This window comes from Rhipicephalus microplus, chromosome 7, assembly GCF_043290135.1.
Source record: "Rhipicephalus microplus isolate Deutch F79 chromosome 7, USDA_Rmic, whole genome shotgun sequence".
Lineage (NCBI taxonomy): Eukaryota > Metazoa > Arthropoda > Arachnida > Ixodida > Ixodidae > Rhipicephalus > Rhipicephalus microplus.
The window spans coordinates 118,977,581-119,265,938 of NC_134706.1; the positions used below are offsets into that span (position 1 = coordinate 118,977,581).

Genomic DNA, 288,358 nt, shown 5'->3' on the forward strand with positions numbered 1-288,358 from the left:
GTGGTACTTGGAGTGCTGAATAGATGGAATAGATGGATGAACGAACACACAGACAGATGCATGGATGGACGCATGAACGTACGCAGGCTCGGATGCATGGACGAACGCAGAGATTGACGCACGTACAGACGCACGCACGGACGGGTGGATGAACTAATGGACGGTTACACAGACGTACGCAGGAACGGACGGAAACAAGAACGAATGAACGGACGAATGCTTCGCCCCACTCTTCATCATTCACACCGTGGATATGCTGCCATTTTTTTGTCAGTTCTGCCCCATACCATTCAATCTTTTGTACTTCTTAAACACTGAAATATAAAAAATAACGGGATGTCCCCTCTTAAACGTAAAAATTGCATATTACCACTGGTTTAGTTCGTGCTGCTTGCGAAATTCATTCTTTTGATATTTTGTTGTTATTGCAGTCAAGAAAGCACCCGAAAATTATATTGCCGGTAACATGAGTTGGTACTTGTCATTGAAAAACAACATCTTTTTTTCGTCAGCTTACCCTGTTTCGTGCTTTAGGTCAGCTGAACAATCTTTGCGCAGAATACAGGGCAAGCAAAACTGTGAGACAAAGCGCGTCTCCGAAAATGTTTCTGATATTACTGAGAAATTCGTACTCACGACTCCCATTATAATACTTTTCCAACTTGACACCAGGCGTTGCGCGCAATTCGCACAACGCCTGGTGAAGAGCGCACGTGTGTGCGTTATTGTTTCACGATTCTGCGCATGTTTATCTACCCAATGTGCTACCCAGCATTTCTTTACCTGATATAATGTTGATAGCGCTCCCCGACTTTCTCAAAAAAAAAAATCGAAGGGCCACCGAAGCGCAGAAAATTGCAGTGTTCGCCAAAAGTGTGCCTTCCGTCTCTTTCGGGGTGATCATCTCGCCGTCAGTCGTGTTGAATGTACAGTCGCGCTACCTATATGCCGTGCAATAAGTCGGATTCTGCTAACTGAAGTCAGTCAGTTTTTTTTTCTTTCTGCTTTCCCTTTTACTTGATAAATTCAAAAGATTCCGGTAATATCGGGGCCGTTTGCAATGGTGCCAAACGACCAGAAATGCGGAAGAACAAGCAGCAACAACTGCTGCTTAAAGCAGGTCTAAGACTTCAATCATCTCATCCCAACAGAGCTTCCGGCCGCCACCTCTCAGTGGCGCCACGGTACCTGGAAGTTGCGAATACTACAGAAACCACATTTCTCGAGAACAAGACGGAAACGTGGTCGACATTGGGATCCAGGCAAGAGGTACAATCTCTTTCATGTTGTTCATGGCACATTAACAATAAATATTTAAAAACTTAGAACGAGAAAAAAATAGGAATAAGGGTCAACTAATATGTTAGCAATATTCACGTTTGGCGGCCGATATTGTACTTTTGAGCAAGGATGGTGACTAATCACGGAAAAAATACTAGTCTTGTAAGCTACAGGAACAATAAAGCCTGAACAAGGATGGCCCCACACCGAAAAAAAATAGAATGTAAGGTGACCCAGCAAATAAGAAAAAAGCGGAATTAAGAGCGGAAACTGAACGAAAAGACCACGTGTGTGCGTGGGCTAAGTACTAACAGAGAAGCCAACCCCTGCTGCATATTCATTAGGTTCGCGAACGTGAAGCATTCGTCAAGTTTGCATGACGATTGCCTCACGACATGGCTGGGAAATAAATTACCGCTAACTTTCAGGTGTATATCACAATTATTTATTGATAACCTATGAGCCAGATACATGAATAAGCTACTGCACATGACGTCAAAAACGTTGCGATCGGTACAACGAAATCATATATAGTCTACATCTAAGCGCAGTAAACACTCGCGCACGCATTGCCGGTCTCAACTCAAGGTAAGAAAGCAAAGGAAAGGAACCTGTATGAAAACCTATCACGTTTGCCCATTTGATTGGTAAGAGCATGAATAATACAATTTACCATAGTAAGATAATACACCAAAAGCGATAATCAATGGCAGACGTCCAAATAAGAGAACAAAAATCTGATTATACAGACGGAGCAGGAGTCTACAAAGCCCTTTATATAAGCATAGAGCCACTCACTGCTAGTTGCGGAGATCTGTGCTGAAAACAGGGCCGGAATCTTGCCATGTATTCGTCGCGTGCACGTTGCTGACTTATTGACCGCCACAGTTTGTAGAATCCGGCTGGCCAGAGCAAAAAAAAATAATAACTGCTCTAGCAACAAAAAACGCCATCCCCCCCCCCCCCAATCCTATCCCCGACTCATTGGGCAGACTAAATCCGTACTTGGGCAAGCAAGTTTCGCGGCAATGACGCTGAACGAGGGAGACGGGGGTGGGGGCGACGAGAGGTACTGCTCTCAAACATTACAAAAAGTTACAAGAAGCACACATACCTAACCCTGACTAACATCTGAATGTACTGTGAGGAGACACAAAAAAAAAAGAAAAAAAGGAAAGGAAGAGAAAGGTATAGGAAATTAAAGACACGTCACTTCCCAGCTCCAGCAAAGCGAAACTCCCCCTCTACGAGTGTAGCAGTTTGGGCTAGTCACCCAGTATGAGGTTCTGCACCCCTACACCTGCTATTTGGTAACTCTTTAGCCCTTCTAGGCTGGTTTTTTCACCTTCAGTATGTACAAACTGGACAGGCAACTATCTGCGCTGCACGACCCCAACACCATCGCCAACTCCCTCAAAAAAAAAAAGTTTATGAGCACGCCATTTGAGTAAGGTGTTCGTCAAACGTGTCGCCACATGCAAACTTTGCGGTGACTGCTTTAGAATTGCATTTTTATTGTACTCTTTTCCCGTGCAATAGTAAAAGTATGTGGCAATGTTTCTGCAAGCACCAGGAAAAAAATTGTTCAACGAAACTTTTAAAAGAATGACGACAATGTTAAACACGAATTCACAGACATGTGGTAAGCATGTGTTTTTAAATTTGTTAGAGATTGTGGGTCACCAAGCTAAATTGAAAACATTAAAAAAAAGCTTGTTTTGACTTCGTCCCGGTCTTTTCTTGTGAAATAACTAGTTTTTTAAAGTAATGAACCAGCTAGCTCAAGAACATGCCTTGCTGACTTGTTTTGCCTGTATCACGGGGTAAAACTATGTTAAATCACTGAAGTAAATGCACTTCTTACGCTTAAGCACAACATGCACGTGTCTTAATACGTGCACGGACTGTCCGTGTAGCTTACCAGACCTCTCTTCAAACAATGTCCTCGTATGTCACTTCGTTGTGTGAAAAATCCAGAAACATTAGTGCCACACAACAAGCAGCTGTAATGACGTGATAGATACAGTGCTATAAAGGAAATCTCAGGGTTAGTTTGTGCATGAAATTAGTATACACATCAAAACTTTCGACTAAATGTATTCTCGCAAAAATGATTGGGCGAATGCTGACGCGGAATAAAGTAGCGACGTTGAACAACCAATGACAAAAGCTTCGTACTATCTACTCGTAATAATTCTAACAAGTAGTTTTGTTCATGAGGTTTTTATAATTTAACTTCCGAAAACCACCGTATACATGATCATCAGAGACGACGTATATTGGAGTACTCGTGAAGTTTAGATCAACCGGGGTTGTGCAACATGCACCTAAATCTAAGTACATGGGTCCCATTTTCTCCTTCATCTGAAATGCGGTCGCCGCAGCCAGGATTCGATACCGTGATCTGCGGGTTGGCGGTCAGGCACCATAGCCGACGGACCACCGCGAAGGGTAACAAAACCACTACGAGGCGTGCAAACTTGACATTCCGGCATTGAAACGTGTACATAGGATGCTCGACGTCTGAATGATACGTTCGCAGATCAATGAACAGAATTTCGCTGTTGCTTGTCTCGATCGGATCCTAATAATTGTGTGTCAAGATGGCTTACAATATATTTATCATTAAATATGTACCTGTTTCACAAACAAAGACTTCTATTGTACTCAACAGGGCAACATAACTGAGTGAAAGACAAGAAGGCATTTCAGCATTGCCGGCGAAACGCAACCACTTATTCAGCCAACATTGCTTTACGAGTGGCAACAACACAGAAGTCCGAAAATGCTTTTGAAAACCTTCAAAATTCAAAGTTCGTTCAATGTCGACAATATTAGTTTACAAAAGAGTGTGTACAAGATTGGTGACACTCAAGGAGCCTCAAAGTTAAAAGCTGTCGCGGGAGCTCCCATACAAGATGTGAATTAAAAAGCAAGGTATTCATCCTTCAGTGGTTACAACTGATGTTCCAGCACACGGCCATCCGTGAACATGCCTGAATGACGGTAAGTTTGGTCCAATATTCCCAATGATAGTCATCGGCTAAATCGATATCGGCGAAAGTACGGCGGAACGGCGGCAAACATTGTGCAATGTCCAGCGAAAGCCCAACATCGCCTGAAAGGCGGCTAAGTCGGCCCAATATTTCCGGCGAAATTCAACGGCTCCTTTGATATTGGGACCACGCTGGCAACAGCAGTTCGAGCCACACAAAGCCACCCCCCATCCCCCTCCGCCTTCCCCCGCTGAGACCAATATATATATATATATATATATATATATATATATATATATATATATATATATATATATATATATATATATATATGTATGTATATATATATATATATATATATATATATATATATATATATATATATATATATATATATATATATTGGTTTCGTTAGCACTGTCCGAAGTTGCGTGCTGCTTGGGTCTTATCAAGAGGTCATCATCATCATCATCAGCCTGACTACGTCCACTACAGGACAAAGGCCTCTCCCATGTTCCGCCAGTTAACCCGGTCCTGTGCTTGCTGCTGCCAATTTATACCCGCAAACTTCTTAATCTCATCTGCCCACCTAACCTTCTGTCTACCCCTAACCCGCTTCCCTTCTCTGGGAATCCAGTTAGTTACCCTTAATGAGCAGCGGTTATCCTGTCTACGCGCTACATGCCCGGCCCATGTCCATTTCCTCTTCTTTATTTCAACTATTATATCCTTAACCCCTGTTTGTCCCCTAATCCACTCTGCTCTCTTCTTGTCTCTTAAGGTTACACCTACCATTTTTCTTTCCATTGCTCGCTGCGTCGTTCTCAATTTAAGCTGAACCCTCTATGTAAGTCTCCAGGTTTCTGCTCCGTAGCTAAGTACCGGCAAGATACAGCTGTTATATACCTTCCTCTTGAGGGATAGGGGCAATCTACCTGTCATAATTTGAGAGTGCTTGCCGAATGTGCTCCACCCCATTCTTATTCTTCTAGTTACTTCAATCACGTGGTTAGGCTCAGCGGTTATTACCTGCCCTAAGTAGACATAGTCTTTTACAACTTCAAGTGCACTATTACCTATCTCGAAGAGCTGCTCCTTTCCGAGGTTGTTATACATTACTTTCGTTTTCTGCAGATTAATTTTAAGACCCACATTTCTGCTCTCCTTGTCTAACTCCGTAATCATGAGTTGCAATTCGTCCCCCGAGTTACTCAGCAATGCAATGTCATCGGCGAAGCGCAGGTTACTAAGGTATTCTTCATTAACTCTTATCCCTAACTGTTACCATTCTAGGCTTCTGAAAACCTCCTGTAAGCATGCGGTAAATAGCATTGGGGAGATTGTGTCCCCCTGCCTTACACCCTTCTTGATTGGTATTCTGTTGCTTTCATTATGAAGCACTATGGTAGCAGTTGATCCCCTGTTGATTTCTTCTAGAATGTTTATATATACTTCATCTACGCCCTGATTCCACAGTGTCTGCATGACGGCTGATATTTCTACTGAATCAAACGCCTTCTCGTAATCTATGAAGGCTATGTATAGTGGTTGGTTATACTCTGAGCATTTCTCTATTACCTGATTGATAGTATGAATGTGGTCAATTGTTGAGTAGCCTGTTCTAAATCCTGCTTGTTCCTTTGTTTGATTGAATTCTAATGTTTTCTTTACTCTGTTAGCAATTACCTTTGTAAATAGTTTGTATACTACAGAGAGCAAGCTGATCGGCCTGTAATTCTTCAAGTCCTTGTCATCTCCCTTCTTATGTATTAAGATGATGTAAGCGTTCTTCCAAGACTCTGGTACCCTTCCCGTCAGGAGACACCTCGTAAACAGGGTGGCTAGTTTTTCTAACACAATCTGTCCTCCATCTTTCAGCAGATCTGATGTTACCTGATCCTCACCAGCAGCTTTGCCTCTTTTTATGCTCTCCAAAGCTTTTCTGACTTCTTCTATTATTACTGGTGGGGTGTCATCTGGGTTACTGCTAGTTCTTATAGTATTAAGGTCGTGGTTGTCCCGGCTACTGTACAGATCTCTGTAAAACTCCTCCGCTATTTTAACTGTTCTGTCAATATTGGTAGTTATTTTCTCTTCTTTGTCCCTTAGTGCATACATCCGACTTTTGCCTATTTCTAGTTTCCTCTTCACTGCTTTGACGCTTCTTCCGTTTTTCAGAACGTGTTCAATTTTCTCCATGTTATACCTTCTTACATCGCATACTTTACGTCTATTAATCAACTTCGACAGCTCTGCCAGTTCTATTTTGTCTGTTGTACTTGACACTTTCATGATTTGACGCTTCTTAATTAAGTTCTTCGTTTCCTGGGAAAGCTTGCCAGTGTCCTGTCTAACTACCCTGCCTCCAACTTCTACTGCACACTCCGTAATGATACTCGTCAGATTATCATTCATTGTATCTATGCTAAGGTTGGTTTCCTCACTAAGAGCCGAGTACCTGTTCTGCAGCGACACTCTGAATTCCTGTACTTTCCCTCTCAGTGCTAGCTCATTGATTGGCTTCTTGCGTATTAGTTTCTGTCGTTCCTTCTTGAAGTCTAGGCGAATTCGAGACCGTACCATTCTATGGTCACTGCATCGTACCTTGCCAACCACTTCCACATCCTGCACGATTCCCGGGTGTGCAGTCATTATGAAGTCTATTTCGTTCTTATTTTCGCCATTAGGGCTCCTCCACGTCCACTTGCGGTTTTCTCGTTTTCGGTAGAAGGTATTCAAAATCCGCAAGTTATTGCGTTCTGCGAATTCTACTAGTAGCTCTCCTCTGGCGTTTCTAGTGCCGATGCCATAATCTCCTACTGCCTGGTCTCCAGCCTGCTTCTTCCCTACCTTTGCATTAAAGTCGCCCATCACTATAGTATACTGTGTTTTTACCAAGAGGTCATGAGGTGAACCTAAAGGTTTATTTGGCCAATTTAGTGGCCCGTAAAAGAAAAGTCATACTGCAGAAACACACAGGCACTGACAGCTGCGAACAGAGCTAGTGGCGACCATCGATGAACTGATGAGCGATTACGCTCATCGGCATTTATACATGTGCGGTTGAAAATTCCAGCTAGCGGTGAGGTAAAAGTTCCAGAAGAATCTGTTGCGTTCCCGTTGTGGGCGTAATTGCATCGGAAGGTTCTTCGATTAGCTCGCTTGTTCTCTATATAGTCAATGGTCGGGATTGCGCATGGCAGCACGTACACGTGTACTGCGGCGACAACGAAACTAGAGAAAGGAGCGTGGTCCTGGAAGTTGCGGTATCTAAAATAATAGTCTCAAACAGTTTAATTTCTTTAAGTGTCTGTGCGTGATGGCAAAGTCGACAAATCACACCGCGAAGCACTTAAATTGCACCCTTTCGGCCAATCGTCGGTGCGTTTTGTATTATGTCGTAGATGTTATGCGCCATTCATTAGGAGGTATTGACGTGACGTCATCTGCTAATGGTGCTAGCGAGGTGGCCATAACTGTGCTCGCTTAACTATGTACACCTGATTCTGTGCTGTGCAAGATTTCGTCTCTTAAAAGCTAAGACATGCGCTTTACGGCCATTGTTTGTGTAGTTCGGACATACAATTAGGCATATCTCACTAAAGTTGACGCCTGATTCGCAGCATTGCCATTGCTGTTTTGTTTATTGTTTGTACATATTTAGGTTTCCACTGCCACTATTTGTACGCTTGTCCTGTAGAAACTCCGACCTGCATCAAAATTGCTGTGATTGCTCGGTATTTTGCTTCAATACTCAGTTCTGAGAAAATGTTTTGCGAAATCAGAATAGAATATAGGGAAGTGCTTGTGCAACATGAATTATCGCTTTTTGTCGCTTTAGCGCGTTCAGTGCCTGTGAACAATACTGCTGTGTATAAATATTTGAGATTAACTTTTATAGCCAGTCAGCTTCTATATAAGTTCATTCTCTCGTGCTACTCGAGTCGTATCACTTTTGTACAATACTCTACACACGAGCTTAAAACAGCATGCACAAATCCAGGCAGATCTGCTGCCCTGTTCTTGCGCTGGGAGTGGTCCCACGAGACTACATTTGTTTTCATGACCATTCTTGTAATCTCACTTCCGACGTAATAAATATATTCTCGCTGTACTCGTGCCTCTCGCATCATTTATTTCTTCAAAGTACGCTTCGTTTGAGGGCGAATAAACTGCCGGCAGTCACTCATTCACCCTCCCCAAGTATGTACAAGAAACAAAGCGCATATTTTTGAGAGATGAGCGACAAATAATATAAAAATATGAGAAAGATGGAATCAACAATAAATTTATTTCTGCTGCAGAAAGTCAAATTATTTGTCAGATCCACTAAAGCTGACTGGAAGCATGCACAGCCCATGCGATCAGGCTGCTCTTGCGAAGCATCGAGTACAGTCGAGCGTTTTGAAACTTCAGGCACTGGTTCTCCCCAAACTTTTCACGGCGAGCCCCAGCAATCGGATTTCCATCCCTTCAACGTGCACCTTCATGAGAGGGACAAGGAGAGAATGAACACTGTGACTATCTGCATTAGTTTGTCGTACAAATCGTAAGCACACGCCATTTCAAGCAGCAGAGGGGGATGTTTCGACTCTACTTCTTCTTTTCAATGCATGTCTCTTCTTGGACCTAAAGTCCCTACTGCGTTCCTCACCCGCTAAAAAGCGGCAGCAGACACCATGGAGAAACGTTTCTCGGACCCATCAGGTCATCTTTCGTCCGTTCAGAAAATTTCTATTTAGAACTTTGACTTCCCTTCCCTCCCGGGCCAGCAGGCCAGCCATTCGGCCTCGTCTTTCGCGAAACGCCTTCAGTAGCTTGCCACTGATGCTGCTGACAGAGCACAGTCCTGTACCACGATAATCTTTCAAAGAGAGAACACATTCTAAAACCCTGTTTTTCGCTGCACCACGATTTCACTCTTGGACTTGCAAAGACCCTGGACTCGGTGCGCTTACCCAGCTTCACGTCAGTGACAGAATGAGAATTGTGGCTTTCAGTAGTATTCTAACAAAATCCCAGCATAGTTGAAATGTCGTAAGTTTGATGATCCTGCCCTTCTATTCCAGTGTTTAGCGCACTCGCAACACAAGGACCGAACGACAACTTATGAAGGCAGGCTTTCAAATACATCAGATTATTTGACACACGACAATTCTTCCCTTCGTTAACTAATTAAGTTTCACTACAATAAACGAGTTAAAAAATGAGCCCTTAGGTATGTACTACAGGAATCATCCAACGGCCCCCGTTGTATTTGGAATTGCTGGCTTCGCATCGCACAAAAGACGGAAAAGAAAGAAGGCAAAGAGGACGCCAGTGCCAGCCTATTAATTGCTCGCGCGCTATTGGTTCGCCTCTGGAGGTGACGTACTGGTGACGCGGGCGCTGGTGACACAGCGACACCGACTAAACTTGCAGCACCTGCACCTCATTTTCAGCCATGCTCCCCACTCTGACATATTCCGTGGTAACAAGAAACGGGGTCTAGGCTTGACAATGAGGTAGCGAAGAAAAGAGTTCCTTTGGGTGCTCGAGCTGCCTATTCAGACGCCATGGAAGCATCGGAGAGGGTATTGTTAACTCCCCCAAAATTGCCCACTTCGTGGTCATTTGAAGCAAAGACGTGGGGCGAATTTTCGCTCAGCCGCCGATCTCCCGAAGACACGGCGGCAGTCACTGTTGTCATCGCGGAGTCAAGGAAACACAGAGAAGTTGTTTAAGGCTGTTCCATCGTGCCGAAGCACCCTCGCCCCTTCGGTGTCTTGGATGGATCGGTAGCGTGCGACGAGGGCGCGAGCGAATGGATTTCGATTAGATGGGGATAGCACGGTGATGGTTTCAATGAGCGAAGAGGTTCCGACTGTCAACGTGAAGTTCCTCCGTGACGCCTTCAGCACAGACAGCACCAAGGCAACTAATACGACGTGGATCGTCGTATTACGTCGCGCACGTAAATGTGAGTGAGACTTCCATGTCATTCGGAACCGCGTCGTTGACCGAAACAAGCTTCGCGTTTGATGTGTTGGCGTCTAATTCAGACGTGAGCGTCTGGGCGTCTGTCATGACAGTCGGAATCGTGTTTCTGCAAGGGCAGTTGGAACAGGTATGTTGTGCGACAGAAGTGTGATGCATGTGATCCAACGTTAGATAGTGATTTCAAACTTTAATTCGCACAACAGTGTCGACCACGCCAGCAGTGGCGCATGTGATTTAGTTGTTGAATAAATAAAACAAAACTAAAAGTCACTTTCCTACAACTCTTGCGGGTAGCACGGTTCGGCTTAGCTCTTACAGAAACAGGGAAAGAGGGACGCAAAAAGGAGGAAGGGAAAGGTGGAGGAAGAGTGAGGTGGCAGGGCGCAGGTGCTTCCCTACGATGGAACAGCCGGAAAAACTTCGCACATTCCATCGTGGGCGCGTGGGTGCGTCACCAGCACGTCACCTACAGGCGTGCACGTGACCTACAGAGAGAAACCAATAGTGCGCGAGCAATCCTGACGCTGGCGCTGGCGTCCTCCTCACCCTCTTTCTTTTTCCTCTTTCTTGCATTGCGCGGCCAGGAATACGCTGGCCGGACATGCATACCACCTGGGTCACACAAAATGCTCACAACTAAATTTAAAAATTGATCTTCAACCTTGAATTGCTCCACTAAAACTAATTTTGTGAATGTAAAACAAATATGGTTCTCAAAGTGCGGTGTGTCAAATTAAGCAAAATCATTGCTTAATTCTATACCTTCTAGTCATTTTTGCAAAAATATTCCTTCGATACACATTTTAAAAACTTGGTCTACATGTCGTATAAATGTATACTACACATTCTTTAGGTGTTATCAATTCCATCGGCGCTTTTCATGTGCTCTTTTGGAATGTATGACGGTACACACAAGAAACTGGAAAACGCTGCCCAGTGTACTCGCAAGCACAAATAAACTCGCACTTCTCGCTTCTGTCGGAATGCTGATGAATATGAGCGCCTCTCAACCTACGGTTGAGAGGCGCTCATATTCAAGTGTCCGGTGTGCCAGGAGGTGGCACACCGGACACTTGCCCCTCTCCCACCAAAAGAAAAGTTATTTTCGCCATGGCAAAGAGAGAGAGAGAGAGAAATGTTCATCTTAGGGGTATATATATATATATATATATATATATATATATATGGGACAGAAGTTTATACTAAGAGGCTCGTTTTCCCGTGCTTTGACGCAATAATAATGAGATCTAACAGACAATATTGCCAAGGAATGTATGGGGAAAGTTTTTGGCCAAATGTAATGTAAATGCGAAGAAAAGAAAGTGGGTGAAAAGATAACTTGCCATGAGCAGGAACCAAACCTGCGACCTTTGAATAGCGCGTTCGATGCTCTACCACTGAGCTACCTCGGCGGCTATCGGCCCAGCCACACATTGGGTTTATATGTGAATTTAAACGTGAGAGTGTCAGTCCATGCCACCTGTAGCCACAAAGGCGATCGTGGCTGTGTGGCTTCACCTAGCAGGTGAACTTATTAGGTACGGGCTGGTGGCTGACATATGGTTCCTCGTAAACAACCGAACGGCACCAAGTTTGCCAGTACGAGACCCTTGTTAAGGAATAAGGGAAAGAAGTGTATACTTAGGGCTCGTTTTTCCGTGTTTTAACACAATAATAATGAGTTCTAGGTAGCAATAATGGCAAGAAATGTATAGAGAAAGTTATTAGACCAATTGTAATGTAAATGTGAAGATATATATATATATATATATATATATTCACACATACAAACACAACCACGAGCATATAAAGTATGATTGAGCCTCCCCCCCCCCCCCCCACCGGTGAAAATTCCTAGCTGCAGTACTGAACGTTACCTATGTTGACTTTCCACATGGTAAACAGTTTACCGGTAAAAATGCCTTACGCTACATTTTAAAATGACTACAACGACAGCAGTTTTCAACACTCAAGATATTTGCTTACGCCGAAACACGCCCACTCGGTTTTCGGACAAAGGAAATAAACTCGTTGACCTACCTTAAACTGAGCATTAGGCGTCTCTATAAAAACAGAGTCATGTGGATTGTACACCAACAAATAAGACTTACAACACTGCGTTTTCTAGAGCCGACAAGTTCAAAATTGAAACTCCTAGGTCAAACGGCCAGCTACAAAAATTTTGTTTTTTTGCGATCTATTTGCGTCCTTTTTTGCCTGTAAAATACTATTACGAGACCAATGAAAAAATACGTTTGCCAAATTTTGGCGAGCACTGACATGTTTCAAAGCACTATCTCTTTAAAACTGAGAGAGAAACTGAGACGTTGTGTGCGAGTACTGCCGACGTTTTTTTTTAAAGCAGTTATCCACCATGTAAATATTATCGACGCAGTTGATTTCATACATCTCTACTGCACGTGATTATCAGCTGTTTTAACTGCAACGACGAATGGCGCTTGTTCATCAGCGAACAAAAATAGTCATCTTTTAGAGCCCGGTCAGCTGTTCCTTTTTTGTTCTTTGTAAGAGCCACGCACAAACGCTGGAAACCTTTTCTTGTTTTCACTATAGCGCACCATGGTTAATTATTTGAAGACAGTTTTATGGTGTGTGTGCACTGTTTCGGTTCGAAAACGCTCGTTTCATGCAAACGTACAGTCGCAACGGAAACAAATTAGCATCCCATAGCGAGATTGTCATGTACATTCCATTTTGCGAAAAAAAGGGGGTGGCTGGCGGGGGGCAGCGAATCTTGCTGTTTGTCCTTCTAAAACTCTATATGTTAAGAAAGTGCTTTTACATTGCTTATCGGCAGATGTAACTATGCAGATGTATTTTTTTCTCCTCGAGATATGAGCAAACATATTGTTACGGGGAAGATTTATTCACCGAGAGCTGGTCTTACTAACGGCTTAAAGAGCGGACAGTCATGCAGGCCAACGGGAGAAGCTCGAGAGTCCAACCCACAACAACCACGTTGTCGTCTTCTTCATTTGGGTGCCAGTTCAGCTGTGTCGGGGTGACAGTTCCATACAGGTATCATCACCCCGGCCCATAAGGCACCGTCTCGGTGCCTGTTAAATGAGCGAGTCGGCGTTGTAGGGCTTGAGACGAGAAACGTGGACTACTTCGGTTCTGGGTGTAGGAGCTGATGAGTTTGTGGTAGCGCCAATCTCGTAGGTCACAGGTGTGACCTGACGAATGACTCGGTAGGGCCCAGCGTATCGCGATAGTAGTTTCTCACAGAGGCCAACACTTCGAGATTGGAGCCACAAGAGAACAAGAGATCCCGCAGAAAAAACGGCATCTCTATGTCGACGGTCATAAAGAGACTTCTGTGCTGTCTGCGACGACGATAACTGAGCACGCGCTCCCGCGCGTGCTGTGAGGACACGGGTGATTGCATCCTGAGCGTATGAAGTGGAGGATGGGTGGTCTGATGAAAGCAGTGTGTCGAAGGGCAGTAAGGGATGACGTCAGAAGAGTAGATAAAAAGGGGAGTAACCCACTGTTTCATGACGCGACGAGTTATAGGCGAAGGTTACGAACGGAAGAGCTATGTCCCATTCAGTGTGGTCGGTAGATACGTACATGGAAAGCATGTCCGTCAATGTGCGGTTTAGGCGCTCCGTAAGGCCGTTAGTCTGAGGGTGGTAAGATGTGGTGAAGTTGTGACGGGTAGCACAAGATCGGAGTAGATCATCAACCATACGAGATAGAAAGTAGCGACCACTGTCTGTGAGCAGGTGAGATGGAGCGCAATGCTGCAGTATATTGTCGTTGAGCAGAATGTCGGCAACGTCTATTGCGCAGCTGGTTGGTAGCGCTCGAGTGATTGCATACCGAGTGGCATAATCTGTGGCCACTGCAATTCATTTATTTCCAGTTGTACAAGTAGGAAAGGGACCTAGCAAGTCCAACCCCACTCGATAAAATGGCTCAGCTGGAACTTCAATGGGTTGAAGAAGACCGGCAGGGGTAGTCGTAAGCTTCTTTCGGCGCTGGCAGTGGTCGCAAGATACGACGTAACGGCGAACAGAGCGGTACAGACCCTTCCAGAATACTCGCCGTCGAATGCGGTCGTAAGCTCTGGAGACTCCTAGATGTCAAGAAATTGGAGCATCATGGAATTGTCGCAGAACATCCTTTCGCAGGTGATGCGGTACGACGAGTAAAAGTTCCGCGTCGTCGGGGTGTAAGTTGCGGCGGTACAAAACGTTGTCTTGAAGCAGGTATCTGCTAAGAGAAGGGTCAGCATAACGCGTTTGAAGGCGGTCAATGATGGTGAGCAGTGATGGATCTCGGCGCTGTTCGTCAGCCACGTTCAAAAAGTCAGTGATGGCTAAAACGCAGGCATCGGATTCCAAATCAGTGGAGCTAGGTAAATCAACGGGGTGCCGGGATAAGCAGCCAGCATCACTGTGTAGCTTTACAGATTTGTAAATAACCGAGAACGTGTACTCCTGTAATCGAAGTGCCCATCGGCCGAGTCTCCCTGTAGGGTCCTTAAGCATCGACAGCCAGCAAAGCGCATGATGGTCCGTGATGACTGCGAACGGACGTTCGTATAAGTACGCACGGAATTTCGCAATAGCCCAAACGAGGGCTAAGCATTCTCGCTCAGTGATAGAATATTTTTGTTCCGCTGGCGACAAAAGGCGGCTAGCGTGGACTATCACACGGTTGGTGCCATTCTGTATCTGAGCGAGTATAGCACCAATGCCATGGCCGCTTGCATCGGTGCGAAGCTCTGTTCGAGCCGGTGGATCAAAATGAGCCAACACAGATGGTGATGTGAGGGCGGTAATTAGCGACGCGAAGGAATGTTCTTGGTCCCTTCCCCAAGAAAAGGCCACATTCTTTTTGAGGAGATTCGTTAGGGGCCTAGTGATATCCGCGAAGTTGAACCCAAAGCGGCGGAAGTATGAGCAGAGCCCAATCAAACTGCGAACTTCTTATGTGGAACGCGGAACCGGGAATTCTCGGACTGCACGGACTTTGTCAGGGTCGGGTCGAACACCAGTGGCGTCAACAAGGTGGCCGAGTAGTTTAATCTGCCGACGTCCAAATGAGAATTTCGACGAATTCAGTTGGAGACCAGCGCAACGAAAAACGTCAAGAATTGCCGAGAGACGAGACAGGTGGCTTTCGAAGAAGGGCGAGAAAACTATTACATAATCCAGATAGCAAAGTCAGGTCGACCATTTGGAACCGCGAAAAAGAGAGTCCATCATACGTTCAAAAGTAGCCGGGGCATTGCACAACCCAAAAGGCATGACCTTGAATTGTTAAAGGCCGTCGGGTGTGATAAATGCTGCCTTCTCGCGGTCGCGGTCGTCGACCGAAATTTGCCAGTATCCGGATCGAAGGTCAAGGGTCAAGAAATAGCTGGCGCCATGGAGGCAGTCGAGCGCATCATCAATTCGTGGTAAAGAATAAACGTTCTTCTTGGTGATCCGATTCAGGTGGCGATAGTCGACGCAAAAGCGCCAGGTGTTGTCCTTCTTTTTAACGAAGACCACAGGGGAGGCCCAAGGACTCGATGAAGGCTCAATGACGTCTTTACTCAGCATTTTCTCGACCTCCGTCTGTATAACTTGGCGCTCAGCCTGTGACATGCGATAAGGGCGTTTGTGGAGTGGACTGGCGTCGCCGGTGTCGATGCGGTGGGTTACGGCACTTGTGCGGCCCAGGGACGGTCGTCGACGTCAAAGATACCAAAGTAAGAAAACAGAACACCCCGGAGCGCTGCAACTTGGGAAGGTAAGAGGTCACTGGATATCATTTTGTCGAGGAACGCCTTATTTTGCGACGTGATGACAGGTTTCGCCATGGTCTTAGTGTCAGGTGTAAAAGAACAGATCGAACATTCATCAAGGGTGGAAAGATCGGCTAAAGTGATGCCTTGGGGAAGAACTTGGGTCGACGTAGAGAAGTTCAGAACTAGAAGTAGCACCGGGTTGTTAGCAACAACCACTATAGTATGTGCTAGTGCGATGTGGTGCGTAAGGGTGAAATCAATGAAGGGAGCTACCAGATAGTCTCCATCAGGAACGGACGGGAAGGGTGACAGAGGAACGTACATAGCAGCCTAGGGCAGTAGCCGTAGAGACTCCACGGATCATAGCCGAGTGCGACTTGGAGGAGTGAAATCAGAGCACAAAGGCAATTCGAGTCGTAAGATACCGGTAGAACAACCGATGAGGGCGGAGTGTGCGGTTAAGAAGTCAATTTCAAGGATGATGTAGTGTAGGCAAGCATCGAAGACTGCGAAGAGAACAGAAGTGTGGTGGTGAGCAACAGCAACGCGGGCAGTGCACATACCAAGCTCCGATGTTCGACTTCCGTTGGCAACTCGAACAGTAGAGAACATAGCTGGTGTGAGAACTTTTTTCAGGCGAGATGGAAGTGTAAATTTCATAACAGATACTTGGGCACCAGTGTCAATTAGAGCGGTAACGGCGTGGCCATCAATGAACACCCGAAGTAAATTGCGTCTTGAATTTGTAGCCGGTTGAGGGTTTGCGTTCCGAGTCATCAACGCAGCGCCACCTCCAGGAGCTGCACTCGTCAGTTTCCCGGGGAATGGCTAAAATAAGCCGGTGACAGAGAGCGGTGGCGTTGAGGAGAGCGTGACGGCCGACCCTGAGGTGACGGCGAGTGGCTAGAGTAGTTTTTGTGGGCGACGACGTCAACGTAGGACGGTTCGGAGCGTGGAGATGAACGGCGAGCTGAAGGGTCCTGAGTATGGTCATCCAAAAAAGCGGGTTGCGAATAGTGTCTACGGTCCTGACGGCAGTCGACATTACAAAAGCTTGGCCGGAAATACCACCTGTTGCGGCACTAGTGAGAGACGTACCCCACTCGAGAGCAAGAAAAGCAGATGGGTCGATCATCGTGCGTGCGCCACTCAGGTGGATTTCGGTAGCGTGGTGGAAACCAAGGAGTCGAAGCTGCCGCAGCGACAAGTGGAGCCGAGTGGTGGTCAGCGTTGTGGACAGGAGTGCTCATGGGCTGCGGCATAAGTCTGGCGGGCTGGGGAACCTGGACGCCCAGGTTAGCAAACTTCTGGCGTACGACGGCTTGAATAAGCGAGACTGTTGCCCAGTTGTCTTGCGCAGGTGGCTGATAGGAAGCGGGTGCCATGGCTTCCAGCTCCTGGCGAACAATCCTTGCGATAATGGCAGGAGGCGCAAGTGAACGGGGCGCTGCAGAATCCTCGCAAGACGAAGTCGCAGCAGTGTTTGGTAGTCTCGCGATGTGGTGGGTGATTCGCCTGCTTTTAGCTTGTTCAAATCGTCGGCATTCAGATATGATGGAGTCGACAGTGGTGCAGTTTTTTCACTTTAGTATGTTGAAAGCATCATCAGCAATGCCTTTCAACACGTCTTGTCTGATCTTGTCCGCCTCTGACATGTTTTTGTCAGTCTTCCGGCACAGTGCCAGTACGTCTTGTATGTACGTGACGTACGACTCCGTCGATGATTGAACACGCGACGCAAGTTCCTGCCTGGCTGCCATCTGACGAGCAACTGACCGACCGAACAAATCGCGAAGCTTTTGCTTGCATGTGTCCCAGCTGGTTAATTCTTCTTCATGCGTCTCATACCAGGCGCGTGCCGTGCCCCGTAGGTAGAATAGAATATTTGCCAGCATGAGCGTTTCGTCCAACCTGTAGTGCTTGCTGACACACTCGAATAACGCGAGCCATTCTTCGATGTCCGTGCTGTCCGTCCCGGAAAACGTGCCAGGGTCGAGAAGATGGGGGGGGGGGGGGAATCACAGGTGATGGAGCCGGCGCGGATGGCGAGGCCTGAGTGCCAGTTTCAGGCATCGCGGCTGGACAAAGCTGGCGTCCACTGTGGAGTTCCAGAGCCGGGTTGTGTGAAGACCCCGTACCTCCACCAAAAGACGTTACGGGGAAGATTTATTCACCGAGAGCTGGTCTTGCTAAAGGCTTAAAGAGCGCACAGTCACGCAGGCCAACGGGAGAAGCTGGAGAGTCTAACCCACAACAACCACGTTGTCGTCTTCTTCATTTGGGTGCCAATTCAGCTGTGTCGGGGCGACAGTTTCATACACGTATCAATATCTTTATCGCGTTTTCCCCGAAATCGCTGGTTGTTGGAGTGATTTTCACGCTTTGAAACCACAAATGTTTCTGGCGCTCACGATAGGAGCGTGCTCGTGAAAAATGGCGCCACATGACGCATTCTTGCAGTTCCGGAAACCAGCCACTTGTGCCACTCTTTCATCGTTGAGAGTGCCACGGTGTGCTACGTCAGCTCTGAAAACCACGTTTAAGCGAGCACTGCGTGGACAGCCATTTTCAACGAAGGCTGCACGGGTGTCTCATGTTCTTAACAAGCCCGGCTCTCTGAAATTTCATTCCGAAGCAAGAAACTCAGCCCATTTGCTCCTGTGCCAGTCCATAATAGAGACGTCCCCTCTTTTTGTTAAAAAAGTCTATGAAAAAGTTTTTGAGTGGTCAGAGCTCTCGCAAGGATCACTGCTGCTGTGTGTATCTCCTTCCCTCGTCGCGTTTGGTTTTTTCTATTTATTGTTTTTTTCCATTGAGGCCAACACGCTGAGTACGTTCCCCCGTCGCAAAAGGTCAGGCTACCACCATCATGAAGCGCCAACTTGCCACCCAGAAGTCAAGATTGTGAGTGAGTCTCACAATACTGACGTCAGTGTGAAGTAGAAAAAAGAAAAAAAACTGAAATATTGCTTGCCGTCCAGGAGATAAAAGAGACAGGGAGAGAGATGAGAAAGCAGCATGATAGAAAAAAAGGGAGAAAAAGAGGTTCCAACTCACGAAGAGGAAAAGCGTTGGTAACTGTGGCGAACGGCTAAGGAAAGCTGCCATGCAGAAAGGTCGGATGTGAACGCGTACTTCGAAAGACCCCAGCTAAGCAGCGCGACACCACGGCGCATGGAGTCGTCGAGCTTGTCTTGAAACGTGAGTGGCGTGAATGAGGTCACGTGATTAGGGGGCACATTCCTACGGTGACTTTTGAGTCGTGTCACACTGCTGCACTCGCGGTGGGTTCTGCGGTGCGCTGCTAACCAGTTCGCTTGTACAGTTCGTAAAAGCGGCACAAAGAGGAATCACGTTTTGCATAAAGTTGATCGGCCTAGTGTGCTGCTTAACGGTGGCAAACTGCGTTGACTACGATATCGAGGACCGTGTACTCGTCCTCAACGACAGCAACTTCGATGCGGCCATTAAGGAGCACAAGCACGTGTTCGCCATGTTCGGTGAGTACGAGGATTCTGCCCTCTCGTTGTAATTTCCTTGTCAACAGAACAGAATGAAAAGAAAAATGCCATCGCTTTTCCTACGCTGTGCGGCTGCTGCCTACTGCACTACTGAACAAAACGTCCCATCGTTCGGTGGGCATAGAGCGTATGTCGTTAGCTCACGTGTTGTTTTTCTTAAAGAAAGCCAGTGAAAATTTGTCGTCGGTCAAGCAAATGGCGCTTTCGCCTCTCGAAGTAGATATAACAGTTCAATGGATAAGGATGGCTCCTACAAGGACAGCTTGTGGTTAACCTTCGTCGCGCCGTAGAAATTTAATCTAACCGCCTCGGGGAGCCTTGATCACAGCTTCTTGCTCGACGTTGACACGCACGGCTGATCTTCGCAGGCTACTTTACTGCTTTCAGCAGTGCCTGCAATGCGGTGTCACGAAATCTCAGCAGGCGTGTAACAGCTGCGCCAATTGGGCCAATATGATACAAATCCTTATTTTTGCCCGTACCTGAACCAAACCGTTAAATTTGTTGAAATAGCACTAGGCTCAACAGAAATTAGCGAACCAGCCACGGAATTTTCTCGATACCGGTAATTTTAGCAAGAAACGTAGAATGCACTAATGTCCTGTCGTTCGAACATCGTCCACTCTAATGCAATTCAACCATGGAGACCAGATCCTTAACTACTAGTTCACTATGTCCTAACCTCACCACGATAGAAAATAAAAAAACAGGGCTCAGTGCTCCGTATCTGAAAATTTTCAGTCGGAAACGGCCTAGTAATTCTCTTGCAAAACAAATTTAAAATATACTAAACTGTTTGTGACTGAAGCAAACGTCATTTTTTTGTAAGAACTTTCCTACCTCCGCCGCTTTCTAGAACTACATTATTTCACTCCTTACCTCTTCATCATCTATCATTTACCTTTATTAGGCTAACCGTAGTTCTAATTAATATTATGTATACTTGACTACTGACTGAGGGCCCCTCTCTGCGTTTTTATTAATTTGCCTGAGTTTTAATTACTACTCCAAAACACCAACGAAATAGTATACAGCCTGAAAGGCAGCCCCTGTCTATTCTTTAGTAGTAAGAACTTTCTAACGTTTAACTTTCACGCACTCCAACCGCCCGCGACGTATTTGCTAAACGTAACAACAGGGAGTTTTAGAATAGCGCACCGCGAGCCCTTGCTGTGCGGTCGCTGCCACTGCGCAGGCGTCGTAACGCGAGTAGGCGTTCGCGTTCGCGGACCGCACGCAAAAAATGCGAAATAGCGTGCGGTGATGGCAGCCCGCATGTGGCCCGCAAGTGCTGGTTTCGAGGCTACGATGTCGCTGCGACCGTGCGTTCCGGTTCACAGCCGGGAAAACGCTATTCTAAAACTCATATGGCACCCGCTACGCCCGCAACGCTTACAAACGGTATTCTAAAGCTCCCTAGTGATATAGAAGTAGCCGATTAGTTCGAAACACAGGCGCGTGCAACTCGTCAGCTGACAGGTAACGGCAAAGTAGAAGTGCTATCCCTTGAAATCAGAAAGCCTCTGACCTTGCGGGCACTTTGAAACCAACAATGTCAAACTTGGACGAGATTGGAAGAAGTTAAGAGAAAATAAATGCGTAAAATGATGATCATTCAGGCACTAAGTCGACCGGAGATCGCAAGGCCAGAAGTTGAAAAGCGCGCGAGGTGGTGTGTGGGTGTTTTTTTTTCAGACAGGTAAAAAAGTAAGGCCATGGGAGCTACGAGTCAGATGAAGCTGAGAGCTGATGTGTGGTCATGTGGGGTTCAACGGTGCTAAGAAAGTGCAACAGAACCCTTGCTAGGAGATAGCGCAGCACCTTAGTATAGAATGACAAACTTCTGTTAGAAAGATGCCGGACCATTCTTAATTGTATATTTAATAAAACGTGGGATAAGGGAATCGTTTGAAGAAAAAAGAGGACTAGGGTGTGGCCGCACTAGCGACCACCTGCAAGTAATGCACTTCCACACCAGAGCAGGATTGGTCACCCTGGTGCAGTACTTGGCCACTACCTCCCATGACTACAGCAGTCAACCCTTGACGCTCACTTACCAGCGGCAGCGAAGCAACTATCCGGAGCGGTGGTCAGACCTGTGACACAGCGGAGGGTGCTAAGAATCTTTGGGCCCAGACAAGCTGCCATTGCAATTTGAATTTGGCTAGTTTTAACGCTAGAATGCTGTCTAGTGAAATAGTACAGCTGTCCTATTTGAGGAATCAGACGGTGTTCAATGGAATATAATATGGCTCAGCGAAGTTAAGATGACACCTGAAGCTTATACAGAGCTGAAAAACGGACACGTCCTAGGCTACTGTGAATTATTTGACAGAAAAGAACTAGTGGTGGGGATCCTTATACACAAGGTCATTGCTTGCAACATAGAGGAATACTATAGCATTCCGTGAGAGGGTGGCAAGTATCATAATTAAGTTTCGGAAAAGGTTCAAGATGATCGTAATGTACAGACCTACGCGCCTATATCGAGCCATGATGATAAGTTGGTTGAACGCTTCTATGAAGACGTATATATATAGTCAGCCAATAATAAAGTAAGTCACAGTATACTATTCTGATAGGCGATTTTAATGCCAAAGTTGGAACAAAACAGGCCAGAGACAATGAAGTGGAGTAATATGGCATCAGCTGTAGAAATACCACAGAGGAGTTAAAAGTAGAGTTCGCCGAACGTAATATTTTAAAGGTCTTGAACATCTTCTTCAGAAAACGAGCTAACCGTAAGAGGATGTGGTGCAGTCCTGATGGCGAAACTAAAAATGAGACAGACTTCATTCTGTGCGCACACCCAGGTGCTGTACAGGATGTGGAATTTGTTGGCAAGATCTGATGCAGTGATCAGAAAATGGTAACAGCTCGTATTCTCCTAGGTTTAAAAAAAAAGCAAAGACAAAAAAACATCATGATATGCAAGAACCCAAGTAATGAACTAGCAGTGAGAGCGAAAGCGCGGAAATTAGGAGTTTCGCTTCAGAATATATTCCAGGCACTAAACGAGGTAACTGACATAACAGTGACGCAATAAAGCTTAATCTCACTAGTATCATCAAAGGCTGTACATTAACAAAGTGCTTGATTGGGCCAGCTGGTGCTGCATGGAACACAAAGAAGGCGCTTAAGAGCGCAAACAATAGGAGGGGATAGAAGAGACGAGAACAGAGCGCGGAATTCTATCGCCTTTTGTCATTTGTGCTGTTAAGCACCTTCTTCGTCTACCAAGAATGTACAACGGAAGTCAAAGGTACAGTGACCGAACAGGACCCCGGAAAACTATCTCAGGAGACGAACGATCTTGTCAAGAGATGACAGACCGTGAAAGCCTCAAATGTTACCGAAAAAATTGAGCTAGTGGAGCTTTCAAAGTTAGCCAATAGGTGTAAGGTAGCCGACGTCAGAAGGCATAAGATCCAGAGAAATTAGCATTCTGTAAAAAACGGCAGAAGGCTGAAAGCTGCGTAAGCAAACTTGTACATAGGTAAAAATCAAATTTATGCATGAAGGAACAAAAAATCAATGTCATAATATAGATGTCATGGCTGATGAAAATAAACGTAGAAAAAACTAAGCATGTGCAATTTTCTTCTACGACAAGATCCGAAACTTATAATTACCTAATAGATAATGCCAAATAGAAACAGTTTCATCTTTCAAATATCTGGGAGAGACATTCACCTCCGATTTAAACTGGACCCCCCATATAGAAAAAATCACATCGAAGGCGTGTAAAAAGCTCGGCCTGCTCAAGCGTCACCTTTATTTAGCTAATTCAGAGACACGACTTCACGCGTATAAAGCTCTTATCCGCTCTTCACTAGAATACGCGCAAATCATCTGGCATCCACATCAGATGTGTCTGACTAACATGCTTGAATCCGTACAGAACAAGGCCGCGCGCTTCATTCTGTCATCGTACTCAAGATACCAGAGTGTATCTGCCTTGAAGGACGAGCTTAATCTCCCCCCTCTCACCCAACACAGTCAGTTGTCAAGATTAACTTTTTTTCACACCCTGCACCATCATCCAACACCATTCGCTCGCAAATTTATACTCCCGGCACCCTATACGTCCGCACGCGCTGACCACGCTCACAAAGTTGGCCCAATTTTTGCCCGAACAAACAAATATCAGAACTCACCCCTTGTTCTGGCAATCAATGAATGGAATTCTTTACCTAGTAGCCTAGTGGACCAAACAGACACCTCTTCTTTTCAAACCGCACTCCCCGCTTTTCTAGCTATTCAAAATACCCTGTAACTTGTCTTCATCATGCTCATCTTTTTTAGGCTGTAAATTTGTGTTCCTGCCTTCCAAATACCAGATTTTCTGTCACTTTTACACTTTTTTATATGTTTCACGCTGTACTTTGCAATTGTGTACTTTTGCTGCCTTTATGATATTGTAATGTCACTTTTGTTGTGTTGCTTCTTTCTTTTTACAATATTGTACGTCGTGTCGGCTTTCAACCCATTCCCCCCCTATGTAAGGCCCATTTAGGCCCTTAGGGTACCTAAATAAATAAATAAATAAATAGTACAGTTGTGGTGGCAGAGGAGTTCTACAGAGAGCTGTATAAAAGCCAAAACAGCCAGGATAATATCATTAGAAAGAATATTAGCCCAGAGGAATTCGACTTCCTAAAGTAACGCCAGGGGAAGTAAGAAAAGCCCTAGAAAGAATGCAAAGAGGCAAAACTGTTGATGAGGATAACAGTGGACCTCCTGAAAGATGGAGTAGAAATTGTTAGAAAACTGGCCACCTTATATAAGAAGTGTCCCTTGACGGAAAGGGTACCATATTCTTGGAAGAAGTCCAACATCATCTTAATCAATGAGAAAGATGACGCCAAGGCCCTGAAAAATTACAGGCCAGTCAGCTTAGTGTGCATTCTCTTCCAATTATTTATTAAAATATCAGCTAATAGAGCTCGGGCGACATTAGAGTTGCATAAACATAGGAAAGCGCAAGATTTGATAAAGGCTACCTCACTATAGACCGTATTATTACTATCCATCAAGTAATAAACAAATGAGCGAAATACAACCAACCCTTATACATAGTATTCATAGAACACGAGAAAACGTTTGACTCAGTCAAGACATCAGCAATAATGCAGGCACTACGGAATACGGACATCGAAAAGCACTACCTAACCATACTGGAAAAAAATCTACGGTGGATCCACAGCCACTATAGTTCTCCATAAAGAAAACGAAAGAAACAGAATAAAGAAGGGTGTAAGGCAGGGAGACACGATCTCTCCAATGCTAATCACCACGTGTTTACAGGACATTTTCAGGACCCTAGATCGGGAAGAGTTAGGGGTAAGAGTTATTAGAGAGTATCTTATTAACGAGTGATTCGCTGATAACATTTCCTTGATGAGTAACATCAGAGGACGAATTACAGCTCATGAAACTGGACACTCAAAGCAAAAAAGTGGGCCTTAAATTAATATGCACAGAACTACAGTAGCGTACAACAGTCTCGGCAGAAAACAGCACTTTGCGGTAGGTGGAGAGACGCTGAAAGCTGTAAAGAATGTGTCTATAATTAGGTCGGTTAGCAAGCGCGGAGCCTAACAATGAGATTGAAATACCTAGAAGAATTAGGATAGGGTGGATCACGTTCGGCAAGCATTCTGAAGTCATGAATGATAATCTGCCACTAACTCGCTAGAAGAAGGTATATAAGAGATACATCTTACCAGAACTTTTCTAAGGAGCAGAAACCCGGAGGGTTACAAAGAAGGTCCTGCTTGAATTGAGGGTGACACAGCGAGCAATGAAAAGGACAACAATAGGTGTAACCTTATAAGACAAGAGGTCAGAGTGGGTCAGAGAACAAACCAGGATGAAGGATATCATAGTTAAAATCAAAGAAATGGACAGGGGTCGGGCACGTAGCATGTAGGCAGGATAACCGCTGTTCTTTAGAGGTTACTGAATGGATTCTCAAAAAACGCAAACACACAAAAGGGAGACAGAAAGTTAGGTGGACCGATGAGATTAGAAAGTTCGCCGGGATAACGTGGCAACAGAAAGAATGGGACCGGGTTGATTGGCGGATCATGAGAAAGGCCTTTGCCCTGCAGTGGACATAAACATGCTGATGATGGTTAGGATTAAACAGTTTCTTATGGTGAATCAATCCATCAATCAATGAGCTTTATTAAGACAAAAACTTAACTCAAAGTATCAAGTATTCTGACGAGGGTCCCAAAGTTCGCGGCTGCTAAGAGCCCTCGGTTATGTTTACAATTGAATAAGACAAGTGAATGCAGCAGCAGAACAAAAAAACAAATTTGAAAGCAAGTGGGCCAGAAACCAGAAAAACAAAAACACAGCATATAATGAGTAAGTGTAAAAGCACCACCACACTGAAACAACTGAAAAACCAATGAATGCCTAAACTAAAATGAAAAATGAAACAACATGGCACTAAAACACACTTTATTAGTACAATATATAGCAATAAAACCGGTACAATTAAATGAAGGAACTTCACATAAGTAACCAAAACTGCTCTGATGAATTAATAAATGAAATCAAAGAAATTTTATGTTTTAGCGATGAGGGTAAAGAGTTCCATAATACGATGACTCAGAAGTGTGAAGATGATGTATCGTAGTTAGTATGAATCAAAGGTAGCAGGAAGTTGTTGTTGGCCGCAAACCATGGAGTGTTAGTATTGACTGAAAGTGCATATTCAATGAAATCGGTTGAGAGCTTATGTGTTATGTGTTTATGCAGAAACATGTATAGAATTAATCTAAATAAGTTTCTAACAGTTAAGATGTTATTACAATGGAGGAGGCAAGTGATGTTACTGTAGCGACCACGGTTAAAAATGACGCGATGGGCTCTATTTTGTAAACGCTGTAAGGATGAAAGATGATACTGATAAGTATTATCCCATAAAGCTATACCGTAAGTGATATGAGAATGAATGAAAGTGAAGTAAAGACAAAAGAGTGCTTGATCAGAGATATATGAGTGAGCTTTAAGTAATGCGCGAATGCCAAATGCTCTCCTTTATCTAACGTGAGCAACTTGGAGGTTGAATTGAAGGTTTACATCAAGTAGAACACCAAGAAACGATACGCTGTCAGTGATACTAATAAAATGAGAGTCAATGGTAGTCATTGAAGACGAATTACCTTCCATTGAGGTGATCTAGAAACCATAAACTTAGAAATATTTCAATTATTAACTATGTGATTTTCCTTACACCACATGACCACGTTACAAGTGCAGCATTTATATTATTAGCGACACAGGTAACACAATTATCAGCAAAGAAAATGGTTGTATCATCCGCATATAAGACGCAGTGAGCCTTGTTTAAAATGTCAGAAAGGTCATTAATGTACAGTAAAAAAATAAGGGACCCATTAGTGAGCCTTGGTGAACCCTTAATTTATTGTTATAGTCGATGAAAAGGAACCTGCTATGTATGCAATATGTTTTCTATTAACCAGTTACCTGTTTAGAGAATTAAGGGATGCGCCTGTGATACAGTATGCGTCTTGCTTCTTGGACAAAATGAGATGAGAGTGGTGTCGAATGGCTTTGATAAATCTAAGAAGATGGACCCGATGATGCACCTCGAATCAATGAAGCGGTTGATTTAGTCAAAATGGAAAAGAAGGACAAAGTTAATTGAACTTCCAGAGCGAAAGCCAAGTAAACAGGACTTCAATACATTAACTTCATTCTTTTTAAGCTGAACTATAAATAATTTTCGATGACTTTAAAGTGTGAAGAATGAATATAGATAGGACGATAACTAGAAAGACATTGTTTATCACTTTTTAAAACACCGCAAGTAGTTTGGCTATCTTTAGATAGCCAGCACACTCAGAGAATAACGAACACCATCTAGACTAGCTTGGGGCTATTCATATCCTCCTTTCCGAGTGCCTACGTCACCACACTATTGACGGAGTTGTTTGCCTTGTTGGCACTTTCGGGAAATGGGAAACCGCATGAACCGGGCATATGTTTTGCATCTCTTTCAAGCAGGATTTGTAACTCGCCATTAGAACACTAACGAGTTTGTAGCAATGTTCATTTCAGAGAACGCACCCTTCGTGCTGCCCCTTCTTTTCAAATGACGTCACCGAGAAGTGATGAGTCTTTAACAAGCTAGGACTCCGCTAATCTGTGAGGTGTTCGAATATTGCGCTCTTTCTTTGTGTTTGAGAAATTGTTCGGCTGCCTTTGCAGACCTCTCCTGTATCGACAAGTGTGAGGCCCTGGCGCCAAAATTTTCTAAGGCTGCCAAGAAGCTCGAGAAGGAAGGCTCGGACATCAAGCTGGCCAAGGTGTACACCCCCTTCGATGGCCTGCTCGCTTAGAAGTACCTGCAGGGCTTTCCGACACTCACGTTTTTCCGCAACGGACATCCAGTCTACTACAAGGGTAGCCATACCATAGAGGAGATGATCCAGTGGGTTAAGAAAAAGATTGAACCACCGGCTCAGCTACTCAGCACTATGTACGATGCGAGGATTTTCGTGGACAGCACGGAGGTCACCATCGTGGGCTTCTTCAAAAACCAGACGAGCCTCGAGGCTAAAGAGTTCCTCAAGGCTGCGTATACCATCGACCGGCACGCGTTTGCCATCACATCGGAAGACGTGATGGCAAACGAAGGCAGTGATGTTCTTCAAGAAGGACAGTGCTGTACAGTGGAAGTTGGTTGCTCACCATAAGTTAGACCTACTCCATGTTTGTGAACAGCGGGAGGTACCGTCGAGTTACTGAGGTGCTTGTAGTGACGTCGTGGCGCGTAGGCTCTGCCCAGTGCTTAATCATTACGTCGACGACGCCTACCGCTTTTTACAAATAATTATTAGTTTTATAGTCGCCCCGACGTGATGGTCTAGTAGCTAAGGTACTCGGCTGCTGACCCGCAGGTCGCGGGATCAAATCCCGGTTGCAGCGGCTGCATTTCCGATGGAGGCGGAAATGTTGTAAGCCCATGTGCTTTGATTTTGGCGCACGTTAAAGGATCTCAGGTGGTCCAAATTTCCGGAGCCCTCCACTACGGTGTCTCTCATAATCATATTGTGGTTTGGGGACGTTAAACCCCACAAATCAATCAATTAGTTTTATAGTCTGTGACAACTTTAGAGTAAACATGAAGATGTATAGAGAGGATTGAGAGAAACGCTAACATATGGCATCTAATATATCTGTTTTGCCTCTGTTTTCAAGCTGTTTCAGCATGGATAGTTACAAACAACTAATATCAAAAATCCATAAACCAGGGTTGCGTAGAGCCGACATTTCGACAAGATGACATGGCTTCCTAAAAGCGAGAACAGAACAGTTTTATTTTAGCCTTCAGATAGACAAGTCCGCTTGACGAAACGCAAACTTCCAACTTTTCTTCCTACCTTTTTTTTTTGAAAAAGCTACTAGTCATTTATAGTACACTCGAGGACCTTCTAGTATCTTGCATCACCTCCTATTTCGGAGTCTTTTGAAAACAAAGTGCTGTGCTCTATGTACGTCTTTATTTCTATATCCAACTCAGCGCACCCCCTTCCGCTACCAGCATCCCTTTTAAAGAGGGCTTTGAAACTTTTTCAATTAACCACGAAATGAATTCAGTGGAAGATCTTATTGCCTCACAAATTCAACGCCGGAAAAATTTTAAGAGTACATCCAGTGCGAGTGGAGATCCATAGGTTTGTCGCATACTGCAATTCCATTCTTTATTCTCTCGTCCCGACGAAAGCACGTGAAGCTAAGCAGCGATTGATGGAATGGCCACAGAAAAAGGACACGGACGCCTTCTGACCTTGAGCACTTTTTTTTGTTTTGTTTGAAGGCGCGGCTTTTTTAGTGAGCTCGCGCACACATAGATGGATGGATTTTATGATTGTACCCTGTTGATCGGGCGGTGGCTAACGCCACCAAGTCGTAACATTTAGTGAACCAAAATCTGGGTTTATTTTTTTCCTTTCAATAGTGAGGTTGAGGACTCGTACTTTGCAGTGAAAGGTTTAATTTTGACTCAAGCCTTGACTTTAGCCACCAACCAGATAACCTCCTTCTAGTTAATTCTAACCACTTCGTCTATTTTGCCTTCCCTGTCCCTCCACCTTAACCACTAGACCACCATGGCGGGCCCTATACGAAACGTTAAAAAGGCCGTTAAGTCATTAGTATATCGTGTCAACGAAGAGCCTGAGAACTCTTTCGAAACTTCTATAGCCCTTCCCAATAGAATCCCAAGCAGCGCGAGTTTGGTTTTCCTTCGGTGTACTCATACTCATGATTAAAAGAAAAATTATACAATCTCGCACAAAAGGAAATTATCTGTGAATAAAAAGCAGCTCTGATGTTCACTTCTCTTTCAACTTGTTTGCACTTGTGTGTTTCCGTGTAGGGTTCATTTGTGTATATGTTGTAGGTAAAGACTTCACTACAAAAGTCAAGGACGAAAAAAAAACTGTACTAACACTGACAAAGCGCCTCAAACAACCAAGTTTACTGAAAAACAAAACAAAAAGGGGTTGGGATGACAATCGAGAGAGAGGGCACTGATAGCAAACCATGCACGATCTTACCATGGTGCTATGTTTTATGGCAGAGATAGCACCCTGGTAGGATCGTGCGTGGCTTATTTTCAGTGCCCTCTCCCTCACATGCTACACCACCCTCTATTTGTCTTTTTTAATTGTTTTGATTAGATGCGCTTTTTCTGTGTTAGTGCAGATTTTTGTCGTTCTTAACTTTGCAGTGCATCCTTTACCTACAGTATGTTCAAATTAGCCCCCATACAAACTTTCCTGAGAGTGTACGCTGCGTATCGCTTATGCTCCCTCTATTCCTTTGTGTGTAGTACCGTGAGGGTGTGTGCCGCAATGTGGACAACCAGTGCAGCGCGAAGAGTGCAACGAAGCGAGCGCGCGCTATACGGGCACGCAGCTGCTGTGAGGCAAAGAGATAAATGTTTGTTGTTGTTGTGTGATTCTAGAAAGAGGAAGAAGACACCTAATAAATGGGAACGGAGAAACGAACCGGAGGCAGTGCTCTGCCGCCTCCTCCATCCCACATTTTCATGCTCACGCGAGGAGAGGGGAAGAGTGTGGACGGTCGCCGAGACGGTCGACGGATACAGCCGCGAGCAAAGGCAGCTTCACATTAAAAAAAATATTAGGCAGCATCCAGCTGCTCCAGCGGCGATCGGGCAATGCTTCACTTGAATTTAGAGAACGCCCATTCAACCCTTGTCATGGGTGAAAAAAATCCAAATTGGTGACGTCTGCGCAGCGAAGGCCGTGGGGCGCCTCGACCCTCAAACACTTTATGTATGCTTGAAACGCGGCTGCGTTTTCCCATACGGTCATTTGCAGCTGTACAGGGTGTCTCAATGCATGGGCCAATGCTGCAAGTAGTACGGTATGGTATAAAAAACTTTAATAAGGTTATGAGAACCAGTCTAGGACTGATGCTGGCTGCTCCCACGTCGGGACAGAGAGGCCAAGCCCCTCTGCCACCTCACGGGTCCTCAAGACAACCCCGAGTTGGTTTGCCAGCGCGTCACTGTGCAGCATTCGCTGTACTATGGTCTTTTTGGCAATTAGGATTCGTAATCTGGTCCTGATTGTTGGCTACCAGAGTCTGCGAACGGCACTCCTAGTTCTTCCGCATGTCTTTTTCAGTACAATCATGACATACAAAAATTAAAAATGGCGAGGATCATACATCACTTGTCACTTGCACAGCGTCCATTCACTCAGCATGGAAAATTACTTGTGCAGTGCGGTTTTAACACTTTGGTTGAAATTAAAATAGGTGTAGATTTTTTTTGAACCATACTAAAACGTGCGGCTCCAAGTGAGGAGCAAATAACCTGATGTCGGCACTATAACCAAGCCGTCACACTTTCGCATGATGGTATAATCAGTTGCAACTGCTGTCAACATCATTGTGTTCCACATTCGATTGCCGCAGGTTGATTTATATTTTCGTTTTGTACACTTCAATCACATCCGCAATAAACTACTACATGCTGTGCATTCACTCACAGCTGCTCTGTTGAATACTTCGTTTCTTGCGCTACAGTTTCAACCTAATTTAATGACAACGTTTCAATATAAGTCGTGTCAGCCTGTGAACGTACGTTAGCACCAACATGAATGTTGACGCTTTCTTCTTCTTTCGCAGTTTGACGAGGGCAGAAACACTCTCGCATTGAAGCCCACCTGTGATAAGATTCGGACATTCGTTGCTGTGAACAGCCAGCTCCTGGTTGTGGAGTTGACGGCGCAAGTGAGTTAGAGGCTTTTTCAATATGCTAGTCTGTGCATACGCAGTGGTGGTGGCATGACGCATGAAGTGTGTGTTTTTTGGTGTATGTGTGTTTCGGTGATCTGCAATGGAGGCGTATTCAGTTCGGGCCTAAAAAAAACCCCATTTCTGTTTTTGTTGTGATTCACTAGACAAGTATAGCTCGTGATCACATTATTTGCATTATGCAGTTATAACTAGCGTTAGCGCAACAGTGCGGATTATGGGAATACTGATTCCTTGTCAAAAAGTTGATACAAAGATACACATCTCGATCCCCATTCAAGAACAGAGATACTATAATTGGGCTCAAAAAGCTTTTCAGTCATCTCAACCGACCTAAAGCTCCAATTAGGTTATGCGAGGCAATTCTGAAAGTAAACAACCATCTTATTATTTCTGGGAGGAACTTCACATCGAAGTCCGCAGGTGGCAACGAAACAAACGCAACGAAAAACTCAAACACCGCCGAAATCACCCAACAAGCAAAGCAATATCCCGCACAACTTGCCGACTCAAATTGAGTGGACTGTTGCAATATGGCAGCAGGACAAACTTGCAGTAATAACACCTGGTGCTTGTTCTGAGCTACACAAACTACCCTATAACAAGCAAAACAAAAACTCTGAATCATCTTCAAAAGGACATATATGCTTTTCAAGATGCTGAGAAACTGGCAGATGAACTGTGAGGTCAGCACCTCTGCACTCATCGGGACTTACAAGGACTTGCAAACTCGTATGCAGGGTCCGACAATACAGATCTCGATCGAGCTTTCAAACTTCACGACTTGCACGCAGCCTTGAAGGCTTCGTGAAACGAAAATTTAAACTTCCCGGTTGAAATTTACCCTGATTTATCAGGAATCATAAATACCAATTTTGAAATATTTCTGCACAGGGACGGGCGTCATTACTTCTGCAATTATTGACGCCCGTTAGAAGTCGCAGTTTTGGAAGGGATCGCTAGAGACCATGCGTGACCGTCGGTCGCTATAGGTACTAATATGTGATGTCAGTGAAACGCCACATTAAGAGAAAATAAAAACACAGCGCTAGTCTTATTAGGCTCCAAAGGGATAATTTGTAGAACACTAGAAAAAAAGTAGAGCACTTTTTGCGCTTTGAGTTGTATGCTGTGGAATTAAACTGAGTGATCTGCCGAGCAAGCATCCAACTTGCTGAATGCAGCCGCGCAGCAACCGCACCGGTCTAGCAGCCGCGGCCAATAGCATCGCGGATGAATGGATGGATGGATTGATGTGGCTGTACCTTTAAATCGGGTGGCAGCTAACGTCACCTAGCCATAATACTTAGTGAACAGCAGCTATGTTTATGTTTTTTTCCTTCAAATAGTGAATTGGAGGACTTCTACTTTGCCGTGAAGGATTGAATGTTCACTGTTGCCTGGACTTTAGCCACCATTCAGATAACCTCATTCTAGTTAATTTTACCCGCTTAAAGACTATTTCGCCCTTCCTGTCCCTACACCCCAGTGCTTTGAAAAACTCTGCGTCATCATCTTGAACTATAAGGTGAAGCCCTTTAGAGAACATTATCAAGTGTTCTGCAGTTTCCCCCTCCTATCCACATGCACTGCATACCATGCCTACCATTTTGTATTTGGCTAGATATGTCTCGTTTCGCAATACTCCCGTCCTGGCCTCGAACAGTAGATAACTACGCCGAGTATTATCATGGATCCTTTCCTTAGCAATTTCCTGCCTGAAAGTTTTTTATATCCCTAGTGCAGACTTCTTAATCATGCCACTTCTCCACATTTCGGTCTCCGTTTTCTTCGCCTTCTAGGTAACCGATAGTTCCTTTTTTGGTTTAGCCCCCGCTATTGTCTGAGTATTTACCCGTCAATTTTCTGGTTTGCTTCCTCCATTTTGTATCGCATTCTTCATGTGTGGTTCGCTTCCTCCATTTTGTATCGACATTCTTCCCTGATTTGGTGTATTATTGTGAGCTCCTATAGCAAGCCTACCTATTCCGCGTTGCTTAATTTCTAATCTTGCTTGAATTTCTGATCTCATGCACAAGACTGCATTGCCGAACGTCATACCAGGAACCATGACCCCTTTTCATATTCCTTTCGAATCATACCTATTGTAGTTCCACAGTGCCCTGTTTTTCATCACCGCTGCATTCCTGTTACCTTTGGTCGTCAGGTACACTACGGGATGCCTTAGGTACTCGGCCTCATTGCTTACATACTTGTATCTATCTGTTATCTTTAGTGTGACCTGATGTATTCTAAGCTCACTGCCTTCATTATCTTCAAAAACCATGACTGCTGAATTTTTCTTACTTAATATGAAATATAACCTATCTCCTTCATTACTACAGATGTCCATGAATATCTGCAAATCTTACTTGTTGTCGGCCATAAGCACTATATCATCTGCGTACATCAATGCTGGTAGTGCCTGTTCAATGAGTTTTCCTTGTTTGAAGATAGAGAGGTTGAAGCCCTGTCTACTTCAATCTATGTTGGCCTCTAATCTTTGTAGGTACATCATGAATAACAAGGGTGACAGAGGACATCCCTGCCTAAGCCCCCATTTTACCTATGTCGGCTTGAATACCTGTTTTTCGCAGTTTATAACTACCTTGTTACTTTTATAGGTACCCTTTAAAAGATTAGTGACTCCGTTTCCCACACCCAGTGTGTCCAGTATTCCCCACAAGTCCTCTTGAACCACTCTATCGTAGGCTTCTTGATATCCAAAAATGCTAGCCACAGGGGCCTGTGTTCCTTTTCTGCTATTTTGATGCATTGTGCCAGTGAGAACAAATTCTCTTCCAACCTCCTGTGCTTCCGAAAACCGTTCGGCAGTTCCCACAGCCCCCCTTCCATCTCTATGCATGCCTGCAGTCTCTCCTTTATAGCCTGCATCACCAGCTGGGACAGGTTCCGTTAATTTGGGAGGCGATCGCCGGGCTAATTCCAGGGGCCGAAGTATCGGCACCCCGAACCGCATCACAAAAGCGTGGACAATTTAGAAGCGGTCCTTTTTGGCGCGCCAGCGGACGCCGGCTGTGGCCCAAAGAACAAGTCAGAGCGGAGTGTTGGTAAACAAAACAAAATTATATTCTCAATATTGGTAGATCAAAACCAATACACAAGTATGCACACTCCACAATAGTTGAGTACAATATTTCACCAATCAAACAACGTACTACAGAGTACAATCAGCCACACTCGAAACAACGGACACGGACAACAATACGCACTACAATGCAGTCGCATGCATTGAACAACCAAGACACCTAAAGACTAAAGAGATAGAAAACGTATTCAGTCCAAAGTTATTGGAACAAAAGTCTGGATGGTACTCTTCCGAGAAGCACTCACTCAAAGTCCAGCGTTGTTGTCGTTCCGCTGCCCCCGAAGTTTCTCTTCCAGGAAACATCACGTCATACTTGGCCGCTCTCCAAGCTTCAAACTTCTTCGCCGAAAACACGTCGGCTTCACACACGCAGCTGTTGCCACGCGTCTTCGCTCGATAGCGGTAGGCACACGCTCTTGCCAGTAGCTCGAGCCTTCACCCCTCAGGTGGAAATCCTCTTCTTCTCCTGCTTTGTCTCTACGGACAAAACCTTCGCCGATTACACGGCGGAATACCCTACGCGCTCTGGGGCTAACTTCCGTCTTCTTTTGATCTCCAATCTCGGCTGCTCAATTAAATACCTTCCACGCGAGATTACAGAAAGTTCTCATCATTTCATCGGCCCGATACGCAGTGAAGGCTGGGGAGAGGGCGAGACGGTTCGAAGGCCGAGCGCGACGGATGACGCAACCTGGCATCACCACGCCCCTTTCCATTGAGAATCTTCTAGGGCCTGCTCGGTCGTCGACGTGGGATGAGGAGGTTCGTCAGCAAACCTACGCTTCCGAGGGGAGAGGGACGCGTGCCCGGGGAGTCTTTGAATGCTTGTTTTCTTTCTTTTTTTTATCGTTGGCCTCGCGGCGTCACTCCGGCGTTTTGTCTCGAAAATTTGACGGCGCGGCCTTTTTTGAACGCTCGTTTTGTGACACTGCCCCCCCCTTTAAGAATATTATTTCATAATATTCAAAACCACACAAACGAGCCCGAACTGTCCCCACACTCTAAAAGACTGTAACCTAATCCGTCGCTCATGCCACGTCACACTCACAATAGATCACTCAATACAACTGTACATTGTAATTCAATCTCACAACACATGAACAATAACCACAGGTACATGAGTTCAACACTCCATCATATATTCCAAACAATACAAATGTACAAAGTTCTGTCTTTACAACAAATGTACAATTCTATACATCACATCACTGTAACAAAAATTTTGATTCACTCGGCGTACAGTTGTAACACAGGATAACAAGAACATTAACACAACATATTGAGGATCAACACAGACAAACGCATTCCGATTTGACCTCAGCACCTATCCTGAGTACTTCGAGCTGCGCTTGCGCCCTTTTTTGCTGTGCTCGCTCGACCTCTTCTTGTTTTTTCTCGTTCTTTTTCGGCGAACCCTTTCCAACGACGGGATCTGAGGTGGCGTCTCAGCCATCATTGCAGCTTCCGGCACCGTTAACGGGTCATAACGTTCGACGGGTCCTGTTTGTTTATTTACCAGCTTGTTCATGTCAAGGCATTTGGCCTGGCTGGCCGACTCCATCACCTTTACACTGTCGGTCGGTTGAGGTCGAGCCGACGTAAGTCCGGCTGCCCAGCAAGTAAACTCATTCAATTCGACCATGTTCTCATTCGCTGTCTCTTGCGCCCAGGCTTCACCTTGAGCTCGAGTGAAATCCTTCACGGGATTTTTCTACGCTGTATCTCGCGGCCCCTGTGTCGGCGGGGGTTCCATCGTCGGGTCTTCCCCCAAACGTTCTGGTTCGTTCGGCCCTCGCGCACCATCGATGTTTCCGATGACGAGGTCGCACAGAGGTTCGGCATGCATAGAGCGGTAACTTTTCCGCTGAAGTACGGGGTTTACACTTCAATCTCTGCTTCGGGAAGCATCCGAACCGTACTGTCAATTAGGTAAACTGGTTTCGTTTTGCCTGTTAACTCACTTTCCCGTACCGAATTTCTCCGCACGATAACAGTGGAGCTGCCGGTATCTCTTAACACCGTAACCTTCTTGCCCGCAACTTTACCAGGCAGCGTTGGCATTCCCTTCGAAACACCGGTTGGCTGTTTTGTCTTTACAGCACCTGCAACAGGAAGTTTCTCCCCATTTTCAACTCTACAAATCTGTCGGTGACGGCATCACCATAGGGTTTTGGTGCTGCTAGCACACAGGATACCTGGTGAGTTTGACTCACTTACAACATGCGTCTGCTTTCGGCCCAGTATGACCACATTTGAAACATTCTACAACCGTGGGGCTCGTGAAGTTAGTTCGACAGTTGTTAGCACGGTGATCCACTCGGTTACACAGAAAACATTGTGGAACACTCTCCGGTGCACGCTTCCTTTGTTCGGGTGCCGAATTTTTCCAATCTTCGGCACACTCCTTCTTGACATTGGCCAAATTAGTGCCACCTTGTGCTTCCAAAAACTGATGCGCTAATTTAAGCTTGTCTTCAAGTGACTTAGCTCTCCTCTCTTTCAAGTACAGCGACAGGCTTGGGTGCAACTAGTAAGAAATTGCTCTCTAATGAGGAGCACTCTAAGCTCATCGTACTCCTGCGCTGTCCCTCAAAGTTCAATCCATCTGTCAAAATAATGGCTAAGTCGGGTGGCGTACTGCGTAGCCGTCTCACCATCAGCTGGCTTTCCTGTCCGAAATCTGTCCCGGAATCCTTCCACAGTAAATCTAAATCGCTTCAGCAAAGCATCTTTCACCTTTGCATAGTTGGCTGCATCGGTTGGCGTCAGCCTACCGTACACACTGAGTGCTTCAACACTCAAGCAAGTACTCAAAGCAGTTGCCCGTTGATGTTCTGGCCATTTCTGGCTCTTCTCAATCGTCTCGAATTGGTGAAAGTACGCGTCAAGGTCGTCCTTCCTTTCATAAACGCTACGAGAAGCTTGCTTGGGTTCAAGCGGAAGCCGTGTTCCTCCCGTTCGCTGTTTTCAGCTGTAGCTTGGACCGAAGTTTCACTTCGCTATTGCAAACGGAGCCGCTCGAGTTCTATCTCGTTCTGTCGCTGCCATTCCCTTTCCTCTCTTTCTTCTGTCGCCCTCTAAGCTGCCAGTCTTTCTTTCTTCTGCTCCAACTTCAATTGTTGCTCTATTTCTTCTCTCGCCCTTTCGGCTGCCAACTTTTCTCTCTCCAGCTCCAACTTTAATTGCTGCTCTCTTTCTTTTTTCAGCTGTCGCTCCCTTGCCTCTCTTTCTTCTTTCGCCATTTCAACGGCAAGCCTTTCTCTCTCCAACTCAGCTGCTTTTTGTTCCTTGGCCCTCTCAGCTGCCAACCTCTCTCTCTCTCCACCGCCTGTTTCTCCTTCTGGCTTACCCACTTCTGTAGTTCAGTGCCAGTAAGACCCATCTTCTCGCCAAGAGCTACTAATTTTTCGAGATCCATGGTGTCTCGCAAATAAAGTCTTGCCGCGTGAAAAAAGTATCTGCCTAAAACAGCCTATCGGAACACTCCCCTGCACTCGTTAACGAGAACACTGAACAACACACAAAATCGTTCCGATAGCACTATCAACAACTCGACGCTCTTTCTCACTACTTTGGACACACTTTGCACCAGAAGGTCCTGTCGCGGACGCCAGAATAATTGTCACAGGTCCCGTTAATTTGGGAGGCGATCGTTGGGCTAATTCCAAGGGCCGAAAAATCGGCCGCCCGAACCGCACCATGAAAGCGTGAACAATTTAGAAGTGGTTCTTTTTGGCGCGCCAGCGGACACCAGCTGTGGCCCAAAGAACAAGTCAGAGCCGAGAGTTGCTAAACAAAACAAAATTATATTCTCAATAATGGCAGATCAAAACTAATACACAGGTATGCACACTCCACAATAGTTGAGTACACTATGTCACCAATCAAACAACGTACTACACAGTACCATCAGCCACACTTGAAACAATGGACAGGGACAACAATACGCACTACAATGCAGTCGCATGCATTGAACAACCAAGGCACTTAAAGACTAAAGAGATGGAAAACCTATTTAGTTCAAAGTTCTTGGAACAAAAGTCTGGATGATACTCTTCCGAGAATCACTCACTCAAAGTCCAGCGTTGTTGTCGTTCCGCTGCCCCCGAAGTTTCTCTTCCAGGAAAGCTCTGTCTTTCGGCTGCCCCCGTGTTTTTCTTCCAGGAAACCTCTGTCGTTCTGCTGCCCCCAAAGTTTCTCTTCCATGAAACCTCACGTCTTCACTTGGCTGCTCTCCAAGCTTCAAAATTCTTCGCTGGAAACACGTCGGCTTCACACACGCAGCTGTTGCCACGCGTCTTAGCGGTAGGCACACGCTCTTGCTTTTAGCTCGAGCACACTCCTCCGGTGGAAATCCTCTTCTTCTCCTGCTTTGTCTCTACGGACAAAACCTTCGCCGACTACACGGCGGAATACCCTACGCGCTCTGGCGCTAACTTCCGTCTTCTCGCCTGATCTCCCATCTCGGCTTCTCGATTAAATACCTTCCGCGCGAGATTCCAGAAAGTTCTCATAATTTCGTCGGCACGATACGCAGCGAAAGCTGCGGAGAGAGCGAGATGGTTCAAAGGCCGTCCGCGATGCATGACACAACCCGGCATCACCACGCCCCTTTAAATCGAGAATCTTCTACGACCTGCTTGGCCGTCGATGTGGGGTAAGAAGGTTCGTGGGCGAACCTACGTTTCCGAGGGGAGAGGGACGCGTGCCCGAGGAGTCTTTGGATGCTTGTTTTCTTTCTTTTTTTATCGTTGAGCTCGCCGCGTCACTCCGGCGTTTCGTCACAAGAATTCAGCGGCGCGCCCTTTTTTGAGCACTCGTTTTGTGACACCAACCTGTAGACCACTGTTGTCACTTTTAGAGTACCGTAGTTGTCTATGTCAGCTTTGTCCTCCTTTTCATTATAGATCGTGCTCATCATGCCATAAATGATCATGCTCATCATGCTCATCCATCGGGGACTTCACCATTGATTACTGTTATTCTCACTGCCTTTCTCAAAGTCTGCTTAGACTTCGGACCCAATGTCTTTATTAGGATAATTGGAATGTCATCTGCGCCTGTTGATGTACTATTATGAACCCTCTTCTCAGCCCTTTCCCACTATCATTGTGAAAATAGAGCCATTGTGCCACTTGATTCATCCTTGTCTATTGTGGTGCATAATGCACTTCTTTGTTGAAATTTTTCTGTCACCCTTATTCCTACATACTCAATTGCTTCGTCCCCTTTAAGCCTAGCACCTTGACTTGTATTTATAAACCTCTGCCCTAAGATTGTCTCATTACCTAGGGAGTTCAGATGGTTCCAAAATTTTGCATCTGCATTTCTATCTTTTTTATGTACTTCAGCCAGTCCCTGAGCCTCCTTTCTTCTAATCTTTTATTTGATCAGAACAGATGCTTCCCTTCTACAGCTTAGAAAGCTGTCCTGTTTTCTTTCAACATAATCTGTTGGTTCACCCCGCTCTTAGCATGTCTTGTTCTCTATGTGCTTCGTGACATTTTGCTACGGTACTCTTAACTTCCTCATTCCACCAACACTTGGGTTTGTGTCTTCTTTTCAGGGTGACTTGTCATGTGCCTTAGCAAGCTCTACCTCAAACAGTCAATTAGATTCGTGTATGTCCACACTGTTTTATTATCCTTAGTGATTACTTTCTCAATTTTAGTAGCAATTTCTATGTGCCTTTTTTTATAAAAATTTTCTTGTAGTTGCTCATCTTGTCTTCTTCCCTCTTTCACTGCTGTTCCAAAAGTTAGCTTGATACGTTTGTTAGAACTACCCAGACTTCTTGAGCTGCATTCATCTATCGCATTCCCCTGAGCCTATCATACATCCTATGTGACATCAGTGCATAATCTATTGTTGACTTCAGCCTTCCAACCTCCCATGTTATTGGCCCGTCACACTTCTCAGTACTGTATCAAATGATCAAATCATGCCTTTCACACATATCCATGATCGTTTTGCCTCTTGGGTCAGTATACCCATCTATACCTTCTATGTGCACATTCATATCTCCTAGTATAATTATCTCACACACTCCTGCTGATTCCTCAATGTCCTTTGAAATACACTCCATCATTTCCTGGTCTTCCTCTCTGGCGTTTGCTCCTGTCCAAAAGTACACCAAACCAAGGAGTGTCTTCTGCCCAGCTACTTTCCCTTTTAACCATAAACGTTCCATGCAGTCCTGCTTGACTCTTTCCTAACCAATTCTTTAATGTATGAATGCACGGATTCCACCCCCCTTTTTGCTGCCTTTTCTTCTATTGCAATATTCTTATGCGTAGTCCGGATCTCAAGGTGGTTGCTCCATGTCCCGAAAATGTGTCTCCACAACCCCTTATACCGTCAGCTCCTTCTGCCTCAACTGCCCTTCTATCTCTTGCCACTTTAACCTGTGCCTTCTACCTCGCATGGTAATATAGCCTATGTCTGTCTTAGCTCAACCCTTGTGCTTACGTCGATTTCATCTACCATGTACTCCGTGTGGCATGAATATTTGTGCACCTTTAAAACCGTCTTTGGCTACACTGTTGGCCTCGGGGCCCTCGGTACCCCTAAAAAAAGCTGTGGCTTGGCGACCCGTCCTATTACCAACCCGTCGCACTACTGTATATGACACTATCCTGTGCAATGGGGCGAGCGCCGGGCTCGTACACGTCTTGGTTCACCTCCATTACGCTGTATCCGAGTTGCCGGCTCATACCCTTGATCAGAGAGTTGACCTCCGCTACCCTCCTTTGAATTCCATAGGACTGTCTCAAGACCTCTGGGACATGCACACTTCCAGAGGCGTCTAGGAGCTTACGCATACCATCCTCTAACTGTCTCTGAAGGTTCTGCTCCTTGCCCTTCAACACATCATTGAGCCCAGCATGAATAATGACGAGATTTTCGCCCTTCATGCTGTCCTCTACAACCTCCCGAGCTTTGGCCAGTGCATCCACCATGCTCTTTCCTGACTGGGCTTCCACCCTCACTCTCCCATTTTCCTTCACTGTCGTGAAGAGGCCATCCCTAACCCTGGCCACGTTAGAGTCCTCCACCACTAGGACTCTTCTACTCTCCAATCGATGGCTTTTTGTTTGTGATGGCGCCCCTGTTTGCTTCAGTGGTTTCTCTCTCTGCCGTCTGTCCTGTGTTCCTGCCCTGCTCGAAGTCTGCCACGCCATTGAGCTGTATGTTCTCGGAGCCTCCGTGCTGTGGCCAGACACCAAGGACCCTGACCGCTCTTTTCACCTGTTCCACTATCCACTCCTTCCGCCCTTTTTTTTCTTTTTGAAGGTCACCCTGCATTTGCTTCAATAGGCTGCCGGTAGCCTACTCCCGCTCACGCGACGCTACGAGCTGTTTTTAAAGTTCTATCCTTTGCTCCGTTCCACCCTGAGCTCCCCCGATGCCCCTCGATGCTAGCCTCCATGCGCGGCACAGCCGCCTTCAGCGCTTCGCACAGCCTGCCCACGAAGCTTGCCTTCTGTGCAACGGCCAAACTCGTTAATGCTGTCTCGCCCAAGTAGCACCAGCGCGTGCATTCTTTGCACTGCACCAGATCACTCTCGCCATGGTTTTCATAACCTACTTAGCCATTGCCCGCCCGACTATCGGACCGAGGGCCCAACAGCCCTAAGTTCAACCCAAATCCCACTATCTAGCCGCCTCCGATAACTGTCCTACCTCAACAACTGTTCGAAGCTGCCGCCTACACCACACACACACACTTGTTCAATTTTGCTAGTGGCCTCTCACTAGGTCGACTTCGTGTTCGGCTCTGGCTGTTTAACAACTAACCAGGCGAACCAAACAGCTTCCTACCCCGTTCACGTGGTCAGCCTCACTGCAGCGTTGCCCGTGTCCCACACTTACAGCACTCGCAACGCAAGTCATTCATCAGGGGAGAGAAAAATTTACTGGTGTTCACACACACAAACAAATAAAGAAAAACTTATATCTCATTGGGCACTGCTCCTGCACCAACCGATATGGTCGAGCTTGCACGACCAGCGACGACCAGCCACGGGTGCGTGACAAAGGGCGCCACTGGTGGGCACCAGTCGCAAGCTTTTTTTCTCGCTGCTCGGATCGCCCTTGGCTGTGTTCCAATTCTCACACAGCACGTAGACAGTCTACGCAGACTGCTTAGAAGACCGCACCGAGACAATGCTGTCCGAAAATTGTAACATGTTCAGACTGCTTTTACGTTACGATGCGCCACCACGCGTCGAAAAAAAAACCTAAAAGAAACAAACGTAACAATTGTAGTTTCTGGCTTGTTTCGTGTTGAAATCAAAAACAAATAAATTTTGCTCACGTTTTTTCATTCCATTTCATTCCAATTTACTCACATTGAGCGTCTGGGAAAGCGTCTGCTTGTGTGCAGACGGCCATTCTGGCGAGATTTTATCTATCTCAGCGATTCACTGAGCCGCCATCTTGTTTAGACAGCAAAGTAGCCTACATCGTATTTGTCTACGATGCGGTCTTCTCGGAGTTGTGTACTTTGCCGGCTACGTGAGAATCGGAATGGGACTTAAGATGGCCGCCGTCCATTTAGCTCTATATTTAGCTGTCTACGGTGAGTATTGGAACACAGCCCTTATCGGCCTGGTATCTGTGCATATCGTTGTTGCCAGCGGCATGTAAAATGTACGATAAACAGTTTACGATGGGAAATAACGCATGATTGAATAAGGTAATGCTTCTAGTGAATATTTCTGCAAAGCAACGTCCATTTCCAAACTACCAAAGAGATATTGAGCCGTGATGAAAGGTAATTTTGTAGGTGAACAAACAGTGGCCCCGGCCGTCTCGTCGACAGGCTGGCTTTGTTCCCACCTTAGCTCTTTTTAGATCGAGGCCGTCGACAAAACTATTTGCACGGGTAAAGCATCATATATAATTGTACAAGCTTTTATCGTGGTGGCAAAAAGAAGCGCTTGACATTGAGCTCACGTTGGAAAGCGAGCCGCGCTACCGAAAACGTCGGCCTTGCTAAGCCTAGCCTCGGAGTCTAGAATGAATGTAGGCTGTGGCGATGTTTCTCGCTCTCGAAGGCGTAGCTTTGTTAGCAATGTTATTAGATTACGAACCATGACTGAGTGAAGTTGTTTATTTTGTAAGAAGATACGATGTCTTCCGAGTGTGCAAGCTGAGATGCCGTACGTATGTGGAGCCTGAGCTCTGACGGCGTCGTGTGCAACTTGCGGCGTTACACATCAGATTGGACGCTGAATCGCACCGCGTGTCCAGCGCCTAGTCCTCGCTACGTCACTCAAGTGCGTCGTCAGACAGTGCCGCACGCACAACTTATCAAGGTGCGAACAACGTTCGCTCTCAGAAGCTGCCCAGCGAGTCACAGCGCGGAGCATTGCTTCAAACTATCAACCGCGAAGTCCCCCGATAGAATCGGCATACAGAGTGGAGACTTGTAGTCGGGGCTTCCGCAAACGCAAGTTCTGTCACGCGGTCTCGATACAAGTGCTTTTAGAGCGTAGGCTTCTTTCCCATCATCACCACTGCCACTGCCTTGTTCTTGAGCTGACTCCGCTCAAGCAGACGACGCTGTGGTTCCGGAAAGTCGAATGTTGGTGACGGCGCCTAGCACTACCATGCTCGAACCATGGTCAATTAAGGCTCCAAAACATCGCTGCGCCGCCATTTTTTGTCAACGACAAAGAGACTATTTGTTGTCTTAAAGTGAAGTCAACAGTACAATTGACGAAAACGTGAGCTGGAAAACTGAAATTGCGCTTTTTTATGTATTCATTGAGCACAGACGATCAAATGAGTCGAGGTAAAGTATTGAATGGACTGCCAGAAATCTGAAGACACACGTAGTTTAAAATTTTTTGAGACGGTTTCACGACCTTTTGAAGGGTCAGTAAACAATCCCAATGTCTGAAAATTGTTTTCAAGATATTTATGTGCACCTTTACTTAGTGAATATGCTGCTGCAAGAACTTTTTGAATGAGAGCTATATTAAGGAAGTTACAGAAGCTAGAAGATCGTGTTCAGCTGGTTTCAAATTTTCGCGTGGTCTCGCAACCCTTCTTCTTCAGAGAGAGGGGAAGGTGTGGCCCGTCATCATGACTACGCCCATTTCGGCAATCGGACAAGACTTCAGCAAATAACGTCATCGGCAAACTCGATCAGTCGCAACACACATCCGCTTACTGCGATGCTTGGTTGTTTACTACAACGTTACTAGGTACTTTCAGTTGTAAAATCCGACGCCGCGCCTGATCCCTTTCTGTTACTCTCGCGAGGCGGCACGCAGCGCTGTCAGCCTGAGGTTCAGTGGTGCGAGCAGCGATGGTAGAGGCAACAAGCAGATGTGCCGAAGCACGCGCTTTTTTGTTCTTTGCTCATTTTGGATACCTATGCGCCAAAGTAACGTGGCGTGCTTTGTGAGCAAAAATTGCACCATCTCCCTCCGAAGGGCACCATGAGGCAATGCGACACATCAAGCGGGTGCACACCGCATTTGCATCAGTTACACTAGGTATTTGCAGTGATCTTTCAGATATTGTTGGGCATTTAGTGTCATCGTCGTATTTAGCGTTACTTAGGGGCGTCGGCACCGTCGAAGCCAGGGCGTTGAAGCCGTCGCGTGGGTTCGACGCTGACGCCTCGCTTCGACGTCGGCATTGCATACGGCGGGGTTTGCTTGCTGACGCTGTCCTTGCGTTTCGGCATGTCTAGCCCGCGTTTCATTTGAAGCAGCTTCCCGCCAACTTTGCCGTTAGCGCTGGGATTCCCTAGACCGGAGCTCCGAGTCCGCTTACCCACGTTTACGTCGCGCTTCGGTGCATCAAGCCTTTTGCTGCTCTGCGACCTCGCCAGGCATCTAATGAGTGGCTACCGCCTCTTGCACAGCCACTTACGACGACCCAAATGCTCTAGCAAGATCCAGCGCGTTCCAACTACGATACTACGTGTTGCTTCGCCGCGCTTCTGCAGTGTGTTGTCCCCCGTATGCCATCATATGTTCACTGAAAGAGTGTAACGGGTTGAGGCCCCAGTGTCTCATCTAATCCTTTACATAGGGTGGCATGCGCTAGCGCATGAGCGTGTTCCGGCAGTGCTTGGGCCGGCTGTTGCACATGCGCTCAAAGGGTGCATATGCACATCGGATTGATCCCCACTTTAAGATGCTTGGCATCTAATATGTCTAGATATCTTGTGTCCAGCTGCAGGAGCGGCTGCCCCGCGGTGGCGGACATGTGGCTAAGGCACTCGGTTGCTGACTTGATACTGCGACACTCCTGGTGTCTTCTACATAGATGTCTCAGGCTCAACCTCCTCGGGACACTTTATTTCCGCAGTGATATCCGAGGGTCACAACGTTGACGGCATCTCTCTCCGCTCACCGGATGCTACTCGGGCTGAAGAGGTAGCCATCGTTTTCGCTGCCTCTCACCGCTCAGCAAGCGTCATCCTCATGGACACGCGCATCGCCTGTTCCCTATACCTGCAAGGTGCCGTAGCTCCTCTGGCCGCCGACCTTCACCAGGCTGCCTCATGGCACCTTGAACCTCACTCCATCCGCATAGTATGGTCTCCTGGCCACGCGGTTCTCCGTGGTAACGAACTCATGCCGCTTCCTGCATTTTTCTCTCCCGGGCCGTTACCTTTTTCGACACCGCGCCTCCCCCAGGCACCTTAGCTCTTACGCAGTACCACGAAATCCTCATTTACTATCAAAACTCGCACCGTCTTTACCCAGAACCTGCATGGGGTCTCTCTAAAGTGGACGAGCGACTTCTGAGACGCTTGCAGACAAACACCTTCTTGTGTCCTGACCGCCCAGCATTTCCTGCTACTGTGCGCACGGTGGGGTGCTCGCCGACACGTACCACATAATTGCTGTATGTCCAGCTATACCTCTTTCCTTTTCATCCCCTTTTCCCCTTCCCACATAAGGGACTTGGTAGGAGTTCTTAATTGGCTCCTCCACCCGGGAGGCTCAGCGCTCCCTGCTGGCCCGCGCCCGAGCAGCGATGACCTCCAGTGGACTTCTGGAATAAGGAGACCATCCAAGTGCATTTGGGTTGCAACTCTCTGTGCTTTTTCTTAATAAATGTTTTCCACCACCACCACCCGCAGGTCGTGGGATCGAATCGCGGCTGTGGTGGATGCATTTTCGATGGAGGCGAAAACGCTGTAGGCCCCTGTGCTCAGATTTTTGTGCACGTTAAATAACACCAGGACATCTAAATTTACGGAGGTCTGTACTAGGCCTTCCTCATAGTCATATCATGGTTTTAGGACGTTAAACACCACATATCAATCAATGCATAAGCGACTGTGACTTACTAAAATCTTCGGGTGAGAAGGGGCACTTTTTCAGGCTGCTGAATACCGCTCCACGTCTTCGCGAATGACAGCGTGCCATTTTGAAGTTCGACAAAGAACTTACCAGCTCTTGTGTCGTGTGTTACCTGCACTTTCAGTCAGAAGATCTTGTAAAAGATTTGATCAACAACGTCAATGGTGAATTGGTCACCATACCACGTGATCAGTGCATGCTAAAAGAACACGCGATATCATGTATCCTTCCAGTTGTCCAAAATATTTATCAACGTCCTCAGGGAAGCTCAGGCCTCCCACTACGCAGCCAGCTCTTGACATTCAGCACTACAGTAAATGAAAAAAAAACCCCATGCGTAATGAAACTGACCATGGTGAACGAGTGTACTCCACAAACAACGCGGTTGCCGTCAAAAGCTTTGCATCACTCTTTGACGACGTTTCTACTATCGCTAGAGCGAGCGAAAGAGTGCGGAGACATATTCTGGAAAGTTTTATATGATCTAGAAGGGTGCTGCTTTCCTCTTCTTTGCTGCGCAGAGTATATATTCATATTCATGCACTAAGTGAGTTTTTTTTTCATTTTTATGCGGATGAATTTTCAAGCAAGGGATACGACTCGTCGGCTAGAAAACAGTCACAAGGTAGCTGTAGCAAACAAGAAAAGAAGCACTTGTACTGTGAATACTGCCAATTGCGCATTTATTTTTTATGTCACTGGCTTGTTGTACGCGTGTATAATATACCTCCTACGAAAAGCTTCAATGCCCTATTCATTCACCGATTAGCTGTTTTTGACAGTGAACAAAGCAAAAACGATGTTCCTAGAATTCTTGGTGCTAATGAGAGGAGCGCAAAGACAGGATGAGATAAAGAGAAGCGAAATTTGGTTGGCAGAGCGCTGCCGTCGTGCGAAGTTTCAGTAGCAACAGGGCCAATTGTGGCGGCAGTGCCACCCCTGGAGAAAGAACGACAGAGGGCCGCGTTTTTTCGCCGCTGCCAGGTGCAGTTAGACGACTGACAGGATCTAGCACGGAGGAAGGGAAAATATTGGAGGGCATGCCCAGCCGGCCCGCTACATGGAAAGTGTGGAGGAAATGACATCATGGGAGCCGTAATGACTGGGCACAATGGCAGCATTCCTTTGATTACGTGCTGCGCAGTGGAGCTGATCAAGCAGTGAGCGACCACGGCTTGCATTTGTGCCTCCTGTTGCGAAGCGCGCCTCCGACGACGTTACGAAGGGTGCCACGAATCTCACCGCTTCAACCACTGTTTCGAAAGACGGCGACGCCAACACGGTCCCGAAAGCGCCACTGCTTCCTACTCCGCCGGGAAGGTCACCAGTCGTTTGGTAGCGTAGGTTTCTCAGCTCGCGACTGCTTCTGCCTAGAGCTGGTAGACGAGCGGAAGAGACGACGGTGAGTTAAACAAGGTTTATGTACAGCATATATACAGAGGCGTTACGAATTCGGCACTGGGGCCGACAGCTCAGAGACCCGAAGAGCCGAGCTCTCCTTTCTAACACATAGGTCTGCTGCTCGCGACGCGCAGGGCTTCTTTTATATGCACCGGGTGGATTTTTTGAATAACCAAATGTCCAACCAGAAGCGGCGCTAGTCGTGAGGTCAGAATCCTCGACAGGGGTCGCCGCAGGGCCGTGTCATTCTCATCAAATCCGGAGCCGCTGTGCTGACATGGCTGCACCTAAGGACGAGTCACGTCGCCATGCATTGCGTCAGACTCGCCAGACAGGAAGGCACCGGCTCGCTGGCTGAGGTGACTCACTGTGCGTGCGCGGCAAAAAGGCATCGTCGCGTGATGACGCCGTTGAGTTGTTCATCGTTTCAGGTGGCCTCGCGGGCTGGCCTTGACACAGATTGCCTTTTTCAGAAGCATGAACGTTCGCTGTGGACTCGCAGGCATAACAGCACCCCCGCCGCCAGACAATGCGCCGGAAAGATGAGCTGCTTCCACGTGGCTCGGATGTCAGGCGCGCTCGTTCACCAGGTCCCTCCAGGTTCACCTCCAGGCCCATGGGGAGAATGCAGCTCCAGACTCCGTTCCGGGAACACATCCCATTCTTGAGGATGGATCCCAGCTCCACTGGCTTGTCGCCACAACTAGTCGGCCAGCTTCGCTCGTCTCTTCTGACCATCTTTGGTCTCAGCACTTGTCGATGGTTCTGCAACTTGTCAAGAACGGTTTGACAACAGACAACACACGACACAAGCAGGTGCCTTCGGTCACCCGACAGAACACCAGACAAAGTATGTTACAAGATGTACCTAGCTACGTGCCTATTGGACTTTCGTTCCCTCTACATCAAGAGGCACATGTGGGACACAAGACTCTTAAAATGACAACTCAAAATTTTACACGTAGAATAACTTAACAAAATAAAATAGAACATAAAGTTGGCTCCTTGAGCTCATTCTGCAAGAGAGCACTCAGCTAAAGCCGTGATGAGGGCAAAATTTCGCCCCAAATCGCCAACGAGAAACCGAAAGGTGAAGAAGGTGCTAACTAAACAAACGGCTCAACGCGTCTGCATTAACGTTTAGCTTTCCTTCTGTGTAGCGAACGTCAAAGTTGTGCTGTTGGAGTATCATGCTCCACCTCAGTAACCGGCCACTTTTAGGCGACATGTTATTTAACCAGGTTAGACGACAGTGGTTCGTTTCGACCTTAAACCTCGAACCAGAGACATAACAAGCTAGCTTTTGAGCGGCCCACACGAGGCAAGCGCATTCCTTTTCAGAGGTACTGTATGCCTCTTCCCTGCCACTGAGTTTTCAACTTAAATACAAAACTGGCCTTTCGTTATCGGCACTCTCTTCCTCGCACAGTATAGCTCCCATGCCACGATCACTCGCGTCACATTGATTCACAAATCTCGTAGAGAAATCCGGTGCCATGAGAGCGGGCATTTCGCTTAGGGCCTGTTTTAGCTGGCAAAACGCATTCTCCTTTACTGTGTCCCATACTACTTTAACTGGCTCGAATTTTCGAAGTGCGTCAGTTAGAGGGCTGGCACTGCTACAGTAATTTTGTACGTAATGCTGATAGTATCCAGCTAGGCCCAAGAATGCCCTTATCTCAAATTTTGTGGTTGGTCGTGAATAGGTCACGGCGGCGGCTACCTTAATTTCTGAGAGTCTACGCCAGCCACGTCCCACAACGTGCCCCAGGTAAGACGCCTCGCCGCCCCTAGGTGACAATTAGTAGATTTCACGTTAGGACCAGCTGCTTTCAACCTGTATAGTACGACGCGTAAATGCTCGACATGTTCTTCTCAGTTGTTGGAGAAGGTGGCGACATCGTCAAGGTACGGCAGAGCGAACTCAGAGAGGCTTTTAAGAACGCGGTCCATTAGGCCTGAAAAACAAAAGGGCGCATTTTTTCAATCCAAAGCTCAGCTTAAGTGGACGATACGTTCCAAACGGAGAAACAAATGCAGCAAAGTGGCTAGCACGCTCTGTACGGGGGACTTGCCAATACCCTCGCACGAATTCTAACGTGGAAATATAGCTGGACTGTGACACAGTTTCCACCCTCTCCTCTAGGTTTGGTATCGGGTAAGTTTGGTCTCGAGTTAAGACGTTAACACGCCGATAATCGATGCATGGCCTCGGACCTTTTCCTGGCACCTGGACCAATAATAGAGGGGATGTATAGTCACTCTCGCCCAGTACTATGACTTCCAACTCCAGCATTTTATTGATCTCCTCTTTCATGGTCTGCTTTTGCACAGGGGAACAACGATATGGCTTGCTACGGATTGGCTCCTCACAAGTTAGCTTGATATCGTGTTCGATCACCGTCGTGTTTTCGGGACGGTCCCAAAACACGTCTTCTAACTCGGAAACAATCCTTCTCAGGTCCTCCTTTTGGCTTTCACTTAACCTAGGCTCTAGGTTCAACTGCTTCAGGATTACCTCCGATCCCCTTTCGATTACATCACTAGAACTCAAAATTTCTGCTCCCTCTTCCTCTGAAGCATTCAACAGCAGATTTATGACCGCTTGACGTTGAACGTATGGTTTCATTAGGTTCCTGTGGTAAGTTTTGTACCGCCGCCTTCCTAATTTCACTTCATAATTGGTATCAAAAAGCTTCAATATTACTTTGGCGGGCCCTTCCCAAGGAACCTCAAGCTTGTTCTTTTTGGAGGGTCGTAGCAGCATTACCTGACTACCAACTTCAAAAGCACGCTTCTTCGCCAATTTGTCGTAGTACTCCTTCGACAACACTTGTGCAGCCTTTATGTGGCTTTTCACTAGATCTTTTGTTTTTCCAAGCCTCTGAAGCAGTTCTAGAACATACGCAACTACATTAGGGTCCTCATCGAAACCCTCCCAAGACTCGCGCAGCATCCGCAATGGTGTTCTCAAACTCCTGCCATAGACACGCTCTGCAGGGCTAAAACTAGTGCTCTCATGAGGAGCTCATCTCGAAGCGAACGTAGCGGAAGGAATACATGCTTCCCAATCGCATTCGTGCTCGTAGCAAAGAGCTCTCAGTATTCGTTTCAGAACGAAATGCATACGCTCTACCGGATTAGATTGCGGGTGATGGATCGAGCTGTGCACTACTTTTATTCCGCATTTATCCATAAAGGTAGAGGTAAGGCAGCTGGAAAACACACTACCATTGTCACATTGGATTTCAGAAGGAAATCCGACGCGTGGAACTGTAGATACCAGTGCATCCACGACATGTGGGAAATTGAGCTCATCAAGTGATATCACTTCTGGAAATTTTGTGGCTACACAGAGAGCCGTCAGGATGTACCGACAACCTTGCCTTGACTCTGGCAGTGGGCCGACGATATCAATTACCAGGTGCCAAAAAGGTTCTGTGATAATTGGCACAAGCTTCATGGGTGCCTTCCACTTGTCCGTGGATTTCCCCGCTCTCTGACAAGTGTCGCATGAGCGTACAAAGTCTTCAATATTCTTCCAGCATTTCGGCCAATAAAACTCAAGGGAAACTTTAGCCTTGGTCTTTTTTATGCCGAGATGCCCTGCCCATGTGTTTTCATGCGCCAATCCCAATAGTTGGCGACTATACTTTTGTGGCACCAAGAGCTGCTCATACTTGCGACCTTGCGCATTTGTGTAGCTCCGATACAAAAGCCTTGCTTTCTCAAAAAACGAAACATTCTTTTTCTTTTTTCCCAAGTTTACCCTTCCATTAGCGCTTTTATCGAGAGGTCCTCACGCTGCTCTCGAATGACCGTTTCTCGATCAACCATCGACATTTCACTCCAACTTTCCGCTACAAGCGAAAGCGTTGCACCCCTCTCGCTCTGACTCAATGGCGCCATGTCGTCTCCCCCTGCTACGGAAACCACGCCGGTCGCTTCGGCGACGGGCCACTCGAGTGACTGCTCACATGACTCACACGGAAAATTTCCTGTCTGAGGTTCCGTCGACTCACCGCCAAGGTCACTTGAAGGTTCACAGCATTGAACAAGATCAAGCTTCTGCGAAAGCTTCCGCGCTTGCGATCGCGTGAGGGCCATGTACGCTAATTTGGGGAAGAACGATTTACCCTGCTCTTTGAGAAGCTGCTCTGATTTGTTAGAGAAAAGATAACGAAAACGACCGGGAAACGCGGCAGACGCAGCTGCTTCGGTGCGAAGCTTACCGAACGGGCCTTCAATGACAATCGTAGTGATTGGTAAGCAAGCACTCTGCTCCTCGGCGACTTGCCTGATCCACGCGCATTCTCCCGCAAAGTCACCCGGAGACACCAATGAAGAATGGACAGTGTCCATGGTTGCTTCTGAGTCACGAAGTGCTCGACACGTTTTCCTATTCACACTAATTTCTTGGATATACGGCTTTAACAACTATATGTTATTTTCCGATTCTCGAACTGTTGCAAGAGCAAACTTTTGCTTCCAGTTTATCGCGATGTGCCCTTCCTTTTTGCAGTTGTAGCAGATTAGCGACTTCCGTGATTAAACGCCCATGTGGTATCAGTGTGTTGTTTATGAACCTCACTCCATTTCTCCGCTTTCGTTTGCCCTTCTTCTACAGTGTCCTTCGTAAGAGACGGGTCCTTCTTGAAATTATGGTGTGGAGCGGGTTTCCGTTGATCAGGTTTCTTTCAAAAGCCCTCTCTCCTTTCCTCTTTTTAACGCGCCCTGCCCTGCTATGCAACTTTCGGCGAGTATAATACTCCTCAGCTAACTCTGCTGCCCTGTTTAGCTGTACTTCACCAAGTTTGTTCTGCAGCCAAAGCTTGACATCCTCCTCGATGCAGCGGTAGAATTGCTCCAATGGAATGCATTCCACCACTTTGTCGCGATCGTCATAAACACCTCCGCCCTTGAGCCATTCAATTAAATCGGATTTAAGACGAAACACGAAGTCAACGTGTGACTCGTTCCCCTTTTTAGCATACCGGAACCTTTGCCTGAAAGCCTCGGGTGACAACTTATACGTCTCAAGAGCACTTCCTTAACCTCGTCATAGCTCTCAAACGCTTCCCTCGACAAGCAAGTTATCGCGTCGGACACTTCGCCGGGAAGAAGAGCTAACAGGTTCTGCGCCCAAAGAGCCCACTCTAAAGCATTTCGCTCACAGACGTGTTCAAACGTGACGAGATACTTCGCCATGTCCTCGCCTACTACGAATGGTGGCAGTTGGTCGCGAATTCTCTGACCGCTGACCTGAACTGTCGCAGAAGCTACGCTAGGCGCCTGCGAACACTGTAGGATTGCCAATTCTATTCGTTTCAACTCAAGGCGCTCCTGCCTTTCGGCCTCCTCATGACGTTCTCGCCTTTCAGCTTCTTCACGTTCGTGAACTTCTCGCCTTTCAGCTTCTTCACGTTCCTGAGCTTCTCTTTCAGCTTCCTCGTGGCGTGCTTTGATATCAACCCAGGCCTCATCGACTTCCTCAGCCGACACTCCCTCATCCTTCATGATCTCAAGGATCGCTTGCTTTCGTTTTGCACGGCCCAAAGTAATGGCAACTTCCTCACAAATTTCGCTGAGTTCTTTCACTTTAAGGTTCTCTATCGTTCACACTAGCCTCTTGCTGTTTGCCCCTGTTAAGAATTTACTTGCCGTACCCACTATAAGTCTACTACCAAGACGCGCAAGCAATTTTCAACACGCCCGTGTTTACACCCTCCGCATTCATTTTGGTTTCAAAGCACTTCGACTTAGCTTGAAACAATCAAAGCTCACTCTAATGCTTCGCACAGCCCTTTTCTAAACTACTATAACCTGTGCTAGAGTAGTCTGGTGAACTGAGGGGAAAACATCAGGCACTCACCGCATCAATGTCGCTGACGCTGGCCGATCCCGCAGCTGCCAACCACTGTTGCGAAGCGCGCCTCCGACGACGTTACGAAGGGCGCCACGAATCTCACCGCTGCAACCACTGTTTCCAAAGACGGCGAAGCCAACGCGGTCCCGAAAGCGCCACTGCTTCCTACTCCACCGGAAAGGTCACCAGCCGTTTGGTAGCGTAGGTTTCTCAGCTCGTGACTGCTTCTGCGCAGAGCTGGTAGATGAGTGGACGAGACGACGGTGAGTTAAACAAGGTTCATGTACAGCATATATACAGAGGCGTTACAAATTCGGCACTGGGGCCGACAGCTTAGAGACCCGAAGAGCCGAGCTCTCCACTCTATTACATAGGTCTGCTGCTCGCGACGCGCAGGGCTTTTTTTTATATGCACCGGGTGGATTCTTTGAATAACCAAACGTCCAACCAGACGCGCCGCTGGTCGTGAGGTCAGAATCCTCCAATGAGGTCTCCGCTGGGCCGCGTCATTCTCATCAAATCTGGAGCCGCTGCGCTGCACGTAGCTGCACCCAAGGACGAGTGACGTCGCCACGCATTGCGTCAGACTCGCCAGACAGGAAGGCGCTGGCTCGCTGGCTGAGGTGACTCACTGTGCGTGCGCGGCAGAAAGGCGCCGTCGCGTGATGACGCCGTTGAGTTGTTCATCGCGTCAGGTGGGCTCGCGGGCTGGCCTTGACACAGAATGTCTTTTTCAGAGGCATGGATGTTCGCTGTGGACTCGCAGGCATAACACTTCCCAGGTCTCGTGCAGAGCTGTGGCGGACAATATCCGTGCTCTGCGCCACGTTATTGGTTGCTCAGTGTTCTCCTGGCAGTTACTGTACTCTTAGCAGCTTAACAAATCCTTTTGCCCATCGCGGGGTTTCAGCGGCGTGTAGAACGAGTGCATATCCACGTGTCGTGCTCAGAGCGAAAGTAATCATTGCGCTGACACACCAGACCACACCATACCCGCTTTTCCCACTTTATATAACAGTAACTTTTTCTTTCGATCTATTTCTGCTCCCCTTCTTCCCACCCTTTCCACACGACCATCCACCTCAACACCTGTCCTGTCTACCCCTTTAACGCCCATCCCACTATGTCACGCGCGACGCACAACACAAAGAAAACAAACAAAAGAAAACAAGCAGCCAGGTTGGTGGATAAAGTTGATGAGAAATTGAAAAACGAGAAAGAAAACAGAACAGAGCAATTTTTACTCTCACTGGCAGAGCACATGGACAAGATGTTTGAACACTTGAGGGGGCAATGCAAAATGCACCTACTTGAAGTGATGATGCACTATGAAGTAGGACAAGGGTGGGCAAGGTGGCAGCGCATCTGCAACTATGCGCTACAAGCCTTTTCTGTTTCTTATACAGATCCTGACCCTTGGTTGGATCACGCATGCGTCAACAAAGAGCCATATCTGCTCATCTTTTGACCTCAGCCATGGTAATCATCGCATTGACAGCGCCGTAAAGATGAACGAAAATTCCTGCTGTTTTATGGAGCCACCTTCACTGAAACCGCCCATCTTACCTGCTGACTTCCACGTCACCTTCCGGGGAGCGTCATCAACGGAGAACCTTATAAATTCACCGGCTTGGCCCTGAAGCTCCAGTGGGCAAGGTGGCAGTGCGTCGGCAACTATGCCCTACAAGCCTTTTCTGTTTCTTATACAGATCCTGATCCTTGGTTGGATCACGCATGCGTCAACGGAGGGCCATATCTGCTCATCTTTTGACCTTAGCCATGGTAATCATCGCATGGACAGCGCCGTAAAGATGAACAAAAATTGCTGCTGTTTTACGGAGCCACCTTCACTGGAACCGCCCGTCCTACCTGCTGACTTCCACGTCACCTTCCGGGGAGCGTCATCGACGGAGAACCTTATAAATTCGCCGGCTTGGTCCTGCAGCTCCAGTGGGCAAGGTGGCAGTGCGTCTGCAACTATGCCCTACAAGCCTTTTCTGTTTCTTATACAGATCCTGATCCTTGGTTGGATCACGCATGCGTCAACGGAGGGCCATATCTGCTCATCTTTTGACCTTAGCCATGGTAATCATCGCATGGACAGCGCCGTAAAGATGAACAAAAATTGCTGCTGTTTTACGGAGCCACCTTCACTGGAACCGCCCGTCCTACCTGCTGACTTCCACGTCACCTTCCGGGGAGCGTCTTCGACGGAGAACCTTATAAATTCGCCGGCTTGGTCCTGCAGCTCCAGTGGGCAAGGTGGCAGCGCGTCTGCAACTATGCGCTACAAGCCTTTTCTGTTTCTTAAACAGGTTAGTTATTCACCTGGAGAAAAATCATTTAAAAGTAATAATGTTTTTCTCGTGCTGCTACCTTGCCCACAATGTCTAGAGCGTATTGTTGTAATTTGCCTGCACTTACTGGATTTATTATCCCTCTGTGGTGACTTTGAGTCGAATCCTGGATTCAAGGAATCTAGTGAGTCTGTGCGTGGCAAAGAATCATCATCAGAAACTTAAGTGATCGCAGCCTACTTCTCGAGGTATTCGCGGGCCAAAAAGAGCTGATGAAGCGAATGGACAAATTTGACAGTCCACAGAAAGACATAACAAACACATTAGCTCAATTTAAAGATCGACTAGAATCATTGGAATGCGGTTTAGAAAATCTATCAGTATGCCAAACCAAGGTTGCTGCTGTTGAGTTGCACGTAAGCATGATGAAAAGCGCCAGTACTTCCATAGCAGAAAAAGTAGATGACCTTGAAAATTGAAGTCGGAGGAACAACATTATCATTCATGGTGTCTCAGACCCTCAAGATGAAACACTGCCATCGCTTACTTCACGCATAACTGATGACTTCTTTAAGGGCAAGTTAGACTTACCAGTAACCGGAATCGAAAGATGCCATCGGCTTGGCTCAAAGCGGCCTAATAAAACAAGACCTGTAATCGTCAAACTATTAGATTATCGCGAAAAACTGGAAATTTTTAGGAACTGTGTGAAACTTAAAGACTCGGGCTTATATGTAACTGAGGACTTTTCACAAAAGGTGCGTCAGGTCAGGAAGAATCTATGGTACAGCACAGTTGTAAACAGGAAACGAAATGAACGTGTTAAACTACTCTTCGATAAGGTGTCTGTGAATGGAAAGCTGTTCGTTTGGGACGAGGCCAAGAATGATACGGTTGCCCTTCCCAGGTACGTGCCAAAGAGACAGGAAAGCCCGCGTTCATTGAAACTGTTAAATGTGAATTACCGTAGCATTCTGAACAAAGAGCTCGATCTTGAACACCTGATAGCACTTTATGACCCCGACGTAGTCGCACTCACAGAAACATGACTTCATGACGGTGTCTATGACAGCGAAATTTCGCCTTCGGGTTTCAACGTGTACAGAAGGGATTGTGGTTCCAGAGGGGGCGGAGTTGCGTTGCTGGTTAAAAATATTTACAGGATAGCACGCATGCCTGATGCCCCTGTCGTTGAGGCATTATTTTGTAAGCTTATCGATAGAAAAGAAAGCCTTGTTATTGGAGTTGTGTATAGGCCCCCTGCCTCAATCCCTGAGGTTTTCGAACAATTACAGCTGTATATTTTGTCTAAAACAAATCAAACTACCAAGCCTATTTTGTGTGGAGACTTCAACCTTCCAGACATCAACTGGTCTTCGTTTAACGCAGGAAGTTTTGATCCCATTAACAATGAAGCGCTCATTGACATTGCCTTCCGTTTTGATTTAACGCAACTAGTTAGTGATTGCACTCGTGCGCAAGATAACAGTAAATCTATTCTTGATCTTGTCTTTGTGAATAGTAATATTTCCGGAAAAATTGACTGCGAAGTGGTTACAGGTAATTCAGATCACATGGCAGTCTTGGTTGAGCTTCACTCGCTGAAGTACAAAAATGATGTTAAAAGCACACGTGTGCCAGTATTTCATTTTTCCGACGATGCATCCATCATAGACAGACTGGAGTTAGCCTACGACAAACTTTGCGAAAGTGTTAATCTGGGTTTGAGTGATGTTAACGCTCTGTGGTTAAAGTATAAGAACACTGCGCTTGCGTGCATAAAGCTTTTTGTTCCTTTCAAGAAAAAGAAAGTACATATGTCGAAACCCTGGATTACACGAGATACAATTCACAATTAGAGAAAAACTAATCGTCTTCGGAAATCACTAAACAAGCACACGAGTATCACAACACGTTCTCTGATTCGCGATCTGTCTCAACAACTAAAAGAAGATCGAACAACGTAGTTTTTACGATGTAAAGTTACCTCACATGATGAAGGAATCGCCGTCTCATTTTTGGCAATTTATAAGGCCAAAGTCATCCAATAAAGACACGTTTGTTATAAATAACGTTTGCACATCAGATGAAACAGAAATAGCCAAAGCATTTAACGAACACTTCGCATCTGTTTTTACTTTTGATGACAAAACCACCCCCCCCCTTTTAGCAAGTTTAAAAACCTGCCTCCCATTGAAAATCTGGAAGCCACAGAAGCTGGCGTATTTGAATTGTTACTGAATTTAAATGTAAGAAAATCTTGTGGCCCAGATGACTTACCAAATGCCCTTTTGAAGAGATATGCTTAATGGTCCTCAAACTTTTTGACAATTACTCTTAATGAATCGTTATCCAAAAGTGTCCTGCCCGAGGATTGGAAATTCTCTAAAATTAAGCCTTTATTCAAACATGGAGATAAACAGTTGGTTTGTAATTATCGCTCAATAGCTTTGACTTGCACATGCTGCAAGTTATTGGAACACATAATACATAAACACATTTCCTGCTTTTTGGAGTTGCACTCAGCACTTTCACCAGCTCAGCATGGTTTTAGGCGTGAGTTTTTCACAATAACACAATTGATTGAAATGGTCCATGACTGCGCACTAGCCATAAATAACCAGTCACAGATAGATGCTGTTTTTTTAGACTTCGCGAAGGCCTTCGACGAAATCTCTCATTCCAAACTACTTATGAAACTTTGGGCAGTATTGAAAAACCCACAGCTTTGTCAATGGATACAAGCATACCTGGGATCTCGAAAACAGTATGCTGTTTTTAATGAACATTTCTCAAAAAAGCTGCCTCTAGATTCGGGTGTCCCCAGGGATCAGTTTTAGGACCGTTATTGTTCCTTCTTTTTATAAATGACATGGTGGATGATTCTGGCGTTAAAATAAGACTGTATGCCGACGATTGTGTTTTGTATAGTGAGATAAATTCCACTTCAGATCAAAATGCACTGAATATTGAATTAGATAAAGTGATGCGTTGGTGCAGGACGTGGCAGATGGCTGTGAATTACGACAAATGCACTGTAATGACCATAAGTAACAAAAAAATTCTCTTTTATATACATATACAGCTGATTGTAAATCCTTAAATTGTTTCAATGAGTTCAAATATCTAGGTCTTATTATAACTGATAACATTCACTGGGATATTGATAACACAGCTATTTCTAGTAAGGCATTGTCTAAACTTCATTTTTAAGGAGGTCTCTCAAGAGGGCATCTACCATCTGTAAGCTCGCCACTTTCAAAGCATTAATCCTGCCAATTTTAGAATATGCAAATATTATTTGGGACCCGTTTACACAGACGAACACACGTAGGTTGGTTAGAGTTCAGAGTAAGGCTGTACGATTTATTTTTAACAGTTACGGTCCATCATCTATTACTCAGTTACTTCGCCAAGCAGACTTAAAAAAGCATTACAGTTGTAAATAAAATCGCTCGCCTTAAGTTCATGTTTAAAATGGGCAAGGTTAAGTTACAGAGCCGAACGTGTGACTAAATTTCTTTTTTCAGCAGTTATTCTACAAGGCTACGACATCCATACTCATTAGTGCCATATAAATGCAAGAACAATGTTTTTATGTAGTCTTTTTCCCCGAACTGTAACACAACTGAATGAACTCGATAAAGACGTAGTAACGGTAGTTGAATGTGATACATTTCAGGCTCTTCTTCAATTGTAACCCTGATGTATTTTGTATAACGAAAGGCTTGTCTGCATGTAAATTTTGACATTTCACGTTGATATTGTCAGTTGAATTTGTATTGTCTGAATTTGTTGTATTGGTCAAGAAACCTTGTTATAAGTTTTGTACTACCTTGCTAGAGCCCCTATTATTAGGGTTAGCAGTATTGGAAATAAATAAATAAATAAATAAATAAGTGCCAACTGTATTGTCGACGATCCAAAGACCGGCTGAAGCAAGCCAACAGTAATGAGTGCTGCCAGAAGTATTGTAAATAAATTTTTTAAATTTTTTCCCCATTGCGTAAAGTTTGTTTTGTTTTCATGAAAAGTTTGGGGCCTAAGCAGCACTTGAGCCCTAGGAATTTGTGAAAAAGAGGTGATACAAAGTAGGTCATCAGAGGCAGAGTAAACGATTGACGCTGAAGTAGTTTTCTCTCATATGAAGCACAATATACAAATTTTTCAATCAAGACAGAACCATTATGCAAGTGAATCGCTATAGGCCATGTATCACCCAGAACGTGTAGTTATTGCATAGGCAATACAACTAATTTTTTATATTTATTATTTAAGTTTTACAGAAACTTCATTATCTTTTATTTTTCAGAAAGTGGAGCAAGAGCTAAAGCCCACGTGGCCTCACAGAGGCTTGGTGTTCAAAAAAATACTATTGCGAGCTTTCAAAAGAATCGTATATTCTGCCTCTGATGACAAGCAAGACCTATTCTGCTGGATATGCTGCCCATTGCAGTGCACTGTTGTTTCACCAAAAGTGCCCCTCTCGTATGAACGACACTAAGGTGCATAATGTGCAATTTTCTGAATGCTTGAGGTTCTATGGAATATTAGGCCGTTTCGTTATTGGGGGAAATCTCGGAGCACCTCGCATCGTGATGCGACTAGCGCTGCAATCGTGCACCTGCAGCAGCTCATGCGTGTGCAGACGCTTAAAGAGTGTAGAGTTGAACCACGTCATCTGCTACGACACATTACAAACCACATTATTAGCCAGTGCACGAATATCGTTGTTAATGCAGAGACTGGGCCAATACAGTGGAATAATCAACAAAAAATTGCACCGGAAGATCGGATACAAAGAAACAAAAAACGACAAACGACAAATGCTATAGTGAAGTACAGATGCAATAGTCAAGTGGTAGTGAAGCATATAGCACCTGATTTAGTGTCTTCTGGCTTGACAAACGTTCAGGATTATTTTAGGTTTGCAAGTTTCTTTAACTTTGCTTTGTGACTTTTGTAATTGAGACAGATTTTGAGAGCATTGTACCGTGCTGGCCGGACACTGCAGTTAATAAGACACAAGAAGTGCTTGATTGAATTTGATTATACAATAACAGCATCATCCACAGTACCTTGGTTATTATAACCAGTCCCTACCAAAAGTCTAAACACTCTGAACAGAAATGTTGCTGAACGCGTATGGTGAAACTGAAAACACAGAAAGACCTCCCAGTTTATCCATTGGTAATACCACATAACTGTTTTCCTATCTGCATGTAAGCAAGGCAAATTTACTAGCTGTTTTTTTCTTGGAATCCAGTCAGTTTATTCAGTACAATACAGTGCAAGTAAAAAGTTGATATATTACAGAAGGAAGTCCCAAAGTAAAAACTGTCAGGGGGACCTCCTGTGAATTCATGTATAATAATATAGAACAAAGATTGGCAACTAAGGAAAAAACAGAAAGCGAATAAAACAAACTGAACGTAATGAAAATTATTATTGAAACTTATGGTAGTACAAGATATTTACCTTTAAGTGATAAAACAGGAGATAACAAGTTGAATTAAATGACTATAACATAACACATACATATAACAAACAAATACAGTGTTACTTCATAACCTGTACACGTACACATAAATGCATATAACCGTATTTAAACACACACATATATATATACACATACATATATATATTCAGGTGTCGCATGTTGTTAGTAAGAACTGTTTTAGATGCCGCCGGAAACAGTGTAATGAGGGGCTTGAATATTACAACTAAGTAATTTATGACAGTACAAAACAATATTAAACACGTAGCATAGCCTTGGAATGCTGTGGAGGGGCATTCTTTTAAGTGCCTTCCTGTTGGTCGTCTTATTCTGAGCAAATGCCCCTGATACAGGGAGTCCGCCTTGACTTGCCATTGTGCTGCCTGCTCGTAGTTCTGTCCAATCATCACCTACACAAATTGGGGCACAGTACTGTGGCCTCAAAACAACTTCTACTCGCCTTCGACAACCTGATCTCAATCACACATTGAAGGGCCTGTTTGTGCGTTTTGTGACTCGGTTGTTTCTCGGGCAAGGTGCACTATTTGTCAGCAACTGATCCACATAGTACATGGTTACCCCTTGAAGACGCAGAAGAAAGCACCTGGTGACATGCACTGTGCCATTTCAGTGTGCCCGGTGCAGTTTCTTAGTATGGTTTCTCACTCACTCATGCATTTGGTTCCTCTATTGCTGACAACCTATTGCCGGCCACTGTTCTCAGCTTCTGTGCCTGTTAGAAAAACTTTCTTTATTTTTGCGAACTGTGTTTCTAAATTTGATGCTTTATTTTAAATTTATTAACACCTCTCGTGAAGCTTCTTAGAAGTGATCAGCGCCTCTATTTACATTAGTGGAAGTGCGACGACAAATTGCGAAGACCCATCGGTTGTTGACGCCTGCTACTAAGCTTCTACCCACCGCACAAAATCAAGAAAATCTTTCTATACATGCCAGATCCTACCGAGTGTGCGTCTATTTTTGCCACAGCCAGACATGCTGTAGAGTTTCGTGATGATTGGTGGTGGCTAAACAGAAGCAGGGTATCAAAAGATAACGAAAAATAATGGCCAAACAGGAAATGAAAAGGTAGCCAGCTCGCCGAAGGGCATCAAGTATGGTTGACAGACGAGGGGGGTGGCTTTCAAAAGTGGGTGAGAAAACGTTGACATCATCCAGATAGCAAGGGCAGGTTGACCATTTAAACAGTCACAGACACACGGCTGCCCTAACTTTGAAGACAAAGTCTCAGTGAAACCAAGTGTTTGCACCTCTCGGAGACTACGGGCAAGTCATTGTGGTCCTCAGCCTTCAATCAAGGTCTTCTCGCAGCTGCCATTGCCTTTTATTTTCCCCCGTTATTTTCTCGTTGTTGATACGCAATGCCGTTGGCACTCCACCATGACTTCACAGCCATTTGTTGGACCAACTGTAGCCACCTTCATCTTTGACTAATATTGAGTAGTGGGATTGACACAATGCGTGTGCCACATACCCATTTATGGTGGTGATAGTTTTCAGCTGGGTCACACAGTGGCACGTATTCTTTAACACCATTACTAAGAAAGATGCATTTTCGATGGACGCAGAAATGCTGTAGGCCCGTGTGTTCTGATATGGATGCACGATAAAGAACCCCAGTAGCCCAGGTGGTCGAAATTTCAAGAGCCCTTCACTACAGCGCCTCTCATGATAATATGGTGGTTTTGGGATGTTACACTTCTCATATGAAATTGCTAAAAAATTCCTCTTCACTAAGAAACAGGTGGTGCTGCATTGGGCCCTGTGTTGACAGGACACAATATCTTATCCTGCCAAGGCACTTTGCCTACTTCACTGAAGAAATAAGTAGCATACAGGTTCCTGGCCTGCCGAGCTGCTTTGGCAAAGTGGCGTGTTTGTGTACGAGCCAATTTCATTGGCGGCTGTGCGAGAAGCTCACGCCAATGGCCAGGCCGCCGCTGCCTTAAGCCATCCAAAGAATCAGCAAAGCCAGGGCCACAATATGAATTCTCATCTACAGTGCCTCTGTGCATTAGAAAGTTGAGGAGAGCACAGAGGGCCTTCACCATCTTTGCAGCTTCTTTTGGCTCTTCGCCCATGGTCCGCGCCAAGATTCTCCATCTGGTCATCAGAATCCCGAAAGCGTTCTCGGCACACCTCCTATTCCATGGAGAAAAAAAGAAAGAAAAAAGCATAAATGACAAGTTACCATTTCAGTCCTCATCCCATCACTCTCAGGTAAACTAATACTTTCAGCTCTATTTCTGAACAATCACCAACAACAGTAGCAGAAATTTTGGTGCCACTTCGTGGTGCCAAAATTGACACAGAGAAAAGTCGCAACTTTCCGTCGCTAGACTCCCAATGAAAACGGGTTAATCACATCGGCCTTCTGTGATGAGGTGTAGGTAAGGAGAATCACTGAAGTGAGCCCATGGGACATGCTGCCCGTCCGAGAATTCCGTCCCCCGTGTGAATGCGAAATTAAAGGAACACTGCCACGAAACAGTCAAAGCGAGCATTTTGTGGCATGCAAAAAATATGCAAGACAGCAACAACAAATTTAAACAATGCACATTTAGGGAACATGGTGATGCACATACTGTGGATGTGAGGGCAGACTGGAACGTGTCACAACGTAAACTAGATGCCATAAGCTTACGTCGGCTACCATGTTCGTCCTGTATGGTGATATCACATCAAGCAAAGCTTGTCCACAGCACCACAGCAGTAACTAGATCAGTCCAGAGCATTGCCAAACTACTGGACAAAATCGGTAACTTGACTTCTGTCAGTGTTGCTACAGTCGCCGACCAATTTTTAATGCTTGGTGATGATTGCAATATTGTCGAAAAAATTCAACACACTGAAAATTTGTACAGACAATAAATTTCAGTTCTTTGGGATTATAGTGAAGGTGGAGAATACGTAATGCGCAGAATGGCTCAGAAACGGTTGCCACATGACCTAAATGACCACGTGCAGAATGATATCTACAAAAATTTCCCATGCTGTTTATACATGTTAAAAAAATCCACACTGTTCGCCTGCATTGTGTATCTCTGACATTCGTTCTCTTGGTAGATATTGATACGCCAAAGTGCCCCACAACAGTAGTTCATATTGGAAGTGGAAGAGTGGACACTATTTCGGCCAGCAACGTTTCCTTCTACTTCAGTAGCACTATGCAAAGTCTTGGAAGCACAACAAAGCAAGGGGGGTAGAGTCTATTGAGGGAGATGCTTCAAGTACAATCTCTACATCACATGAGCGATGGAAGATGACACCGGCAAGTTTACAAATACATTTTCAACTCACACCAAATTTTGAAATGCTTTGCCACTTGTTCATTCCCCATCGCTGTTGTCCCATATTCAAAACAATGCAACACTTGCAACATTACTCGATAACTAAAATCTGAGTACTTGTTTGGCAGAGTGTTTAAAAGACAGAAGGTTAAATGAGGCGTAATATGTTCGTAAACATACTGCAAGTTCATGGCTTCTTTTGGCATGTGGCATCAAAAAACGAACTATATTATACCCGGCGATGAAATACTCATGCTCAGCAGATACTGCACATTTTTAGTTTGCATAAATTCAATATGATCTTCAAAAGCGAGTGTTCTGGCTACATTTGGCAAGCCACAGAGTGCCACAGATAGCCAGAACACACAATTTTTTTTTCAGTATGCTTGGCTTACTAAACAGCATGCTTCTTGCATGTCGGCAACATTATCTTTGTATTTGTTTAATGGATTTCAAATAGGGCATTTGAAGGTTTCGACCTTTCTTTTCATTAACAAGTGACATTACCAAAACAAGTGCTAAGTGCGTTCGTACTTAGCACAGGTTCTTGTACAAGTGCAAAATGTACAAGTGCATTTCACAGTTCATTATAAATGTGCGGCTGCGCGGCCATTAGTTATCGAGATCTGTTAATGATTCTGACTCTACGGCTTACTGTACCTTCCACACACCACACTGTGATATGGAAATCGTTATACTGATGGCATGTGTGTGATCGCTTTTGGAAGAAAACTATGGTTACAAGTTTTGAATATTCAGCCACACCTTTACATGTTCGTCTACTTACAGTCATGTACAGTGGTTTCAGTCTGGACCAAAGTGCCGCACATGTCTCTTGCACGGCTTCACGAGCTGTGGATATGCCCACACGAAATGATAAGGCAATGTCTCGCATGAGGGCTCCTGAGGACAGATACCTGCATTTAAATTTAGTTGGTTTCAGGCAGCCACTGCAGAGCCGTATAAAGATTTTATATTGCCATAACGAAATTCAATTGCAACTCGAACCAAGTATGGATATTCTGTATAGTTATTACATATGGTCCTTAGGTGTATTACAGGCACAAATGTTGCATGAGAACAGAAAGCTTTAGTTCCAAGGCTCTCTAGCCACTGGATATTTGTTTGAGCATCGTATTGCACAGGTCCTTTCTTCGATCTGTTTAACAGCCACATAAAAAATCTGTTCAATGGCCACATAAAAAAAAAGAAACAAAACAAGTAACAAAACGAGCTTGTGTATGCAAGTACTTTAAGAGCCATGGCACTAAAGCTCTGTAATAACGGGAAGTCGTACAACACTCAAAACTTGTCATTGATGAAGTACTCCTTAAACAACTAATGTGCCCTCCACATTCTATTCTGCAGCACTGTTTTTATGTACGCACATTCAATTAGCCCGATGATCTTGTGAGGTACTGACAAATGTGGGAAAAGAAATTAACTACAATAGACACTTTTGGAACTATTGGCAAGCAGTTTCTCTTGTCATATTGTAATCACTACAATCACTAAAAAGTAGCATAAATTATGCAAATTGAAGTTGAAGTGCATTGCTCTGTAGGCAAAGCAATTTTGTACGTAATCATGATATATATCAACACAACGCAATGCTTTCAATAGAGGTGTAAAAATTCTGCACCTCATAGATTGCGCTTACGAAACTGCTGTGCCTTTGTTTGAAAACGTTATCTGTTGTCCTGCCATGACTTCGTTACTGCCAACTGGTTTGGGGAACTGCTAGCCACATCAGCTGGCTAGTTTTTTTTTGAGAAAGTTCGAGTGCCTACAGTTTACATATCGTCAAACACAATGGCCACATGCAGCTGAAAACAAGGTGATACTGCACAATCAAATCAGAAATGAACTGCAGGACACATTAAAAGATTTCTGCATATATTGCAAGACAACAGTCCTCAATACATAGTGTGCACATCTGTCACGCAGCGCTCCTTCGTCACTTCCAAAATGGGCCACCGTCATTCCCGGGTACCTATCGACTCCGTCGCCTACCGCTGCCGTGTTGTCTCCTCGTGCTTGCGCACGTTTAGTACCCTATGCATGACACATTGTTCATTGCTGTGCATGGGTGTCGCAATATACGCCAGTTCAATTGGCCATGGGTAACATAGACAGGTGCTGACAAAGCAAACTGAATCGCCATACTTTATATAACATTATGAGCAAGTTTACATGAGAAACAATCACAGTATTTACTAAGTAGGTGAAGTAATGCACTACATATGTGTATTATGCATGTAATCCTGTAGTACATTTGGCATTAAAAATATTCATCATGCATTAAACAAACATTTAAAATACAAGTGTACTGCCACAAGGTTCCAGGCAAATTGTATTACCTCAGGATCATAGCAAGTTGCTCTGCTGAAGATATGGGCTCTAGGATAAAGGTCTCTCTCTCCAAGTCTTCCTTGACCAAACTGAGAATACAGTTAAATTGTTATGGGGCCATGGGATAGTACTTTTTGAAGTATTCTAGGTCCCCTGCACGCATTTTTTTTCATCTGAAATAGAAACAATAATTTCGCTTTTTTTACTTTCCCAGCAAAGGTCACAAAAAATAACTATGCAGATTTATGTTGTCTGGTACCTAAGCGAGCAGCATATCCATAGCTCAACACTTCTAGAAATATGTGTCGCGTATATTGCATGTGTATTGCTCCATACATGCCAAGGAGATTACTTCATGCATGTTCCAGACTCAGTCTCAGATGACCAAATTAGAAATCATATCTCTGGCAGTCACAAGCACAATCGAATAACTTTAAGTAAATAAAAAGAAGTAGCTGTGCATTGATTGCCCGGAATTGCCCTCAACAAAATGTGGCCGGCATAATACGACTTCTATGCAAGGTGAAATCGATTTAGGCTGATCTGAATAATAAAAGAAGTGGTTCACTTTTAGGATGAATATTTATGGAATTAAGGTACGCATGAAATATTTATTTTTATCGGAGCAAGCAGTGTATTGAGCACAGGATGGCTGTGCACTAATATGAAAAAAAAGGGGGGGGGGGAGGCTCGAATGAGCCTGATAACCAGGCATTCACAATTATTGATTGGTCCACGCGGAGTGAGGTGCTGCCGTGTGTCCTTTGTCGTCACGAACACTTTTTAATTGACAGCTCACCCGCACTGTCGATGATCAACTTACTTTTGAAGAACGTTAAAATCACATAAACAAACGAGACTAAAGCGTTTTCAAACAACGCTTTCTTAGAAAATGTAGAATCGCAATGCACATTTCATGTTCTGACGAGGAACCACTTGAGTTAGTATTATGCTTCGTTTTAACGCGCAGAGCAATGATTTAATGCGTGCGCAACTAGCAATGTAATTTATTAGCGGTAATGCGATAACTGGTATACGTACCGTGGTGAAGAATTCACTCTCGGCGTGCCGCGTTCACCATGACGGGCGCACCCACCACCTCCGCTGGCGTTGATCCTCCAGCATCATTTGGGCCGAAAGGACCTTCTTCTTTAACAGAAGCAGTCGCTTTCGGCGCTTAGTCAAAACCATGTCGGCGACCCGCGAACAACAATAACAGGCAGCCCAACTAGAGTGAAAGGTCTTTCTAGTCAAACACGACACAACGCTGACTACCGCCACTGTTGCCAATATTTTGAAGCGACTCCTTCTCATTTGAGTGGTAGTTACACATACGTGCGTATACAAACTCACTACGTTTCTCAGAATAGATTGCAGTAACTCAATTTTTTGAGTTTGTTTTTATATTTCGTTATGCTGAAGTCAAGAAAGAGAGGACTTTTACGTACTTTCTCTTTTGTAAACACATTGCTGGTCAGGCAACGCTGTGAAAGGCGGAGCCTCTACTATCCGGCGAACCAGCAGTTTTTGCTCCATGTGTCTCAAAACGTCGCATGCTGCACGCCGCACCATGCCACGCTGTCACACGGTCCCGTTAATTCGGGAGGCGATCTCCGGGCTAATTCTAAGGGCCGAAGTATCGGCCCCCCGAACCGCACCACGAATGCGTGGACAATTTCGAAGTGGTCCTTTTTGGAGCGCCACCGGACGCTGGCTGTGGCCCAAAGAACAAGCCAGAGCCGAGAGTTGATAAACAAAACAAAATTATATTCTCAATATTGTCATATCAAAAACAATACACAAGTATGCACACTCCACAATAGTTGCATACAATATGTCACCAATCAAACAACGTACTACACAGTCCAATCAGCCACACTTGAAACAACGAACACAGACAACAAAACGCACTACAATGCAGTCGCATGCATTGAACAACCAAGACACTTAAAGACTAAAGAGATACAAAACCTATTCAGTCCAAAGTTTTTTGAACAAAAGTCTGGATGATACTCTTCCGAGAATCACTCACTCAAAGTCCAGCGTTGTTGTCGTTCCGCTGCCCCCAAAGTTTCTTTTCCAGGAAACCTCGCCGAAGCTTCTCTTCCAGGAAACCTCGCGTCTTTACTTGGCCAGTCTCCAAGCTTCAAACTTCTTCGCCGGAAACACGTAGGCTTCACACACGCAGATGTTGCCACGCGTCCTCACTCGATAGCGATAAACACACACACTTGCCTGTAGCTCGAGTCGTCACCCCTCAGGTGAAAATCATCTTCTTCTCCTGCTTTGTCTCTACGGACAAAACCTTCACCGACTACACGACGGAATCCCTACGCGCTCTGGCGCTAACTTCCGTCTTCTTCTGATCTCCCATTTCCGCTGCTCGGGTAAATACCTTCCGCGCGCTATTCCAGAAAATTCTCGTCATTTCATCGGCGCAATGCGTAGCGAAGGCTCGGGGAAAGCGCGAGACGGTACGAGGGCCGTCCGCGACGGATGACTCAACCCGACATCACCACAACCCTTTCCATCGAGGAATTTCGAGGGCTTGCTCGGCCGCCGATGCGAGGAGGTTTCGTCGGCGAACCTACACTTCCGAGGGGAGAGGGATGCGTGCCCGGGGAGTCTTTGGATGCTTGTTTTCTTTTTTTATTGTTGACCTCTCGGCGCTTCGTCGCGAAAATTGGGCGGCACGCCCTTTTTTGAGCGGTCGGTTTGTGACAGACGCCGCACGACGCATCACAGAGAAAATCGCACGTCTGTCTCGCGTTGCTGAGTCCCTTGTAACAAATTTCCTTGGCCGCTGGAATGAAGGACGTTACCTTTCAGCAAAACTAGCACTATGGTAGCCGTATTTACCGTAAGGTAATATACCTTAGGGTAAAAATGAACTTACGTGCTCTCATGATTTTGAATAATGTAATTATTCACACATGAAGATCCCATTTGCGTGTTGATGTGTTCCAAAAAATTCAGCAGATCCCACGTACTGTGAATCAACTTCATGCGAAGCACGTGGAGGGAAGGTCACCGTGTTGCCTTTTCTTTTGAACCTCACGTCAAGAAATGACGCTGAATATATCTACAAATGTTGCACGCAGGGACATATGTTGAAGAGTTGCAGATGTTTATGTAACCATTTTTTCTCTTGCACAACAATGTCAGCTGGAAATATGTTTTAGCAACATCAAAAGCTGATATGAAGCGCTGATTATCGCGAATATGCTGGCCCTTGACACTGCTACTTAAACCAATTTCAGCACATGGCACCTCACCACAATCCACGTTATCTCGACGTGACGGCTGTATGAAAGGAGTACATATGTAATGTTTATAAAATCGGGTAGACAGCACTGCAACCACTATTGATGTTTCAGGAAGATTGGGGTCTATTTGAAAAGTAGTTCCGAGACTTGGCGTAGCTCTGTGCTAGAATGCTTGACTGCCGCGCAGAATGCTTGGGTTTGATTCCTGCTGGGACCATGAAATTTATTATTTGCATTTGTTCGGCGGCCAATGCTCTATATGCCAGGTTTCTTTTAACACTGACATTAACATTGACGTTGGGTCGACGCTACCAATGTCGGGCATTGCTTAACGCTCACGCGTTAAAATTGCCCATGTGTGTTCTCATGGTTACTGGGTAGATACTAAGCGTCAATCACCTGTGGCACATACCCGCTTACCAGCGGCACATACCTGCCCCTGAGTATGTGCCACTGTCTGACGGGAAGTGTTTGACGACGTACGCGACAGGATCGTGACATTTTTCATATTTTGACCAGCGCGTCATATTTGTCAAACTATATTACCCTCCCATGCTAATTTTGGTTCTCGCAAAGTTAAGGGGGTGACCACCGGAGCACCCAAACGTAAGCGGCTAGATAGATAGATAGATAGATAGATAGATAGATAGATGAATAGATAGATAGATAGATAGATAGATAGATAGATAGATAGATAGATAGATAGATAGATAGATAGATAGATAGATAGATAGATAGATAGATAGATACGCTCAAAGTCGTCGAAGTTCACTGAGAAATGCTTTGCATTTAGAACATGTAAGGTGTGGCAAGCACTAGTTTTCCGTTCATGTTTTTCCTATTCCATAATTTAATTCGCGAATTACGGTTTCCAAACAATATGAACATGGCGCATGCTATACTGTTGGGCTTCCGGTGATTTTTATTACCTTAAATTTTATTGTCACGAGGTTTTATGTTACGTTGGCTTCTACCACGCCGCCTTACTCAAAATATGATGGGCATGGCCATTATCGCACTCGTACATTCAAGTTGAGTAGCCGAGCTCCGTAACCACTTCGGCACTACGGCAACCAAATATTTCGGCTTTTCGCTATTATTTCGTAGTGCATAGCACTTCAGGGCATTATACAGTAGATTCTAAATCTGGAGAATAAAACGACCGGGCAAATTTCAGAGCGAAACAAGCCTTCGAAGACGCAGAAATGTAAAACTGACATGTAGGTGCTGCAATTACTATTCGTCTGGCGGCTGGTTTTTATGAAGAGCAGAACGGTATGTAAAAGTTCGTTCGAGAATGGTTGCAGAAAGGATTTATTTGTTTCGTGGCTAGTTTATGTCGTAAAATATTGGCGTATTCATAATGTTCAGCATATGTGATGAACATCATTAGGTGGATGACCTCGGTTGGTGCACCAGTCGGTTCCTGATGGTTTCATGGTGGGGCTCGCACCTGGTTGGGGGTGATATTAGATAACCCATCTGTCTTCTGGACTTGAAACAGTTTGATCCAGTTCTGGCAACGAACAAGAAAGAGAATAGGTAGTTATACATACCAATTTTTATCTCGATAATCTCACTAGTGTGTTAAAACTGCTGTAGTTTAAAATGAAGAAAAAGTGTTTAGATATTGTGATTTGCACCGACTGCAGTGAGCAGCTGCGGTGAATACACCTTTTGTGAATATACCTGCAGTGACCACAGTTATTCTTTTTAAACACTAAGTGAAAATTAAGATGCAATTGCGAACGACTTAATGGTGTGAGCTGCATACATGATGTAGAGCAAGATAACTCTTAGGAAGTGTGTAAGACAGAAAGCACACAATGTCCGAAGGCTGAAAGGTTTAGTAAAATGCTATGTGGTGCACTTCGTAGAGCTGGCAGAATGCAAAAGAGGGTTCGAAAGCCGAGAAAAAAAGAATGGAAAGAAAAAAAACAATGAATTAGCAATGCGCTGCCACACGTAGGACTGCACGGCTCGACAGAGGCACTATGCGCACATCTATCGTTTGATAGAAGTGCAAGAAAACCGATATTTCCCAACATGTAGCGGCCACTGGACAATCATCCTCTTTCATGACATGTGCTGCTCAACACCTTTTACATCCATTCATCAGAGAGAGAGAGAGAGCATAGAGAGAAAGGCAAGGAGGTACGTTAACCAGGGCTGAGCCCCGGTAGGCTTCATTGCACTGCGGAAGGAGAGACGGGAAAGAAAGTTACAGAGGGGGAGAGAAAAGTTGACTGACTGGGCCGACGCGTAACAGTTTCACATCACAAACGATGAAACAGGCCGGTGTCTTTGAAAAAACGCAACAGCGCTTCCGTTGCATTTCAGAATTGGGATGTGTAGTGCCATGGTCCCAATACTTTATCGACAGTAAAATCACTTCTGTCCAGTTGATTTAAAACACTGCGCAGTTAAAGCTTCTCGGTTGTGTATGCTGGGCAGTAACATAACTGGTATTCAATTGTCTCATTGATGGCGCAGTCCTTGCCCTCCGCACTATCGGCCATTGCAATCCTAAATGAGTAGGCATTGGTGAAGGCTACACCCAGGCGCGGACGGCACAACACCATACCCTCCTCCCTAAAAAGACCAGAGGGTAGCTGCAACGTAGAGATGGGTCGAGAAAATACAGTTGATGATGTGCGAACTGTGATGACTGCCCCCTCTGGAGGGTCATGTTCTGCGCCAACTTGAGTATTTAGCCGAGTCAATCTGAGATAAAAGTATGGAAGCAGTCTTTTTGTACGTGTGCCTTTCTGGCGGCTTCATCCGCGATGTCGTTGCCGGACACACCGCAATGACATGTTATCCCCTGAACCACAGCGTTGTGTCCCTGTTCGGTCGCAAAATGCAGCATTGCGACCGAACGCATAATGCATAATGCGCATAATGCAGAATTGCGAGTCTGTTGGAGGAATGCGCAGGGGGTGTTGCGGACAGAAAATTGGCAGCTTTTACAAGCGTTGATTAGAAATAAATATCTATAGCTTGGTGTTTACATTGCTTGATGGTGCAGTTCTATACAGAGGAACGTTTGTGCGCATTAGTAGTCGTTCTCTTACCAGCGCGACACGAGAGATTTGCATTTGGTCGGCAAGCGAGCCGATTAAGAAGAACATGTTGTGTAGGTACTGGTTGCTTGATTTTGCAATGAAATGCGTTTCTGACCACCCGGGGCCTTTGGTTACTGGTTAGAACGCAAAAAGAATATTTCTGCAATTCGCAAGGGAGTAAGTTCATAGATTTTATACTTTTTTCAGCTTTATTCAGTTGAATTGGTCTCGTACCTGTATACAAAACGATACACTAACGGCCAAAAAAGACGTGGTAGTTCCAATATAACCTGGTATTTAAAACGTTTTAGGCCCGATTCAGATGTTTCTTTCCTGCGTACACCTTCTTTTAGAAAGTGAAGCTACCTCCTGAACGAGTAGTGGCCCACAGTTTATTATTTTTACATAGAGAGCAGTACCTCACATTCATCGCGAGGGACGCACTGCCTTGGCATGAGACGTGAGTGCTGTGGACTTTCAATTACCCAATCTGTGTTTTAACAAGTACGTACCTTCTACATCAACCAGAACTGATGCTTCAAGCGCTGGTGGTTGACGCTGGCTTGCTTCACCGATCTCTTTTATCTGACTGATGGTGAGCTGCCGAGTTTCTTGCATGGACAGAGTCACGTCGTATTCTCGCTCCAGCAGTTGCTTCACTTCGATGCCCATCAAGGAGTCAATGCCTAACTCACCGAGGCTGATAGACGAGTTCAGTTTGGACGGATCTTTGACGCCTGCATGAAATATGACCAGGATTGCGTCACGATATTCATAAACTACGCATACTGGCTTTAGATGATGAATGTATGTGTATTTGTTTCTTCGCTTCAGACACCTTTCTCGCCTTATCACAACATAGGTGGCGTTGCTAGGGGATGGGGGGCGAGTGCACACTGTGCTTGTTCTCTCCGCTTCAGAATTGTTTCGACATGGCATAGAAAACCTAAAATAACACTCAGCCATATCTGTCTGTCTGTCTTCCACTTGACGTAGATGACGTGCCCCTCGAACCCTACAAAAAACATTAATACCTACGCCCCTTCTTGACCTGTTCAAAGATAGTGGCAACTCGTGTGTTTGCGCCCTAAATATGCTAAAAGCAGTGATTACCTGCAAATGTTCTAGAACTGCCTATATTTAACAATTTGTTAGCTGCGATATCCGAGGCATCCAGCATGCCGGCCACATAAAATTCGCATGCCCTGTGGCGTCCTGTAAACAGCACTATTGATAACTTCTTCAAATGGTGCATGTCCACAAATAAGTACTCATGACGGTCATCTAAAAGTTATACCCCTCTGTATATGAAACGCCAATGAATTCTGAGTGACACAGGTAAAATAATTGCACTAAGAGAACATACAAAAAGCGGACACTAGGCCTTTCACTCTACCTTGTGTGAAGCTGCAAATTATAGCACCCCCTACGGTAGTGCCGCAATTGGAGTCCTAGATACCGCGGGAACACATTGCAGCCGCAGAGCTTCTAAGATTAGGTAGAAACCACGCAGCTTGCCGCCAAGGTTTAGTGGACAATAGGCTCAGACCGATCCCGTACCATGCGAAGGGACAAGCATATTTTCAATATTGAGAGGCTGCCAGCGAGGGCGGTGGTTCGGAACTTCCATGGTTCGGACCAAAGGCGCTGCCGCCTAGATGGTGCGCCGTGGTATGGACAAGTACACATGTGCACTGGGGGTGCGCCGCCTTATTGCGGCACTACACGATACTGCACGTGCACGTCTTGGGCCCTGATTGGCTTCGACCAAAGTGGCAAACATTTCGGCGAGGATACAAATTCACTTCGGAAGTCATCCAGGCAAGCCGCTACTGGTAATACTCTGTTGTGAATCGTCGGCGATTACCATCACGGGTACGCCTCTCCACTTGCGTTCTTAGCGTTCTGCCAAACCGTGCTAAACGTAGGTTACTTACCTACTGTGGTGCTGGTACTTTGGAGAGCGAAAGGTAAACTTATAATTTTGGCTCTCCTAGGTTAGGTATATTTAGACGCTACAATGATAAAAATGACGGAAATGATAAAAAGTTACACCGTCTCCTAGTAAAAGAAACCATGAGTGTAATGACAAGCGCATGGGTTGACTTAAAGTACCCTTCATCACGGGCACCTTGGTAGATGTTGAAGCGTCATTGCAAATGGAGCGAACCGTGAATAATTGACAATGTAATATTGCTGTTACTCGTCCAGAACTCTTTTTGGAGCACGCCACGTTGGTTTCTTACCACGTCATATGGCAGTAAGTGCGTTCGTCGCGCGTCTGTAGAGTCTCAATACCCAACGCCATCGCATGATTGCTGAGAGAGAGTAAGGAGGAGAGGCCTCAGCATCCTACCCAGGCCCTTACACAAGCACGAACTCTCTTGCGTAAGAGTGCGATCTGGCTTTGCTTGGAACAGGGAGGAGGAAGAGGAGGAGAAGGAAGAGAGGGAAGAAACGAAAGGCAGGGAGGTCAACCAGACGCACGTCCGGTTTGCTACCCTGCACTGGGAGAAGAGGTGAGGGGATTAAAGGAGAAGAGAGAGAAAAGTGGAAGGAAGCGTGTATGTAGATGTGACCTTGTCCATTGCACGCTTATAAGTAGTTGCGTCGTCCGGTCATCGTTAGAAAACTTAGCAATGCACGCGTCGCTTTGCTCGCTTGCGACGCATAGAGCCATGAATCAAGGATCTTCTCTTCGGAAAAAGGTTTACCGTCTACTGTCTCTTACGTTTCGGGTAGCAAGTTGCATTCGCTCGCAAAGCATTCACATGAACACAGTAGATGTTCTATTGTCTCGTCCGGGTCGCACGATTCACATTGGGAGCTACCCGCCATGTCTGTGCGAAAGGAGTACGCCTTCGTAAAAGCTGCTACTAACCACAGGCGGCACAGTAAAGTTGCATCCTGGCGGGAGAGGTTTGATAGAACTTGAAGCTTTTTCGATGGGTCCAATTTGTGTAGGCGGCGGTTTCCGACACTGGGGTCACTCAGCCAAGTGTCCGACATAGTTTTTGCGAAGGAGTGAAGGCCCCTTGCAGAGTCGGTTATCGACAATGGAATTGGGGTTGTCTGGGCGTCCGCGTCGCCGGATCATGCAGCATTATCAGCAAGGTCGTTACCGACAATACCACAATGTCCCGGTAACCACTGAAACACCACGTCATGTCCTTTCGATCGAAAATTCATGAAGCACTTTTCTTATTTCATTCACTAGTTGTTGATGCACCTTTTGTCGTAAAGCTGATTGCAAGCTCTGAAGGTATGCCTTGGAGCCGCAGAACACAGCCCAGTTTTTAGGTCGGGCTTTCGAAATATAAAGTATAGCAACACGTAAGGCGGCAAGCTCCGCTGCTGTGGATGTTGTCCTATGTGACAGTTCGAACTTTATAGTGACCTGGTACGTCGGGATGACAACAGCACCTGTGGAGCTGTCAGCCGAGACCAATCGAACGGTGTAAATGTGGAGCCTCTGTCCGTAGTTTTTGTTGAGTAGCGACAATGTCAACGTCGTAGAATCACTGCTGAATGACGGCTCTTGTTCGTTATTCCCGGAATAGTGAGGCACACCTGTGGTTGTTGTAGGCACCACGGAGATGACGCTGGTCTTGTTGCTGGAGTGAAGCCAAAAGGAAGGCATTCTCTAGGGGAAAAAATTTTCTTTGAAAACATCGCTAATGGTCTTTGAAGTGGCAGCACTGCAACATGGTGACCAGGAACTCGGCAGAGGTGTCTTATGTGGGCTCTGAAATTGTCAGTGGTGATGTATGTTTGAATCGGATGCTCTCTTGCGATCATAATTGCCCCGTAGGTTGAGGTGCATCGCGACAATCTTAAGCACAGGCGTAGTGCTTCTCGTTGCAGACTTTCGAGAGTGCGAATGTTCGTCTTGCACGTACTTACCAGTAACGGCAAGCTGTAGCGCAAAAATCACAGAAACAGTGCCCTGTATAGATGTATCATTGACGTTATCGATGTGCCCCAAGATTTTCTGCAGAGGAACCGCATTATATGGACGATGCATGTTAGGCCTCTCTTCAGGTAATTGCGGTGGGCACTCCATGAAAGGTTCCTAACAATCATCGCACCCAGGAAGCGATGGTTCTTCTGGTATGGAATTTTTTGTCCATTGATGGTAACGGGGTATCGTGTCATGGTTCTGCGAGCAAACGCAACCAATGCACATTTCTTCGTTGTGACGGAAAGACTTTGCTTACGGAGATATGAGCATGTCAGGGTGGCAGCCTGCTGGACTCTTGCACGTACTTGTAGATGAGTTACAGCCGAAGTTCATAGACAAATATCGTCAGCATATGTAGATATGAGGATAGTACTGGACAAAGTTTCACGAAGACCTACCATCATGAGGTTAAATAAAGTGGGACTTAATATTGCGCCCTGAGGGACACCACGTGAGGTATAATAATTGGTGGTAGGTACATCTGCGGTTTGCGCAAAGGAGGACCTTCTCTTCAATTAATTCTGGATCCATTTGAACATTCGACTACCGATTCCGACAGCTTCAAACGAGTCTAAGAAGGCTTTTTGTGTTACGTTATCATAAGCCCCTTTGACTTCGAGGAAGAGTGCCAGTTGTATGCGCTTGAGGCTCTTCTGTCGCTAGATAAATGTAGTGAAATTAATCACGTTGTCAAGAGATGACCTACCTCGCCGAAAATCCGTCATGCAGTTTGGGTATACGTTGTAGCACTCCAGGTACCATTCTAGGCATGTAAGCATCATCGTTTATATGACTTTTCCTACGCAACTTGCGAGGGCAATAGGGTGAACTGATTTTAAATCAAATGGTGACTTTCCTGGTTTGAGTAGTGGCACAAGTCGACTTATCTTGCAATCCTGGGGAGCAATGCCCGCCTGCCATGAGTGGTTGTAACAGCATAACAAGTGTCCCCTAGCCTTCTGTTGATGGTTGGCTAGAGCGGCGAAGGTGATGCCATCAGTCCTGGGGAAGATGATTGTCGGGAAGCCGCCAAAGATGCGTCAAGTTCTTCTATAGTGAAAAGATTGTCCATTTCGGAGATGCGGGGTTCAGGGATAACACTCCTAACGTTGCCAGCAGACAAGTAGGACACACTAGCGATTCGCGTACAAAACTAATTTGCCACTTCAAGTTGGGTGTGGCCTAATTGTAGCTTAAGCCATGAAAGGATGTCTTTGTTGGAGAGTCGAGCGCAGGCCGCGAATAGTGCTCAAGATGCGTGACAATGGCTTTTGGGGATCCAATGATTCGCAGAATGATTTAGAGCGTTCCTGTTCAAGTTTGTCTAAACGTCGTTGGACATTTTTCTGTATTCATCGTGCCAGCCTCAAGTCGCATATTGCTTTCGTCCATCTGTATCTCCCTTCTGCCCTTCGGCGAAGCGCACACAGTTTTTCCAGTTCAACGTCGAAATCTGAACGCTTGCCGGTGAACGGGAGGAGACAGGAAGCTTCCCGCATTGCCTCTTTGATGAAAACCTCCAAGTTCTGGTCAGGGTCTTCACTGGATGTATTTCCCATGAGTCGCTTGAATTTGAACCAATCAATTCTTCGCATTGTGGTCCTAGGAGAGCAGTTAGTAAGACCTTTTATACGCATATAAGTTGCAATGTGGTCACTCCCATGCGTTTCGATGTCTGAAAACCAGTGCACTTGCGACCAGAAGTTTCTGGATACCAGAGTCAAATCAAGGCAACTGCTGTACTTAAGGCCCCGCAGGTATGTAGGGCTGCCATCATTTAAGAAACATAGGTCGTGCTTGGAGGCGAATGACCCGAGGTTTCTTTCTTCAGCGTTGATCGTCTAACTACCCCAGATTAACTGATGTGCGTTGAAGTCTCCAGTTATAACGCATGGGCCCATAGTTGTTGTCAGTATGTCTTGTAGTCGGTCTTGTTTAAACTGTCCAGATGGTAATATGTAGACACCAATGAGTGTGAATGACATTTTTTTCTTTTTAACACGTAAGCAGACATATTGATTGTAATCATGCGGTTGAACTGCGTGATGCACATATGTGAAATCTGTGCGAATGTAAACAACCACCTTGCTGCGTTCCTCACACGATGAAGAAACGAAAGATTCATATCCTGATAGTTTAGGAGGTTGTTGCACATTTGGTTCACATATAACTATTACATACGATTCATGAATATATACTGACGGAATGAAGATATGCGGGATCTCAGGCCTCTACCGTTCCACTGCAGTATCGACGCTTGTCAGACCTCGTTGCGGAAGGAGAAAAATGGCCGTGTCATGGTTGCTACTGGAGACTTGCAAATACTGGACTTGGAGCATCCAGTACTTGTTGTGCACTCTGAGTGAGTGGAGACTTCAGACTGCTGCACAGCTTTCGCATGGCATCCAGCAGTGTTCGGAACATTCTGATGACTTCTGTTTCCTCCTCATGCAGCTTGTCAGCGACAGGCTGGAGGGATGTGATTGTCGATGTGCAGTTGAAATTTCCTGCTGGCTGTGATTTCGGCAATGAAGGCAAGGCCAAACTTCTGCAACACTGCTGTTCGTTGGTTTATTGACCGCGCTGGCCACCTTTAGTCTGCGAGGCAAGGGTGGTGGAAGAGAAGGGCGGTGGAGTGGCGCTGTCGATGCAGTGTCTGCGGCATTCTTTGATGAACTGCGGCGACGATGACGCCTCTTTCGGACGTCCGAGGCAGCCTCTCGATGCGAGAAATTGTCTCTGACCATTTGTTTCGATACCGCTTTTTCTCTTTAGATTTTCGGGCATTCTTTTGACGAAGCTGCATGTGACCCATGACAATTCGAGCATTTAAGGGTAGTTGCTTCGCAGTCATCCGCAGATAGGGCTTCCGCGCAACGAGGACACACCATCCTATTTTCGCATACGCTTCTGACGCGGCCCAGCTTCATGCACTTATGACACTGCAAGGGCTTCGGTACGAAAGGTCGCATAGAATGCCGAAAGTGGCCCACCTTTACGTGTGAAGGAAGAGAGTCGCCCTTGAACATGATCTTCAATCAGCGTGAGTTTACCAAACTGACAACTTTTGCGATGACGCCGCCTTCATTAGCCGGTTTGACCAGAACATCTAAGTTCGAAGGTTTGACCAGAACACGATGCGTTCTCATTGCTGCACGAGGTCAGCACTTACAGGTTGTTTTCGTCTTAAAAAGTGTCAAAATGGCCGCATCACTATAACATCCTTCGGAATTATTGCCAATAAGAATATTCATTATGGTACACAGACATTATCCAACGCGAAAACAGATGACGCAATGTGTACATCACGTCCACAGGCAGTTTTTTTCAGTCGCAGCTGCAGGATTTACAGCATATTGTTACTCTCGCTGCTCTCAAACTACTCATTAGGACACACTTGGCTCAAGAATATGGCAATTCTATTCCCGTATACATCGATGATTATGTGACTATGTGCTTCGACTGCTTTCTTGTCGAAATTGGAAATTAGGCAATAAGCCATCTTCAAGACTGATTCATTGATATGTGCGATTTAACGTTCCGAAACCACGATATGATTATGACAGACGTCGTAGTGGAGGGCTCCGGAAATTTCGACCTCATAAGGTTCTTTAACGTGCACCCAAATCTGAGCACGCGGGTCTACAACATCACCACTTCCATCTGAAATGCAGCCGCCGCAGCCGGGCCTAGATCCTGCGACCTGCGGTTCAGCAGCCGAGTACCTTAGCCACTAGACCACCGCGGCAGGGCACCATCTTTAACAGCTGAAGAACATGTTGCTATACGGAAAGCCATCCTATTTGTGTACTGCCGGACACCTCGTAAACGGGGGGTACTATCAGACTCAGATTTCGCATTGCAGACATTTACACTTGCTTAAAGAGCGCACAACATTTTAAATTATCTTAAAAAATCATTAAACATTTTCTCTCATGCGACCACAAGATGGCATTGCAATGGACACTGGGAAATGACAGCCAAAAGCTTGCTGACACTGAAGCAATAGTCGAAGTACGTAACGCCCCCTTTGACGTGAAAGTGCCGTTTTCTAGAAGTGGCGTTAATCCTTTATGGATATCGCGTATTCTGGAGTGCTCAGCAACTTATTGGTCGCAGCCAGACCATCCATACAGGTGCGTGCAAGAAACAGTCCCTGAGATAACTTTTCGCCGCTCGGCTTGCATGAAACGATGCAACTCCGGTCTACTACAACGCATTTACCTGGGAGTTGCATTCACTCACCGCTACGAACGCTTTTTCCGCCGTGCACACAGCCCGAACTGTGAATGTTGCCAAGTGTGTGAAATAACAGCGCATATATTTTGTGACTGCCTACTTTACATGTCGCAACAAAAAAAAAAAACGCTCGCTTCAAAGCTCACAGAAATCGCTGTGGCAACGCCAAGTGAAAGCGATATTTGGACAGCAACGTGCGATCAAACAAGATGGACTGTAATATGGTTGTGATATGCTTGCTAAAACAATAGACTGTAGTGAATCCACGGCGATGCACCGTTATTTTATATGTGAAAACTTGTTTTTCTCCCAATTTTCACTCCTCACTTCTTTTTTTCGCCCTGTCCCTCCTACCCAGTGCAGAGTAGCAGACTATAGAGCGAACTAGATCAGGCCGACCTCTCTACCTTCTATTAAAACATATATCCCTCTCTCTCTTTCTATATACAGTCACCAATTACCTAAGCAAAAGGCCATGCAAACTCACCAAGAATGCGAGCCACGCTCTCAACAAGATTTCGCTTCTCGCCGCCGTCTTGTGTTGATGACTTCGTACTCTTCACGAAGCAGGAGACGATGGGCTGTTTTTGACTGAGGAAGTAGTCCATAACAGCCAAACAGGAATTTATCGGCTGTGGCAAAAGTCCGAAAAATTGCGTTTCCGTGTGCATACTTTCGTGGAACGCGCCAACTTCTCCAATAGGGCCCCACTGGATGGCCAAGCCTGGACACACAAAAATATTGTATTTACATAATTTCGATGATATGTGAAGTTTAACGTCCCCAAACCACCATATGAATATGAGAGACGCCGTAGTGGAGGGCTCTGGAAATTTCGACTACCTGTGGTTATATACCGTGCACCCAAATCTGAGCACACGGGCCTACAACACTTCCGCCTACATATTAACATAATTTTTGAAAACAAAAGCTTGTAAACGTCGATATCAATCAAATATTTATTATGAAGAGTTTCGTCGTTACAAGTATTGGCAAGGACTTCCAGGGTATTCAGCTCATTGAAAACAATTGCTCTGCATGAGAAAAATCGGGGTATTGTGGTCTCGAGGATTGTACCGACAGATTGAGAAATATATGTCGAGGTTGTTTCTGACAAAATCATTGAACAGAAAACTTTCGTACAACCCTATGTATTGAATGACAGCCGCAAAATTTCCGACAAGAATTAAAAAAAATATCAGTTGAAGGTCAGCGATCGTCCACGTCAACTCCCCTTTTGTGCATTCGAGGTTTTTTTATTTTTCCCCCGCTATGGAAATTTTTCTTCACAATGAACTACCAACTAGCGCAAACGCTCACGTTAATTTGTGAATGCTAGAAAACTACCGCTACTGATAATAAACACAACAAAGGAAAATCAAACGTACCAGGACACTGATACTACACGACACCATGAGTCTTACCACGTTTCTTGGACACAAAATATAGCGTATTGCACAAGGTGCGCAGAGAAGATCATTTCGAGAGTTGTAGTTTTTGTGTTTGGTACCCTGAAGTACTAAATTCAATGACCAGATTTTGCAAATTTATACAAATACCTTATTCGTTTCTAAACGGAAGAGAGGTTGTATAAAGGTGAAAACAAAAAGAAAATCAAAACCATATGATGAGAGGGGGCTACAAGGAGGGCGTGCTCTAACAAAGTGAATTGAAGAAGTTAAAGTTCGAAGCGTTGCTATTACGTACTGAAAGCTTTTTTGGTGCTCTCTTCATATCTATCTATCTATCTATCTATCTATCTATCTATCTATCTAACCACCGTCGATTTTTAGCCTTCCTAGCCATCTCGATGATAGCATAGGTGCGAAAGTTGATATGGCACAACATGACTGTATAACAAACACAATTGACTATTCATAATACGAAACTTATAACCTGCATGTCAAGAACGTCATAAATTACATTTCATAGTCTTGCGTGCTCTTGGGTTGGTTTTGTTCACATGACGTTTAAAAAAACTTGTATGGTATGACATGACTGCTTGACGAGCATAAGTGTGAGACACTATTGTGGAATTCATGACATTCATTCAAGATTTTGATGGTATGAGTAGTCATGACTACACGCCAAACTCATGGTGCGCTCGTGGTCATTCGCTAGCTTCACATATACCAAATTTGGTGTTACATGACGTCATTGAATGCTGAAAGTACATGACTGGTGTAAACATAATAATATTGACATGAGTGTCATGTAAGAACGTTACAACTTACCACGCTCATGATACGCACACGGCCCTTTCGCTAGCTTCACATATACCAAATTTGATATTACGTGATGTGAATGGCCGATGGAGCTAAATGACATATGTGAATAAGATAACCCTGACATGCCTGTCATGCAAAACATGAATACATGCTACGCTCATAGCGTGCTCACGGCCGTTTCCCTATCTGCACATATACCAAATTTGGCATCGCATGACGTGAATAGACGACGAAAGTAAATGAAACGTCCAAACATTATAACCATGACATGCGTGTGGTGTAAAACATGACTACACGCTGCGCTCATCGCCTGCTCACGGCCGTTTTGCTCGCTCCAATTATACCAAACTTGATGTCACGTGGCGTGAATAGACGACGAAGTGAAATGACTCATACAAACATGGTAATCATGACATGAATGACATCTTTGGCATGATTCAGGTGTGCCTTGTAATGTTGCGCTGATTTTAAGATGATACATCATCCTTCATCTTTCGCGCTTTGCGTTTTATCGATTTCCACAGGACATGGGATCTGCCAATTTTTATCACAACCTTTTGTTATATATAATTTCGGTAAAGTTGTTTATAACAGCATTAGTATCACATATACATTATAAAACAGCTCTATCAAACTTTCTGGTGATTTTAGCACATTGCCAGAGCACTGTTGTAGAGCCCCTTATTAAAGTATGAACGTACAGTTATACTTAAATATAACACATTTTGCCGCTAACAGAGCAACTACTGCATGCACATTTCACACCATTTGTAAGTTCGTCTCTAAATTAGGAAAGGATCTGTATTCAGGGCAAGGCTGTGTTTGAGAGAACATTTCCTCAAGTGCAGTTGTCTCCTTCAAGGCTAGGACTGACTTCCGTATACCTATATTGCGTGTTTTTTTATGTAAATACTTTTCTAACAAACTAAATCCGTTATATGAGTAGAGTTTCGAAACGGTCCTTTCTATATATCTGTTTCATCATTTAAATGAGATGTATTTCCGTTTTCTTAACCTACACATTTCCCGATGCGTTTCTGGTGGTAGGGTGTAATAATATTAGAATTTTGCTTTGAACTACAGCATACTTGGCCACAGCCTTCATTAGGACGCTTAACATCTGCTCAAGTGAAGGCAACGCTTTTTTAGTAGCTATGTAGCGTAAAATTTGAGCGCCGGCCTAACGATAGAAGTACTCATGGCACCACTTCCGTACTGCTCTGGTTCTTCCTATTTGAAGGAAAGCACATTTTGAAGCATCCATGTGAAAATACTGATGATGTGACGTAATCCTATCACCCGAGCAAGCGTTTACATGTAGTGCAACGCATACATTTGAAACAGTAGCAGATTATCTCACCGGAAAGCCCGTCGGCGACCCTTCGCTCACACAGGCGCTCCGCGACAGAGTTGGCAAAGCCGTAGTTTGTCTGACCAACTTGACCACGGCCAGAAGAGAAAGAGGAGAAGACAACGAAGTGGTCGAGCTCGGGACACTCCTGCCGCGACACCTCGTCGAGGCTCTGAGTGGCCAGCACTTTCGGCTTACACACCTCCGCGTACATCTCTGCTGTCTGGTTCTCCATCAAGGCATCACGCAGAACCTGCCATTATCAAATATATATAGAGAAAAAAGACCTTTTTTCACACTGCTAATTGTCAATCCGGCTATGCTTGTATTTTTTATGGTGCGTGATTGAAAGCAAGTTGATACAGTTGTGGCGAACATAATTTTATTCTGGTTGTGTATACTAACTTCAGGAGACCCCTATGATAGTGAGGCTGGGAAACCTTCTCTGTATGCGAGTTGTAAATTCATAATAATTTCAGGTGGCTAGCTGCTGTTGTTACCTTTTATCATACGCTCGTGCTCCTATTGCGTGCTGAATTATTAAATATATGCGAATAAACAATAAGTGAAGTGGTGATCACACTACAACCGTCCTGTTTTCTGTCCAAAGCAAGGTACAACAGTTATACCAGCACTTATTTTAGGTTTTCTTTCACGTGGCGTCTTCAGTGGCCCCTATAGCTGCTCCATGTGCTAATTCCGATTGTTTTTACTTATATTTTGCTGCTCAATGCACTCTAGATACCATCTTTTTGTTACAGTCGACCATCAGGTAAAACACAGGTACATTTTCATCTTTGGAAAGAAATATAGCCCTGTACCCATAAAGTATGTATTTAGGAAGAATTGTAAAACTGGGGATTTCAGTCTTCATATCTAAAGTAAGAACCTTGCTGTACATGGGTAACAGGTCAAGCTTGCGTCTCTGCAAGACAGGAGAGCCGCTAACAGCGTTTGCACGTGACGATAGTACACTACTCTTCCTTGTATGCGATATTCTGGCTCTGGCAGCCGCATAAGCAATGGAGGCAAGATTTTAGAGCCCCAAGATTTAGATTTAGGAGCAACATAAGGAACTCGCCAACACCAGTCACCAACTTCTATTCCGGGTGCTCTTACCAGCAGGTGCAGCGACAACGAAGTGATGGCCACAGGTGACACTCCTCGTCCATAAAATGTGTAAGGAATCCGGTATAACGTGGCAGCACGACCATAGATTGAGTACAACCGTGGCCACGTCTGTGTAGAGCACGCGAACAGGTGATTTTTGCTCTGCGGGGCGACACCTTGGGGCGGTATCAGGCTCTGACGTGGTCAGCCTGACAACTAGGCTGTGCACGCTCGTGATACATCACTTCAAAGCCAAAAACTGCCTCAAGGTTTCGGCCCGCAGAGCAAAAACCAGCAACTCGAGCGCTCTACACAGACGTGGCCACGGCTGTACGTCGACACAGGTCCTTTTCGTGAGACATGTGTTTGCGAATAGTGGTATACAGGTGTGCACTAGTTCTCGTTAAAACATGACAGCTCAAAGAAGGATTATGCCACCCGTCCGGCCTCTCGTAGTGGACATGGAGAAGTTGTAAATTAAACGCCCTTGTGAAGGCGGTGACCATGCGCATTGAAAGGACGAACCTCTGTAACGGATTCTCGTCCAGTGATTGCACATTTCTACCTAACTAGGGGTATCAATAGTATATAATGATTCATCAATCACTTTCCTGACTACAGAATTTGTCTGCTTACAAGACATAAATTTAAGTTTCTTCGTAATCAGTCTTTTTGGGCCTTGGTATTCTGCTTCTGACGTTTATAGGCCTACAGTTTGACAGCTTCGCTTCTGACATTGCTATCCACTGGAACGATGTTGCAGCAAGCCAATCGTAGTTACTCTTTCGTCTCGATAAATGGATATTTACAGGTGTCGATTTAGTCTTGATAACATCTCGGTGCGCTGACGGGAGAACGGAAGGCTAGGTGACAAACAAGCGCTCCTAGCCTTCCATTCTTTCGTCCACTGTATGCTCGCTGAAATGCTACCAAGAAGGTCGCCAACCAACTCGCCCAATTTTTCATTTTATTACATTATATCGTCCATTTATGTTGTGACATCTACACTCATGCTGCAATTGTACCTGCCTCGTTTTGGTAGATCAAAGGGTGCCCCTTGGTAAGTAACTGCCGTAGTGTTTGCGATATAGTTTTAAATAAACTAATACCTTCAATTGACAGGCAAATGTTTGTTTCTCATCAGGGCGAAAATAAAAGTTTATTTACCGGGCAATTTCAAGCGCAGAGAAAATGCCATCAACAAATAATGTATCTAATAATGAAACAACCTGTACCCAAATCAAGAAACAGGAATCTTTTCAGCAATTCAAAAATTTTTTGGTTGTTGCAATTATCCAAAAGTGCTGATTCAGAGGAAAGTCAGTGACGTTGGCATGAATACATATTGTTACACAGGGCAAGGTAAATTAATGGGGGTTTCAATGGGCACTGACTCCGCGATCACCGTATAATGATGATGATTTCCACCGCCATGGCTCGTACCCACTAAGAGGGATTGCAGTGGAGGCAACGTTGTCTTCATTCTCTACCCGCGCTTCCGTTGTTTTTCCTGCTAGTGATACTTCTTATCATTCCTCCGGTCTCAGACAAAGCCCTCTGGGCGAGTCCTTCTTGCATCCTTTGTGTAAACGGCTTCAGGCGGGCAACATGCGTCACCTCTGTCTTGCATGAACGTCGGCCACTAGTGGTGACGCGTGCATTTTCATAGTTGACCTCGCTGAGACGATGAAGTATCACGAAAAGAAAGGCGTAGTGTGCCAGTAGCTTTTGGCTCAAGCCACGTCTGCGTATTGGGTTCCATACCCACACTTGATCACCGGGGGCATAGGTTACATGCCTGTGTTGACTGTCGTAGCGAGTTTTGGAGAACTCTTGCGCTGCCAGTGTACGTAGGCAGGCAAGTCGACGTGTCTCTTCCGCACGACACAAAGTTTCCGCACTTGTTAAATCGTCATCGACGACAAAAGGAAAGATAGTGTCCAGCGTATGTCGAGGTGAGCGAGCGTAGAGCAGATAGAGAGGGCTGTAGCCTGTCGTTTCGTGTTTCGACGTGTTCAAGGCGTACGTGACGAATGGTAATACTTCATCCCAGTTTTTGTGGTCGTAGGAGACGTACATTGACAACCTTTTGATCAACGTTCGGTTTGTGCGCTCAGTGAGGCCGTTAGTTTGTGGATGATACGCTTGAGTGTCAGAACTTGGAAGCACACAAATGAAGTAATGATTCGACAATATCAGCGGTAAATTGTCGTCCACAGTCACTTATTATCACGCGAGGAGGTCCGTGTCAGAGGATGACTGAATTCAACAGGAACTCTGAAACCTGGACTGCCGTGGCGGAGCATAAGGCAGCCGTCTCGCACTACCGCGTCAGGTAGTCGGCGCATACAACTATCCACCGATTACCTTTTGAGGAGCGTGGGAATGGTCCCATAAGATCAATGCCGACCTTTTCAAAAGGGAAACCGGGAAGCTTTACAGGTTGCAGGTGACCAAGTGGACCCGAGGAGGGCCGCTTGTGGCTCTGGCACTGCGTAAAGCTGGCCACGTAATTCTTAATTGTCTTGCTCATTTTCGGCCAATAGAACCGCTCTTTCGTGCAACTAAGTGTTCGTGTGGTGCCTAGATGGCCAGAGGTGGGGTCATCATGCGTGAGACGCAGAACAGACGTTTGGAGAGACGCAGGATCAACTAGCAGAAAGCGGGCGCTCGGCGTGGACAAGTTTCTCTCCTGAAGAAGACCATTTCGGACCCAGAATCAGCCTTCGCCTAATGAATTTCTTGCTCCAGGGAAGATAGCTTTCAAGCTTGGGTCATTACGCTGCTCAGTGGCGAAAGTCACGGCATCGGGAAAGCCGTATGACAGAGAAGCGATAAGGTGGTCAAAGTTATCGCCTTCACAATCCGTCGATGGTAGCGGCATTCTGAAGAGGCAATCCGCATCAGCGTGTAGACGGCCAGTCTTGTATAAAATGGTGAAGACATGTTCTTGCAAACGAATGGCCCATCGTGCGAGGCGGCCAGATCTGTCACGAAGGTTGACCAGCCAACACAGGGAATGGTGATCTGTGATGATAGTGAACGGGCGACCGTAGATGTATGAGCGAAACCGTTGCACGGCAAAGACTACCGCTAGGCATTCCTGTTCGGTCACTGTGTAGTTGCGTTGAGGCTTGCTTAAAGAACGACTTGCGTAGGCCACAACGTGTTCCTTCTTGCCACAACGCTGAACGAGAACGGCACCGATACCGATGCCACTTGCGTCTGTGTGAATTTCCGTGGGCGGCGAAGGATTGAAGTGCTGAAGTATTGGCTGCGAAGTTAACAAACACTTCAGCTTGTGAAAAGCGGCATCGTACTCGGAGGTCCACTGAAACGGGCTGTTCTTGCGTAGAAGGCTCATCAGGGGGTGAACGACATCCGCAAACTTGGGTACGAACCGGCGGAAATACGAGCAGAGCCCGATGAAGCTACGCAGTTGTTTCACAGATTTAGGACGCTCGAACGATTCAACTTCCGCTGTTTTTTGTGGGTCAGGTCTAATGCTATCTTTGTCGACGAGATATCCTAACACCAATGTCTGTCACTCGCCAAAGTGGCATTTTTTAAATTCAATACAAGGCCAGATTTTTCAATGCAGCTGAGCACGAGGTCTAGGCGAGTGTTATGCTCCTCAAACGTACGCCCAAAAATTACGACATCATCAAGGTAACACATGCATATATGCCATTTTAAACCACGCAATATAGAGTCCATAAATCTTTCGAATGTCACAGGAGCATTACATAATCCGAATGGCATAACGTTGAACTCGTAAAGTCCATCGGTCGTAACAAATGTCGTCTTTTTTTTGTCAGCTGCGGACATCGGAATTTGCCAGTAACCTGATCTCAGGTCGACACATGAAAAGTAAGACGCGGAATCCTGGCAGTCTAGAGTGTCATCGATGCGCCGCAGTGGATAGACGTGTTTCTTTGTAACAGAATTCAGTCGGCGGTAGTCAACGCAAAATCTCCACGTACCATCATTCTTCCTCACTAGAATTACGGGAGCAGCCCATGCACTCGCCGATTCCTGTATTATTCCCTTTTCCAGCATCTCTTGGACTTGCTCGTTGATGATCTTGCACTCCGATGGTGCCACTCGGTAAGGTTTTGCCTAATGAGATGCACCGATTCGGTGTGGATCTGATGACGTATCCGGGACGCTGGGATTAAGGGCCTTTGGCTGTATTTAGAAAAATCGAACACTTTCGAGTGCTTAGACAGAACGTCGAGCAGTGTATGACGTTCGCTTTGGTCAAGTGACTTGCTGACCATTTGTAGCTATTGGGCCTCTTCTGAACCTTCTAAGCCTAGATGTTCATTTTGGCTTGTAGCATCAACAAGCGCAACCAGCGTCATACATGACTCGGGTCTAAATACTGCAAGTTTCATGCCGCCTGGCAGAATGGCAGGCTTCATGGAACTGTTCATTGTCCACACACCTGCCCGTCCACCAACGACTGACACTATACAATGGGGAATGATAATGTTCTTTTTCAGGCATGCCGAGGGAATCGGTTCGAGCATGGCGTCAAACGTGCCACAGTTGTTACTGGAACATGTCACGGAAAAACACACAGCAGAAAATGCAGGAACGACTGTATCCATGGAGACGAAAAAGATGCATTCCTCCGGACAGGAATTTTCCAAGAGTGACGTTGGGAAAGTACCGTGTATAGAAAGATGCCCACTTCTGCAGTCTACATTTGCCCCACACTCACACAAGAAGTCAATACCCAAGATAACGTCATGCGTAGACCGCGGAATAACCGCAAACACTGTGCAAAACACCTTGCCACACAGCGAGACGTCCGCAGTACATTATCCCACTGGACACAACACGTCACCACTTGCACCACGATATGTCACTCCACGGTTCAGGCAAAACATCACTTTTGGTCCAAGCAGGTTCTTTAAAATTTAAACTCATCACCGAGCCTGTCGCGCCTGTATCCACAAGTGCCATAGGAGCCACTCAATCGACATTACACGAACTTTGTTCTTCAACATAAACGCTGACGGGGGTGTATCTGTAGGTAGCACCTGTGATCTTGTGGCTTCACCCCCACTGGCCGCATCGACTAGTTTTCTGGCGGCGGTGTACGTGCGCGTCGCCGTGGCGATGGCGATCGTGGGGCACGGGGAGCTGGTGGTGGCGTCAAACTTCGATCAGAGGCCGGCGAGGGGTAGCGTGACCCGGTAGGTGCGCGTGGTTTCCGTGACGTGGAGTGCGGGTGGTCGAAATGTTGGTGATAGATGGGCCAAGACTCTCGCTTATATGAGCGGTGGTCACAAAAACGCGCGATATGACCCGGGACGCCACAGTTGTAGCATACTGGAATTGGTCGAGGGGCACGTGGCTGCTCAGAGTAACGACTCCTCTCGGAAGGCATGGGATAGTGGTGCCGCCCTTCAGGGGCACTGTAGGCAGGTGATGTTGGGTAAACAGGCGGGCAAAACGTCGTTCGTAGTTGGGAGTTGGATGACGGGGGAATCCAGCCTGCCGTGTGCCTTGATATTCATAAGCGTCTGCTGTGTTGATCGATGGTTGCCATGGTGGTAGAGAAACAGGAGTCCGCACACGTTCTGGTTCGTTTACGTACACATCCTGAAAATCGCTGGGGAGATGATAGGTCTGCTGACATCGAAGCAGCTCTTCTCTGACAATCGGCCGTATGGTCAAAGCAAGGTCGTTAGGCGGCACTGTTTCAACACTAGCCACAGTGGGGACGTTGGACAGGCAGCCGAATTTTGGAGAAATTCGTCGCATCTTGAGGGATTCAAAGGTACGACAATGCTTCATCAAGTCGGACACGGAGTTCAAGCAGTCTTTCCCAATTAAGAAATTGTACACGTCTTCGGCTATACTCTTGAGAACGTGTCCAACCTTGTCTTCTTCAGAAATCCTCCCATTCACGATCTTGCACAGCTTCAATATTTCTTCAATGTATGTCGTACATGTTTCTCCTGGAAGCTGTGCCCTCTGAGACAATGTCTGCTCCGCGCGTTTCTTCTTTGCATTCGAATCACCGAAACCCTTCTGCAGTTCTTCAACAAAACGTTCCCAAGTAGTGAACATGTCCTCGTGGTTCTCGTACCACATGAGGGCGGTGTCAGTTAACGAGAATACGACATAATTGAGCTGTTCGTTCGAGTCCCAGCCATTCCTTCTGCTCACCCACTTGTAGTTCTTGAGCCACACGTCGATGTCTTCTCCTGAGGTTCCGCCGAAGTTTGGCGGCACTCTGTAGTACGGCGCGGAACCCATCGGAGTTGGTTTTGAAGCGTTGGATGGCTGCTCTTGGGCCATTGTGATCGGCGAAGGTGGAAGTCTGGTGAGGCGGCGCCTGCGATGAAGTCTTGGTAGTGAAGCTTCCGTCTTTGAGTTCGTCCTACCCAGCACCTTCCACCAAATTGTTACACAAGGCAAGGTAAATTAACGGGGTTTTTTATTAGGCCCTGAGTCTGCGATCACCGTATAATGATGATGATCTCCACCGCCATGGCACGTACCCACTGAGAGGGATTGCAGTGAACGCAACGTTGTCTTCATTCTCTACCCGCGCTTCCGTTGTTTTTCCTGCTAGTGAAACTTTGTATCATTATCATAATTTAAGTAATACTCGTACTCACTTGATTGAGTGACCAGGACTCGCGAAATTGATCTTGAGCTAATGTATTTATACTTTATTAATACTAACAAAGATAAAGAAAAATACCACTACTGCAACTGTCGAACAATTATTCACACAATGATAGTTAGCCTGAACTGACATATTTGTTATAGTGATAGGATAAGAGCTCGTATTGCATAAGAATGCTCGAGGCAAGCACACTTCTTCTCTTCTGTGGCACGCCCTGCTTACGCCTTGTTAATCAAATACATCTCCGAACAATCGGTGAGGTTATAATCGCAAATAATTTTGTCTTGAAGTTTACAAAGCTGTTAACCTTCGTATACACGGTAGGATGGTGGATTGGTATTCAGCTGCGCACTCTAGCGTAAAGATATATCGATATCTTACAAAAGTGACCTAGCTGTTTTAACAGAAAACATTGCTAAGCGAACAACATTGTTTTTAAGGAATTGCCTAATCGGACGCACTTCATCTAACATCAAATACTTGTTTGTTTGTTCCTTTTATCCTGGCGCAACAGGCACTCGTGGTGCCGAGCTTTTTTTTCTTCTATTATTGCGTTAGTTCAGTTACATTTGTAGCAGTTTTGCTGTCGAGGTGTTCATGTATTTACAGTTGATCATAAACTTTAAAATCGATGGTCGCTCAGCAACTGTATCTGAAGCTGTGAGTCCTACGATCGTGCATTATTACTTCCCTACTTCTTTCGAGACATCTGCAAAAGCTTATTCCAGTTGATCATGAACGTTGAAATTGACGATCGCTCAGCAACTGTACAAAAAGTTGTAAGTCATAGGATCGCTAATTATTACTTCACTAATTCTTTCAATACATCTGCAAAAGCTTCGGCGTTAATGACACAGCTGACTTAGTCCAGTATATTGTGCTTTAGCTACTTCGACTAAGACTGAATGTCTTACTTTTAATTAAAAGTTATTTATGTGAAATACGATTACACTGTACATTACATGATTATGGCTCTGTTGCTCATAACTTGTGGGTTCGTGACATCATGAACACATTTGTTACACAAAAACGATTTAAGGTTGTAAGACGTCAGAGAATGCTTTATAGAAAATGCGATATCTTCGGGATTGAGAAGCAAGCAATGCTAGAAATAATATGATGGGTCTTCACCGGTAAAATATAATAAATAAAGCTGATTCTGTGTCACTCATTTGTCTTACCACAGCCAAGTTGAAAATCCCGCCTACGGGACCCAAGCTTGATGCTTCCTCAATAATCTTGCTTGCGCCCTCTTTTGTCGATACGTCATCAGTGCTGACGAGCACTGTGGCGCCCAGGTCGGTCCAGCGCTTCAGCGCAAGCCTCTGGTACCCCGTACGGATACCATTCCTGGAGATCAGGAGAAGCTTGCGGCATCCACGTGTCACCATCCATTGGGCAAGCTCAAGACCGAAGCCGCCCAGGCCACCGACGATTACGTATGACTTGTGCCGGTAGAAGTGGGGACGTGCCACTGCTTCAAGTGTCAGCGGAGGGGCACGTGCCACTCGCTCGTCCTCCTCCGGTCGCATCTGTAATTACCAAGCATCAACATCGTCTGACCCAAGCAGTGTGCAACGAAAATTGGGGGAGCCTCATGCTTCGTCTTGAAGAGTTGAACCTGATGGCAATACCTTGTCCCTAATACTTACTCGAAACACATAGTGCGTACATTTTTATTGCGTGACTTTATGTTTTAGTTGTGCAATACTCAGACGGAATCTCTAAAGTTGATAGTTGCCTTGTGCAGGTGAAGCTTTCGCACATGGCTGCATTATGTGCAATGAGTAGTGTGCATTAAACCACCAGCCAATACCCACGTGAATTTTTTTTTCGAACTTGATATGCAGTCACCAGATGGTCATAAGGGAACACACGCAGTATCGTGTGTGCTTCTCGTAATGAGGGGGGGGGCGACCTTAAGCTACAAAGTTGTGATAATCTCATGTCCTGACACCCAATGGTAATGTTCACTTGTACCATGCAAATTTTATGGCAATATTATGTCTTGTACTGGAACGCTCGTATACTAGACGCGTTTGTTTTCAAAGCATGAACGTTATTTTTGCAGCATTTAGAAGTATGGAAGGTTAAACTAGGTATATTCTCAAGGAGACTCATGACTGTGTATTAGAACGCCTCTTTTACACGCAGACGGCCAGCGTTCAATTCTCACTCGGACCCGGAAATTAATATAATAATTCTGTTTTCATATTTCTCGCCTTTACAGTCACACATGAGCCTCTGGTTTTTCACTCAAAAGCAGCGACGCCAACGCCAAAAAAGATGCTGAAGCCGGAAGTTCACTGATACGAGCCTTTAAAACTATCCCGTTAAGATTTAGCCCAACGAAACGTCGAGATTCGATGAGGTAAAAAATTGGCCCCCTTATCTGGATGTTACACTGTAAATGTAGTTGAAAGACGATAGTCTTGCGTCTGGAGAGAGTGAAAAAAAAACTTTATTTGATGTTCTGCGCAAGAAAATCAGTAAATGGTATTCTGGAGGCGCTGGGTCAGAGTGCCTCGAGTGTGCAGCGGAGGCAAACGAGCGCATTGAGTCACGTCACATGTGAAAAATAAGTACTATTTGGCAGTTATCTAGGAAAACGAAGCATGCCGCGTGCGCGCTCGTCTTGGATGCAATAAGGTGTAGACCGCAAAGCGATGGGTAGGTGCCGCCACCGTGTCGTCTTAGCAGAGCGTTGGAAACACTTGCCTTTTTGTGCAAGTGTTGCAATATCAGTGCAGCGTGATAAACGCGTTGGTCCTTATAATTACTTATGTATGCTTTTTCTAGTATAAAGGCACTCATACAGAATGTTGGCATGTTGTTAAGATGCCTCAGATATGCGCAATTATTGCTTTTCAATGGACACTTGCACAAGTATGAATGCTAAAACTTGAGCAATATTGGTGGGCGCTGCGGATGGCGTCCGCCGTTTGAGGTATCAACTGTTGGTAATTGGGGTATTGTTACGGAGCAATATCAGAAAATTGTACAGACAGACAGACTGATCAAAATTTTTGCGTCGAAAGTCTTCAAGGAAGACTAGTGTCTTAAAAAAAATTGTCAATCTCTGTTTCGGGTGCTTAAGCAGAATTGTTATCTTGACAGAAGCGGGTACATTTGACATCATGTATGAACTGTACTTGTATTCGTTTGAACACATCCGAAATGACAGCAATATTGTTCTCCAGCGTATGTTCGTAACGTTCCATTGAAGTATGTGTAGACGGATCTTTTTTTACTCCGCCGCCAAACATCTACTGGCGTTTTAGTCGGATATGCATAGCAGCGGGCGTTGGCGCGATAGCGTTAAAAAACGGTTTTGCGTAACTTACAGCATCGTGTCGGCGGCTTTTGTTATGAGTGGGAAGTCGGGGTTCACCGAACAACTTTCGAAATTTCACTGCGTTGCCTCTGTGTCTGTTACAGGGGTAATCTCGAGAGTTCAATAAAGTATATATTGATTGATTCATTTGTGGGGTTTAACGTCCCAAAACCACCATATGATTATGAGAGACGCCGTAGTGGAGGGCTCCGGAAATTTTGACCACCTGGGGTTCTTTAACGTGCACCCAAATTTGAGCACACGGGCCTCGACATTTCCGCCTCCATCAGAAATGCAGCCGCCGCAGCCGCGATTTGAACCCGCGACCTGCGGGTCAGCAGCCGAGTACCTTAGCCACTAGACCACCGCGGCGGGGCTTCAATAAAGTATATATAAATCATTGGCTTCGTTAGTGTCGAAATCTATATCGGTGCTTGCCGACCAAGTTTTATCTTCGTTTTCTTTAGGACAGTGGTCAGCAGCAAAATTAGGGTCCGCATTTTGTGAGTGGAACGTTTTTCTTGTGCACATTATATCCATTTTATTAAACAAGCAGGGCTCAAAGAAATTTACAGAAGAATTCCTAGAGTTTTCAAAAACTGAGGACTTGCGCTATTCTAGCGAAGGTGAAAATTGCAAGTTAAGCAAATGATAAAACAATAAATACTGTATTTTGATCGAGATTGGACCTGAATATTTCTGTGGGGCACTCGGGTGCTCAAACACCAAACCGCGAAAGTGTATGAAACTGCTTTGTTAAACAGATGATTTACAGTCATCATGTAGTACTAGTTGCTCCGTCCACAGCTGCACTTTTGTACATCACAAGGGGTTTGGCACTAGGCGTCACATAATAGTAATAGCGCAGCCTCAGGTTGCCTTAAATTTGATTTATATACGAAGTGTTCAGGGATCTTTTGGCACAGTAATAAGCAACAGCACCAAGAAAGCGCACAGCTGTGTGTAGTGTCTCGAAGACACCTAATTTATGCGTCCCTAATTTTTAAAACATTCAAGTATGACCTGGTAGACACTTAATAACTACCATTGTCCTAGGCTTGATTTTTAAAAAAAGATTATTATATAAAGTCACGTGCTTGGGATTTCTTTCCTCGGAAGAACGTTGCGGCGCCCGCTGAAAAGCGAGAAGCTGCATGGTATGAACTTCGGCACTGCTGGTGGATGGCGTTGCATATCAAATAATAGGAGCTAGGCAAAAGATGCGTCATAGTAGACGGAACATGTATGCAATGCGGTGCGGCAGCTGTTTATTTTGCCTTCCCACGGCTTTTAGTGTCTAACGCATTAACTTCTATGGTCTTACCAGACTTCTGCTGGCATTGCAGTAAAAGCGTAATCTGTTACTCGCATACCTAAATAGCGGGTTACAGAGACGTTTTTTCTGCCGCCACCGGTCATGCTAACCCTGAAATATTTATTATAAGAAATCAACTCTTCTTGCAAGTCAACTTTTCTATCTCAAAGCGATGGTGGTGCTTCGCATCGCTCTAGGAAAAGCAGCCCCTGAGACTGTTGAGAAAAGGACGAGCCGCCTTGCCCAAAGACGAAGCCCACCCGTTGATCTCTTCTTTATTTCGAATACTGCTGGTAACTCCCTAAAGATGATAGTGACTATCTTCGTCGTTCACACAATATTTAACATCCTCCGCGCCCCCATAATTACGCATGACGAAGAACACTAAACACACGCCCAGGTCCTTAGTACACAGTAATAGTGAGTAGTTATTCGAGTTCCAAGTCAGTCCTTATGGGACAATCCAAGTTTTCTCCTGTGCCAGCTCTTCCAATGGTGTTTCCATTGCTTGTTTCCTATGCGTGCTTTTGAACGTGTTCCCCATGGTGGACTTTCGATGAACACTTTAAGTTCACATGAACAACGATGATGCAGTCTCTTCTCCGATGTTTTACTGTAGCTCGCTTTGGACAGTTTTCTTGATTTTCACGTCTTGCCTTTGTTTACCGCAGAAGCGCCAGCCGTCTCTTTCTGTTTTGGTCAGCTCTGTCTTATACGTGGCTGTGATGCTATTTCGGCATTCTTTGCTGAAATAAAATGGGTCCTCCATATTGCCCTCAACCTTGACGTTTGTAGCTTCCTAAAAGAGGAGAACCTAAATGTAGTACAAGGGACTTGCATCTGTGTTCTCGCGGTATTCTTTCTGTTTCCACTCGCTTTAGGAAGTGGTCTTGTCTTGCTTCTGCCACGCGCTTCTAAGCATATTGGTGGTGACAATATTTGGTCTGGAGTTGTCGTCTTTGGCGTGCATTCAACTTCAAGACCTGGCGGTTTACCTTTGTGATCTTCAAAGGCTTCCCAGTTTTCTATCAAAGAAATGTCTTCCACCATGGTCAGCTGAGTTGTTGTAGATTGTCTGTCATTACCTTCGTGGGTACAGTCCGTTGGCGTGAATTCTAAAGTCATGAAAGGTGTCTTCAGACTTGGAGGTTGTTTTTCGGTGTTAAGTTCTTGGTTTGCTTTTTCTGTCATGGGAACCCTGGTTTGTATGCTGCTAATATATTCCCCTTTTGTCCTTAGGCTGGCTCATCTAGCTTCTGCGCGACAAGATTGCTATTCGGCACGTAATGGCTAGATGGTGGTGACGGAGACGAAGAGAGTATTTTACTTTTTGCTTCTGCTTTCATCCGTTGTTTTATCGCTGCCACGTGACTTTCCCGAGCCTTTTGTGCATTTTCAATCTTAGACTGCTCTCATCCTTGCTATAGAATAATCTGGCGTTCACAAACTTCGGCTTCTTCCATTTCCGCTTCCAAATGGTCGATGTCAACTGTGTTTGCACTCTCCTCATCGATTCCTCCGAGAAGCTCGTACTGTTCGGTAAAAATTCGGTGAAACTTCTTCAACTCACATATTGATGGGTGGTTCGTATGCCAATGCTGTCCGATATCTGCGGTCACCTGCATGACGGCCTTGCGTGTTTGATTCCGCCTTTTGTAGAGGGCCTCCATGACCCGGTCTAGTGTCGAAAACATGAGAATTCACTGGCCGGCCGTGTCACGAGGCCAAGTCAGAGTCAACTCGGCATCCATCGCAGACGGTTCGCACAACGAATATTCGTAAGTTGTCGGGCTGTCATTCTTCGTGATCTTGCGAATATCGAGCCGTCGTCTTGATTGGTGAGTCAGGACGGAGCTGAAGTAGACGTGAGGGCTCCCGTCTGGCGAGCCTCCAGACAATGCCTGCACTCACATTGATGCACCTTCAAGATGTACATAGTCGACCTCAATGAACTGTCTTGCCTTGCGTTTATCGGGTCGTCGTCGTGAAGGGCGAGACAGGACGGAACTGAAGTAAACGTCAGGGCTCTCGTCTCGCGCACCTCCAGACGATGCCTGCACTCACGGGGCTGCACTGTCCATAAGCACGTCGTTGACCTATGGACTGTTTTCACTTGTGAACATCGGGCCGTCGTTGTGAAGAGTGAGTCGGGACGGAGCCGAAGTACACGTGTGGGATCCCATCTCGCGAGCCTCCAGACGATGCCTGCACTCAAGTTGATGCACCTTAGAGGTGTACGTAGTCGACTTCCATGGACTATCTTGCCTTGCGTTTATCGGGCCGTCGTCGTGAAGGGTGAGTCAGGACGGAGCCGAAGTATACGTGAGGGCTGCCGTCTCGCAAGTCTCCAAACGATGCCTGTACTCACGTCAGTCTCAGTCTCAGTTGCAACCGGAGTCGCACTCCCGGGTCTCGGCGGTGGTTAGGCCTCGCACATCGGCTTTACCCATGGCGGCTTCACAAAACTCTTCGAGGCTATGACGGTGGTGAAAATTCATGAAGTCCGCTCCGTCTCACCTCCGAAGCTCCTTCCTCCCGGGTTTCACAGCACCAATATGTAGAGAAAAAAACGAACCATCATTGGCGAAGCCCACCCGATTGACCTCTTCTTTATTTCGAGAACTGCTGGTAACTCCCTAATAATGATCATGACTATCTTCGTCGTTCACACAATATTTAACAGAGACTTCCCTCCTTATCGAGCGAAGAGTCGCGGGGACAGACTTGCGAACGTAGTGTTGTCAATGGGTGCTGATATAGCAGAGGCCAGTACACACGAACTGCACACCGACTACGCGGCCTAAAGCCCACCACCCGTTATAAAAGACCCATCCATGATTCTTCACCAGCCATTCATCAAGTACTCACACGGTTTCTTAGGTATCTCCCTTATACGGCTTGAAGGTGAAGGGTATGTCGCCATTAATTACAAGCCTTTACTGATGCTATGTTAGCCGATGCGAGCGTTACACCTGCCAGAACAATGCACTGGTTCCACAAAATTTTGCGCTGAAAATCACCCATAATATTTGAAGAGCAATTAGGACTAATTGGGGGTTTATGCAACTTATGCAATCACCAATATCTGTTGAGTAAGTTTACCACCACACTACTTGTCACGTACAGAGCTACGTAGCAACGTACTGAACTTGTGTAACTTTACAGCTGGTGGCACACCAAGTTAAAAGTGAAACATCTGGTAAAAATAAACCTTGTGACATCTCCTACACAACTATGTCAAAATTCGATATAACCAGTAATTGTCACGATTGACAAGCATCTCGTTCCTGAAAGGTTCACTTCTGGAGTGATGTCGTTGCCAAAGCTGCGGCTCAGATGCGTAGTCTAGAAATTAGATTCCCTAACGTGGCTTGCCCGACTCAAATCGTGCGTAATACGTTTACTTGGTTCATCCTTTCAATGGCCTCAGCTACAGTTTGTCCGATCGTTATTATTCGCAGCATCAAGCACCTTACTTTTTATGAGTGTTATGCGACGAGAGAAGCCAGTTCGTTCATGTTGTCTTGGTGATGCGGCTTATGGTGAGGAGAACCTGCGAAGCACAAACTACAAAAAACTGTGTCCTGTGTTCTTGGTGGTCTGTCCTCCGTAGCATACCCCTTCCGTAAGCGCGTTGCTGAGCCTACAGGCGTGTAGTAGTTTCACAAAGCTTGACACAATACCTTTTAATTGTGTCGAAGATTTTTCTCTGCCAAATAGGCGTGGTTAGTTGCGCCACAAGCAATATTCGTTGTTGGCCTGACGATGGCTGGACTATATATTATTGAGTTATCAGCTGGTGAGCCCTGTCGGTCGCAGGCTACTCCCCCACTACAAACTACTTCAAGATTCGGCAAGAACGCCAGTATAGCTCAAGCTTTGTTCTTTCCGGCCTAGCTGTTGTCGGTGGTTTCATTGCCTTCGCAGTAGTTTACAGGCTGCTAGGATTCATTATATTCAGTGCCTTTACACGGGCATATAGCCAATTTGCATGAAAACCCAATATACCTCGTGTCGAGGTTGGTGATTTGCAACTTCCTGTTTATTTGATTGATTGGTTGCTTGGTAGGTGGGGTTTAACGTCCCGAAGCCACTATATGATTATGAGAGATGCCGTTAACCTGCGGTTACTTAACGTGCACCCAAACATAAGTACACGAGCCTACAGCATTTTGGCCTCCACCGAAAATGCAGCCGGGATCCGATCCCGCAACCTGCGGGTCAGCAGCCGAGTGTCTTAGCCACAAGACCAGCACCGTGGGGCAACGTACTGTTAAGCTCATATTCAATCTATAAGTATTTTCGTAACTGTGAACACATTACACGAATACATTGTATGCAATATAGTGTAAGTAAATGCTCTGAGGAGTGCAACCAGCTCTTACAAATCCACTCTGTTTTCCCTTGGACGACACGGTACGTTACAAGCAGGCTTTGACTTTGTGACACCTGCGCCTTTATTTAAAATGATATCAAACAGCAACAAGACCCACTTGCGTCGGGTAAGTCTTGGCTGTGTCACTTTAATTTACGTCATCTAGGAGACCAATTTCAGCCCCCCAAAGCCTGCTATAGTTGTTCATCACTTACCTGGACCACGACCTTGCCTATGTGCTTTCCAGAGGCTATAAAACGAAATGCTTCTTCGGTCTCTTCTCGGGTGAACTTGAAGGCATTGAGAGGCTGAACCACACCAGACCTAATTCCTTCGGCGACAAGCGCATTGAGGCTGCGCTTGTGCGCTGATGCAATGGGGTCATCTTTCCACAGGCTGTCCAACATGATTCCGTGGAAGTTCACGTTCTGCAGAAATTCTGACATGCCCAGATTCATGTTCTCAAACAGGTCGAACTTGCCGATCTCTACGAAGCGACCATGTGTGGCCAAGCAGCGTACGCTGGCTTGCAACTTCTCGTTGGACAAGGAGTTTAACACCAGGTGCACCCCTGTGACAAAGAAAACGGTTGAGATATTTAAGGTAACGATCATATTTAGTATAGTTTTGCACCATCAAATTCCAAAAGCTTGAACCTGGATTATTTTGAGAGACATACTTTATAAAAATAGGAGCGATGATCAATTGCTCGTAAAAGAGTACCAATAAGCAAGGGTTCATAAAAGCTCATAAAAAGCGGAACTTACACTGTGTTGAGATCGAAATTTAAGGCCTTTTGTGTTTAGAAGCACATAGACAGGATGACATTACAACCAACCAAAACGTTATAGATAATAGAGAGAAAACGCTGATAGACATTTTTCAAATCGAGCTGTGTGTTTTGATAACCTCCAGCCACAAAATACGTTTCATATTGGGGGTACATTGTGAGTCGATGCTTTATGCTTTTCAAACTTGATGAAAAATCACTGAACAAACCTTAGTTGGCCGCGTTCGTGCGATATGCCGAAATTAAACGGCAATCACCTTGTAAAAAAACTGCGTAGACTTGACTTAAAATGAAATTAGTTCAATTCAAAGTCTTGAAACGTCATGTTGTAACGTTGTTGTGAATGGGAAAGACGAATTGGTCTTACCGCTTAACATTGACTTTCACGTTGAACACACTAGTACCCTGTTAGAGAAACCCCTCAACATGTAAACCACCAACATTGGCCGTTTTTAGTAAAACGCAGGCAGCATGCTCATGAATCGTCGATGCACTCATCAGTCGCTAAAATGTATTGTTATTAATACACTTAGAAGGTTCAGGGAAAAACTTTCAGAAGTTCCCAGACCACTATATCATCTACTCCTAAGGAGGCGTGGCCTGGGATCGTTTGACCAGGGCTGACGTTCCAGCTTGTTATCGCATGTGCTCTAGTATGTACTGGAAAGGTTGAACGTACATTATGTATTACCATAGAACGATCGGAAGGTGAACACAAGAGTTTCAGCCGTAATACACAACACACTTGCGTCGTAAACGCTTTTTTTGTCAAAGTATTTTATAGCAGTCCTAAGTATTTTTAAAATAATCGTGAATACGTCTCAAGTCATATTCCAATTTTATTAAAAGAAATGATAACAGTGATGGGTCATCTTGTTTTTATAGGAGGAGACGTACCAATGCTATTTGAAGGTGAACTATCAGTTTTGGTCAATCTGCTTCATGAAAATCAGGTGTGTCTATTAAGAGGGCGAAATCTAAAATGCTGAGCTGGAGTGAAAGACGTCTGAACGTAAGGTTGGCCAGTAGCGAAAGAATACGCTGAAAAAATGTCTCATGTCTTTAACTCGATGGAAATATTATCAAATGTTTCTTGTGTGAGTGAATATCCTCTATAAGGTTGTAGTGAATCTTTTTCAAAATGAAACTATAAAGGCGTCTTCAGCAGTTGCAACCAGTTGCTGTGGCTTCTGGGGACAAATACTCGATGCTGCACTTCCCTGTAATTCACAATTTTCTTAAATAATGACGACTGATGGCTAACTGCGGTGGTGCAGTAATGTCGCACTCTGTCAGGTGTCATCACGAAGTCTACAATTACTATTTGTACTCGCATGATGTTTCAATGATTTCGTTCACCACTGATATGATCATAACATAGGGTTATTTCACAATGAACACTGTTTTCAATTTCTCTAAATAAGCCATTACTTCAATGAAGTTTATAGAATCAGTATGCAATGAATACAAGTGGAAGACACACTGTAATATAGTGTTGGTGAATGAGAAAGCTTCAAACAACAAACTCGGGTCCTTTGAGAATCTTTAGGATAGTCATTGATGGCATATATTTTCTGATGAGAAAGTCGATTGTTCGGGTGGAACAGCTAATATATATGGACACGTAAGCAGTCCTTATTTATTTGTTTCGTCAGAGCACTTTCAGGAACCATGTAGTCCGATTCCAACTTCAATGTCGATTAACTCACCGTGGCCTTCAGTTTCATTCATGACGTTTTCTTCGAAAGACAGGTCACGAGAGTTAGCAATGTTTCTGTCTTTTAACGCTGGAAACCGCCGCTTGAGGAACTCTCTCTTGTCATTGGTTCCTGAACAAAAGGGAAGCAACAGCTACAGCATTGTTGAATTAGGTAGGTACCTTGAGTAGAGCAAGAAAAGTGACAGCTCGAAAGAAACATGGGCGACGAAAATGCAAGACCACTGGAAAAGCGCACTGCCAACTGCTTGTTCTTTACGCAAAAACCGGCCTCTTATATACTCTTAGAAAAAACATGTGCACTTCAAACACTTGCTGAGAACAATTACATTCATTATTTCTATATGTGTTGCCCCAGCGTGGTGGTCTAGTGGCTGAAGTACCCGGCTGCAGACTCGCAGGTCACGGGATCGAATCCCAGCAGGGGCGGCTGCATTTTCATTGGAGGCGGCAACGCTGTAGGCTCGTGTGCTCAGATGTGGGTGCAGGTTAAAACCACCGCACGTGGTCGAAATTTCCGGAGCCCTCCACTGCGGCGTCTCTCATAATAATAAAGTGGGGTGGGACGTTAAACCCAACATATCAATCGATCAAATGAAATCAAATAGGCTTGCTGTAAACGTTGCCACACCCACCCCTTTTATATTTTCATGTTGATTGTTATGTATGGTTTAACGTCCCAAAACCACCATATGATTATGAAAGACGCCGAAGTGGAGGGCTCCGGAAATTTTGACCACTTGGGGTTCTTTAACGAGCACCCAAATCTGAGCACACGGGCCTACAACATTTCCGCCTCCATCGGAAATGCAGCCTCCGCCGCCGGGATTCGAACCCGCGACCTGCGAGTCAGCAGCCGAGTACGTTAGCCACTAGACCACCGCGGCAGGGCTATATTTTCATGTTACCACACCTTGAAATAATGCTGCTGCATTACGCGGTGCACGCCCGAATGAATGGAAGTTACCTAGATGATAATTTTGAAACCTGCCGAGATGGTTTCTTGCTGAGCGCAAACATTACAAGCAATTTTGTAACAGACGTGACCACTAGCGATAACGCTCGTATATACGATGATACAGTTATGAAAACCACCACGCTTGACTTCTCGTCAGTTTTGGACGGCCGACGCGGTGCTTGTCGCTCTCGTAGTGAATTGCGCCTTTACTTTGCCTTACCTAGCACTATATAGCCACAGGCTCGGACAAATAAAGTTTCATGTTGCCTGTTCCCTTCATCCATGCCACAACCACATGAAAAATTGAGCCAACTATACCTTATCAAGTTGTTACCTTGAATAGGTCATATCGCTATAGAGAGATCTATAATAAAGTCGCAAGTGTGCTGTTAAGTACTTGAGAGGATGCATAGCACTGAATTAAAAACTTATTTCTGACCAATCATTTTAATCTCTTTCGTTTCATGTTAAGTTCAGTATTCTTTACAAGAGTTAATGCTGTGCAATTATTACGTTGCACGTAATGTGCCCTCCCAGTTACCGCATTCGTGAAACGTTTGGGGCAAAAATAAACATTTTTGATAGTATGGCATGCTATCTTGTGTTGCCATCGTTTCCTTTAGTCCCACTTCGCGCAACAAGCGTTGATTATGCACCAACGCCTTCCATGCATGACCCTGTTGTAAGCAAAACAATATAACATATTTTTTCTGAAATATACACTTTGCGATATATTCGGCGTGAAGAAACTAGAAAAAAGTGCTTAAAATGGCGGAACTTTTGTTGTTCCTAAAGCGGTTAAGAGACAGCATAATTGACAATTACCGGAAATGTCTTCATTTGTATTCCCCAAAACGTAGCCGGAGAGTTTTGCATAAAACGGGTAACATTCATGTCATCGCGCTGCATTTCATTGTGGGAGAATGAGGCTTAGTTGATTTTTAGTTGGCGGACACACTTTTACGTTCTCTTCTTAAAAAAACAAGTTGTAGAGGGCTTTCGAAAACGTTTAATTTCTATTTGATTGTTCACCTCACCTACTGTGGTGAAGATTTCACAGCCCATCGAAAGGGCAATAGAGATGGCAGCCTGTCCGACGGCTCCACTGCCACTGTGAATGAGCACCGATTCACCCGGTTGCATACCAGCCCGTAGAATCAGTGCATAGTAGGCGGTCGAATATGCCATGGGCACAGTGGCAGCCTCTTCCATGCTCCAGGATTCGGGAATGTCCCATGTAAGCGCCGGCTCAACAGTGAGTACACTCGCTATCGACTGGCCCTTGACGATTCCCATGACACGCTTTCCGTTCCAGTCACGGCCTGAATACTCCATTCCAAGAAAGGCTTCTCCAATGACGTTGTCACCTGATTGAATGAACCGGGTATAAGAAACCTCGCGTTACTTCGTTTGTAATAATGGTCATAGTGTACAAGTAACCATTATGTCTTTGAGAAAATAGGCCAGCAATGAACACACAGCTGTCGGGTCTTAGTCGTAGTCTACGCTTTACCATGTGTTTCTTTCAAAGCCCCACTTCCCTCAATACTAATAAGCAATGGCTAGTCCATATCCTCATTGAACGCCACCTTGACAGTAAGTGTGGTTTGGAATGTAGCAACGACATGTTTTTAAACAGTGAATAATGTTAAAGGAAGGCGCAGGAGCCTGCCACCATATGCAGGAAAGCATTGTTCGATACTGCATTTAGTCCAAGGACCAAACCCCTCGTTACGACACTAGTACACCAATACAGCCAGCTGGAACTAAGCCCAAGGACGGAATTCTCGATTGCGTCTACTATTACTAGCATGGCGGCTCCTACAACTTCCGTGCATGTCTCTCCTGTGGAGCACCACCACCAGTCTCACGGTCCGCAAAGATAGTCGTAGTAATAAATAGATAAAGAAAGCAGCAGCGGTTGGGTATTTTGTAGCAAACGTTGTCTATGGCTAGAAAAACATAAGACCGTTTGGCATCAGTATCACGGACGGTCTTCATTGGCTGCGCTTTTAGTTACGTCATTCTCAGTGTCGCTTCAATAGCTGCGGTATCAGTGACGTCATTCATCCCGAGCACGTGCGCATCAGTTGCTACTGAGAGCCTCCTTATGGGTAAGCTACATACAACTTTATAGGAGCGCCGATAGTGGAAACGTGAAAGAGCTCGCATTTTCCGGGCCGATGGTGCAATCTATGCACAAAAACAGGCTCCAAAGGCAGAGTGCTGCGTAGCAATGATCGGCAGCCTTTCAAGCGGTGCTAAATAAATTGCGAACGGTAAGGCAAACGGCGGTGGGGAATGAATCCTGAAAACGACCTGCTGAGCAAGTGCCGTTGCGGCCACAAAAGCGCCAACGTAACGACTGCTGTAGTGCGTTCGCCGGGGCACACGCCCGCTCGCGGCGGGAGTTTCTACAGCGGCCCTTCCGTTCCGGCTGTGACATCTGCGACCGCCTCTGGTTCGAGAACAACCACTTCGATTAACGAATTGCGAGACGCTTTTAACTGATTATTACGCTCCTCAATGACCGGGATCATGCTAGGCACAATGTGTGGCGTTTGAAATGAACATTGCGGTAAACCCAAAGCCAAACGTGTGCCTAACCTCATTCAAAAGGTGGAAAATGTAATAAATAGTGTGGAACGGCTTCAGGGCTGCGTCGGGTCGAACCTACTGCTAAAAACGTTGTCAGCTTTCACTGGTTTGTTATTTGTACGAAGTGCTTGTGACTTGGTTTTTATTATTTATTATGCAGGGCCAAGGCGTGTTTTCTCGCTTCTGCCTTCTAAAAAAAAGAGCACATACATGCCTACACTGTCCTCTTTGCCTTCCTCATAGCACGCACGTGGTAATATTGCATAAACATACTACTAACTGCAGAAGTGCGAAAGGTGGGCTAGTTTTATCTGGCAAAATATGAGAAGGCAGGCTGCGTTAGAGCAAGCTATCCCAACATCATCATAGTAAAGTACTAGATACACACAAGAAATTAAAAAAATAGTTAGGAATAAAAGAAGAAAAAAAGGCCCCGTATCTGCATGTTAATCTGCAAATTTCGTCGAAAGACGATGTCTTACATGTGAGGAGAGTAAACAAAACATTTATTTGATGTTCTGCGCAAGAAAATCGGTGAATGGTATTCTGGAGACGCTGCGTTAGAGTGCGTTGAGCGTGCAGCGGAGGTGAACAAGTGCATCAAGTGTGGATGCTTGAGCTAGTTGGTATCACATGACGATAGTTGATGATTGATATGTGGGGTTTAACGTCCCAAAACCACTATATGATTATGAGAGACGCCGTAGTGGAGGGCTCCGGAAATTTAGACCACCTGGGGTTCTTTAACGTGCACCCAAATCTGAGCACACGGGCCTACAACATTTCCGCCTCCATCGGAAATGCAGCCGCCGCAGCCGGGATTCAAACCCGCGCCCTGCGGGTCAGCAGCCAAGTACCTAAGCCACTAGACCACCGCGGCGGGGCCACATGACGATAGTTATAGCGCGAGAACAGAACGACGACAAAAAAAACTGCGTGTCCTTTTTGTCTCTGTGTCATCGTTCCGTTCTCGCACTATATCGAGTGCATCAAGTCACGTCACACGTGAGACATGAGAGCTATCTGGCAGTTCTCTTGGAAAACGAAGCATGTGGCTCTGAGACGTGTGTGCGCGCCCATCTCTGAGGTGATAAGGTGTAGAACGCAAGGCGACGGGTAGGTGCCACCACCGTCTCGGGGAGACGCGGGCGCTTCGCGAAGTGATCGGACGTGACGCTCATCGGCTCCGTCGATTTTCGGCTGGAACCGTCCTCTTTTCAATGTGGCTGCTCTAAAGCTTGTGCGACTGCATCTGCAAAGTCAGCAAGATTCTGGAGACACCGATCTTACCCAGGTACGCCCAATTTTCGGCCACTTTGAGCAACTTTGCATCAGAACGTAGCGAACGAGCTAAGCCTCACGGCTGCGGCTCCGCCGCTGCTGGATGCGGAGACGCCGCTCGGTCAACTCCTCAACATGGCGCTGCCTGAACAACGTGGATACGACCCTACGACTCTTTCGTGGTCATATATCCCGACAAATCCATCAGACGACGGCCCATCCACCATTTCGGCGGAGCAAGCTGACATTTTTCAACTCGTCGAGGGTCGGCGTCGCCACCGAAGAAACGCGGAAGGAGCGTCTGCACTGAAAACTCCTCTCAACAATACAACCACTGGAGACGCTCGCGCTCCATCTCCTAAAGCTCCACAAAAGACTTCACCAGTCTCCAAGTGGACGCCGAAACCAACGGTCAGGATGAATCCTGGCGACTACGTGATCGTGCTCAAGGCACGCATCACAGTAGCCCTCAAGGCAGCGTTTCAACAAGGTGAGCTCGGCGCTGCCATTTCCCAACTCATCGGATGGCAGCACATGAATGACATCACGATTTCTCCCAATTGGGAGCAAAACATCATCATATGTGGCACGCAGAATAACTATGTGGTTCAGAAACTGCTGTCGGACTTTCAAATCAACACCAGCAAAGGACCGCTGCCGCTTCGCGGTCACCTCAAGCTCACCGGTGATGTGTGTCGCGGCGTGATTTCTGTGCACAACCTCGAAACCAGTGCGTCCCTGAAACATAGTGTGCAGTGGAGTGGCAGTGAACTAGTCTATGCGCGCAAGCTGGGGAACTCCAACGTAGCTGTGTTGTCTTTCGCGGGAAGGAACGTTCCGCGTTTCGTCCACTATAACGCAGAACTGACTCCCGTCAGGGAGTACAAGAAGACAGTGCCAGCGTGCTACCGCTGTGGTGCACTGGGGCACCGGGCGGATATCTGTCCCAACCCGGTCACCGAAAGATGCATCCTTTGTGGCCGAAACGTGGGCGCTGGTCCTGTGGGGATGGCCCCCCACGAATGCAACCAACGTGCATAGTTTGCGGGGGTCCGCACCTCACCAGCTCCCGCGAATGCACTGAAAAATTCATCAAGCTTCAGCAACCAGGGTCCAGGATATCGGGGACCCCAACAAAACCAAAGCGCCGGTCAACTGGCAAAGCGCCAATTCCTGGCAAAGCAGCAATGGCAACGCTACCACCTGGCGCGGCGGAATCTCCAGCTTTCGGCGCTCCATCTGGCAACGCTGCACGCAACCAACCCAATGTAGGCAGTTGGGTGGAGGTCGCCTCCTCTCCCTCCTCTCTCTCCTCTCCACCTTCTTCTGCCACAAGCACTACCGAAACACAAAAACTCAGGCATGAGCTCACCCTTTTGCGATCTCAGAATGAAAAACTAGCCAGCGAACTTGACTCGCTCAGATCCAAACTCCCTACTCAGCCCTCGTTGAGCGACGAAGAGGAAAACATAACAGACAGGGAGATTCCTACTACTGTAGAGAGTCGCGTCGCGGCCCTGGAGACCCAAGTGAATGCAATAGAAACACAATTGGCCGACCTCCCCAAAATTATCCACGACACCATCGCGCGTCATATGGAGACTGTCATCGCACAGGTGACACAAACAGTAACTCACATCATCCAAAAGTGGATACAAGACAATCCACGCATCCTTAAGCGCGTAGGGCCCATTAGGGACGTTAATCGCACCTCAAAATTTAACAGAGTGACTCCAGATGAGTCTGACTTTTCTGAAGACTCCAGCACGTCAGCACAGGGTGCTAGTGAACTGAGTAATCTTAACAACACAACCCCACCCTCCATCTCCGAACATGGCCTCCAACCCTAGGTCGTGAGCCAGAGCAACTCAGGCGTTGTTACTAACACAGTGGAACTGCAGAGGTCTCAAGAACCACAAGAAGCGGGCTCATTTCCGCCTCTATCTTCAGACCTTTGAGTTCCTCGTTGCCGTGGTTGCCCTTCAGGAACCCGGCACGGACGTCAAACTCATAAACTACACTAAATTTCAACACAACCCGGAGACATTTATACTTGTTCACAAGCAATATACCGCCCAAGAAGTCACACTCCCCACAACACCGCCTTTCCCATACACGATGGTGTCGGTGCTGCCTACAAGGCGATCTGACCCACCTGTTCATATTTTAAGCATTTACTGTCCCCCAAAGCTTAAGAACGTCACGTTCAGCGCAACTTTCACACAAGCTATGCAGGTGGCAGGAAGGGAACCCCTCCTGATCGTCGGCGACTTCAATGCCCCAAGCAGGTTATGGGGTTACCCACGAGAGGACATGCGTGGAAGGAATCTTGCGGAACTTTTTTCTACACTTGGACTCACCCTCCACACTGATCCCGCCAGCCCAACACGTGTAGGCAACTCTGTTCAACGAGATACTTGCCCGGACCTCACAATTACACGCAACATACGCCATGCCGACTGGCTGAACACACAGGACACTCTCGGTAGTGATCATTGTGTATTAAACACAACCGTGTACATGCGTCCCTTAAAACGCCCACTTACACAAGCTCATATCCCAGAGTGGACAACTTTCCGCTCCACTCTACCTATTGTAGACTCTCTCCAGTCGGGATGCGACACCTGGTCTAAATCACTGACGTCTACACTGAAACAACACGAACGGCTGATACAGCTCACGGAAACTCAACCGGACGTGGACAACCACCTCCTCCATCTTTGGCAGGCCCGCCGCAGCCTCACCAAACGATGGAAAAAACAGAAACATAACAGACGCCTCAAGAAACGCATCCTAGATTTCACGGAGCAAGCTGCGGAATATGCTGCTCAGCTAGCCGACACTAACTGGGTGGACAGGTGCAGCACGGCTGCACGCCAGATGTCTGGTCGCAACACGTGGCGCCTGTTTCGCGCTCTCATCGACCCAACACAAACACGCACGGAAACTCAACGTCACTTACATAAGGTCATGCACAACTTTACAGGAAGGACAACACAGCTGGCAAACACGCTCAGGGACCGATACCTGTGCACCACCAAGGACCCCCGGACGGCCGCATACTCCTACGCAGGCAAAAAGAACACGCAGTTGGACACTCCGTTCCAGCTCCACGACCCCCAGGCGGCCTTACGCAAGATGAAGCGTGGCACTGCACCAGGGCGTGACCAGGTTACGGTCAAACTGTTGGCCAATCTTCCCGACGCAGCCTACGCCACGCTCCTCAAATATATCAATAGCATTTGGGACGGAGAAACTCCTCTCCCTCTTGAATGGAAATCAGCTCTCGTGACCTTTATCCCGAAGGCAGGTAAACCTATTGACGTGGAGAACCTTCGCCCCATCTCCCTCACGTCTTGTGTTGGCAAGCTGATGGAAACGATGGTGCGCGACAGACTCTCCGAGTTTCTAGAAACACAGCACACTTTTGCGGACACCATGTTTGGATTCCGCCCTCAGAAGTCAGCCCAGGATATACTTCTACAGCTACACCATGACATATTAGATCCTGTTGAATATCCCACAATGACAAGGTAGTCCTGGCCTTGGATCTTAAAGGGGCATTCGACAACGTGAAGCATGAGGTAATCTTTGACCACCTCAGTCAGACCAACTGTGATTATAAAACATTCAATTATGTTAGACAGTTTCTTACAGACCGTCAAGCCTACATACGCATACAAGATGAGGAACATGGGCCTTACGTCATCGGCTCGAAGGTAACTCCTCAAGGCGCGGTCCTCTCTCCCCTCCTATTTAATATAGCCATGCTTCATCTTCCCCCCAAATTGGCTTCTCTACCAGGGATACATCACGCTCTTTACGCGGATGATATCACGATCTGGGCCACGCAAGGTAACCTGGGTCACATGGAGTCATGCCTGCAAGCAGCAGCGACTGTAGTCGATGACTACGCAACCTACTGCGGACTCCAGTGTGCCCCGGCTAAGTCAGAATTTGTGCATGTACGTCCCTCCCCTCAGGACACAACTCAGCTCCATATCAGTCTTCCCTCGGGACCGATCCGTGAGGCCAAGGAGATCCGCGTCCTTGGCCTCTTCATACACAACCAACGCAAGGCCGACACCACAATAGCCAAACTTCGCACGGTGGGAGACCAGGTGGGCCGTATGGTCCGCCGGGTCTCTAACAAGCGGGGCGGATTACGAAGCAGCGATGCAATGCGGCTTGCCCACGCTTTCGTAACGAGTAGAATACTCTACTCGACTCCCTACTTGCAACTACGGAAACACGAGGATGATCAACTCGAGGTCATCCACCGTAAAGTTATCAAGCGGGCTCTCGACCTCCCTATCACCACGTCCAACCAGAGACTTCTGGCCGTAGGCGTGGTGAATACCTACCGGGAACTTCGAGAAGCCCACCTCGTTAACCAATACACGCGCCTTGCACAGACCCATTCCGGTCGCCGCCTCTTGGACCGAATACACATCAAACACGATTACTATATTAAGGAAAGGGTGAGAGTGCCAGAACCTTGGAGGCGCGCCCTCCGAGTCCGACTCCTTCCCCGCAACATGTCCAAAGAAAACCACAGTGGTCGCCGCCAGGCACGCGCGGAAGCGTTGCAGCGACACTTTGGTCAAGAGGAACACGTGTGCTACGTGGACGTTGCCGGCCCGCACCATGGGGGGTGGTATACTGCCGCAGTCATACACAACGCAAACACCGTAAACGGGCTCACTTTCAAAGCCTACAGAGCAACACACGCGGAGGAGATTGCCATCGCTCTGGCTCTCACCTATCCCTCTTCTAGACATATCATCACCGACTCATGAGGGGCCTGTCGGAACTATCAGCTAGGGTGGGCTTCACCGCTTGCTCAGCGCATACTGGAACCTAGCTGCCGATAAGTTAATCCAACTCCGCGAAATCTGGTTTGGGCACCCGGTCACCAAGGACTCAGGGGTAACGAACAGGCCGATCAGGCCGCCCGCGCACTTTCTTCCCGGGCTATCTCCCTGTCTTTGGAAGCCTACTCACAATCAGACAATTCGGCCCTTTCATTCAAAGATATTACCAATTACTACAAGGAGAAGCACCGGCGCTATCCATACCCTTGTAAGGGACTGCATCGTGCTGAAGAGCGCCTCCTTTTAAAACTGTTTACCAATACTGTACTGTTCCCGGCGGTGCTAAAACATTTCAATTCATCCTCTGATGGCACGTGCCAGTTCTGTGGTGAGGTGGCTGACACCTTTCACATCGTCTGGGCGTGCCAGTCTAATCCATCTATCTCCCCCAACGCCAATCCCACGAGAGAGGACTGGGAGGCGGCCCTGCTCGGCTGTCAAGACCTGAAGGCCCAAGAGGCTCTGGTTCAACGGGCGCGGGTGGCGTTGCTTGCCAATGGAGCCCCGGAATAGGGGTTCCACCTAGTGCTGTGAGGGTAGGAGGCCAATAAGGCCCCAACCCAATCACCTCTCTGTAACCATATAATGGTTATTAAATGTTCTCACCACCACCACCACCGTCTCGTCTTAGCAAAGAGTTGTAAACACTCGCCTGTTCATGCAAGCGTCGCATGGTCAGAGCAGCGTGATAAGCACTGCGGTGCTTAAAATTACTTATGTATGCCTTTTTAGTAAAATACTTTATACGTGTTGTTACGGTGTTCCATACATGCGCAATAATTGCTTTTTAACTGACAATTGCACAAATATGAACGCTAAACCTTGAGCAGCATTGGTTGGCGCTGTGGATGGGGTCGGCGGTTTCAAGTACCCAATGCTGTTAGGAGTGAACAAACAGACAAATGTACGGACAGACAGACAGGCCAAAACGTTTGCTTCGAAAGTCCCCGTGAAAGACAATCATCTTTTAAAAAAATTGCCCGCAGCTTCCCTCGGGGGAACACTGAGGAGGATGCGGACCATATAATTGGTTAACGGGGTGTTAAAGTGCGACTTACTTGGGTCGATGGCTAAATTGGTTAACGTGGTTGTTAAATGGGGTGTTAAATTGCGACTTACTTGGGTCGATGGCTAAATTGGTTAACGTGGTTGTAGGAGGGGGTGTTAAATGAGTGAACACGTACACACGTATGCGAAAGGGCGGCGCTGGTCGAAGGGACGTCGATCATTGTGTTTGTGGATTCGTTAGAATTAATTTCACCGCGACCTTGGACGTCGACGCGCCGTACAAACCAACCGACGAGCGGCAACTGAGCGAGCGAGCGCCGACCTTGAGTATATATACAGCACGACGGCGCATGCACTGTCAGCTGTTGAATGTTCTCGAAGCGCGACGCCACATGCGCGTCCACTGGAGAGTCAGGAGAATTGTAGATGTCGAACGCGGTGTGTAGAGGAGGAAGGGTGCACAGATGGTGGAGGAGTGAAGCGCGCGCGGTGTGTAGAGGAGGAAGGGATGCACAGATGGTGGAAGAGTGGGCGACGGCGCATGCGCGCGCGTCAGCTGTCGAATGTTCGAGAAGCGGTGCGGACGGCGCACTACAAGGCGCGAGTATAAGATGCTCCGCATCTAAAATATTCCCAGGCACTGCGTTGAGGTGGGGTCAAAAGTTGCCAGGCCACTCTGTCCCATGTATTTCTAAGAAAGCGGGGCCTGAAAACTTTTCATCAGGACTTTACATATATACAGTTTAGGACTTAAAACGTGGGACCACAGTCTATGCGCATAGTCCAGTTCATATCGCATAATCACACCGCGGATAGAGTCCGTATAGATAGGATGGCAAGGAGCAATAAGGAGAAAATACAGTTTATTAAAATTGTGTCCATTACGAAATCACAGAGGGTGCTCACTGTACCAGGCGGGCCACCGCTTAATAAATCGGGATGATCCCACCTCACCTGGCCACCTTGAGAGAGGGCGCGCGCGCGGCGCGGCAGCCATCAATAAACAGTCCCTTGCTAGCTAGCGTCTCGTGTGGTTGTGTCTTTGCTGAGCGCGTAAAGCAGAACATGGTGTCAGAAGTGTAACAGTCGAACCCTGCGCTGAAGATGGACTGCCTACCACCACCCGAGCCACTTGTACTGACAAATACTCCGGCCGACAACTGGAAAAAGTTCCGCCAACGAATCGAACTCTACTTCAAAGCTACTGAGACCAACAAGAAACGGACGCCAGCACAGAAGGCTGCCATCTTTCTACACGTCGCGGGCCCAGAGGCAATTGAAGTGTTTAACACCCTACCTCTATCAGCAGAACAACGAGAGGACTATGACTCGATCGTCAAAGCCTTCGAAGACTACTGCACGCCTCGGTGCAACGAGACATTCGAGAGGTACGTTCTGCGCAGTCGGCAACAACAGGATGGTGAACCTTTCGAACAGTTTTTGCGCGATATTCAGTTGAAAGCACAGACTTGTAATTTTGGCGAACTTAGGGACTCGATGGTGAGGGACCAGATAGTGTGCGGTATCGTCGACAAGAAGCTACGTGCACGCCTGCTTCAGGAGAAGGACTTAACCCTAGAATCAGCTGTAGAAATCTGCAAAGCCGCGGAACTGGCAGCAACGCAGAACCGGGCTCTTGAAAGCGAAGCGAAAGTGCAGAGAGTCGAAAAAATTGCAAACGCTGCCGGACAGTCTCGTACGAGCGGACAACGTCGACGCTGTGGCTACTGTGGCAAGATTCACGGACCAAGACGCTGCCCAGCGTTTGGAAAAACGTGCACGCTGTGCAACAAAAGAAACCATTTTGCAGCTTGCTGCAGGAGTAGACGCGGCGTTCATGAGTTAGGCGTCGCTGCAACAGAAGATGCACTGGAGGAGTCCTCGGACGCTACCGATGAAGACATTCAAGTTCTCACGGTACAAATCAGAAACGTGTCCAAAAATCAGGATTGGACGGTGGCAGGGGACCTTGCCGGGCACCCGACAGAACTGAAAGTGGATACAGGAGCGCAAGCGAACATATTGCCGTACTCGTACTTTCGCAGGATGCGTTTGCCGACCATGGTGCGGCCATCGACCACAGTACTTACTAACTACGAAGGAAGCAAAATACATCATTTGGGCGTTATCAGTCTGCCACTACGTCTAGGAGAGCAGCAAGAGAATATCAGTTTTTTTGTGGTCAAGAGAGGCAAGCAAGTCCTACTCGGATTGAATGCAGCAGAACGTTTCGGGCTGATTTCCCGCGTTCACGATGTATCTTCAAGAAGTGACGTTAGCACCGACTGGGTCACCGAGTTCCCGGAGTTATTCCACGGTCTGGGCTGCATCCGTAGACCATATTCGCTGGCAATGAAGGATGATGCGCGCCCCACGATCATGCCGCCGAGGAAAGTGCCACACGCACTGCGAGCGCCACTTAAGCAGGAGTTGGCCCGGATGGTCTCGCAGGGCATCATATGCAAAATGGAAGAGCCGTCAGACTGGGTGAGTCCACTTGTTCTTATTATGAAGAAGAATGGCCGCATGCGAATATGCCTAGACCCGCGGTACATTAATCGAAGCCTTAAACGCGAGCATTATCAGCTACCCTCACGTGAAGAAATAGAAGCAGAGCTGGCAGGAGCGGTGATGTTCACCAAGCTTGATGCCAATAGCGGGTTTCACCAGATCCCCTTAGACGAAGACACTTCAAAGATCTGCACCTTTAGCACGCCGTTCGGAAGATACCGATTTTTGCGCCTGCCATTTGGTATCGCGTCCGCCCCCGAAGTATTTCAGAAGGCAATGACGGAAGTGTTTGAAAACCTGCCGGGCACACGCGTATATGTCGATGATATTTTAATTTGGGGTGCATCAAAAGAGCAGCATGATCAACGCCTGCGTGCAGCACTGATGGCAGCGAGAAAGGCTGGCCTGACACTGAACAAAGAAAAGTGTCTGTTCGCGAAGGCCGAAGTTAAATTCCTGGGAGATTGTATCAGCAAAGAAGGAATAAAACCCGATGCTAGTCTCATTGAATGCGTTGCCAACATGCAAAAGCGCGTCGGTGCTCTACGTGGCCTAGTTGATCTTCTGAGACTCGAGTCGGCTGCTTCTTGTGCCTGGCAAGTGACCTTATGCTGGGAAGTGACCTTATGCTGGGTTGTGGCATTCCGATAATTAAAGGCACTGCGTGCCTTTAATTATCGGAATGCCACAACGGTCTGAGTATTCGACAATGCTAAATGATCTCCTGTCGAACTGTTCAATTGATCATTCATTTGAGTGCGTTGTTCACCGTATGCGAACATTTTGTAATGGTATGCTGAATGACGCGTCGACATAATCAAAGTGGTCGCAGTGCGGGGACGTCCTTCTTCTTATGCGGCGCAAGAAGTGATGATGTCTGTATGCAACACTTAATTGTATACGGTCCTCTAGTTTGTACATAACTTTAAAAAAAGAAACAGCACAAAGGCGGGACAAGTGAGTATAGCAGTCGTCCTCACGTCACCTTCATTCGTCGCACCTTTGCAGTGTTCTTTAATGTTTAAAACGCCTCTAACGTTCTGTGCCACAGTTGCAAGATTATTGTTTAGCCGATGGAGTTCACCAGTATTATTTGGTCCTTCAGATTTGGACAATCAGCAATGTATTTTAAAGTATTATGCCGAATAGTAAGTAACTCAGAATTTATAAGCAATTTTCTGATAGATGCCAGCCAATCATACAAAAGTAATAAAATCGATGTAACGGTTTCAGTACACATCTCCTATGCACATAAATACATTGCATGTCACCAATCAACAGCAGCGTTTAGGCTACCTTGTCCGCATTTTTTTACTTAGAACTATTTCCGTGTGAGAGACCATGCAAGCAAAGTAAATTCAACGAAAATACAACGTTTTCGTGCAATGTCGAGGCAATAAAGTGAAGAAGAAAAACTGTGGGTGAAAAACAATCAGCATGATATGGCTGTGGTGTACGGTTTCACGGGTACTTACAATAACTTGCTGAATAATTTGACCTCAAAGTGTCCAAAGAAGCTAGTTGAAAGAAAACATTCCAATGCAGGAGTTACTTGATCTACTAGTCAGTTGGATAAATTTACTTACAAATGGTTGGTCTGGAGGTGGCTTGTTTCGCCCATGTATTTCGTTTCGATTTACATCCTATTTTACATGCGGGTTTTAAATAAAACTTGTAGTATGCAATGAGATTTCTTAGTTATCTGTGTATGCCGTCTAGGCGCAGGGATATCTCCACGAAGGGGTAAAGCCTGAGGTGAGTTGAAAGCAAAAATCACAGCATATCCATGAAGTGAATGATGGCGAGTGGACGAAGCTGCGAAGTATCATTGCCCCCCCCCCACTTCATTCTTTCTTCTTTTCTTTCCTTCATAAAACGAAGTGCACTCCATGACCATGAGAGACAGCCGGGAGCGAGCACATATTGTAGTACTTGGGCCGCCACAGTGAAACAAACAGCCTTCACCGAGAGCGCACGCGATGATTTACTTACTCTTCTACCGTAGGCCAATGCCGGAGGGGAGAGGGGGTAGAAAAAGTGGGTAACGATTTAGAGTACTTGGTATTCTGCTATGGGAGAGCTTAAATCCGTCTCAAGCGGCGGAAGCAAGCCGTCACCTCGCCCGTGTCAGCCAGGAGAATGGACTTCAGAAGGGAAGGCCTCGACCATTATGTGCTTTGCCGCTAAAAAATAGTGCAGGTCAAATTAGGTGACGTAGATCCGGGTTACAACACAGCTGGTTGGCCCTTACCTTCCCAACCATAGGCCAGGATTTCACCGTATCATTTCTCTCTGCCCCAATTCTTGATTTTCTTTATATTACGCATCCATGCACGATATTTTATAGAGTTCTTTCTATCTTCTTTCTATCTGAGTTTCCTTACTTTTTCTCTATTTCTTCATTTCAGTCTATTTTTCTCTCGTTTTCTGCACTGATTCTGTCGACTTGTATATTTACCTTCATATTTGTGTCATTTTAGTGCAACTCTCTCACTATATATATATAGTTTGTTCCTTTCTTTATATATCTTTCTTTGTCTTACTTTCTATATATTTCTCCCCGTACTTGTTCTCCCACCTCTTTTCCCTAAGCGTGACTAACCTTTACCACCTCCATGCTATAATATAGTATTCTCTACTGTATGATACGAAAGTATGTTATGCTGTGCTAGCATGCGTAGATCGCTGAGTTGTTAAAACGTGCCAATTCGGATCGAGGGCTCCCATGTTCCAATCTCACATTGGTGAGGCATGTTTTGCGATAAAATTCTCTTTTTTCTCTCTCTAATTGCCTTTCCTCTCTCTGTCTTTCTTATTTTTCTCCCTCTTTCTGCTAATTCTGTAAGTCTTCAGTGCTGGAGCATGCAACGGCAGAGATGACGGTACACTTGTTCTGGAGCGAATCAGAAGAAGACGACGACATAGAAGAGCGGGACCGAGAGAGCACGTTTCGGTTCATGACGAGAATACAATATGTACCCTCCGTACGGACTAATGGTCAGCTAACACCGCCCCGCTGTTAGAAACACTACTCACCGCGTGACGAGTCCAAGTTTACTTTACCGCTGGCCAGCATGACGTCACGGAAGTTGACGGCAGCATAATAGACGTCCACGTACGCTTCCTCAGAGCCAACTTTATCGCTAGGTGAGAGATAGCTCAACGGAGACTCGTACCACTGCAAACTCGAAAGGTCCCCGCGAGTCTTTGCGTTGAGGTATGCGAACTGCGTTGTGGTCTTTGCCTCTCCGCCTGCAAAACGTTATACGTGTTCGGGTGGGCAAGCAGTAAATCTCTGTATTATTCAATTTAAATAAACAGGACAAAGTACGTCTAAGTGTTCAAATTGTTCTTTACTTTTCAATACTTCGAAAACCTTCAGAAATGTTAGGTCGGTGGTAATGCAACACAAACTTTTTGTCTTGATATTTTTCTTGAACGTGGTTGTTTTGTGCAACTGTTGTAGAGTCCGTATTGGAAACTTGTTTTGAACAGCTATAATTGTGGCTGATATCTAAGCTAACGCAAATTAAATTCATTTTTGAGCGAAACAATTACTTCCAAATTGGTAACGATCTTTTGTATTCTTCACATGCTAAGCAAATGAAGTCCTAGGCAGGCGGCCACAGCGTGATCACAAATTATAACTCTCCTGTCGGTAAATTCAGTGTCAGTGCACTAACGGGCCTACTGCCGTGGCTTTCAAGGTGGAATATGAACATTCCACCGAAATTGTCTTCTCCGGCATCAGCTTTGGCTATGAATAGAAAAGTTATCATCATCCCCTTTGTAGCGAAATGTTAAGAGAACTTGGGTAACCCGAACTACAGCCAAGCAGAACCGATCGCTTTGTAACATAACCTATCCAGGAAGCTAGCAATCGACCGCGCGAGACATTAAATCACCTGGGGCGTCAAAACGACAAGGCAATACTTTCCCGACTATTAACGCCTAAGTGATTTACCAGTTTAAAACATTTCGGTTAAAAGAAGATTCGCCCCTGTTTGGGGCTCAAACATAGGGAAAATGCGCTTGCGGTACCGCTGGTCCACATCAGCAGTAGGTAACTGAACGTCAACAACAACGAGGCGCTACGCTTCATAGAGGACATGGAACCTAGCACCAGAGCGCAGTGCAACTGCTAGGTGAAGAGGAAACTATTCTTTCGCTGTAATTCCACCCTTACTCCCAGCGCTTTGATTAAGAGTTTAGAGCGTTGCAGCTGACGTCAGAGTGAAGAGAGGTGGAAAAATTTGTGATGGCTATTTTCAAAACAATTTTGTTGAAACGTGTGTAACTGTGGCACAGAATAGCCAGTAAACCTGCCAGTGTTACACAATTCTTAAGCTTTTGCTCAAAAATGCACGACACAGGTAATCGTTGTATTTGTAAATACACACTGTGAGGTTACAACCGAATTCACAGATAACGAAGCCGAGGTGCTGCTGTGGCTTAGGCGACGCAGTCACGACGAAGAATTATGCTAAATTGACGAACAGTTTTAGTTTCTATAGCTTTGCTTTATTTTGGCAAAAAAGAGTTTTGTATATCATACTTTTGCAACTTTGAGCATGTAGGTACAAAGAAAGCGACACTGACAATTATGTTTCGCAGGAAGCAAACAAAAAAAAACGTGGCTGATTCCTATTTTTAAAAATCTGTTTAAAACAAAAATGAAACGTGGGTTCACAGGAGTAGTTAGTGCTTATTGTGCATTGTTTGGCACCGACGTGAACGAATGAATTCTAAAGCAATAAATTGCAAAGTCGCCTTTAAAATGACGAGCAGCTTGAAACTTACACCGCACACCTCAAAAAGAAACCACGCATGAAATGAGCATGCATAGGATGAGGGAGGACTAACTGCCACACTGCAGCTTGACAAAGAGCGGTGTGTGAAAAGAGAGACACAAGAGACAACCGCATAATAATACACAGGACAAGCGAGAAAAACTGTCACAGTTCTTACTTTTTCTAGCTTGAGCAGCGTGCACCTTTTATAAATGACGATTCGGATGAGCACGCACACAGGAGACACCGCATGCCGTGGAGGCGGCGCTTATCAAAACGCAAGAGGCGACCACCGATAGAGCGCGCCGAACGATAACGCAAGTGCTAGCCGCTCGTGCCATCTCGCCACTGATGGCGTAAATGCGCAAAAACCTTGGACCTCTGAGGACCGCCAAATGGTATATGGTGCATGAAAATGGTTTGTCATAGCATGTTTGACATTGTACGCTTCATGAACCAGTGGTCCGCGCCACACGCTGTCGATCGTGAGGTCGCTCGTTTGACGCCCCATGATAGAACGTTTCCTTGTTTTTCTTTGTAATTGGGTGGTATATATTTTACAACGTCATATCCGTGACAGAAATGCGTGAGTGGAGCCGTGGTGAACCCGGGTATTTGCACAGAACGCTTTAGTCTTCAAAAAGACAACTCACTCCAATGCACGTTGCGGTGCCTGTAGGATCCCCATTGACCGTCGCAGTAGACGTTCATGACCAGGTCTTTTTCCAGTATGTCCCTATAGGCTGGGTGGGCGGCGCTGAAGTCGGCTACGTGGTTGAAGCTATTCAAGGTGGCGTCAAATACGCAGCTGTGTGGAATAAAAGTGTGATGTCAAGACTGCATAGGTACCATTACCCAAGTGTTTTTTTTTTTAGTTGGTGATACCGAGAAGATTGTATCCTCTTTTTTACGCAACGTAGACGCCAACGTCGTCCAATTACGCAACGTCAGGCAGTCACGTGTGGGCCCAACCGACGAATATTTCTTTTTTTCACTGATAGCATTGCACAATGCTCCATCCTGTGTTTTATTTTTCTTCCGTGACGTGATTGGGACTTCTACTTGTGTGCTTAGCAGTACCGCACTTCTGTTGGCACCCGCAAATGATGGTCTGGCGTTAGACAGTGAAATGTACTACAGAAGTGCAACCATGAAACGTAGCAACGGGAAGCGATCAGTGAATTCAATAAAAGATCAGGTTTCTTCATCAGAAACGAGTGATCACCAAAACACAAGAAAGTAGACTATAGAAACAGCACGATAAGTGCACGCATACGTCATACTGGCTCTTCAAGATCACACTTCGTCGGCTGTCTATTTCACAACCGAGGAGACAACAAGCCGCAAGCCATTCAACAAGCAGTTATGTGTAGGCTTCTCGCTTCATTACATGGTAATAACTGCTTATGTCGGCGATAGCTAAACAACTGTGTTTCACGAGAGACAATAAATATTACTTTAGGGTCAAAATATTTAGTAGACCATATAATGCGTTTGTCATGAGCTTTATTACGCAATTAGTGATAGCTGGCATGGAAACAGTTTTACGCGATAAAGCAGCGGAAGGTATTATACGCTTGTATCTTCATTTAGCAAAGCATCACGTAACTCTCTGACATGGGAACACATTTCAAGTTTAAGACGCTTTGTTACTTACTTTCACATTAGTTGATATGTGGCATGACGTGTGTCTCAAGAATAGCGGCTAACTTAGTCTCTTTCTGGCTGGAGGCTGAAATTCGAACTGAATTACAGCTTACAAGTTGGAACTACAAGCATGCGACGGCGTCATACTAGAAGCATCTTGGCTGGGCACATCATTGCACCACAGTTAAAGCTACCACGCAAAAAACAACCCAGAGAAAATAAAGACACACTTTCAGGTCTTCTACTGAGGAGTAAAGGGTGAAAAGCCTATAACAACAAAAACAGATTTTTTTTAAAGAACGGACCGCCAAAGTGAGAATGGGTGATTTGTGGTTGAACAGGTATGCAATTACACCGGAGGGTAAAACTCGGGGCTCTGTTTTTTCACAAATTGTATTAAATGTAGCGAAGGGCTCGTTACCAAACGGGCTCTAACTAGAAGAAGGCAGGGGTCATGAAGTATGCGGTGAGGAGTGTCAACAAGCCAACCACCCCGGCATAACGTGTGCCTGCAGAACACTTTCTGAATAGGTTCTTTCTCCATTTTTTTTCATTCACATGAGCTCGCAATATAAAAAGCAACGAACATAAGTACTTTATACCTAAGCTGCAGTCTGCTAAAATACCGCAAAACATAATAAGTGTGTAATAGAGAAATATAGCTTCGAAGTCATATGTCAACAAAAACCTTTGAAAAAAAAACTAACTGTTGCTATTTCTGATCTATCGTACATAATTTCAGTCTCCATTAACTCGCAGAAAAAACGCTGTTGTAGAGCAACTTCTTGTATTGACAACAATCATGGGCAAATTCGTATAAGAATATTTATTTTGGTGGCACAATTTTTATTGCGCGATTAATAAAGATAGGCAGGATAAAAAAGCGTACATACCGAATGCGCTGACCAATGTTTTCTTTTCGAAGGCAGTTGGTTAAACCGAGGATGCCACTCTGACCGGAATCTTCAGCGAGTACCCAAATATTTTCTCCCACAGGCTTGCTTTCATATTCTGCAACTTTTTCCTTGAGTGAATCAATCCAACTTAACTGCTCATTCTGCACCCTTACAATCAGCTGCTTTCTGACATCGATGCTCCTGATAACTTTTCTGAAGAGCAGCAGAGTGGATAGGTTGTTCGACTTGAGTGCAACCAACTTGAACCCCTGGCTTCTGAGAGCAGCTGTGGTCATCTCCAAAGAGTAAACTTGAACCGGAACGCCACTCGTTTTAGTCAGGAGTGCCTCAGCTGCAGTCAGTGTTGTGCGATGGGACAGAAGAACGAATCCGTGTTCCTTGCACTGTGAAGCCATTGTTTCAGCCACATTATTCAGGTGACCAAGGCCCCTCAAGATGCCAAAGGAAGCAATCACTAAGTCAGCCTCATTCTGCTTTCCCTCAGACACTGAAGATTGGGGAGGTGAAACTGGTGCCGTGCCTTCCTGCAATTCTTGCCGCGCGATGGTGGCGGTGTTTATGTTGAGGAGTGTGTATTCAGTCTTCAGGTTCACGCTGTACATGGACAGGAGAGTAGACATACGAGGACCAATGACTGCGAGGGTGCTGTCGACTGTGAGCTCCAGGACACGGACCTTAACGGAGCACGTGTTTTCGAGCACTACATCGAGGATATCTCTTAGAGGGTCCTCTTCGAAGAGGCTGGTGCTCAGGACGTCTTCCTCGAAAATGCTTGTCGAGGCAAGAAGGGCAGATTTAATTGCGGCAGGCACTGTTGCAGCATCATTTTCTTGTTTCTCAATGCTTATGAGCAGCTGCAGAAGGGTTTGAGTGGGTTCGACGTTGTGTATATATTGGTTGAGGACCTTCTCAGGTACTTCAACACAGCTGTTTGGAGATATCTGCGAGTGGCTATTGTCTTCTTCGGTCATCTTCAGGGCACGTCGGCAGATGCAGTTGCATACTTCGACATACTCTCGTAAGAGGTTCTCGCGTTGGCAACGGGTAATCTCATCATCTATGTAGGGGACAAAGCGGTACTCTTCGACGATTGGCGTCAGGAGCACTGGACGCCGTTGGACGGTGTTGACTTTGACTCCTTGAATTTCAACGCCACCAGCCTGGCGCAAGTTATAGTGAGAGTTGTACACAAGGTCCACTCCTGCATACAAAGCAGTGAAAGGTGTTGTTAAGAACGTAGTGCTTCCTTCATCAGAGTGCTTGCACGAATGCTGTCGCAAAGCTGTGCATGTAATAAGAATCACTGTGAACTTCGCACGTGTATTCAATCGCGATTCAATAAAACAATGAGCTGACTAGCACTGACTTGTGCGAAGTCTTGATAGGAACAATTTCATGCCGTTGGGAGTTCCATGCACCAGCGGCCAGTATTTCTAACACCAACATTGTGAAGGGCTTTTAGCAAGAATGAGCATAAGAAGGGATGGCAAATTTAATTTGCTGCATTGTTGAGGTGCCGTTCGTCGAAAATGGTTTTAGAAACTGTGAAAGTGCAGAAAAAAGGGAACTAGCTGGTTTGTCTAAAAATGTGCCTGGCCCATACATCGCCCTATGGACTAAAAAACCACAACTGTGTCGCTTCATTCGCTCTCAATAAGAACTCGGAGAAAATACATGTATCCTGAGAAATGGTTTGATGTTTGTTTCACTGAATGAGAAATAAGAGCACTTAATATACATTGGTCTCACTGCTGCCTAAAAATTGCCATACGTTCCAGTAGTGGGGGCGGTATAATGAATATATGCCTCCTTTCATGAGCATTGGTCTGCCGTTGATTTATATGTGGCGTTTAACATCCCAAAACCACCATATGATTCTGAGAGACGCCGTATTGGAGGGCTCCGGAAATTTTGGCCACCTGTGGTGTTTTAACGTGTACCCAAATATGAATACACGGGCCTACAACACTTCCGCCTCCACTGGAAATGCAGCCGCCGCAGCCCGCATTGGTCAGCCGTAATTTATATCTGCAAAGCTGTTACAGCTCCAACATTTGAAGCTTCGTGAAAACAGATTCGTACAAATGCGAACTCAAAGTTGGACATTGCAATAACAAACCGCACCCACAAAATACACATACTTTTGTACTTGAGTGCTATCTTCATGAAATGCAGAAAGAACGGTTGGGAAATGTTTAGCCAATGCTGAGGACACTATCACTAGCTTTTTTGGGTGTTTATATAGGTCAAGCACCGAAAGTCCCGAAGACCAAAAACAGCGAATATTGGCTGTTACCACCCATTTATATGTTTCACTTCAGAAACTTCAGAAAATCACGAACGACACACTAAACTTCATTAAGCTGAATGGGTGCCGGTTCACGCGGGGAAACCAGGCACCAAAGCGCCCCACCAATATCTTCGAGGATTTGTCAGTTGAATGCGGGTACCACTTCTCATCCGGGGAACCCTGGATGGGACATCTTACCATAACATTACGCAGTATTTCCGTATTCCGAGTCTACTAAAACCGATCCGACACTACAAGCTCATTAAGCGTGAGATGGTTATCTGGCGCCGATAACAAACATCCATTTCCTCGCCCTCAAATTTATGCACGTATATACCCAGACACAACGTGTCCGCATTGCTCACATTGTGGCTGAAAGGACACCTGACACCAAATTTGGAAACTCAAGATGCTTGTGTTTGACAGTCCCGCATGTGGGGCCACTTCCCACCGATCATCAGTGGCGAGAGTTGCCTAGAACATATTTTAATTTGCTTTCAAAGTAAGGGTGCGTGCTCCTCCGAGTATTGAGATACAATGGACGTTCTTTAAACATTCACGTAAAAAAGAGATCCTCTTGTAACGTTTCAGAGGTCCAGAACATTTGCGGGGCGCGCACAATGCCCCGGCTGGCACCGGTTGAGGACTACTTTTCGTCACCCATGTCGCTCTGTGGTCGGGCTGCTCTCGGGGTGCTTCAGGCTGCTCACACCAGGAATGCTTTTCTTTTTTCTGAAAGAGACACCTCAGAGCACTCACACTATTTTGTTCTACATTACCCTCAGATTCTTCTATTTGATGACAGCGTGTTTTAGTGTCACGAAAGCTTGAGCGCACATAGCCTTAGTCGGTGCTTCACTGTGGGGCGCAAGTTTCTAAGGTAATTTTGGTGGGCGTTTTGAAGTGACGCGGGATCACTTATAATTAACGCCGCTAGTATTATTTATTATTTATACAATGCGTTACAGCATTTATTATACAATTTTAGCATTACCAGATGCAAAGCTACAAATTACTGTAAAAAACTCGCAAACAATACTTTCGCTGTGAGGGTTTCTTTAGTAACCCCTTTCTTGGCCTCCAGGGAAGATCTTCCCTCTCCCGATATTCTTGCCACTTCCTCGCCAGAAGGAAGAGAAATGTGGCTTTGACCTCCGCCAGCCTGGCAGTTCAGCTGAAGGCCATACAAAGGGCACAGGAGGTTGCCGCCACGTTCAGCCTGGTGGATGACCTACCTCCTTAGGTCTGACGAAAATAAAGTTGTGTGCTCTCTACCGTTAGGATAGTCCTACGAAGGGAGAATACCGGAAGTGGTCTGAGGGCGTTAGGCTCATAACTTGACACCTGATCCTGACGGGTTCATTAACTGCAAAACTCCAGGGCAGCTAAGGCGAAATACCGAACGAAATCGGCAGAAAATTATTTCCGGTGAGAAAATATTGATTGATAAATGTAGCTTTAGCGTTTGTGGCAAGAAGTTTCGAAAAGGTTAGTAAAGCATGAACGCCCTGGTTACGCATCATTTTACTGGTGCCGTTTACCCCGGCATCTGCTGAACGTAATGGGAGCATTACAGCAACAATTCACGGATGGATCGTTGTCATCAAGGTCTACGCATGCGCGCAACGCAACTGTTCATTGTCGCTCTACAAAAAAGAAGCATCATCATTGCTGCAGCTAAATGCGAGTACCAAACAGAAAACATGAATGATGGCACTCTATTTGTTATGAATGTACGTCAGCAGGCTTGCTCTAGAGTTGCCTTGCTGATAATTTATTACGAATGGCAGAATCATATAGCCATCCAGCCAAACATATAATCGTAGAAAAACAGCATTGTAGTCAATCTTGTAATCCTTATTTTAGTGCGACTGCGCAACCCAAATTTATTGGTCGAAAGTGAGACAGCTACACGCAGAGCTTGAATTCAGCAACCATATCCTAGTTTTCTTTCTTGGTTCGATCACTTTAAGGGGCCATTCAACCCCGGCATTCAAAGGGGAAGGGGTGGTTTTCTTCTCTCGTTTGCTATGTTTCACAAGCGCAATGTATCCTCCTCACGCCATCGCTCTGAAAATGACATGAACAATATCAGCACTGAGTGCCAGAGTCTATCATAATTTCGCACTGTTTAGCTACAGGCTGTTGTCACCGCTTGAGCAGTCGTTAACACAAAAGTCACAGCTTTGCCGCAAAAGCGAAGCAATGAATGCGATAGCAACAAATTAGAAGGTCACGCGCAGAATGGCGAGCGGATCAAAACGTGCCCCGCGTTTCCCAAGCACAAATGACGTACGAAACGCACCCACAGGTACATATGAACGCGAATAAGCGTCTTAGCTGTTACTTCGCTGTGTCTGAAAAGCACGCTCGTTTCGAAAACGAAGACTGTGCAACACTTGCAGGGACCTTTGTACGCCCGCTAACTACAACAGAACCGTTCCAGTGAAATCTCAATGTCAGCCAAGACGCACGTCCTCCCCACCGCGAGACAAGGGTGCGCGAGTTAGCGTCCATCCCCTCATCTATGCAGTGCAAAGAACGCGTGGTAGACAAAAGCGCACACCACGGCGTCCTCACAATGTGGCAACGTACGCTCATTGCGCAATATTGCTGGTACTGCTAGAAACAAGATGATTCCATCCTTCCCCCGTGATGCCTGTAACAGCGGTAAGTTGTATATATAAAGAGCTTTCTGTTTGAACGTTGAGCGACGTGCTTCTCCGTGGCTCAGTGGCTAACACCTCGCAGTCACGTTTGAGAGGTTCCACGTTCGATTCCGCGTGCTGCATTCTGTTTCTGATTCTGAATTATTTTCTTTCTTGTGTTTTCATATATATATATATATATATATATATATATATATATATATATATATATATATAAGGGAAAGAAGTGCATACCTAACGGCGCGTTTTTTTCGTGTTTTAACAAAATATTATTGAGATCTAACAGACAGTAATGCCAAGGAATGTACAGGGGAAGTTATTAGAACCAATGGAATGTAAATAAGAAGAAAGAAAAGTGGATGAAAAAATAACCAGCCGTGAGCAGGAATCGAACCTACGACCTTCGAATAACGCGTTCGATGCTCTAACCACTGAGATACCACAGCGGCCTTCCCTCCATCCACTTTTTTGTGTTTATATGTGAATTTAGAAGTAGGAGTGACAGTCAGAGCCATCTATAAGCCAAGCGACGAGTGTGAAAACACTCTTTTATGCGCATGTTTGGCGTAACGTAGCACGCTAACCTATTATGAGCGGGCAGCTGATTATTAGTCCCTCGTATACAACCTAATGACACCAAGTCTGCCAGTACGAGACCCTCGTTTAATGAAATAAGGGAAAAAAGTGCACACCTAACGGCTCGTTTTTCCGTGTTTTAACACAATATTAATAAAATCTAACAGACAGTAATACAAGGAATGTACAGGGGAAGTTATTAGAACCAATAGAACGTAAATAAGAAGAAAGAAAAGTGGATGAAAAAATAACCAGCCCTGAGCAGGAATCGAACCTACACACACACACACACACACACACACACACACACACACACACACACACACATATATATATATATATATATATATATATATATATATATATATATATATATATATATATATATATATATATATATATATATATATATATACATGAGATCTAACAGACAGTAATGCCAAGGAATGTACAAGGGAAGTTATTAAAACCAATGAAATGTAAATAAGAAGAAAGAAAATTGGATGAAAAAATAACCAGCCTGCTCACGGCTGGTTATTTTTTCATCCACTTTTCTTTCTTCAGCTGGGAGTGTCCATAAATGTGATCTCATAAATTTATATATATATATATATATATATATATATATATATATATATATTTATTTATTTATATATATATATATATATATATATATATATATATATATATATATATATATATAATATATATATATATATATATATTGTGAGCGACGTAGACGTCAGCGGCAAAATTCCGCTGGGAGTGAATAAAAGTGTAGTTTGATCGGTTGATCGTGCACGATTCTCACGTGAGACAAGAAGGAACGAATGGGCGGCTGTATGTCGTACAGTGTAGGACACAAACAACGTTTGATATGTGTATATGGCTCAATAAACAACATGTGCATTTATCGACGTCTTGGGAATTACCATTTGCGTCACTGAAGTTGATTACTATCTGGGTGTTAACGTCCCGAAAGCATTATATGGCTATGAAGACGCCGTAAAGAAGAGCTTCGAAATTTTAGGCAACCTGGGGTACTTTAACGTGAACCCAAATCTGAACACATGGGCCTCCAGCATCCTCGCCTCCATCGAAAGGCAGCCACCGCAGCCGGGATTCGATCCCACGACCTGTGCGTCAGTACGTCACAGAAGTGAGCAAGAAGGACAAACAATATCAGGAAAGAGTGTGGCGTTCGTATTTTACATTTTGGGAACCTGGTGAGTCAACCTTTAAATACGTTAATTTTGCTGTTCGGAGCAATTTGGTGAAGACGAAAAGCGGTTGTTCTTTCTGCTTTTCAACATTGATACTTTTGATTTATGTTCAATTGGTCGATGCGCTTTATCTATTACAAATACTGTAAGTGGGTGAGTGGTTTAATTACGTATCATCACAACATTTCAGCGTCACAATATTTTTGTCATATAAGATCAGGTGTCTCGTTCATTAAGAAGTGCCATGTCAGACTTCAAAAAAAAATAAGTAGAACACCAACGAGAATATCCTAACCAACAGGTACACTACTAAATAATACTTATATTATGCCGTAATTGTCGTCTGATTTACAAGGAACTCAGAATGACCTCCATCTCAATCATAATCAATCACACATTGCATTTGAATATGGGAAAACCATCCGCGCTCAGTTTGAATAAAAGAGTGCTCACCTTCGTCTCCGACCATTTGTGTGATTCTTGCGTGAACTTTAGGGTCGATGCGGATCGACTGAATTGCGAGTGGCAGCACGAATTCTCTTTTCCTCTTCCATATGAAGGTCATGTGCACCAACGAGTCCATGAAGGTCACCCAGTTGTCCTGCCACTTTAGCTTGGCGTATGGGTCTGCAAATTAGGCGCTCTATTGAAGAACTTTTTCAATTCAACGATTACGGCAAAATTATTTTGTGCGCTTAAGTACTAAAATACATTTTTGCGCTCATCACGAGCACTAATACTTCAATTAAAATGAGGTATGTGCAAGTATTATTCCAATTTTGGATTAATTTTACATTCGTGTTTCAAATTCGGTTAGATTCGCATCAAATTTCACTTAGTACTTCGAGAAAGTATACGCGGAGACAATGCTAGATTTTCCAGACTGCTTGAGAACGCTAAACGGCGCAAAAGCCGGAAAATAAAAAAAAAAAGATTTTTGCATTTTGATTTCTATTAAGGAGCGAAGAAACCAAATTGACAATAATGCCTTTCACTAGACTCAAGAGGCATTTTGGTGTGCCCTCAAGCTCTCGTAAATACATTAAGAGCCTGTCATGAACCCTTACGTACGTACATTCACTCTCGTGACGAGCCCCCTTGGTATCAGCAAAGCGCCGAATAAATTATGGTTCTCTCGCTCGGACCAATGGAAGATAACGACGGGGAACGTAAACACTGAAAACGAAGAGCTGACTACTCGTTGGACTTTTGCCGGCTTCTGTGGGCACTTAGGCGATTACCGAGTTACCGTTGATGAGCAGCATTTACTAGCGCCTGCATGCAATCGCTCTAGTTGCGTGCAGCACATCGCCAACTAAGCTCACCCTGTCATCGCCTGGACGCTGAATACGTACAAAAAGTTCTCCCATTGCTAACTCTGCGTTGCTAGTTGCATACGGGCACCACAAAGGCGACCTGCTTAGGAAGCCTTAATGTGCCAGATGTTTTCATTAGGGCGTCTTCATTGGCACGCACGATTGCCATCCGAACTAATTTTCCGAACTAGAGCTGCTTAAGCTCATGAAGGCAGTGTCCATGTGGGGCGCAAGTAGCACTCGCGCACAAGGAGGCAGCATGGACGGCGGCACAGTGTGTTCGTAACACACGCATACCATCAGGAGCGCTAGACCGCGTGTACTACTGACCAGTTAGCTGAGCCTGCTTATCACAAAAGATGTTGGCCATTTACCCATTCTAGCGCATTGGCCGCCTGCCACTATCGCTCCTACGTGCATTTCAAGTGATTCTCCGTAAGAACATCGGCGCACAGTTCCGCTACAGTGGTCGCTTCATATGTTATTATGCTTGTTCCCACCACAGTTTGCCATTGCGGCTACAAACGAATCGGCTCACGGAAGCGCTGGTTTAAACTTTCGCAGCAAATATGGCGGCTTTAATCAATGCCGTTTCAGAGCAGGAAGCTTCGTATCAGAAAAAAACGCATGCACATCTTCAACGTCCTAAATTTCAGATGTTTTTATACACTAACTTCCAGAGGCGATTTTGAACTCTGAACTTGAAGATATAGGGCCTCCTTCACATGAAATGAACCTCTTAAAAATAAAGTAATAGCGGAGGCTGAAGAAATCTTGTCTTTTCCTTTCATGGCGAAACTGTAGTAGGTACCACATTGGTAGAAACAAATGATGTAAATAAAAATTGTTCAACCTCTGCATTACATTATTTTTTCACATAACCACCAGAGTACACCCTTCCTCCCTGTGCAGTGCTTCAACAATCTAACGAAAAGAAACTTTCCAGCTATCTGAAAGGAATATGTTTAAGAATTGTTTACAAGTTATATAGTGTGGTTTAGTTTCGACGTACTTGAAAAATACTTGGGAATCATTCGAAAATTACTGGGTTGCGTTCGCACTCAAAGTGATATTCTAATTATCCCACCCAAAATTTTGGTACTCCTTCAACGCTAATAATCATTTAATACTGGCGTCGTTGTGAGTGAAGTGTTCGCATTGTCCTAACTTTAGTATTTGAGATATTCAAAAAGGTGGCCCGTTCCAAATAGTTATGGATTACATTGATTACGTAGGTAACAATTTTCAAATCAAGTAAACACCATAGTTTACTCAGACCATACGATTCAGTGTACCATAAGCGTTAGTAATAGATCACTTGCAACTATTGCTGTTGGGTAGCAATACGTTCCTTAAAAACAAATAAGCCTCTAGGATAATGGCTTTAACCATTCATGCTTTAACGGGTCCGTACTCGTGAGTCTCGTCTGCCCTTACTCTGTGAGACAGCCTTGAGGGCACCTTGAAATAGTTCATAGTACTGGTATCCGCGAAGCCTCAGCTCCTTGTATATCTCCGCGCAGTCCATATCAAAGACGATGCTTTCTGCAGGCTTTCCAGGAGGTTCCTTCTGTAGCACCACCTCACCTTCTTCGGCTACACGGATACGGCCTTTGCAGACCACTGCTCGACCTTCACATACTTCAAACTCGCCAGTGATGGGCATCATGGTGATCTGGAAATGGATGCAACCTGAGTGCAAGAAAGAAAAGTAAAGAATTGGGTGAGGCATTGCTGTGAATGCCGCTGAAGGAATAACGAAAAAGTCTCTCACGTGAAAACCTGACTAACAAAAAAATGTTAAATTTGTACAGAGAACCATAGGACACCTACCTTTGACCTGTGACAGACAGTTGTACTAGCTGGTTTCCGCTTGAACCATATCTTCTTTTAGACAATATAAATTAGGTGTTTTATGTTCGCTTTTACTATTTAAACCACTACGCCTATCTGAACAGTCATAGCAGAACCCTAGGGAAGTTCACCACGGCGCTTTGTTTTCCTAACTATAGTCAGCAATACAAGCTTGTGTCTGTATGGCAATGCCCACTATCTGGAACACTAGAAAAAACAGCTTGATGGAAGAAAAACCATCATCAACGTTTTATTATGAGTGGGACTGTGCCGATTGCTGAGCAAGGGCCAATCCCATGAGCTGCCATTCTACCCGCTCCTTGCATGCTGCTGCCACGTTATATACATACTTTATAATTGGATCTACCTGCGTAACTTTCGGGCATCGCCTCACACATTTGTCTTCTCTTGTAATCCAGTCATCTTGCTTGACACCTGCTCGTTTACTGGCCCACCGTGATGTCTTCTAGTCTCTTGAAGCTGTGCCTGTAATTCTTTTTTCCGTTTCTCGTGGCGTCATCCTCAATTTATGTTGAAACTTTTCGTAAACCTCCAGGATGCTGTCCCGCAGGTAAGTACCGATTAGACACAACATATATGTAAATTTCTCTCGAGCGATAGTGGTGAGCTGCTATTCATCATTTCAGAATGGCTGCCAACTGTGCTGCATCCTATTGTCAATCTTCCACTTACTTCAGTCTCATGTTTCGGATCTGCCGTCACGACGTGTCTCAAGTAGGCGTATTACTTCAGTCTAATGAAAATTTGGCCGAGTTAATGTTGATCCCTAAAGTAAAAGACCTCGATTAACACGGCACACAAGAATAGAAGGACCCAGGGTCGGCGTCCATTTATTCTATATTCCTTGTTAGTCGCGTCTTCTTGGATCTTAAAAACGTAATACTTTACCACTTTGTGAGCATCGCAAAGCGCTCTTTTTTTCACAGAATTACGTAAGTGCTGCTTGAAGAACCATTTATGCCATTTCCTGTATGAGGGAAAGCGAACAGTTTGCCTAAAAAAGGTATTATCTCAGGTTGTTACCAAGCATAAAGATATTTTAGTACCCTGTGAAATGATGTGTCTCTGAAGTAGAAAAACATTTGTTTAAAGACTGGTCTAGGACAACCTTAAGGTTAAAGCAGGTAACTTTACAGATAATATACTGCGTAGAATACAGTAAATGAAGTTGACAGGTGAGAAATTAATACAGTGATCACTTCTAGCAAATGAAACAATTTTCACTGGACTTGAAATCAAAATTTCAATGTTTATTGTATTTTGACAATAATGTTATTACTATGCTCAACACAATGTTGCCATGCGCTCTGGCCGGTGTGTAAATAAGGTCTAGGCGCACAGTTCACAGCGTAAAACGAAAAGACAAAACGCTGTCGGTCTTTTTCGCAGCATGGTTCAATAGCGCGTTTGTTTGGCTTGGTTTTTCTACAGTTTAGGTACTGTTCACGAAAACGGGAAGATGCAGTTTACGAAACACAAAGAAAAAATGCAAACCAACTAGACCAACACTAGTTTTGGCGGCCGTTACTTTAGATGTCTGATATAAGCAGTGTGGGTGCATGAGCATCATTATTTACCCCATGAAAGCACTTACCCGATGAAGGCAGGATTGTAAAACGTTGAACTTTTATGTCCTCAACAATTACAGGAGTCTCGTTGATATGCCTTCCATACTGGCTGGCAATGAACTGCCAAGCAAATAATACATAGCCAGTGGCAGGAAACAGGACAAGTCCATCTAGCTGATGACCAGCGAGGTACTTGTCTTGGCTGTGGGCTTCTAGGTCGACTTTCAAGACATCCTCTTTGACCTGCAAGTGCCCACAAACTTGTGCAGCTTAGTAAGAACGTTGAATCATTTGGCTCTTTGATATAATATGTGGGCCCTAACTCTTAGCTCTTGCCCTACAAAAGGGCGCAACGAAACCTACTTCTGCTTCACCATGTTCCACAACACCGCGAGGGAATCGCGGCTCTCGCACGCATGCGTATTTTACTCTTGAGGCGTTCAGACTTGTATATGATGGAGATTAATACTTGTTGCACAAAGAATAAGGTATTGCTTGAGTTTTTTACGACTTACGCTTGAGAAAAATTGTGTACTAGGGTCCACACGTAACCACTTGGAAGAGGGGAAACGCGTGCATCGAGCGAGCTAGATCCTTCAATTTGAAAACTTCATTACGCGGTTAACAGGGAACCGTGGCATGTTGTTTAGAATACGCTGCTACACTAGAGAATATTGCTGGTATACGGAATGCCATTTTTTCTTCCTTAGCAATCACGAAATGCTTGAAGTTTTCCCCAGAGTGGTGACGTTTTGCAAAAAAACGTTATTGACATTTAGTGCGGAAAGAGTTATCTGAGTACTTTGCTGATGCTAAATTACCTATAGAAAAAAATCGATATGACTTTGAAGAATTTCTGAAGCTTTTGCGATGCTATCTTCCCTCACGTTCTCACCCTATCAAGTCATTGGAGACATACGCAGATACCAAAAGTAAAGACTTACAGAGCAATTGTTGTGCAGGACGCTGACCTCCTGCACTTGTGATGGTATTTGCTAGCAGCGTTACAAGAGTTGGCTGGTGCAAATATATATTCACAAGAAGGAACTGGTTCACATAAAACTTCTGGTAGTACAAAACTTAATATACTTATTCGGTACACGCTACAAGGGAACACAAATATATACTGCGTCAGTCGCTTGTTCTTCGTATTTTTTCATTTTTGTTACATTTTTTAAAAAAGAAGCAGTGAACCAGTTAAACCGAAAAATAATTTTGCTAGGTTTCTGTCCTAGCCATTTTCTTGGCTATAGAAAGTTCTACTACCAAGCATGTTTTCTCACGGTCCTAATATGGCGCCATTTAAGATAAATTGTTCAGTGACGACACCAACACGTACCACCACTGACGTAGTGTGTTCAGTGCACATGTAAAGGCCTATTAAGTATTGTCAACTGCTAAATTGTCGTAACAGCACATGACGGCCGTATGCTACAAAGTTTCTTCTTAAGTGAGGTCGAGTCTCTGTCTGCCATCACTTAGTCGCGTTAGGAGTGTTCGACAAGCCGCGAAGGAGTTTTAGACACAGCTTTAATCAGCTGTTATAAACGATATTCTGTGTCATCAGACAGCTGTGTCTTTTCAGTGCGCCTCTGCGTAGAAGATTCATTTGTCTCTGAAGAGAGATGCCATTTAAATACATACCTGAAGAACAATACAAAAAACACAAAAAACACAAATGAAAAACAATACGCCATTTTAACTATCAAATTAGTTCTTGCTATCACAATACCTCATTGCACACGCATTATATGTGCACCAGTGCAGAATTTTTTTTAATTTTTAAAACAATCTCGTCACCAAAATGGCATCTGAGATATCACCATATTATAGAAGATCGGGCTAAATGCTAGGTAGTTTGCGCGTTCTGACATTCCTTAAGTAAGGTACTACCAGTGGGACAGGCAAGGTAAGAGTAAGGGGGGTTCGAACTTCCCGAAATTTTTCCATTTAGTTCGCGTATATATACACGGACACATGCAAACGCACGCGCGAGCATACATAAAATGCAGTTGAACCACCCTCCCCCTGAACGCGATTCTCGTTAGCCCCACATTACTACACGAATCGCGCAGTATTCACACAGACGAGCTGTCAAACACATTTGTAAAAAATACGTCTGAGGATTGTGTAATCTTTCACGATGTAAGGAAATGTGCAGATATCAGCTCGTTAAATTTAAACGTTGCCAAGTACCTTGGTTTTGTGGTCAGGCATGTCTCAAGCTGTCGCATGGTCACGAGGTCTACAGATGCACTCGGCAACATTGGACGCTCTTATCTCACTAACTTGTTACAGAGAGCAATCATTACACAATTGATTCTGCAATAAATATGTCGCACTGCTTCGTAATCCAAACATATAGATTACCTGTTCAGGCGAAGGAAAGTCCTTCCAGTGTGCAACATCCCAGCTCTGAGAATGGTCCCAGCCGACCAAGTGGCCAATGTTTGGGGTACCGCGGGGCAAGGGCCACGGAACTGGAGGGTATAGCACTGACAAGTCCATCTCCACTCCAAGGGTATGAAGTTTACCCAACGAGTGCAGAAAATATTCCACATTGTCCACATGGCGCTTCATGAGGCCCGCGCAGCTGGCATCAGGGCCTACAGCTCTTCGCAGGATCGCCTGAAACAAGTTCAAGCAAACGCTCAAGGAGGAATAATTTAGATGGACATGAACGAGCATTGTAAAAAGGGCTGCTAATCATCAATGCAACTTCCTAAAAAATGACAGCCAAATAATACTGCTCCGAGTGATTTATGACAACCACATGATGTAAAAGGAGGAGAAATGCCAGTTTTTCTATTCCGGGCGATCTGCGAGGCACATGGGTGCGGGAGAGGTCCATCTTTTCCCTTGATCAGCACCTAATCAAACAGGCTCGACGACCACATCCCAATTCACGGAGATCAAGGGTTTCCCAAAAGATGCTGCTGTAAGCCGGAGTCGCGCACGCGTGTTCTAACATTCGTAATAGAACCAAGAAAAAAAGACGAAAAAACTCTAATAAATATTCAAATTCATCGTGCTGAATGAAATATAAATACTTGCTCGCTAGTAACTCCCACAAGAGTGTAAAAAGAGCAATTTCAGATTTATTTATAGGAAGGAGGTGGCTGAAACCACCTATCCATCACTGTGGGAGTGTGCGGGCACTGTCTGCGTATATAGAGGCTCTCTTGCAAAAGAATGGAAAAACGTGCATTTCGTGCGATAACTGGTTCGAAGAAAATTTATGACGAGAGATCTGTGAGAAGAAGTAAATTTGAATAGTATGAACCTTTAAAGAAAGAGGTAGGCACTGCGAAATGATTTTATGGTGTTTAGTAGGCACATTATCAAAAACTCAGACCTTTCAACGTTCGGCTAGATCAGCACGTTTTCACTATTTTACGATAGTTTGGACCGCTACGCAGATATTTCAGAAAAAAAAATTGTGAGTGGCAATCAGGAAAGTGTACTTGAGACTGAATGACAGTTCGACTTCGGTCTCTAAGTGTGAGTCGCTTCTGCATCATTGTTTTGGCCACCAACCAGCATCCCTTGGTATTCGCGCTTCAGAATGTGTCAAGCAGAGTGACAAAAAATGCCAGCAAATGTAAGGTAGCTTCTGGGAAAAAAATTGGCCCCGGAAACGTAACGGAATGTGCAAGGAGTGGACGAACAATCTCACCGCGGGCTGGTAGCAGCAGCGACTACTACGTGTAATGCCGGAAAGTAAAAGGCGGTTGTCATGCGTTTGTTTTTCCCTTAGAAGTGTGCAAACGGTGGTACTGACAACCAATTGATTGATTGATATGTGCGGTTTAACGTCCCAGAACCACCATAAGAATATGAGAGACGCCGTAGTGGAGGGCTTAGGAAATTTCGACCACCTGGGGTTCTTTAACGTGCGCCCTAATCTGAACATGTGACCCACAGCATTTTCGCCTTCATCGAAAATGCAACCGCCGCAGCCGGTTCATGATCCCCCGACCTGCGGGTCAGCAGCCGAGTACATAGGTCACTAGACCACCACGGCGAGGCTACTGACAACCGAATCGAAAAGAAATAAAATTCTATTCCATAAGTCTTCGAATAATAGGACTACAAATTTCAAGCCAAGCCTTCAAGGCTGCGATGGTTTATTTGAAGTACATATTCGAAAACTTTCGCATAATACATTACCTTTATTTTTACCCCACCAAATATTCATGCTACGGTAACCTGAGGAGAGGTAAGCCCTTGTTTAGCAGCAAGGACAGCAGCGAAAACTGCTTTCGAGGTATAGTTTTTGATAGTCTGATGAACAGAAGAGTGACATCAGTGGCAAGGTATTACTTTGTATGAAGAAAATATATCCAGCAAAAAAAAAACGAACACTGGAAAAGCCCACTGTGTGCTAGTCGCGTTTGTCAGGATTACAAATAAAGTTCCTTGACCCATTCATTCACAGAAAATGGAAAACACAGAAAAGCAGCTATGCTACCAACTGTTTATTCACGAACGTAAATAAACAGTTGGTGGCATAGAGTATGCAATCATGTGGTTGCATATTCATGTTACAAACTCTTTTAAAAATTGGAAAAATGCAATAAACTAACGTACAATCAATGTATGTAACCTTTGAATTATCATTCACTCCAGATCATGAAAGGAATTGCAGGAGATATTTTTCCTTCCTGCCCAACGCCACAGAGCTTTCACGGCAACATTCCTCGCCAATCATCGCAGTGTGAAATGATTCAAGTATTTCCCATGCATTTTTCTTCCCTGTTTCCTGTGTTCGTTTTTTATTTTGATATATTTTCTTGGCGCAATCCACTAACTAGCCCCACAAGAAGTGGTATTCGCGGGGCTTTGTCACCAGTTTTAAAATACTTGAAAGTTGAATATTGTGCCATCATTGAAAATCGCCATGAAGCTTGGATAATGGTAGTGGGTTGAGAGCACGTTCGTATAGGCTAGAATGGAGTCTTAAAGGAAGAATTTTTTACTCCAGTGAGGAGTAAAGGTGCGGCAGTCCCGTAAAAGCTTGAAATTTGCACACTTTTCCAAATCAGTAAATAAAAACAACAAAAACATGGCCTTTCGCCCTTCCAACTTTATCTTACTTGCTTGCTTTGCACTTGGTGCCGCTTACTCGAAACGTATGCGAAGGTTATTGTGTAGTTTTGGTATAATAAGTTTTATTGAAGCACCGAGTCATGAAGAATGCTATTTAGTTTGTTTTTTTTTAAATTCTCTAATTGGACACAACTATTCTTGCTGACTGTCTCAGCTGCTACGGCGAAATACAGCGTATATCTTTTTAAAGGATAAAGAGAATGCGCACTTACCTGCACACTGTATAGCCTGAATATGTGACTCTCGGCTTAGTGAGATTAAGATAATAGGCAGAAGCAGCAAGACTTTAGCGCCAGAGTTATTGTAGGCGTTTCAGACGAAGAAGAGGGGCACGGGTTGCATGCGTGCTAGACCTGTTTCACTTTAAAGAAATGAGATTCAGCGTCTTGACACGCAATATTTAACAGTGTTCTTTTTTTCGATTTTCGATGCATGCGCGCTTGCGCAGAGAGATTTAATCTGGTGCGCTGCTTTTGAAGTTGAGTGCCCGAACTTTTTCCTAATTCCTACTTCTTTTTTTCTGCTTAGTGTTTTTTCAGGTTTATGCTTTTATGTACTCCATTATTAAACCATCTCTTTCGCTACAGCCAGTGGTCCATAGTAGGAGAGTATTGTTATCTCGCCCCTGCTAGTAATTTAGGCTTAATAGCTCTTGTCAAAAACTGTTGATTAATGCACACGTGGGGCCTAAATCTAGTTCATCATTGCCCTTTGGGAGGCAAATTATCAGCCCTGGTAAGCACTTTCGGGTGAGTTCAAAAGAAACACACTACATTTGCGTGTTTTTGCTCACTTCATCTATATTTCTTTGTGCGCAAGTTCAGTGAGAGTGATTGCATAATGACACTGGGGTAAGTGGCTATTCGATGAACAATATGAAACTGAATATCTAGTGGCGTTCGTCATTCGATAGTGCACTAGGGGTCCATTCACTCATAGTCCATCTTTCGGAGGTGCGTTTCCTGTATATATGCATCAGCCCACGGCGTCCATGCGGTGATGCTATTGTCTTTCCACTTGTATCTAGTGCTTTGGTTTTACGTGTTCTCCTTACAACTGCCGACGCTGTTAGCAACGCATGGCGCAAAACGTACCGGAACATGCAAGAAGCTTCGCAACTGCTGGAACTCATTCTGTTAATAGTACACGGGGGAGGCGAATACTGAAGTTTAATCGAGAGTTCTCGTGAGTACCATCACTGGAGCCTTAATGTTCCATGACGCATGTATATATGCCGACGCACCTCACCACAAATCAGATCATCGACGACTGATGCTTCGTTGACAGCTATCAATGTGGAGCGTGTATTGCTTGTATAGCGTCAGACTTCATTGCCCGGGCACACGTTACCCTGAAAGAATGTTTCACCTAAACCAGCCGACTGTTGGCATCTTCAGCGTCATGACAACGTTACACTATACACGCACTGCGACGGATGTCAGAGATGCATTTTTTAGTGAGTCTGGTTTACAGCATATACCATGCCTGGAATTGAATCGAAAGCCTAAATTTAAAAAAAGAAACATACCGAAAACTTCCGAAAGTTCACACACGAAACAATCGTGCATTAGCAGCATCCACCTGATGACGAGCATAGGTTTCTAACACCTTATCAGGAAGCTTTGTTTTTCAGTCATTCGTCATGTCATACAGAAAAAGTGGGGGGGGGGGAAGCAAACTTCAGCAGAGCACAAAATCTTCCAAGGCTTATGTATCTGTGCCCAAAATAGTGATACAGAAGCTTTGAGTAAGGCCTAAAACTATATTTGAGCACTGTGAACACTGGCATGCCACTCACTTGCAACAGGCAATGTGGTCCGATCTCCAACAAGATAGCGTCCTTGGGCACATGCTTGAGAGCCTCGGCGAACAGCACTGGGTTTACGAAGTTGTTCGTGTGGTACTCGGCGGAGCATAGCAGTGCGCCAGGTTCTTCCCAACGGCTCTCAGGCGCTGTCGTGCTGATCCAGCGCTTGCTGCGTGGCTTTGGTATAGGTATAATCTGCTCCAGAGCCAAATATTCAATGAATGAGCTCAGGGTCATCAATGTCAGAAAGCTGACGTTTTATGTTATCTGAATTATATGAAATTTTAGAGTTGAACATCATAAACGCACGATATGATTAGTGGAGGGCTCGGGAAATCTCAATCACACGGAATTTGTTACCGTGCACTAAAATTTTAGTACATGGTGCTCAAGCATTTTCGCCTCCATTGAAAATGCGGATGCCATGGCTGAGATTCGATCCCTCGACATTATGTTCTTTTTCTAGCCCATCGTGATGTATACTCACACCTACGTTACGAAAATGACCAAGTAGGTCTTACTCTGTCTTTTTAAACTAACCTAGAACTACTCTGATGGAACTTTATGAAGATAACGATTTTTTTTCTAACATAGGCTACCATAATAAAAGTTGCATAGCTGAATGCCTGGCGAAAAAGAAGAGAATAATGGGCAGCCAAACATTTTCACCACATGTTTTACCACAGGAAACAATATGTATTTGCCGGAGACCACTCAAAAACGAATTAAATGGTTATATATATACTTTATTATATATATATATATATATATATATATATATATATATATATATATATATATATATATATATATATATATATATACCGCCACCCAACTACTAAGCCATACTTCTAAGCAAATACACACTGACGACGCCACTCGCACAGCACAGTAAACCCTGGAACTTTCTCAAGTTTTTTTCCCAGCGCACTTTTTCATTTTCTTCTCTCTTTTTTTCTGTGTTAGCCGTTCTTTCCCTCTCGTTTTTCGCTCAAAATACTATAAATGTAAGCGCGAACAGAATGTACCCTTAAAACTGTCGAATCAAACACTTCCGTTGTTACCAATCTCACGGAGCCTATACTTCACTTATTGCAACGCTACGGTTCTTTTCCTTTCGCCAGCATGCATATATATATATATATATATATATATAAATATATATATATATATATATATATATATATATATATATATATATATATATATATATATTTATATATATATATATGTATATATATTTATATATATATCTATATATATTTATATATATATATATATATACATATATATATATATATATATATATATATATATATATATATTGCTACGGTGAGATGCCTTTATTTACAAGAGATGATGAATGCGAGGGTCCAGGGATCTGGCAGATCATCGCCCGTGCCAACCTCGTTCTCCTCTACTTCCAAGCGTCCCCTCAGCATCATAGCAATTTCCCCTTTCCAGACCATGCCCACCGGGCGAGTTAGGCTTCGTTAAGATGATGATAGCGTTTTAAACGGGCAACATGAACGACGTTGATCTTGCTTGAGCGGTGGCCAGTTGACAACAGCTGAGATATCATGTACGTGACATCGCTGAGATGTTCCAGGACAACAAACGAACCGGTGTAGTTGGCCAGAAACTTTTGGCAGAGGCCGCGCTTGCAAAGCGGCGTCCAAAGCCACGCCAAATCTCCTTTCTCAAACGATACGTGCCAATAACTTCTGTTGTAACAGTTCTTAGAGTGTTTCTGGGAGACGAAAGTTAGAAGGCAGGCCATGCGCCAGGCCTCTTCTGCGTGTCAAATGGTTTCGGCGAGGGTAAGTTGATCAGTCTCGGAAAAGGGAAGAGTAGTGTCAAGAGCTGTGCGTAGAGCAGATAAAATGGACTGTATCTCGTTGTTTCGTGCCGTGCAGTGTTATGGGCGAAAGTTATAAATGGCATGATTGCGTCCCATGTTTTGTGTCCGGAATCAACATACATGGAAATCATGTTGACGAAAGTCCTATTAGTTCGTTCCGTCAAACCATTACCCTGCAGGTGATACGGGGTAGTGTGACGAAAATGGCACGAAGCAAGACGAAGGAGGTCTTCAACGACATCGGCAAAAAATTGTCGCTCGGGATCACTGATGATGACACAAGGAGATCCATGGCGTAATATAACGTGCGATAGCAAGAACTGTGAAACTTGAGTGGCCATTGCCGCAGGAATCGCCGCAGTTTCGGCGTAGCGTGTGATGTAGTCAATGCCCACAATAACCCATCGGTTGCCGTTCGTTGATCGCGGAAAAGGGTGGGGCAGATCCACAACGACGATGTCAAACGGTGAACCAGGGGGTGCTATGGGATGAAGTAGTCCGGCTTGCGGAGTTGTAGGACGCTTGTAGCGTTGACGTTGCTCACCACTCGCAACGTATGCAGCCACACTTTTACGCATCTTCGGTCAGAAGAAGCGTTCTTGCGTGCGATAAAATATGCTAGAAAAACCCATATGGCCAGATGTTGGGTCACCGTACATTGCTCGAAGTACATGTTGTCGCAGACTTGTAGGCACAACTAGAAGTAGGCGAGGGCCTACGCCGGAAAAATTCTTTTTGTAAAGAACGCCATTCTATACGACAAAGCCATGTCGACCATGTGTTCCGGAAATAACAAAAGAAGCGAGACTGTTGTCACTGCGTTGCTCTCCTCAAAAAGTTGTTAGGTCAGGAAACAGAGCATCCACTACTGCCAAATATTCATCAAAGTTGTCAGCATCAGACTCGGTTGTCGGAAGAGGAAGCAGTGAAGCGCAATCGGCACCGGCATGACGATGACCGCTCTTGTAACAGACTTCAATGTCGTGGTCTTGCAGTCGTAACGCCCAACGAGCAAGACGACCAGATGGGTCGCGTAGTCCAGTGAGCCAACATCAAGAATGGTGGTGCGTGATAATCGATAATCGGCGTCCATATATATAGAAGGGAGAAACTTGTGTACGGCGAATATGTCCGCAAGACATTTCTGCTCTGTGACAGTATAGTTTCGCTCCGGTTTACTTAAACAGCGACTGGCATAGGCAACGACGTGTTCAGCAGCTCCATGGCGTTGGACCAAGACGGCGCCGACACCTACACCACTGGTGTCGGTATGAACTTCTGTGGCAGCAGATGGGTCATAGTGGCGAAGTACGGGCCCTGGCGTAAGAACAAACTTCAGTTGCGAAAAAGACAACTCGCATTCCACTGACCACCGAAAAGGTCCTTTCTTGTTGAATAGGGACGTCAAATGGTAAGCGCGGTCGGCAAACTTCGGCCCGAAGCAACGAAAGTACGAGCAAAGGCCCAAAAAACTTCGCAACTTTCGTACCGACTGAGGTTGTTTGAAGCTGCTGAGTGCAGCGACTTTCTGGGGGTCGCGTCGAACGCCATGCTTGTCCACCAGGTGACCAAAAAAGAGACTCTCACGGCTGCCGAAGTGACTCTTCTTAGAGTTCAGGGTGAGCTTAGCTCTCTCAAGGCAGGTGAGAACAATGTCTAGATGATGGTTGTGCTCATCGAATGTACGGCCAAAAATTATAATGTCATCCAGGTAGCAAAGACAAACTTCCCACTTTAGTCCACGTAATATAGAGTCTATGAAGCGCTCAAACGTGGCTGGAGCGTTGCATAAGCTAAAAGGCATTACATTGAATTCAAATAGACCATCTGGGGTTATGAAGGCCGTTTCCTCTTTGTCATTTGGGTGCATTCGGATTTGCGAATACCCAGATCTCAAATCTACGGAGAAGTGTGAAGCCAAATGTAAGCAATCGATCGCGTCATCAATCCTGGGAAGGAGGTTGACATCCTTTTTAGTAACAGAGTTGAGCCATCTGTAGTCCACGCAGAATCGCCATGTACCATCCTTCTTTTGGACAAGAATCACTGGGGCAGCCCAAGGGCTACACGGCACTTGGATAACCCTTTTCATTAACATTTCTTCTACCTGTTGAGCAATGACCTTGTGCTCCGCAGATGAGACACGGTACGGTTTCTGCCTGATAGGGTGCGCGGATCCTGTGTCAACCCCGTGTCGAGTACGCGACTCGGGTACAATATTTGCTCTTCAGTCAGCTCAAAGTCAAATATAGTAGCGTGCTTCGCAAGGACTTTGACCAAAGCTTGACGTTTTTCTGATAATAGCGACTTGTTTACCATACTCAGAAAGTTGGCTTCTGTATAGTGCGTTGCACGAAGAGGATCTAAACTCTCGTCGCTTAAAGATGCAATAAACTGTTTGCATTTTGTTCGAAGAGGGCGAGTCGCAATCCGCAGGGTAGCATGACAGGTTCATTTGAATAGTTCGACACCCATAAGGCCGATCGCCTATCACTGATCGACAGAACACAATGTGGAACGAGCACATTTTTCTTGGCGCAATTGAGAGGAATGGGCTCAACAAGAACATCAGACGTGCCGGCGTCCGAGGCAGAGGTGTCAACGCGAATGTTCTTCATCGAGTTGGGTGGCAAGGCAAGATCCCCAATGACGGTGACAGATCCTTGACAGCGCTTGGGATTGTCAGTAAATGCTCATAGCAAAATCTTGCCAGCACCGCAATCTACAGTAGCACCACGCTCACATGGAAAATCGTTCCCCAATATGATGTCATGGGTGGAGCTGGTTAGGAGAGTGAATTCAGCCTCGAACACCTTGTCGCCCGAAATGACACTAACAACACACACACCGATTGGGCACAGCGTCTCCCCGCTCGATGCATGAAATATGCCTCCACCCGTCTCCACCTATGCCTCCACCCGTCATAAAAACGGGTGGAGGCATAGGTGGATGTAGTGAAAAATGTCCGGACCCCGCCTGCATTGGACGTACCACCTAGTTTCCTGGAGGTGGGGAGGTGACGTGTTGACCAGAGATGGTGAACGGAACCGGCGTGTTGCGGGGGGCGTCAAGCTTCGCACGGAGGAAGGCAAATCGTTGCGTAAATTCTGGTGGAAATTGCGTCCCACATGAGTATCACTCTGGGTGGTTTGCTGAAAGCCGTCCCCAACGTACGCGTCCCGCATCGAGCGCATACCACCACGCGAAGGTTTTGTCGAGAAGAAGCTGATGATCCCTCGTAGTAGCGCTGCTGGGGGCGATGCCTCTGACCACAGAATCGAGCCACACGTCCACGGAAACCGCAGTTATAGCACACAGGCGCCTCACGCACGTCGCCAAACCTTCCACGAGGCGCCATTTACCCATGATCGTCCCACGAAGACACCATGGCAGGTGTTCTGGAAACCGCGGCGATGATGTAGGTTGTCAGTTGAAGGCTCTAGTGCTCATGATTGAGGCACATCATATAGCGTGGCATCGACGGCAGCACACATTGCGTCGTATGGCGGGAAGGCGTTGTTAGCATGTGCCCTCGGCGGGTTGACAGCATCACACCGTCCAAGTTCTTCGCGAACGATTTGCCGTATCATTTAGAAAAGATCACACGATGATGTTAGAGCGACGTCGACACTTGCAACGGTGGTGACGCTGGCAAAGCTACCGAATTTGGGAGCGATGCGCCTAGCCTCCAGTGTCTCAAACGTGCGGCAGTGTTGGATTACGTCCGCTTCAGATGCCAAGCTGTGCTTGCCGATGAGGAAATTGTAGACATCCTCAGCAACCCCTTTGAGGAGATGCCCAAGCTTGTCATCTTCTTTCATGCGTGGGTGAACAGACTCTAACAATTTCCGAATCTCTTCAATATACGTTGTGCAGGTTTCACCGAGGACTTAAGCATGCTGCATCAAAGTTTGCTCAGCGCGCTTCTTCTTCAGCACTGGGTCCCCGAAGCAGCTAGCTATCTCTTTCTCAAACGCTTCCCAGGTCATTATTTTTTATTCGTGGTTTTCAAACCACACCAACGCCGTCCCTTGAAGAAACAATCCGACGTTGGACAACCGGGAGGCTGCATCCCCACAATTGTATTTACTCACATGGTTGAAGTGTTTCAGCCATTCGTCGACATCTTCTCCGACCCTCCGAAAAAAGCTTCGTGGTACCATGTGTCGGGGCCACGAAGTGCCATACGAAGAGTGCGTGGTGTCGCCATCAGCAATCGGTTCCATAGAGAGTGGTGGTAGACCAGCCGGTCGGCGGCTTCGGCGTAGTTCTTGAGGTAGCGCTTCCGTGATAGTTCGCCTGGGATCACTCCGCTGTACCCCGCACCTTCCACCAATCTTGTTACGGTGAGATGCCTTTATATACAAGAGATGATGAATGCGAGAGTCCAGGGATCTGGCAGCTCACGGCTCGGGCCAACCTCGTTCTGCTTTCCTGCCACGCGTCCCCTCAGTATCGCAGCAATATATATATATATATATATATATATATATATATATATATATATATATATATAGATAGATATACTGCAACGCTGTGTTGTTGGTGGCAGAAGAAGCGAGCGTAGAGGTGAGTCACTGCTGTGGCCGAGTACGCGCCATTCGCTTCGAGTTCCTGTTGATAGTTTCCCCTCGCGACCGACTGTTGGAGGTGCTGCGTACTGCGACTGCGACATCTTATGCCTGTTATTCTGAACAAAAAGCAAACGATGCCAGTGCACTAGGCTCTGCTGATAGCCTTCACTGAAGATGCCGCCGCCTTCAAAGACTACCTTCCCAGTACGTTCTTTTGGCAAGTTCTGTGAGGGCAAAGTTTGCCACAGCCGCAACCCAAACGTTAGATGAACCCTACGCTGTTGTACTCAGTGTCATAAAAACACATCGCACGCCCAATTGACACCACGTAGATGCCAGTGGAGATGTGGTAGACAGACTCGACCAATTTGGCCGGGTCGTTGCAGTCAACAACTGGGACAATTGCCCTAAGTTGAAGAACGTCTACATCTCACTTATAGACGCGTCAAGGTTGTGATAAATGAACCACGAAGCTTCATTAACGAGTTGGCAAGAATTAAATCTGCAGCTTCACGATGCCTGCAGTAACCACAAACAAAAATATAGGAGGGGACAGGCACTATCTTCCCGCTTTAGCTCTACAACAACTAGACTACACTGCTAGTTGCAACCATTCACAACTAGCTACCCTCTACAAGAGCAATTAAAGGACAATGTCACCTTCGTCTAGCGTCCTGAGCTACCCTACGCTTCTACAGCCTTCAACACGCCTACAGACGCTACCGAGCCTTAGCCATTTTGAAAACGAAGCAGACACAGATGTCCACACTGATGCGTGTAAACTTTGATTCTAAGCTATTCTCGTACAATATCAAGATGGCGTGGAACGCATCATTGCTTACGCTAGCCGCACGTTGCCATCTGCGGAAAAAAATTACTGAACAACTGAAAGAGAATGCCTGGCGATTGTATGAGCTCATACGAAATTCAGGCCATACCCGTACGGACGCCCCTTCCGAAACGTCATTGACCTTCTGCTGGCTGGCGAATCTGCAAAATCTTCCGGGTCGTCTTACAAGTTAAAGCCTTCGATTACAGGAATATACCTCTCCCTGTTCGTAAACAGTGTGACTTCACTACGGGCACCCCGGCCACCATACCCTCTCTAGGAGCAGGTGCTGGTTGGCAAGAAAGTTCCGCCGGTGGCATCTTTCAGCATAGCAAAGCTGCGCGTCTGCATTCCTTCGACAAAAATTTCCACATTGCCGTGTTCCAAAGTCACAGCTTTTGAAGGAAGGGGGTTGCGGAAGGGCCACTGTTCATAGTGCGGAAATTCGCTTGTCGTAAGTGGATGGATGGAGAAACTTTATTTAGAGTACTGAGAGACGGGACTAGCACGCACTGGGCTTCATTAACGTAGATGGAAGTCATAAAAAAGTCTGATCTTTTCTGAAAGCGAACGTTTTGAATGCACATGGTGACTGCACTTTAAGCATTATTAGCATGGCATGGATGTAAGTTTATTGAATTTCCATCTTGGCATTTGCAATGCAGTTTTAAACGACGTACAGCATTGGCAGCCGCATGGTGTTGAGGTGCTGTGCGCGACGTCACGGATAAGATTCTCACTCATGCGCAAAAGCCTGATTGGAGATGAATGAAAAAAAAACTCTTGTTGCCGTGGGTTAGGTCGAGGTGAACATACCATCGTAAAAAGTAAAGTGAAATTCTGCCGCTGCGTTTTTCAATAACCCAGTGAAAGTTCATGTGATGTAAAACCCGACAACGTAGATTTATATATATATATTTATATATATATATATATATATATATATATATATATATATATATATATTTTTCTGGCACAGTAACCTTGCCGCATTTGACCCCTATAACGTGTTGTCGTACCTGTATTGCTTCTTTAGTCCTGATACACAAACTTCTAATGCGCATTGTCACTTCATAAGGATCGAGCCGTAAAAGTACAAAGTACATAAGAAACGAAAGTCTCTGCTGTTTCGATGAACACGAATCCGATAATACGAGTTATAGCTGTGGTGCATGTAGCGTTGCCGATTATCATGCGTAGTCGTATACATCACCTGGCGACCATGCACTCTTATTTTCTGCATGCCGCGCACACGCTGAGATGTACCAACTCGCCAATGATCGTGTCAATTGTATTTTCACCCTGACTAAAATGTCAGATCGTAAAGTTACATCAACAACCGGTTACTGTAACTGGCCCACAACGAATAACAGTGTTTTCGGAGAAAGGGTGCATCGCGTTAGTCACACTGCACACACCACGCACAATAGTCTTGGTTTCATCATCCGTAAACCATTCGTTCCATCATCCGTAAAGGTTAACCAATATTGTCAATGCCTTTCATCGCACACTACACGCCACAGTCAACACTTCACATTTTCCAAGACGACGCCGCTGTTCCTCAGACAGGCCGCCACGCGTGTTCACTTCTCCGAGATAAACAGCCAGCCCGCGTGGAAATAGTTCATCACGCACTTTACCACACACCTACATGTTTTCGGACACATACCGCAGCTAATGTGGCCACTTTGAGATTAATTTTTTTTTGAAATTTTAATCTCAAAATGTGGCCACTTTGAGATTAAAATTTCAAAAAGAAAAAAAAAACTTGCCCCAACAACAAGCGATCGCACCCCACTCAGGCCCCGCCGCGGCGGTCTAGTGGCTAAGGTACTCGGCTACTGACCCGCAGGGCGCGGGTTCGAATCCTGGCTGCGGCGGCTGCATTTCCGATGGAGGCGGAAATGTTGTAGGCCCGTGTGCTCAGATTTGGGTGCACGTTAAAGAACCGCAGGTGGTCTAAATTTCCGGAGCCCTCCACTACGGCGTCTCTCATAATCATATAGTGGTTTTGGGACGTTAAACCTCACATATCAATCAATCAATCACCCCACTCAGCCACCAGCGGGACTGTTTTGCCAACCACCACCTTGCACATGCACCGGTGACGTCATGCTGTGACGTACCCCTGTAAGATTCTATTCGATATAACCATAGTTTACAAGCCTAGAAAGAAACAAACCGATACCAATGGTTTTTTTACCACAACCGTCGAGATCACTGCAGAAGACTACAATGAAGAACTGCCTTGCTATTATAGCATCACTGCATGTGGCTGAGGTGCATTGCGAATACTTAGAACTTCTACCACTGATTGAATACGTTGAGAGACGTCGCCCACAACATCCACGCCAGTTTGCGCGTGACTCCTCATCTTTATGTCTACGCCAAAACATCCTCTACAAGCGCAACTTTCATCGTACGAAAACTGTTTACCTCCTAGTCTTTCCTGCTGCTCTCCGCGATGACATTGACCATGTGGCTGAGCGGTACGACACACGCAACAGCAGCTGCCTACCACCCGCAGACCAACTGTTTAACCGAACGCCTTAACAAAACACTTAGAACTATGATTTCAGTATATGCCGCCAAGATCAGAACAATTTAGACCAAATGCTTTCGTGTATCACATTTGCGTACAACACGACTGTTTTGAAACTACCAGCCTTGCTCTTTCTCGTCTAGCTTACGGCCACAACGTCGCCCCAATGCTTGACACCATGCTGCAACCAACTCTGCCGGGCATTACTGCCCCAAATGCAGATGTATTTGTTGAGCATGCCGAAGTAGCCCACCAACCTGCGCACTTTCGCATTTTATCACGGTAAATTCAAGATGCTCGCTGGTAAAACACCCATCACAGAGCTTTCACGTGTAAACTGGGTGACCTAGTTTCGGTTTAGACTCCCATATGTCAACGTGAGCACTCAGAGAAATGATCTCGGAACTTCGTCTCGGGGAAGTCAACTACCAAGTTGTCCCAGTAGACATTTCGCACCGTTCTCGAAGACCACGCTCCTCAAATGTGGTGCATATCTTTATGATGAAGATGTATTATTTGCGATGACTGCAAGTCACAAAATTTGTGACGTGGAACTTGCCTTCAAAACTATTGTACGTTTTTTTTTAAATTCTTGCCCTTGTGCCTCTCAACCGACACAAACATTTTTCTTCTTCCACTGTTCTTTAGAGCTGTGGTATTCATACGATGCTTTTTTTATTTTTAATGCGAATGCATTATTTAGTCGGGCTATATGTCAGGCACCTGGCGTTGTCCGCAGTGGTGTCCGCTAGCCAGCAGGTGTTACTTTTCCGCTCTCACTCCCTCTCCCACGCCAACAGCTGCGGGCGCGTATGCTTCTAGCAACCATAGCATGTGGTGCGAGAGAGTTGGAGAGGGTATGTACGTGCAGTGCTTGGCTGCTCCTACTTTCACCGTTCGCTCTCTCTTCTCCCTCACTCGACCCACCCGTTCGCTGGCACCTCACTTTTGATCTTTCACTGGCTTTGCGCCTCTCAAAGACATCCGAAATTATGTGCTGGAGACGCCGCTGTGAAACGCTAACGCAAAGCAGAGAACGCTGGCGTCTCACTCTCCCGTTTGCTCGCTGCTCACTCTCGACCGTTCGCTGGCTGAGCGCCTCTCAAAGCGATAGAAAAATAATCAGTGAAGACGAATGTCTTACGGCAACGGTACCTTCTCTCGGTGAGAGAAATGCATTCGCATTTCCTCACGATTTCCTTCGGGCAGGTTGGGGCATTTTTTTATGCCATGCATCCTAATCAGGTGACATCGCAACGTGGATCTCCATTTCATGAATTAAATTCATACGGCTCGCCACCGACTCTCCTTCACCATTGGGACTTCACCACGTCCATTTGCGGTTAGCTCGTTTCAGGACGAAGGTATTCAAGATCAGTAAATAATTACGCTGTGCGAACTCTACTAATGGCTCCCCTCTGCATTTCTAGAGCCAATGCCACGTTCCCACATGGCTTGGTCTGCGGCCTGTTTCTTGCCCAGTGTGGCAATAAAGTCGCCCATCAGAATAGTATAGTGTGCCTTTACTTCATTAATGACTGTTTCTGCTTCATCATAGAAGCGTTCAGCCAAATCACCATCATGGCTTGATTTAGGTGCGTACACCTGTAAAACCTTCATCTTGTACTTTTTGTTAAACCTAATTACAATACTTGCCACCCTCTCACTGAAGCTAGAGTAATTTTTTATTTCCTTTCAAGCAATATTTCTGTGTATAAGTAAACACATCCCTAGTATTTTCTCTCTACTGATTCATGGTAGAATACGACGTGACCGTTCTTCAGCACTGAAGAAGTCTCACTTCTCTTTCTCAGTTCTTTTTGCCATATTACATTCCATTCAACACCCTGAATCCTTGAGTAGCACAGCTAGACTAGCCTCACAGAATAGTGTTCCAGCGTTCAACGTAGCCAATTTGAGTTCAAATGTCATGTCATGAGGAACTAATGATGCCGTCACAAAGTACGAGTATATGTGACGTCGTGATGACGTCCGATGATGATGTCATCAGGAAAATATTAAACCTCTCTTGTCGGCACCACCTACGCTGCAAAGTGACACCACCAACGGTAGACTTTCAAATATGATGAATCATCGAAAAGGTTCGTCTTAATTTAAGTATATTGAAAGTCAACAAAATTTGTTGCCTGAATTGGGGAGTTATTGAGCTTTGTAATAAGTACAAGGAGCTGTGTGGGGAAAATAAAAACTTATGCACCGGTTCTGAAAGGCAGAAGTTCAAGAGATTAGGTAGGTTGGGCTTTTTTGCACTTAATCTTGTTCAGTGCATAACATAAACAAAAAAAAACGGCTGAGCCGGTCAACCCAAACATGCGGAGCACTCTGTTCTATCTTGTTGGCCGGCTCGACCAGATGTTTTTTCCCGCTATGCGTTGAAGCAGTTGAAGTTGTTCTGATGGTATTTAAATCAACTGTGTCACTTTTGTTACAAATATACCAGCAAGATATTCAGCCTGATTCTTTGGCAGGAGCTTAGTGGGCTGTTTTTATCTGCCGCCGTTCTAATGCAATTACCTTTTGAAGGGCGCTATGGAAGGGAGGACCGATGTGGTGGACGTACTTTGTGTGAAAAGCAACTCCCATGCTGTCTACCTTGCGGGCGAATACGTTCTCGGCTTGCAGCTGCTCGACGATTTTTTCTACCGCTTCGGCAGGGCCAGAAACTGTCACCGAATCTTCAGCGTTGTGGCACGCAGGGTACACGTCGGGAGCACATCGCCGCTCTGCCTCTTCCCACGTGAGACCTAGAGAAGTGTGTATAGTTTAAAATAACTCTAATAGAAAATTTCGTGTTTAGAGAAAAATACTATTCCGGACAATGGACATCAATAACAGTCGCGTGCAACTTAACTAGAAGTCGCACAACCTTATGTTTTCTACTATGTCATGTAGGCCGAAGAAAGGCAGCATGTTGGTGTAGTAGAACTGGCACGCAAGCTAAACGCATGACTTCGATAAAAATGATTTCCAGTCGGGCACCTCTGGCTAAAGTAAAAAAAAATGTGTGCGTGCCTGCAAAAATTATTCCTAATCTACGCAGTGCGTCACATGTTGAGCTGGTACTCTGAGCAATGAACTGGGAGGGTAAGCAATTTTTCCATACATTTTTCAATAAGGCTGCTCCAAACACAGCAGGGCACATATATGGGCAAAAAAGATACACATGGCATTAGAGCTGCTACTTGGTCATTACCTTTCAAACACAGCATAAAAAGCCTTCTACGAAAAAAATTAGGAAGATAAGATACAAGAACCATAAAATCTCTGCATTTTGAAAACATGTTCTTGAAATATAATAATATTTAAGGAGGTGTAACGTCTCCAAACCAGGATTTGTTTGAGAGAGGCATCATGGAGGAAGGTTCTGGTAATTTTGATTAACTGGTGTTTTTTAACGTGTACCAAGAGTGGTTAGTACATTGGCTTCGAGGGTTTCCGCCTTCATTGTAAGTGCGGTCGCCGAGGCCGCAATTCGACCCTGTGATCTGCGATCCGGTGACTATGAGTACGTACAACGGCCAAATGCAATGGGATGGGAGAGGCAACGGTGGCTGCGCGTAGGGTATGAGGTGGTGGAGGGTTTAGGCCAACGAAAACACGCCCATTTTACGCGTGCGATTTATGTGAAATCAACGTATAACAACCTAGCAAATCTAACTCTAGAGACGCAAGGCCATATCATCAGGATCCACTTGACTATTCCCACTGCAGGACAAACGCCTCTGCCCTGTTCTGCCAGCCAACTTGGTCATGTGCTTGCTGCTGCCAGTTTATACCCACAAACTTTCTGCACAGGGCAGCTCCTTTTTCTAACACAATCTGTCCATCGTTTTCGGGAGATCTGATGTTACTTCATCGCTAACAGTCTTTCCTTTATGAATTTTCTCCAAGGCTTACCTGGCTTGTTCTCGCATTACTGGTGAGATGTACTCTGGGTTACTTCTAATTCTTACGTTATGGCCGTGGCTGTCCTGGCTACTGTACAGATTCCTGTAAAAGCCCTCCACTACTTTAACTATCCTGTCAATAATGGTACGTACTTTGCCTTCCTTGCTCCGCAGTGCATACATGCGGTTTTTACTTATCTCGAGTGCCCTCTTCACCGCTTTGATGCTTCCCCCAGTCTTTACAGCAAGGTAAATTATCTACATGTGATACCTTCTTAAATCGGATACCTCAACCTTAAAAATCCATTTCTTAATCTCTGCCAGTCATATTTTCTCTGTTATGTTCGAGACGTTTATGCTTTGACGTTTCTTTTAGAGGTTCTTCGTCCCATAGAACAGCTTGCCAGTGCCCTGTCTAACTACGGTATCGCAAACTTTATTTCCACAAGCTATAAATATATTCGACAGATTCAGCCATTGACAGATTCAGTCATTCATTCAGTCATTGCTAAGGCCAGTTTCCTCCAGGAGAACCATGTGTTGTATCTAATAATAGCAGAAAGCGCAGTGTCGTCAATGCTAACTCACCGCAACCTATGTGTAATCAGCACCAAGCTCATTCTAAGTGCTGATTGAACTGTAAGCCACGAAACTTGCCTCTGCTGCCTTCTTATTCGCAAGCTACAACTGGTGACGAGGATGTTGACACGAATTTGCGTTGCGAAAGGGCGGATCCCATGAAAAACTGAGGCAGAGCAGAGCGCACGCACGGCATGGCAAATATGAGGGAATGCGATGCATTCCTGGAAGATGGTGATGAAGACTTTGTTCGTGCGTAGAAAGATTCCAGCACTACCGCCAAGTAGCCAACGTACAAAAGGAGAAGCTTAAGAAGTAGTCCTTCATAACGGCCATTGGCAAGGATGCGTACAACATGTTCAAGGATTTGCTTTTACCGGTGCCCCCTGCGGAGAACAGTCTCATAAACCTGATCAGGGTACTGAATGAGCATAATGAGATTGCAAGCCGAATTATCGCAGAACGATTCAGATTCAACAGGCGGTACCAAGTGGAAGGTGAGACTGTAGCAACTTTTGAAGTTGCGCTAAAGCGCAAGGCCGCCTAATTAAGTACAGCATATTTCTTGATGAAGCACTACGCGACCGGTTCGTCACTGGACTGCGGGATCCTGCCATTCAAACGTGCCAACTAAAAAAGAGCTGTCATTTGAGCACGCTTGCGACTTGACCAAAAGCGTTGAAATGCTGGAATAGGTGTCGAGAGGGTTTCCACCTGGTAGTGATTTGGAAGCTGACATCCATGCGATAAGGAAGATGGGCAGAAAAGCGACATATGCGGTCAAGCCAGTGAAGCAACGTGAGAGAAGAAAGACAACGTGTCACCGTTGCGGGCAAGAGCAGGACGCTATTGTCGTTATCGGAAAGCAAAGGGCTACAGCTGCAAACGCACGGGTCACTTGGCTTGAGTATGCGAACAACGTCCACCAGGTGCGAAAAAAATTTATGCCGTCGATATTGATATTTATTTATTTATTTTATTTATTTATTTACAATACTGCCAGTTTCTTACGAGACCAAAGCAGGAGGGCATGAGTTACAGAATACAATATGTGGGGTTTAACGTTCGAAAACCACCATAAGATTAAGAGAGATGTCGTAGTGGAGGTCTCCAGAAATTTCAACCACCAGGGGTTCTTTAACGTGCACCAAAATCTGAACATGCAGGCCTACAACGTTTCCACCTCCATCCTAAATGCAGCCGCCGTAGCCAGGATTCAATCCCCCAACCTGCGAGTCAGCAGCCGAGTACCTTAGCCACTACATTACCACGGTGGGGCAAGTTCATGCGGTTGCCGAGCCGCAAGGAGATATAGAGATGATGCTATACGCCGTACATCACACCAGCCTTGCGAAGCAGTCGTATGAGGTAGAAATATGCTCGGAAGAAAGCGTGTGCAGATTCAAGTACACACAAGAGCCGCTGTTTTTCTGACATCACAAGCTCTATAGAAGCAGCTAGCGAAACGTCTGCTTCTAACACAGTCTGCGGGGAAGCTGAAACCTTACGGAGGAGTATTGCAGGAACTGAAGGCGCATCCGAACTTCTAGTCGAGTACAACGGGCAGCAAAAAATTTTACCAGTAGTTATGGTGCCAGGAAACAAGCCAGCGCTACTTGGACGCGATGGAATCGAGAACCTGGATATCGTTTTGAGTGGAATTTACACGGTGCAAGTGGAGCTCACGGAAAACAACTTTGTGACAAGGTATGCCAGCGTTTTCACTCCTGGGCTAGGACTGATAAAGGGCTTTTAGGCGAAACCTTTGTTAAAAGAAGGTAGATTTCCAGTGTTCTGCAAGGCACATTCAGTACCATATACCATAAGAGAGCGAGTTAAAGAAGACATAGATAGCCTAGAAGCTGATGGGATACTAGTGCCTGTAACTCAAAGTAATTAGGCCACGCCTGGGGTGGTAGTCGAAAAACGAGGGGACAAAGTGAGTCTTGGTGGAGACTATAAAGCTAGAGTAAATCCCTGCACTTAAAGTGATCAGTATCCCCTGACAACTCTTGAAGACTTATCGGCGGTCTTAGCTAAAGGCAAAGTGTTTACCATTTTGAACTCGTCGTCAGCGTACCAGCAAAATGAGCTGCATTCTGACTCGTGGCCCTTGTTGAATATAAATACACACATGGGCTTATTCCAACAAGTTCGAGTGCCTTATGGCATTTCCGGTGCACCAGCAGTATTCCAAGCAATCATGCACAAGTTGCTGGAGAGACTAAGTGGCGTAGTTTGTTACCTTGATGACGTGCTTATCACAAGTGCCTGCTACAACGAATGTCTGGCACGACTAGTAGTCCTGCAGCGTTTTGAGAAGCACGATGTAACAGTAAAGTACCGAAAGTGCAAGTTTTCTGTAAAGGTCCGTGGGATATCTGGGCCACGTCATTGATAATACAGGCGTGCACCCTTGCATTGAAAAGCTGAAAGCAATTAGACTACAGCGCGGAAAAAATGCACGGGAGTGAAAGCTTATTTTGGCATGTTGACATTTTATTCACGATTCATGCCGAACATGTCATTTGAGCTAAGGCTACTATATCAACTTTTTTAAAAAGAAGAACAGTGAGCATAGTCGCAGGAGACTGAAAAGGCATTTTATAAAAGCGAGAAAGTGCCACTCGGAATTCAGTACTAACGTTCTACGGACCTAATAAAAGCACTACGTCTGGTTTGCGACACATCCCCTTATGCGGTTGGAGCGGTTTTATTCCACGTTGCTTGCAGCCAACAAAAGTCGGCAGGATGTGCTTCACGCACGCTAAGCAACGCCGAAAAGGGCTACACACATATCGAGAAGGAGGCACTGGCTACGGTGTTCTGGGCGAAGTGCTTTCATAAATGCATCTACGGGTGCGAGTTCACAATTTATTCTGATCACCTGCCACTAGCTAGCCTGCTTGGCCAGACAAAAACAACTCGACAGATGGCTGTCGCTCGCAGGCGACGCTGGATCCTTCTACTGGTGGCTTACCAGTCGGGCTGGACTTATAGAAATTGTGCGCAAGTGGCTGAAGTTGACGTGCATTCACGATTGCTGCCTCCGAACGAAGCAGACAAGAGCGATTATCTTCTGTCGGGAATTGTTCCGTGTTTTCCTTGACCCCACAGTCGCCGGCAAGCCCCGCCTTGTATCACATGACTATCGTGCGCGATAAGCTGATTTCGGTTCATTGTCTGCGTTCGAGACTGTGCAACTGTTTTTCTCTGCTGTTCAGGCGGTACCGTTTTATGCAAGCAATGTGAAAGCGGAAACTGAGAAAGACCGCACGTTGTATGGAGTCAAACTGTTCGTTTTGAATGGCTGGCCTGAAGGCTATCAGATGTTAACATTGCACCCTATTTTGTCCGGTGAAACAAGCTGTCTTTAAACTCTGTCTAGACGCTAACTTTCACCTGTGACACAAAACTATTGATCCCTAAATCTTTGCCGCCAGAAGTGCGACAGCCTTTGCACGAGGGGCACCTTGGTACAACTCGCATGAAAATGCTGCCAAGGAGTAATGTGAGGTAGCTGAAGCTAAATGAAGTGATCGAAGAGGCAGTTAGACGGTGTTCAAATTGCCAACTCAGCCAAAACACTGCGCCTGCGATACCGCTCATGTTATGGAGGCGGCCCACCAGACGGTGGCAACGAGTGCATACTGATTTGGATATTACAAACAAGACTGGTTTTCGGTGCTGGTCTATGCCTATTTTAACTGCGTAGGCATCGTACACACGAATTAGACCACAGCGTTGAAGGCTGTAGAAAAGATTCGAACCGTTTTTGCAGCTTTTGGGCTTCCCGAGCAGATTGTGACAAATAATGGTGTTTATTTGTCTGACGAACTTGTAGTTTTACTCAAATTCAGTGCGGTGCAACACGTCAACACACCACCGTACCATCTGGCTTCGAAAGGGGTAGCAGAAAGGCTCGTCTAGATGGTAAATAAATATCTTTTACGCCCACCACAGGACGAGAGGCGCTCGGGGCAAGCCCAGACAATTCAACATTGACTGTACCACTTCCTCTTCACATACCGCCACACGCTATGCTCCACGACTAGTAAGACTCCTGCAGAGACTTTACTGTCTTGGGCACCACGCACACGTCTCAGCATATTGCACCTTGAATCAGCCAAGCGGTCAAGGCCTACTTCATCTCGAGATCGAGACCAGGAACAGAAAAAGAACTGGAGGAAATTCAATGCAGAAGGATGGGTCCGGATGAAAGGCATCCGACCAGGCAATCCCCGCACTTGTTTTAATGAACGATTGTTCGTCGTGTCAGCGTGGCAACGTACACAGTTAAAGTGCAAGGTCAGGGGCGATTTAGTCATGTTGAATTTATTGTCAATTATACAAGTACTCCTCTCACCCCACCCAGAACAGGGCGCATCTCTGGCAAACCTCTAGTGCCACCTGGTCGGGCATTCCCCGTGGAAACAGAGGAAACTCCTACCGATGTCCAGGAACCCATTAAGAAGGGTACACAGTCCACCGCCACTGAATTATCCCGAAAACCTCTGCCATGCCGAAGCACACGGGCATGGCAACCACCTGGCAGATATGAATATGAAAAAGATAAGGGAGAAGGAATGTTGCATCTAATAAAAGCAGAAAGCATGGTGACGTCAATGCTGACGCACCACAACCCATGTGTATATACTGACAAGCAAGATGCTGGGTTCTGATTAAACTGTTCACTACGAGAGATGTCACAGCTGCCTTCTTGTTCCCAAGCTACAACACCCAGTACCTGCTCTGAAGCGAGACTTAATGTCTGTAGATTTCCTCTAGGAGCTAGCACTGATTGGCTTCTTGCCTATCAGTTTCTGTCGTTTGTTCAAGTATGGGTGAATTCGGGATCTTATTATTCTATGGTGAATGCATCGTACCTCGCCAAGTAGTTCGACATCTCGCGCGATGCGTGCGTGTGCACTCGTTGTGAAGTCGATTTCGTTCTTACTATCGCCATTACGGCTGATTCTCGTCCACTCATGATTCACTCGTTTTCGGTAGAAGGCATTCGAGATCCCTAAGTAATTGCTCTTCTTTGTTTACTACATACACTGTGAGCATATCTATCTATCTATCTATCTATCTATCTATCTATCTATCTATCTATCTATCTATCTATCTATTTATCTATCTATCTATCTATCTATCCCAAGGAACTACGAGAACAGACAAGTATTTTCAGCACGTGAGCGTTGAAGAAGGGCTGACATGAGCAGCGTTGACCCGAGTACCACGGAATTCTCCGTGGCAAGCAAGTATTCTACCACAGAGCCATGTCTAATCTCACAACTACTTTTCAAATTTATGTGTACTGCTTTGATACAGCCGTAAGCTCAGGTTACGACATTTGTAGTTTGTTGCTATCCGCTGAAGTTCATTGCTGTAGCAGCGTCCAGGGCTACCGTCTTGGTGATCATCTTCGCGGTCATCAGCGCTTCATTTCTTCTTACCGTGTCTGGTGTTGCTAAGATCCATGTTTTGTTAGGCATTGGTACGCAACCGTACACAACTGGTTATAAAAAAACACATGCTGCTCTTTAATGCATTTCTGTGTGTGCATTTGTGCACATTTTTACGCGACTTCGTAACGTTTCGATGAATACCAAAATTACAACACAGTCACCCTCCCACCGCATGCTTCGCATAACATGATTCCCAAGGAACGTGGCATGTGCCATTTTTTTGTTTTGTTTTAGTTATGACATTGGCTGGGCACCACCACGAAGATAGATGGATTTTTTTGTGATTATTCTTACGAATGAACAATTTTTGCGGCACTGTTTGCTTGATTATACTTGGTAGCATTTATTAGTGCCGGTAGCAATTTCAATGAACAGAAATTTGATATACATTAGTCAAACTACGGCTCTCCAAGGACAGGTCACGCTTTTATCTTTTCCTGTAAACTTTAATCTGTAATGAATAAAAAACAATTTGATATTTCTTTTATGGTGCTTAAAGCCTTACTGTCCCGTCCTTTTGTTCTCAATCTGGAAGGCGGTTCTTAGTAAAAAGCGCACTCACATCATTACATGCAAAGTTTGAGCTCTTGTAAGTCTGTAGTCTTCTACGTTCCATTTCTAATACTATTAAAAATCTGAAACAGATAATTCAAGTATCACCTTTTGCATCGGGCCAGTGGCATGACTAGAAGCGGGGGGGGGGGGGTGCGTTAAGCTCTCGCGCAGTTTTTTTTTTGCTCTTTTGCGTGTGCGTATTCGTACAGAGCAGTGAACGTTGCATGGATGCTGGAAGGCAGAGGATGAACGGTGTATTACTTGCGTTCTTGGTGTACAGATGTCATCTTGATCACACGGCGATGCCTGAAACTACTGTGCAGTAGGCCTGTAAGTAATCTACGCGAAGGCTTCTTTGGCAGATGCAAGTTTATGCACACACATGCAAACACATGCAAGCACCAATGTACAATCTGTAGGTGGACACACCCGTTCCACTTCCCCCGAACCCCCGCGAAAAACATTTGCGTACACTGTTCACCCATTGCGCAGCTTTCCTTTTCATTATCACTGTAATACAACACCGATCTCCCATTGTCACGATGTTCGCTCTATCATAAATGGCTCGTTCACCCCTTTCCTGCATTATTCTTTCTTCGCGCCAAGCTTACTCGACACTGAATACCCATTTAAATTTCAGGATGTGTGATTGAACAACACTTGCGTAAAGTGTTTAATGAGACTTTTTCTGCCCTAAGAAAGACCGCTGACACAACCACCTGAGTTCGAACAATTTTTACATTTTATCAAGCATCCGTATTCTACTGACTAATTCACTTCTATTAATAATTCGTCCACTTAGATGCGTTCGGAAACGGCCCCGTGAAGCAGACAGCTTACCTACAGCCGCCATAGCACCGTCGAACGCATATCCCATCTCTAAGCAGCGGCCTCGCCAATAAGCGGCAAGCAAGGCTTGCTCCACGGTGAAGCACCCGTCCGCATAGGCGCAGCCAACCTCACCAGCCGAATGACCCAACAGGCCATCCGGTTGGATTCCCAGAGCTTGAAGCGTGTCCATGAGCGCCACCTGAGCGTGAAAGACGCAACTTGTTTAGATAAAATGCATGCGTAGCCAAAATAAGCAATGAGTAATGTCGTAGAAGATAATAAATGTGAGATAGCCTCTAGCACTTCGTGAGACTTATACGAAGTCAATAGCATGCTGATTGAAGTGCGGACGCCTGTTAGCGTATTTCCGAATTAGTTTCATTCAAAACAGTCTCCTTCAAAGGAACGAAGGCTTCACGACGCACCCCAATGATGTACTAGTTACTGGCGAAAAATTGTATGAACATAGTGACAAGAACTGACTCGAGATGTTATCAATAATAACCTAATAAACTTGAAGCTCTATATATAAGTTACTTCGTGTTCACTTATGGTGGGAGCCTATGTGATATCATCACATCTGCCTGACGTTTACATCGGCTAAACGCTCACCAGGTCTTCTTATAAATTAGCTTAAGTTTGCTCAAGATAAGCTTCGGAGACTATATCTGCATCATGTTATCAGGCACTGAAATGGAATAGGCATACGATATCTGGAATCCCAGGCAAATATACAACACTCATAAAGTCGAATCTCTACACAGCCGTATGGTTTATTTCATTTTGTCTAATTATTCTCCCCTTAGAAACACTACAACAGTAAAAGATGACTTTCACTTTCACGACTTCTTGATACAACGGCCCGCGTTTCTGTTCTCTACAATCTTTACCATCACCCTTAACTTCACTTCACATTCAAAACACCTACAAGTATCTTTCCACGCACAGACATTTTCTACAAGATCAAACAAATAACTTGCCGTTCAGCTCATTATGCTAATCGTTTCATTCCAATAAAATTATAGCAATGAAATAACCCGTCATCCCTCATTGCCACTCAAGCCAACTTCGTAATGTTTAAAGAGTATTTCCAAGTGAATATGCACCATGTGTACTATTTTAGGTTCATTCTGAGATTTTTAAACATTTAGTTTTTGTGATTCTGAGAGCATGTTGACATTTTTTACAACCATTGGCATTCTGTCTCGTATTAATTAATTTCGTATTCCCTTTTTTCATGTGTACTGAAGTGTTCGGTGCCCTGAATTTGGGTTTGCCTCAGTAAATTTCCCATCTTTTTTATATTGCTCATGTTTTTCAGGTATCTTGTTTTTTTTATTTGAATTGTGTGTTTAACCCCCTCTCATGTTGCTTTATAACCTCGCATTGCGTTGTGTAAACGTACATCACTTTGATTTATTTGTCTGCTCCCTTATGCATATCTCTTCGGGTGTCTTCAGCTGTGTAACAAAGAAAGTTTATTATTATAAAAATAATCGGAGCATTTCGAACCAAGTACCATGCTGTCTTTTGACAGTGTCGTTTCTTTTGTTTTCAGAAAATGGCCAATTAGTGCAGGATTTGTCCCATCAAATTCGAGATATTAGCTAACAGTTTTCAGGTGGCCCAAGAACGCTAGGCTGTGGTGTGAAAATATACCATGCCCACGTTGCAATCGGTTTAGTCATTTACGGGCATGGCGCTCTGTTGGCGCATACACGCTGACGTTTATTGCATCCTTCTTTTAATAGCAGCTCCCTCTAGCGATCTTTTCAAAAAGGAAGTGCACTTTGGTTAGCGTGCCTTCCAAGATGATGCTTTTCAGACGTTAAAGAAAACCCACTTGCTTCCCAATACTAAGTAGCTTCAACGATGACTCTAACACTGAAGTGCACAATAATATTAGCCATGTTAATTTGGGGCTCCGCTAGTGCGGCTCGACCTAGGTCTCATCCAGCATGTCTCTTATGCCAGGCACCAACTTTGAGATGTAGAGCGCCCCTATCCCTCCAATGAGCTGGAATGTCTAGCCGTTGCATGAAGTGTGTATAGAAAAGTTTGGCATTAGGATGCATTAGCATGAATGTTTTCATGCGTGAATACACATGATAGATAGGTACGCTGCAAGAATACCATGTTGACCTACACCATTGCACCAAGGGCTTAATAAAAAGGTCAATGCTATCTTTAGAGCAGCACTGACTGCATGCTGAATACTGGAAAAACAAATAAGTAGTTTTGGCTTAGTTAGACTCTACCAAGCCACGATATGGGGATGAAACAGGGTCCCGATTATTGCCTGTTTTGCTGATACATATATGCCATCAATACCGCCTGCAAATCGCGACAGCTACGAGTTGTCGTTTCTGCTTCTGTCCAGTTATGTTCCCAGTGCATTCATGTACAGTCCTTGGCCCGTGTTTTTTTTTGTGTTTCGACAAGCCTGAGCGCTTGTCTTCTTGTCCCTTGGTCGTCCTTCTAAGCGCGCGCTATAACAACATATAACATTCCCAACTTTTTTCCCAGCCCTAATGTTTCTGGCGTCTCAAGGTTTCATTAAACTTTCCGTCACCTCAAAAACCAAATGATTAATGATTCATAGAGCTTATCTGGCTGTACTAACCACAGTCTATAGTTTGAGGTGTCCATTTCCCGTACTAACTTCTTTTCTATGTCCCACCCACTTCAATTTCACTCCAAGTACTTCGGCATTGAAATTTGCCATTGAAGACAAATGCTTAATAGAGCCACCAACAATTATTTGATATTTTGTTCGAACTACCCCTCCCTTCTCTAACGGCGTTTGACATTGAAGGTATTGAAATTAGTAAATATATGAATAATGAATAACTAATCAACTAAATGAATAAAAATAAATTTCTTGTGTGTGTGCAATGCATTGACTTCAGGCCGTGCAAAAATCTCCTCGAGAAGTTCAACGAACTGTTCAGAACTACAGCGAGCAAAAGAGAGCACACCTGCCCTGTGAATATTTTACGGACAAGCTTCACTCTGGATATCAAGCAAATAATGCTTATGTCAGCCTCATGCTGCACCTCCGAAGGAGAAATGAAAGGATGAAATCAATTGTCACAGTAACAACAAAAGTGTTGACTTCGACAGTTCCGATTGATTGATGATTGATATGTGGGGTTTAACGTCCCAAAACCACCATATGATTATGAGAGACGCCGTAGTGGAGGGCTCCGGAAATTTCGACCACCTGGGGTTCTTTAACGTGCACCCAAATCTGAGTACACGGGGCTACAACATTTCCGCCTCCATCGGAAATGCAGCCGCCGCAGCCGGGATACGAACCCACGACGTGCGAGTCAGCAGCCGAGTACCTTAGCCACTAAACCACCGCGGCAGGGCTTCGACATTTCCGGCCAGTCTGATACTATAAAGAATGATCAAGGCCAGGTTATGGCCAAAAGGGCCAAAATAAACACTTTCTTGTTTAGTGGTCTCACGGCTACTTCCGCCACCATGCCTATATATAAGATAATATCAGAGAAAGAAGCACGTACGAAACGCTGCTCATTAACGTCAGGCTGGTACTCCGTTCATTCTTGAAAACTCTGTCTCATGGAGCTTCGCCCATCCGAATGCCAATATACGACATAAGTCTTGCTTTTAGGTTCCCTATCACACTGGGCTCTTCAGTTTGTAAGCCTAAAATCACACACACACACACACACACACACACACACACACACACACACACACACATATATATATATATATATATATATATATATATATATATATATATATATATATATATATATATATATATATATATATATATATATATATATATATATATATATATATATATATATATATTGTACCGAAGCATAGTGGCGCAAGCTCTTGCCTCAGGAACTGCGACTGTCAGTTTTCCTCCTGGGCGTGGTTGGAACGGCGAAGCATGGGGGAAGGAGACCGAAGACGGGGTGAAGGAGATCGACGTCGGCTGAAGTCTGGTCGACGTGAGCGGGGGTCATGCGAATCAGGTGTCACATGCGATTCTGATGGCCGAGGTATGTTGCCGGAATGCTGCACTTCATTAAAATAGAATCCACGGCGACGACAGTAGCGCGCGACATGTCCTGGAATACCACAGTTGTAGCAGATGGGCCGGTTATCCGGAGTACGCCAAGAGTTGGCAGGTGCTCGAGGTGGTGGAATGGGCCGATTTACCGGATAAACTGAAACTGGTGACCTGTAGTAGTTGGTGGCTGGACTGTATGAAGGGAGCGGCGGTTGGGCAGAAGGTCGGCGGACGGCTTCTGCATAAGTCAGCGGTGCAGCCACTGATATTGGGGATGTGGGCGAAGGGAGAGCCTCGGCAACTTGCGTCTGAATAGCACGGCGAAGTGAGTGGTCCAGTGTTGTGGGGGTCTCGTTGATGGTGGCGACAAGAGAGAGCTGTCGAGCAACTTCCTCCCGGATGTACTGTTGAATTTGAGGCATTAACACGCTGTAGTCGGGGCCACTGCTTTTGCACTCCAAGGCCGAAATATCAGCTGTCTGCGTATTAGCGCGACGTGTAGAAACTCGTTGCTTGCGCAGCTCATCGAAACTTTGACATAACTGAATCAAGGCCGTGACGGTCTGTGGGTCTTTGGCCACAAGCATATGAAAAGCGTCGTCATCAATGCCTTTCATTATGTTCTTTACTCTGTCAGCCTCCGTCATCCTGTCATCAACTCGCCTACAGAGGCTGATCACATCCTCAAAGTAGCTTGTGAAGCTCTCACCATTTCGCTGAAATCGTCCCCGCAGTCCCAGTTCAGCGCGAAGCTTACGCATGGCTGGACGACCGAAAAACGAGGTGACGGCCTCTTTGAAAACCGACCAGGTGGGGATGTCGGCTTGGTGGTTGGTGAACCATAGGTTGGCCAAATCCGTCAAGTACAAGATGACGTGAATCAGCTTCGCAGGGTCATCCCACTTGTTAATCGCGCTGGCATGCTCGTACTCTGCCCGCCAGTCCTCGACATCTTGATCTTCAGTGCCGTTGTATACTGGTGGGTCACGCAGACGAAGTACACCAGAACACATGACGGGTGGCAGCGTGGAAGAGCCTTGTGGGGGATCGACGCGCTCGGTCATCGTGGACTGAGAAGGTAGCTTACGGCTGCGGAGCTCCAGGACGTTACCCAGCACGTTTCCACCAAATGCAACGAGCAAGGTTGCGTAAAAACACAGGTTATTATTCGAGAAACGTTAGCCGCAACAAGCTGGTACAGGCCGGAACCCGGCAAGCACGAGCCACACACGGACGTCAACGTCTTCTTTCACGCTGGCACAGAGCTGGCGCCACTATGCTTCGTAGCAATATATATATATGTATATATATATGCCCACGGCAAGTCGTCTTTTCACCCACTTTTTTCTTTTCACAATTACATTACAATTTGGTTTATTAACTTTCCTTATACTTCTTTTGGCATTATTGTCTGTTAGATCTTATTGATATTGCGTAGAAATACGAAAAAACCAGCCCTTAAGTACACACTTCTTTCCTTCTTTCTCTCTCTCTCTCTGTATATATATATATATATATATATATATATATAAAGTGATTGATTTGTGGGGTTTAACGTCCCAAAACCACCATTTGATTATGAGAGACGCCGTAGTGAAGGGCTCCGGAAATTTTGACCACCTCTGGTTCTTTAACGTGCACCCAAACCTGAGTGCATGGGCCTACAACATTTCCGCCTCCATCGTAAATGCAGCCGCCGCAGCCGAAAATCGAACCCGCGACCTGCGGGTCAGCAGCCGAGTACCTTAGCCACTAGACCACCGCGGCGGGGCAACCATCAGAATTACTGGGTTGTCCTTGTTTATAACCACCCGGGCAAGCCTGTGACATCTTTCAAAAGAAATTGCTTTTACACCTAATTTATTTTCAAACATTTTATTGACAGTGTTTTGAAGCATCTGAGGCGTTTCATTGAAAGGTTCTTTTAGGCCGTAAATAATTATTTCGAAACCACCGCGGCGGGGCGCGTATTTATATATATATATATATATATATATATATATATATGTGTGTGTGTGTGTGTGTGTGTGTGTGTGTGTGTGTGTGTGGTGTGTGTGTGTGTGTGTGTGTGTGAGTGTCTACTTGGGGCCGGTAAGAACTGGGGAGCCGAACCACGAGATTGAAGTAACTAGGAGAATAAGAATGAGGTAGAGCACATTTGGCAAGCACTCTCATATTATGACAAGTAGATTGCCACCACCCCTCAAGAGGAAGGTATGTAACAGCTGTATCTTGCCGGTACTTAGCTACGGAGCAGAAATTTGGAGGCTTACAAAGAGGGTTCAGCTTAAATTGAGGACGACGCAGCGAGCAATGGAAAGAAAAATGGTAGGTGTAACCTCTAGGGACAAGAAGAGAGCAGAGTGGATAAGCAAACAAACGGGGCTTGAGGATGTCATAGTTGAAATCCAAAAGAGTAAATGGACATGGGCCGGGCATGTAGTACGTGGACAGGATAACCGCTGGTCAGTAAGGGTAACTAACTGGATTCCTAGAGAAGGGAAGCGGGTTAGGGGGAGAAAGAAGCTTAGGGGGGCAGATGAGATTAAGAAGTTTGCGGGTATAAATTGGCAGCAGCAAGCACAGGACCGGATTAACTGGCGGAACATGGAAGAGGCCTTTGTCCTGCAGTGGACGTAGTCAGGCTGACGATCATGATGATGATGATGATGATGATGATGATTATATATATCAAATACACACACACTTGTATATATATACATATATTATTGCAAGGTCGCAGGTTTGGATCCTGCCTACGGCAAGTTTCTTTTCACCCACTTTTTTTCTTGACATTTATATTACGATTCTGTCTAATAACTTCCCTTATAGCTTTATGGCCATTATTGTATGTTAGATCTCATAAATATTGTGTCAAAAACAGAAAAACGAACCCGTGAGTATACACTTCTTTCCTAAATTCACTCACGAGGGTCTCGTACTGGCAGACTTGGTGCCTTTAGGTTGTATAAGAGGGACTATTGGTCAGCTGCCACCTCGTAATAAGGTCACGAGCTACGTGACGCCATACAGGCTCAAAAATAGTGTGCCACACTCGCAGCCATGGCTACTGGTGGCGCTGACTGACACTCCTATGTTAAATTCATATATGTACTCAATAAAATGGCGGCTGCGGGAATAGGCGGCGTGGTAGATCAATTGATAGAGAATTGAACGCGTTATTCGTAGGTCGCACGCTCGGTTAGTGCCCACGGCCAGTTATCGTTTCACCCACTTTTCTTCCTTCAAATTCACACTTTAATTGCGTCTAACAACTTTTCCTATACTTTCCTTGGCAATATTGTCTGTTACATCTCTCTCTCTCTCACACACACACGTATATATATATATATATATATATATATATATATATATATATATATATATATATATATATATATATATATGAGATATAACAGACAGTAATGCCAAGGAATGTACAGGGGAAGTTATTAACATTAATGGAATGTAAATAAGAAGAAAGAAAAGTGGATGAAAAAATTACCAACTGTAAGCAGGAATCGAACCTACGACCTTCGAATTACGCGTTCGATGCATCGAACGCGTAATTCGAAGGTCGTAGGTTCGATTCCTGCTTACAGTTGGTAATTTTTTCATCCACTTTTCTTTCTTCTTATTTACATTCCATTAATGTTAATAACTTCCCCTGTACATTCCTTGGCATTACTGTCTGTTATATCTCATTATTATTGTGTTAAAAACACGGAAAAACGAGCCCTTAGGTATACACTTCTTTCCCTTATATATATATATATATATATATATAGAGTCAACTAGATCTTCCGTGAGCGGTCACAACGGGGTTTATTTCGACGTTTCGGCTTGGAGTCTGGCCTTCATCAGGAGTGGTATATATATATATATATATATATATATATATATATATATATATATATATATATATATATATATATATATATAGATACGTGTGTGTGTGTGTGTGTGTGTGTGTGTGTGTGTGTGTGTGTGTGTGTGTGTGCGTGTGACGTATGAAGCGATGGTTGGTAGAAGCTGAATAGGAAGAAGTGAGAATGGAATAAACATGGCGTATGAGCCAGGCCGCGTCTCCCATTCAGCATAGCGTCACACGAGTCTGTAACCGAGTTGGCACGGCCGCGATAGCGAGCGCAAGCTGTCGCTCCTACGTAAGCGTGACGTCACCCGCCTGGTCTACTTAAACTCGTCACTATAGGCAATAAAGCGGTTGTTCGACCCATGATATCGTCTCGTACACATGGTGGCAGCGGAAAACAGCCAGCATGACAACACCGCCTACATTGCCGACACCGCCTGCATTGCCGACAACGCTCCTGCCGCCTCCGAAACCCCTCGACACATCGCGAGACGATTGGCTTGGGTGGAAGACCTGGAAAAGTCAGTTTGAACTGTTTTCCACGGCAACTCAGCTGAACAAGCAACCAAAAGAAGTACAGGCGGCGACGCTTTTAGTGACCATTGGGGAAGAGGCTAGAAAAGTGTTCGCTTCGTTCAAGTTTGAGCCAGGAGAGGACACAACCGATGTAACCCTTATAATTAAAAAATTTGAAGACTTCTACCAGCCCGCGAAGAACCTCACTTACCACGAGTTTTGCTTCGGCTCCCGAGACCAAAAAGAGGACGAAAGTTGTAATGACTGGCTTCTCGAATATCGAACGCTAGCCCAACACTGCGATTTTGGAGACTTAGAAGAGCGCATGCTTCGTAGCCGCATCATACTCGGTATCCGGGACAAGGGACTGCAAAAGAAGTTAATTTCTGAAAACCCCTCTTACCAAAGAGTAGTCGAAATCTGTCGCATCCAAGAGCAAGGCGAGGAGCAGTTTCGACAGATACGTGGCACCACTGAAGGCGCTGAAACTGCAGCCGTAAATGCGTTGACCAGAGTAACAAAGCCATGTAACAAATGTGGCTACAAAGTTCACCGCAGCAGCCGCTGCCCAGCAGCAGGAAAAGCGTGCAAGAAATGCGGAGGATTGAATCATTTCGCCCAAGCATGCTCGCAGTCATCCTTCTTGCACAGCGAAGATGCAAAGCGCAAGGAAATACGAGAGCTACATGTTGACGAAAGGTCAGATTTTTTTCTTGAAGCTTTAACCGTGAACGCACTCGCTAGCGACCAGTGGACCGCGACAGTTTCCATTGAAGGCCGTCCGATGGTCTGAAAACTTGATACTGGGGCAAACTGTTGTGTGATTTCAAAGGAAGATGTTTTGTCGCTTCCAAGAAAGACTCGTGAAGCCTGCCGAGCCACGTTAACGAGTTTTTTCGGCCACAAAATGACTGCGCAGTTTAAAGTAAAGTTGTCGCTATCCGTGAACGATAAACAGCACGATGAAACCTTCTTCGTCATAGAGCAAAACGTGCCGGTGACCCTCAGCGGAGCAGCAGCAGAAAGCCTTGGCTTGATTTATCGCGTTGATAGCGTCGAGACGCAGCAACTCTACCCGGCGGCTCAGCCCTTCACCGATGTTTTCACAGGATTGGGACAGCTGAAGAATTTTGAGTACAAAATGAAGCTCAAACCCGGCGCCGTCGGTGTTGTGGTGCCAGCCAGAAGGGTTCCGGTCACCATTGAAGAAAAAGTAAAGGCCGAACTTCAACGCATGAAGGAGCACAACGTCATAACCAAGGTAACCGAACCAACAGAATGGTCAAGCTATATGGTAGCCGTAGTTAAAGGTGATAAAGTAAGAATTTGTCTCGACCCAACGGAGCTTAACAAGGTTATTCTGCGTGAACACTACCCTATGCCTGTTCTAGAAAAGGTCACGCAACGACTAGCTGGAGCTAAATATTTTTCTACCTTGGACGCAACATCCGGGTTCTGGCAAATAAAACTTTCTGACAGCAGCTCCAGATTGTGCACAATGAGCACGCCCTACGGGCGCTATCGGTTTATCCGCATGCCTTTTGGAATTGCTTCCGCCCCGGAAATATTTCAAGCAGCCATGCACCGCCTCTTGGAGGGCCTGTCTGGAGTAGCGGTTGTAAGGGACGACATATTAGTCTGGGGCACAACGAAGGAAGAACATGACAACAACTTGACCGGGGTGCTTGCACGCTGCCGTGAGCACAACCTCCGCCTGAACTCACAGAAATGTCTTTTTGCAGGAGCAAGTTCGCTACTTGGGACACGTTTTCACCACGCAAGGACTGAGCCTGGGACCCGATCGCGTCCAAGCCATTTTGGACATGCCAGCGCCAAGTAACAGTAAGTAATTGAAAGTCTTCCTCGGAACGATGAATTACGTGCAGCGCTTCATTCCTCGAATGTCTGTACTCACCGCACCACTTAGAACATTGCTGCGCAAAGATATTGCCTGGGTCTGGACTGAAAAAGAGCAATGCAGCTTCAATGAGATGCGCCAAGCCTTAGTAACAGCGCCAGTGCTTGCTTACTTCGATCCGAAAAAGCCAGTCACCCTCTCTGTTGACGCCAGCCACATGGGCGTTGGCGCCGTTCTGATACAAAACGGCCGCCCTATCGCTTTCTAGTCTAGATCGCTCAGCGATGCTCAGACGCGGTACGCGCAGATTGAAAAGGAAGCTCTGGCGATTGTGCATGGCTGCGAAAAATTTCACGACTATATTTTCGGCCAATCTGAGGTTACGGTGGAAACCGACCATCGTCCGTTGGTGCCAATGTTCAGTAAACCACTTCACCAGTGCCCACTTAGACTGCAACGAATGCAACTGACATTGCAGCGATACGCCATTAATCTACTGTACAAGCCAGGAAAAGAGCTGTTTTTGGCTGATGCGCTCTCTCGTTTTCCAAGCAAGGCGTTATTGACGGAAGAAACCGAGCACTTCAATGTTAACGTCATTGCCCTTGTTCCAGCTTCTGAGCGTCGCCTCGAGGAACTACGTGTGGCAACCGCCAAGGATCCTGCTCTCTCGACCATCCGATCCTATGCAGAGACTGACTGGCCGGAAAACAAAGAGGACGTCCCAGCATGTGCCAGGCCATTTTGGGCGTATCGAGAAGAGATGCATACACAAGATGGCCTCATTTTTCGCAGCAACAAGGTAACCGTACCAAGCGCTAAGAGAGCTGAAATCCTTCGGCTTCTTCATCTGGCCCACTCGGGGTCGGAAAAGATAAAAATTCGGGCTAGGAGTGTCATGTTTTGGCCATCCATGTCGAGTGACATTGACCAGGTTGCAGCATCATGCAAAGTTTGCCAGGCTCACCAAAAGCAAAACACTAAGATGCCTCTACTGTCGCATGATGTCCCCAGTCTGCTATGGGAAATGGTTGGCATGGACTTATTCCATCACGGTGGAAAAGAGTTTGCCTTAATTGTAGACTTCTACTCTTTTTATTTTGAAATAAAGGAGTTTCGATACACAACAGCCCGGCACTTGAAGGAGTTGTGCACGAAAGTTTTCTCTGTCCACGGCTTACCAGTGAAGCTCTGTAGTGACAACGGGCCCCCTTTTAGTAGCCAAGAGTTCCGTGAATTTCTGCATGAACTAGGAGTCATCCACGTGACGTCAAGCCCTTATCACCCTCGCGCAAATGGCATGGCCGAAAGGGCAGTTCAAGAAGCGAAAACGCTGCTGAAGAAGTGTTCGTATAACAGCCCAGACTTCCATTTAGCTCTGCTTGAGTTGCGCAATACTCCACGTGATGCTATTCTGATGTCACCTGTGCAGAGGCTGAAGGGTCGACAGACGAGAACACTGCTCCCGGTTCCCTCCTGCCACCTGAAGCCGGCACCATTGCCGAACAGGAAGGTTCACTCCCGTCTCCAGGAGATTCGCCACAAGCAGAAGGTCTACTACAATCGAGGTGCTCGGGACCTGCGCGCCTTCTCACCGGGTCAGAGGGCCTCGTTGTACGACACGCACACACGGACGTGGACCCCGGTCGTTGTGCTGGAATCAGCGGGAGCTCCACGCTCCGTACTGGTAAAAACAGAAGATGGCCGAGAAATGCGACGCACACGGGAACATCTCCGGGAGGTTCCAGAGCTACCATGCCCCGACACTACCACAACACCTTCCTCAGGCTTGCCAGGCTCGGGTCCCGTTCCAGAGCCGCCACTACCACGGAGAAGCACTCGGGAACGTCGCGAGCCTCGTCGGTACTCCATGCCAGAGCGACCTATATTGCCCCAAGCAAAGGAAGATGTAACCGAGTTGGCACGGCCGCGATAGCGAGCGCAAGCTGTCGCTCCTACGTAAGCGTGACGTCACCCGCCTGGCCTACTTAAACTCGTCACTATAGGCAATAAAGCAGTTGTTCGACCCATGATATCGTCTCGTACACAGAGTCGACAGGATGAAGACCTGCCAGCCCCTTCATCAGTCGCTCATCGTCTACGCAGTTCTCCGCAAAACAACCTGACCATACATGGACTACCGTACAAGCGCCTAGCATTACGCATCGACCAGCATCATGTAAGAAGCATCTACGGACCTTCCCATCCCCAAGTACACCGGATCAGCGGGCGATGGACTCGTACAAGACTGGTTTGACCTGTTCCAGTTCCACGCTACCGCTGCATCTTGGTCGGAACGGGAGATGGTTACGAACTTCAGCGACTACGTCACCGGTGGGGCATTTAAATTTTACCTCACCCACATATTCAGCAACGACGAGCCTGGCAAAAAATAAAAAAAGAAATGATCGTCTGGTTTCCACACTAATGAAGATTCGATTGGAACACTCACTCTCAGTGCATTCCAACTCAGTCATCACAGCCATAAGCAGCCTTCACGCATTCGAGCACACAGCATGAATTTGCAATTCCCGTCAGGTGAAGTTAGTCACTTGCTCATGGAAACACCACGCTGTCGTTTTCCGAACCTTCCACCTGGTTCCTCATCCACGCAAATATCGCCTATGCTTCACTCTTCGGTGCATAAAATAATTCAATCCACTATTGATGACTCTGATGCATTTAATACTTCGTGCCGCATGGGTACTTTTCAAACTGACTTGGTATTCAGCTCAGCAGTTCCACAAAGACAGAAGCATTCACAATCAGCATCTTGTGAAGAAAAGTATTTTGCAGAAGCGTCTAGTGTTCATCAATCCCAAGATCTAAGCGACGTCAATCCAGTGCACAACCTCATTGTCAACACTGAAAACAAAAGCGTAGGTGCGACTTCTGATGACACAAGTACCCTTCAGGCAACGACCAACAATGAGCGGTTTATGAATACAGAAGATTCAAGTGTTCGAAACCCCCCACATGGTCTTGCGCCAGAAACAGCTGCATTGGTTGGCGTCGTAGAAGCCTGCGGGGGCTTGCTAAGAATCCGAACACACCGCGATCACTGTCACACTACAAGCAAGTCGATGAAACCAACAAACTACAACGTCAACGGATTCTTCAGCATTGTCAACGACGAAAGAAAACTTCACCGAAACCACTCTTAAGGCTCAAAGAACATTGCGAAAAGACCCGTTGTCATGGATAAGTTCTCCACCAGAGATTGAAAATGCGCCTTTGATCAAAACATCTGCGACATCGCTATAGAAAAATCTCCAAAAGCCACAAAAGTACCCCTTGTACTCGGCAGGAACACAGGCAGCGCCCAATCAACCTCGATCAACGCGCACGCAAGCTGCCTGCACGGCCTGTGCATCACCCATGACGAGGCATTCGATGCCTACAATATCGGAACTGTCGATTCTGCAAGATGTTCGAACCTCGTTCGTTCTTCACAAGATTGCCATCTGTGGCTACCCCTATCTCTACATCCAAATCATTTTTGTGTTATCCAGGATGCAACCATACCAGCCTCGCCCACCAGAACTCCTGCGTTAACCAGACTGCTGCACGATCCCCTGAAGTCTTTGAATGTTTACGGAACTCCCCAGGAGCATAGAACCAATTGTGAATTTTGACATATGTGAATTTTTAACCTCTCCTTGTTTACTTTTTTTTTGTTCGTAATCCATGCCTTCTTTCGGGGTGAGGGGGAATCGTGTGACGTATGAAGCGATGGTTGGTAGAAGCTGAAGAGGAAGAAGTGAGAATGGAATAAACATGGCGTATGAGCCAGGCCACGTCTCCCATTCAGCTTAGCGTCATATATATATATATATATATATATATATATATATATATATATATATATATATATATATATATATATATATATATATATATATATATATATATATGTGGAGAGAGAGAGATTTTAGGTACACACAATTATCAGCAAAACATTTCGTGCGAACTTTTACAACGGTGCTTGTGGTACCTGAACAGCAGCAATAGAGGCAAATTGTCCCTTAATTGTGTTGGGCTGGGGCTCGTTAGAGATCAGCATATCCATTAGGTCTTCTCCGACTTTCTCGTGCAGGATGGTGTGTGACTTGCGGATGGACTCGGCGAAAGGCGCAAACTGCATCATATGGCGTCCCATAGTGTTCCACTGGCAGCCGATGCCAGTGAAGACGAACCAGATGGGTCGTTTTTCTGGCCGAGCCCACTCTACAACTTTCGCCACCTCCCCGTTCACGTTGTCCACTGGCACGATGGCAAATCCTCGGTACGGGAACTGCTTGACGCTTCGCTGACCAATCCGGTTGAGCAAGGCGTAACCAGAGTCCGGATACGGTCCCTCGGCTTCTATTCGGTGCAGGGTTTGCTGTAAATGTGAGAGAAGAGAGAAGAATAATGTCTGTGCTCACAATGACAGTTGATTAGATTTGCAGACATTTCGCCCTTTAAGGCCTTATGCGGGCTGCTGGACCACATATTCTCTGCATAATGCGATAACTCGCATGGTGCGTGCATAAACTTTCTAAAGCGTGCAATTTAAGTAAAGGCTACATGTGCTTCCATACCATAGCTTCTTTTTTGAAAAAATTGAAAAAGGTTTGGACTCTTCTGAAAGTATCGCTGCCAAAGAGTGCTATCACATCTATGTTTCTATTGTTAGCAATTATCCGTAATAACGTTGAGTATTTATTTTAAGGTTATTTAAAAGTGTGTTCGTAAAATTGTTATAAGAAAGACTGAATTGGTGAGTGCAGAAATAATGATCTTGGCATCATTTCAATTGCTTCTAAATTTATATTTCTGCAATTATCTTGAATGAATTCACCACGTTTTTAGTCAGATGTACGGACAGCTTGGCTTGTTGGTTGTACAAGCTTATGAAACAGCTTGAAAAAGAAACAGCACACTAAGAACGAAAACGCTCACAGGGCTGTGTAAATTCCTTTTTTGTGTGTGCTGTGTCTTTCTCGTGCTGTTTTGTAAGCTTCACTCAGACTCGGACCTACTTCCTTGAAATCTAGGTAATACAGTAGCTACTGTGATTCTTTGAGAGATGCTATCGCAGTATTGAGTTTATCGTTTGAAAAAGTGAGCAACATTCAACAGCTAAAGAAATTAAATATATAAATTAACAAACATATCATCATGTCACCACTGTAAACGAAAAATGCATCAAACCATATGGAAGAAGCGAAAATCGGTACGACGTCTTTGCAACCGCAATGCATTTGCTGACGAATTCGGCGATGACGCTCCGCTACTCAATGAAGCAAATATTTGGCTAAATTGACATTTATGAAGACATCTGAAAGCCATTAGTTTAATTTTGTCCACAACTATCGAAGACGCGTTGCGGTGTTTGTAACAAAGCGCATGGCGGAGTGTTCGAAGGTCTTCACCAAAGCGTATTTACTGCGTCATCGGTATTTATCAAAACGTATACCTCCATTACTATCGTACAATGTAATGACAATGACGTACAATGTAATGACAACTAAGCAGATTGATGGGCTCTGAACTCTCTTTGTTCCTTTGTTGATCGCAGGAACGAAGCGCATGAGTGGAAAAACGGTCTTTATGGAGAGTCATGCCATGACATGCTACGACCTTGATGGTCGACTAAATGCAGCGCCCACTTCAAGAAATACAGTTACTGGGGGATATTTTTATACATTCGCCCGCATCAGCCCCATCAATCCCGCATCAGCCCCCGTATGTTCCATGTCAACACCTAAAAAAGTGTTAGGTTCATTGGAGCGTCATCCAATACCAGTACTGACACCAAGCCAGAGAGTGTGCTCAGTTCCCCAACCACAAATTGTACCCTTCCTGATAGTGTACACTGGCGTGAAATTCCCTACACACGCTCACTTGACCCAGTTGCATTAGAAAATAGAACAATTGAGCTTTTACAAATATCTTGATAATTTACCTCATGGAAGATACATGTGCTATATTATTCAGTGCAGAATAAAAATGATATAGCTGCGCACCTGTGGTGCTTATAGTAGGAAAGCAGTGGAACTGGCGTCGTTGTCTACATCCTTCATTCATATAGTCAACAGTTCGACGGAATCCCGTCTGATTGGGGACAAACATAGTGAAAATAAAAAAAAACGTCGACTATGGTAAAATACACAAAAATTAAAAAAAGACGTTTCGGCTCCCCACATGGGAGCCTAGGTCACAGTGACCGCAAATGACGTAGTGCGCTTTTTTTATCCGGATATTCACCCTAAACTTAAGAGGAGTGCTCTACGCCGTTTGCGGTCACTCTAAACAAGGGTCCCGTGTGGGGAGCCGAAACGTGTTTTCAATTTTATGTATTTTACTTTGTTGGGCGTTTTCGTTATTTTGCACAATACTTCTTTCATGATAACTCTTTCCTTTCGCACCCCTTGCCATAATATAGTACACAAGATTGCACAATGCTTTGCCCTTTCAACTCCTTCGTCGCTTTCTCCTCACCCTCACTTCCCTTTCCCACTTTTTTCGAAGCTATACTATACATAGATTTGTTTTCTCTTTTTGTGCACTGCTTTTGCTTGTATGCTTCTTTGTGTCGCTTCCTCTCTCAGCCTATTTAAATCCCTGTTTTTGTACATATACGTCTCTTTTCTTCCCTCACTAATTAGCTCAATATCTTTCTGTATTTCTGTACTCGTTATCTCGGCTTCAACTTCGAATCGATCGGCCTACACTCCGAGAAAAAAAACACTGCTTTGAATTTTTTAAGGCCATTTATACCACTCTCGTTGTGCTCTCTTGAGGTAATCAGGGGACCCGCAGAAATGTCCACTAGCGTCTTTTACGAAAGTAGTGCACTTCGCACGTCAGGACTGCCCCAAATGGGCCACACATACTCTTTTCCGCTTATAGTGCATGCGTCCTTGTGTCCAAAAATATCATGAAGAAGAAGCGGACAAAGCTAGGGCATGTAGGTTGGTGGTACTGATAGTTTCGTTTATTTTGAAAGAACATTATGCTCGGTATGAACATTATGCTCGGTATGATAACACTATACCTTGTTTCGTATTCACGGACTGTTAGCATTTCTCCTCGGTGAATTTCTAATAGAAGACTGGCGCAACTGGAATTGGGAAGCCTATTGGCAACCCTTGAGCGGGCCCGTTTTGCCAGCCCTACCTTCCTTATAATATTGCATTCCTGGTGAGCTGCGAAAAGTTTGCACCTTTTCACTGATAATATGTCAAAAAACATGCAAGAATCCATAGCGAATGCTATTTACTGGCACGTTATTACAGATCATTCGTTCACTCATGCAGTTGGCACAGTACTCCCTGTTCTTATATGAACTAGTAAGATATCTGCACACATATCTGCATAAACAAACCTCGTTGCCGGAACTTGCGGGTGAGAACAAAGTGCAAATTGGAAAACTGCTGCATTGAGTGAGAATGTCCCACGTTCCTCTATTGCCAAAGTTCCCTTCTAAGCAGTGAAGCTCCGGCCTTGCGACAGATCACGTGACACCCGCTGTTAACATCCCGGTGCACTTCAAGGTTTACGTTTACTTGTGTGTAGCCTAGCGTTTGCATTCGCTTTTGCTGAGTAAAGTAGCCTGTTTATCTAAAACAAGTAGTGCTTGCTGATCTTTAGCCACATAGGCATGTGGGGCTTTGTGGACATCAATACGATTGGACAGCTGCTCTTTCGGCGAGCACTGAAACATTACACAAAAAACTCACCACTGAAGCATCCTTGCTTCTTCCAGACATAAGAACAAGCCTCGGTAGATATGGCTTCTGACGTGGAAGGCGCTCAGCGTGGGGGCCTGGGTTAGAATCCAAGATGGTGTGCGCGTTTGTGCCACCAATGCCCTGGGAGTTGATGCCTATCATGCCACCGTCAAACGGCGTTGGCCTGTCAACCACTTTGATGCGCCCATCGTGCAATGAGCGAATGGCTGGATGAGGCTCATCAAAGTTTATATTGGCAGCTATTGTGCCCGTTTCCATGGCGAGTATTACTTTTGCCACGGCAGGGATTCCTGGAGAAAAATGGTGCCAAAATAAGAACAACGCTTCAGGACTAGAAATCTCCCGAGTGCTTTACACAATGAGATTGCTATTCTGGAATTGCGGGCAATTGACGAGGCCTCAAAGCCTGCCAGTACAAGAAGCGTACATTGTGTCGGTTATTGTCTTGTGTCAGCTCATAATTCGTTTGTTTTACACAGTGTGTCGTATGCGTTATCCATGGGGTAAGAAATGTGAAAGTGAACTCAAAGATCAGTGGCCAATACACGGGTTATTGCTTGAATAGCTCAATGACATGCCTTAAAAAACCTGAACAGTTCTTCCAGCTAACATTCACGCAGGTTGTTCAAATAATAGGTCACCGCAACAAGAAACAATTTTTTCAAAAGCGCTAGAGAATCGGATACATCTGCACAGTATGTGCCATCTGTTGGAGGCCGCAACCGCGGCATTTCGTAACTGAATGGTAAATAGGCGAAATAAAATCATTTTTGCTGAAAAAAAATCTGGTAATCAAGAATGACTCCGTGTTCTACGAAAAGGAGACCTACTGAAATATTATGAAATAAAGTGAAGTATCATTCTACAAACCATGTCTATTTCAGGATAATTGAAGCCCGCCGATTTGAAATGCATAGAGCTTTACTGTTACATATTACACTCAGGACATCCACGCAATATGTGGTACGACATCATAATTTTAGCAAACCGTTAATCAAGTTTCTAGCGTGTAAAAGCGGGAGTTGCTTTCTATAACTAGGTTTGTTATAGAAACCCTGCAGAATGCCAGTGTATCCGGCGTTACAGCGCATAGAAGTAAAGAAAAAATGGCAGATCTACGTACAGTGGCAATCGGTGATATGCGAAGCACGAATGAGGAATGTTTATATGTCGCTTTAAAATCAGCAGAACGTTACAAAGCACAGGTAAATTACGCCGCACATCATTTCCATGGCATGCGTCAAGTCCATCATGTTTGGACGTATCATTTACTTTCGTCGTCTATTCACGCAACGTGATAACAACTTTGGTATTTGTTTAGCTAGCAAAACGGCCGCGAGCGTGCTATGAGTATAGCATGTAGTTACGTTTTACATGACGCGCACTTCATGATTATCATGTTTGGACCTACCATTTACATTCGTCGTCCATTCACGTCATCGAATACCAAATTTAGTATATGTGGAACTAGAGAAACGGCGACGAGAACGCTATTAGAGTACCATTTAGTCATGCTTTACAAGACACGCATATCATGATTATCATGTTAGGACGTGTCATATACCTTCGTCGTCTATTCACGTCACGTGATACCAAATTTGGTATATGTGGATTCAGCGAAATGGCCGCGAGCACATCATGAGCGTCCTATTTTGTCATGTTCTTACATGACACGCGTGTAATGATTATCATGTTCGCACCAGTAGTATACCTTCGTCAATCACTGACGTCACGTACCACCAAATTTTGTATTTGTGGAGCTAGCGAAACGGCCGCGAGCGCATCATGAAGGGGCCAATATACTCCGACGTAACGTTGATGCGCGCGCACGCTGGGCGCAGCGACGCTACACTAGAAACACGCTAGCGCTCTATAGTCTGACGCCAGGCGCGACCAGCGTCCGTCGGCGCGGCCGTGTGGGAACCAGCTCGAAAAGCGACATGCTGCGTTTCGTGCCAATGACGTTACCCAGACAGCACTGCACTTGCCCACGGAGCACCTATCACTGCCTCCCTTTGTGACGGAGGGATGCCGGGTGCATTCAAACGCGCATGCGTCAAAGCAACGCAGCGCGGCATGCGCAGACAGATCGGCGCCTGCCATGGCATCGCCGGCGTGACGCGACTAAATGAAAGCCGGCGCGTACGCTGTCACGTCGAACTGTATTGGCGCTTTGAGTGTGACATGTAGTCATGTTCTTACATGAACCGCACCTCATGATTATCATGTTTGCACCAGTCACATACCATCGCCATCCATTCACGTTCCGTATTACAAAATTTTTTTTTATGTTAAGCTAGCTAAACGACCGCGAGCGCATCATGAGCGTGGCGTGTAGTCATGACTCATGACTTACATGACATGCATGTCGTGATTTCCACGTTAGTGTGTGTCACCTGTGTTCGCCATGTGCACATGTTCTACCAGACTCGTTTTTCAACATGCCATGTGAAGGAAAGCACCGCAAGAGCAGCAAGACCATGAAATGTAGATTATGACATTCATGACATACATGTTATGACTAGTAAATTGTGCCCGTCATACCGTCATTTTATGTCATACCAAATTTGGTATCGATACCATTAACGAAATGGCCAGGAGAGCTAAAAGTCGTAGGTGGCTAGATAGATAGATAGATAGATAGATAGATAGATAGATAGATAGATAGATAGATAAATCGATAGATAGATAGATAGATAGATAAATAGATAGATAGATAGATAGATAAATCGATAGATAGATATATAGATAGATAAATAGATAGATAGATAGATAGATAGATAGATAGATAGATAGATAGATAGATAGATAGATAGATAGATAGATAGATAGATAGATAGATAGATAGATAGATAGATAGATAGATAGATAGATAGATAGATAGATACGCTCGAAGCCGCCGAAGTTTGCTAAGAAATGCTTAAATGCTTCGCATTTAAAAGACCAGACACACAGCAGTGCGTAGTTATTTCTGTTCAATGTACTCCAAACGAAATTGACGTGCTGCAGTGCACCAGTGGACACCCGAAACACCCTCTCACCAGCCTCTGCACACTGGCCCCATGCCACCTTAAATAATCAGAATTAGTACGCTGAATTAGTATTATTTTGTATGTCCACCCAAAGGCGAACGCTAGTGAGAAATTTGCAGAATGCTGTTATGTGTGGAGATTCATCAGTGCTGGCGGTGGCTACGCTCTAAGTGCGCATAAGAAACGTTCTGGGTTGGCACCTACCGACTATTTGTATGCCACAAGATTTCAGGCATATTAATGGGGGGGCCGGTCATGTGGGTTGAGAAACAGTTGAAAACGTCTCAATTTGGGTGTGTGGATGTGACCGAAGACTGACCTAATAGAAAATTACAGTGCGGCATTTTTCCTTCTTAGTCCTATACATAAAGAACACTACTGCTGTGAAGACATATTCTACTTTCGCGTTGTGATCTATTCATGCGAATAGCGGTAAGCATTCTTTTTTTAAATGTTATTTTATCAGTTCACAGTCAGAACTGAGTGCGCTACCTTTAACATCACTGTGAAACTTAGCAACCAGTTTCGATGAGAAGTGGCACAAATAGCTTGTAGGCACAGTTAGTTCTTGAGAACTATTCAGGTTCGCTAATTATACGCCTGCTATGAGGAGTTATAGTTCCAGCTAGTAACGTTGTCCATGCTGCCGATTATACTTAGGTTTTATTAAAATCAAGTTATTACAGATATTGTCACGGTTTCGTGATGCTCACGAAGGTAAAGACGACTTGTCCAAATGAAAAGTGTTTCTTTAATTGGCCAAACTTGTGGTTATGTAAAAGAAAAGTGAGATTACTGCAAGACACTGGCACACTGATAGCGACGAGCAGAGCGTCGGCGGTCGATCAACTGACAAGCGGCGAAACGTGCCGGCATATATACACTTACCATCGAACATTCTAGCGTTATCGCTAGCGGCGACGTAGGTTCCACAATAATCTGAAAGGTTCACAAAGGGGGGAGGGTAATCTTAACAAAGCAATCTACTACAGCCTCGAACCTTCTCTAACAACGTAGCCCCACCGCGGTGGTCTAGTGGCTAAGGTACTCGGCTGCTGACCCGCAGGTCGCGGGATCAAATCGCGGCTGCGGCGGCTGCGTTTCCGATGGAGGCGGAAACGTTGTAGGCCCGTGTGCTCAAATTTGGGCGCACGTTAAAGAACCCCAGGTGGTAAAAATTGCCTGAGCCCTCCACTACGGCGTCTCTCATAATCATACAGTGGTTTTGGGACATTAAACCCCACATATCAATCAATCATCTCTAACAGCGTAGGCGCGGTTAGCGCGGAACATAGTGTAATGGGGCGATGACAAAACTTCAAACAAGGAACGTGGCATTGCCCCCCCCCCTGAAAAAAGCATCGTCCCAATGCTTTAACAAAAAATTAAAGGGCAAAAATAATGCAAGAAAGTCCAAGTGATCGACAACAATGCAGCAAGAACAACAACAACAAAATACAGTCTTTCTGCTCGTTAACGCGCATGAAACGGCTGGAGGCGCCTCAGAAGAACGACTTCGGGCCGCCATCGGCGCCGTTGAGAGTTCGTAATTCTGGAAAACATCGTATTCGAGTGGCCCGAGACATCGTACTACCCTGTATGGTCCAAAGTACTGTCGCAAAAGTTTTTCACTCGGTCCACGTCGGCGTATCGGCATCCATATCCAAACACGTTCACCGGGCTGATATTCCATGAGGCGTCGCCGAAGATTTTAACGGCAGCTGTCCGACGTCTGCCGATTCTTGATGTGGAGGCGGGCGAGTTGTCTAGCCTCTTCGGCGCGCTGAAGGTGCTAGCTCACATCGAGGTTTTCTTCGTCGGTGACATTGGGTAACATGGCGTCGAGCGTTGTAGCCAAGGTCCCTCCGTAGGCCAGTTTGTACGGCATCTTTGGCGTCGTTTCTTCAACGGCGGTGTTGTATGCGTAGTTCACGTACGGATACCAGGTCTTGTGTTAGACGTCGACATACAGGGCCATCATGTCGGCGATGGTCTTATTAAGACGCTTGGTGAAGCCATTGGTCTGTGGATGAAAGACGGAGGTCCGGCAGTGACTTGTCTGGCTGTACCTCCGGATCACCTGAGTTAGGTCCGCCATAAATGCCGTACCTCTTTCAGTAATGAAGACCTGTGGGCCTCCGTGACGCAGGACAATGCTTTCGACTAACAACTTTGCTACCTCGGTGGCACTGCCTTTGGGAAAGGTCCTTGTGCCGGCGTAGCGCCTGAGGTAGTCGGTAGCCACGACGATCCCTTTGTTCTCGGAGTTTCACGTCGAAAATGCCCCTTTGTGTCCATGCCAATTTGCTGGAACGGCCGGTGTGGTGGCTCGATGGGCTGGCGAAGTCCGGCTGGCCTAGTCGGTGGTATCTTTCGTCGTTGCCAGTCTCGGAATGTCTTCACATAACGAGTGACGTCAGCAGAAAGCCGTGGCCAGTAATACTTCTCCTGTATTCTTGCGAGCGTATGGAAAACAACGAGGTGTCCAGCCGTCTGGTTATAGTGTAGAGCATCCAAAACTTCTGGACGTCACGCTGAAGGTACTACGACGAAATAGTTGGCCTAAAGTGGCTAGAAGTTCTTCTTCGGGAGAACGCCAATCCGCAAGAAAAACGACTCAACTCCTCGTTTGAATACTTTTGGAGCAACGGCGGCCTTGCCCTCAAGGTATTGTACAAAGATCCTGAGTTCCGGGTCAGCTCGCTGCGGCTCGGCGAAGTTGTCGCCACTCATGGTTCTTAGGAAGCAGTCATTGTCAGGGTCGTCCTTCGGCGGTGGTTCGACGCGGCCACGTGCGAGACAGTCGTCGTGAGAAGGTTTTATTCCAGGCTTGTAAACGACTGTAATGTCGAATTCCTGAAGCCTCAAGCTTCACCGTGTGAGGCGACCTGAAGGGTCTTTCGAGTTAGCTAGCCAATACAAGGCGTGGTTGCCGCTAACAACTTTGAAAGGCCTGCCGTAAAGGTAGGAGCGGAACTTTGATGTAGCCCAGAAGATTGCAAGGCACTCCTTTTCTGTTGTGATATAGCTGGAATCTGTCTTTGATAGCGACCGGCTAGTGTTACTGAAGACTTTTTCCAGTCCGTTAGTCTCCTGCACAAGAATCTCGCCGTGTCCTACATTGCTTGCGCCGGTGTGTATTTCTATCTCAGTGAATTCGTCGAAATGTGCAAGTAGCGGAGGCATTTGCAGGCGTCGTTTCAGTTCCTGAAATGCTTCCTCTTGCGGAATTTGCCACTTAAACTCCACGCGAGTCGTGGTAAGGTTAATGAGTGCCTCTGCAATGTGGGCGAAGTTTTTGACGAACCGCCTGTAATTGGCGCATATGCCAAGAAATTGACGCACGGCCTTCTTGTTGGTTAGCGGTTGCAAGTTGGCAATGCAAGCTGTTTTCTTGCGGGTTGGGGCGAATGCCGGACTTGCTGATGACGTGGCCCAGAAGCAAGAGCTATTCGTAAGCAAAGCGGCACTTTCCTGCCTTCAGGATGAGTTAGTAGTTTTTGATAACTTGCAGTGCAGCTTCAAGGCGCCGCATGTGTTTCTCGAAGTTTGAGGAAAACAGCACGACGTCGTCTAGGTACACAAGGCAAGTCTGTCACTTTGAGCCGGTTAGTACAGAATTCATAACACAATGGAAATTCGCAGGTGCAGAGCAAAGACCGAAGGGCAGGACCTTGAACTCGAATAGGTCTTTCGGTGTAATGAAGGCAGTTTTTTCTCGATCGATCTAATCAGCTTCAATCTGCCAATAGCCGGTCTTCAGGTCCATCGAAGAAAAGTACCTCACATTATGATGTCGATCCAGGGCGGCGTCTATCCAGGGGAGAGGATATACGTCCTTCTTTGTGATCTTGTCCAGGCGGCGATAGTCGACGCAGAAGTGTAGGGATCCGCCCTCCTTCTTGACTAACACAACGGGTGACGCCCATTGACTCGGTGAAGGCTGGATAATGTCGTCGCATAGCATTTCGTTGACCTGCTTCTTTATAGCTTCGCGTTCTAGCGTCGACAATCAATACAAGCTATGACGGTGTGGCCTGGCACTCTCTTTGTTACGATTTGATGTTTTGCGACCGGGGTCTGTAGCAATTTCGACGGAGATGAAAAACACTCCCTGTATTGTCGGAGCAGAGCTATGAGCTGCTCTTGCTTATGCATCGGAAGGCTTGTGTTAACGTCGAAAGCTAGTTAACAAGCTTGGTTTTGCCGTGGGAACTTCGGTAGACTCGGCGAGGGCGAAAGCGTCGCTGGCTTTCACTGTCTTCGATGTAGGTAACCACGGTGCCTTGGATAACGTGCTTGTATTCATAGCTCAAGTTCGAGAGCATCACAACAGCTTTCCCTTGTGGCAGTTTCGCCATTCCTCTGGCAAAAAAAATTTCGTGGTTGGTAAACAGGTACTGGTCACCTTCAACGACGCCCTGCATGTTTGTTGCTATCTGTGTGCCGACGGAAATGCTGGCGCTGGAGCGAGAGGGAATGGTGTCTTGTTCTTCTAGCACATTTAGGGCGTGCTATCCTGATTGCGTGTTATAGTCTTTGATCTGAGGTTGATGACTGCACCATGAAGGTCCAAGAAGTCCTTATCAAGAATAATGTCTCTGGAGCAATGTTGTAGGACCACAAAGCTTGCGAGACAAATCCGGTTCTTAAAGGGCCACTCACCAGGCCCCATAGTGAATTTTAGTTAGACAGTGGAAGTTGTTGGGTGTCAGATGAGAAACATTTTGGCAAAAAGTTTTCCGAATCGGTTCATCAAGAGCGGAGAAAACAATTTTTTGAAGAGGCGCGAAACGAGGATGAGAGGAGGTGACCTCAAGACCCTTGCCGCTCCCCCGCGTAGCCTTCGCAAGTCAAGTCCCTTTATCACCCTCTCCAGCATCCGACCATGAGGTGGCGTGCGCATGACGTGCCCAAACAAATCCAACCCCCGAGCACGCGAGCAGCGTTGCTTTGTTGACCAGCGTTATTTTGTGGTCTTCTGCCTGCTTCTGCGGAATGGTTTAGAAACGCTAGCTTAGACGCCGTAGAGTAGAAGAGCAAAATGAGTGCGCGAACGCGTGGAAGCGTTCCGCGCTGGTCGTCTGCTCAATGCTCTGACCGAGGGGACACGAAAGCATGTGAAACGCTTGCACAATAGCCCCGCATCTCGCAGCATTTCACGGTGAAAAAAATGAAAGAAAAACGTGCACATTTTTATTGCGTCTCATTTTATTTCAAGTTTTATTATTCCTTTAAAGCAACAAATACATAAACCACGCATGTTGTGTTAAATATATTTTTGCCATGTCACGTGATATACTGTTGACAACGTCAGAGCCGACTCGTCTACGTAGAGGACTGCATTGTCGTGTACGTAGGCCATTCCTACGCCTACGTCATGCCCTCATTCTCTAGGCGTGTGGCGGCAGAGGGGGGGATGATTAGGAAACGCCGGCTTAGACGCGGTAGAGTAGATGAGCACAATGAGTGCGCGAATGCGTAAGAGCGTTCTACAGTGGTCGTCTGCTCAATGCGATGACCGCAGGGACACGAACGCATGCGAAACGCTGCCACATTAGCTGCGCATCTCGTAGCATTTTACGGGAAAAAATGAAAAAAACGCGCACAATTTTTTATTGCGTCTCATTATTTATTTCGAGTTTTATTAGTTCCTTAAAGCAACAAATACATAAACTACTCATGTTGTGTTAAATAATTTTTGCATGTAACTTGGTATACTGTTGACAACGCCAGAGCAGAGTCGTTTGCGTAGAGGACCAAAGTCATTGCATTGCTGTGCACGTAGGGCCATTCATACGCCCACGCTATGCCCTCATCATCTAGGCGTGCGCAGCGTTCATCTTCAAATTCGACCCTTTTCCGCGGCGCGTAGCGTTGCAAAATTTGGGAGACGTGGCAATGAACGCCTCGTCTACGCATTGCGCTAGTCAGCTTAAAATTGTCAAACCTGGTGAGTTGCCATTTAATGGAGTCTCTCGCTGGGCAGATTCCTGCTGGCGTTACTAAGTGACCTCCAGCTGTCCGCATCTCAAGGCCTTCCCACGCGGTCTTCACTTTCTTCAACTTCGTAGCGAACGCTTCGCTGATGACTGAATAGTCAGCGGCGTTGTCGACGAGAGCTGTCACATTGTGGCCGTCGATAAGAACGTCAAGGTCACTAGTTCGTCATCTCGCGTTGTAGTTAGGCCGTGGCGTCGGGTCACGACTACGTAGACTTTCTACGATGCTTCTGTGTTGCGTCATTAGGTAGTCTTCAGTACGTGAGGTTCCGATGTCTCAGCTAGGTCGGGATACTGCCGTGTTCTGAAGGTATCGTTATGGCATCGTCGTCGGGGGCGGAGGATCTTCGGCAGTTCGTCGTACAGCAACCGCCTCTCTATCGGTTCCTGCCCTTAGTTTTCCGAAGGATGCTGACTAAGCGACTAGCCACAGATTGGTTTAGTGTAGGGCCGGGGCCCGGGAAGTTGTAGCGGCCGGGCAAAGGGTAACGGTATGGCTGTCGTTCTTGCCACCACGTTCCAGTGATGTAATCGGCGATGTCGCGAGGCTTTTCACCCAGCTGCAGGCGCGGCGCGTTGACAGCGAGTCCTCGGAGCCCCATTTGTCGGTACTGGCAGCGGCGGTAGGTGTGGCCGGCTTCCCCGCAGTGTTAGCATGGCGGGCGGCTGTCAGCCGCGCGCCAAAGGTCTGTTTTCCTTGCTATGAGGCGCTGGCCAAGAGGAAAACGGTAGGGCGCGGATGGTGGTGGTGGCGGCGGCGTCTGGCGCCTGAAGTTTGGCGGAGCGGCGTCTTGGTGTGAGTATGGAGGGGGGACGTAACGTCGGGCAGCAGCAGCGTAGCTTATTGTTCGCGGCTGAGGCTGCGGTGCTTCGGATGATCCAAGCTATTGCCGAACTTCTTCGCAGACAATGTCGGCACTTGGGGCTGCGATGAAGGCAGCAGCTTCCGTAGCTCCTCCAACACGATATGTTGAATCGTTTCGCGTGTGCCGTCGGAGCTGAGGGTGTGAACAGCTGTGCCTTCTTGCATCAATCGGCACTCGTACTGCCGGGTAGGCATTTTCAGGGTATTCTCGATGGTCGTAGCCTCCGAGACGAACTCTTGAACTGATTTGGGTGGGTTCGGCACCAGCCCAGCGAAGAGGTCTTGCTTTACGCCTCGCATGAGCAAACGGACCTTTTTATCCTCGGTCTTGTCAGGGTCGGTCAGTCGGAACAGGCCAATCATTTCTTCTGCGAAGATTGTGGCACTTTCGCTCGGAAGCTGCACCCATCTTTGCAGCACAGCAGCGGCCCTTACTTTTCGGGAGACGCTCATGAACGTTTTCAGGAGTACGCCGCGGAATAGATCCCTGGTTTGAAGTGACGACTCGTGGTTCTCAAACCAGGTCCTCGCCGCGTCTTCGAGGTAAAAGAAGACGCAGCGTAGCTTTTCTTCTAAGTCCCACTCGTTTAACGAGGCAATTTGGTCATATGTTTCCCGCCAGGTCTCCGCTTCTTCGCAGGATGATCCTTGGAAGTTCGGTGGCTCTCTCGGCTGCTGCATTACGACCGTTGCGGGCGTTGGCACAGGGGCAATCATAGTGGTCGCAGTAGTAATTGTGGCCTTGGGCTTGCGAATATCAGGTATAGCTCCGTACTCTGGATGTAGCCCTCGCTGTCTACGTCTAGCTCACTAATTGAGGTTGATTTCATTGTCCTTCACGGTGTGGGCTTAGCTCATGGCTTGATGGGTGCATTCGGTACATGGGCCGGGAAGTACCTCCACCAGATGTCACGGTGTCGTGACGCTGACAAAGGCAGAGACGACTTGTATAAATGAAATTGAAAAGTGTTTATTTAATTAGCCGAACTTGTGGTCGCGTAAAAGAAAAGTCAGTTTACAGCAAGACACTGGCACACTGATAGCGGCGGGCAGAGTGTCAGCCGTCAATCAACTCACAAGCGGCGAAGCGTGTCGGCGTTTATGCACTTGCCATCGAACATTCTAGCGTTATCACTAGCGGTGACGTAGGCTTCAGAATAATCTGAAAGGTTCACGAAGTGAGCGTAATCTTAACGAAACGATATACTGCAGCCTCGAAGCTTCTCAACACCGTAGGCGTGGTTTGGGCTGAACATAGTGTAACGGGGCAATAACAAAACTTGAGGAAAGGAACGCGGCAGTATTATTAGTACTCTCAGAACCCGAAGGCATTACAGAGGGAAGTGGATATACACAAAAGGAGAAAGAAAAGAAGCTCATAAAGAGTGGCAGTAAAATACCCAAGTGTCTGGAAAACTGACATCAAGATGAAAAATTAAAATAGCAGCGGGAATACATGAGCACAATTTTAAAAATATGAAAGAAATTGTACAGCATCACAATAATACATAGATTCACAGGAGAGCTATTGTTTTACGAAACTTATAATTATCTTTTGATGTCATAGGAAAGATCATTCCAGCTGACACTATTTCTGCGTATGAATGAGCTATGAAAACATTCAATATGACAAAATGGAATCTCCGTTTTAGTGTGGTTACCAATGTGAATCGGTATAAATGAAGGCCTGATGCGTGGTTTCTTTTTGAGATATTTGTAGTAAACTTTATGGAAAACAAATAATAAAGGTACAGAGCTGTGAGCAGAGAAAGGAGGGAGAGACCGACTTATTTCATAGTGGTTACGCTACGTGTGTGGCAATAGGTATGAAATGACAGGCATGGTTCTGCACACCCCTGAAGTCGGAAATGACTGAACCAATGACGTCAATCAATGAGCCCAGACAGATGGAGAATGCTATAATATCGAGCGAGTTAGTGTTTTATAAGCCATTATTTCATTCATCAGGATAAATTAGAAACGTTTTTGCTATGATAGCTAAGCATGCGGTTAGCGTTATATTATGATTGAGGTCGGTTTTCCGGGACAAATAAGACGAAGTGTGAACACCATGCTTCATACAAGAGAAGACCATTTGTAGTCCAGCATTGTTAATATGGCAAGTAGAAGAATCATTGGATTACGCAAAATGCGCAGGTGGTTGCACCTATTATTGCTTAGTTATATGTTCAACATGGTACACGAAGCCTAGTAACTTGTAAGTGTGCGACTGAAGGTCAAAGAGATAGTTAATATTTATTATACAATTAACAATACTGCCAATCTCATCAGATAATATAGCAGGGAGGGCATATGCATAAAAGCGAATATTTGTTCACACAAGGTAATATTGTTATTATCAATATATTGTTGTCAATAACACTATCACTCCATCCCGATGAATTAAGACCTGCTGTGACATGAATAAGAAAAACTGCTCTTCATTGGTGTTTTATGAAAAGACTCTCGATTACGGACACATTCTTACCAGAGGCGCTCTCGGAGTGCCCCATGTTGCTTTTTACCGACCCGATCAAAAGTTGTTTCTCGCGTCCGGGTGAGCAAATGACTTTGCTGATTGCCTGCAACTCCTGAATTCCTCCAGCCGTGGTCCCAGTGCCGTGTGCCTCCACATAAACAACTTTTGTAGGGTCCACGTTGACCTCGGAGTACGCGTCTCGCAGGAGGCTCTCGTGACCGATTACTGACGGATATGGGATACCTGGGAATAAGCACACTCAGTGAGTCATCAGCTTAAATTCTTGGAAGCGCAACGTGTTGCATCTCAGCAGTGCTGCCAACCGTAGGGTAGTCACCCTACTTGTAGGCCATCATCAGAATTTTTCAGCCAGGGTGGGGCACTTACACAATTTTCTTATCAAGCATGGGTTACTTTCCATTTTTTGTTCGTCTCGGATCTGCGAAAAACGCAAACGATCGGCGCATCATCTTCAAAGGGGACATTCCTAAACAGACATTTAAACAACCCAAAGCTTTCTTTGTAGAAAATTTGAACTGTATTCATTCACATGCCACCAGCAGTCGACAGAAAAGAAAGATAATGCGACAGAAAAGAAAGATAATGCGACAGAAAAAAAAGATAATGCGCCACACACCCACACTCTAAAGAAGTATCGAGTAAAAAGGGTGTTTGTTTGTCCCACAATAATAATCGTCATCAGGCTTATGTGCGCTTCCTTTCTTGAAAACTCGGCGCTGGCCACTTTCCTATCGAGAATCCAATGTAACCCTGATAATGGGCATGTCGATCGTGACCGGAATGTACCGGGCGCGGTGCGATAGCGCAAGGATGGAACCCAATATCTATGACGATTATTGTTGTGGGACAAAAAGACACCCTTTTTACTCGCTCTTTTTTTAGAGTGCATGTGTCAGCCTAACTGTTTTTTTTTGTGAATAGCTGTTTTTCCTTTCCGTCATCACCCATAGTTGGTGTGGTAGAAGGACGTTACCATTTTTTGATGGTGATTGGCTCCAGTCACTAATAAGAACTTGTTGTAGGGCAAGTTGATGAATACATAACATGGTGACCTATGCGCTAAAAAGATAAATACATGGGACAGGAAGTCCAAGTGCATTAATATCTCGTTTATTCCAAATGATGCAACGATATATATATATATATATATATATATATATATATATATATATATAGTCCAGTAGATCATCCGTGAGCGGTCACAACGTGGTTTATTTCGACGTTTCGGCCTAGTCTGGCCTTCATCAGGATTAAAGATACAGTTTGTCGGTGCTCAGCTTTATACAATCTCAAATCAGAGGGCAAGGAAAGAGAAAAAAAAGACAGAAAAAAAAGAAAAAGGAAAGAAAAAGAAGAAAAAGAGAAGAAGAAGAGAAAAATAATATGTGGTGGACGCCCCTCGGGAGCCCCCCTTCCACTCTTCCTTCCACTTCCCCCTTCATCTCTCTCCCCCTTCTCCCCTTCACCTTTCTGATGTCAGCGGTCTGTGTATGTTTCCGTTCACTAACGCATTCCTCCCGATCAGACGGCCCCTCCTGGCACTGGCGGTTCGGTGGGGGGCAAAAAAGAGCTTTTCAGGAAGTCCTAAGCCTTTAACTACTCGGAGTCCCGTAAACAGTTCGTCGTAGAAGGAGGGGTGCCGCGTAATGTGGCAGAGGCTGGTAAGCGGGCATTTTAGGAAGTTCTAAGCCTTCAACTACTCCGCGCCCTGTCAACATTTCGTCGTAAAAAGAGGGTTACCCCGTATTGCCGTAGGCTGTGCAAGCGGGTGCAATGCGAATTCCTTGCCCGCTTCTGGATTACGCGTGTAGTGGGGGCCTCCCGGCTGTGCACAGGGTTGCTGTTGGGCATGTCATGCATGGCACAATTGATTGGGTAGTAAAATAAAACAGAAAACAGAAGACAGCTGCATTTAGGAAGATATATATATATATATATATATATATATATATATATATATATATATATATATATATATATATATATATATATATATATATATATATATTAGATCTAACAGACAATAATGCCAAGGATTGTATAGGGAAAGTTATTAGAACCAATGTAATGTAAATAAGAAGAAAAAAAAAGTGGGTGAAGAAATAAAAAATAATATCTCAGTGGTTAGAGCATCAACGCGTTATTCGAAGGTCGTAGATTCGATTCCTGCTCACGGCAAGGTATTTTTTCACCCACTTTTCTCTCTTCTTATTTACATTACATTAGTTATAAAACGAGGCCTTAGGTATACACCTCTTACCCCTATATATATATATATATATATATTTATATATATATATTTATATAACTGTTCACTGACATATCGAGCGACCATTAAGGTGACGCTACTTATCAGGCTACGGGGGTGTGATATGAAAATAAAACCTAGTTTTGTTCTTTAGAGGTATATAGACGTGTCACTAACACAGATACATTATTTTATTCTTTATATGGTAAGCCTCCCAGGGTTGACGAGAGGATTTGTTCCGGCGTGTACCTAGAATCTCGGCCCTCACGGAATGTCGGCGGACATGTGCATTTTCGGTAGTGTGACGAAAAAAAGTTACCGTCTACTTTCTTTGGGGTTTTTGCACACACCATCTTAACCGGTCATTAGTGCAGTGGTCCGTCTGTGCTACGTAGGACCCTCACAAGACAGCGATATGTAGCACGCCACTCCTTGCACACATTTACTAATGGTGACGGGTAATTCTTTGAGCATCCTTCTTTCCTGCTGCCCGCCTTTGATGCGCGAGGGCAATACTGTGTGAAAGAGTTGCCAAGAACACTGTGGTCACGCTTTTTGTTTTTGGTGCCAAACAAGCCAATGACGATGGTAGTATGCTCATTATGCACCTGTCAATACGCGTTTATGTCGCCCCAACTATTTAGTAGTTATAACTGGTGGCACAACGTGCATATCTTGACAAACTGACATTTTCGGAAATTTTATTGTTTTTATAATCAGCAGTTTCAAATTTGCGAAACCGTATATATACAAGCCGAAACCATAATCATGACTTCTGAGCTGCTGCTGTTCAATGTTTTTGCTAAGGGAGCAACCTACCCGGGTCATGCAGTGTTCTGAAATCGACCAGGAGGCAGTGTAAACTTTGCTATCCTTCTTAGTTATCTTCTAAGCCACTACAAACAAATGCACTATTCTTCACTGCCTATATGTGTGGTTATTAAGGAGCGGTAGTCACTCGCAGTTGCTGGCACATCAATATACAGATGCGGATCAGGAGTATATACCCACGTTTTGCAATCTCATGTCTGAAGAGTACACGGGCATTCAAGCCTCTCTTGGAGAGATAGAGTGTAAAGCATGGTGACGCTCCCATTTCATAAAGTGTGAAAAATGCTTTCACTGTATCAGATGCTTAGTAAATGTACAGAAACACTCTGAAGAGCAATTCGGCGTTTTTGCTCCTGGGATACTCTGATTTTATAGTGTATCTGACATATCGCTTAACGATCGCTTTTGCCTTGCCAGTTGAATTACCAGCCGGTCAACCAAGTATTAACTATTTCATTTTTTTTCTTGTATGTTCTCATAACAGTAAGTCAATGATTGTCATAACAGTAAGTCAATGATTGTTCTTCAATAAGAGCACGACCGCTTTCTGTACCCGTTGTCTGTTTTATGTTCATTTGTGTTTCTTAAAACATTGCCACCGTTGAAGTCGCAACAGACTTCAGCGCAACCTCACGTTGGCACGCCACTTAGCAAGGTATAGTCTGTATTTTATTATTGCTTTATTGTGGTACTTTTAGGCGCAGACTAAAATTTTGGGTTAAAATGTTTTATAGGGTAAAGCAGCGCAAATTTTCCATGGTGTATTGCAGTTTGAAATATATATGGCAACACTTCAGGCCAGCTTCATGCTTCAGAATTTTCATAAGTCATTCCATAGATCCATAAACATTTCAATTATTGACTACCCAGCAAGCCACCATCCAAAATTTATTTTGGTGGTCAGCTCCAAAAGGAGCATGACCATTCCATATAACTTATAGACCATCATAGACAACGGAAAATGTAAGGTTCGCTATGTAACAAAAATAATGGTAGCGACGGTGCAGTGAGCGAAATTAGCACCGTGGCAGGTGACACTGCAAGTTTTATTGTTATCACTAATGCTCGGAACTTTGACTCTTCTTTCTATACATACGAGTCACATATGTAGCGCTCTCAATAGAGAGGCACAATAACTATCATTAGATGAGTCATGGGACACATGGCTTTATTAAAGAGTCAGTAAGGTACGATGCTAAATAGGCTAAATCGTCAACGCACCTATCAAAAGCGAGTGCTATACATGTTGCTGTACCATATTAAAAAAGAGAGTCTAATGACAACCTTTTGCTAAGAAGCAGACATAACGTGACTGATTATCGCCTCAAGAGAAAGAGTTTTGAGAAAACAAGGTATAGGATACATTTTACACATTCGTAGGTGTTCTTGCAGAGCAGTAAGCCATGCAGCTGCGAACGCTATTCTTTAATATGTAGACCTGTCTACTCTAATGCAAACACTCATAGAATGAAGTGTTTGGGATTGATGTAAACTTGCGCTGATGGTGCATAAGTAAGTGTAATAAGTTTGATATAATTGTTATAAGGTTATTCACTTTTCTCTATTCGTTTGTCCTTTGAATATGAAGTCCGCTGCCTAGTGCTTTCAGAAGCTGAGATTTGAAATAATTAAACATACACAGTGTTATTCCGCTAAAATAATTTCACTTTCACCCGCCCCATCATATTTTAGGCCTCTTTCGTGCAATACTGCAATGCCTCTCACTTTATAGAATTCGTAAGGATACAGTGAGCCTAACTCTGACGTGTTCATTTAGTCGTACAACTGAGGTAGGGGTGTTCAGAATAATTTTGGGTGTTCCTCTGCATTGTGAAAAAAAAAGCATTATCACAACCTCAACAAAACTTCACGCCTCTCCATGACGTGAGCGCGCTTGGTAAAGCTAGGGTGCAAGAAGCACTCGCAACAGTTACAATCTGTTTGTTACCTGTAAATATCATCAAAAACCTAATTGAACTTGCGTAATCGTACCAGCACCAAGTAGAAAAAAAATCACAGCTCTACCACAAAGGCGAATCAATGAACGCGATAACAACAAATTGGAAGGTCGCGCGCAGAATGGCAAGTAGACCTAGACGTGCCCCACTTTCCTCACGCACAAACGACGATAAACGTACTCACAGGTACAGAAGAATGCGAATAAGTGTCTAAAGAACGCAAATGGAGTACACATGAACGCGGATAAGGCGCAGCGAATTTGTCACTTCGCTGTGTCTGAAAAGCGCGCCCTCTTTGCAAACGGAGAGTGTGCAGCGATTGCAAAGACCTTTGTGCGTTACGTAACTACAGCAGAATCGCTCCAGTCAAGCCCAATGCAAGCCAAGACGTATGATCCTCCACACCGGGAGATAAAAGGCGTGCGAGAGATCATTCACTCTCCTTCCTTCCGTGGGCCAATGTACGCGTGAGAGATGAGAACCGGCGCGTGCTCATGGCGCCATCTTTCTGATAATTTTGAAAACTTGATAATCCCCCCTCCCCCTGAGATGCCCGCCAACAGTGGTAAGTGGTAGATAGCTCATTTATTAGCTTGCTATTTGAACATGGAAAGAGGTACCTCTCAGTGGCTTAGTGGTTATCACCTCGCATTCACGACGCGGAGGTCCCACGTTCGATTGCGCGTGCTGGAGCCTTTTTCTGGATTTTTTTCTTTCTCTTGCGTTTTCATGTAGATACATATACATATACAGTGTGCGACATCGACGCTGATGCCAGCGGCAAAATCCAGCCGAGAGTGTTGATATAATATCTATTGCAATAAACAAGCAGACGCTTTGCGCCTGTAAAATGCGCAATAGTGTTCTAAGCTGAGCACGTCATTGCGGTTACAAACCATGAAGATAGGTAATTAAAAAAAGTCGCTAATGAACTTCTTGAGTGGAAACGCTAGGTAGAGATCTCCGGAACAAAAATTGCACCTCTGCATCAGAAACGTTGTTTTAGGGCCGAAGTTCCTTAGGCTGTGGGTGTGTCCTTCCTCCGATGGTGTATGTAGCCACCGGTGGCACATACCCTATATAGCGGTTCTTAGAATGTCCGCTGGAAGGCGGCAATTGTATATGGTGAGCACATGATGAATGATGTGAGATGGCTGTACTTCAGGTGTTCACTAGACAGACGGATGCACGGACGGACATAGAGATAGACGGACGAACTGGCGGACGCACAGACAGACAGAGGGGTGGACGCACGGATGGCGGTTGGACAGACAGAGGAACGGGCGTACGGACGGGTGCATGGAGGGACGCATGGACGTACGGATGCACCGACGATCATACGGATGGACAGACACACGACGGACGCATGGAAGGACGCATGAATGGGCGAAAGCAAGAACGAATGGGTGGACGAAAGCACGGACGGACTGATGAACGCTTCGCCCCACCAACCATCAATCACTTCGTGGATATGCTGTGATTTTTTTCTTCACAGTCTTGGCTAACATAACTTCTCTACTTACACTTTTTTCTGCCTGCTTCAAGTGCGCACATACTGAAAATAAAACGTCAGGACTACGTAGAGCCTTTTCATATACTTTTTCTTCTTCTTCTCTGATGGATCATACCGAATGCACGAGGTTGGCCGAGTAGAGGCACTGCGGAGTGCTCCCGACTGGATTGCAGAAATTAGGTGCCTTTCTCCTCTTCTAACCACTACCACCACCTCGAGGTTCACCGAGCAGGTATATTTTTGCAGTATTTTCTTTATTATGCTGATAAAATAACCTAGAACCAATTAATACAGAAGATTTGGGTATGAATTATTATTGACAAGATGTTTGAAAAATGAAAAACTTTGCTAAATAAAATTTCTCGATAGAAACCCTGTGACTGTACTCAGAGTAGAGGCGCCGAAAGTAAGAATACCAAATTCTTATTTTTACAGACCTCGATTTCTAACAGGTAGTACTACGAATATTTTCCTGACGGTCATGATTGAGCGACAAAATATCAATTACTGACTAATGGTTTCCTCCTCAGTACAGAAGAGACAAAGGAGAAATCCCTTCTTTGGGTACTTGCTACAAGCAAATTTACAGGGTACTCAATACGCCATTAACCATCATAATTTTTGTGCGTAAAGAGGCATCCACTATGCCTTCCTTCATCATTATTTGGGTGAGCTTCGTACCTGCTGCATACTCGCAAAGTATATTGTGTACTTTCTTGATGCCACGACGGGCAATGGAATCAGGCGATTAGAATCATGCCTGAAGCTTTTTCACTGAGTTCGTTCAGTGGACAACCCACTCCTTATGAGATTACCAGCATCTGGTGGTTTCTTTGCTGTTCTAAAACGCTTTTTCACTCGTAATATTGCGATTCCTTTCGTGGCATCAAGCGTTCCTAAGGCCAGTGTTCAACGTAGTTTCCAGCCTCAGCATGACTCTGTGGCAGAACACCGGGATGGCACGCAGGGGGAACGTGTCTGAATGCCATTAGATCCGGGGTGTTATTTCTTTAGTTGTCTTAGATGCGAAGCTTCTTATGCTCAAGCTCAATCCGGTGTGCTGCGTGACCACCCTTACAGCGCATTCACGTCCCCTCCCACTCTCTGTCTTCTCCTACGCCTTCTCTTTCTCTCGCCTCCCAATGACGGCGCAGGAAGCGTCTGCTAGCGAGTTTCTTGATTGAGAGCGGTGACTGTTTGCGCTGCACAGCCGTTCACTGGCCACGCCGTATACATAGGTACTGGACCTCTAAGGTAGTGCCGGCAGGAGTTTCTCTTGTGCGTAGTTGAACAGTGAGATGCACAGCGTGTGCGTCATTTAAAAGCAGACTGCGGTTTTCTGGTCGTAGTCTTCTGTCTCTCATTGCCCATTAGCAGCACGTTCCACTAGAAAACACCGGCTTATGAGTGCGTGCTTTGCGCCTCCACAGATCTCTCTCCTGCGCAACGCCGCGATGAGCGCCAGCGTCAACTCTAGTGTCATTGTAAGCGTCAGCGCTCACAGCTTCGCATATACGTACGATTCCTTTTAGGAGGAAATGGTGTTATTTTACTCATTTTCTGCGATAGTGGTTTCAAATAGTGGTGGCGAAGGCGGTGGAAAACTACGGGGCACGAGACCTTTGTGATCCCATAACAGCTCACGCTCTAAAATTACCACGTAAATGCTTCCTAAAGCACGGCGCCTACAGTGCCCTGAAATGAATTAGGAACGCATTATCAAAGGATACCCCGTAGACAGAGGCCGACTGAACTGGCTATGGGTGACTACGATGGATGTTGAACAAAGAAATGGGCACATTCTTACCGTTGCGGGTAAGTTTCCGCATGTGCGTCGAGCGCACAGTGCCTGCACCATTTCTCAGCAGCTGAAGTATGCGCTCCAAACACAATACGAGGATTTATGTGATGGGACCAACTCACCTTCTTCCTTGAATCCATCTGCATTCGCAATGGCGTTGATAACCTTGGCGTATACACGTCGGGCGTTGGAATATCTTTGAAGAAAGAATGCGCCCACAGTTTCACTGCGGACGTAGCCATTGCCTGCATTGCAAAGTACGGTGTTTTCTGTGAAAAGGAGTTGCGGACAAACGGCAAAAATTTTCACGCAGGTTTTGGTTTTGTAGGTGATTAGGGTGTGCAGTAGTAAATAACGTGCATGCTCGTCATCGCACTACAAAGCGCGAGCTTCATCAGAACTGCTATATAAAAAAACAAATTACCTTCGGGTACTAGTAGCAGGAGCCATGCTAACCACGGCGAAACAACGCATACTATGATACGGAGTGCACACAAAACCATAACAACCTTGTCCTCGAATCAATTGAGACAACAGTAATAAGCTTTATACTTAAAATTGGGATGTGGATGCTTGTCTAACGATGGCGTACTTTGCAGAGCTAGCAATTATTAAGAAATATTGCACCCTATTCAACAGCTCTTCTTAATTGAGCTCTTGTGCTTGTGTCTCTCTTGCGCCTGTGTCTTTCTGTGAATTCCTCTCTGTGTCAATTTTTTTATTTCCTGTTCTATCCCTTTCTACAGTGAGATAGAAAGGCACATAGAAAGCGTAAAAATTTTACCTGTTAAATTTTTTTACTCTTCCTCTATCTTTCTGTGTCTCTCTTTTTCTGTTGTTGCTCTCTGGCCTTGTGCCTTTTTGTCTCCAAAGTTTTCTCCTCATATTTGTGATAGACGTTAACGAGGCTGCCTTTTAACACTCGAGTTCATCTCGAATAAGCGATCCATCAGAGTGATTTGTTCTATACCGCTGACCTGTCAAAAAAAATTTTGGTTGGCCAAACAGGGCGTTACAATAACAACCATCATAGAGAGAACGCCCAAAAAGTAAAGGTTCGAGAAAGTACGTTCATGTATGCACGTGGTACTGAATGCGATTGTGAGCCACGTTTCCAGGACACCAAGATTTTTTGACGTAGGAATGGTTGTACTGACCGGTCTGTCAAACCAATTATTCATAAGAAAGAATAACCTTGGCGGTGCCAGTGAGCTTTCGATAGGACTGCATTCTTTGGAACAATTTCGTACAGATGCCTTTTTGATCACTGATTTTATGTTCTTTTTCAGGGGCCGTTATCAAGTGTAACCGCGCATGTGCGATGGTGCGCTTACATCTTTCACCATAAACATTAATTAGTACCTCCGGTACTTGATAATGACGATGATCATGATGACTTTATAGGATGGCGCTCACTCTCAAAGGGAAATGAGCCAAAAACTGGGTGGCAGGGTGCTTAAGGTTGGGGATTGTTAAATTAAATTATTTGAAAAATTAGTTGAGAGTAAAATTTCGAATAAATAGAAATTCCTACTGTGCAAGCAGTGAGACCATCTCTATTTTCTAAATAACTATGAGTTACAGACTAAGAATCTGAAGAAGTAAAGAGAGACTACCATGGTAATCTGATGGTTGTTTTGTTGTAGTCAAACACAGAAGAGCATTCATTCCTGTAGACATCCCTGCGTACATCCCTGTAGAGTATACATCCCTGTAGCCGTAACCTAACGAAGTACTTGTTTGCCCGTTTTTTCTGTTCGGCTTATTTGAATCATTTCTCTTTAATTGATTACTGAAAAAAGCATTGTCTGAGGATATGTTGGCAGCGCAACTACATGATAGTGATTGCATCTCCTCCGAAAATACATATCCAGCACCCGGAACAGAATAAGTTCTGTCGTTTGTCTCTGCGGCGTTTGTTAGTATTTGCATATCTCTTTCACTATTTCTACACTCCACGAAGATCTCACTCTTTGTATCAAAGGGCCTAGATTTTCCGTCTTTCGAGAGAACGCCCAGAAGGCTGAAGTTTGTCATCAGATGTGGATCAAGGGTGAGGCTGGCTCCTCCCACGATGGCTGCCTCGCAGCGTCCAGATCTAATCGCGAGCAGGGCTTCACTTAGGGCTACCATGGTTGACGAGCAGGCAGTGTCGATAGTCATACTCGGTCCTGGACAATTGAAAAAAAAACATGGTGAGCTGAAGGGCTTCCAGTTTCATATGTTTTCAATGAAGGAATGATGGTACACTCAAGAGCTTTTAAATTTTGTGTGTATTAAATCGATGAAACCTGGTTATCTCAAAAGCTTTCGAATTGTGTACGTTTTCAATTGATGAAACAGAGTGAACTCAAGAGCTTTCAAATTTTGTTTCTTTTTCAAACCTTGTCCTGGCGTGTTTCATGCTACATTTCATACTTTTAAGCAAATAACTGATTACGGAAATTCACTTTAGACTCTTGCTTTCGATACAGTTGGGCGCGAATCTTTAAATAATACTCTTACCAGAGTATAGTCATTGTGGTTAAATAAACTCAATCCGAGCTTGAGTTTGACTTTTTTTTTATTTCACCACAAACATTACTCTTTACCCTGATGGACACTTGTACACATATATATTACGACTGTGGTGTAGAATGAGCAAGCGAAAAACATTGTTAATTTCTCCATCATACGAATCGGTATAACACGAAAGTAAAACTTGTCTTTACAGAAGAAGTTTACTGTTTACGTTACAATGATAAAGAGTTATAGTTTAACGTTTTTACGCGCCGGTTCGCTCCAAGTTCTGGACTTTTTTATTGTCCGCAAGGGAACTCAAGCGATTCTCGGTCTGCAGGCATGCGAGACGCTCGGAATAATCACGCGACGGGTGGACACCATTTCGCAAACCAGTTCCGAAGCAGTAGTGAAAGACTTTTGCCATCTTTTTTCTGGCACAGGTTGTCTCCAACGCTACTACCGCAGGGTCCTACGCTAAGGAGCGCTCCCAGTCGTCCAGACAGCCCGTCGAGTACCGCTGGCCTTGAGGGAGCCGCTTCGAAAGGAGCTGGATCGCACGGAGCGCGAAGGCATAATTGTCAAGGTCACGGAACCTACAGAATGGGTGAGCCCTCTCGTCATAGTGCGCAAGAAGGATGAGAAACTGCGCGTGTGCATGGATTCGCGTAAAATTAACGAGGCCATAAAGCGGGAACACTTCAAAATGCCAAGGAGAGAAGATATCGAGTCGGAGCTCGCAGGGGCTAAGGGGTTCACGCGACTAGACGCCAATTCAGGATTCTACCATATTCCACTGCATGACGAAACGTCGAAAATCTGCACTGTCGCGACGCCTTTCGGTCATTACCGTTTTTTGCGATTGCCTTCTGGCATATCAGCAGCCTCTGAGGTCTTTCAGAAAGCCCTTACCGACATCTTTGAGGCTTTGCCTGGAAATAAAGTCTTTGTCGATGACATACTTATCTGGGGATCATCAAAGCAAGAGCATGACCAACGACTGAGGCAGGTGCTGAAGGCGGCAGAAAAAGCAGGACTAACGCTTAACCCAGCTAAATGCATCGTTGGCGTCAATCAGATAAGCTTCCTAGGCGATGTAATTTCTGCGGAAGGCATCAGGCCGAATCCTTCACTCATTCAGGCAATGCTGCAGATTCCTGAGCCACGCGACAAGCAAGCAGCACAACGAATGCTAGGGGTTGTGAACTACTTCGGAAATTTATTCCCACATTAGCTGAGAGGACGAAGCTACTGCGCAACATAATTAAGAAAGATGCGGTGTTCGAATGGACTCCCAATCACGCACAGGAATGGCGTCAAATATGCCACAGCTTGAGTAGCCAACCGTTGCTGGCGGTGTTCGATCCGGCAAGAGAAACGAGGATTTCATGTGACGCGTCACGCAGCGGTGTAGGTGCCGTGCTGTTGCAGAACTACAACGGCTGGTGGAAGCCTGTGGCATACGGGTCAAGAACGCTGTCCGAAGCAGAAACATGCTATTCCCAAATAGAAAAAGCTCTTACCATTGCATACGGTTGCGAGAAGTTCGACCATTTTGTGTACGGCCGAACGGTCATCATTGAAACGAACCACCACCCTTTGATTGCCATAATAAAGAAAGTGATCGGCGACATGCCACCCAGACGGCAACGTTTTTTCATGCGATTACTTAGATATAACTTTGAACTGCATTTCGTTCCAGAGAAGCAGCTCATGCTCGCAGATTTGCTGTCGAGAGCACCCAGCAGTGAAGGCAGGGATGTTGTGAGCACGGATGACGCAGAAGTGCATGCCGTAAGTACGGTATCCTAATTTATCAGCGAGGGAACGTGGAAGCGTCTGGACGAGGAAGTTGCCAAAGACAGCTATTTGAAAGTAGTGCTGCAGAAGTTGACCACGGGTGAATCAATAGGGGGCCCGCTGAAGCCTTTTCAACCCGAGCTCTCTTCCATTAAAGGAGTCTTGTTTAAGGGGCTCAAGGTCGTAATTCCGAACAGCATGAAAAGTGAGACGTTGCATAGGATCCATGAAGGGCACTTGGGAATCGCCAAATGTAAAGCTAGGGCTCGTCGCCTTGTTTTCTGGCCTGGCATGAACTCTGAAATGAAAGCATTCGCCGAGAGGTGTGCAACATGCAAAAAATACGCGTACAGCCAGCCGAAGGAACCACTTTTGATTCAGTCCGTGCCTGACAAACCCTGGTATCGCGTAGGCATAGACCTCTTTTGCTATGGCTGGAAGTCCTACCTGTGCGTCTACGACGCATTATCAAACTTCCGGGAAGTCGAATGCCTCCGAGACACCACTGCGAAGACCGTTGTCAACGCCACTAGTGCTATTTTTGCACGTTATGGCATACCTATGAAGGTGCTATCAGACAATGGCCCTCAACTTTCGAGCAGTGAATTCGCTTCATTTGCGCGCACGTACGATTTCAAGCACAATACCTCAAGTCCAGGGTTCCCGCGTTCTATTGGACTATCTGAAAAGGGGGTGCAGGTAGTGAAGAGACTTCTTAAGAAGGCTACCGAAGCTAAACAGAATTTTTGGTTGGCTCTTTTGGCCTACAGGACCCCTCCTTTGGAATGTGGACTGACATCTGCAGAGATCCTCCAAGGCCGCCGGCTGCGGACGCAGCTACCCGACTACCAGTGTGGCCCTTCACCCCGAGTCGTCAAGCATCGTCAGTCTCGACCGTCCACACAGCCACTAGCCCCACTCCATGAAGGCGACGTAGTGCGAGTCCAGAGCGGCTCGTGGGCCACCAAAGCACGAGTTCTGAAGCCGTCAACATATCCAAGGTCGTACCACGTAATAACACAGGAAGGGCGCTGCCTTCGGCGCAACCGCAAGTACTTGCTACCGACTGGAGAATCCTTCCAGCAGGACTCTGTTTCCAACGGGAGCAACGTAGAGCCAAGCACCTCGACAGCTGCGCGGCACGTCGAAGACACAGCGCCAAGCAATGACCCAACTACCGCGGGCACACAGAGTAGCCCAACGCCAGCACCCAGAAGGTCACTGAGAACGCAAAGACCACCACCACGACGACTAGAATATGACCAAGACTTTGAACAAATTGCTAGAACTCTCTCTTTGTTTCTATATGTTCTTCATTTGTTACGAAGTGCCACTTCAAGCTATCGTGTTTTCCGCATATGTGAATAACTGCACAGTTTCTTTGTTTTCCTAAGGAAAAAGGATGTATCGTATCGCGCCTCACTTGTGCGCTACGCACGATAAGCTCAAGAGCTTCGCCCCATCTTGATGCTATCGCGTGTTGATCAAAAGGGCGTTGCCCAGAGTGTATTATAAATGGGACGGACTGAATAAACGGAGCAGCACTAGCTGCCTGACGCACGCACCTGCTGTCACGCTGATCCCTGGTCCCATACACGATCCCTGGTCCCATACATGACGAGTGAGCCCAGGTGCCAGTTTGTTAACGATTCATAGTAGAACAAATAAACAGCAATAGATGACAGAACCGCATGACGGAGACTGTTGGAAGACAAGCGCGTTGGAGTGCTATCTGGATTCGCCAGTGCCCGTGAAGAGGTTAACATAAAGAGACTGAACGGATGGTCTTATTATCGATAGACACAGAAGCGAAAAGTTGGGGGCACAAGCTGGATCAATTCCAAGTCGTTTTATTATGCAAAGTTATAAAAAAGTAAAAAAATTGAAAATTCCAACATCAGCCCTAAATTGAGAATAAACAAAATATTTTCCCGCATCTTGTTCCGCTTATGTTGAATAAGTTGCCTTATCATAAGAACGTCGGACGGCAAGAGACGAAAACATACAAAGGGCATAAACGCAAGCAGTTGTGTTCGCCCTTTCAGCATTTCATCGCTCTTTTCGTCTCACAGTTTTGATGTCATTCATTGCATAACTGCTCGCTCAATTGCCAGCATTGAAGTTACAGTCACTGAAATTTCAAAGAGGCTCGAGTTCACTGCTATGAGATCGCACACATGCTAAGTATATTTCGTGGCTGTTGCATCTGGTACTGTATTGTATGAATACTATAGAGTTCCTATAATCAATTTAGACGCATTAGAAAGGTGTAGATCTTCCAGATCTGTTAGTTGTTCTCTCGTGGGATCCGAGTAAATTGTGCTCGCAATTCTTAATTCCAAGAAAAGTGATCGGGGTGCGAGGTACCATCTCGGGTAAGACAATACCAAAAATTTTCAAGGGCTGCAGGTATCTGAAGGCAAGGTCGGTAATTACTTGGCGAGGACACGCCAGACGGATACTAAAAGAAGATTTCGCGGGTCACACAAACATGCACGCGCTCATTCGTAGCTACCGCAAGCTCACCGCGCATGCCATTTCATAGGCGCTCGCGAAAGCTATCCACCCCCCCCCCCCCCCGGTGGCACCGCAGCGGTGGTTCGGGAACTAGACATGTCACGACGGTTCTGGAGCACGCGGCGGGCCGTACCCGTGCGCTCCTTCACCCAGCGGCCGTGCATGTGGTAGCTGTAGTAGTTTACGGTGAGATCAAAACCGAAGAGGGCAATGTGACAGCCAGAAGAGCGTGACTGATTGTACGCCGAAATGGGGCTTAGGTCGTCTTTAGGCCACATGTTAGAGCTACTGTGCGCCACTTCGAGGAAACGCCACGCGCGTTGTGTCTTTTTTTTAGCCGGTCACAATTTTACGCGGAGTGAGCGCAAGTGGGAAGCGCGGACTTACATTCAGGTGAATTAGGTACGTTGCAGTGGTTACAGGGCTATTTTTCGTATGGATGAATTCTACGAGTGACGCCAACGCTTTGGGAAGATTCCCATTTGGCGGTGTGTATAATAAATTGCACTTCTCCATTTGGAAATGCCCCGACGAAGAAAGACGCATAGAAATAAAGCGTTGAACGAACTAATCATGTATGTCTGTCATGATGCATTACTTCATGTTTTGTAAAGCACTGCGGTAGGGCAGTGGTATATATACAAGGCGTGATTTTAAAGCCTGCACAGATGTTTAACCATGGCACAGTGGCCAGCTTCTGAATTGCACAGTGAATAGCATCTGTTGTCGCGGAGAGAAATGCCCTGGGCTTGACTCCCATTGAAGGAACTCTTTGTCTTCAGACCGTGCGTATTTATTTTTCAACGTCATTTCGCTGATGGAAGCTTGTTGTTGAAATCTTGGAGCACTATGGCCTCAAACAGTTTTTTGTTAAAAACTATGACTCAAGACAAGCTTGTCTGACTCCCTCCCAACCAATCAAGGCAGGATAGTGGTGAAAACCTATGACAGCGCTGGAATGCTTTTGACAACACTATGTCTATCGCAGGAGGTCGCGACCACAACGAAACCCTGACAGCCCTCTTACGAAAAGTGACGCCAGCGGCCTAGCACGTTCCAGCCCTGCATGCGGAAGAACTCTGATCGAAGAGACAGCGTGTGTGACGGAGAGTGAAGTCGATATTAGAGGCCAGTGGCTCGTCATATAAGGATGTGCATAGATATAGAACACATGAAAGATGGTCTCTGGTTATTTAGAGCAGCAGACTAGAATCCAAAGAACACAAGCGCGTGAGAGAGACAGAAAGTTAGGCGTAGCTGACGACAATAAGATGTTTTGGCGTATAACAAGACAGCGACAATCGCACGGCCGCGTCGATTGGTGGTGTATCAGAGACATCTGCCCCTCAGTAGACGTAGCCATGCTCCTGATGATGATGTTGATGATTACTATCTAACATTCAATGGTAGCTTTACTTACCTTGCAGATCGAGGGAGTAGGAAATTCGATTGGAAAACATAGCCCTGTGTGATCCCAGTGCGACGTAGCCATCCATCTTTGTGCGGTCCAGCTTGAATGCTTCGCCTGTCTCTGAAGCTGAGTTCCCGATGAAGACGCCAATTTTGCGTCTCCGCAAAGTCTCTGGGTCGTAACCAGCATCTAAGATGGCCTCGTACGACGTTTCCAGTAGTAGTCTCAACTGTGGGTCCATCACGTGAGCTTGCTTTGGATGTGTACTGAAGAATTGTGCGTCAAAGCGGGACAGGTCTTTTATCTTTCCGTGGACTCTCGGCATGTCATTGTATCCTGCGTGATTGAACCAAATTGTGCGCTACAATAGCAGCAACGTGCTACCTTGTGTCACAGGGCGTACACAAGCAACTCACCCATTTTTTTTGGCATTTTCTACAAAATGGATCGACCCTACAAAATGATGTCTACAAATTTGCCTACAAAACTATGCTTGTTCGTTGTCTTCCGGTAGGGTAAAAGTTTAATGCTGTGTAACCCATCAGATATTAATAATGTAATGATGCTAGCCAGAATGAAAAACAAAGTATTGCATTGCGACACTCGACTACAGCAGGCTTGATAAGGTGGCGCAATACAAGACGAAGTTTGATACAGATTACAACGCAAAACGCCAATGACCTTGAGCAAATCTTCTCTCGTTGTTTTATGCTTATTAGTTCCGCTTCCTTAAGTGGCAATTTTACTCAATTCGCTGCATGAGCTAAGCCTTCACTACATTGGAATGACACAAAACCCTACAGCAAAGGAATCTACTTCTAGGGGGACAAACTAATATTTTCAAAAGTGAAGAAGGAGAGCTCAAACAGGCAACATGAGAAAAACGATGAAGTTAAGCATTGGAATTACTGATCACTAGGTACCGCAAAAAAAAGAAAAGAAAATAAGGCTTCTCGGTGAGAGTGACACACTGATCGAGAACTTATTTCGTGAAACGAAGCATCATTCACTGGGACGCTTGATGGGCACTGGTTGATGGAGAATGTGCGCAAAACACCAATTGGTCAGGGGAGTGATTCCTAAATGAAGAGAAAAGTAAGCAACTGTCTCTCAGGGGGGGGGGGGGGACTCCTTCACAGTAGCTCAGGAGGGGTGGGAGTAAGGAGAGAATAAAAGATATAGAAATAGAGAGAGGGGTGAGCAAAGCAAAGATGCTCTAAGAGTAGAGAATTCGCGTGAAAGACAAATTTTCCACAACTACTCCACCAACGAACGCCTTGTGGGACATAGAATGCCTTCACTCCTAACTGAACTAGATTCAACCTACAGTGCTATGTATCACCTTATTTTAGTGAAACAGCCGGTGCACGAGTCCCCCTTCTTGCTCTTTGTATTGCCGCATAAAACCTTAAATCTCTCCGTGCGTCGAGTCATCAACCACAGCAGCCAACCTACGGCGTCATTATTCCTGGTGGATTGTATTTAGCTTGCAATTAGACGCCAGTCCGCACTTTCCTTTCGAGCTGCCAGGGCGCGTATTTTTAACGCGATGGCCTTAGAGAGGTCGTGTCGCAGAAATTCTGCTGTCGGTGTCGCCACCATTGGCTTTGAGTGAAAAATCGTCCGTGAGCGAAAAATTGAGAAAGAACAAAGTAAAATAAAGAATAAAACTTTCAGTCTCATTGAGGATCGAACTCGGGCCGTTCGCGTGGCAAGCAAATGTCTTACCACATAGCTGCCATGTTGCTTACACCTGCTTTGGAAAAAAAACACTAAAGAAGTGACATGAAGAGGAAGGAGTCTCCTTAAAGCATTTTGTTCGACAGTTTTCACGACGAAAACGAGCCCATTCAGCGATTTGTAGGCGCGTTTGGGAGGCCATCAAACTGCGTCGAAAAAGACCGGTATAGTGCAGCCATCACCGCTACAAACGCACAGGAACTTTCAAAGAGCTTTAAAAATGAAGAACTGTGTCCATTTAGCGGAAGACATATTATGCATTTCCAGAGGCGTTGATCAAGCAAACAGCAAACGCTAGATAATGTGCTGCCATCTGTGATTCATTGTGAGACTCTTTATAGCCTCACAACGGCCGCCTGGATCTAGGCGGCAGTGGCCTGTTAGATGGTGAGCGTAGAATTCGTAGGTTGCAGATAGTGACGCCGTCCAGGGCAATACATTTTCGATGCCTCTTACTTTCACCGGGTGCACGTTTCACTTGTCGACCTGTTACATTTAACGACTCGTGATCTTTACCCCCTTCAATTGCACTTGAGTAGAATTTTCGATGAAGTAATTGTCTGCTCATGAGTGCCCATAATGAAAAAGATGCAAAGGTTTACACTAGCTGCATTGCACAGAACGTCTTTCAATATTTAACTAAGCTGTTGTGAAAGTCACTTGATAAATAGAACCTAAATATACAGGTAGCTGCTCGTTTAGAGCCCAAAGGACAATGAAAATGAGAATACGTAAAAGACAATGCTTGTCGTCCTAAACAATGGTCTGATGTCACACAAATAGAAAGAAACTAAAGCTCCATATATGCTCTATGTTGTTAGTAACCGAACGTGAAAGCTTCGGATAAAGTGTATAGCACTCTGATAACTTAGCTATGGCGGCTCTCATAGCCACGTTCACTTTGCTGCGTATTTTCATAAATGTGATAATGGGAATGTCAACGAGTGTGTCCGATGTGGTGATGGCGATTACGGAACACTCTCGGCAGCTAGCTTTTTTTTTATGCCCAGACTTGCTTTAGCGCGTGAAGGAATGGTAGTTCGCCTCACCTAGCTTCTTTGTAATTCGCAAACCCTGGTAAGCTTTAAGGCAAAATACCTACCTTCCTTTGTTCGCTACATAATTTTCGAGACGTATTGAAGAATCTGTGAGCACGCATGGTCACGTTATATCACGGAATGGCTTGCAAGAGTGTCATAAGGTTTTGAAAGATCACGCATGATTTCTCCTATAGTCCACGCGACAATGTTCAGGAGACATCACATCATGACGTAGACACTCAAAGAGCAAATACGTCAAGCAATTATGTCACGCCAATACCTTATCATGCAATTAATTCAATAAAAAAATCACCAGCATTCCACACATGACTGTAGCAGTGCCAAACGACTTTAGGTGCAGAAATAATGTTGTGCTCCCGACTCCGCAAAGCTGTCGAAAAGTACGATAGATTTAGAACACTTTCAAGGTAGTTGGCCAGGTATCAAAACAATTGACTGGGGAAAAAAGATGGCTGATCCCAGCGTCACTGGAATTCGTATTACGCAATAGCGATACGTTTGTTCACAGAAGTAGTTGATAGTTTATTGTATTTGATATTATGCTAGGTACCAATGGCATCACTATTCGAGAAGCGGAGAAGAACGACAGAAGAATCACTGGTTCGAGCTTGTTATATCCGCAGCACTGCTCGCCTAATCAGTTTCAAATGCACATATACCTATTTTTCTCAAGTTCCTTATTGAAGAACTCGAGGTGGTCTCAATTTCCAGAGCCCTCCACTGTGGCGTCTCTCACAATCATATGGGGGCTTTGGGACTTTCAAGCCCACCAATAATAATAATAACAATAATAATAATAATAATAATAAAAATAATATTATTATTATTATTATTATTATTATTATTATTATTATTATTATTATCATTATTATTATTATTATTATTATTATTATTATTATTATTATTATTATTATTATTATTATTATTATTATTATTATTATTATTATTATTATTATTATTATTATTATTATTACTTTCCTTGAGTTCTTTTTTCTGAGTCTGTTACAGCATTATAGCGTGTGCCATGCGTATGAATGAGTTGCAGCTAGATCTCTGTTTCACAATAATGCACCCATCTTGACGTCTAGCGGCATGTCTCTATCGGTATGACTAACGCCCGTGATCATAATGTAACCGCTGGGGTAGCTGAAGCTTTTAACATATACTGGTACACATCGTATTCAAAATCTCCCATATAATGACATAAACAAGCACATAGCAATTACTGGTACTCGCTATGAGCTTCCGCAAGGTGTCATCAATTAGGAAGAGAAACGACACGCTGTCCACTCCTTAGTAATCCGGCAACCTACGCCGGTTCTTATGCATACACTACATCACCACACTTTATCAACGTGGAAGGGCTCTAGAGATCAGTAGGTATACAGCCATTAACGTGCACAGATATTTCATGTCCCACAATTATTGATATCGTGCCTCGGTGTTGTGCCTTGTTTACCTCTGCCTAGCTCCACCAAGGCACAACATTCGCTGATCGACATTGTTGCTTTTCTGCGGAGCTTATTGCAGCAGTTTTAATGTCGGCGCGGTTGCACTTGTAGTAGTGGGCGACGCAGAAGCGGGACTGCTGTAGTTGCCAGCGGCATTACTCCGACAACGAGCTCACGCGACACGCCGACGCAAAGAGAAAGAGAAAAACGTAGCTTCTTTAGAGGAGACTTTCCGGTACTACCGAGTGACCTTTGCCCCACGCTGTTGTTGAGATGCTTTAACCACGGCTTCAGATATTGCACACCTGCAGGTTTCTGCTGTGGAACACTGTCGGAGGTCGTGCTATAAGTAGTGTGGTCACCGAATCGTTCTTTCTCGGCGCTAGTAAGTGTCATCCCACCATACTTAACATCGCCACCTGAAGTAGGCGGCAGCGCTCCACCCCGTCAACGTAAAAAACCATGCGAGTGAGAATTCGTGAGAAATGCAAGCCGCGTTTCTGAAGTGCTGGCCTTGGTAGCCTAGCTGGAACAGCACCACGTTCTTATAGACGCGGGTGGAAAGGCCACAGGTTCAGCTCCCAGTGGCGGAAATAGTTTTTCCTTTTTTAACACAAAAATATTTTATGTCAATGTGAACCACTGCTCTGTAATGCCTTTCTGTCACGGATATGGCGTTTTAAAATATTTACAACCAGATAGCAAAGAATGAAACGAGAAGGAAAAAGTTCCCCATGTGAACATTGAACCAGTAACATCAAGCTGCTCAGAGCACAACGCAATCCACTACACCACAAAGCGACCCAATGACGCGTCGTCAGAATGACATTACTAATTCCTGTTGCCCCCGTGAGGGTCTGTTTCTTTTTCCTGAGTTAACAGGAACTCTAAACGCTCGGCCGTCTCTGGCGCTGCAGAACTACGCTGGGTACCATGCTGGCACCGTACTGTCTGCGTCCACGGATGGCAAATCCGGTCAGACACGTTTCAATCGAGTGAAACTAAAACAACGCTGCCTGCCATCAGCTGACGTGCCTCCCAAAACTTACGACACAAAGTAAATGGAAGCAAACTAAAATTGCCGTGCAACAAATTCTTTGCACGGTCCAACTGAAAGGTTTTTTTTTGTTCCACCTGCAGCATGGAAATTTGCACTCTCGAAGGCAACAAGGGTGCACACGCAGTACTGATGAGCTGCTCGTTTCGCTCCTATCAAGTATTCCAGATAAACATAAGGAGGAGCGCCGTTGAGTGCAGACGCGCTTCACGTCGGCTCCTTCTTCCATGAACAACTTCGCAGTAAATATCACCACGTGCATTTCTCAGAGTGATATCAGAAGATTTGCCTCGTCATCCAGATTCTCAGGATACGAAAGACAAGGTGGGCCAACTGTTTTTAGATGCGGAGCATCTTATACTCGCGCCTTGTAGGGCGCCGTCCGCGCCATCCGCGCCGTCCGCACCGCTTCTCGAACATTCGACAGCTGACGCGCGCGCATGCGCCGTCGCGCCGTCGCCCACTCTTCCACCATCTGTGCATCCCTTCCTCCTCTACACACCGCGCGCGCTTCACTCCTCCACCATCTGTGCACCCTTCCTCCTCTACACACCGCGTTCGACATCTACAATTCTCCTCATTCTCCAGTGGACGCGCCTGTGGCGTCGCGCTTCGAGAACATTCAACAGCTGACAGTGCATGCGCCGTCGTGCTGTATATATACTCAAGGTCGGCGCTCGCTCGCTCAGTTGCTGCTCGTCGGTTGGTTTGTACGGCGCGTCGACGTCCAAGGTCGCGGTGAAATGAATTCCAACGAATCCACAAACACAATGATCGACGTCCCTTCGACCAGCACCGCCCTTTCGCATACGTGTGTACGTGTTCACTCATTTAACACCCCCTCCTACAACCACGTTAACCAATTTATCCATCGACCCAAGTAAGTCGCAATTTAACACCCCATTTCACAACCACGTTAATCAATTTAGCCATCGACCCAAGTAAGTCGCACTTTAACACCCCGTTAACCAATTATATGGTCCGCATCCTCCTCAGTGTTCCCCCGAGGGAAGCTGCGGGCAATTTTTTTGTCTTTTTACGGCCTTTTCTCGGTGCACACCACACGAGACGCTGTTAAGCCTCGCGAAACAGGCCGGTTTCCTAAGGGAGCCGGCGCTGTAAACCCAATGGAATCCACCGCGTCGGCAGGCAACGTGCAAGACAATGCTGCTGATTCGAGGACGATGGACGTACAACACGATGATGAATCGCCAGCCACTTCCAAGATTGAAGAATGCTGGCACACCTTCTACTACGGACGTCGTCGAAAGTCCGGACATGAATAGGTCAGGAACGCTGATGGCGTTCATGGTGCTAACAACAAGGTACGGATAGATGGTAAAACTTTATTTCGTCAGAAAGCAACTGCGGATGATTCCGTGTTAGATGATCATCAACCCAAGGTTGGCGGCGACCTGTGTGGTCTACTCCACGACCCTTAACAACAAGGTACAACCCGGTTTTCATAACACGCAAGCCAAAACGCAGGAAATACGAATGAGCCGCATTGAAAAAGCGAGCAGAATGCCCAAGCTGCCAGCGGGAGACTACAAAATTGTCATCCGACCAAGAGGAGGCCTACGCGTAGCCGCACTCGGCCCAACCGATATAACCAGAGGCATACATGAAGCCGCGGCTACACCACCAGAAGTCCGGCACTTCGACGTGATATGCCCCAACAAGACACAGAACATCAAGTTAGTGAGCACACCAGACCCCGACCGAGCTGACCAGTACAGAAAAATCAAGAAAATACTTATACGAGGCAAAGAATATGAAGTGGCAGCGTATGAAACAGCGCAAGACGATACAGCCAAGGGTATAATTGAAGGAATCCCACTGGTAGAAACGCCCGGTAGCATTAGGGCGGACCGTGTCACTGAAATAAACCCCAGCATCATCACAGCGAAACGACTGGGGAATACTACAACGGTCATTGTGCTCTTCAGTGGAAACAAGGTACCCTCCAGTGTGTGCTATGATGGAGTAATAATACCGTGCACGCTATACCGCAAGCGAGTTGACTACTGCAAACAGTGCAACAGACTGGGACATAGAAGTGACGTGTGCCCCAGCCCTGAAGATAAACTTTGTGCTGGTTGCGGCAACCCCAAAGACGACCACAGATGCGACGCTAGTTGTCAAATCTGTGGAAAAGACCACGTTACAGCCGATAAAAGCTGCACGGCCAGGTTCAAGAAACCTTACACTGTAAAACAGAGACAATGGGCCAGACTACGAGAACATCAAAGGCAAAGCTCATCTCCACCAAGAGGACGTCAACGAGAGCGCTCGACATCGAGACCCGGAAAACGACAGCAAACAAGACCCCGCTGCGGTTCAAGAAACCGCCGCCCTGCAAGCTCCCACCCCAGTTTCAGGTCGGGATTGGCGTCTAAGAGGCCAACAAGGTGAGCTGGGCAGATAGAGTACGCGGCTTGCGACCGGAGGGACCTCAGGAGGTTAAAAATAATAACAGTAGCAATAACAACAACCGTCAAGAGTTAGAGCGGCTTAAAGACGAATACAGACGAATGAAAGAAATGATTGAACAGATGCAAGCTCAAATAGAACTCCTCACTATGGAACGCGAATGCGGCAAACGCAGAAACCCTAATATAACAAATACTCTAATGCAGGAGGAAACACCCATAGCCCACGATCTCATGGAAATAACTACCCCTCCGTTAAAACGAAAGGCCAAAACGCAGAAAACTACAGATTCCCCAAGCACTAAACAAGAAAGCATCTCGCAACAAACAAGGTTGGATAACATTGATAAAAAAGTAGACCAGCTAATAACCGCGTTCCAATCTATCCTGGAAACCACCACTAGGACTTCTGTTGATCTCAGGGCACTAGCAGCCAGGGTAGAAATGCTGGAACGAGGACGCAGGCCAAAAACATCCGCAGACCTTCAGGGTGTAGTCGCGAACGTTCACCAACAACCGCACACACCATATCCCCTGCAGGCAACTCCCACAAAACCATCAGCCCCTCTCATCCACTCACCTATTTTCATGCCTCCCAAACAAATAACGAACAGCTATAGTGAGGTGTGGTAAAGGACAACCCCGCATATGGCAATGGAACTGTAGAGGATTCAGGGCTAATAAATCTGTCATCCAGCAGTACATCCGACAAGGTAACAAGCCAGATGTTATTTTACTTCAAGAAACGCCTGGCTTCGCCACACTACCAGGATACCAGTCAGTAAGTACCGAGCGTGAAGAAGGAAATAAAGCTCTTACTACACTAGTAAGGAAAGAGATAACGGTCGAAACCCATAATCTAGAATGTGGATACAACCATATAATGACAGAACCTCTATCTAGGAAAACAAAATGGAGCAGCACATTTATTCTTAACGTATATAGCAGTCCGTCAAATCACAGACAGCAATTTCACTCTCTATTTAGGCAGGCCGTGATATTAGCTGGCAACGCCCCGCTCATCATAGCAGGGGACTTCAACGCCGCACACGAGGCATGGGGGTATGGTTACACCACCCCCAAAGGGAAATGGTTATGGCAGAGTATACAAGATGAACAGCTTACTCTGATAACAGACCCGCATGCACACACACGAATAGGTACAAGCACCCAGCGAGACACAACACTGGATCTTACAATAACCAAGAATGCCCCGGGGGCTACATGGTACAACACATTCGATGGTTTAGGAAGTGACCATCGCATACTCGAAACACACGTACCATTCACCGATAGCGACAGGATTATGACCATATGTAACACGAGACGTCTAGTTGACTGGGATAAATTTCGGGATATCAGAAAAACTATTACCGAACATACTGACGATATTGAGCAATGGTGCGAGAGCATTATAGACACTGTTAGGAAAGCCACACATGAAGTAGAAACAGGTATCCCAGTTGAGCGCATCGATAACAGATTAATTCACCTGTGGCGAACTAAAGAAGCGTTACAACACAAATGGCGGAGGCAAAGACACAACAGAACAGTCTGGAAAAAGATAGCACTGCTCAATAAAGACATTGAAAGTCACTGTGAGCAACAATGGGCGGAGATATGTAAGGACATGGGCACCGAAAGTGGAACATCACAAACATGTAAATTGCTAAGGTTTCTCTTAGATCCCACCAACACCAAAACTGAACAGAGACACACTATCCGTCGTCTCACATGCGAATACGAAGGAAACGAGGAACAGCTAATGACAGATCTACAAAACATCTACATGCGAAAATCGCCGCCACTACAACATAACAACTATACAGGCGAAGCCAACCCCAACATGGACAAAAACTTTGAGGTTGCAAAGAAGAGAGCGGTGCTCCACAAATTAAATGTAAAATCAGCACCGGGACCCTATGGAGTCACCAACCGAGAATTATGTAACCTGGACAGTGAATCCATAGAATTTTTACCTGGATACAAACAAATGTTGGACAGAAGAGGAAATACCTGACGCGTGGAAAGAGGCTATAACAATCCTTATACCAAAACCTGGAAAGCCAATCAGCAAAGCAAATCTCTGACCCACCTCATTAACGTCATGCGTAGCAAAAGTAATGAAACATGCATTTTTAAATAGAGCCAACAACTATCTTGAGGATTGTGAGTACTACCCCCCACGATGATAGGCTTCCGTCGTCACCTAGCCACCCAAGACGCCATGCTACAGATTAAACATCAAATCATAGACTACCCCACAAGATCCACACGAGCCATACCCAGTATGGATCTCAAGAAAGGATTTGACAATGCAGCTCATGAAACAATTCTCAGCCGCATATCGAGCTTAAACATAGGTTAGCGAGCCTCTAATTACGTCAGAAACTTCTTGACCAACAGGAAAGCAAGGCTCATCTTAGGAAGCCTTACATCTGATCTCCAAGAATTCGGCTGCAGAGGCACTCCACAGGGCTCCGTAATATCACCAATGCTCTTTAATCTAATCATGATTGGACTACCGAAAGAGTGAAATAAAAAAGTGCAGCGATATCCACGAAGTGAATGATGATGAGTGGGCGAAGCTCCGGAGGTAAACCTGGTAAACCATGAATCCTCCGCACTTTTTGTCCACTCGATTTTAGTAAAACGCTCCCCCTAACGGTGCGTTGCCGCACTAAATAGAACGATTGCCTTCCACCAATGACACGCGCCCTATGTGACATCATTCCTATTTTTGTAACATCTCGCATCTCTTATCATCAACTACAAATACCGCCGTCTAGTTTATAACATCTTGCATCTTTTCATCATAAGCTACAAGTAGCGCCATCTAGTGAACACTGCAAGAACTAAACGAGAGGTGGCTACATACAGGGGACGCACAGCCCACGCCTTAAGGAGCTTCGCCCCTAAAATCCCGGGATTTTATCACTCTATCTATGCGGATGACATCACAATATGGGTCAGTGATGGCAGCGACGGCTACATAGAACAGAGACTCCAAGAAGCAATAGGAATAGTTGAGCGATACTTGGAAGACACAGGACGCACATGCTCCCCGGAGAAATCAGAACTTCTTCTCTACAGGCCAGCAATCAGAGGCAGACTACGCAAGTCAGAGGAAAACGAGCAGCAATATGAGGAACTTAGGATTCATACACAGGAGGGCACAGCTATACCAACAGTTCCAAAAATACGGGTACTGGGATTAGTCATCAAGGCTAATGGTGCCAACGGCGAGACTTATGCAGCCTAAACACCAAAGTCTCGAATGCGATAAGACTGATTCGCAGGGTCACGAATAAACACCGAGGTATGAAAGAAGCCCACGTAATTCGTCTAATTCAGGCCTTCGTCATAAGTCACATAACGTATGTACCAGCATACCACAACTGGCAAAAAGCTGAAACTAACAAAATAAATACACTCATCCGGAAGGTCTACAAAAAAGCGATAGAAATACCTGGGTATGCTAGCACAAACATTTTTCTTCAGCTAGGACTGCACAATACGCTTGAACAGATTATAGAAGCTCAGCGGATATCCCAGCTTGAAAGGCTCAGTAAAACTAAAATGGGAAGAAATATAATGAGTAGAATAGGGATCATGTACCATGCACAACATGGTGTAAAAAATTACATCCCTAATACAGAGATAAGATCATTTCTAACCCGATACCGAAAAACATGAACCCCATTATCAACACGGACCACAGAAAACACCGAGCAAAAGCACTGCTCAAAGCACACGGCACGAACAGTAAATCTCTTTTTGTAGATGCTAGCCCATACCCTGAACGAAAAGCTCACACTGCTGTCGTGGTTGACATGTTCGGCATTTGCATTAATGCGTGCTCTGTCATAACAAACAATATAGAGGAGGCTGAGAAGGTAGCCATAGCCAAGGCTATCACCTCCAACAAACACTCATTCATACTGAGCGATTCGCAAGTAGCAATCAGAAATTTTACGCAAGGACGGATTTCACAGCAAGCCCTCAAAATCCTCGTTAATAACCAAGAACTACACAAAGTAGAAGAACCGAAACACCTTGTATGGTTCCCGGCGCACACAGAGACTGATACACCCAATCCTAACGAGCTGTCTCATGAGTTGTCGCGAGAATTAACCCGCCGCGCAACCCGACTACACCGCTCGACGATCAACCCTGGCGCCGCCGACGTACCACACAAAGACCGATTTACAAGCTACACAGAATACATGCAACACTACAGAGAAGCAAGGCGCGTCTTTCCCGCCCCTCATCCGAGTCTAAACAGGCAAGAAGCACCGGAATACCGACAGCTACAGACGAATTGCTACCCGAACCCTGTGCACCTCCACAGGAGCTACCCAAACTTATACCCGGACAATAACTGTAAGACATGTGTAACAGAAAAGGCGTCTTACAAACATATATTATGGAAATGTCCCTGCTTATCAACAAGTTCTCCTGAGGTTTTCCGGGAGCAGTGGCAACTTATGCTGCTCAGCTCGGAGGTTCAAGACCAAAAATGGGCAATCCAGCAGGCCAGGGAGGCTGTACAGAGACAAGGTCTCCCGGTACCTCTTGTGTGGTCTAGCCCGGACGACAAACATGCCGGACACGAAAATAAAGTTTATTCATCATCAACAGTTATAAGGACAGCTGGCCACCAGGAGCGCTCGCATTATGGCGGTATTGCGGCTGTGATTGGCAACATCGTGAGCATGCGCGGTAAAATTGAATGCGAAACATTGTAGCCGCGTTGTGATATCGCTTTTACTTTAGCGTGCGTGTGGGCATAGTCTGCGCGATAAAGCTGATAAATAAATCGTGCCGTTCAACGTCAGTACTGCTCCTCGGCAAGAGCAAACGTGGTGGGCTTACCCGATCTCTGCCCCGGGCATCTGTCAATCAAACTGATTAACGTGTAAACTCGGATACAAACTCGTTGATTCTCAAAAAGTCCGAGTTCAACTCGGGACTGTGATGGTGCCGGTGTGACTGTCAAGCTTTTGATGTGGTGAACGCTATGTGGCAGCTTATTTGCATATATAATAAATTGGTGGCCTTACACTACTTGTGAAAGGCTGGAGTCATGGAGGAGATTATGATAGCCTAGCTTCTTGTAGCTTTTTAGGTTGGTCGTCTACTCGTGTGCGTGGTCGGCTTAGAAGTGAAGACCGCATCAGCTGTCTAAAGTTTGATTAAACTAACTGACTGGGGCTTAATGACCATTGCACTGAGCTGTCTTGTCCTAATCAATAAGAGTTCAATTAAAATGCAATTATCTCGGCCAGAATTAGCAAGGCTCCAGCCTTGCACAGTATGAACCTATAAAACTTAATCATAATTACCAAGATATAATTGTCATATTATTAGTAAGGGCTAATTAGCAAGGTTTAATTTAGCGTACTCATGGTTAACGTCGAGTCAATTACCATACTTTAGATAGCTCATTAACTAGCATGCATCAGTTAGCACGTTTATAGCATTACATGGCTTCATCAGCATGTTCTTCTGAAGATGTGGCGTAATTACCTGGGCCTTACCATCACATGTTGTAAATAGCTCGGTCATAGCATGTCCTGTCCTAACTTGCCAAGTAAACCGCTCAGCGAAATAGCTAATTAAACGGCCGCACGTGCTCTGGTGCTGGCAGGTGATGACAACAAAGACGACGCACATTGTCCGAGCAGCGCTTCACTGCTTATGCTGACACGTGGCCTTGATAGAATGTACAGACCGACACATGGCCTCGAATTTAGCTGCGGTCACGATGTTGTGAGACGCTCAGCCAGTACTGATCTCAGATTGCTTTGATTGATTGGCAAGTGGGGTTCAACGTCCCAAAACCACCATATGATTATGAGAGACACCGTGGTGGGAAGCTCTGGAAATTTTGACCACCTCAGAGGCCACCGTGCTGATTATTTTAAAACAGACTTAATAAAAGCAATAAAAGCTTCAAAATAAATTTAAGTACCTGTCCCTTTAAAAATATCTTCGCGGAAAGTTTCTGACCCTTTTATTGCATGGGTGCACATTTTCACTCAGTGAAACGACAAACAATTAAATGAAAGAGGATGCCTCTGGTTTGAAAACACCCCCTAACTTAGTCGTGCGTCTTCGAAGCGATGACTGGCTCCATCGTAACCAATGAAATGCAGCGTGCTGAGGGGTGAATTTGGCTTTTTCGTCCTGTTGGCTCGTTCGTAAGGGGGTGTCACCAGATGACGGGAGTATGCAGAGTTTTGCGAAACTCGGCGGATCCTGCATAGGGCCCCTGATCATCTCAGAAGAGTGCGTTTTTTGTTCAATCTGTTTTTTTACGAATGTGTTATAGTTTCTACACTACCCTAACAAACTCACAATTAGTACCCATATATCTATTCGTATCACTGAAGCTAGGTTTTGTAGCTTACACAACGCAACGCTGAGAAGTACTGCTGTGAGAAACAAAGACTTCCTTTATGTAGCGCGAGTGCCGTGCTGGCAGATAGCAGTATAATGCTGGCCTACCATACGCGTAAAAAAATTATGTTACTTAAATACTTAAATAACAAACTGAGCTCGTTGTAGTTCAGTTGACAAGAATGTGGAAAGTAGGGGTAAGAAAATAGTTGTCAAAAACTATTGTACGTTTGTGTCTTCATGAATAGTTCGTCGTGCTGTTGTTGGAAAAAAAATTTTTATTTACCGTATGCTGGTTCTTCTTTCTGTCGGGTACCTGTTGTGTGCACATTTTCCGAATTGTACTTTTCAGTTTGGTGCTAGAATAACTGGCGCTGCACAGTGTTCTAGATAATGTAGTAAGTGGAATTGCATTGACTGTGGCAGCGCCTGAGTTTCTGCTGTAGCATGTCACTGAACACTGTGCAGAATTAAAAGGCTTCCTAAACACACCTGGAGGCCATCGCAAGTCGTCCTCGGTGACCATTTCTACGCCCGCGTAGAGCTTTTCCTTGAACTCGACCATGTGATCCGCTTGCGGGAAGTAGGCGGAAAAGCCGGAGATCACGATGTCGTCGCCCTGCATGTTAACCTACACAGAAAACAATTAACAAAAAATAAACGTGGTGCAGTGCAAGTAATCTGCCTTGCTTTCTTTGCACGTGTAAAATGCTAAAACAGCTTAACGCACAAGCGAAAAGACATATGGTAACTTTAAGGTGTTCAGTAAAATGGCTACGAGAGGCAAATGACAGGGGAAAAGGAAGACGCTCAGAAACACCGAGTTTTTACTGACACGCATTTATTGTCCAAAACACTAACCATATAACACCGTAAAAAGATTGTCTACTGCTCGAAAAAACTTTCCTGATCGTGACACAAATGAGAAGATCGTTTATCACATCGGCGGAAACGAGCATGCTTTTGTCCTATAAAAAAGGAATTATACCTTTAACTTGATGTTGAAAGTCGACAAAACAGGCCTGCTAGCGGTACTGAATAGCGATATGGTCAATCTACTGCTAAATGATTTGGTTTGATCTATGGGGTTTAACGTCCCAAAACCGCCATATTATTATGAAAGACGCCGTAGTGGAGGGCTCCGGAAATTTCGACCACCTGGGGTTCTTAAGCATGCACCCAAATCTTAGCACATGGGCATACAACATTTCCGCCTCCATCGGAAATGCAGCCGCCGCAGCCGGGATTCGATCCAGCGACCTGTGGGTTAGCAGTCAAGTACCTTAGCCGCTAGACCGAATCTACTGCTATACGACAGCATATCCTCGCAGGTAAACTTATTTTGCCTAAAACAAACATATCTTGAAATAGTATTGGACGCACTTGAGGCAGCTTTAGGCTGCACCAGAGACTATTGTTTCGTTTTTCTTTCTCATGCTTTCAAAGAGGCGCCTGGTTGCGCTGCCAGTGGTGTGCTCACATGCTTGCATGGCTGCCTGCAAACAGCGAAGAAACATAAGCACGGCATCTGCCGCCGCTCATAATGACAACAAAAAAGTGTGTGTGTGTGTGTGTGTGTGTGCCCTAAATGACCACAATTTTATTTGTCAAATAATAAACAAAACTTGATGAAGCCTGCAAAAACCACACGAGGTTTCAGTTTCCCGCTTTCATCGGCAGTACAACTGTTATCGCCTCCACCATTCAGTGTTGTAGATATTCATTCCACCGATGGAAGCGGACTGAACGCTGAGCAAAAAACTGTACTGAAAAAAAAATTCGACAAATCCCACGTACCTGCAAATCAGCGTTATGCGAAGCATGCGGAGTGAGGGTGACCATGTTGCAATTTTTTTTTTTTAGTGAAGCGTCAAGAAATGAGGGTAAATATATGTACAAATGATTCACGCTTAGAATAAATATGTTGAAAAGTTGCAGATGTTTATTTACCCAGCTGTTTGGACTTGCGCAATGATGCCAGCAGGAATATTCCTATTAACAACACCATAAGCTGATATGAAGCGATGATGCTCGCGAGGATGCTGGCCCTCGACACTGCGACATAAATTAACTCAAGCGCATAGCAACTAACCAGAATTGACGTTAACCCGGCTTGACGGCTGTATCAAAGAGTATATATGTATTGTTTGTAAAATTCTGCAGGCAGCACTGCTACCACTATTCATGTTTCACGAAGATTATCGTCTATTTGAAAAATAGTTCCGAGACCTCGCGTAGCTCTGTGGTAAAATGCTTCATTGCCACGCAGAATGCATGAGTTTAATATCAGCTGGGGCCCTGACATTTATTTTTGTATTCGTCGGGTTGACGCTACAGATGACGAGTATTTCTTAGCGCTAGTGAGTTAAAGTTGCCCATGTGTTTTTTCGTCTGTTGCCCATGTGTTTTTCGTTTGTAGATACTAAGTGTAAATCACATGTGGCACATATCCACTTGTGCTTATGTGCCGACTGTCTGACGGGAAGTGTTGGACGACGTACGCGACGGGATTGTGGCATTATTTATGTCTTCACCAGTGCGTCATATTCGTCAATGCATATTACCCCCCCCAATGCTAATTTTGGTTCATGCGAAATTAAGTGGGTGACCACGAGAGCACCCAAACGTAAATAGATAGATAGATAGATAGATAGATATATAGATAGAAAGATAGATAGATAGATAGATAGATGGATAGATAGATAGATAGATATATAGATAGATAGATAGATAGATAGATAGATAGATAGATAGATAGATAGATAGATAGATAGATAGATAGATAGACAGACAGACAGACAGATAGAGAGTTAGATAGATAGATAGATAGATAGATAGATAGACAGACAGATAGATAGATAGATAGATAGATAGATAGATAGATAGATAGATAGATAGATAGATAGATAGATAGATAGATAGATAGATAGACAGACAGCCAGACAGACAGACAGACAGACAGATAGATAGATAGATAGATAGATAGATAGATAGATAGATAGATAGATAGATAGATAGATAGATAGATAGATAGATAGATAGATAGATAGACAGACAGACAGACAGACAGACAGACAGATAGATAGATAGATAGATAGATAGATAGATAGATAGATAGATAGATAGATAGATAGATAGATAGATAGATAGATAGATAGATAGATAGATAGATAGATAGATAGATAGATAGATACGCCCAAAGTTGCCGAAGTTTGCTAAGAAATGCTTCGCATTTAAGATTTCTACACACATTCTAGAGAATTCGCTGCATGGTTAGAGCCTTGAGATGGCAAGGTTGTTATTGCTACAGTAAACAGAAAAACAGTGAAGTACGGCAGACAGTCGCTTGAATAGAGGGCTGTATATCTTTTTTTCGATGAGATCCGCAAAAATAAAGCCTTATGTCTAAAATTTTCAAAAAAGTTTAGAAATTCAAGAAGGAACGTAATGAATCGTTTATTCTATCTGTTTTAGATAATTCCACGCTCCCCTGAAGTTCAGCCTAATTTCGGGTTTTGCATCCACATCTTTAAAAAAACCACATATCTTGTTTGTTAGGAAAAAGGAGCAAGGACCTTTGATATCACGCTTAACTATTGGTCGGTCTCTCTTTTTACTGTCGGAAAGGCGGATCTAGTTTACTCAGCTCTTTTTCTTTCCGACTCAAACAAGGATGAGGAGCTGCTTTGAACGATACTGCCCCCTAATGAAGAACTCACCGCACGTTGTTATGTATGTGAAATAACCATCAATGTCACCCAAAAATGCTACGGCGTTCACGGCAGACAATCAACGCGAACGTACAAAAAAGATTTTACACTTAAAATAATGAAATAGTTAATCACTTACTCAGTTATTCAGTCAAGTATATGATTTCATTTTGGTGAAAGGAGTACAGGACTGAACGCTTAAGAGCGTAACGATGTCCCGACGCTATTCAGAAATGATCACGGTGATACTGCCGGTATATGCAACCGTAACAGTTTACATAATTTTTAACTACTAATATTGAAAACAGCATAAAAAACGGGAATTTAAAAACAGAAAACACAGGCTATGTTTCCTTTGCTCCATAGTGACAGGCTACTAACGATGATATTAACATCAAAGCGCCAACGCTCTTAGGTTTGCACTGCTCAGGTTTTTAATGACACATTTCTTGCTATCCCAGTGTGTAGTAGTCAGAAATTTTAACACGCGTAACGCTCTTCCAAGAGGCTTGCTGTAACGTGAGAGCTCGCGTACTAAAAGGCTTGCTGTTTCAGAAACTTTCGAGGGCAGTTTACATTTAAAAAGCCAATGAACGCCAGCGCAAACAATAAACATGCCTTCCATTGACCTCATATTAGTTTTGCTTGATGGATATGGAGTAAAATTCAATTAATCCTCCACGTGAAAGTGACCGTTACACTTTCCTTATAAAATGAAGAAAACACCATGACTCCACTGCAAATGTTCAGCAGGGAAAAATTCAATCAGCCAACTTGGGATAGTTGTGACAGCTTACACGTCTATGCCATGCTGTCATTGCCAGCTGTACCGTGGACAATACTCTGACATGCCCAACTCGCTTAGTAATCAAAATAGAGTGAAGTTGAGGGCGACGGCTTCAGGGATAGGCAATAAACATCGCGTTGTGTCGAGGAGCGACACTTGAAAACAAACATTATTGAAATAGTCGTTTTGTTTCGGTCCGTGACCTTATAAATGCTAGAATCTACATACCATAACTGGAATAACACATAGGCCGCGAGGACAGGCTGGTAGGCTGACGCAGAAAATAAGTGAAAGTACATCAGCAGCCCAAAATCTTACACCAATATGGTGCAAGCAATTGGCTTGAAAGTTCAGCAGTGAAACTTTGTACCCGTTTTGCCTGCAAATGCTTTAGCTTTGGTGATCACGGTTTTCATTGAACTCAGGCTGGACGTCTTGAATATATTTTGAGAACTTGACATGTGGAAACCTTCATCAGCTCTAAAGAAGACAGATCATGATAGCTGATTAACTGCAAAAGTACATACCTTAAGATCTACTGCAGTGCCCTTTTATATTATTGTGATATCTACTATATGGACCGTCTCGGTGGATTTGTGCCCTTGTCAACAGTACAAATATGCCGACAGATTCAGTTGTAGCTATCTTTGCTGGTACTACTAGACCAACAGAAATCAAAGCGTGAGCGCTGATATATGGGGCTGATATATCGGGTCGAAGCGCTATCTGCTCGTCCGGTGCAGTGCCATAAATGCTGGCGTTTTGTTTGTAGCATATAGTGTTGCAGATCAGTAGTCCGGTGTCAAATGTGTCCAGGACAGCACCACGCAGATAAATTTGCAACTCAGGAACGGTCCTGCTGTCTCTTTGGTGGCCCTCATTAGATAATGATGGTGCTGTGCTGCGAGAGCTCAGGAAATCCAAATAATTAAAATAATCTGTAGTGACGTGCCGGCGTCGGACGCAAACGTGCCGGCGTCACTGGTTCAATGAAATGAAGAAGGCGTACAACTGATGAAGGACAGAAGCGAGATGCCCAAAGAAACAGTGTCCGTGGCGCCCAGCCAGCCTGAAGCGTATGAAAGTTCTAGACGCATCGCGCCACAAGCCACCGGCGCTCTTCTTTTTCTGCCCCCAGCTTGCCTCCACCAGCGCTGGGCTACATGGTTTTCCCGCCTAGCGTTTTACACGATAAAATGAATGTAAAAGAGGCATGAAAAACCACAGCTTATTCGAAAAGTGAATGATGATATGTGAGGCGAAGCGCCCGTCTATTCGTGCATGCGGCCATGCGTCCGACCGCGCTCGAGAATGCAGACGGCGCACGAGTAACACCGACGAGGCGTGAGCCATGGAAGCCGAGTGCAAGCATCTTTAACGTGCCCGCCGCTCTGCTTCGTTTATGTCCCACCAACAATCCGCCACGAACGGCGACTATCCAGGAGACAAAGAGGCACTCGTTGTCCGCGTATCTAGACAGACATAGCCCGCGCAGCAGCCAATCGGAGAATAGCGATACAGCGCCATAGAGAATATCCTCACTCAACTGCAGTTTTTATATACTTCTAGGAGGCAGCATTGTCTATGATACTGTTTGAAAGATACTGCTTTTTTTTCTCGTCTTTCTTGGTTACGCGTGACGCATGACAAGGTTAGAATAAGAGGAGCTTCGCCCCTAAAGCATATAAACACTATGTACACGTGCGACAGTTCCTGTCTGTCCATAGGAAAGTCCAAATGTCGTTGAAGTCGAAGGCGTACACAAGAGTCCAACAGTTCCGTTGGGTGGCACAGGGAATCACGCAGCGGGAGAGAACCACGATGGCGACACATCACTGGTAGCGGTAAATAACTTAGAGGGGCTCGTTATAAATGCTCCCGGTGGAAGTGGTGTGTCCTCCGTGGTGTACGTAAAGCCAATCGACATCCATTTCGGCTTATTGAGCGCCAACAACAGCGCGTCGGTCGACAACGAGATGGACATACTGGGTGAAGCACGTGTTGTGCGCTGTGCATAGAACTGCTGCAGCCCCCCGTCAAATGGCGATAAGACGATGGATGCATAGGGAAATGGCTGTCAAAGACAGTCGTTGGCATCATGCTTGTGGTCTGGGACCAGGGCGCGTAGAGTGCCTTTCAGAAAGGTAGGAGGAAATTTTCCCAGGCATGTCTGGAATACCGTGGCTCCCGCTTGAGACGTTGGAGAAGTCGTGTTTGGGCTGACAGTTTACGAGCATTTGAGCAGCAGGCACCGGTGTTCTGGGAAAACTGATAGCGTGCAGTGCTACAGCGGGTTCTGGGTCCGTAGTGTTAGTGGTGTCGCGGGCTTTCATACTTGTTGGAACAGGTGTGTAGTTTGCAGGCAGGTCCCTTGGCTTGGCCGAGAGCTTGGCCGAGCTGACCGGGTTTATGCAGGGATTCTGATGGTGCACGGAACAGGGCAGTGGCTGGCGTTAAATCTGTGACGCAGAGAGATGGCGCTGCTCTAGTTGGTAGAACCGGCACATCGGATGACCGGAGGCAAGATCCGTGATTTCTGGGGTCATGGGTTTCTGAGTCAATGACTTGTTGAAGCGGAAGGGTGGTCTCCGTCACTTGCATGCCGGTAGTTGGCAGGACAATGGTTTTGAGTGGCCATGATGCGGGAGGCGTCCTAGAAGGTAGTGAGCCAGGTACCGTGGTTTCGCTTATGAGAAAAATATTGCGTTCGATGCAGTAAAACTGGATTGCGGCGTCTGGCAGGTCAAATTGCGGGCGAGAGCTCCAGGAGAAGTATACGATGCGGTGTTTGAGGTCATGCGAAAGATGATATTCTAATACCTCGTACATGAACTGTTGGATCCAAATATTGTTGCATATGAAGGCCGCTGCTAACTTCTAGAATTATGACTCTAAGTGAGAGGTCCAAAATCGTGAGAGGGGCGGGTTTACATGAGGCTTGACGCTTGCTCTGACTGGAACAAGCAGCGAAGCTCGTAGGCCGTTGTTCAGCGCTGGTAGCTTGTACGCGTGTCCGTAGTCACCAGTATGTAGCGACGTGACGACGTCGGACGCAGATGTGCCGTAGTCGCTGCTTCAATAAAAGGACGAGGACGTACAACCGATTAAGAACGGTAGTGAGTTGCCGAATTAGAGCAGTGGCGTGGCATCCAGCAAGCCAGAAGCACACCAACGTTCTAGGCGCCTCGCGCCACAAGCTTTGTTTGTTTGTTAGTAGCCTAGAATCCATGGGACATACCCGCTCTGTAGGATTGGCCAAGAAAACATATGCTATCCTATGGACGGTAACTGCACTATTGCGCCACAAGCCACCAGCATTCATCTTATTTTTCTCTCCCGGCTGGCCTCCACTAGCACTGCGCAACAAATCGAACAAAAATGCTGTTCCAGACTTGTATATAGCTGTATTCGTCATCACAAAGGGCTCTCGTAGAAGTGCTGGTGCTACAAACCGTAATAGTTATGTCACAGATTTGTCACGCTAAAGATGATAGCCGCTGTCATAGCCGTTGATAGCCGTTGATAGCCGTTGTCACGCTAAAATGACAAAGCTGTAGGAATTTTTTTTCTAACGCTGATGGAGTAATCATTTTCGCAAGGCTGACGAAGCTGAAATAGTGAGCGCACAGATGACTGAAGTCTCGATTAATGTTAACCACTCAGATACGACCTCTCTACTTTTTTCAGCTAAGGAGGTAATCGCCTTTGAAATCCAGCCACACGATAACATCACCTCTCGTGAACTTATCTTCACCAAGAGCTAGCCCATCAGATAGCAGCTGTAAAATAATCTCCATTGAACACTTGGAATATAGCTCAGATATTTAGGTTCATTGATATGTGGGGTTTAACGTCCCAAAACCACCATATGATTATGAGAGACGCCGTAGTGGAGGGCTCCGGAAATTTCGACCACCTGGGGTGGATATTTAGGTTCGCAGGAATTACAAACGAAACTCGAATAAAAAATAATAAATGGTGGGTGTCGCCTCGAAACAAGAGGTTCTCCAGTCAGTTATAATAAAAAAAGTAATAGGTGTCAGAAAGAAATTGCACCGAAAAAGCATTTTTTAAAGATCGCTTATTTCAGAAAGCAGCGAATGCGGCCGGCATACCTTAAAAGTAGATGAATGAACCATTCGGCAGTGGAATAGACGGTAATTTTTTTCCGGAGCTTATTATTACTACCGCTGTAATCAACATTCCTTGAATGATATATTTTGCAATAAAGTTGGCTTTGTAAACAAATACTTTCGTCTGAAAAAAATTACCGCCTATATAGCTTAGATCGCCTTTGTCAAAGTAGTGGTTTAGAATTGTTATCCCTTCAAGAATTGCACATTGGATAAAAATTACAGGTCAAGTAATGAGTATAGAAAGTAAAATTTTAGAGTTAGGCATCTATTTTCCGGAATTCATTTGACCTGATGGAAATAAGCAATGACCACATTTAAAACAAGCTTTCTAATTTGTGTTTTGTTGAAACACAATCCCTAGGCGCGGTACATTAACCGAGAAGGAAGCTAAAATATGTGGGACGATTTTGGCATCCAGCTGCTCAACACGCCTACTTGTGTTGACAGCAAGGAGCACAGCGTCTCCTAGAAGCTCGAATAAAAAAAACAAACGAGAGGGTTGCTATGTTCGCTGATGACATGGCCCGTTCTTCCCGCAATACCGATCCTGAGATAACAGAAGACAGGATGTTGCGGTATCTCATTCGAGAAGGGCAGGAGCGACTGCTTCCTGAGCTTGTGACAATGCACCGGCAACAGTGGCTGAGTTCACCAAACAAGCCACAGTGAATGAACAAGCCCTCAGCAATGATATCACCCGCATGACAACAATGTAAAATATATCGCAAATACCTCCATTATGGCAGGTCTTTTCAGAAACAACAAGTCTCTACGTGAGTGATCTGAGAGATTCTGCGAGAAGAACTTTGATAGCTCGGTTAATTTCCACCACCAGAACCAAAGCAGGCGTTGCCATTTAGCACTGATGTCGGGGAAGAGGTTGGTCAAGCTGTTTGTTTACCGAGCTATGGCGACGTGGAACGGTACCTTACTTATGCCAATGCTGCCCGCTGTCCAGTCACCGCTCCTCTGATGACGGCATCTCTAAAGACTCACCCACCACCTACCCTTCATACTCTGCTGATATCGTCGCCACCCACACTAGTCTCACTGACACAAGGAATGCCGTACGGTCAATACCCGTATAGCGTGACGTGGTTCAATAGAGAACCGCCGTGGAACTATCAGCGTAACAAACGTTATTCCTGGCGCACTGCTGACCCTTCACTGGTGTGCAGTCATTGTGGCGCAGCAGGGCACGTCTACAGGGTTGGCCGCTATCGCGGCACTCACCAATGGACATTTTCTCATCAGCCTTATTACGCTAAGTATGACGGTCACCAAATTTAAAATGAGACGCTACAAGCGATGCTAGACGTGCATACAACAACGCTCCTCCGAATCACTCACCAGAAGATTCAGCCACGCCCCAACAATGCTCTCCATCTTCAGCGTGGTACAGTTCACCGAATTGTCGCAGGTTTTCCGACGTCACTAGAGGCTGGTTCCCTAGCCCGCGATGGTAAAACTAGGCGCAGCGCCCTCCACGGTTGAAGTTGCCAGTCCTCAAAATTACTAACAGCCCCCACTACAGATGAACAACCAAGCGAAGACAACCAAGTCGCAGACAACGATTACAGCGACGACCGTGACAAACACGACACCTACCGATATGCGCTAAGTCGTGATCACTGACCTTACCATTAAAATTGATTGCCATCAAGCGACAGCTCTTGTTGATAACGGCTCACACTTTTCGACGATAAGACAGCAACTCGCCGGAAGACGCCATGGTACGGGTGCAATATAAGAATTGCCGGAAGTCACATGATGACACCACTTGAAGAGTGCAAGGCCCTACTCATACTCACTAGTTTTTCCTTCATCGCGAACCGCGTCATTCGTCAGCAATTTTGTATATAGGTAATATTGGGAATGGATTCCATGCGAAAATACCAAGTGAATAATATTCGTGGCAGGGGCGTAACGTTTGCTACAAACTCGGGCACACCTAATCATGATAAAAATTAGCGACCTCGTTTATGCATCACCGCCGAGAACGTCATACCTCTGCCACGGAGTTGTTCTCTCGTACCCGTTTCTTGCGACAGCCTACAGAGCGCAACTGCCTTTCGATAAACTTTAAGAGTTGGTCAAACACCACTCACGCAGCTTCACATCACCGCAGATTCCAGTTACAGACTACACCGGCTAAATTTTTAGCGCAATTCCCGGAAAGAGCGAGAGGCATTTGAAAAAGAAGTGCAAACAATGCTGGAAGATGGTGTTATTCGGCCATTCAACAACCCTTGGGCGTCTTCAGTAGTACTTGTTAAAAAATGGCAGCATATCCACGGGGTGAATGATGGAGAGTGAGGCGAAGCATGCGTTCGTCCATTATTTCTTGCTTCCGTCCGTCCATGCGTCCATCTGTGTTACCGTCCGTGCGTCCATCTGTGTTACCGTCCGTGCGTCCATCCGCCCGTCCGTGTGTGCGCCTGTTCGTGCGTCCGCACGTACATCCGCGTGTCCGTCCCTGCGTTCGTCAATGCATCCACCCCTTCGCCCGTTCATGCGTCCATCCGTCCGTGCAGCCATCGTGCGTCCGTCCATGCATCTGTTTGTGTGTCCGTTCATCCATCTAGTCAACACTCCAAGTACCACCATCTCGCATCTTTTTATCATATATTGCACATATAGAAGCACTGACATACGGCCAGCAGACATTTCAAGGACTAAACGAGAGGGGGCACACGCACACTTTCTCACTGCTTGCGCTTCATTTCTACTTCCCACCTTTAACCACCTCGAGTTCATGGTATATACTAGTTCACTGTATTTATGGCACTGTATTCATGGCACTTATTAGTTCACTGTATTCATGGCACTTTGGCCCAACGCTCGCTAAAGCTTTCTAAAACCAAGGAGGTTATGCCCAGCGAGTATAACCTAACAACCCTTTCTTGTCAGATAGTGCTCAATGTGGATGCCAATGGCTGTTGATTGGAAATGAGAAACAGGAGAATTCGGCTTTTAGTTAACGCGCACGCTGCAAATTTTTTATTGTTCAACAACGCACAGGAGAAATCTCCCACCAGCACCACCCTGCAGGTCAAAGCTTAAAACTGGTTACGCACTACGACGAGGGACGAACGGGTGCTGCTTTAAGGAGTTTCGCCCCTAAAAATGAATGGTAGCTTGCGTTCTTGTGTCGACCAACGGAAGCCCAACAGATGCACAAAGGACGCTAATCCACTGTCACGTATTGATGACACCCTGGATAGGTTACTACGCGCGTGCTAATTTTTGTCAATTACCTTGAAGAGCGGTCGTAGGCAATCTGAAGTTAAGACAGTCGGTGAGAAAGCCGGCTTTTTCACGCCCGGCAGACTTTACGAAATTCAGATGCCTGCTTAAGTTAGTGTTCTGCACCAGCTACATTTCAGCGTCTAATGGACACCATACATTCAGAACTTATGTTACAGACTTGTCTAGTGTAGCTTGACGACGTGATTCTCTTTTGTGTAACGTCCGAGGAGCACTCAAAAGGCTAAAAGAGCTTTTTGACTCAATACGTTTGGGCGGTATTACACTGAAGCCCTAAAAATGTCACTTTTGCTTCTACAAACTTTCATTCCTCAGTCACGTCGCCAGCAGCCAAGCGTTCTTACCTGATTCCTTGCTGCTGCCGTTGCGAATTTCCCAACCCCATCTGACGAAAAATCACTTCAGCGATCCTTCGGAATGTGGGCGAACCACTGGCGTTTAATTGACAATTTTTCAGGCATTGCGTGACCATTGACACAGCTCACCAGGCAAGATTTCGCCTTCGCATGGGGAAAACACCAACTGGCACTTCACGAGCTTCATCAGCGCACGCAAACGCCTGCCGTCCTCGCCCACTTCGGTGAAGACGCGCCGACCATATTGCACACAGACGTTGGTAAGGCGGGTCTCGGAGCAGCATTTATACAGTAGTATCACGACAGCGGAAAGGTGGTCGCCTCTTCCAGAAGGACGCTGTTCCTAACTGAGGTAAATTGCATGGCGACCGATAAAGAAGCTATCAAAATGATATGGGCATTCATCAAGTTGCGCCCGTATGTGAATGTTCCTTCGCAGTAATCAACGATTGCCATTTATTCTCCTGAATAAATAATTTGAATGATATTCTGCTCCAAGAGTTGAACCTCACCATTACCTACGACCGGGTAGACCCCACGCTGATGCCGACTGTCTTTCTCAGTTTTCCATTGAAGCAGCAGATCATGACGACAACACGACGTTTTTTTTTGGGGCGTTATCGATACTGCCGCTTTTTCATGCCAGTAGCGGAACAATGCCGAAATATTACTGCTTATTCATTACTTCGATGGCCAAATCGATAGCGTGCTGAATTTATTTCCAAAGTGCTAGCGTCATAGTACTTGTGTTATGATGTTAGTGTACAAGAACATCTCGCCTAGTGGAAGCAGCTACTTATTCGCTGCTACCTCACCGCTTCGAGCAGAAATCATGTACGCCTGTCACAACCAGCCAACCACCGGTGACTTAGGCTAAACGCGGACAATGTCAAGTACTAGACAGCACTACTACTGGCCTGAACTTTCAATGGTAGTTAAAACTTACGTTCAGACATGCTTTTGCTGTCAGTACCTCAAACGACCACAGGTAAAGCCAGCCGGTCTGTTGCAGCCTGTTTAGGTACCAACAACACCATGTGCACAAATATGCAAGAATTTTAAAGGCCATTTTCTAACGTCTACCACAGGAAACGTTGATAAGCGAGGCAACCAATCACTTCACACGATACGCTGAGACAAGAGCTCTGCAATCGGCAGAAGCGGCTGAAGTGGCGTGTTTCTTTTTTGAGGACATCGTTTTAGGTCAAGGTGCACCTGCATTAATTATCACTGACAGAGGTACTGCGTTCATGGCCGTGCTCTTGTACCGTGTTTTGTGTTTAATTGGTAACGTTCACAGGAGGAGAACAGCATACCATCCCGAGACCAATGGGCTGACAGAACGTCTCAACAGGACCTTGGATAATCACTGATCAGCCTGTTCGTGAACGTAGTGAACAAGAACTGAGACGACATCCTACTCTAGCTCACATTCGCGTACAACATGGCTTGCCAGGACACTGCTCAGCAATGCCAATTAGCCTCATTTACGGCCGTGGCGTCGCAACAATGTTCGATGTCATGATTCCTATGACAACGATGCCCATGTGACGGAAGCCTGAGTTTTAAAGACGAAGCATTTCTTTGTGTACTGTAGGCACCCTGGGTATCTATCTATCTATCTATCTATCTATCTATCTATCTATCTATCTATCTATCTATCTATCTATCTATCTATCTATCTATCTATCTATCTGGCCGCTTACATGACCGTCCTTTTAAGATCATCCCGTTGGTGTAAACGAAAACTAGTATGGGAGGCAGATTAGTTTGAGGGAAACGATTCATGACATAAATAATATCCATATTTCGTCACGTGCGTCAATAAACACTTTGAAAATGAACTGTGGCACATACCCTTGAGCGGGTATGTGCCACTGGTATGCAGGTATATGCCACAGATGTTTTATAGTTTATATCTATCTAGAAACGGTGAAAAGACACACGTGAAGTGCTAGGTTTGATGTTAAAAAAACGGACATGGCAGCGTTAGCCGGAAGAATGCAAAGAATAAATGACATTCCCAGCTAAGACTGATCCCTAGAATTCTGCATGGCAATCAAATATACTACTACAAAGCCATGCCATGTACGTTTCCGATTCTAATTTTCCATGTCTCGGAACTATCTTTCAGACCATATTGATCGCAACATGCCAATTTTTTCTTTATATTTTTTAAACTTTACACATGTACTCCTATGATACAGCAGTCAAGTCGGGTAACATCAGTTGTAGTGAGGGGCTATCATCTTAAGAATGTTTATGGAGCAGTGTCCAGGGCTTCGTTCCTCGCGAAAAGCAGGGCTTTTTATCAGCTTACTACTTGCTTCTATCCACGTTGCTGTACGCAACTGTGAACATCACTGTAATATCATTGTACGCAGCTGTAAACAACTAGTGATATAAAGTATATGTGGCTAATTACCTTGTCTGTGTGCGCATTCGTACAGATATTGAGTGCAACCTTGTAATGTTTTGCTCAATAAAAAAAGTACGACACAGCCAGCATGCGTGCGTATACTTCGCATAGCACTGATTCTCAAGGTACGTGGGATCTCCCGAATTTTTTTTACGAAGCGACCAGAAGAAGCTCGGGAACATGCCCAGTTGAGGTCATCGAACAACAGAAGTGTGACACCCGGCACTATATTCTCTAGCACACACCTGTCACACACAACTTGGTGGATTAAGTGTGGGTCTGGAACCCCATTCGTCGTGAGCCCTCTGAAAAAATGTTGTGGAGGTACTTCATACCTTACAAGGACGAGGTTCTTCAGTGCATCAGTGACATAATTACGCTGCTGTTATAGCTGACCCCCATTGTTCAACGTACTGTAAACATTTGCTTCGAATTATTCACGTGCTTCGGATGAAGTGATACCTTCAGGTATTATACTTTTTTTCTGCTTTATGAACCTGCATCTTCGGGACGAGGTTTTTTTGGAAAGGGAATATTACCGCACGTATGTGCCAGTGGCGAGGACAAACAAGCAGCGTGAGAAAACTTGGGCAAAAAAAGGACGAAGAAGTTATTGCTGCCCTTTTCGAAGATTTGGATAAAGTCTATTTGTTTGTTGTATTTTGTTTATTCCTCACTACCTCGTCGTCGCTATATACACGTCATCGCACAGCAACGTGCACTCATTTTGCATAAAAGTGACATCTGTATTCTAACATGACCACCGACATTAAGTCGTACCATGGGATAGCTTGGGGCATTCCTTAAGTCGGTGTGCGTAGTGAGCTCCCGGTCAATACGGTAGCCAAGTGAGCAAGGCTGCTTTCTGAATAGTCCCATTAGCCAAATAGTTAAGGCCTTCAGCGAGTTGTTCCAAAAAATTCTTCGTTAAGGGTCTGCCCACATCATACGCATAACTACTTCAAATAAAGAAGCGAATAGCTAAGACTGTTGCAAATACCTCTCTTAGGCATACGGCCAGATTAAACGCGCAAAACTCTAAGGAGCGTTTATGTCTACCAATTCTGAGTGCGTTGCACACGTGAATAGTAACTACTTGCCTAAAAATTCTGCTCAGCGCCCTTTTCACATATACACGCATACCTTACTGTTCTTATTACTAATGGCCTCTACAAAATATAGCGTATTACCTGGATAAAGTGCGCAGTCGCCTCGCCAAAATCAATGCAACGTCTTCCTCATACAACGCAGCTCTTTCCAGGAATCACGCCAGTATCGTAACAAGGGCTTGACAGTGTTGTTCGCTCTAACTTCTATGCGGGCTTACCCTATGTAACAATGCACTCTGGGCAGTGCGCGTACAAGTAGGTTGTGAATAAGGGCCTCTGGAAGTTGTGAATTTATTCCCCCGCAGCACCGTCCCCCTATGTCAATCGAACGTCAAGTTGTCCCGTGTGACACACACCAGGGTGAACGATAATATCTAGTGCCGTCTAATAGGCTAAAACAGCGGTGAGAAAGGTCCTGCTGAGTACAATGACTCCGTAGTGCGAGGGAAAATAGCAAGTGCGTTACGGCTCGAATTTGCCTGTTGTGGATATTTTTGCAATGCACAATGAATGACTGGACGAAACTCGTTGGCTGGAAGTTAACGGTAGATAGGCACTGTTCATACACCGCAAACCATGAGCAAGATTCGCGAGACTTCTGCACTTCAAGCCATCTCTCGTCAGCCACGGTGGTGGCCTGCCGTAAGTGAAAGGGAAATAGGCGAAAAAAGACATATGTTGTGAAAAAGAGCTAGTTATCCAAAACCACTTCCGGCTCTATACAGCCTTATTTTTAGGACATGGTGACGTTACAGTGTCGCACTACAAACGGTTTGGCTTGACACATTGTTTAACATTTAACAATGGGGTCCCATGTATTTCTAAGGGTCGTGTTTAATTGTTTTGGCAAGTCAGACGCCTCGTAGCGTAAGACTGAAATTTCACCGGAATGTATTAGTGCGTAACTGCTACATATAAGCCTGAGGCATTTTTGATAAGTAGCTTTTTCAAGAGATATGAGTTTCCCCCTATTTTACATTCAGTAATTGTAGGCTGCTTTTTCCCTCGCCAAGAGATGGCGCCACATGCAGATTTCCCTACTTCCACGACAACTTTCGCCCCCGGGGCCAAAGCTCAGTAAAGAATCTCAGGTAGCGTGGCGTCACCTGCAGGCCTTGTCTTACCTCAATCCATACATACTGTCCCAGACAGATCCCGACAATTACTCACCACAATGCAGGTTCTGCGTCACTAAAACAGCCACCCTGTACCACAAGGTATGAGAATGCCCACACAATCCACCTCTCCAACCCACAGCACAGCAAAACACTGTAGGGTGGGAGGCAGCTCTGTCCAGCTCGGATCCGAAGACCCAAGAGGCCCTCGTCAGACGAGCAAGGACAGCGGCCCGTGCTAATGGAATTCCCGGACAAAGGGTCCCACTCACTGACATTCCTTCCTCGGTCCCAAATAAATGCTTTATTCTCTCTCTCTCCTGGGAATGACTCTCTAGCTTAACAATTCTCACCGTTAAGATTAACACATTGGTGAAAATAGGACAAAAAGAAGTGCGTTTTTTGCTGCAAATGAAAAATGTCGTGGACTCATTAGCTATGACATAATATTTTATTAAAGAGAAAGCGAAAAAAAAGAAATCACAAGTGACAACCACTGCTTTTCCATTACTTCTTTTTCTCATGAAAATAGCATTTCCACTGAGTGTCATGCATAAGAAAACCCATGTGTTCAGATACCTTGCAGATACAATTTCTTAAAACACTGCATGTAACAGAGAGCTCAGACGCCAAACGTACGGACACAAAAAAATGTAGTTTGGCTCACGTGCACTCCTAATAGGATTGATCAAATAAGAACTGAAAATTTAGATGATGAATTCACTCAATTTACGTAAATGGTGTAATGCTAAAACTGTGCAGGCCCCGCAAGATGGTGTCAAAATTGCTGAAGCTAGTAACTCCAGAACGTAATTCAGCAGTGAAAATATGTATGTGGAAGGTTCACACTTCGCCGCAATGTTTACACATGTGGATACATAATTATGAAGTTTATTGCTCCCTAAGGTCGCTTATGGTATTACCGGCACGTTGGTTCTTGCCCATCTACCAGTGAATCACTACGTTTGGCAGTTTATCACTGTCTTATTAGGGCACAGCTGACGGTTTGCCTAATGAGCTATTCATATTAAGTAATCTATTCCCTTCACCATAGGCAATTGTAACATGTATATATATATATATATATATATATATATATATATATATATATATATACATATATATATATGTATATTTAGCTGAATTCTTTTCGCAATGCCAATTAAAGGCTAGAACCCCGAAGTCACATTTGTAATAGCAATGTCAAGTTTTCAATAATCAACAAATTTGACACTTTTGTTTGCACCATCTGGCTTTTTTATTATTTTATCAATGCCAAGTAGAAAGGGAATTTCTGTGCGGTAAAGACTCAGCAACATATTAATAACAATACATGGGGTGATAATATCTAAACCATCACTTCATGTTTAGAGATGGCGCAGTGGAGTGCACGGATATTTCACCCACCTGATGTCGCTAAACGTGCACTGACATGGCACAGCCCACGAACATCTACCATTTTGCCTCCACCTAGTTGCGCTCTCGTTGTTGGGGATCGAACGCTTGACCTTTGGGTCTGCAGCCGTGAACCGTAACAACTGAATCAACATGAAGGGCCTTATGAAAAAGAGTCGTGTGAATTGGTCCAGAAGATTTCTGCCGTGAAGCAAATTGGCTTTCCCGTGACAATGTAGGTGTTTTATGAGAAATGAAAGATGTGTGCTTATTGTAAAACAAAACATTGGTAATTGGTGCGCTGAGAGAAGCGAAACACATTGCAGGCTAAGGCTAAGCTGGCAAGTCGATATACAATGACCACTAGTTTCCACGAAACTTGCTTTACATGAGTTAATTTTCATTCTCAAAGTAAACGCACGTGATTGTTACATATAGTGCTTATCAATTCTTTCCTTACCTCCAAATAAATATACTTCTCTTTTGTTTTAACAGGCCCAATGCGCAAGTTGAAGGAAATTACGAGAAGCCCGCATAACAATGTTGCGCAAAAGAATCATGGTCGCAAGCTAACAGATGTTAGGGGTGTTTCAACGCGAAAGTGTTAAAGAGCTCCTGTCTCTTAGCGGTGTTGGCATGGGTATTATCGGTTGGGAGCGAAAAATCATTATCTTGTGCTTGACGGAAAAGTAAAAACACTGTGTTATAAAATAAATACTAGATTTACGGGTTCGAGCGAGTATTGAACCCAGGCCATTTCCGTGTCGCATGATTCAGGCAACCGAAAAAAGCTTAGGCACATCCTCAGCGCCTAGACCTTGTAGCGCATCATCATCATTCTCTTGACCACTGTGCCGCACCTCTCGCGCAGCTGATGCCTGGCCATGGTGCTTAGATCAAGCTGCGTGGAGGCAGAAAGGATTGACGCGCTTGGTGTGTCGGACACTGGAAGCCACCGCGACTCTGCTTCAGGCCTGAAATGAAATAGCGAGATAGGAATGACCACGTCAGCCGCTCACGTCTCGCCTCTCTCGACCGCTACAGTAGTGACCCGGAGAACGCGCCCTTCGACGAGCTATCAGCTGCCATGGTTCCGTGACTCAGCCCACTAGTGCCGCTGTTCCAATCAACCAACCCTAAAGTATGGTTCATGCAGCTCGACGACACTCTCACCCTGAATGGCGTCACAGACCAGCCGCTCATGCACGCCATTCTTCTCGACGCCCTTCCAGTAGAGCTGCGTCATCTCGCTGCCGCTTCAATCCAGCCCGCAGCCTTACGATGATATGTGCTCGGCGGTGCTGGCCTCGTACGGCCTCACCTACCGCCCACTTCCGTGGACCCGCAAAAAAGCGAGATAGGAATGACCACGTTAGCCGCTCACGTCTCGCCTCTCTCGACCGCTACAGTGGTGACCCGGAGAACGCGCCCTTCGACGAGCTATCAGCTGCCATGGTTCCGCGACTCAGCCCACTAGTGCCACTGTTCCAATCGACCTACCCTAAAGTATGTTTCATGCAGCTCGACGACATTCTCACCCTGAATGGCGTCACGGACCAGCCGCTCATGCACGCCATTCTTCTCGACGCCCTTCCAGTAGAGCTGCGTCATCTCTCTGCCGCTTCAATCCAGCCCGCAGCCTTACAATGAGATGTGCTCGGTGGTGCTGGCCTCGTACGGCCTCACCTACCACCCACTTCCGTGGACCCGCAACTTCCCGGTTTCCCGTGAGTCACAGCAAGGGGCATCAACTAACCATCATTCTTGCCTTGACCACTACCAAACTGCTCCGGCTACGACTAGTATCTCAGATCTGGTCGCAAGCACATCAATTCCTCCACCCGATCACACCGACTAGGTAGGCCACTCCCCACGACGGTAACCTGACCGCACGCCTCGGAGACTGACGCAGGCAAGCTTTCGCTTGTTATTGACATCACGACCACGGAACTTCAGTTTTCGACAATGTCCAATAAACAAGACTTTTTATCGACCTATCGTCTAGCCACTAGAGACGCGAGTCCCGCGTCCGACTGTCCATCCGCTGAGGTTTCGACATTGGGGCTCAACGCGACCAGTCTCCCACAAGACGTGTTTCTTCGATGCACTCGGCCGACTGTCTTTCAAATATGCTCACCATTCGCACGTTCTACCCGACTTCCATGGCCCACAACCACTGTGACATGTCAGACTTCTCGACCACTACATTGCCGCATGCCCTGAAGTTTGCTACGCTCACGGACATCGTCACACCCGCTATTCGCCCTATTGAGACTTCCTTTTCTTCATCTCTCGCAGCAGAAGAGCAGCCATGATCATTATTGAGCGTCCTCACGAGCTGGTGCTTAATCTCTTGGGAGCGCTGGCTAACCCTTTTCTTTTTTTTTCTTCTTGAGTTTCCATAAAGCCTTCCACGTCGCAAGACGTGTTCTCAGCTCGATGTGAGCCGCGCCGCAGCAGTAAGGCTCAGAGGTTCAATATATAGTGCCGAAAACCCAGGATCTTTGACGGCGCCAACATCACTGACGTTAGGAGCCACAACACCTCAGAAGACGGCTCCTGCGATCTTGGCTAGATACATTGGTTGCGGGTGGCAGAATGGAACGATATTGTAGACGACGCCACAGCCTGCGGTCCCAACTGAATGCCTGGGTGTGCAAGGTGGGAGACCACTTGGGAGAAAATCAAGCCATCATGGCCGCAGCTGTTAGTGTATTCGTCGACCGAATAAGGTCATTTTATGGTCAGATAGAGAAAGTGGGTGAGGCAATTCTTGATGAGACTCCAGATGAGCCGTTAGATAGCGAAACGCTAGACGCTGGAGAATACCATGACAAGGTTGTTAATCTCACAGCGTTTTACGAGTCAAGCTGAATGAATGTCTTGTGCCTCCAGCCACACGCCTTACGAACATCCACCCGTTATTATCTGGCTAAAGCAAGCTTATTCAACTAGAACTCGTAAAATTTCATGGCAACTGCAGACTATGGCTGAGATTTTGGAAGCAGTTTACATTAGCAGTCCAAAACAACAGCGTGTAAAGCACAGCTGACAATTTCAACTACTTGAGCAGTTTGGTTACCGGAGTGGCCACGTCGGTCATATTGGGAATACAAGCTGCAGAAGAGTGCTATAAAGACGCTATTCAAATGGTAAAGAAGCGTTTTGGCAAGCAGACGTTCGTCAGCTGAGGCAACTTTACGACAAAGTACAGGTTACTATTCGAAACCTCAAGGCGCTTGGCACGAATTCAACAACTTATTGCTTCATGCTCCGGGCAATATAGCTAAGAGTTATACCGACGGGCATGGTGCTATTTTCCACGAGATGCACAAGGCATCGTCATCAGCTGCATCCTCTTCGAATACGCAAGGCAATTCAAAACGTGTAACACTTCCAGAAGATGACGATCTTCGAATGCTTGTAGAATTTTTTGACCTTCAACTCACTTGAGAAGCTGGTGCTGAACAAGGCGTAAAAACTCATCGCGCCTCAGATAAAGGAGGACTAAAACCCAATCATCCACGTGACGTTTCCACTGCTCTGGAAAGCTCAACAAAGAGTCCACAACAGTGCCTGTTCTGCCGGCGTGAAAAGCATTCGGTCGAAGCTTGAGTTACGAAATATATTGGCTTCTCAAACAAATAAGAAATGCTCATCATAGCGGGACGACGCTTTCCTTGCCTAAAGCAGGGCCACATGGCAAAAGATTGTACACTCTAAGCCGAAAAAGACTAAAGTGGGGTATGCCATTGGTCCTTTAGGGGTCTAAATTCGCTGCCACAGATTTTGAACCAATTTTGGACTAACTGCGGGAGTAACTGCAAGGGCTCAACTGTTACCCCAAGCACTTACTCCACTTGGTTTAAATGTTGACCCCAGTAGAATGCTCCAGCGGGACTAACAGTTGAACCGTCTGGACCAATGGCAAAAAAATGGCGACACTGCGTTTGTGCAGTAAACTTTATGTTTATTCCAATTTAATCAGCACTGAAGATCATAGTATGTTATTCATGCAACACACACACACACACACACACACACACATACATACGCACTGTTATTTCAAAGTAAAACACCGCAAACACTGACTGCCCGCGCTGTACTACAGAGAATAGACTCTCGGGTATATATAGCACAGTATTTTGACCTCCCTTCTAGTGCCAGTGGGCGACTTTTACTCGGCTTAAGAAAACAATAAATATTGACACCGTAACGCGAAAATTGACATGGGCTTATTCGTAGCACCGATGCGCATCGATCTTTTAATATGGATCCATCTAATCTTCAACATGCCTCCAGCCCGAGAATACGAATTATCAGCTGGTATTCGATCATGTCGGCCGAACCAGCGTTCGCAGTGCTGGCGCACGAGTCCGCAAACACAAACATAGCAGCGGCGCTTGTGCGGGAAAGCCGGCGAAGCAGCCACAGGCGCCCCGCTGATGCCATACCGTGTCGGCTTGCCGACGGCGTCGCTAGGCTTACGACGAGTACGGCTCAACGACCGCCGGCGGTCGCAACATGCGGCTCGCGTGAAATTTTCGTCGTCGTTATTTTATAGTCACAAATGAACAATAGGTAAGTGTCCCATGTTCGCTGTGTCTTACGGAGTGATGTAGATATCTGTATACTTACAGCGACGAGACCGTTCGCAGGCACGGTTCCTTCATCGTGCTGTTAAGGCACAACCTGTGTACCGCTGGCCGCACGGTTAGTCATATCCGCGATCGCCTACACGTTGGATTTTTGATAACGATTGTCGCATGGATAAAAAGACATAAGTTTGCCTGAGCTACTATTTTTGTGAACTTGTACGCGACGTTTCCTTCGCTTGTACCGGCAATGCACTCACACCGGCAGCCCGCTTGATACCGATGACGTACGCAGCCTACTTTTCCTATCTATCGCTTTGAACTTGTGGTCACTGTGTGGGTACACGACCGCTGATGAACAGATTACCTTTATTAGCATTGTCAGTGTTCACCGTAGTTCGAACTTATTCAGCACATTAAAGCGAGTTCTCGGCATCGCCCGTGTTTACGAAGACTTTCACTTGGCTTCGGCTCGCCCGTGCCGGCATGGTGGAAACGCAAGGGCACTTGCTGTGTGCACTGACAGCGTGTTGTACTACTTTCCTCTAATAACATCTTCTATTCGTTTCATAGTGCTTCACTTTCACAGTGGCGTATAGCCTATTTAACTTGTTTTCATGATCGCCGACCACGCCGAGCATTGCAGTGCAGCATCGACAGGAGGCGATCGCGGCGCAGTTGCCCTCCCCGTTGGTCCCTTCATTGCCGGGCGTTTGCGCAAGACACGCATTGTAACACATTTAGTCCCTGTTTGACGAACCGTTCGTCCATTGGTTTAACGACTGCAGTTAGTCCAACTTTGCCGAATTTCGGCTTAGAGTGTAGAAGTCGGTTAAAATGTGGCAAGTGGGCCAGAAGGCACGCAACATCAATTTGCGCATCCGACGACGTCAAAAACAATAAGAAGGTGATATCTGCATCGGTCAATCTAGTGTCCAAGCAGGCAAGGTCAGTGGTGATGCTGCAGAGTCTGACAGCCACCGTAATGGGTGCCAAAGTCTCCGGTCGGTATCGAGTCCTTTTTGATGGCAGAAATCAGCGGGGCTTCATTATGACCAAAGCTTATGAAAGACTTGGATGCGAACTAATAGAAGAGGGAACGTTGACCATCGGTGTATTCAAGGGTGATAACAGATGGAAAAGCATGAGGAAGGTACGTGTATCGATTCTTCGTGCGAACCAGAAATTTCTGATTTCAGTAGAGGCGCTGGTGGTGGACACGATATGCACTGAATGCATTCCGGTACCAGAAGAAAGCGTTTGAAGAGAAATAAACAAGATGCACTGGATACGCCAGCTCACTCTTTAGGAGGAGTAGAAGACAAAGAGTTTGCGTTTCTTATTAGATACGACTAAAATTGGGATCTAGTAACTGGTACCTTGAAGCCTGTGTACAGAAACTTGAAAGCTGTCGGGCGAAACTGGAATGAACTGTACAAGGACCGTTGTGTATTGCAGCCGATATTATACAGTGCGCCAGTATTGCAGTCCTACCTTCCACGGCAACCGAGCGTAATAACTCAAAACTTTTGACTCATTTCTGGGCTCTAGAAAGCATCAGTATTGGGGCCGAATATGAAGGAACGACTGTCACTGATTCAGTGCTGGGAAATTTTGAGAACAAGATTAATAAGAAAAACAATCGATATGAAGTGGCGCTACCGCAGAACGAAAACGCTGAACTGAGTGAAAACTATGCAGTTGCATTCAAACGTCTATACAGCTTGATGAATAAGCTTGACAAAAACAGTGAGCTCTTCAAACGATACGATGCAACTGTGAAGAAGAAGATGTGCCGGCGGCGAGCAGCATCGCCAACGCCCGGCTCTCTCGGCTCGTACTTCGGCTCGCTGCTGTGCTGATCTCTGCTGGACGGTTCTTCACGCTGTTTTGCCGTTGTCGTTATCGATTAATAAATCTCGTCACATTTGGTGGAGAGTGCTGTTCATCCCCGTCGCTAGACCCTGGAACTGCGAAGCTGCACGCTACCGCCCGTCACGACTGACAACGCCAACTCCATCGGCATCGTCGCCCAGTTCAACTGCCCCGGCCATCCTAGGCTACGGGGCCCGAAGGTCTTCAGCGGTGCGGATGGGACCGACGTGGAAGACTGGCTTGAGCACTACGAGCTGCTGAGCGCCAACAACAAGTGGGATGAAGCCGACAAGCTCGGCAATGTCATATTTTATCTCACCAGCGTCGCAGAATTGTGGTTTAACAACCACAAACACAACATCCCCACATGGAGCATCTTCAAGACGTCATGTGCTGAAGTGTTTGGTCGGCCAGCTGCCCGCAAGCAGTGGGCAGAACAACGCTTGCGCGTCCGCTCTCAGCAGACTGGCGAAAATTTCACCAGCTATATTGAGGATGTCGTCGACCTTTGTCGACGCGCGAATGACACCATGCCTGAGTCGGACAAAGTCAAACACAACCTGAAAGGCATCGACGATGGCGCATTTCAAATGCTCTTGGCTAGAAATCCGAGCACAGTTTCTGAAGTCGTCAGCTTATGTCAGAGCTACGACGACTTGAAGAAGCAACGCTCTCTGACTCGACAACCTCAGCGTGGTAATGAGTCGCTGTCCAGTTTCGACACCATGCCTGACAATTCACCATTGCTTCAGCAAGTTCGAGCCTTCGTCCGTGAGGAAGTCGCCTGCCAACTTTCTCTAGTGCATTTTGCTCACGAGACCACCACCCGTCTACCCGCCCCGCTTCGCACTGCTATATCGGAAGAGGTTGCACAAGCTGTTCCCCTTGCGCACTACGAGCCACCTCTATCTAGCCGTGCCCACTGCCCGCGTGCCACACAGCCGGTAGGTGCCCCTGTCGACTATCCGCCAGCGATTCAGCCTATGGCCGCGCCCCTAACGTATGCAGCGCCGCCTGTGGCTCCTCCTGTCGCCTGTTCACAAGAGATGCAGCCCGTAGCTGCCCCGCTCACACATGCAGACGCTGTGCGCAGGCTTCCGCAACCGCCCTACACCACGCGCTCACAGCGCGCACACCCGGCTGCTTATACTACACCTTGGGCGGCACCACCAGTCACCAATCTATGGAGAACGTCCGATAACCGACCGATTTGCTGCGCCTGCTTCACTCCTGGACACGTTGCCCGCTACTGCCGCCGTCGACCTCAGACGTTCGGCAACTATGCCTGGTCGTCGCAACCCGGCAGCCAACCCTTCGACCAATACGGGCCGGTCTCGTCACCTCGCTATGGCTCTACTGACCACCTTGACTTCCAGCCGCAGCGCGCACCGTCTCCTCGTCGGCGATCGCCCTCCCCCATGCATCGCCGGCCCGGACCTTCCGAACAGGAAAACTAAGCACCGCAGTTCAAGAAGCAAAAAATGCGCCGTTTTTGAACTGTCTAAGCCCTCGCCCCTCTCCTGCTAACGTGGTCGCACTTAACTGTTGAAGGTTATTGTACTTTCGCCCTTGTGGACACCGGCGCAGCTGTTTCTGTTATTGCCGCTAATCTCTGCCGTTTATTGCGCAAAGTCACGACGCCGCTTTCGGTACTGTCGTTTCACACCACAAGCGCACAGCAAGTAACACCTCTCGCAGCCTGCACTGCAACACTGTCCATCGAAGGCAATCTTTACATCGTGGAATTTATTGTTCTCGCTGTCTGTTCGCAGGACGTCATCCTCGGGTGGGACTTCCTATCCCGCCATAATGCCGTCATCAAGTGCACTCACGCCGAAGTTGATTTTTCACCCTTGTAGGATGTCCCCTTACTTCACGCTCTTCATCAGCCGGCGAAGTTGCTCGTTCATGAAGATACCGATATTTCACCTGGAAATTTTGCCCTTGTTGCCGTTTCATGCAACACCTACACTGACGCTACATGCCTTTTTATGCCTTTCGATATCTTTAAGAGTCGTCGAGCTCTGCTGCTGCCTTTCACAACAATTGACCTTACCGCCGGAAGAAGCAATATGTTCGTAAGCAATCCGGTTTCCACACCTGTCACTTTGCTTGCGGGGTAATGTCTCGGCCGCGTGCCGGATCTCGACCCTTCGGCTTTGGTTGATGTCCCGGATGGCTACTGCGACCACCGAAAATCACTGTCGGCACTCGAGGAGTCGTCCAAGGATACGTTTTCTAACGCCATTGCCGACACTCTCACTCCCACCGAACATGCCGACCTGCTGGATCTTCTGCAAGAGTTCAGGAGTTCTTTCGATGTGTCGCAGCCTCAACTGGGCCGGATGTCACAAGTCAAACATCATGTTGACAATGGCCTACACCAGCCACTGCGTCAAAGACCATACCGTGTCTCCGCTGAAGAGCGCCGCGTCATCAACGATAAAGTCGAAGATATGCTTCGTAGGGACATCATTCGACCATCTCACAGTACCTGGGCGTCTCCTGTCGTTCTTGTGCGTAAGAAAGACGGATCTATCCGATTTTGCGTGGACTATCGTCGTTTGAACAAGATAACCCGCAAGGACGTCTATCCTTTGCCTCGCATTGATGACGCCATCGACACCCTCCACGGAGCGGAATTCTTCTCGTCGCTAGATTTGGGGTCTGGCTATTGGCAAGTCCCAATGGCTGAAGCCGATCGCCAAAAAACGGCATTTATTACACCAGACGCACTATACGAATTTAACGTCATGCGCTTTGGGCTTTGTAACGCGCCTGCCACGTGTGAACGTCTTATGGATAATACGCTACGCGGCCTCAGGTGGAATATGTGCCTCTGTTACCTCGACGATGTCGTGGTTTTCTCCCATGATTTTCCTACGCACCTCCTTCGCCTCAGGCACGTTTTGACTTGCCTGACCAACGCTGGCCTGCAGCTTAACCTGAGAAAATGCCGCTTCGCTGCACGCGAGCTCGTCATACTAGGCCACATCGTGTCCAAACACGGCGTAGTACCTGACCCGGCAAAACTTCGAGCTGTCGCAGAATTTCCCAAGCCGACGACCATGAAATAACTTCGCAGATTCGTAGGCCTATGCTCGTATTTCCAGCGCTTTGTTCGCAATTTTGCATCTATCATGTCACCATTAACCCAGCTTCTTCTTATTGACGTGAACCTCTCCTCCTGGTCCCCTGCATGTGACGTTGCCTTCGCTACTCTACGCCGTCTGCTCACCTCCCCACCTATTTTCGCCCCTTCGACCCGATGGCTCCTACCGAAGTGCACACCGACGCCACCGGCGTCGGGCTAGGCGCTGTCCTCGCTCAACGAAAGCCCGGCTATTCAGAATACGTTGTAGCCTACGCTAGCCGCACTCTGACGAAAGCCGAAACTAATTACAGCGTGACAGAAAAAGAGTGTTTGGCTCTGGTGTGGGCGCTTGGAAAATTCCGGCCATACTTATACAGCCGCCCGTTCGATCTAGTAACTGATCACCACGCGCTTTGCTGGCTCTCCACTTTGAAAGACCCTTCTGGCCGCCTTGCGCGATGCGCAATCCGCATCCAGGAGTACGACATTCGCGTCGTATACCGCTGCGGACGCAAACACTCTGATGCTGATGCCCTGTCCCGCTCACCTTTATTACCAGATACGACGTGCGGAAACACTCGCCTCAAGACCTTGTCATCGCTAAATCTCGACTCGATTGCCGCCGAACAACGTCGTGACCCGTGGATAGCATCTCTTATCGAATATTTATCTGGCACGCCCAACCTTCCAGTATCTCGATCCCTCCGACGTCAAGCTTTCCATTTCGTCATCCGCGATCAACTCCTTCATCGACGTAACTACGCTCCCGATGGCCGCCGGTGGCTACTGGTCACTCCACGCACTTTAAAATCACAAGTTTGGGCCTCTCTTCACGATGATCCGCAATGTTGCCACGTCGGGGTGTTCAAAAACATATGAACGCCTTCACCATCGCTATTACTGGTGCGGCATGTGAAATTTTGTACGCAAATTTGTGCAGTGCCGTCCAAATTTGTGCAGTGCTGTCCTGACTGCCAGCGACGCAAATCAACAGCGCCACGACCGACTGGCGCATTGCAGCCACTTCCATGCCCTGCCAAGCCATTTGATCGCGTCGGCGTCGACCTCTACGGCCCCCTTCCATTGACATCAAATGGTAATCGGTGAATTATAGTGGCAGTTGACCACCTGACACGCTACGCCGGAACAGCCGCTTTGCCGAGCGCTACAGCTCAGGATGTCGCCTTTTTCATTTTACGTCGCTTTATCCTTCGACATGATCCACCTCGAGAGCTCCTTGGTGACAGAGGCCACTCTTTCCTCTCCGAGGTAGTCGAAACTCTGCTTTCGGAATGCCACGTCATTCATCGGAAAACGACAGCATACTACCCACAGACTAACGGGCTAACGGAACGGTTCAGCCGCACGCTGGGTGATATGCTCTCAACGTACGTGGCATCTGATCATAGCAACTGGGACCGTGTTCTCCCATACGTCTATCTAGCCGTTTGCGACGTTTAGCTCTCCTGGCCGTTTTGATAATGGTAACAATACCAAACTTGGTATGGCATAACATGACTCTATGAAGTACATAACTGACTAGTCATAACATGAAAATCATGACATGTATGTGATGAAAGTCATGATTTACATTTCATGATCTTGAAGCTCTTGCGGTGGTTTTGTTCATAAGGCACGTTGCAAAACTGGTATGGTAAGGCATGATTGCATGACGAGCACAAGCGACAGACCCTAACATCAAAATTATCACATGCTTGTCATGTAACAACATGACTACACGCCACGCTCCTCATGTACTCGCCGGCGTTTCGGTAGCTTCACTTATACCAAATTTGGTATTACGTGACGCGAACGGAGGACACATGTAAATGACACGTCCAAACATGATAATCATGACATGCGTGTCATGGAACAACATAACTACATGCCACACTCATGATGCGCTCGCGGCCGTTTCGCTAGCTTCACATATGCCAAATGTGGTATTACGTCACGTGAATGGATAGCGAAGTTATGTGACTGGTGCGAACACGGTAATCATAAAATGCGTGTCATGGAAGAACAAAACTAGGTGCCACACTCAAGGCGCCAAAACACATCGACATGACCCGGTGCGTGCGCGCCGGCGTTCGTTTCGTCCCGTCACGCTGGCGATGCCATGCCAGGAGGCGATCTGCCTGGCATATACTCGCAGGCGCACGCCGCACTGCGTTGCTTTGACGCATGCGTGTTTGAGCGTGCCCTGCGTCCTTCCATCGCAAAGCTAAGCAGACGCAGTGCTGTTTAGCTAACGTCGTCGGTGCTAAATGCAACATGTCGCATTTCGCTCCGGCTGACGCGGGGCCTCGCTGACAGGCGCTGGTTGCGCCTAGTGTCAAACAGGGAGCTCGCGTTTTGCTATCGTAGCGTCACTGCGCCCAGTGTGTATGCGCGTCAACGTTACGTGCGCTCGCCGCCGTTTCGCTAGCTTCACATATACCAAGTTTGGTATTACGGGAAGTGAATGGACGACGGTGTTATGTGACACGTCAAAACAAAATATTCATGATATTCGTGTCATGTAAAACATGACTACATGCTACGCTAATAGCGTGCTCACGGCCGTTTCGCTAGCTGCACATATACCAAATTCGGTAGCAGGTGACGTAAATAGAAGACGAAGATGAATAACGCGTTCAAACGTGATGATTGTGACATCAAAGTCACGTTCGGCACCATTTACCTCCGCCAAACAGATCAACTTCCACTGACATATTAGCTGACATATCAACCTTCCCCATTCATGCTTCGCTTATCAGCGATGCCCACTGTACGTGGCATCTGCCAATTTTTTCCAGGAGACGCTGCCTGCCTCGGCCTTGTGAGGCGAGAGAGAGGGATGGGAGCGACAGATGGCGCGAGACATGTGCATGCTGCGCGAGATGCGAGCATGCACAGTTGGTACACAGTAGTACAAAGAATATGTGCAAAGCGTTTACCCCTGCTGACCGGAGCGATTGCGTAGCGCATTCGGGACATTTTAGAGGCAAAGCTCCTTATAGCGGCACCCATTCGTCCCTCGTAGTCGTAGTAGTAGTCGTAGTATGTAACCAGTCTTACATTTTGACCTCCAAGGTGGTGCAGGCGAGAAATTTCTTCTGTGCGTTGTTGAACAATAAAAAGTTCGCAGTGTGCGCGTTACCTAAAAGCCGTACTCTCCTGTCTCTCATTCCCCTTTAGGAGCCACTGGCATGTACATTGAGCACTATCTGACAAGAAAGTGTTGCTACGTTATACTCGCTGGGCATAACCTCCTTGGTCTTAAAAAGGTTTAGCGAGCGTTGGGCCACAGTGCCATGAATACAGTGAACTAGTATATACCATGAACTCGAGGTGGTTAAAGGTGGGAAGTAGACCCGAAGCGCAACCTGTAAGAAAGTGTGCGTGTGCCACGTCTCGTTTAGTCTTTGGAATGTCCGCTGGATAGCGGCCTTCTATATGGGGAATATATGGTGAAAGGTGCGAGATAGTGGTACTTGGAGTGTTGAATATATCGACAAACGGACACACAGACAGATGCATGGCCGGACTCACCGATGGATGGACGCATGGACGGACGCAGGGGCGGATGCATGGACGAACGCAGGGACGGACACATGGATGGACGTGCGGACGCACGAACAGATGCACGCACGGACGGGCAAATGGACGCACAGACGGTCACACAGACGGACGCATGGATGGACGGAAGCAAGAACAAATGGACGGATGGAAACAAGAACGAATGGACGCACGCATGCTTCGCCCAACTCTCCATCATTCACTCCGTGGATATGCTGCCATTTTTTAAACTGATATTCAACAGCGATCATCCGGAGCCGAAGGCCGATAAAAAATACCTGGCGGCGTCACGCAATAAGTGCGGCTGGCCAGAGTGAATTATCATTGAAAAAAATTGGTCTCATGTCTGCATGTTTCACTGCAAATGTCGTCAAAAGACGGTAGTCTTTTGGGTCTAGAGAGTGAACAAAACGTTTATTTATTGTTCTGCGCCAGAAAATCGGTGATTTGTATTCTGGGAGCGCTGCCTTAGAGAGTCTCGATCCGTGCAGCGAAGGCAAACGAGCGCGTCGAGGTAGGTTAGACACGAGCGCTACCTGGCAGTTATCTTCGAAAACGAAGGAAGGCGTGCGCGCCCACGAAGAAAGATGAAGACGATGAGGTGTAGAACGCAAAGCGACGGGCAAGTGCCACCACCATGTCGTCTTGGCAAAACGTTGGAAACTTTTCACTTTTTAGGGGCGAAGCTTGTTGTAGGGGCACCCGTTCGTCCCTCGTAGCAATTGTAGTATGTAACGAGTATAACATTTTGAACTCCAAGGTGGTGCCGGTAAGAGATTTCTTCTGTGCGTTGTTGAACAATAAAAAGTTCGCAGTGTGCGCGTTACCTAAAAGCCGTACTCTCCTGTCTTTCATTCCCCTTTAGGAGCCACTGGCATGTACATTGAGCACTATCTGACAAGAAAGTGTTGCTACGTTATACTCGCTGGGCATAACCTCCTTGGTCTTAAAAAGGTTTAGCGAGCGTTGGGCCGCAGTGCCATGAATACCGTGAACTAGTATATACCATGAACTCGAGGTGGTTAAAGGTGGGAAGTAGACCCGAAGCGGAAGCCGTAATAAAGTGTGCGTGTGCCACCTCTTGTTTAGTCCTTGGAATGTCCGCTGGATGGCGGTGCTTCTATATGGGGAACATATGATGAAAAGATGCGAGATGGTGGTACTTGAAGTGTTGAATAGATGGAAGAACGGACGCACAGACAGATGCATGGATGGATGCATGAACGGGTGCAGGGGCGGATGCATGGACGAACGCAGGGACGGACGCAGGAACAGACGCACACACAGACGGGCGGTTGGACGCATGGGCGGTCACACAGACGAACACATGAACGGACAGAAGCAAGAACGAATGGATGGACTAATGCTTCGCCTCATTCTCCATCATATACTCCGTGGATATGCTGCCAATTTTTTTAGCATCACGTTGCGCAGTCAGCGCAGCGTGATAAAACGCTACGCTTCTTAGACTAACTTATGTGTGCCTTCTCTAGTGTAAATCCACACTGAGAAAATATAGGCGTGTTGCTATGGTGCCTCAGATATGCGCAATAATTGCTTTTTAATTCACAATCGCAGAAGTATGGTTGCTGAAACTTGAGGAATATTGGTGTACACTGCGGATGAGGTTGGCCGTTTGGCGTATCGCTTGGTGCCGTTTGGGGCATCGTTACGGCGGAAAAAGAGAGAAATGCACAGACAGACAGAAAGACAGCCCACAACGTTTGCGTGTGTGTACCCCTAGAAAGACTCTCGTCTTTAAAATGATCCGGATGTGCCACGCGATTGCACCGATCAGCCGGAGTAAATAATTTGCTCCGGAGGTTCTACGCACTATACAGTGGGGGGTGTGTGGACGACACCACCGACTCCGGATCAGCAACATCGTGTGACTAAGAGATTCTCCGCATTGTGAACAGCACCGGTCGACAAAACAACAACTCAGACACATTTCTGGCACTGCTTAAACTCTTACTTAACTGAGGTACACTCAAATATAACCGTGAGAGGGTTGCGGAATGCTCATACTTAAATCTTCTCCAACCACCTGCTGTGAGATCGGTCAAAACAAATTTAGCCGGTACGACTATCAGCCAATGTCGGCCTAGTTTACCGGCCTCGTCGGTCGTACATGTCATCAGTGCTCCTAGGTTGAATGATAAGCAATTTCAAGCAGAAAGAATGAATATTGAGTACAGCCCGGCTACCGGTCAACCTGAATGAACCATTGTTTCTTGCGTGCAGATGCAGCACAAGGAGCGACGAGCATTGATTCAATGCGCTTTCAGCCAGTGCGCTCAGGCAATACCATTTAGATCATTTGAAGCCCACTCACTGTGTCTGCCGCAGGCTCCCATGTCACTGTTTAGACTGATGTGTTTACCTACGCAGACATGCCTACTCTTTCTCTCGTCGGTCGAGAGACATAAATTACCAAGCTCGACGAACTTCTGGAGAAGACTGTTTTTTTCTGTGTCCGTGAACTGCAGCGTTGTGATGCATTTTGTACACCGGGTGTTTGAAATCTGTACGGCTGCATGCATGCGAACGGTTGGGCGATGCTGCGTGACGACTTTTTGCGGCAAAGGGACTGAAGTAGCGAGTGTTCTCGTTTACTAAAGAGAACTGAAGAATGAAATGGGCATAGGGTTTCATACAGTAATACCTAGAGTGAAATCCGGCGCTAGTGTCTACGCGGGCTCCTTCAGCGGTGCTTGTACTCCCATGAGAATTATGAGAAGTACAGGCTTCGGATCCGCTTTGAATGAATTACAATCTTAAAATTCACGACGCCTCTTTTCAGGTGTAAAACAAATTCATATGAACTCAGATTTAATTTAATTTTGCTTCAATTATTTGTGCGCAAACCTTTTGCAAAAATTTTGGCGGCCAGACGGCAAAAGTGCAACCTGGGCGAATGCAATCATTAGGGTTTGCATCGCTGTGCCATTGCGTGCCAAATTTAGCACCAACCTTTAATGAATGATGTTTTGCAACACCTGAAAAAAAACATGCTTGTTTTTCTCTCTAAAGTATATATTACATACTTATAGAAATAACAGCACAGTATCAAGTGTGAAACACTTATTGTTTTGTCTTCTGCGACGCTATGTGCGCCTGTCCAAGTGGACTCAGTGGTATTCCCTCAACAACTATGCCTGGAACGTCGCTCTCTTTTCAATCAGAAGCCTCGTGCCGGCACGCAATATCGGAGGCCATGCCTCCTGCCTTGTGTTGCGACCAGCCGCCAAGTGAGACCGCTCGCCTCTGTACCGCTCAGTCAAGTGACATTACCGTACCGCTCTGTGGCGTGATATCACAGCTGCTCAGAGGCAACTGTGAGAGCATTGCTGTGTTCGCAGGGGGTGGCCTTCGGAGACGGCTGCCTTCGTACCGAAGGAGGAGGGTAAAATCAGAGGGTAGGGCTGCGCGTTCATGGCTCACGTTCAAGACATAACTTTTTAGGGGTGAAGCGCCTCAAAGCGGCACCCTTTCATCTCTTATCGTAGTCGTAGTGCGTAACCAGTCTCACGCTTTGACCAGAGGCGGTACTGGTAGGAGATTTCTACTGTGCGTTGTTGAACAATCAAAAATTCGTAGCATGCGCCTTAACTAAAAGCTAAATTTTTCTGTATCTCATTACCAATTAGCGGTCATTGGCACATACATTGATCACTATATGTCAAGGGAGGGTTGCTAGGTTATACTCGCTGCGCATAACCTCCTTGCTTTTGAAAAGGTTTAGCAAGCGTTTGGCCGCAGTGCCATGGATACAGTGAACAAGTTGTAGTGAAGAAGTGGGGCCTCAGCAGCATTTCTCGGTGCCTCAGGGGCATCGTCATCAGCATAAGCTCGTACTTGCTGCTCTTGGCCGGACGCTGCTGACTGCTTCGCCTTCTACATTCTGCTCTGCAAGTAGACCCCGTTACAAGTGGTGGAGTCTGCTTGGTTTCGATCACCCTGGAGCTTAGAAATCGCATTTTACCATTCATAATGCCTACCGACGCAATTGCCGCTCCAACTCCTCCACCGGCACCGCCTACTGTTCTCTGCGCTGGTTCTCTGCGTCTGCGAGATCCCCCTGTTTTCTCAGGCACAGAAGAAAAGGACGTTGACGACTGAATTTCAATGTACGAGCGAGTGAGTACCCACAACAAGTGGGATGACGCCGCCAAGTTGGCCTACGTCTCCTTCTACCTGTCGGACGTGGCCAAGCTGTGGTTTATAAACCACGAAGCGGAACTCCCTACATGGTCGGTCTTCAAAATGAACCTCACACAAGTTTTCGGACGGCCTGAGGTACGCAAACGCCATGCCGAACAACGCTTGCATACTCGGTCCCAGCAGCTTGGTGAGAATTTCACAAGCTATATAGAGGACGTTCTGGACCTTTGCAAGTGAGTCAACGAGTCGATGTCCGAAGAGCTTAAGATCAAGCACATCATGAAGGGCATTGAGGACGACGCTTTCCAAATGTTGTTTTCTAAGAGTACTCGCACTGTCCTAGAACTGACCGAACTATGCCAGAGTTTTGACGAGTTGCGCAGGCAAAGTCTTTCCACCCGACGTTCCTCGGTGCTCGACAGCTCTTTGTCCAGCCTGTCCACCCTTGGCATAGGAGAAGACCATGCCCCTCTTCTCTCCAAGATCCAAGAGTTCATCCGTGCTGAGGTTGCTCGTCAGCTATCTTTGATGTCCTGCGTACCCGATCAACCACGCAGATTGACGTCTACACTCCGCGACTTCATTCAAGACCAGGTCGCACAAGTTCTTCCTCCCGCCCGTGAACCACCGCCAGTCGCCGCACCTCTCACGTACGCCGAGGCCGTTGCTCGACCTCGACAGCCTGCGTTCTAGCTAGCGCCTACGTATTCGTCGCCGCCCATTTCGCCGCCGCCCTATTCACCGCTACCTATGCCGATACCACCTCGGCCGCATTTTTCTGCCCCCCAAGCCGCAAGTCGGAGTCTATTCCAACCAATGGCGGACCCAGGACAACCGTCCGATATGTTTTCCTTGTGGCGGTGTTGGCCACGTGGCACGCTAATGTCGTCGTCGCCAGGCTGCTCAGAACATTCGACGAATGCCCTCTTTCGACCGTCAGTTTTCTTCTACGCCTTCAAGCCCTCCTTCCTCTTCCTTTTCTTCTGATCGTCCACACGGTACCACCCGCCGCTCCCCTTCTCCACGTCGACGTTCGCTTTCCCCTATGCGTCGCCGTTCCGGACCGACTGACCAGGAAAACTAATGGCCACAGTTCCCGAGGGACGTACTGCGTCCTTGTCGCCATGCACAAGTCCTCGCCCCTGTCCAGCTAACGTCATTGAAGTGTCAGTCGATGGTATCGCCGTCATGACGCTTGTCGACACCGGAGCCGCTCTATCCGTCCTTTCCATCAACCTGTGCCGCAAACTCCGCAAAGTTCTGGTGCCATTATCCGGCCTCTTTCTTAGAACGGCTAACGCACAAAGTGTAACACCTCTCGCAGCCTGTACCACACGAGTAATCATCGAAGGGATTGTGTATATCATCGAATTCGTAGTGCTGCCCTCATGTTCCTATGACATGATACTCGGCTGGGACTTCCTTGCGAATAATAATGCCGTCATTGACTGCTGTCGCACTGAACTTGAGCTCTCTGCACTTCCTGATGTTGACGCTGTCGAAGCCTCCCTGCCGTAACTGTCTGCTTCCGACGACACCACCGTACCACCGCGCTCTTCTCTGCTTGTGACTGTGTCGTGTGACGCTATTTCCGACGGTTATGTTCTATTTACGCCATCTGCCCTGTTCACTCAACGCAAATGTTCTCCACTGCTCGTTGCTCTTCTTACTCTCCACCATGGCGTAACGAAGACGCTCGTGTACAATACGCTAGAAGGGCCTTTACCTTTATTCCATGGAGAATGTCTCGGTCACGTGCATCCGATCGACACCCGTCACATTTTTACGCTCCATCTAGTTTACTTTCTACGGACCTTAGCGCACTCGTTTCTGACTCTGCTGTTGACCAGTCACTCTTTGACGCTTTCCACCGCTTCATCGATGTCGCAACGTCTTCTTCAGAACGAATCCAGTTGGTGAACCTGCTGCAAAAGTTTCGTGCTTTTTTTGACAGCCACGCTTCTGGCCTCAGTCGCACATCGAACATATCTCACAAGATTGACACAGGAAGCCATACGCATATGTACGGCAGCGCCCCTACCGAGTCTCAGCATCGGAGCGCCGTGTTATTGACGACCAGGTTGCTGACATGCTTCAGCGGGGTATTGTACAGCCTTCTTACAGTCCCTGGGCGTCACCGGTCGTTCTTGTTTAGAAGAAGGACGGCTCCATTCGGTTCTGTGTGGATTATTGACGTTTAAACAAGATCACCCGTAAGGACGTTTACTCGTTACCGTGAATAGACGACGCCCTTGACTGTTTGGAGGGAGCGGAATACTTCTCTTCACTGGATTTATGGTCTGGATTCTGGCAAGTACCTATGGAAGCATCTGACCGACCAAAAACAGCATTTGTCACACCTGATGGGTTATACGAATTTACCGTTATGCCTTTTGGCCTTTGTAACGCTCCAGCCACTTTTGAAAGAATGATGGACACTATTTTACGAGGCCTCAAGTGGAACACATGTTTAGGCTACCTCGATGACGTAGTTGTCTTTTCCATCGATTTCGACACCCGTTTAAATCGTCTCGAGCACGTCCTCACATGCCTCACCGACGCCGGCCTTCAACTCAACCTCAAGTAGTGTCGTTTTGGTGCCCGGCAGCTCACCATTCTTGGTCACGCCATATCGCGGGACGGCATACTTCCCGACCCAGCCAAGCTTCGAGCAGTCGCCGATTTTCCGAAGCCAAAGAACTTAAGGAACTTAGAAGTTTTGTCAGCTTGTCCTCATACTTCCGACGCTTTATTAGAAATTTTGCTTCCGTATGTGCGCCCCTTACGGACCTTTTTAGCGGCGACAAGGACTTTTACACCTGGTCACCAGCATGCGACGATGCGTTCACCAAATTACGCTGCCTGCTAACTTCACCACCCATCCTCCGCCACTACGATCTTGCCGCTCCCACAGAGGTTCATACTCATGCCAGCGGTGTTGGACTTGGCGCTGTGCTCACGCAACGAAAGGCAGGGTTTGATGAATATGTCGTCGCCTAAGCAAGCCGAACTTTGACGAAAGCCGAGGCTAACTACTCCGTCACCGAGAAAGAGTGTTTAGCTATTATTTGGGCTCTTGGAAAACTACGCCCCTTCCTGTATCGTCACGCATTCGATGTCGTCACTGACCTCCACGCCCTTTGTTGGCTATCCACACTTAAAGACCCTTCCAGACGACTTGCTCACTGGGCGCCTAAACTTCAGGAATATGACATCCGTGTTATTTACAGATCCGGTCGTAAGCACACGGACGCCGACGCCCTTTCTCGCTCACCCATATCGGATGAAGGTGATTGCCTCTCTTCCCTCGAGCCTGCACTTGCGTCATCCACCTTGCGCAACATGACCGTGGAACAACGAAAGGTTCCCTGAATCAGTGGCCTCATAAGCATTCTTTCTGATCCTCTCACTCCTTCGCCTGCTCGCGCTCTCCGCCGCCAGGCTAGCAACTTTTGTCTAAGCAATAATCTTTTTTATCGACGCAACTACTTTTCTGACGGTCGCGAGTGTCTCCTTGTGGTACCCCGCCATCTTCGAGCTGCTATATGCGAAGCTTTTCACGCAGAACCACAGTGCGCCCACGCAGGCCTCTTCAAGACATACGCTAGGCTTCGACTGAGATTTTATTGGGGTGGCATGTATAACTACGTGCGAAAATTCATTCGCTCGTGTGCTTAGTGCCTACGACAAAAGTTACCTGCCGGGCAAGTCTACCCGTCACAACCTCTTCCTTGTCCATGTCGACCTTTTGATCGCGTCGGCATTGACATTTACGGACCACTACCACCAACTCTAGCTGGTAATCGCTGGATTATTGTTGCGATAGACCATCTGACACGCTATGCTGAAACAGCCGTGCTGTCGACTGTACAGCCCGTGACGTTGGAAGGTTTCTGTTGCAACGTTTCATTCTGCGTCATGGTGCCCCTCGCGAGCTCTTAAGTGACAGAGGCCGTGCCCTCCTTTCTGACGCCTTTAAGGCATTACTCAACGAATGCCGAATTGTGCACCGTACTAGTATAGCGTAACACCCTCAAACGAATGGCATGACGGAGCGCTTCAACCATACTCTTGCCAATATGCTGTTGATGTACGTCGCCTCTGATCATACAAATTGGGACCAAGTTCTCCCGTTCGTCACCTACGCATATAATATTGCCGTACAAGCTACTACTGGGTTTTCGCCATACTTTCTTTTGTACGGACGAGAACCTTCATATACAGTAGACACTATTCTCCCATAAAAACCTTATGAGTCCGAAAGTACACTTCTGTCCGAAGCTGCTCGACATGCTGAAGAATACCGCCAGCTTGCCCGCTCTTTTTCTACCGAGGACCAGTGGCAGCAGCAATCCCGCCAGACTGGGGACCGTTCGGCTCCAAACTTCCCACCTGGTGCATTGGTATGGCTTCGGGCACCTGCTACCGCACCTGGCCGCTCAGCAAAACTTCTTCCCAAATACATCGGGCCCTACCGCGTTGTAGAGCGAACGTCACTCGTCAACTCTATCGTGGAGCCCATCAACCCATCCACAGACCTACGCTACCGCGATCGCGACACTGTCCACTTCTCTCGCCTCAAGCCATATTATGGCTCATTAGTCGTTTCATCTCCCTAATCCGCCAGGATGGCGTCTTTTTCTGCGGAGGGCAATTGTAGTGAAGAAGTGGGGCTTCGGCAGCGTTTCTCGGTGCCTCAGGGGCATCGCCATTAGCATAAGCTCGTGCTTGCTGCGCTTGGCCGAACGCTGCTGACTGCTTCGCCTTCTGCGTTCTGCTCTGCAAACAAACCCCGTAACAAAGTATATACCACTAGCTCGAGGTGGTTAAAAGTGGGAAGTAGACACGAAGCGCAAGCCGTGAGAAAGTGTGCGTGTGCCCCCTCTCATTTAGTCTTTGAAATGTCCACTGGATGCCAGTGCTTCTATATGCGGAATACATGATGAAAAGATGCGAGATTGTGGTAGATGGAGTGTTGACTAGATGGACTAACGGACACACAGACAGATGCATGGATGGACGCAAGGATGACTGCATGGACGGATGGACACAAGGATGGACGCAGGGGTGGATGCATGGATGAACGCAGGGACCGACGCACGGATAGACGTACGGACGCACGAACAGACGCACGCACGGACGGGCAGATGGACGCATAGACAGTCACAACGACGGACTCATATATGAGGCAAAGATGCGAGATGGAGGTACTTGGAGTGCTTACTAGATGAACGAATGGACACACAGACACAGGCATGGACGGACGCATGGCTGGTTGCACGGATGGAAGGATGCATGGATGGACGCAGGGGTGGATGCATGGACGAACGCAGAGACGGACGCACGGATGGACGTGCGGTCGCACGAACAGATGCACGCACGGACGGGTAGATGAACGCACGGAGGGTCACATACCAGTCACATACCTTCGCCGTCCATTCACGTACCGTAATACCAAATTTGGTATGTGATTCTAGTGAAACAGCGGCGAGCGCATCATGAGCGTGGCATGTAGTCATGTTGTTACATGACACGCATGTCATGATTTTCATGTTAGGGTCTGTCGATTGTGTTTGCCATGCAATCATGCCCCGCCGCGATGGTCTAGTGGCTAAGGTACTCAACTGCTGACGCGCAGGTCGCGGGTTCAAATCCCGGCTGTGGCGGCTGCATTTCCGATGGAGGTGGAAATGTCGTGGGCCCGTGTGCTCAGATTCGGGTGCACTTTAAAGAACCCCAGGTGGTCGAAATTACCTGAGCCCTCCACTGCGGCGTCTCTCATAATCATATGGTGGTTTTGGGACGTTAAACCCAACAAATAAATCAATCATGCAATCATGTCCGACCGTACCAGTTTTGCAATATGCCATGCAAAGGAAACCACTGCAACAGCTGCAGGACCATGAAATGTAAATGATGACATTTGTGACATACATATTATGATCTCCATGTTATGACTAGTCAAATATGTTTTTCATGCAGTCATGTTATGTCATACCAAGTTTTGTATTGATACCAATATCGAAACAGCCAGGATAGCTAAAAGTCGTAGGTGGCTAGATAGATAGATAGATACGCTCAAAGTCGGCGAAGTTCGCTAAGAAATACTTTGCATTTAAATATTGGCAGATCCCACGTACAGTGGTATTCATTGATATTCGAAGAACGAATGAGGAAGGCTTATATATCAGTTTGAAATAGGAACAACTTTAGGAGGCCGGGGTAAATTATGCCACACATAACTTGAAATTCATGATTATTATGTTTGGACATGTCATTTGCTTTCATCATCTACTCACGCCACCTGATACTAAATTTCGTATAAGTGGAGGTAGCGACTTAACCATGAGCGTACTATGAGTGTAGCATGTAGTCATGTTTTACATGACACGCATATTAGGATTATCATGTTTGGACGTGTTATTTAACTTTGCCGTCTATTGACGTCATGCAATATCAATTTGTTATATGTTAAGCTAGAGAAACGACTACGAGCGCATCATGAGCGTGGCAAGTGGTCGTATTGTTACATGACACGCATCTCATGATTAACCTCTTTGCACCAGTCACATACCTTGTCGTTCATTCACGTCTCGAAATACCAAACTTGGAATATGTGACGCTAGCAAAACGGCGGGGAGAGCATCATGAAGGGTTCAATATATTGCGACGTAACGTTGACGAGCGCACGCTGGGCGCAGCGACGCTACGCTAGCGGCAACCGGAGCGAAATGCAGCATGTCCCAGAATGCACCACTTCTGCCTAGCTTGGTGATGAAGGGGCGCCGAGCGTGCTGAAACGCGCATGCGTCAAAGCAACGCAGTGCGGTGCGTGCCTGCGAGTATATGGCAGGGAAATCGGTGCCTGGCGGGGCATCACCGGCGTGACGCGACGAAACGAACGCATGCAGGACCACACGCACACCGGGTCACCATCTCGGTGCCTTGAGTGTGGCATGTCTTAATGCGCTTACATGACACGCATCTCATAAGTATTATGTTTGCACCACTCACATACCTACGTCATCCATTCACATTACATAATACGAAAATTTGCATATATGGATCCAGCGAAACGGCCCCGAGGGCATCATGAGTGCGGCGTGTAGTCATGTTGTTACATTACACGCATGTCATGATTATCAAGTTTAGACCTGATATTTACCTATGTCGTCCGTTCGTGTCACGCAATACTGAATTTGATACATGTGTTGCTAGCGAGATGGCTGCGAGCGCATCATGAGCGTAGCATGTAGTCATGTTGTTACATGGCACACATCACATTATTATCATGCTTGCACCAGTCACATACCAGCGTCGTTCATTCACGTACCGTAATACCAAATTTGGTATATGTCACTCTAGCGAAACGGCCGAGAGCGCATCATGAGCTTGGCGTGTAGTCATGTTGTTAGATGACACGCATGTCATGATTTTCGTGATAATGTATGTCGCTTGTGTTCGCCTTGCAGTCGTATCATATCATAATATGATTGCATGTCGACACTTTCTGTAGACACTTGCATGTATACAAGCTAGTAGACACTTCTCCAGTTAACCCTATCCAATCCGAAGCCTATACTTCCCCAAATTCCCATGGAGGCACACGATCGCAGCGCCAGATTTCTCTCTAGTTATTACTTCATGAATTTTTATGGAGATGGGTGTATGTCGTGGGTTAAGCTAACGCCGACCTCCGTGTTCTTCGTGCCCGAAGGTATTTGTGTCATTACTACATATTTCTAAGCCATTACAATGACCCCATCTCCACCATGTTCCATTCATGCTCCAAAATGAAGGTGTCATATGTGCTTCTGACTTTTTGTGAAAACACTGGCACTAAAATAATAATAAAGAACGCGTGGAATACTACGTTTGAAATTAGGCATTTTTTTCAGGGACGGTAAATATATTGCTATTGGCGATTAGCACTGCGGACTTCTTGTAATACCTCTGAACACGCGGATGAGGAAAATGAAATAAATGCTGTTGCATTGCTTTGCGGATCGTTGTGTGCATAGAAATTTCTTGACGATGCTTCTACGTTGTTACGGCGGTATTATAACTTTGTGCTACACTCGTAAGCACCTTAGCCTAGTATGTTTTTTTGAAATATAGATGCGTGTGGACACTTACGGTAAAGGACTTTCTTAAATGGTTTTCATGTGCGTAAGCTTTACTTCAAGCTAGAACGTTTAAGAACTACTACCAAATATATCAATCCCAGAAACGGCAGTGCAGTAGAAGCACCCACGGGGGCCAGAGGGTTTAATATAGACCCAGTACAGATATTTTTCCCGGCCGTTAAGTTATAGGACTGGCTACGCACCATTGCGAGAGGGGCCAGAGGAATAGAAGAAATGCCGCTCCGTGTGAAAGTCACAAGATATTTTTGTGAAACGAAACGTTTTGTTTTCTGTTGCAATGGTCAGCACTCTAATATTGTGCTGAATAACATACTTGTGGCACGAACTCTTCTCATAAACTACGTCTCTGTTTAGACATACTTCCAAAGCGTACATATAAAACTGCAGAAAGATTACAAATGAGTAGGAACTGTTTTTGAGTCTGTTTTATAGTGGTGTGTGTGTGTGTGTGTGTGCGTGTGCGTGTGTGTGTGTGTGTGTGTGTGTGTGTGTGCGTGTGCGTGTGTGTGTGTGTGTGTGTACATAAAGAAAGCATGAATAAAGTTTACAACATTTATTTCGTCCCGTTGTTGGGCCATAAACTTTAGTTCTTATGAGCGGATCACACGTTTAATACCGTGCAATCTTTCTGACGTTGTCGTGGAGTAAATTGCTCCCAGATAAATTTCCAAACGCTTTCAAGCGTAATACATTGCTTGAACACGCGTCTTTTTTTTAGCAAAAGGTAGAATATTTAGAGCTGTTAAAGCATGTAAAACTCGCCACGAACGCTTTGCCTCATAACGGGAAATGATGGTGGCAATGGATTCACAGCTTCCGGTACGCGCGCTCGCTCGGGCAAAACGAGTCATGAGGTCACGGCGGCAGTGAGCAGGCCTGATTATACTCTTCTGGGTGGCACTGACACCGGCCGCCACCGAATGCAGACAGGCGCATTCACCAGCACTTCGCCAACTCAAAGGTGAAAGCACAGGCTTGTCGGTAATAAAGAAGCATGATGAGGCCCTTCCATGCACATTCAATTTGGTTTTCAGCAATCGGCTCTGTAGCTACAGCTACTGGTTTACAGATGAAAATCAGTACACTCTAACACGACCCCTGTACTGACAGGGCCGCTGCATGCGAATGCGTCCATAGCGGCGACAACGAAGCAGCGCCAGTGTTCGTGGCCGAGCGGACGAACAAGGAAGACGTTCTAGCCATATACATCTACAAAAAAAATCAATATTTGTGTTATCAATCTTTTCGCTAGTATTTGAACATATATTGTATTTTCTGTTAAGCTACTCATGTCTCGGGCCTTCCCCCAGAGTGTGTGTGAGCCAAATATTTAGAATCTACATCGACATCTACAATAAAACGTACTTGGCTGTGGTTATTCCTGTGCTCGCCATCGCCGCGTCATTTGAATGCCGTTTCTTGCATAAAAATAAACGTTTACGAATCAAGTACGCACGTACTTATCGAACAGTACAGCCGACACAAAACTTTCTTGCGCGTCAACTAGCAAAAAAGCGAGAAACGACTTTTGAGCTAGGCAATAACAGCTCATAATTCGCCCCAGATCATGAATAATTTTTTTTATATTTTTAAAGACGATATCTTGGTGACCTTCGAAGCCAAACTTTTCGTCTGTCTGTCCATTTGTCTGTTGCTCTTGCCATGCCTGTCTTGCCATTTGCTCTTGTCATTTGTCTGTTGCTCTTGCCATCTCTTGCCATGCCTTTCACTTTTAAATGCGAAGCAATTCTTAGCGAACTTCAGCGACTTTGAGCGTATCTGTCTATCTATCTATCTATATAGCCGCTTACGTTTGGGTGCTCTCGTTGTCACCCCCTTAACTTGATGTGAACCAAAATTAGCATGGCAGGGTAAGATGGTTTCAGTAATATGACGTGCTGGCTAAGACATGAAAATTTTTACAATCACGTCACGTACGTCATCCACCACTTCCCATCAGACAGTGGTTTATACCTATGGCCGGGTCTGTGCCGCTGGTATGCGGGTATGTGCCACGGGTGATTGACACTTTTAGTATCTACCCAGGAACGACGAGAGCACACATGGACCACTTCAACACTCGAGCGTTGAGAAATACTTGACATTGGTAGCTTCGACCGGAGTAATGCAAAGAATAAATGGCAATGTTAAGGGAAACCTGCCATAAGAAGCGTTGACCCCCCAACGAATGCCGTAATAAATTTCAGCGTCCCGACAGGAATCAAACCCAAGCATTCTGCGTGGCAGTCAAGCATTCTACCACAGAGCTATACGCGACGTTTCGGAACAATTTTTCAAACAGACGATAATCTTCGCGAAACGTAAAGAGTGGTTGCAGTGCTGCCTACCCCATTTTATAAACATTACATTTGTACTCCTTTGATACAGCCGTCACGTCGGGTTAACGTCAATTGTGGCTAGGTGTCACGCGCTGAAGCTGATTTAAGAACAGTGTCCAGGGGCAGCATCTTCGCGAGTATAAGCGCTTCATAACAGCTTCGGGTATTGCTAATACGCATGTTCCAGTTGACATCGTTGCGCATGAGCAAACAACTGGTTATATAAACATCTGCAACTCTTCAACATATGTTTGTGCGTGCAATATTTGTACATATATTTAGCGTAACTTTATGACGTATCGCTCTATAAAAAATTGCAACGGGTCACCTTCCTTCCGCATGCTTCGCATAACGTAGATTCCCAGGTACGTGGGATCTGCCAAATTTTTTAAAGACGATAGTCTTTCTTGGTCACCCTCGACGCAAAAGCTTTGGTCGGTGTGTCTGTTTCTCCACCTTTAACGGTAGCGGGTACTTTAAACGGCCCCAGTGGATATCCCAAAACGGCCGGCCCCATCCGCAGCGCCCACTAATGTTTCTCAAAATTGAGCGTTCATACTTGTGCGATTGTCAATTATAAAGCAATTATCGCGCATATCTGAGACACCGCAACAACACGTATATATTCTATACGTGCGTCTTTTATTAGAAAAGGCATACGTAAGTTATTCTACGGACAGTAGCGTTTATCACGCGGCGCTGACCATCCAACACTTACACGTTAAAAGGCCACTCACCAGGTTTGATAATTTTGATCTGACAAGCGCAATGCGTAGACGAGGCGTTCGTGATCACGTCTGCCAAACTTTGCAACGCTACGCGCCGCGGAAATGGGTCAAATTTTAAGATGAAATCTGGTCCCCCCCCCCCTCTGCCGCCACACGCCTAGAGAATGAGGGCATGACGTAGGCGTAGGAATGGCCTACGTACACGACAATGCAGTGACGTTGGTCCTCTACGTAGACGAGTCTGCTCTGACGTTGTCAACAGTATATCACGTGACATGGCAAAAATATATTTAACACAACATGCGTGGTTTATGTATTTGTTGCTTTAAAAGAATAATAAAACTTGAAATAAAATGAGACGCAATAAAAATGTGCACGTTTTTCTTTCATTTTTTTCACCGTGAAATGCTACGAGAGGCGGGGCTATTGTGCAAGCGTTTCACATGCTTTTGTGTCCCCTCGGTCAGCGCATTGAGCAGACGACCAGCGCGGAACGCTTCCACGCGTTCGCGCACTCATTTTGCTTTTCTACTCTACGGCGTATAAGCTAGCGTTTCTAAACCATCCCGCAGAAGCAGGCAGAAGACCACAAAATAACGCTGGTCAACAAAGCAACGCTGCTCGTGTGCTCGGCGGTTGGACTTGTTTGGGCACGTCATGCGCACGTCACCTCATGGTCGGATGCTGGATAGGGTGGGGAAGAGATTTGGCTTGCGAAGGCTACGCGGAGGAGCGGCAAGGGTTTCGAGCTCACCTCCTCTCACCCTCGTTTTGCGCCGCTTCAAAAAAACATGTTTTCTCCGCTCGTAATGAACCAATTCAGAAAATGTTTGTGGCAAAACGTTCCTCATCGGAAACCCAATAACTTCCGCTGTCTAACGAAAATTCGTTATGGGGCCTGGTGAGTGGCCCTTTAAGGGAAGTGTTTCCAATGCTTTGCTAAGACGACACGGTGGTGGCAACTGCCCGTCGCCTTGCGTTCTACACCTTATGACCTCTGAGACCGGCGCGCACGCTCGTCTCAGGGCCGCGCGTTTTGTTGTCCAAGATAACTGCCAGATAGCGCTCATGTCTCACGTGTGACGTGACTTAGTGCGCTCCTCCGCTTCCGCTGCACGCTCGAGGCACTCTAACGCAGCGCCTCCAGAATGTCATTCACCAATTTTCTTGCGCATAACATCAAACAAACGTTTTGGTCAATCTCTCCAGATGCAATACTATCGTCTTTCAACGCCATTTGCAAATTAACATGCAGATACGGTGCCAGTATTTTTTTTCTGTGTATGGATTTTGGAAATAGGCGTGTTGGTCTGACGGGTGTCTTGCGTGGCCGGTAGGAGTTTTCATGTTATGAAGATGTAAGGTTGACTTTCAAAGGAAAATCACGCGCTTTCGTTTCCAATAGCGACTTGTTGAGTGAGAGGGCGTGTTTTTTTTATTTTTGTTACCGCTTGATTCGCAGCGCAGTTATTGTGGTGGGCCGTGGCGTGTGGTATTTTACTAGCCTAGAATTATGTAGAAGGAAAGCTCGAGTTCTGCCCGGTTGCGGTGGTCTAGTGGCCAAGATACTGACCCACAGGTCGCAAGATCGAATACCGGCTGCAGCGGCGTTTCAATGGAGGCTGAAATGCTGTAGGCCGATGTGCTCTGATATGGGTTCACGTTAAAGAAGTCAAGGTGGTAGTAATTTTCGAAGCCCACCGCTACAGCGTTTGGGATAATCAGACGGCAGTTTTGAGACGTTTAATCACACATATGAATCATGATTGATTTTATTTGAACTTTTCTTTTTTATAGGGTACTTTTTTGGTTATGTGTTGATCTTATACCGTAATCTATGGGCGATTATCCTGTGCTGAAAGTTAATTCTTGGCCACGCCATAGGAGTTGCCGCAGTTCTTTGCTTGGAAGGTATTGCTATTGGTGCTTTGGGCACATAACGTTCACGATTCTAAAACCATGCTTTTGTTTACCTTTGAAAGTTATCCTATTAACGTCTATGCTCAGGTGCGTATCGTTACAAGAATGTTACATTGCCTTACGCAATCGGTAGTGAGATGCAGGCGCCAGCTTGTACTCCGTTGGCCAAGGAAAGAGTGCCAGACCGCGTTCGCGCCACATCAGCAGGAGAGGAAACTCCACCTGAGAGGGAGAGCGTACGCAGCCTCTTTTACTCTGCCTTTAAAGGGCCACTCACCAGACCCCATTGTTGGGTGTCTGATGAGGAACGTTTTGACACAAAAATTTTTCGAATCGGTTAATTACGAGCGGAGAAAACAGGTTTTTTTGAAGCGGCGCGAAACGAGGGTGAGAGGAGGCGAGCTCGAAACCCTTGCCGCTCCTCCACGTAGCCTTCGCAAGCCCATGCTTCTTACGGCCTCCTCAATACCGGCGCCGCGCATATATTTTTTCTGACGCGTAGAGGGCAGCCCCACTTCACTGTAAGCTCCGCCGGCTCCCCGCGTCGCCGACTGCGACTTTTCTTGACTGTGTTCGATGACCTCGAGTAAACAATGCATCAGACACGCTCAGGCATGCTAACTGCACTAGCGTAGCCATGGTTTATTGTTGCGTGCTGCTGTGTAAGTCACAGCAAGGGAAGACACCGGGTGTGTCGTACCACCAATTTTCTAGCGATGAGGAACTGTGTTCGAAGTGGAGGAAAAATGTTTCACGTGAAAACCTCGTCATCAATGACAAGTCCGCATCGACTGTAGTGTGCAGCAAACACTTCACGGAAAATGACTATGTTCCCAGATATCGTATCCGGAAACTGCGTCCAGGAGCCGTGCCCATGGTCTTCGATCAGTATCCTTCGTATGTGGTCCCGGCTACGAAGAGGCCGCGTAAAGAACCTGCAGCGCGTGGCCCCTCGGCCACCTCGGCTCCTCGACAGCCGACGAAACGGAAACCGGAGTCATCGTCGTCTACCTACGGGGAGTGGATACATCGTGAAGCTCGTCAGTGAGTTTGAGTGTGATGCTTGTGTTACAATACTGCGACTACGAACAAAGCTGATCCTTTGTATGTTATGTTGCACAGCCAGGACAAAAGTGCACTCCACTACCCAAACCGTATGTTTTCGACACTGTTGGACAACACTGTTACTTTCTTTGAAAAAGCTGCTAGCAAACTTCCGCGTACAAAAGTGCACGAAGTGCTGCAACTTCTGGTTACCCCACACCTCGAACAATCACCCGTCCTCCTCTGCCCAGAGGGTGTAGACAGCAGCCACGCAAGGCGCAGAGCTCGTTTAATTACGGACAAATTCATCAGACTTCTTCTCGTTAACTACACCAAGATGATGAGCGATAGAAATAAAAACCACTTGCGTATGTGCACAAGCCGTCTAGAAAATATTTCAGACTGTGATGAGTATGTCATGAAGGTTCGCTTTATTTGTACCATGCATTTGTGTTTGTGTTAATTTGTATTGCTAGCGTGGGTTTGAAAGAAAAGGGTATTTGTGCTCACCTCGCACAGAAATTGTTTTTTTATTTAAGTTCTCGTCCACCTTACGACAAAATAAATATTGCTTTTTCTCTCTGAATTTTGTGCGCTGTAATGGATTACTGTTGCTTGTGACAACACGCGTGTGCGAAAATCCGGGAAAGCTGCCGGAATGGTTGCGACTGGGTAAGCGGTGCTCTCAGAGGTCGACTATACCACTTTAACCTCATCACATGCAACGACCGAGCTTTATTGTGTGGATAAAACGTTCATGTTAAAGAATTCAGGCGCCGCAGTTGGTTCTGTTCCTCGTACTCAGCGCTGTTATGATGGCCATAGCGCTGTGGCGCGCACACTGTACCCGTGAACGCGCTTGGAGGCGACGGAGCAACAGTGGTCTAGCAGCGCCACCCCGAACTTGCGGCGGCAGGCAGCAAAACGCCCCAATGCGAAGGCCGTAAGGGGAGCGCAGGAGAAGGAGTCGAGTCCGGCCGTGGCAAGCCAAATCTTTTTCCCACCTTCTCCAGCATCCGACCTTGAGCTGACGTGCGCATGACGTGCCCAAAGAAGTCCAACCCCCGAGCACACGAGCAGCGTTGCTTTGTTGACCAGCGTTATTTTGTGGTCTTCTGCCTGTTTTTGCGGGATCACTCTTAAAAAAAATGGAGTGACGTTCTCTCCATTTAAGGAGAAACGGCGATGTCCCCAATGTTCGTCTTTAAATAGAGAAACGTTGCTCCCTCATTCACGGAGAAACACGTTCCTCCTTATGAAAATCAACATGACTGCCCCCCGGCGAAGCGAGTAGGCTTAGCAAATGCAACGATTCTCGACTGATAAGAAGTACACGGCACTGAAAGTTACAAAAAACGGTCACGCTGAGCTTGATATTGCACGAAATGATTATAAAAACAGGCAGACGAACCTGTGGCGGTAAACACATCGCGAAAGAGAACGACGGAGCAAGTACGTTTCGTTCGGTCAGTGAAGCCACGTTCACTCCGATAGACACGGATATATACTGCAGAGCCCTCACCTGAAGAGTGCATGCTAGGCTTGCTGTATTTATTTCTCGCAGATTCACATAGTGTAGCGAGGTTATCCATGCGTTTACGGGTCTACAGGTCACGAGATGTGCCTCCAAACCGTAGACTCGATCGCAGCGAAACCATTCCGACTCAGTATTGCAGCTTTGATAGACAGATGTTCAACGTTATATAAGTAGCTGGGGGTGTGAGAGCGTCGTAACCGTGATGTAGGTGGTAGCTGGCGCCATCTAGAGGGACTAAACAAAACTAAAAAAAGTTGCCTGCCGCGACGTACGTTGTCATACCCACTTTCACGGCTCTCTTGCGGAGTGTTTACGCCTCAGCCAATTCAGGAATACTTACGTCACAGCCCATTGAGGATTACTCTCACTGACACCGGAAGCCTAAATATGCGCTGGTGCAATGCATATAACTACACATGCACACATGGACACATACTGCACATATAGTACGCAACAAGTAAACGCTATCATATACGCTAACAAGTACGCAACAAGAGCACAATCAACCACTCACAGCAACGACCCACACTACGACGTGTTTACTTTTTTTTCTTTATTGCCTTCTTGACTACAGGTCAAGCTAATATGCCAATCACTATCACACGTGTTTTATGCGTGACAACGCGTCAAACAAAGATATAACATCTTCATTACAGTCGGTAGTCTTATACACATCTCGCACTTTTATAACAGCTTCCACGAAACACTCATTAACGGATAGAACTCTCACATCACAGTTTCTGTACGATAGCATACTACGCCAAACCGAATGAAGACCAAGTACAAATATAACATCCAAATTTCGCACAGAACTATCACAAGGCAAAAAACGAATTCCATATGAAGTAAGAGGTAAATCCTTTTTTGAAGTCCTCTGTAAAATGTCCTAAAAGAAAATAGCGTTCTTACAATCAATAAACACATGTTCAATGGTCTCAGAATTGTTACACAGGAGACAGCTGCTTCCCCATGGTACATATATCCCTCTCTCTTCAAGCCACGTTTTTACTGGCAAGTTTCCCGTTTGAAGTTTAAAAAGAAGGTTTACACATTGGGTGGTATACACATGTTTTTCACTCGCTTTAGTACGTTATGACCATATGATTTTTCATACCTTGAACGGTACAGGGGCACAAGAAAAACATTCTGTAGTAGGTCTTTCATAAGGCGCTTTCTTTTCACATTAGTTAGGTAATCTATCGAAAACCTCGCCCTTAAGAAACGATATGAGAACACAACTTCGTGCAAGAACGGTGACAAGGTGTGTCGTTCTTGCCTGTCTGAAGATACAAAGAAGTCAGGCATGAGGTGTAACAGCGTTGTTTGAAATAAAGAACGTAAAAAAGAGTCTCTCTGGTCTCTAATGAGCAGGAAACATGATATTACTTGGTTAAGAAACAGATGGCACAGAGACAGCCCTCCTTGCTTAACTCGCCGAAACAAGTTCGTTCTAGATGTTCTCTCCCACGTAGAGCTCCAGATGAACGTGGCGAATATCCTGCGGACTTTTTGAATGGTTTTACGCTTACAACTATGTACTTGCAAAAGGCACATAATTTTAGCAGCCAGAAACACGTTGCATACAGCTGACCGAGAGAAAATTGATAAGCCACGACCGCCCCATCCTTCGGCGGTCGCGCACAGTTCTTCAGCCTTTTCTAGCCAAAATGCTTCACTGTCTTGATACCTGTCCAATGGTACCCCTAGGTAACGACTAGGCGTCGTGAGCCACTGAATATTTCCAAAAGAACTGGGCGTAAGGTCCCAATTACCATGCCATAAACCAATGCTTTTTTCTTTGTTCATTAAACTTCCGCTCGTGTGACAAAACCTTTGAGTGATTTTTAATAACGAAGTGGCACTCTCTCTATCAACTGCAAAAAAGGCAATATCGTCGGCGTATGCCAAAACACGCACTTCACATGACTGCAACCTGAAACCATTAATCCCTGCATGGTGAATCACTTTCTGACACAATGGTTCCAAAAATAGAGCGAAGAGCAAAGGACTTAAAGGACACCCCTGGCGCACGGAGGAAAGTACTTGTATGCGCTGTGAGAGTTCTCTATTTACAATTAAATTTGTGGTTAAATTTTTATATGCCAATTTAATGCCTTTACATATGATCGCACCAAGACCAACGTACTCAGCTAGCATGAAGAGTATATTGTGTGGAACCATGTCGAAAGCCTTGGCTAGATCAATTTGCAACATAGCTACTTTTAGAATCGCAGCGTCACAATACTCCAAAATGCTCCTGGCAACATGAATATTCGTGAATATGTTCCGACGCTTGATGCCGCAAGTCTGATGTGACCCGACCAACTTGTATATAACTCTTTGCAACCTCCTAGCCAGAACTTTCATAAACACCTTATAATCTACGTTTGTTAGCGTGATTGGCCTGTATCCTGTCAGTTTGCGTAAAACATGTTGCTCTTTCCCTTTAGGAATCAGCACGGTGTGTGCTCGATTAAACGACGGAGGCAGAGCTCCGCGATCTAAAGACTCTGAAAAAACCTCATGCAATGCGGCGGCCATATCCTCCTTGAACGCCTTGTAAAAGGCGGCATCAATGCCATCTGGACCAGGTGATTTGCCCATGTCGAGATCATCGATAGCCTTCTCAATTTTCCCTATACTAATAGACATTTCCAATAAATTTGTGCCCTCAGCATTAAGTGTCGGCATTTCTATCAAGAACTCATCTACAAAACCCGGCTCCTTTGGTTCGCGATAAGCAAATAAGTCCTGATAATAGTTCTCAAAAGCTTTTATAATATATTTATGTTCTTTCAATATTTTACCATTCCATTCTATCTCTAGTATGTCGTGAGCTCGAGCATATGTCTTTTCATCTGACAAGGCTCGCTTTGTCGGGGCTTCACCCACGAGGTATCTCTCAGCTCTTGCTCGCATAATTGCGCCTTTATATTTATCTTCTTCAAGACATTCAATTTTGTTTTTGACAACCTGCAGTTGATGTGTGAATAAGCCCGGGTTTTCTGCTTCAATATTCACCAAATCATTTAGCTCTGCCCGTAGCTCACGTTCCTGTTTTCGAGCTTGATACTGCATGTAGCAACCACACTCTATTGCATTCATTTTTATCTTTTGCTTAAATAATTCCCATATTTCCGTGGCACTTCTTTCTGCGTTTTTGAAAAAATTCTCGATTTCCTTCTTTGTATTATCTACAAACCCTTCGTGCGTAATTATCTCAGTATTCAGTTTCCACGTTTCCCATACAACCTTCTTTTTGCACTTTCTACCTATCTCAAACAAAACTAAGCAATGATCACTGAAGAAAACGGTATAAACGTCATAGTTCTGACATAAAGGTACTATCTCAGAACAAACATATGCTCGATCTAGTCGTGCGTGACTCGAACCTTTAAAATGTGTGAAGTGCTGGCGACTGCCACCCATCGCAAACAGAGCTACGTCATGTAAAAAGTACTTATTAAGGCTGTCTCTAAGCAAACCAGCGCTTTCATCACCTAATTTAGCAGTATACGTGCAATCTTCTTGGGTCAAAACACAATTGAAGTCACCCAACAGAATCACACATTTCTTATATTCAAAGTACGCTTGCATTTCCCGTAAAAACAAACATCTGTCTCTCGAATTTGTAGGTGCGTATACACAGATAACTCTAAATTTAGTGTTCCCGTAACAAAAGTCACACAAAACAAAACGCCCATGTAGGCAACTTTTGACCTCTTCCACTACAATACCAAGAGAGTTCTTGACAAAAATAATACATCCGGCTGATGCTCTCACTGCATAGCTCACACACGCAATGTACCGCAATGAAAATCCTGCTACCAAGCTATCGGTCGCGTCTTCAGTACTAACTTTAGTCTCCTGGACCGCGAGCAAGTCAAGGTCTTCTTCTTGCATCAAGCGTTTCAACTGGTACTGTTTGCGACGCGTCCCTAGACCACGTACATTCAGCGTACCAATGCGTAGAGGCGCAGTCATGAAAAGTAAAGGCGCAGATGAAAACTACAATGCTGCGCTTACCGTGTTTCGTATACCGTGCAGTGGGAAAACCGGGGTCTCACGCGTCTAGATTATGTCCCCGAACCGGCGACGATGACGCCGACCTGGTTTCGAGGGCATATTTTTTACTCTTAGCGCCTGTGACGTGATGCCACAGACACTCCGGGCGTTTCAGGTTGCGTTCCGTGCTCTCCACTCGGTAACGCTTGCCGCGTCCCGTGGTCGCTTCCGGAGACTTTGTGCTGGCTTCTGGCGTAGCGATCTCGCCACTGGTACCCATATCTTCCTCCATCACTTCAATGTCCTGCTGGCCACCTGTTGCGGCCAACTCCTCGGATTCTTTCGTTGAGTCTTTGCCATCTTGCGCTGTCGCGTCGGCTGTCTCTTCTCCAGTTGCCTGAACCGCGGCGTCAGGTCCCACGGCGTTGCTGCCAGGAGCCACCTTCTCAGCCTCTTCAGCGTCCGTTAGATTATCTTGGGCGTCGTCTGTTGGCAACACGGTCTTCGTAACTCTGGCATAACTCCTGACGCAATCTTGACTTTAATGACCAAACGCTCGGCATACACTACAGCGGGGAGTCTGGCAGTCTCGTCGTATATGTCCTTGCAAGTGACACCTTAGGCAAAGCGGTGCCCGACCCGGGGCCACAAGAAGAACGGTGCCCCCTCCAATCTTAAAAAGGTGCGACAAGTCTTCCAGCACCACGCCTTCCTTCGGTTTCAGTCGCACCATCCTCGTCGTCGATATCGCGTGTTCAAAGCCCGCGACGGTCCAGTTGTCGTTAGAAACCTCCAGAACTTCACCAAACTCACCTAACGATTGTCGAATGCTCTCATTCGAGACCGCAGTCAACCCAGTGGATTTTCACTGTTACATCATGTTGGATAGGGTCGATGATAGCACAGAAGCCACCCTTGACTCGGAGTCCACCTGTTTTGAGTAATGCATCTTTGTCATCCTTGCTTCGCATCTTCACCAGCCAGATGTGATTCTTCTGGAAGGCTCCAATGCCAGTGATCGCCTTGATGAGTCCCACTTCTTCCAACAGGGCCCGTAAGTCTTCCAACTGGTATGGTCCTTTTTCCCTATCCCCGTGCAGAAACACACACTCTTCCATACTGTCACCCGACGGCAATGTAGGCAACAAAAAACGGTAATCCGATGGTGCAGAAGGAAACCTAACACCGCGGCCAGCAGCGGCCGCCGAAGCACCTCGCACGGAGCGAGCCATCACACGTCCGTCTCCCACCGAAGCCGAACGCGGAGTGTGACGACGTGTTTACTCACACCATAATATCAAAGCGCGTCAGCCTATATAGCGATGAATTTCGACTGACCATAGTGGCACAGTTTACAAGTAGGTTTTCTTACACTTTTTTTACGTTTGGTATCAATACGACAACATGCGCACACGTAAATATATTGTATATGATGCTAAGACAAACGCTAGTTTATCAATGATTGCACAATAATGAACGGAATAATTACTAGAGCTTATCAGGTTTTCACGAAGGCGGTTACCCCCCAAGCCTTGCATAGAATGCCCACGGCATTCCGAACGCTGCGCCATCTGTTGACCACTGCCACAGTTACTTTTTTGTTCTTGAAGCCTTCGAGAGTGCAAACACTTGCCGCGCGTTAGCCATTTCGGAGGTCATGTTTCTTTTTCTTCTTGTTACTTGGAGAGGGCGCAGCATGCAGACCAAACTTCGTCTTCATCGTGGTAGGTGTTCTGTGGTCACGTAAACCTCGTTTAGTTGCTTCGTCTTAACGTTTGCTTATATTCTTTTTACGTGCGTACCACAAGTGTGACCGTTAGCCATGGATACAGTACACCACTAGCCCTTCAATGACAAGGTATTTTGATGCGGTAACGACCGTCCTAGCAGTTTATACGTACGTTACAACGCGGGTCTTGCGAGAGAAATCAAGCCCAAACTCCATAAGCGCGAAAATGCACGCGACAGCGACGAGCGACGCGACGTAGATCGGCGTCGCGCGATCAGTCGCTAGCGCAGGCCATAGCCTCCTATATTTTTTTGTGCCCGCGCATTAGCGCTAAATACATACGCGCCATCCGTCCCTTATAGTTTTGGCGCTCGCCGCCAGATGCCGCACCGATCCCATAATAACAGCAGACGACGCGGCCTATGCACGCTTGCGTTTATGACGGTCTAGAAACCGTCTACATTGCATTGGATTATGCGTATACGTTAAGAAGTGCGCACACACCAAATTTTTAACACAAGCACTGTATGCAGAATGCAATGTGAGCTTTGTTATTTGATTTCGCGCTCAAAGCTTGAGCACTTTTCGAGACAATGGTTTGACATGAAAATCTTTTGCCAAGTCGTGTTTGTCAGTCACACTCGTCGCGAAGTTCAGAAAAAGTGGGCGGAGAAACTTCACGAGCACAACCTCCAAAAGTTTTTTATGATGTCCCGGGGTCGAGCACTTGAGTTTGTCACGTTTCTGTAGTATTTGCGCGGCGTTGTCAACGGCAGCCTTCAGTGGCTGATTCATCTTTCTCGCTCTTGCGAGGAAAACTTCCGCGTAATTCTTTAGAGAATTTAGAACCATTACGAGCTCAGTTGACGGATACAGGAGTCCACCTCTGTCCTGGTGCCTAATTAATGCATCCGATGGCGCAGAGGTGTTTGGTGCATGTGCATTGTTCTTCTTCTTTACTGAATCTTGCTTTATAACTACGCGTTCTAAGGCAACCCGATCTCGCTTCAAACAGTAAAGCGCTTCCCCTTGAATTATCGTAAAATGCCTCCCTCCTTATTTCATTTTTGCCCTTTCGGTAGTTACTCAAAGCCGGTTTTTTCTCCATAGCTGCCATCCATTCTCTCGTTTTGCGCCTCGGCGCTCCGCCAGGAGCGCTCGCATCCCATAATAGCTCGGGGGACGGCGCTGAGGGACCGACCGCTCGGGCACAAAGTTATAGAGGAGGCTATGCGCAGGCAAACCTCATTCACGCGACGGCTTCGGCGAGCGAATTCCACTGTTGCTGGCATGAGGCCGTCAACTCGCACCAAGAAAACCGCGTAGCGAGCGGTTTCCAATTAAAAAATAAGATATATTGTTGTGCAATGGAACGGAAAGTATTTATTATTGCCTTGCAGCATTTTTTAAATGCGCATGCGTAATAAACATTGCGTTATTTCTTGTTGCGCATACGTGACTCGGGCAGGGTCACGTGCACATATGTAGTCTTCGTCTTTTCCGGTTTTTCGCTATTGGCTGCTTGAGCCAAGCACTTCCGGGCGATGAGCGACGGTTTCCAAATCTGGAGAACCGAGTGATCGCGCGAAAACGAGCACGCGACACGTCGCGCGAACGCCCTGTTTTGTCGCTCATAGCGTCGCTCGTCGCTGTCGCGTGCATTTTCGCGCTTATGGAGTTTGGGCTTAGGCGATGACCTCGCATCCGACGGTATTTTTTCCTGAGCTATGACAGTGGCTGTTGGCGTCGCGGCAGCTCTAATACTTGAGTGGAGGAACTATCGCTGCAGTGCGCAAGTTTATCGCGCACTGCAGCGATAGCTTTATTGAATGTTGTGTCTGCATACATTTCTGCTTCAGATGCCTCACGCGATTCGCCTCGCGAGTCAACTGGCAATCATAGTGCGTGCCACAATTTTGTTGTTAGCGCTGCGGCTGTGTTGGTTATTTATTACTCTGGATTCGGAATACTCTTTTCACAAAGGTCAGTGAGCGTTAGGACTTACTTGCTGTGCACAGCGGTTACTAAAAGTGCATTTTGTGTTGAGTTTCTCACGACAAAGGAGAATCATGGACGAGAAAGGCATACTGCACGCGTGCATAATTCCTTCGTACTTCTCAGTGCTGGCATGGGCAATTCAAAACGAATGCGGTTCAGAATTTGGTTTAACCTACAGAAGTCATTGGTACACTTTTCACAAAAGTTTAGTTATGATGATTTTTAAAAAGTTTCTGGTGGTTGTAACCTAGCCTGGCGAATAAACACTCGGTGAAACTTCGCAGCCTGTTTCCCTTTGTGCTTTCACCTGCCGTGGTAGTGTAGCCTTATTGGGTGTCGTGTGACTATGCTGGAGGACGCAGGCTCGACTTCCGGCCACGGCGGCCGTATTCGAATGGGGGTAAACTGCAAAGAACATCCATATGGCGGTAGTGGCACGTATAACTCTATCAATTGTATATGATCGTACTTTCACGCATGGAGTGTACAGTGGTATCAGGTTTCCTAGAATGATGAAAAATTAAGTGTGATGCTTTTTTACGCACCTCGTTGAATTCACGAGGGCTGTTGGTGCCGTGCGAAACTAAAAATGCGTGGGCTTACCAAGCATGTCGACACCGAAAAAAAATCATTATTTTTTTACACTCTAAGGTAATCGATAAAGCAAGACTGCTTGGGAAGCAGAGCTCCTTGTATTCGTGACAAATTGGTAGTATGAAACAACACGAGACACACATGGAAGTGTGCGGAGCATCGTGCGAGTGCCTGACGATCAAAAAAAGAGAGGCTTTTAGTCTACACTAATAAAACAAAAGAAAACGTCACTCCTGCATTGCTTACAACAATCTTAGGTAAAAGCAATCGCTCGCGACTGGCCGCGGCCGGCTATAGGCTTGGCGTGCGCATATACGCGCGAGCAAGACCCCCGTGATTGAGAAGAAACTTGAACGCTGAAGGAGGAACGTTGCTCCTTTGATCCTTGCCACGAGAGGGCGCGACGGGTAAAGCGCCCGAAAGGGAGGAAGTCGCTGCGGAGCCCGTTTCTCCATTCTCGCTCCCTTTTTTTTAAAGTGATGGTTTAGAAACGCTGTCTTAGACGCGGTAGAGAAGACTAGCACAATGAGTGCGCGAACGCGTAGGAGCGTTCCACGGCGGTCAATGCCCCCACAATGACTTGTACTAACACCCAAACTAATCTTGGCAGTGATCATTACATTATTAGCATTACTTTTCAACTAAAACACAATCCAATTGCACCTAAACCACTGATGCTCACAGAATGGGACAAATTTAGAGAGACCCGCAACAGCACCGCTCCCTCACGTATTGCAGACCTTACCGAGTGGACTCAACAGCTTCAAAAAGATGTTGAAATTAACATGAGAACTCTACCCCCCGACACCTCGATATCTACTCTCGACTCCAAGCTTCTCCATATGTGGGAAGCAAAACAGTCCCTTCTGCGACGGTGGAAACACCAGTGCCACAACAGGAAACTCCCCATTTGGATAGCGAAGCTAGACCAACAAATCGAGCGATACACGACTCAATTGGCGGCACAACAATGGGGTCAGCTTTGTGAAGGAATGCATGACCACCTCAGTAATAAACGAAAATGGCAGCTTCTTAGACATCTGCTAGACCCCAGCACTTCTCGCGCACGACACTCTCACGCTATCAATTAACTGTTACACGAGCACAGTGACCATTTAGGACAGCTCTTCGATAACCTCCACACGTTGCATTTACCTCAATTGCGTAAGGATTCTATACCATCTTACACAGGGAAACCTAATGAGTCATTAGATGCACCGATAACGTAAGCGGAAGTTAGGTACGCCCTCACAACACTCCGTACCACGTCGGCTTCAGGCCCAGACCACGTTAACAACAAATTACTTAGAAATCTTGACCCTACTTCTAATAAAGCTTTGACTGAGTACTTTAACGACTGTTTTGACACGGGCACCCTTGCACCTTCGTGGAAAGATGCCAGAGTCATATTTATACCTAAACCAAACAAAGCTCCTTGGTAGAAAACCTGAGGCCTATTTCCTTAACATCGTGTCTCGGAAAGACTATGGAGCATGTTGTGCTTGCGCGCCTCCAGAGACACGTGGAGGATAATGGACTACTGCCTCCAGAAATGAATGGTTTTAGGGCCTCACTTTCAGCGCAAGATGCGATGCTTCGCCTTCAACACGACAACGTAACTCCTAACCAGAGCGAGGATACTCAGCCAATCGTTGGTCTGAACATACATGGAGCATTCAATAACGTAGCCCACTCAGCTATATATGCTGGCCTCAGCTGCATTTCTTGTGGCGCTAAAATGTACTCTTACATCAAAAGCTTCCTCACAGACCGCACAGCTACATTCACATTAGGACCGGAACATTGCTCGCCCTATACACTAGGCAGCTTCGGAACACCTCAAGGGTCAGTGCTCTCTCCAATCCTTTTTAACCTGGCTATGCTACCGATACCCAACGCTCTTCGACGTATCCCTGACTTGAACTTCTGCATCTATGCCAGTGATATCACCTTATGGGTTC

General features: G+C 46.0%; 1 protein-coding gene across 2 annotated transcripts; it reads right to left on the reverse strand.

The window, feature by feature from the left end:
• Window positions 1–8,551: 8,551 nt before the first annotated feature.
• Window positions 8,552–242,794, reverse strand: LOC119185144 (fatty acid synthase-like). 2 transcript variants are annotated; one of them, XM_075869606.1, is made up of 26 exons: window positions 242,639–242,794; window positions 227,266–227,404; window positions 212,640–212,966; window positions 206,374–206,574; window positions 204,526–204,648; window positions 196,041–196,274; window positions 183,642–183,943; window positions 179,909–180,298; window positions 165,619–165,808; window positions 156,801–157,030; window positions 144,451–144,654; window positions 139,914–140,171; window positions 137,570–137,786; window positions 135,538–135,792; window positions 133,238–133,411; window positions 126,003–127,227; window positions 124,116–124,270; window positions 121,709–121,924; window positions 107,438–107,767; window positions 105,435–105,554; window positions 103,151–103,506; window positions 95,093–95,443; window positions 86,162–86,405; window positions 83,061–83,297; window positions 74,886–75,110; window positions 72,603–72,824 (listed from the first exon to the last, which is right to left on the reverse strand). In XM_075869606.1, exons 2-26 carry the CDS (start codon window positions 227,396–227,398, stop codon window positions 72,778–72,780), a joined length of 6,744 nt encoding a protein of 2,247 aa, XP_075725721.1. In that variant the 5' UTR covers window positions 227,399–227,404; window positions 242,639–242,794; the 3' UTR covers window positions 72,603–72,777. The 2 variants fall into 2 exon arrangements, with proteins under 2 accessions (XP_075725722.1, XP_075725721.1); XM_075869607.1 differs by lacking the exons at window positions 72,603–72,824; window positions 74,886–75,110 and adding an exon at window positions 8,552–8,761.
• Window positions 242,795–288,358: the final 45,564 nt, after the last annotated feature.

Excerpts from the sequence above, each read along its gene's own strand:
- LOC119185144 (XM_075869606.1), bottom strand. The coding sequence starts at position 227,398 with ATGCAGGGCGACGACATCGTGATCTCCGGCTTTTCCGCCTACTTCCCG. Across the intron at positions 107,768-121,708 it reads AAACTTGGACTCGTCACGCG|GTGACAACGTCATTGGAGAA; the intron begins GTGAGTAGTGTT and ends TCATTCAATCAG. Across the intron at positions 75,111-83,060 it reads GAGCGTGGCTCGCATTCTTG|GCGTCAAAGATCCGTCCAAA; the intron begins GTGAGTTTGCAT and ends TATTTCATGCAG.